Below are 278,302 nucleotides of genomic sequence, written 5' to 3'. Positions count from 1 at the left end.
GTTATACAAACAGACTGTCATCCCTGAGGCTTCAAAGTCCCAGGTTCGATCCCTTGCACCACCATTAAGCCAGAGCTGAGCAGTGTTCTGGTAAAAAACAAACAAACAAACAAACAAATAAATAAATAAATAAATAGATGTTCCCCTCTTTTCCTTCCACTTTGTCAGGCAGCCACTTTGTTTGGCCTGAGTGATGGGAATGGGCCTGGGGCCAGCCCCAGGCTCTGAAAGCCCCTGTCTGGTGCTTTTGTAAGAGAGGCAAACGGCGCACCTGCAGAGAGGTCCAGCTTCTGCTGCCAGGGCCTCTGTTCCTGCTGGTGGCCCCTGCACTAGCTCCACAACCTCCCTGAGTCCCCACACTCCTATCTGGGACGAGTGGAGGGGCTGGAGGGCCCTAGGAACGCCAACTCTTTTATTCTTCCACAAATGCTTCTGATTCAGACAAGCCTGCCTTTAGTTCCAAACCCTGAGTGAGCCCAGGAATTCTACTTTCTTTTCTTTTTTTTTTGCCTCCAGGGTTATCGCTGGGGTTCGGTGCCTGCACCACGAATCCACTGCTCCTGGAGGCTGTTTTTTTCTTCCCTTTTGCTGCCCCTGTTGTTTTATCATTGTTGTGGTTATTATTATTGTTGTCATAGATGATGCTGTTGTTGGACAGGACAGAGAGAAATGGAGAGAGGAGGGGAAGACAGAGAGAGGGGGAGAGAAAGACAGACACCTGCAGACCTGCTTCACCGCCTGTGAAGCGACTCCCCTGCAGGTGGGGAGCCGGGGGCTCGAACCGGGATCCTTATGCCGGTCCCTGCGCTTTGCGCCACGTGTGCTTAACCCGCTGTGTACCGCCTGACCCCCGGAATTCTACTTTCTGACCTCAGTCCCAGCAGCAACAGCATGCGGTCCACCGCCCACTCAGGGAAGACCAGACAAACTGGTCAATGCTGCTGCTGCCCGAGGCTGTCACAGAGTCTGTACTTGTTCTGGCCTTTGACCTGTCAACTGGGTACTGGCAGAATGACAAACAGCACCTTTTTAAAAAAATATATCTTTATTATTAAATAGAGACAGAAATTGAAATGGGGGATAAGGAGAGGAAGAGAGACTGAGAGACACCTTCAGCCCTGCTTCACCACTCCTGAAGCTGTCCCCGTGCAGGTGGGGACCTGGGGCTTGAACCCAGGTCCTTGCGTACTGTAATGTGAGTACTTAACCAGGTGTGCCACCGCCGGGCCCCCCTCAAAAAGCACAAAGTTTCTAGTGGCAGGTGGGCTGAGATTTCAGCACAGGGCGTCAGAGTGACTTGTTCTAGCCCTCAGTGTCTTCACCGCAAGGGGCTGGAGAGGAGTGAGTGATGCACACAGAGTTCCCATGTCGCCCTGTAGTCTAAGTCAGTCATCACCAGAGCGTCCAGCCTCAAGCTTCGCTCACAACTGTACCTCCAGGAGCTCAAGATCAGACTCCCCGCCCCTCGGCCCAGCAAAGCATGGCTAAAGGGCCAAGCCCCACTGTGAGGAGCCCCTGCCCCCTGCTGGTCAGTGAGGGTGCAAGCAGTCTAGTGCCCAGCGGGCTGCGGCACGTGGGAACCTTCTGGTCTGGGGTTGGACTTGATCCGGGCGGCACCTCTCCTCAAGGCCTTGCCACGGGGGCTGGGCCTAGAGCAGGCCTCTGCCACCTGAGCTGGCAAGGAAGTTTGCTGATTCCTCAGCAAGTGCTAAGAAGAATTCAGCTTCTCTGGACAAAGCACTCAGTTCAAGGCTGGATTAGAGAGGACCTTATGCAAACTTTCATGCCAGGAATAACAGCAGGAGGACGACTGTCACCCAACCGCCCCCCCAACACACACACACACATACACACACACACACACACACACACGCATGAAGGCCATTTCAAAGCAAAAGTCAAGTCTATTCACACAATCCAACAGGGCGCCAAGAGCCTCCAAGCACACGGGAGGCCTCATCCTGGGGCAAGGGGTTGGGCTTGATCCTCTGGGTCTGTGAGCAGGTGTGGGGGCATTCCTGAGAGCAGTATCCCCACAGTGACTGGGACTCCTCCCACTGGAGCCCACTCCATGGAGCACAGCCCTGCCCTGCCCTGGCTAAACCCCCATCAGCCCCTCCTTCCCTATCAAGGGCTCATTAAGGACCCCCCCCACTACACACGGTCCCTCCTGTCCCAAAACCACCAGACCCCTGGGCCCGGGCGCCATCTGTCCTGAGTTGAGGGTTACGCTGGCATAGCCCCAGGGCAGCACCACCTATTTTCTAGAAATAAAATATTCACTTACTTCCTGATTTTCAGGCCCTCTTCATTGTCTGGAAGGAAAAACTCAAAAGATTTGTAGGTCTTGACCATGTCACGGCGATACTGGCCAACATTGAATTCTGTGGGAGAGCAGAGGCTGTCATGAAACAGCTACCCCTCAACTCTCACCCTGCGCCACACCGGGTCTGCCAGCAGCACCGCTCTCCCCTCCTCCCCCTCCTCCGCCCCCCAAAAAGCCCAACCGGCATCCCTGGGGTGGGGGGAACGCCAAACCTCACCCCGAGTGGGCACGCCAATCCAGTTCAGGTAGCGAGTCAGCTTCTTGGAAATGTAGGTCTTGCCCCGGGCAGGCAGGCCCACCATGACAATGAGCGTGGGACAGTTGGTCATACAGACTGAAAGGAGAGCAGAGCGTCAGACCAGGGACAGTCGGTCACACAGACTGAAAGGAGAGCAGAGCGTCAGACCAGGGACAGTCAGTCACACAGACTGAAAGGAGAGCAGAGCGTCAGACCGGGACAGTCGGTCACACAGACTGAAAGGAGAGCAGAGCGTCAGACCGGGACAGTCGGTCACACAGACTGAAAGGAGAGCAGAGCGTCAGACCAGGGACAGTCGGTCACACAGACTGAAAGGAGAGCAGAGCGTCAGACCAGGGACAGTCGGTCACACAGACTGAAAGGAGAGCAGAGCGTCAGACCGGGACAGTCGGTCACACAGACTGAAAGGAGAGCAGAGCGTCAGACCAGGGACAGTCGGTCACACAGACTGAAAGGAGAGCAGAGCGTCAGACCAGGGACAGTCGGTCACACAGACTGAAAGGAGAGCAGAGCGTCAGACCAGGGACAGTCAGTCACACAGACTGAAAGGAGAGCGGAGCGTCAGACCGGGACAGTCGGTCACACAGACTGAAAGGAGAGCGGAGCGTCAGACCAGGGACAGTCGGTCACACAGACTGAAAGGAGAGCGGAGCGTCAGACCAGGGACAGTCGGTCACACAGACTGAAAGGAGAGCGGAGCGTCAGACCAGGGACAGTCGGTCACACAGACTGAAAGGAGAGCAGAGCGTCAGACCAGGGACAGTCGGTCACACAGACTGAAAGGAGAGCGGAGCGTCAGACCGGGACAGTCGGTCACACAGACTGAAAGGAGAGCGGAGCGTCAGACCGGGACAGTCGGTCACACAGACTGAAAGGAGAGCGGAGCGTCAGACCAGGGACAGTCGGTCACACAGACTGAAAGGAGAGCGGAGCGTCAGACCGGGACAGTCGGTCACACAGACTGAAAGGAGAGCGGAGCGTCAGACCGGGACAGTCGGTCACACAGACTGAAAGGAGAGCGGAGCGTCAGACCAGGGACAGTCGGTCACACAGACTGAAAGGAGAGCGGAGCGTCAGACCAGGGACAGTCGGTCACACAGACTGAAAGGAGAGCAGAGCGTCAGACCAGGGACAGTCGGTCACACAGACTGAAAGGAGAGCGGAGCGTCAGACCGGGACAGTCGGTCACACAGACTGAAAGGAGAGCGGAGCGTCAGACCAGGGACAGTCGGTCACACAGACTGAAAGGAGAGCAGAGCGTCAGACCAGGGACAGTCGGTCACACAGACTGAAAGGAGAGCGGAGCGTCAGACCGGGACAGTCGGTCACACAGACTGAAAGGAGAGCGGAGCGTCAGACCGGGACAGTCGGTCACACAGACTGAAAGGAGAGCGGAGCGTCAGACCAGGGACAGTCGGTCACACAGACTGAAAGGAGAGCGGAGCGTCAGACCAGGGACAGTCGGTCACACAGACTGAAAGGAGAGCAGAGCGTCAGACCGGGACAGTCGGTCACACAGACTGAAAGAAGAGCAGAGCGTCAGACCAGGGCAGGCCCTGCCTCGGCCACCGCTGTTCCAGATGAGTCTTGGAGCCTCCTGTGTCAGACAGCTGCTGGAGCAGCCCCCCGTCCTGGTCTCGCCCGGAGCTGGCCTGCACCCACCTCCGGGTCTGTCTACACGCCAGCAAGCACGGTGCCACCTCAGCAGCCTTCTGCTGCTGCACAGCACAGATGTGAGGCTGTGCCTCCCTCCCCACCCGTCAAACCCCGCAAGCAGACCAGAGCCGAAGCCGGCGAGGTATTCTGTGGCCCACCGGCCCTCCAGTGTCTACCCCTTCACCCCGATCATCAGTTCGAGTCTTCAGGCCCGCTACCTACCCCACCCGGGGGTGAAATATCTTCATTCGAGGCTCCACTCAGAAGCGAGTCTTCTCTGAAGCCGCCTGCCACAGTCTCCTTCAGGCCCAGTCACCTCAGGGACAGCTGGCTCTGCCCGGAAGAGCACTGGCGCACGGGACAGGCCAATAGCACCCAAACCATCTGGGAGCCTGCGGTCTGGCACGGAGCTGGTGAGGGGGTTCCAGCAGAGTCGCTGTGCGAGGTCCCTAGCCCCATCCCTGGCACCACACACACATGTCCTTGGCCTTGCTCTCTCTCACAAAATAGATCGTGACGGCTCATGGGGCACAGCATGTGTCTTGACATGTACACAACCCAGATCTGAACCTAGCCCAGCGGAGGTGCTAGCGTGTCTCTCTATCTGAATAGAGACACGAAACCATGCACGAGGCCCCAAACCTGCAACAGCGGCCACCAGGCAGGAATGGGGAGGGAGGGAGCGCGACGCCCAGCGGAGTGTCAGCCACCAGGCGCTGGACAAATTCTCCCGGTGGCCCAGTCACTGCCATCCCATACGCCACTGGCTCAAGATGCCAGTCAGAGACGCTGCTGTCACTGGAGGAGGGATGGGGCTGGGCACAGGCCTCGGCCACCAGTCCCTGGCCTGTTCGGACAGATGTGCCGTGGACGGCATGGCTCAGCTCTGAAGCCACAGAAAGCCCCCCTTTCACTGCCCTCAGTGCGTGTGCAGGTGAGCCCACAGCCAGCTGAGGGATGAGATGTCGGGCCCTGCCCCGCCCCTCCTTGCAACCTCCTTTACCCACGTGACTCTGCAAGGGGTCTTTTCAACAGATAGAGCACTGGGCCCTGCCCCTAAGCTGCCCCGGCAGGAGTCAGACAGTCCTATTAACACTTCTGAGCAAGTCTGGGCCTAGGTGTCCTCCTGAATAATAATCCCTTAGCGAGATCCCACACCATCTCCCCATGACAGTTTTGGCACTTCCCGGGAGGCTGTGTCCCCTGCCAGCACCTGGGCACTGACACCATGGGGCATGGAGGACAGAGGCCCCTGCCTGTCTCCAGGGAGGCCCTGCAGAAAAGGAAGGACCCCACTTGTTTATGGGGGTCCCGCTGCTTCTGCACAAAGCCTTGAGCAACAGTGAGACCAAGGGGAGATAGGAAGAGGATCCCACAGAAGGTATACTGGTGGTGCGCGAGATTGAGGAAGCTTGCAGAAAAACCTCAGAATTGGCCCAACTCAGAGTGAAGTGAGGCAAGGCCCCACATCCTGCAGGCCTCTGACACCAGGAGCAGCGTTTGCACAATTGCTGGGCCGGCAGAGGGAGGGCAGATCATCGGCTTTCACAAAGTCGCCCTGACACACTGTTCCCTGCAGGGCCTTCCACACCCTCAGAGCCCCTTCATATTCTCTCTTCCCAGGACGGTCCTGGCCTCCTCCCAGGCACTTGGCCGCAGCCTTTCTTCCCGACCCCTGGGCAGTCACAGCAGGCAGGCAGGGCAGTATGGAGGCCTGGACACTGAATAACAGCAATAAATCACCTTTTACCTCTGTTCTTCAAGATAAACTTCTAAGGAAATGACCCAGACCGAAAAAGCAAAGTACAAGGGTATTTGAGACAGCTCTGTTTACAACAGCGAAACACTGGGCTGGGGAAGTCCTGGTGGGGGGACACTGAGACCCAGCTGCAGGGGCAGGGGGCAGGGAGCAGGTACAGCTCACGTGCGGCTCTGGGTCCTGAGCAACACCGGGCACCCCTCGGAACACTGAGCACATGACCAAGGAGCTCAGAACTCCCTGGCCAGCTCCTTTTCCTGTACGTGTGCTTAGGTCCAGAAGGCTGACACAGCAACTACTGCTGCTGGGCAGTGTTCCCTCCTGCAGGGGTCACCAACGAGGCTACCACCAGCCCCTGGAGGGGGGGTCCAGAACAGATTCCTGAACTGCTCCTGCTCTGAGCTCGCACAAATCAAGAAAGGGAAACTCTTCAGAATCACACAGAGTGTGTTTGGGGACTAGCTCAGCTGGTGGAGTGTCAGAAACTGCATGCCTGAGGCTCCTGGTTGACCCGGACACTACAGACGCGGGAGTGGTGCTCTGTATGTGTATTTCTCTCTCTCTCTCTCTCCTCCCTCTCTTTTTAAGAGAAATAAAACTTTACAAGATAAAATAACATGAAGCAACCTGGCATCACGGTCTTATTCAGGAGGAATTTTATTGTCCTGCTCATATACTAGTCATATAAGCAAGGAGAGTCTGGCCATCTTTTGGCTAAGAAAAGCCATCACGATGGCACAGTGGTTATGTAAAATATTTTCACACCTGAGTCTTCCAGGTTCAATCCCACCACAAACCACAGTTGAGCAGTTCTCAAAAATAGCCATCAAAACTGCCCTTTCTCCCATACCTACTGACAACTAATTTTTGACAAGGGGCCCCAGTACATTAAATGGAGAAAGGAGAGTCTCTTTGACAATTGGTGCTGAGAAAACTGGGTCAGAACATTCAGAAGACTAAAACAGGACTAACACATCTTTCTTTTCTTTTCTTTTTTTGCCTCCAGGGTTATCGCTGGGGCTCAGTACCTACACTATGAATTCACTGCTCCTAGAGACCATTTTGTTGCTATTATTGTTATTGTTGGACAGGACAGAGAGAAATTGAGAGAGGAGGGGAAGGCAGAGAGGGGGAGAGAAAGACAGACACCTGCAGACCTGTTTCACCACTTGTGAAGCAAACCCCCTGCAAGTAGGGAGCCAGGAGCTCGAACTGGGATCCTTAGGCCAGTCCTTACACTTTGCGCCACATGTGCTTAACCCACTATGCTTAACCCACCTGGCCCCCAATACAGGGAAATTCTAAGTGGAGACATGGGGTGGCAAGGTGCCTTCACCCTGAGTGGTGTAGGTGGCAACTCCTGGCAACGATTATAGGCAGGTCCTGGTGCTTCACGTGTGTGCTTAAGCCAGGGCGTTATCACCTGCCACCTGGATTAACAGCTCCGTGTACAAGATCCAACTCCAGAGGGGCCAGGTGGCGGTGCACCTGGCTAAGCGCACACATTGCAGTGCACAAGGACTCAGGTTCAAGCCCCTGGTCTCCACCTGCAGGGGGAAAGCTTCACAAGCGGTGAAGCAGGTCTGCAGGTCTCTCACCGTCTGTCTGTTTGTCCATCAATCACCCCCCTCCACACTCAATTTCTCTCTGTCCTATCAAATGTAAAATAAAAAAATAATAATAACTCAACTCCAATAGACATTAGACCAGAAGCTATCAGATACACAGACGAAAACACTACTGTTTTCTACAACTCAACTCCAACAGCATGAAAAACAAACAAAAAATAAACCAGTTAAGACTAAACCCAACTGAAAAGCTTCTGTACGTCAAAAGGAATCATTACCAAAAACAGAATGGGGGTCTCTACATGCCATACCAAGACACAGAGAACTCACAGGGTCCGCGTGGTAGCAAACTTGGTAGGACATACATGTCACAGGCCCAGCCCCTGGCCCCACCTGCAGAGGGGAAGAGGGCTGCTGCAGCTCTCTCTCTCTCTCCCTCTCTACCTCCCCTGTCACCTCAGTTTCTCTCTCTTTCTCTATCCAACAAATGAAGACCCTGGTCCCCACCTGCAGGGGGCCCACTTCACAAGTGGTAAAGCAGTGCTACAGTCCCTCATTCTCTCTTTAAAATACTATAGCACTTGTAAGGATCCCAGTTCGAGCCCCCGGCTCCCCACCTGCAAAGGAGTCGCTTCACAAGCAGTGAAGCAGGTCTGCAGGTGTCTGTCTTTCTCTCCCCGTCTTCCCCTCCTCTCTCCATTTCTCTCTGTCCTATCCAACAACTACGACATCAATAACAACAACAATAAAAAAGGGCAACAAAAGGGAATAAATACATAAATAAATATTAAAAAAAAATACTAGAGCACTGCTCAGCTCTGATTTATGGTGGTGCAGGGGGTTGAACCTGGGACTCGTGAGAGTCTCTTTTGCATAACCATTATGCTATCTCCCTCACCTTCTTTCTCCCTCTATTCTTGTTCACTCCTTATTCCTTTTTCTTTTCTTTTCTTTCTTTTTTTACCAGAGCGCTGTTCAGCTCTGGCTTATGGTGGCACAAAGGATTGAACCTGAGACTTTGGAGCCAGCCTCAAGCATAAGAGTCACTTTGCATAGCCATTATGCTATCTACTACCCCCGCCCCATTTCTGTCTCTCTGATAATAGATAAATAAATAATAAAGCTACTTTCTTTTTTTAAAAAAATAGGGAGAGGACATAGAATTTTCACTAAAGAAGAGATCCACTAATTCTGACACACACAACAAAGAGAGTGGGGGTAGATAGCATAATGGTTATGCAAAGAGAGTCTCATGCCAGAGGCTCTGAATCCCAGGTTCAATCCCCCATACTACAAACCAAAGCTGATCAGTGCTCTGATAAAAAAAAACAAAAAAAAAAAAAAAAAAACACTTCATACCTGTGAGAATGTCAAACATTAGGGGTGTCAGGTGGTAGCACAGCAGGTTAAGCGCACATGGCACAAAGCACAAAGATCAGCACAAGGATCCTGGTTCAAGCCCCTGGCTCCCCACATGCAGGGGGGTTGCTTCACAGGCGGTGAAGCAGGTCTGCAAGTGTCCATCTTTCTCTCCCCCTCTCTGTCTTCCCTTCCTCTCTCCATTTCTCTGTTCTATCCGACAACAATGATAACAACAGTAACAACAAGGGCAACAAAATGGAAAAATGGCCTCCAGGAGCAGTGGAGGCACCAAGCCCCAGTGACAACCCTGGAGGCAAAAAAAAAGGAAAAGAAAAGAAAATTTAACTAAATCAAAGAGTCTATGCACACCTATTCATAGCGGCACATGTAGTAATAGCCCAAACTTAGAAGCAACCACCATCAGATGAGCGGCTGAGAGAGCTGTGGTCTGTATACAATGGAATACTACTCAGCTGCTAAAAATAATTAAATCAAAATAATTAAATCATCTCTTTTGCCACATCTTGGGTGGAACTTGAAGGAATCATGGTTAAGTGAGATAAATTAAAACAGAGAAAGCCGAATACCGGACGATCTCATTTGTCAAAGATAAGGACAGAAACAGACCAGATGTGGGGCACTGCACCAAAGCAAAGGACTCCGGGGAAGGTGGGGAGGGTTGGGGTCCTGTGCCTGGTGCCTGATGGTGAAAATCACCGGGTTGCTCTGTAGACTCGTGTCCTGGGGAGATGAGAAGTTATACCTTGTGTCAACAACTATACGGTGACCCACTATCCCCGCCCAGTAAGACGGCCCTCCCCAGCTACCCACCTGTTCATAAACACATGAGATAACAGAGCCACGGCACCTGGCCACACATCAAGTTACTGTGGGGACCAGGGAGGTGGCTCAGTGGTGGAGTTCAGGACTCGCAGGTAGAAGGTCCTGAGTCCAACAGCCCAGCACCACATATCCTAGAGTGATACTCCATTTCTCCCTTGCTCTCTTTCTTTTTATTAAATAAATCTTTAATTTTTTTTTAATTATCCTTTTTGCCATTCTCCCTGTTTCCCCTACTTCATCTTCTGCTAATTCCCCCAGAGTTCTTCCAGGTCAGAACTGGGGGCCAATGATGAGGAAGGTAAAGATCCCCCAGGCCCTCCTGAGTGATTCTAAGGGGAAAGAACGGGGATGGAGTGGAGGCAGAGGGGGCCTTCCCTCAGCCAACCAGCCTCGTGGGCTCCGGGAAGCTGGAGACAAGGCTCCTGACCATGTGGTGGGCTGACTCTCCACCTACCACAGTCTCAAGCCTTCCCAGGCGGCCCCCCAGCAGGTGGGAGGCCAGCTTGGTCCTGTTGATTCACTGCTTATTCTATCCTGGGTGGGAACACTGAGACTCTAGCCTGAGCCCCAAACCAACACAATTTGCAGTTCTCATCTTTGTTTTGTTGTTTGTTTTTAACTATTTATTTTTTTTATTGACACCAGGGTTGTCACTGGAGCTCAGTGCCAGCACTTAGAATCCAACGGTCCCAACCGTCATTTTTACCTTTTTTCTTTTTGCCTCCAGGGTTATTGCTGGGGTTCGATGCCTGCACTATGAAGCCACTGCTCCTGGAGGCCATTTTCCCCCTTTTGTTGCCCTTGTTGCTTATCGTTGTTATTATTGTTGTCGTTGTTGTTGGATAGGACAGAGAGAAATAGAGAGAGGAAGGGAAGACAGAGAGGGGGAGAGAAAGACACCTGCAGACCTGCTTCACCACCTGTGAAGCGACCCCCCTGTAGGTGGGGGGCCGGGGCTTGAGCCGAGATCCTTGTGCCAGTCCTTGTGCTTTATGCCATGTGTGCTTACCCCGCTGCACCACCACCCAGCCCCCCCCCCACACTTTCTTTTTTTTAATTGAATGGGCCAGAAAAAAAACTGAAAAGCCAGGGAAGACAGAGATTGGGAGAGAAAGATAGATACCTGCAGACCTGCTTCACCGCTCATGAAGTGTCCCTCCTGCAGCTGGAACCTGGGTACCTGGGCTTTGGTAGTATGTGCACTTAACTGGGTATGACACTGCCTTCCTCCACCCCTACCCAGTTCCCATCTTTGGTCTTCCTCCCCCAGGAAGCCAACCCACTGACCCACCACTATGAAGTCCAGATAGTAATGCACCAAGCCCCATTCTTGGAATTTAGAGAAACACAGCCCCTGCCCCAAGGGAGGTAAGAAAGGCCCTGCCCCACGGGCAGATCCCCTCCCATAGGAGGCCTCAGATCTTGTAAGGGAGGTCGGTTCAAAGCTGACTCTTCAATTCCCAGCTTAGAGGAAGCAAGCAAGGAGCATCAGGGGTGACATTACAAAATCACCTGCCACCATCTATGGGGCCCCTGCTTGGCGCGGCCCCCAGCAGCTTCATGGAGCCAGACCGCAGCTGTCTCCACTGCTCAGGTGAGAAACTAGTGGGTCGGCTCCTGGGCCCAGGTCACCCGGCTGAGCCACGATGCAGCCTGAGGGTGCTGGCCTCCAAAGTCCAGGTTCTTGCTCCTCCCATTTTATGCAGCAACAGCTACCACCCCCCAGTCAGCACTGAGGAGCAAGCCGGTGTCCCAGGCAAAGAGCCCCATCAGACCACCGCCGCTGCCCCCAGGGAGACCAAGGTCAAGGCCGTGACACAGGAGAGTGTGGCAAGGGACACAGCCCAGCTCGCACACTGACGTCCTGCTCAAAGCAGAGGCCCCGGGTCGCCTCAAAGTACCTCAAGCACTAAGTCCTCTCCTGTCCTCTCCCTTATCGTGCAGAGCGCAGGAGTACGGGGAGACCTTCGCGCCTCACACCATCTCCTTATCTCCATTTCCATATCTCTGTGGCTGCTAGCAGATGATGTTCTCCGAGATCCTGTCCGATGGGCAAGTTCGTTACAATGTTTCAGCTACTCCTGTCCTCCCCCGCCCAGGCGGCTCCCCCCGCCCAATAAAAAGGGTGCAGATTCATCTCACTGGCACATGGACAGTCAGAGAAGTCAGCACTCAGGAAAGCTCCGCAACCTCCAGCGAGCCTCCTACCTGACCCAGCCGTGGGTCTGCAGGCCAGAGGGTCCTGGTTCGGTCCCTGGTGCAGCACGGACCCGAGTGGCGTGCTCTATCTGTCTTTCTTTTTTCATATAACGAAACCAAATACGTTTCTCTTTAAAGGCAGAAGAAGCACGGCACCCTGTCCCTCTCCTGGTCACATCTGCACATCGCTGACATCCTCCCAAAACTCACTGAAGTGGCGGGCGGGAGGGGGGGGGGGCTCCGAGCTAGAGGGTCCAGGTCCGGGGGACCCGCGGGGGGCGCTGACGGCCCCTGTCAAAAAATAAATTAAAATACACCGACTCGGGCCCAGAGGCGAGTGATGAGGGCCAAGGTGTGGGCCCCCCCGCCCCTGGCGACGCGCCCCTGCTCGGCCCCGAGGTCCTGGAGGCCAGGTGGCTCCGTGGGCAGCACAGCCCGGACCCGGGTGCAGCCCCTGCCCGGGCCCCGCGTCCCGCCCGCCGCACCTGCTCGGCTCCCGCCGCCTCACCTGTCCCGGGCTCCCCACCTGCGACCACCGCCCGCCCCTCCCTCCCCGCGGACCCGCCTCACCGCCGCGCGGGCAGGCGTGCAGAGCCGGCCGGCCGTTGCTGTACGGCATCCAGATCTTCTTCAGGGGGTTCTGAGTCAGCTCCCGCGGGGACGCCATCCTGCGGCCGGGCGAGGTCGGGCGGTCGGCCGCCGGGCCGCCTCGGGCCACTGGAGGCCCCGCCCCTCCACACGGCGCGATGACGTCAGCCCCGCTCCCACAGGCACCGCCCCCTGGTGGGCAAGCCCCGCCCCCGCTGGGGAGGGTCCCGACCACGCATGCGCCAATCGCCTAGCCGCCCTCGGGATGCGCATGCCCAGCTCCGCCGAAGCGCCGCAGTCTGCGCCCGGCAGCTCTGCCTTACAGACCTCGCTCTGGGCTCTGCAGCCCCAGGACACTGGGGTGCCAGTCCAGCGACTCGGGACCCCCAGAAGGGAGGGCAGGGTTTGCATGCAATAGAGCAGGGCCCCCAGCACCGCAGGATTTGGTTGGTCACCGCCCATCATTCTGGCTGTCAACTCCCTGGCACCTGTCACAACCCTAACCTTTTTTTCTTTTCTTTTTTTAAATCAGAGCACTGCTCAGATCTGGCTTATGGTGGTGCGGAGGACTAAACCCCAGGGCTTCAGCCAGGAGAGCCTTTTTGCTTTACCATTATGGTATGTCCCCGGCCCAAAGCTCCTTTATCCATAAACAAGCACACGGGGGCGGGGGGGCGGAGCAGGCGGTGGCACACCTGGTTAAATGCTCACATTACAGTGCACAAGGACCCGGGTTCAAGCCACGGATCCCCACCTGCAGGGGGAAAGCTTCATGAGTGGTGAAGCGGGGCTGCAGGTGTCTCTCTGTCTCTTCCCCTTCCCTGTCAACTTCTTTCTGTCTCTATCAAGTAATAAATAAATAAGTTATCACTTAAAGAAAGGCACACAAGACAAATCTCCAAATTGATGCTGTTCCCTTCTGCCTTAACAGCTGGGGAACTCAGCCAAACCCCAAGCCACCCAGGGTACAGGAGCAGGACCTTGTAACCAAACTCTCTTGGAACTCACCAAGCCCCAGCAGTATATTATTCCTCCTTCCAGGATTTTATTGTCCAGTTAAGTTTGAAATACTATGTTTACATGTATTTATTTTTATTTTTTTAATATTTATTTATTCCCTTTTGTTGCCCTTGTTTTATTATTGTAGTCACTGTTGGATAGGACAGAGAGAAATGGAGAGAGGAGGGGAAGACAGAGAGGGGGAGAGAAAGACAGACACCTGCAGACCTGCTTCACCACCTGTGAAGCGACTCCCCTGCAGGTGGGGAGCCACAGGCTCGAACCGGGATCCTTAGGCCGGTCCTTGCGCTTTGTGCCACGTGCGCTTAACCCGCTGCACCACCGCCCGACTCCCATTTACATGTATTTTTTAATAAGCTTGGTTTCTTCCTCAGGAAAATAGAGTGCACATATCACTAGTCTTATTGGCATAGATTAAATAAGCCGTTGTCTGAAAAACACATTCTAAAGCATGTTAGTACTATCATTTCTTTCTTTTTTTTTTTTTAACCAGAGTGCAGCTCAGCATGAGAGTCTTTTTGCATAACTATATGCTATCTCCCCGAGCCCCATACTATCATTTCTTACATTATTCATCTCTCTTATTTCTAAAAAAGTCAAGAAACATCCACAGGACAGGGAGATATTCAGCAGTTGAGCACTGGCCTTGCACACCTGAGACCCCAATTTTGATCCCTGGCACCACCAGATACCAGAGCTGAGCAGTAGTTTGGGGTGTGTGTGTGTGCGTGTGTGTGTGTGTGTGTCTCATAAAAATAAAACATTTGGGGGCTGGGCAGTAGTACAGCGGGTTAAGTGCACATGGCACAAAGTGCAAGGATTGGTGAAAGGATCCTGGTTCGAGCCTCCAACTCCCTACCAGCAGGGGGTCACCTCACAAGTGGTGAAGCAGGTCTGCAGGTGTCTATCTTTCTCTCCTCCTCTCTGTCTTCCCATCCTCTCTCCATTTCTCTCTGTCCTGCCCAACAACAACAACTATAACAACAACAACCACAACAACACAGGCAACAAAATGGGAAAAATAGCCTCTAGGAGCAGTAGATTTGTAATGCTGGCACTGAGCCCCAGTGATAACCCTGGAGGCAAAAAAATAAATAAGAGATAAATAAATAAAGCATTTTTCTTTAAAATAATTACAATATATCATGGGTGACAGGGAGATTGAGGATGAGGGTGGAGAGAGGCCATAGCTGCTTCTGCCTCATGTGGTGCCAAGCTAAGGACCTCATGTCTGTGAATTCAACACTTTATCACTGTGCCACCTCCTGGGTCACCAGTAAATAAATCTTGAGAGCTTGTTTGGAGGTTTTAGCAGGGGAGCTCAGCTACTCGTATACCCTCGACCGAAGACCGGTCTGTCTCTATTCGGGGAAGGCCGTCCTCTTTGACCAAATGCACAGCTTCGGGAGGGACGCACATGGAGCATTGAGGAAGGAAGGGGACGCCCGCCTAGCCAGCCAGATCAGCCAAATCAACCCTGGTGATCAATAGGCCAACAGGTGTCACAGCAAGATCGCCCTCACACCTGTAAATAAATCTAAAAGAGGAAGATCCAGAAGTTTAGGAACACCTGTGTCACTGTCTTTGCTCTCCCGCTCAGCCTGGCCTTTCCAGGCTTTGTGTATGTCCAGCCCTGTGGGAGCTCAGGTCACCTTCTCTCTAGCCATGTCTTCCTCCCGTCCCCTAGCAGGGTCACTCTGTGCAGTGTGAGCTCGGCCAGGAGGTGCTGCTAGGGACACAGAGAACAAAGCTAGTCCTAGTGGACCACAGTGTAGCACCCCCACCCTCTGCCCTCCCTGCCACACTCCTGGCCATGTGTCAGTCCTTAAGTTACAACCCAGCCCATCAGAGCCTGGCAAGGGCCCTGAAGATGACTCTGATTCAGAGGTCATGCCCACTTCGTAGGAAGTGAGGACGCAGAAGGTCCACATGCTACCTACCCTGGGGAATGCCCAGTCCAGGAAGAGCAGGCCACTTCCTCCTTCTCCATCCTCCCTCTCCACTGTCCACTCCCACCTCCTCCAGCTCATTCCCAGCAGCTCTGAGCTCACCTGTGGGAAACTCCTGACAAGCAGGATGGCCCTCATGGCCACCCACCTGCTTGCCACTTCTCCAAAGCCCATCCTTTTGTCTCTCCTGTCTGTTTGCTGGCCTCTCCAAGTGCCATCCCGGGCCAGCTGTCATCTTGCAGACCGAGTCACCGCACGTCCACACCTGATCCACCCACAGTGCTCATTGCAAAGGCTTCTCTAACATCCACAGACACCCAGCACCTCCTCAGACGTGCCCTTCCTCTTCCCCAACCCTCAGAAAGTTAGTCAAGACTTGGGGGGGTTAGCCAGGGCGGTCTGAACTGACTTCCCAAGAAAGGCAGTGGTGGCTCAGTGCCTCCCACTCATGCCCAGTCTGACCCTACGCTCACCCAGACACACCCTCCTGGGACCCCTGCAGCATGAGGCCACAGGTCAGCACCACAAACGCCAGGCCCCTCGCCAAAGTCAGAGATAGTCTTTGTCTCCCTCCTATGGCTGCTTCTCTGGCATGAAAGTGAAGAGGGAGAGAAGGCCTGCAGTGCAGGATGGGCCTAGCTGGGTTAAGCCTCACCTCCCACACCTGCTTCGTCACCATACAGCCCACCTCCATCCTGTGCATGTGCTCCAGAGACTCCTGGCTTCTGCGTCTACTGGGCATCATCAGTGATGCCCAGTAGAAAACTGACCTTTGTGGCTTTTCCCTGGGGTCACCCCAAAGTGGGTTTTCCTGCTCCAAGTGTGCGGGAATGGGAACCCCAGCTTGCACTCCATGGACACATCTCCTCAGCCTCACCCTACCATGAATCTGCCAGGCCTGGCCCTGACCACTTCCAGGGTGCCCTCTGCATCAGCCACTGGACCTCCCTGCAAAGTGCTGGGCTACAAGCTGCACATGCGAACAGAGTCCCTAATCCTCAACTCGGGGCTCAAACGCTTCCCAGTCAGTCCTGACTGAACCATGCAACCGTGTGCAGCATGAAGAGGTGTCAAGGCACACAGCCACACACACCAGTGCACAGGAGCACCGCCACGTGTGCACACACGCCAGCGAGCCCGGCACGTGGGCATGGACAGAGATAGGCCAGCCGCAGCTGGGCCCCTGCACTCTGCTGTCCCTTACCTTCTCCTGGAGGCTCCCTCCTCCTTTCCCCTCCGCTGCGACTGGGAGGTGTGGGGAGTTCCAGTTTCCTCTGGCCATTTCTAGCCCAGGACTGTCCCCAACCTCTCCTGGGCCTAGGGCACACAGAGGGTGTGAGGTTCCAAACTGGGTGTCTGGAGTCATGTGACCAAGCAGCCTTAGGACTCTGCTCTGTACCAACGGATTCCAGCCTGGCACAAGGCACACAGTAGGTGCTCAAAGTGGCTCAGGGCCAGCCAGGGTCCAGAGAGGTCCATGAGCGGGACATAGCACACTGTAAGTGCTGAGAGCAGCTCAGGACCAACACGACACACAGTAGGCGCTGGTTTAAGAAAAACTTCCCAAAGGAGCATCTGGATGTCACCAAACAGTTGCAATCCCTGAAAGGGGGTCTGGAAGAGCGTGACCCCTTGGAGGCCAGCAAAGGACAGAAGGGGAGGGCTCTGGCAGCTCCAGCTGACTGTCCCTCCACCCTGGGCCTGAGGAAGAAGCTATTTATAGTTCTCCCTTGGCCCAGCACCCGCCCCCCTGCCCCCCCCACTCCCCTGCAAGGCAACAGTGTTCCCCTCCTTGGGCCACTGACAGACTGATGCCCCCAGAGCACCCCATACCTGGAGACAACCCCCCCCCAAACACACACACGTGCCTTCTGTAACCAACCCCACTGAGCCCAGGTCTCCCTCCAATCCACCAACCCTCTCCCAGCCCACAGCGCCTACCCTGCCTGTTGCTCCCTGACCCCGGGTCTGTCAGGGAGCTGCCTCCTTCCCGGCCTCTGTCCATCCTGCAACCGAACTGGTCTTGGCTGCCGCCCCCTGCAGCTTGGAGTCGGGCAACCCCGCCCTCCGGCTCTGGAGAGAGCCCCAACCCGCCCTGCCGCCCTGTGGCCCGGCCTCCCCAGCCCCGCCTTAGGCCCGCCCCCCAGGCAGGGCCACTTCCAGGGAGAGAGCCGCACCAGTGCCCCTATCCCGTCCGCTCTCTTCTGCCCCAGCCATCCACACATGCCCTCATCTCCAGCCACTCCAGTGTCCACTGCCCCAGCTCTTGTCCCATGTGCAGGTAAGCCTGCCCGCGTGGTCCAGCCAGGCCCCACTCCAGCAGTGAAGCAGGGACTGAGATGAGGGGAACCTGCCCCTTCCACATCACATCAACGGTCAGTGGTCAGCCGGGCGAGCAGCCCTGCGCCTCCCTGCCGAGTGCACTCAGCTGCGTGGCTCTCATTCTCTCACCGCACATTTATTGAGCACTCTGATGACCCACACGTTTGTGTGCCACTCAGAGCATACGTGTCTCTGCGCAGTGTGGCACACAAACTTTGTGGCATCGCTCTGCTTAGCAGACAAGACAAGGCAAGGTGGTTGGCAAAGGAGAGCTTGTTGGCTCAGGACAGTTCAGTGAGGAGGGGGGTCCCAGCAGCCTGAGCCCCGTCTCCTCTGTGTCCCAGGCTGGGGGTGAGGGGTGTGGGCAGGACAGAGTCTGGCTGTGTGCTGTGCCTGCTTCACGCAGGTGTGAAGGACAAGCACACGTTCCTTGAAGCTCCGCACGGGCTTTCACATTGCTCATGCTCACACTCTGTCAGGACACAGACACACACACACACACACACACACACACTCACGGCTGTCAGGGCACAGATACAGACACACACACACTCACGGCTGTCAGGGCACAGATACAGATACAGACACACGCACACACACTCACGGCTGTCAGGGCACAGATACAGACACACACACACACTCACAGCTGTCAGGGCACAGATACAGACACACACACACACTCACGGCTGTCAGGGCACAGATACACACACACACACACACACACACACACACGGCTGTCAGGGCACAGATATACACACACACACACACACACACAGCTGTCAGGGGCACAGATACAGACACACACACTCACGGCTGTCAGGGCACAAATACATACACACACACACAAGGCTGTCAGGGCACAGATACACACACACACACACACACACACAGCTGTCAGGGGCACAGATGCAGACACACACTAGCTGTCAGGGGCACAGATACACACACACATACAGCTGTCAGGGGCACAGATGCAGACACACACACACATACAGCTGTCAGGGGCACAGGCATACACACACGCACACATGTGTACTTCCCCCTCCCCCATCCCAGGCCAGACTGCCACAGCCAAACTTCCTGTTGATGACACTCAGTGCCTGGAGATGTCTCTGTCCCATCCGGGGTGGGTGCTGAATGTGCGTGGCCCTCAGCTGGCCCCCATCAGGGGGTGACCTGTGGGCAGGGTTGGCCTGAAGCTCTGGTCTCAGTTGCAGTGCTGGGCTCCTCACTGAGGTTTCCACCCATGAGATGGTCTCTGGCCACAGCCAACTCCACCTGGCAGTGACCTTCCATCATAGTGCCCGAGTGTAAGTCTCTGAAGCTCCCAGGCCTGGTGAAGCTCCACTTACTGGAGATCCCACATGGCGTTATTCAGGCTGCCCAGACACTGATGCTGTGAAGGCTCAGCTGTGGTAACGGTACCTTGTGGCAGAGTCCCTTAGCGTGGCACCCAGACGCACCGGGCCCAGCTCTGCTCTGACCACCAGAGCCCCTCACTGAAGGCGGCCCTGGCACGGGGACCTCTTCCTTCAGCCTCAGCGGCGGCCAATGTGAGCCAAAATTCTAGCATTAGCAGTGGCCCGCTCCCTGGTAGCCCGCGCCCTGGCCTGTTCCAGTAAGATCCGCAGCAGGCCGATGGGGACGTCCAGTGAGAGACTAATCCGAGGGCCAGGGCGGGGGCCGGGGCTAGCATGACCCCAAGGAACAGAGGGGCTCTTCGAGGTCACGGGGGAGAGAGAGGCCGGGGAAATGATCTGAGGCAAAGACTGGAGAGCAGGAGCAGAGGTCGATGGGACAGGCAGAGCCCTCCCCAAGGCCAAGGCCGTCAGCACCAGCAGAGCCCACTTGGTCATGGTGTGGCCAGGCTGCAAGAAGAAAAAAGGCTCAGGATAGAGTTCTGCTCGGTTAGGTCCATGACAGAGACAGGAGGGGAAAGACAGCAGGACTGACAGAAAGAGGTACGGATGGGGACAAAGAGAAATAAAGATGAGATAGATAGAAGATAGATAGATAGATAGATAGATAGATAGATAGAGAATAGATAATAGATAGAGGATAGTTAACAGATAAATAATAGATGATAGATGAATAGAATAGAATAGAATAGAATAGAATAGAATAGAATAGAATAGAATAGAATAGAAATAAGACAGAAAAAGCTGGGCACAACAGGTGCTCAGCTGGACAGACAAGAGTCATAGCAGCTGAGGAGATTGCTCAACTGGAAGGTAGGACTTTGATGCCTGAGGTTCCTGGTTTGATTCCTGGCACTGCGTATACCAGAGTGGTGCTCTGATCTGCCTTTTACTCTCTCCTTCTTTATGCCTCATGTGAACCTCTTTCTAATATGTGATTTAAAAAATACTTTTTAAAAAATATTTTATTTTATTTATTTATTCCCTTTTGTTGCCCTTGTTGTTTTATTGTTGTAGTTATTATTGTTGTTGTCGTCGTTGTTGGATAGGACAGAGAGAAATGGAGAGAGGAGGGGAAGACAGAGAGGGGGAGAGAAAGACAGACACCTGCAGACCTGCTTCACCACCTGGGAAGCGACTCCCCTGCAGGTGGGGAGCCGGGGTTCGAACCGGGATCCTTACGCCGGTCCTTGTGCTTTGTGCCACCTGCGCTTAACCCGCTGCGTAACAGCCCGACTCCCTAAAAAATACTTTTTTTAAAAAAAATTTATATTTATTTATTTTCCCTTTTGTTGCCCTTGTTTTTTTTTTTCATTGTTGTTGTAGTTATTATTGTTGTTGTTGTTATTGATGTCATCATTGTTGTTGGATAGGACAGAGAGAAATGGAGAGAGGAGGGGAAGACAGAGAGGGGGAGAGAAAGACAGACACCTGCAGACCTGCTTCACCACTTGTGAAGTGAGACCTCTGCAGGTGGGGAGCCGGGGCCTTGAACTGGGATCCTTAGGCTGGTCCTTGCACTTTGTGCCACCTGCACTTAATCCACTGCACTACTGCCTGACTCCCCAAAAATACTTTTTAAATATTTTATTTTATTTAAGGGCGGTAGCGCAGTGAGTTGAGCGCAGGTGGCACAAAATGCAAGGACCGGCCTAAGGATCCCAGTTCAAGCCCCCTGCTCCCCACCTGCAGGGGAGTCGCTTCACAGGCGGTGAAGCAGGTCTGCAGGTGTCTGTCTTTCTCTCCTCCTCTTTGTCTTCCCCTCCTCTCTCCATTTCTCTCTGTCCTATCCAACAATGACGACAACAATAATAACTACAATAATAAAACAAGGGCAACAAAAAGGAATAAATAAATAAAATAAATATTTTTTAAAATATTTTTTATTTATTATTTAGACAGAGAAATTGAGAAGGGAGGGGGAGATAGAGAGGAAGAGAGAGAGACACCTGCAGCCCTGCTTCACCACCTGTGAAGCTTTTCCCCTGAAAGTGGGGACCAGAGGCTTGAACCTGGGTCCTTGCACATAATAATCTGTGAGCACTTAACCAGATGCATCACTGCCTGCCTACCCCAAGAAATCTTTAAAAACAAAAGAAAGGGGCCGAGCTGGTGGCACACCTGGTTGAGCACACATGTTACAATGCGCAAGGACCCAGGTTCAAGTCCCCAGTCCCCACCTGCAGGGAGAAAGCTTTGTTAGTGGTAAAGCAGTGTTGCAGGTGTCTCTCTGTATCTCCCTGTTTACCACTCCATTCCCTATTCATTTCTGGCTGTCTCTATCCAATAAATAAAAATAAAGATAAAATAAAAATAAAGATATATAATTTAAACAATTAAAAAAAAAAAAAGAAAAAATAGAAGACTCAGAAAGTCAGACAGAGAAAGAGACAGAGAAACCCAAAACAGAGAGTAATAAATAGATAATATGTGGAGAGGGATGGGAGAGGGATGGGAATGGAGGGGGGAGGGGGTGGGGGATATGGAAGTGAATGGGATAGAAATAGAGCAAAATCAAGGAAGAACGGAAGAAAAAGACAGAAACCAGCCCGGACAGCAGCACGATGGGCATAAGGATCCAGAGGAGACAGGAAGGAAGGGTAGCCAGGCAGTAGGCCCAGGACAAAGGGGCAGGGACGGGCTTACTCCAGGTCTCTCAGTGCTGAGACGTCTGGCAACCAAGCCCCAGATCCACCCACCCTCAAGATCCTGCCCACCCCACTGAGACCAAGTCCTACCAGGGCCTTTCTCTGGCGGAGATGTCCCAGTGTGGCGGCCTGCCACTGGGCCAGGCAGTGGTGTGCTGTGTCTCTCCTCCCTGCAGGCCCCATTTTTATCTCCCTCAGACCCCAGGGCTGGCAGCTGCCTCATGTTTCCTGGCATGAGGTAGCCCCTTACCTATGACTCACCCCCTGGGACACGTCCTCACACCCCCACCCACAATCTGCCCCTTTCTGGGGACAAGCTGGGCATGAGAATTGACCAGGGTCAGAGAGAGAGGGCTTTTGCACCCAGACAGCACAGGTCTGACATCCCAGAAAAGCCAGCCCCACCCCACCATCCCAAACAGTCATAACAGGAATCTTTTCAAACAGCAGCTTTAATGCACCCCCCCCCCAAATCAGCACCAAGTCATCACAGGCCTAGGTCAAGGCTCGGGTCAGCCGCAGTCACGTCCGCCCTGCTGTCCACGGCCACCCCCCACTGAGTCATCTGCCGGGGAGGCAGAAGCCACAATGGGGGCTTGTCCACAGGGGGGAAGGCTCCCCCACGGGACCAAGTCACTGAAATAACGGACACACGTGCACGCTCACGTGCACTCGGGCCTCTAGCACCAAGGGAGGGGACAGTCGAGTCCTGCTGAGACACCAGCTCCTCCAGGGAACACTGAACTTCAGCTCCGCATTGGGGCCTCAGTTCCGGCAGCGCCTGGGGGGGGGAGGGGGAGGGCAGGCTGGGAGCTGACTCCAGCTGCCTGAGCTACACAGACACAGGCAGCATGCAGAGTGAGCTGAGATTCTGATCATGGGGAAGGGGCATGGATGGTGGCCCAGCGGGGACTTGACAGCTGGAGTGCTCCAGGTGTCTGTCCCAGGTGCCCAGGACTGGAGTGTTCCTGACTCAGCGTCTGGTTTGGATCTGATGGGGGACGGCCCATACCTGTTCCCTGGTCCTGGACCACTTGGCGTTGACAGCGGCGCTCACAGGCCTCTCGGGTCCCAAAACGGTTGGCATTCCCTCCGCAGCCACCGTAGACAAAAGGGTGACAGTCTCCTTGGCCGCTGGTCCCCACCCGATGGTACCAGCGCAGAGTGTAAGCAGTACAGGAGCCCTCATCCAGTGGGAGGGAGCAGGGATCTGGGGCCGGCGAGTCTGGAGGTCAGCAGGGACTGGCTCTGCGTGCCCCCCCCCCCCCCCCCCCCCGCCTAGGCCCCATTCTCACCAGCACCATCCCAGGGAGCTTCCGGGTCTTGGTACTCCTCCACAGAGTACTCTGAGTACTCGTACTCGTCATCCTCAGGGGGGTGGCCTGCACGCAGGGTGGAGTGTGGTGGGAGTGGATCACTGCTGGGCAAAGCCGTCAGAGCTCTCCCAAGTGGGGGACACGTCCTGCGTGTGGGCCCTCCGCAGGTGGCATGTGCCCTGCTCCACCCACACCTGCCCCGTTGCCCAGCTGTCCTCACCTTCTTCCTCGGCGTGAGAGACCCGGAGCACGGGGACAGGGTGGGGCCGGGAGCCAGCCGTGTCAGCAGCATAACTAGGGAGGGGTCCTGGGGCAAGGAGCAGGGGCACAGGGTCCTGGGTTTGTCGTGGTGGCCACCCCAGTCAAGCCTCTGCCCAGGGAACCCAAGGGGTGGGCACAGCAGGGGGCGGGGCGGCCATTCCAGAAGCAGAAAGTACTTGAGCACCACTTACGTGATCCAGATGCGATAAACTGTCCCTGGCAGGCTGAGGAGAAGAGGGGAAGGGAGGCCACAGCACAGAGTAAGAGACAGAGATGGGAAGAGAGACAGGGAAGGACGGGGGGAGGAGAGATATACAGACAGAGACCAATAGAAGGAGAGAGAGAGAAAGAGGAAGAGGCAGAGGAGAAGAGACAAAGTGGGAGACAGACGGGGGGCACGGAGACAACGGAAAGCATCAGAAACGCCGAGCGGAGGCGGCCCTTCCTTTCTGGTGCCAGGGCCCACCCTACCCCTGGCTCCGGGTCAGGCGCACCCCCACCACGCAGTCAGCTGGCATCAGGACTCCCCACGCCCACCCACACCTGCCCGAGAGTGTCTGTCCATCCGGACAGGTCCTGTCAGTGTGTCTGTTCTGAAGCGCCTGTGTCCCGCTGGGCAGCAGCTCACTGCCACTCCGCTCTGTTTGACCGCCTGTCCCCCAAAGGCTCTGGGGGTTTCTGGGGAGCGGGGGTGGGTGGAGTGAGACCCCAAAGACCCTGAGCTGAGCCCCACTCACCACAGTGCTGACTCATCTCCTGACGCACAAAGCCCCGAATGTCATCCTCCTGGGAGCAAAGACAACGGGGCTGAGGGGGTGCGTGGCTCAGGGAAGGCTAGAGGAGCCTGCTGCGGGGGCCAGCGAGGGGCAGTGTCCCGTCAGGGGTCAGGACCCCTGCCCCACACTCACTGTCAGTGCAGCTTCTCCCTTCTCACCGCGGGGGCCGGCGGGCCCAGGCCGCCCCTGTGTGTGACAGACGGACTCGGCTGTGACCCCGATGGCAGGGACAACACAGGTCGCCCCCGTCTCTGACCTCCATCAGTCTTCACTCACCTGTTCCCCTCTCTCTCCAGGGGTTCCAGGAGCCCCAGGGGCCCCCACCACGCTCTCTCCAGGGGGACCTCGCTCACCCTGTCAGATGTAAGGACCAAGTGAGCAGAACCAGAAGCAGTGTGTGCGGGCAGGACAAGTGGGGGGTCATAGGTTCAGAGGGTGGGCTGAGGGTCACAGGTCAGAGACGGAAAGGCCAGGAACGGGGTTCGGCAGGAGTCAGGGACCTTTTACCTTCTGACCCTGAAGTCCTTCAGGGCCTTTGGGGCCAACACTGCCAGGTGGCCCAGGGGGACCACTTGTGCCATCACTGCCCCTGGGGCCTGGGAAGCCCCCAATTCCTGGAAGTCCCTGGGGAGATGTAAGCCAGGCTCAGTGATCAGTTTCCAAAGACAGACCCACTTCCAAACGGAACAAGTACCTCACACTGCCGTGACCGCGGCCGCGACTTACCCGCTCCCCCTTTTCACCCTGGTCACCCTTGGGTCCAGATTGCCCATCAAATCCTCGGTCACCCTGAGAACAGAAAGAATGACAGGCCTGTCAGCCTTGACCTTATCCAGCTCGGTCCCTCGAAACCACTGTTCTAACGAGGGTGACCTTCCCTGACGTGAGCCTGTGAGCCAACCAGCCCCAAACCCTCACTCTGCCCAAAGACCCCCAACACCACCGTAACACCCCCGGCCCTGACTCCACCTGATTCCCTCAAAGAGACACTGCAGCCTCTTCCACTGACCCCACACACCACAACCCCTGTTGCCCCCCGTCCTGTTCCTTAATACCAAATCCCTCCTGTGGCCATAACTCAAGGCCACTAGGGCTATGTATCCCCTGCACTACAAATTCATCGCTCTTGACAGAAAATTTTTTTTAAATCTTTTCTTTCTATTTTTAATTGATAGGACAGAGAGATATTAAGAGGGGAGGAGAAATGGAAAAGGAGAGAGGATAACAACAGTAATAATTGCAACAATAAACCAACAAGGGCAACAGAAGGGAATAAATAAATAAATATTAAAAAAAAAAAAGAAAAGGGAGTCGGGCGGTAGCACAGCGGGTTAAGCGTACATGGCGCAAAGCGCAAGGACCGACCTAAGGATCCCAGTTCGAGCCCCCGGCTCCCACCTGCAGGGGAATCGCTTCACAGGCGGTGAAGCAGGTCTGCAGGTGTCTGTCTGTCTCTCCCCCTCTCTGTCTTCCCCTCCTCTCTCCATGTCTCTCTGTCCTATCCAACAATGAATGACATCAACAACAATAATAACCACAAGGCTACAACAACAGGGACAACAAAAGGGAATAAATATTTAAAAAAAAAAAGAAGAAGAAGAAGAAGAAGAAAGTAAAGGAGAGAGAAAGATAGACACCTGCAGACCTGCTTCACCGCTCATGAAGCGTTTTCCCTGCAGGTGGGGGCTCGAACCCGGGTCCTTGCACACAGGGACGTGTGCAATTAGCCGGCGTGCGCCACCACTGGCCCCAAAGCTCACAGTCTCCCATAAGCTTCCTTGTCCCAAACCCCCATGACCTACTGCGCCTGTCCCTGTCCCCTGCTGACTCTGTGATATTCAGCAGAGACCACATACCTTGGGGCCGATCAGACCCTCCTTCCCAGGGGTCCCCGATGGGCCGGGCACACCTGGCTCCCCCTGGAGAACAGAAGCTGTGAGCTGGGTCCTGCCCCACCTACCCCCTCCCCTGCGCACAGTCTCCCCACTCTGCGGGCTGCCCACACTCACAGACTCTCCTTTGCGTCCCGGCAGCCCAGGACGGCCCAGAAAACCAGCTTCTCCCTGCAGGAGTCAGGGCAGAGCTCAGCGTCTGGTCCCGACCCAGGCCCCACGACTGCCCGCACCCCCATCACCTCTGTCTGTACCTTATCTCCTTTCTCACCGTCCAGGCCACAGGCTCCCTTGACCCCCCGTTCACCCTGAGAGAGAAAAGCAGGTGGACAAAGTGAATTCCAGGGGGTTGGGCGGTAGTGCAGCAGGTTAAGCACACTTGGCGCTAAGCGCAAGGACCAGGCTAAGGATCCCAGTTCAAGAACCCCGCTCCCCACCTGCAGGGGGGTCGCTTCACAGGCGGTGAAGCAGGTCTGCAGGTGTCTCTCTTTCTCTCCCCCTCTGTCTTCCCCTCCTCTCTCCATTTCTCTCTGTCCTATCCAATAACGACGACAACAATAATAACTACAATAACTACAACAGCAATAAAACAACAGGGGCAACAAAAGGGAAAAGAATGATAAGTAAATAAACATATATTTATTTTAAAAAAGTGACTTCCAGATTCTTCACTCGGAGACCAACTCTCTAAACTGACCTTGGGCACAACCTCTGCTCTAACGCTCCACCTTCAGCCTTGGCCACCCCAACATCTGGCCCAAGACCTGACCTGACTCCAGGTCCCTCCCCCTCCAACCCCAGGCCCTCCTGAGGAGGACAGGAAGTCCAGTCACTTTCCAACCTTGAGGCCGCGCGGCCCCATGACGCCGACGTCTCCTTTGTCACCTCGGACACCAGGGACTCCATCCTTTCCTGGCAATCCCTGTGGGGACAGAGGCCAGTGTGAGGTCAGGCGAGGTCGGTGGGAAGCAAGGAGAGTCATGGACAGGGAACATGCCATGGGGATTAGTGTCACCACTGGAGACCAGGGCCAGTGGAGGGACAGGGTTTTTCATGGAGACAAAGGTCACCAAGGGCAGGGGTCAGCGGGTGGGTGGGACCATCATGGGGTGACTGACATGAGCATATTGGGCCACTCTAAGGTCAAAGGCCAGCACAGGGAGGTGGGGGCCCTGTGGGGCTGGAGGTGCCTGTGGGAACAGGGACATCTTACCGGATCACCAGGGAGCCCTGCAGTGCCAGGCTCGCCCTGTGGGGAACAGAGACAGGGAGGTGGCAGCTGACCCGGCACTGGCCTCACCCTGCTGAACATGCAGCCGGGCCCCGGGATGCCCACAGACCCTGTGCGCGCACACACACACACACACACACACACACACACACACACACACACACACACACGTGGCCAGCAGCCAGGAGGCTGGGGGTACCTAGTGCTCAGAGGACATCCATGGGATGGGTGTCTCCCACATGGCCCTGGGCCTGCACTAGGGCTCTAGGGTCCTAGGACGGCACTTGCCTTGGGTCCGGTCAGTCCACGTGCTCCCAGAGACCCCGTGGAGCCCTTGTCACCAGGCTCTCCCTTGGCTCCCTGTGGGAGTGACCAGGACAGGAAATGTCATGTCGGGTCCAGGCCAGAAGCAGGCAGGGTGCCCAGAACCCGCCAGCTGGGGCACCACTCCCGTCACCTTCCACCCCATGCCACACCCTGGCACCCCCGATATCAGCCCCTCCCTCTCACCACTGGACTCCTAGTGCCACCCAGAGCAACCCCATCAGCCAAGGTGCTGGCCCTCCCCCCAGAGGCCCGTTCACAGCTGCGCTCCTGGCTCCGGGCTTCTCCACAGCGCCGCTGTCCTCTCCGCCACCCCACAGAGCGAAGGCTCAGAGAGCCCCCCCTTCTCTTTTCTCTTTCGTTCCCTCCTTCTTTCTTGTTTTTTGGTGGCCTCCAGGGTTGTTGCCGGGGCTCAGTGCCTGCTTTATTAATCCACTGCTCCTGGAGGCCACTTTTTCCTTTTTGTTGCCCCTTGTTTATTGTTGTTGTTGTTATTATTATTGTTATTGCTGTCATTGTTGCTGGCTAGGACAGAGAGAAATGGAGAGAGGAGGGGAAGCAGAGAGGGGGGAGAGAAAGACAGACACCTGCAGACCTGCTTCACTCCTTGTAAAGAGACCTCCCTGCAGTTGGGGAGCCGGGGGCTCGAACCGGGATCCTTATGTCATTCCGTGAGCTTCGCACCATGTATGCTTAACCCACTGCGCTACCACCCAACCCCCTTTTTATTTTTAACCAGAGCACTACTCAGCTCTGGCTTATGGTGGCGCTAGGGATTGAACCTAGGACCTCAAAGCCTCAGGCATGAGTTTTGTTTATTTTCATAACCATTATGCTGTCTCTCCTACCCTGCTTCTTGTTCCTCATTTTTTTTATTGCCACCAGGATTATCACTGGGACTTGGTACCTCTACAGATGAATCCATCACTGCCACTGGATTTTTTTCCACTTTATTTGATAGGACAGAGAGAAATTGAAATAGGAAGAGGAGAGAGAGAGACACCGATAACACTTGCTTCACCGCTCATGAAGCTTCTCCCCGTAGGTGGGAGGCTCCAGGTCCCAGTGCACGGTGACTTGTGCACTTACCTACCTGTGCCACTGCCCGGCCCCGTGCTTTCACACAGAGGCAGAGAGAAAGAAAGAGACCACAGCTTCCTTCATTGTGGTGAAGACTGGTTTCAAACCCGGGTTGCAAACATGGCAAAGTAGCACACTACCCAAACGGGCTATTTCTTCAACCCAGAACCCCTCCCTTCTGACTCGCAGAAAGACCCCTTCTCCCCTTTCTGTCCTCACAGGTCACCCATAGCCTTGCAGCTCAGAGGACCCCACAGAAAGCCCTCCATTCCCCCTCACCTTCTCTCCAGGGTCCCCGATGTCCCCCCGAGGTCCTTTGTCTCCATCCATACCTCGAGGCCCCCGGTCACCCTGCATCAGGATCAGAAGTCAGTGCAGGGGGCTCTGAAGTGTGAGCTCACAGATCCCCCGGTCCAGGCCTCGCCCGTGAGAGACTTAGTGTGTGCGTGGGCCAGACTCACTCACCACGTTCCCCTTGGCACCATGTGGCCCCGGAGGCCCTACGACCATGGCCGAGTCTCCCTGAGCAGACAAGGGGCAGTCAGAGGAGTCTGGAAGGCCTTGGTCCCGGCCCACCCTCCCCCACGGCCACGCTCACCTTGTCACCCTTGAGTCCTGCGGTTCCTGCATCTCCCTGTTGGGAGGAGGTGAATCTCACTAGTAATCCTGAGCCCATCCCCACACCCATCACCCCAGGAACCTCTCCCCTCGTCCTTACCTTCTCCCCACGCTCCCCCCGGCCACCTGGGAGCCCCTGTGTGAGAACAAGACCGTGAACTAAGGGAGTTTGGGGGAGCAAGGAGTCAGATAAGGAATGACGGAAGAGGTCCCAGGTGGAACAGGGGAGATGAAGGACCAGAGAGAAGATGAGGAGAACTGGAGAGTCAGAGAGCAGACATGGGACAGAAGCCACATCCAAAGGGACCCACCATGAGTCCTCGGGGTCCCTCCTGGCCTGGGCGGCCATCTTCACCCTGGATGGTGACATCAAGTTCAGTGCGGGGAGAGGGGCACTGCACGAGCGCCACTCTGGTAATGGGCTAAGGTTGCACAGGACAGACATACCCGGACACCTGGCTCCCCACGCTCGCCTCGGGCCCCAGGCAGCCCTGCTCCTGGGTCTCCCTGGATCAACGGGACACCGGACATTAGTGAGGGCAGTCAGTGGGGACAGAGGGCGACACATGGTCAGAGAACGTTGCGGGGGGGGGGGCAGGGGAGGCAGGGACACAGGCAGAGCAGACAGCCAGCACAAAGGCCCATCTACCTTGTCTCCTTTGAGTCCAGAGGCCCCGGGCGCCCCCTGTGGGCAGAGTAAGATGAGGGTCCTGTGTCCTGAGGGGCACACATGCCCAACAAACAGGATGCACAGACCCTGCACATGTCCCTTGTGGGCAGACTCTGGGGCCACATGGGCGCTAGGGCCACATGGGCGCTAGGGCCCCTAACTCACCACAGGCCCTGGTGGTCCAGGTGGGCCCAGAGGCCCCGGGGCGCCTTCTCTCCCCGGAAGACCTGCCAGACCCTGCAGAGGAAGTGAGGCAACAGGAGCAGAGAGCGATTCAGAAAGGTTCCACGACTGGGAGCCCACGAGGCAGAGTCTGAGCCCCTCCTCTGCTCCACCCGCTGTCAAGTGCAGGGGTGCCCACGTCACCAAGTGCCCTCACCCGCTCTCCACTGGGACCTGGCTGACCGATCTCTCCTCGAGGGCCTGTCTGCCCAGGAAACCCAACAACACCTGGAGGACCGGGGGGTCCAGAAGGGCCCGATTCCCCCTGGAAGAAAAACAGAAAACGGAGGTGTGGTCCCGGCAAGACTTCTCCCCAGCACTGGTCTCAGAACGCCGCCTCCTCCCGGGCCAGGGGCTCCCCGTCCACAGGGCACAGCACATGAGGTGACAAACTCACCTTCAGGCCCGGAGGTCCAGCTGGTCCAGGGGAGCCCTGGGCCCCAATTCCTGCGTCACCCTTCAAGGAAAAGAGGGGTCAGGCGAGTCTGAGAGTCTCAGCGCCACAACCTCCAGCAGGAAACTTCAGAGCGCACGCACCTTGAGGCCTTTGAGTCCTGGAGCCCCCTTCTGACCCTAAGACAACAGAGCGAACAGCACTTGAGAGGGTGGATGGTGGCACAGGCCAGCACACCGGGCCTGCAGCCCTGAGGTCCGCCTGACACCCAGGTTCCGTCCCACTCTAGACCAGACCTAAGTGGTGCTCTGACCTCTCTCATTCTCTCTCTGTATCTCTGTCAGAGGAATAAATAAAACTCTCTTTAATGGATACTTGAGAAGATAAGAGCATGAACTCAAAGCTTAGAAATGGCCTCAGGATCCCAGTTCAGGCCCCCGGCTCCCCACTTGCAGGCGGATCGCTTCACAAGTGGTAAAGCAAGTCTGGTGGTATTTGTCTTTCTCTCCCCCTCTCTGTCTTCCCCTCCTCTCTCCATTCTTCTCTGTCCTATCTAACAACAACAACATCAGTAACAACAACAATAATAACTACAACAATAAAAAAAAATAAGGGCAACAAAAGGGAAAATAAATAAATAAATATAAAACACTGAAAAAAGAAAGAAAGAAAGAAAGAAAGAAAGAAAGAAAGAAAGAAAGAAAGAAAGAAATGGCCTCAGCATACCCCCAGAGGAGCTCAGATGTGGCCAAGCTGGGAACAAAGCTTAGGCAGGCAAGCAGGGAGCCATCGCAAAACTCCTCGGTGAGGGCAAGAAGGTCAGCTGTGACCACAGAGCGCGGGGTTCTGGCAGACCCACAGACGCAAGGCATTGCTGGCATGAGTGTAGAGTCCTGGGATCCCAGAAAGTGCCAGAGACTCAGCCCAGGATCCAAGCTGTGCCCACAGACATGCCCTTGGCTTCCCAGAGCAGAGAGTCAACACCAAAAGGTGCAGCACGGACCCGACTGAGGTGAGGCCACAGGACAAGACAGGGAAGCACAGATAACAGGTCTCAGGAGTGAAGCAGTCGGGCGCTGCGTGCTCCAGGACCAGGAGCGTTGGGGCTGGCAGCTGGACTCGGTCCCGCCATGGCCCTTGGTTGACCACTGGGCTCCTCAGCCCCTCCCAGACATCTGAGACCCCAGACTCACATCTTCCCCAGGATCTCCAGGCTCCCCTGCACGGCCAGCTTCACCCTGCGGAGGGAACAGTGAGGACATCGGACATGGGGCCAGAAGCTGTACCCCTTACTGCCTGCGCCCCGCCGGGGCCCGGCCGCCTCACCTTCTCGCCCCGAGGCCCTGGCAGTCCTTGGTTTCCTTTGGCTCCCTGCAGAGAAAGGTCAGGAGGAAACAGACATCAGGTCAAAGGGGAACGAGACCCAAGGTCCAGCATCGGCTAAGGGCCCACTGTGAAGTCGGGGCTCGAGGGGGTACACCGAGCCTTGCTAGGCTCTGCACTCACCGGCTCGCCCACCAGGTCTCCAGCAAAGCCGCCGGGGGCTCCCTGAAGAGGAGACGGAGGGCTCAGTGGGATGTCTTGACACTGCCCCCCTCCTCCCACACACTCACCTTCTCTCCCTTGGCTCCGGGGGGGCCCACCACAGCCTGTGGGAAGCGTCTGGTGAGTTGCCTGGCCTCCTCCCTTCTCCCCACCCACCCTAGGTTTGGGGGTGAGGCAGGACAGCCGGAAGAGTGGGGGAGGCAGGGTCAGAGGTTACCTGGCCAGGGGCCCCCATGGGCCCATGTTCTCCTTTGGGTCCAGCAGGGCCGGGCAGGCCTGGCGACCCCTGTGGCAGGGCAGAGCAGCATGAGCACCTCGGCCTCTTCACTCCCCTGCCCCCCAGCTGCCCCCTCCCCGGCACACAACCAGCAGCACCCCGGCACACACCGGCACACCGGGGGCTCCCCGGTCTCCATCTTTTCCACTGACACCGTCACGGCCTGGGGCTCCCGGCTTCCCCGTCTCCCCCTGAGAGGGAGGGGCTCTGTCAGGGGCCTGCCTGCTGACTCCCGGCCCCACGAGCCCAGCCCTGACCCCCAGGACTCACCACTTGTCCAGGCAAACCTGGCGACCCTTGGGGACCCTGCGGGAGACAGGTCAGATGGAAGGGGTTGGGACAGGCACAGTGGAGGTGACGAGAGCATATGGGGCCCAGGGGACAGGGACATGGTGGAAGTCACTCACCACAAGACCTGAAGGGCCAGGGGGGCCGGGAAGCCCCACAGCCCCTGTAGGGCCAGGCAGACCCTGCGAGGAGAAAAGGCTCAGGGCAGGGCCGGGCCGACGGGCTCCCAGTCCAGCCCGCAGGCTGCTACTCACCCGGCCTGGTGGTCCTGTCTCTCCCGGCTCCCCCTGCCAAAAACCAGGACTGTATGAGGCCACAGGAGGACGAGAGGCTCCTCAGCCCCAGCCCTGGTGCCCGGCCTCACTGCGGGGTAGCATCCCGGGAAGGTGGCAGGTGGCAGGTTCCCTGCTGTCAGGGATATGACTGGAGGGGTCCCTGATCCCCCACACCACACATACCTGCACTTGCTTCTTTTTTTTTATAAGACTATTCTTTTTTATTTTTATTTATTTTTCCTTGTTACCCTTTTTTTAATTGTTGTTATAGTTATTATTGTTGTTGATGATGTCGTAGTTGTTAGATGGGACAGAGAGAAATGGAGAGAGGAGGGGAAGACAGAGAGGGGGAGAGAAAGATAGACACCTGCAGACCTGCTTCACCGCCTGTGAAGCAACTCCCCTGCAGGCGGAGAGCCAGGGGCTTGAACCGGGATCCTCACGCTAGTCCTTGAATTTTGTGCCACCTGCATTTAACCCGCTGCTCTACCACCCTACTCCCACCTGCACTTGCTTCTACTCACCTTCAGACCAGAAGGTCCCTGGGGTCCTGTAGGGCCAGCAAGACCCTAGAGAAGTGTCAGAAGCAGGAGTCAGAGACTAACACAAACATGGCTGGTTTGTCAGTGGAGACCCTCCCACCCTGACAGACAGCGCCTCCCCGTCACTCACCGGGGCACCAGGCGGCCCAGGGTCTCCGTGGCCACCCTGATGGGAAGAGAGAGTTTGACAGGAGGGGAGCCAGTTGCATCCCAACCAGGGAAACTGAGGCAGTGGTACTCACCACTGGGGGCAGGCACGGGACACAGGAAGGATGAGGGAGACAGGATACTCACCACTGGACCAGCAGCACCCCTGGGACCTTGCAGACCCTGAATAGAGAAGGGGGCCGCTGAGCCTCCATCCCCACCCTCTGGAGGCCCTTGCTTGGGGTGCACGCCACCCACATGCATGCCCCCAGCTCAGGCCCCCCACCCAGGGATGGCCCCATGGGTCACACAGAGGGTCCTGAGCACACATACGTCGCCCGCTCTCAGACAATCCTCTCTCACACGGGCACAGGCATCGTGTGGGCTCCTGAGGGACCCGGCCAGGCTGCTCCCACCACACTCACCGGCTTCCCTTCAGGTCCAGCCACGCCACGCTCTCCTGGGAGACCCTGGAGAGAACAGACATCAGGGCACACTGCCACTGTCCCCGGGTCCCAGGCACTACCCAAAGGGCCACCCAAGTGAGAGCCCTGTGCCAGCATACGCGGTCTGAGGGGCTGGGACTCACCGGGCCACCGTCATGTCCCCTCTGCCCGGGCTCTCCCCGGTCTCCCTTGAGGCCTGGAACGCCCTGCAAGCAGAGTGCCACATGCATGTGCGGGTCAGCGTCACGAGTCCCCCACACACACCCTGGTCTGCCCTGGGGAGGGCGAGGGAGGGGTGAGTTCTCACCCTGTCTCCTTTGGGGCCTCGGTCGCCTTCACTGCCTGGCTCCCCCTGTGGGGATGACACTGCAAGTCAGACCCGGGGGCTGTGGCAGGTGGCGTCCCCAGGCTGGTCCCACACACTGACCTTAGCGCCCTTGAGTCCAGGGGGTCCTTGCTGTCTAGGGAGCCCGGGGCCTGTGTCGTCCACAGCCACCTACAAGCACAAGGCGGAGGGGACAGCCGTGTCAGTCACAGCAGCACGAAGCGAGGGTCCTCGCAGGACACAGGGACCCAGCGGTCTGGGGTCAGAGACACCTGGGCTGAGGGCAGGGTTAGGGTGATCACCTTGGGGCCCGGGGGGCCAGGGGCGCCAGGAGGGCCAGGGGGACCGACTCTGCCCTGCAAAGAGGAAGGAAACATGGCTGCCCTGGCACGGCCTCCAGCCAGTCCTGCCCAGAAAGCCGCTCCCAGCTCACCTCTTCTCCTCGGTCTCCTTTGTCTCCCCGCTCTCCCTGAAGAGTAAGCAGAAGGCTGGGAGCTGTGTCGGGGTGCCAGGCCTCCCGACCCACCCCGCCCCCCACTCAGCCCCAGGCTCACCCTCTCGCCAGGCCTTCCTGCCTCCCCCACAAGCCCAGCCTGGCCTGGCAGTCCTGGAATACCAGGCTTCCCAGGTTCCCCGGCAAGGCCAGGAGATCCTGGGGGGCCCCTCTCCCCAAGAGCTAGGCCAGGTGGGCCCTGAGGGCCAGGGTCTCCTCGCTCTCCCTTCGGCCCACGGTCTCCAGAAAAGCCAACAGGGCCCTGGAGGAGGAGAGAAAGCGCTGGGGGCTGTCCAGGTGCACCCTCCATAGCCCCCAGCCCCAGCAGCCACCACACACCTCCTTGCCCGGGAGACCCCGCTCGCCTGGCTCCCCCTTGGGGCCACGCCGCCTCTCTGGCACCGGCAGGAAGCTGCCTGAGCTCTCATCCCAGGACTCCACGATCTCTCGAAGGGCGGAGGTCTGAGGGTCCAGAGAGCAGAGCCATGACTGCAACCCCGCTGCCCTGGCACCAGGGCCCCCGTCCACTCCCCACCCTACCCACCACTTACCTTGATGCCAACGTTCTCCAGCAAACGCTCCACGTTCTGGGGACACAAGCTGGTTGAAGGCTGCCTCTACCCCACTGTGTCCCCCAAACAGCCTCCATGTCCTCTTGACCAGAGGCCTTCTACCTTTGGGTGGAAGGGTGCGAGGCCCCTGGAAGACCCTCCCTGCAGGACTCCCACCACTGAGTGTAAGCTGCAGGAGTCCCAAAGAACATGGAAGTGGGCCTGGGGGACAGAACTGCGTGGCTTCGTGGCAATAATAAAGGGTGATTAAGGGGGTCCCCGGCCTGCAAATGAGTCAAGGACCAAGTGTCACACTCACCCCCACACTGCCAGGCTCTCCCCTCAGGCCTCGCTCCCCAGGGAGGCCCTGGAGACGGAAGAGACAAGTTGGTGGACTCAGTATGTTGGCATTGTGGTCACTTGGGCAGGTGAAGAAGGTGGGGGCTCACCTGTTCTCCTCTGGGTCCAGTCTCCCCACGGTCACCCTGAGAACAAAGAGCAGGGAATGGTGGGAAATGGCCTCAGCCCTGGCCAGTCCTTCACCTTCACCGCTGAGCACTGTGAGACACACTCACCTTGGGGCCTGCACTTCCTGGAACGCCAGGGAAACCCTGAAATACAGCAGAACACAAGACCATGGTGTCCCAGCAGGGCCCGGGGTGGGGTCAGAATGGCCCCTATTCTCCCCAGGTCCCAGAACTACCCTGACCACTCACCTGGCCAGAAGGGCCAACATGCCCTGGGAGGCCAGGGGGACCCTGGGGCCCAGGACTGCCGGAAATTCCACGTTCACCCTTGGGACCATCGTGACCCTGTGGAGGACACAGCCAGCATCAGGACCCCGAGGAGGGGAGCCTCAAGCACAGGGGCAAGTTGGGGGCCAGAGATTGCAAAGAAGCCAACACTTACATCTCTGCCAGGGGCACCCGACTCTCCTTTCTCTCCCTAAGGAAGACAAGTGCTTCAGACACGGCTCGAGCTAAGGCCAGAGCAGGTGTCCAGTGAGGGGCTTTACCTTCCTCCCATCTTCTCCGGGGTCCCCAGGCTCTCCCTGCAGAGAGAAGGCTCATGTCAGCTCAACACGCGCTATCGTGGCCAGTCCCAGATGTCTGTGCGTCTGCCCCGGTAGCTCCACGTCTGTCTCCTGAGCCTGAGTGTGGCCGTGGCCCTCTGAGTGGGCGTCTGTCTGCGGAGTACCTTTGCTGGCTGCACACCTAGCTGCTTGTGTCCGCCCACCTCTGGCTTCCTAGCTACAACTCCACACCTACTGATTGCTATTTTTAATCTTTATTTATTTATTGGATAGAGACAGAGAGGGAGAGAGACATGCAGCCCCGCTTCACCACTTGCAAAGCTTCCCCCCTGCAAATGGGGACCAGGGGCTCGAACCTGGGTCCTTGTGCACTGTAACATGTGCGCTCAACCAGGTGCGCCACCACCCGGCCCCTCTACTGAATTTTGTGTGCTGAGTGCACATGTGCTGGGTATGTTTATGCTGCCGTCTGACCTGTGTGTCCGTGTGTCCTGCACACACCAGGTGTACCAGGTGTCTGAGGATCTGCATTTACTCTCTTGGTGTACGGTCACACGTATGTGAGGGACGTGGGTCAAGACAGCACAAAGCCACGTGGCACAGGGTCCGTGTCTGAGCACCTGACTCAGGGTGAAGGCGTCCCTGCACTGCTGTCTCCAGCCTGCAACTCTCAGCCTGTGTCTGTGCCTCCTCCTGTGCCCGAGGTTTGTCCTGGCATGCGTAAGCCCGGACATCTGGGCACTGGTCACTGCATCCACCGAGTTGGTGACTCATGCTGACCACAAGGCTGCCCAAGTACGCACGGGCCCAGGCTTCAGGGGGTATCTGTGTGTCTGGGCTGCTGCCTGGGGGTTCGCACATCCCAGCTCATGTCTGCCCCCGTGTGTGTCTGCACACTTGGTTGTGGACATTTGCGGGGGCGGCTGTGTTGGCTCTGGATACTCACGGTTTTCCCATTCAGTCCAGGCTTGCCATCCTCGCCCGGTTTGCCCTGTGGAGACAGTTCAGTGGGCAGAAGTCAGGACTGGGGTGACGGAAGAAAGGGGAAAGAGGGCAGCATGAAAGCCTGGACTCACCGGAGCTCCAGGGGGGCCAGCTGGGCCATGTTCTCCTCGGAGACCCGGGAGTCCCTGAAAGAAATGTCTTTGCTGGGAGTCGGGCGGTAGCACAGCAGGTTAAGCGCACGTGGTGCAAAGCCCAAGGACCGGCGTAAGGATCCCAGTTTGAGCCCCCAGCTCCCCACCTGCAGAGGAGTCGCTTCACAGGTGGTGAAGCAGGTCTGCAGGTGTCTGTCTTTCTCTCCCCCCTCTGTCTTCCCCTCCTCTCTCCATTTCTCTCTGTCCTATCCAACAACAATGATATCAGTAACGACAACAATAATAACTACAACAATAAAAGACAACAAGAGCAGCAAAAGGGAATAAATATATATATAAAAGAAATGTCTTTGCTAGGACAGAAAGGGCCAGCAGGCCACCACCCCCTGGGGCACACCCCAGGGACAGGGAGGCCTCCACTAAGACCCCCCTCCAATGAGGAGGCACCATTCTGGGGAGGTGCCACTGAGAGCTCTTGAGACAGAGCCTGTGAGTTGTGTGTGTGGGGGGGGTGGGGGTGAGGTGAGGGGAGGTTGTGATGCTCCAATGGAAAGAGTCTCTGGGGCTTTGGGGAAGTCTAACACCCCACTCCCACCCCCGCCACCGCCAGAGAGACAAAGAGAGAAAGTGGGATTCTGCCTAAAATCTGCATGTTAGGGCTGGAGCCAACCCCCAGGACAAGGCTGGACCCGTGCGCCCGGTTCCACTGGTGCTGTGATGTGACAAGCTGGCAGCAGCTTATGTGGGACCCCAAGCCCCCCTCCATCCAGCATTTTGCTCACTTACGTCTCTCCCTGGATCCCCAGCTTTGCCTGTAGCACCCTGAGGAGAAACTCAGAGTTAGGGAGCTTGTAGCAGTCGTGGGGCCAGGGGCACTGCCCACTGACAGGACTCCTGGTCCCATGTGATAGCACCACAGCACCAGCTGGGCAGAGTTCTGTTCCCAGAGCTCATCACAGCCAGAAGGCCTGGTGAGAGTAGGGCCACACGAAAAGGCAGAGAGAGGGATCCCCCCCCAGGACCATCAGGACTCGGGACTCACATGCAGTCCTGGGGGGCCAATGGCTCCCGGTTTCCCATCCAGCCCATTCCGACCATCCAGTCCAGGAGGGCCCCGGTCACCCTGAGGAAAGCAGAGTGGTTAGAGTCTTACAAGGATAAAATGGGTCTGACAGCCCTGGCTCACAGGAAAAGCAACATCCCATGGCTGGGGAGGTGGCTCAGTGGGTAGAGTACAGGACTTAACATGTACTGGACCCTGGGTTTGATCCTGGGCACTGCATGTGCCAGAGCCAAGTCTGGTCTCTCTCTCACACTCTCTCTCTAAAGATGAAAAGGGTTGGGTGTTGGCAACCCAGCTGAATGCACACATTACAGTGCACAAGGACCCAGGTTCAAGCCCCCAGCCCCCACCTGCAGGAGGAAAGTTTCACAAGTGGTGAAGTAGTGCTGCAGAGGTCTCTCTCTCTCTCTCTCTCCCCCTCTCTATTTCCCCTCGTCTCAATTTCTATCTATATACATATACTAAATAAATAAGTATTTTAAAAAATCTGAAAACAAAACCAAAAAACCTTCATGCCAATGTGTCTCTACTTCACCACCGCCAAACTGCTTTCCAGAAAACTGGACTGGAAGGCCAAAGAGTTGGTAATAACGGCAGGTGAAGGATAGATGGGGCCGGGTGGTGGCGCACCTGGATAGGTGCACACGTTACAGCGCACAAGGACCTGGGTTCAAGCCCCTGGCCCCCACCTGCAGGGGGGAAAGTTTCCCAAGTGGTGAAGCAGAGCTGCAGGTCTCTCTCTCTTTCACCCCAACCCTGAATTTTTTAAGTTGCCAATAAATGGAAAATTAACTTTTGATTTTGACATATACATATTTAAAAACTACACTCCCCCCCCCCCCAGATAGATGATTAGGTAGCAATGCAAGTTTTAAATAAATTCCTGATGGAATTCCTGTATAATCTTTTTTTTTTTTTATTTTTTTTTCCTCCAGGGTTATTGCTGGGCTCGGTGCCTGCACGATGAATCCACCGTTCCTGGAGGCCATTTTTCCCCCTTTTTGTTGCCCTAGTTGCAGCCTCGTTGCGGTTATTATTGCCATTGTTGACGTTGCTTTGTTGTTGGATAGGACAGAGAGAAATGGAGAGAGGAGGGGAAGACAGAGAGGGGGAGAGAAAGACAGACACCTGCAGACCCGCTTCACCGCCCGTGAAGCGACTCCCCTGCAGGTGGGGAGCCGGGGGCTCGAACCGGGATCCTTACGCCGGTCCCTACGCTTTGCGCCACGTGCGCTTAACCCACTACGCCACCGCCCGACTCCCCCTGTATAATCTTTTTTTCTGGTTTTGCCTCCAGGGTTATGGCTGGGGCTCAGGGCCTGCACTGTGAAACCACTGCTCCTGGAGGCCTTTTTTTTTTTTTTTTCAATTTTATTGTTGTTGGAAGGGACAGAGAGAAATGGAGAGAGGAGGGGAAGACAGAGAGCTGGAGAGAAAGACAGACACCTGCAGACCTGCTCCACCATTTGTGAAGCGACTCCCCTGCAGGTGGGGAGCTGGGGGCTTGAACTGGGATCCCTACACTGGTCCTTGCACTTCGTACTATATGCACTTAACTTGGTGCACCATTGCCCAGGCCCCTACCTGTATAAAAGTTTTAAATATACACTTTAAATTTGTAATGCTAAACAGTTTTTTCTCAGAAATATTACCTTTATTGATTTTCCTGTAGGACATAATGAAGTTATTTTATTTTTTCCCTTTTGTTGTTGTAGCTATTATTGTTGTTGTCATTGTTGTCATTGTTGGATAGGGCAGAGAGAAATGGAGAGAGGAGAGGAAGACAGAGAAGACACCTGAAGACCTGCTTCACCACCCGTGAAGCAACTCCCCTGCATCTGGGTAGTCGGGGGCTCGAACCGGGATCCTTATGTCAGTCCTTGGGCTTTGTGCCATGTGTGCTTAACTCGCTGCGCAACCACCTGACTCCCGCAACTATGAAATTTAAGTTAAAGGGGCTGGGCAGTAGCACAGCGGGTTAAGTGCACATGGCACAAAGTGCAAGGACCGACCTAAGAGTCCAGGTTCAAGCCCCCACCTGCAGGGGAGTTGCTCCACAGGCGGTGAAACAGGTCTGCAGGTGTCTGTCTATCTCTCCTCCTTTCTGTCTTCCCCTCCTCTCATGATTTCTTTCTGTCCTGTCCAACAACAACAACAGCTATAACAACCACAACAAGGGCAACAAAATGGGAAGCCTCCAGGAGCAGTGAATTCTTAGCGCTGGCACTGAGCCCCAACAATAAATCTGGAGGCAAAAAAATTTAAGTTAAGTTTTTTTGAGGGTGTGGGTAGATAGCATAATGGCTATGTAAAGAGCCTCTCATGCCTGAGATACCAAGGTCCCAGTTCAATCCCTCGCAGCACAATCAGCCAGAGTTGAGCAGTGCTCTGGTTTAAAAAAAAAAAAAAGCGTTTTTGTAAACATTTGTCTGTTTTAAATGAATATGCCTTTATGAAGTTTGCTCTCTGAAAATTGATGTTATCAATACATGTGTCTTCGTTATAATAAAGAACGGTAGTGGGGGGAGTCGGGCGGTGGCGCAGCAGGTTAAGCGCAGGCAGACACACAGCCACCCTTCACGGGGAGAGATTGTACTTACATGTCAACAACTGTACTGTAAACCACTCACCCCCAAATAAAGTACTAAAGAAAATAAAATAAAAAATAAGGGGTAGGAGAGCTAGCATAATGGTTATGCAAAAAGACTTTCATGCTGGGAGTTGGGCGGTAGCACAGCGGGTTAAGAGCACGAGGTGCAAAGCGCAAGGACCAGCTTAAGGATCCTGGTTCAAACCGCCGGCTCCCCACCTGCAGGGGAGTCGCTTCACAGGTGGTAAGGCAGGTCTGCAGGTGTCTATCTTTCTATCCCCCTGTCTGTCTTCCCCTCCTCTCTCCATTTCTCTCTGTCCTATCCAGCAATAACAACAGCAATGGCAACAATAACAATAACAACAACAAGGGCAACAAAAGGGGAAAAATGGCCTCCAGGCGCAGTGGATTCATGGTGCAGGCACCGAGCCCCAGCGATAACCCTGGAGGCAAAAAAAAAAAATGACTTTCATGCATGAGGCCCAGGTTCAATCTCCAGTACCACCAATGCCAGACTTGAACCGTGCTCTAGGAAAAAGAGAGAAAGTGTGGGGGGATGGGGGGTGGGGGGAGAGGGGAAGGAAGGAAGGGAGGGAGGAGAGGAGGGGAGGGGAGGGGAGGGGAGGGAAGAGGGGAGGGGGAGGGGAGGGGAGGGGGAGGGGAGGGGAGGGGAGGGGAGGAAAGAGGGGAGGGGAGGGGGAGGGGGGAGGGGAGGGGGGATGGGGAGGGGGAGGGGAGGGCAGAGGGGAGGGGGAGGGGGAGGGGAGGGGAGGGGAGGAGGGGGGCAGGGGAGGGGGAGGGGGGAGGGGGAGGGGGAGGGGAGGGGGGAGGGAGGAGGGAGGGCAGAGGGGAGGGGGAGGGAGGAGGGAGGGCAGAGGGGAGGGGGGAGGGAGGGCAGAGGGGAGGGGGGAGGGAGGGCAGAGGGGAGGGGGGAGGGAGGAGGGAGGGCAGAGGGGAGGGGGGAGGGAGGGCAGAGGGGAGGGAGGGCAGAGGGGAGGGGGAGGGAGGGCAGAGGGGAGGGGGAGGGGAGGGGAGGGAAGAGGGGAGGGGAGAGGGGAGGGGGAGGGGAGGGGGAGGGGAGGGGAGGGGGAGGGGAGGGGGAGGGGAGGGGAGGGGGAGGGGGAGGGGAGGGGAGGGGAGGGGAGGGGAGGGGAGGGGAGGGGAGGGGAGGGGAGGGGAGAGGAGAGGAGAGGAGAGGAGAGGAGAGGAGAGGAGAGGAGAGGAGAGGAGAGGAGAGGAGAGGAGAGGAGAGGAGAGGAGAGGAGAGGAGGGGAAAACCTCCACACACTCTCTCACCTTTTCTCCTGCTGGGCCTCGAACACCTGGGTCCCCCTGGAAGGAACAAAGTCAGATGAGACGTGAGAGCAAAATGAGGACTTAGGCTGACGGGGCCAAGCCCATCACTTACCTGGGGGCCTGGGAGCCCCCGAAGTCCAGCGGTGCCCTGAAGACAGAGAGAGGAAGAAATCAGAGCTGGCCCCTCATAGCTCCACACCTCCCCATGGGACCATCCACACTCACCCTCTCCCCAGGGTCGCCCTTGGGCCCCCGAGCGCCCTCCTGTCCGCGGTCCCCAGGCTCCCCCTGTGGCAGAGATCAGCTTGTTGCAGGAACTGGCCTGCCGAGAGGCTGTGGCCTGCTTCCCTGTACTCACAGCCTCACCCACCCACAGGCCCCGATACCTTCTCTCCAGCTCCAGGCCCTGAGTCCACCTGTGAGAGGCACAGCCAGTGAGAAGAATGGGTCAACGCTGGGAGGTAGGGACGGTGGGGGGAGGTGGGGGCCAGTGAGGGGCTACGAGACCCATGACACTATCAGTGGACAGCGGAGGCTTGTGGACAGGGTGACAGAGTAGAGTCTCGGCAGGAACCGGAGACAATAGAGGACTAGACCCAGCTCGTTCTTACCAGTCGTCCAGGGGGTCCTGGGGGGCCCTGGAGAAGGAAGTCATTGTAATTAACAGGACCTCCGAGGCCCCAGTGCATGACTGGGTCTGCCTCAGACTCACCCCTGCTCCCCGAGTCGGAGTCTCCACAAGGCAGGGCAGGCCTGAAAGTGGCCATCGATGTTCCCATTTCAGCCTGCGGACCAGAACTCTCAACCCCCCTGGTCCCCAACATGACTCACCGGCTCCCCACGGTCACCCTTGGGTCCAGATGTTCCAGGGCTGCCCTACAGAGTCGGGGCTCAGGGTTACTCGGGGCAAGCAGTGGTCTGAGGAACTTTGGAAGCACCATAAAGACACGTCGGGGGGAGTCGGGCGGTAGCGCAGTGAGCTAAGCGCACGTGGCGCAAAGCACAAGGACCGGTGTAAGGAGCCTGGTTCGAGCCCCTGGCTCCCCACCTGCAGGGGAGTCTCTTCACAGGCGGTGAAGCATGTCTGCAGGTGTCCGTCTTTCTCTCCCCCTCTCTGTCTTCCCCTCCTCTCTCCATTTCTCTCTGTCCTATCCAACAACGACAACAACAATGACATCAATAACAACAATAATAACTACAACAATAAAATAAGGGCAACAAAAGGAAATAAATAAATATAAAAATATTTTTAAAAAAAGACACATCAGGATCCTGGTGGGCTCTGGGGTGGTGTAAAAGAGGTTACAGGGGGCCAGATGCTAGCACACATGGTTGAGCGCACGTGGTACAGTGTGCAAGGACCCAAGTTCAAGTCCCCGGACCTCACCTGCAGGGGAGAAAGCTTCACAAGTGGGGAAGGAGGGCTCTCTCTCTCTCTCTCTCTCCCCCTATCTCCCTATCTCCTTTCAATTTGTCTCTATCAAATAAATAAATAAATAAATAAAATATTAATTCAAAAATAAGGTCACAGGAAGTGAGGATGGTGAGGGTTCAGCACTGCAGGGCTGCAGGGGGCAGAATTAAGGGTGGGCAATCAGGTGGTCCGTAGGTGAAAGTTGGGGGGTTTTAAAGGTCAGACAGAGGTCAGCACTCACATTTCGTCCATCTTCTCCAGGGTCTCCCTGGTCTCCCTTCTCCCCCACAGGCCCCCGGACTCCAGGTGCCCCCTGGGGAGAGAACTGGTCTGAGACAGACTCCCATAATCCCCTCACCCCTGCATCCCTGTGGATGCTCCGGTGACCCCCAACTCTGAGCCCACCTCCAGTCTGCCCCCCACCACCACCCACTGCTCATCTCACCCGAAGGCCACGCTCGCCAGCCTTTCCAGGCAAACCTGGGTCGCCCTGGTGAGAAGTGAAAGCCGAGAACGTTGGTTAGACTTCAGCTAAGTCGTAGTGGGGGCAGAGGGCTGGGCACCAGCCAGAGCACACAGGGAGGGACGACCCCGCCCACAGCCATAGCAACACAAGGTCAGACCCAGGGTGGGAAGTCTCACCGGGGGGCCCTCGTCACCTTTCTCTCCAGCTTCACCCTGTTGAGACAGGAAAGTCAGTCCTGGTCCCAGGAAGCCCAGTGATGCTGGCACCACCCCTTCTCCCGTGTCCCGGGACTCCCCAGTCCACCCTCTTACGTCTCGTCCTCGGGAACCAGCAGGTCCGGAGGGGCCGGGCCGCCCGGGGTCTCCCTTTTCTCCAGGGGGTCCCACGTCACCCTACGGAAGAAGCAGGAGAGAAGCTGCACGTGGCAACCGGCCCTTGAGGGGAGGTGGCCCCAGAAACCTTGAGGTTACCCAAGGCGGCAGATACTCACCGGGGGCCCAGCTCTGCCAGTGAGGCCAACGGGACCCTGCAGTGTGTGGAGAGGGGGCAAGACTCAGTGGGGGCTGCAAGGAACCACCTCACCTCACCTCACCTCCTTCGGGCCACCTCCTTTCCCATATTCACTCACCCGCTCTCCACGGTCCCCTTTGGGGCCAGGATCTCCAGAGAGACTCAGTCCAGGTGGGCCCTGTGGGTGGAGGGATCACAAGTTGGGGTGGAGGGGAGATGGCCCGGACTGCTGGAACACCGACTTACATGCCTGAAGCTCCAGAGTCACAGGTTCAATCCCCAGAACCTCCATATATCAGACCTGAGCAGTGCTCCTTGCTCTCTCCCCTAGTCTCTCATAATAAACGTATGTGTGACGCAGCGCCAAGCACAACGACCGGCGTCAGGATCCCAGTTCGAGCCCCCAGCTCCCCACCTGCAGGGGAGTCGCTTCACAAGCAGTGAAGCAGGTCTGCAGGTGTCTGTCTTTCTCTCCCCCTCTCTGTCTTCCCCTCCTCTCTCCAGATAAAACAACAAGGACAACAAAAGGGAAAATAAATAAATAAATATTTTTAAAATGTATGTGCATCTGTGCATGTATGTGTGTACATATGTGTGTGTTTACATGTGTTTGTGTGTACGTGTGTAGTGTGTATGTGTTTGTGCATACATGCATGTGTTTGTGTGTATATGTGTGTGTGTTTGTGTGTATGTTTATGTGTCTTTGTATGTAAGTGCGGCTGTGTAGGTCTTTGAAGAGGTGGAGGAGAGAGATCCAGAGTATTGTTCTGCTATACCAGATGTTTGAGACCAACCTCAGGACCTTATGATTAAAATTCTTTTTTTTTCCCTTTCGTTGCCCTTTTTGTTTATCGTTGTTGTTATTATTGTTGTTATTGTTGTCGTTATTGTTGGATAGGACAGAGAGAAATGGAGAGAGGAGGGGAAGACAGAGAGGGGGAGAGAAAGATAGACACCTGCAGACCTGCTTCACCACCTGTGAAGCGACTCCCCTGCAGGTGAGGGAGCTGGGGGCTCGAACCAGGATCCTTACTCTGGTCTTTGTGCTTTGCAACATGCGCATTTAACCCACTGTGCCACTGCCCAGCCCCCATGATTAAAATTCGAATGCTTTATCCACTGTGTCACCTCCATAACCACTATAATAAATCAACCTTTTGTTTTTAATCGGGGGGGGGGGCAGGGGAGACATCATAAAGGCTCAAACTCCCCCCCCCAACACACCACCATACACCCAAGCTGATCAGTGATCTGGCAAAGGTAACTAACTAACCAGGGGCACGACTCTGACCTGCCCCCACCTGTCCCGTCACTCACCTGCTCCCCCTTGGGCCCGACAGCTCCTCTAGGCCCACTGCTCCCCACATCTCCCTGGAGGTAAAAGAACCATCAGCTGCAGCCCAAGTCCACGATCTCCATAGCTCAGCAGTCGTGAGCTCAAGACCGTCAGGGGTCTCCCAGGAGGCCAGAGAGAGGTCCTTTGACCTTGACCTCAACCCAGTAATAGCTGCCCTTCCTTCAAGCCACTGACCTTCTCTCCCTTGGCTCCAGCACCGCTAGCTCCCTGAAAACAAACAGGACAGGCTCAGTGTGGCCCCATCCGGGCACCTCAGCATGACAGTCTTTTTTTTTTTTAATATTTATTTATTATTTATTCCCTTTTGTTGCCCTTGTTGTTGTAGTTATGATTGGTGTTCTTGTTGTTGGATAGGACAGAGAGAAATGGAGAGAGGAGGGGAAGACCGAGAGGGGGAGAGAAAGATAGACACCTGCAGACCTGCTTCACCGCTTGTGAAGTGACTCCCCTGCAGGTGGGGAGCCGGGGGCCTGAACCGGGATCCTCACGCCAGTCCTTGTGCTCTGCGCCACGTGCGCTTAACCCGCTGCGCTACCGCCCGACTCCCAGCATGACAGTCTTGATTGGAGTCGGGATTACACAGTGACTACAAGGTCACTGCTGGGATGAGGGCAGGGGATGCGGAGCCCATGGACTAGATGATGGCCACAGGGTCATAGGAGCAAAGCCAAGAGTCAGGGGGCATCCTCTCCGGGCAAGGAGAATCACAGAGCTCTGAGCCTACACAGGGTCCCAAGGCTACAGGACCACAGCTGGGAAGACCAGCTGCGGGCAGAGACCACTGCTCAGGGGCCGAGCTGTGCTCAGAGGCCCACATCCCTTCACTCACCACGCCTGCAGGATCTCCTGGCCGACCAGGCTCCCCCTGTAGTGAAAGGATCAGGACAAGGGTCACATCCAAAGTCCCAGTGTCTCACCTGCCTCAATCCCTGGCAAGGGGACAGGGGTGGGTGGACACTAGGCCACCAAGGACATATGACCTACCTTTTCTCCTCGGAGGCCAGCAGGTCCCGGTGGTCCCTGAGTGTGGAGAAGGTATGAGCCCAGGAGAGAACACGCCCACTGTGGGCCTCACTACCCACTTCACAGACTCACCTCGGGACCCTCGGGTCCAGGACGTCCAGCAACTCCCGGCAGCCCCTGGGGGAGGGGAACAGAAATGAGAGTCCAGACAGGCAGAGCAGAAGGTGATGGTGAAAAGGCACTAGCTGTGGCAGAAGGGGCCATAGGAGATGAGGACTTAAGAGGACAGAGACCCAGTGAGTGGAAGTCAAGTCAGTTCTGCAAGGTCAGGAAGTTCAAAGTAGGTCCTTGAGACTGACAGTTAGAATCTGCATGTGAGCAGGAGTGGAGGGGCAGGGGCAGGGCCAGTGGAGTGTCAAGCGTGAGAAGTCAGACCCAGGAGGTGATTCTGAGCCCAGGTCAGCCGGCACTGGCATCGGGATCAGTGAGCGCACCTGAGGTCCCACGGGGCCTGGGGGTCCACGTTCACCCTGATGGAAGAGCATGGACACAGGCTAAGTCTGGGTCCAGGACCCCCAGAAGCCCGAGAGCTCCCAGGCCCCACTTGCCTTCTCTCCAATCCCGCCAGCAGCACCTAGGGCTCCACGTTCACCCTGAGCGGAGTAAGAGAGAGGCTGTGACTGCTGAACTAGAGTCTCAACTCTGACCACCCCTCTTTTGAAACCACAACCTCTGACCTGGACTGAACTCCTATCTCCTGCTCCTCCTGCCTCCCCAAGTGTGTCACCCCTCACCCCTCACATCTGACCTCTGACCTCTCCGGCAGCAGCACTTACTTTGGGGCCGACATCTCCAGGAGGTCCCCGTGGTCCCTGCAAGAGATGAATTGGGAGGTTCAGCTACTTGGCTTTGGGACATGGAGCAGAGGGTTGACGGCTGAGGTCAGAGCTGGAACCACGGCCACCACATTCAGAACCCCCGTTCCCTCCACTTACCCGCTCACCAGGGGACCCAGGTTGTCCTGGGAGGCCTGGAGCTCCGTCCTCACAGTCACCCTGAAGGAGAAGCAGATGTTAGAAGGCCCTGGAAGCCTTGCTCCCCAGCACCCAGAGCCCCCGCCCCAGGACTGAGACACCAAGAGGTCAGGTCTCCTACTTTTTCTCCTTTCTCTCCAGAAGGGCCCGCTGGGCCTGGGGGTCCAGAGCTCCCAGGGAGACCCTAGGAAGGATTAGTGATAACGTAAGCTCCAGATACTTGAGGTGCAGCATCCACTCCAGCCCAGGAGGGCTTCTTCTTCTTTTTTTTTTTAAAATATTTATTTCATTTATTTATTCCCTTTTGTTGCCCTTGTTGTTTTATTGTTGTAGTTATTATTGTTGTGGTTGTTGTTGGATAGGACAGAGAGAAATGGAGAGAGGAGGGGGAGACAGAGAGGAGGAGAGAAAGATAGACACCTGCAGACCTGCTTCACTGCCTGTGAAGCGACTCCCCTGCAGGTGGGGAGCCAGGGTTCGAACCGGGATCCTTATGCGGATCCTTGTGCTTTGCGCCACCTGCGCCTAACCTGCTGCGCTACAGCCCGACTCCCCCGGGAGAGCTTCTAACCCCTGCCACTGCCCCTCTGTCACCTACCGGCAGCCCAGGTTCTCCTGGGGCAGAGCCACCAACACCTGGTCCGGGGGGTCCCTGGGACAGAATAGGGGTCAAGGAATGGCCAGCTGGGGGAGTCGGACTCCAAAGCACCCCCGTCTGCCTCGACCTTCACTTACTCGTTCCCCGCGGTCACCTTTGTCACCCTGGAAGACAGATGATGACCCCATGACCCTGGACCACACCTCCGATCCCCAAGATACCAGGAGGGGTGAAGGTCATGAGATCAAAGGAGATTAGTTTGGGGTGAGGTCAAGGGGTCACATGGGCTCCAAGGAATCAGTAGGCTTTTGGGGGTTCAAAGCGGGACAGCAGGTCACTGGAACACAAAAAAGCCAAGCATGTGGGCAAGTGCCATCACCTTGCCAGCTGCTCCAGGAAGCCCTGGGGGGCCACGGGGTCCTGGGTCCCCTACTGGGCCACGAGGTCCTTGGGGACCCTGATGGAGAAGACAAAACATGAAGAGTAGCCCCACAAATGTCACCCTTTCCTGACGTTCCCCCACAACACACCACGTACTTCCTACCATACACCCTAGAACTTACTGGGGGTCCAGGGTCCCCTTTCCGCCCAGGAAGCCCTGGGCCCTCGCCTCCAGTGACTCGTCCAGGCTCCCCCTGTGGGGACAGAGAGAAGTGGACAGGACTCAGGGTGTGGGAGTGTCGGCTGAGGGGTGGTCCTGGAGATGCCCTGGGATCCCCTCGCACCCCCCAGGCTCTGCTCAGCGTCTAGAGGAGGTCTGCTCCTTCAGGGGTTTCCTGGTTCAATCCCTGCCCCCTTCACCTACCGGCTCCCCCTTCAGGCCTCGAAGCCCTCGCTCTCCCTGAGGACAAAACAGAACAAATGGTGATTCCTGGGTTCAGATCATCTCAGTGGAGGCCCCCACAGGCCAGCACTACCCCCAGGCTTCCCTCCCTCTCTCTAGAGGACACCTGAGGGAGACATTGAGAGAGCCGAGGAGAGAAAGCAACTTACAGGTTCTCCAGGAGGTCCGGGCCACCCCGGGGAGCCCTGTTCATGGAGGCCAGGGTCAGGAGGGTCAGAGCAGCCCGCCTCTCCACCCTGTGACTCTCGGGCCCAGTGTCCACTCACTCACCTTTGAACCAGGGGAGCCAGGAGTCCCTGGGTGGCCAGGGTTGCCTGGAGGCCCCACTAGTCCAGGAGAGCCCTAAGGAAGCAGAGAGGTAAGGACACAAGGACACCCTCCTTCAGTGTCCCTGGTTTGCTGAAGGGACCTAGAGCACACACACACACACACACACACACACACACACATACACACACACATACACACATGCATGCATACATACATACACATATACATACACACATGCATACACACATATACACATACACATATACCTACACATACACATACATACACACACACACACACCAGTGGTGCTGTGTGGAGCAGTGGGGTAAGTGAATAGACCCAACTCTCTCTGAGCTAAATGGAACCTAAGCCCAGGACAAGGACGGTGGCAAGGTGGAGGGCCTTTCCTGACTCCAGGCCAGAGCACCTGCACCCTGGCCCTTCAGGGAGTCGTGGGACCTCACTCTACTGAGACCCTTCCCCAAGTCTCTGGAATGCTTTAGCATGTCCACCTGGGGGCCAGGAAGCGGCACAGCTGGCCGAGCAAGCTCACTACAGTGTGCAAGGACCTGGGTTCTCACCCCTAGTTCACACCAGTCGGGAGGAAACTCCATTGTCGAGCGGTGAAACAGTGCTGCAGGTGTCTTCTCACCTCCTCCCCCCCCCCTTTTTTTCCCTCCAAGGTTATTGCTGGGGCTCAGTGCCTGCACTACAAATCCAGTGATCCTGGCCACCTTTCATTTATTTATTTATTTATTTATTTATTTCCCATTTTATCGGCTAGGATAGAAAGAGAACTTGAGAGGACATAGAGAGATAGAGAGGGAGAGAGAAAAAGACAGACATCTGCAGACCTGCTTCACCGCTTGTGAGGTGACCCCCCCCTGCAGATGGGGAGCCGGGGGCTCGAACCAGGATCCTTGTGCAGGACCTTAGCCTGGTGCGCTACTTCCCACCCTCCTAGCTCCCCCTCCCCTCTGAATTTCTGCCTCTATCCAAAATAAATATATATTTTAAAAAAATGTACCTGGGTTTCTGGGAGTATCCTATTCTTTGGACTCTGTTTTTTCCTCTTATCTTTTTTTTAAGATTTATTATTATTATTATTTATTCATGAGAAAGAGGAGGAGAGAGAGAAAGAACCAGACATCACTCTGGGACATGTGCTGCCGGGGACTGAACTTAGGACCTCATGCTTGAGAGTCCAGCGTCTTATCCACTGTGCCACCTCCCGGACCTCTTTCCTCTTATCTTTTAGGGTGCCCAAAGAGACCTCTAAGAATGTCATTAGGGAACCTCAAAAGTCTCTACACTCACCCTCTCACCCTTGGCAATGCTAGTTCCAGGGGGGCCTTGGGGGCCTGGAGCACCGATCCTGCCCTGAGGGAGGAAAGCAGGTTAGGAGTCAACAAGGCGGCTGGGGCCCAGAGGCCAGGTGTGGGGAGGCACTCACCGGGAGTCCAGGGGCACCGGGAGACCCAGCTTGTCCTTTCAGGCCCTAGAGAGGGTGGCACATAAACCCTGTGCTGCAGTGCCCCATCCCCCTGATCCCCACAGCCAGTAGGGCCACTCACCATCTCTCCAGGCTCCCCTTTCTGACCCTGGGGGAAGACATGTCGGCACAGAGTCAGATAGCCCAGGGTCAGGTGCAGCCCCCAGCCACCCGCTCAACCCTGGACACTCACCTTTGGACAGTGCACTGAGCAAGGTTCCGGCTGTGGCTGTGGACACAGGGTCTCCTTGAGACCAGGAAGTTCTCCCAAGAGCCCCCACACCCCCTCTTCTCCTCCATTTAGCTCCCTGAAGACCACCTCCAAACCTGGGTGGTTATGGCGATCTGACACAGGGCCGAGGCCAAGCCGCTGACTGCCCGGTCCAAGCTTGGACCATCATCTGTAGCAGAAAAGGTCTGGACGGGGTCCATGCGACGTAGCTGCTCTTGGTCAGCTCCAGCCAGGCCCATCAGCACCACTTTCAGCCCTAAAGAGGGTCCAGCAGCCAGCATCACGAGGCTGCTGAGACCAGCCACAGCCCCTAGCCCCTAGCCCCCCGCCCCCCCCCCCGCCCCCAACCTGTGCCTCACCAGCAGCCTGGGCCTCACGGATAGGGCTGAAGACGTCACCTCTCAAGGGCTCATCTACAAATACAACCATCACCCCTGGTACATGCTGGCGGCGTCCAGGGGCATCTGGTGCCAACAGGTGTCTGTGCGCTGTGACCACCGCGGTGCCTGGGAGAAGGACGCATTGGAACTCAGAGGCAGCGAGTTCCAGTTAGGAAGCCCCAAGAGTCAATGTCTACTGCAGTCTTTACCCAGGTTGTTCCCACTTGGGTCTGAATAGGGGACATTCCAGATCTTCTGCAGGATGGCGCCAGGGTCACGGGAGCTATTCAGCGGGAACAGTGGGGAGGGCCGGTGACTGTAGGACAGGAGGCCAACCTGGGGTGCGAGGGACACAGAGCTGGGGGCGGATGACAAAGCAGAAATGGGCGACACAAAGCCTGGGGAAGACCTAGAGCCCAGGGGTATGGGACCCAGGGGGCAGCTGTGATGGTAGGAGAGGAGGCTAGCCAGCAGGTGGGGAGACTGGGGTAAGGACTGGGAGAGCAAGAAGCAATAGTGGGGTAGGGAAACGGTAGCTTAGGTGAGCCTGGGGTAGCAGAACGCAGGGATATGTAGGGCCCAGATGTCTCTGGGGCCAGACCTGGACTGCCTGAGGCCCAAGAGGCCCGAGTGCAGACACTAAACGCTCCAGGGCTCGCTTCACGTCATCTGCGCGATGGGCGTTGTCTCGAGTGGTATGCAGCAGGAATACCACGTCCATCAAGCCCTGGGGACACGCTGCACAGAGGGGCACAATGCCTGAAACCGTGACAGGTTGCCGGCCCATCAGGTGGTCCCTTTAGGCCCCATCATACCTGTGTTCTGTGTAACAGAGGCCTCAGGACCCTGCACACCCGCACGGATGGGTATCAGGGAGAAGACGTAGGAGACGCCGGGCTCTAGCCCTGCCACCTGCTGGGAATTTGAGGTCCCCAGAAGTGTCCGTGAGCCCCCAGGCATTTCTGCAGAGGACAGAAATCAGCTGAGCAAGAGGTCTGGCTTGAGTCCCAACTGCTAGTCCACCCCAAGCCTGGCCTCCCCTTCACCTTGGCCAAGGCCTCTGAGTGGGCGCCAGGAGAGGATGTAGCTGGATATCCCCGACTCTGGGGTCCAGGCCAGAGTCACCGAGTCAACTGAGGTAGCCAGCACACTGAGCCTAGTGCTTGGGACATGGGGTGATTCTGAAGAAATCAAAGAAGAGGAATCAGAGTATGTGTCCTTTTATTATTTTTTTTGATATTTATTTATTTCCTTTTGTTGCCCTTGTTATTGATGTCATCGTTGTTGGATAGGACAGAGAGAAATGGAGAGAGGAGGGGAAGACAGAGAGAGGGAGAGAAAGACAGACACCTGCAGACCTGATTCACCACCTGTGAAGCGACTCCCCTGCAGGTGGGGAGCCAGGGGCTCGAACTGGGATCCTTCAGCCAGTCCTCGCGCTTTGCACCACATGCGCTTAACCCGCTGCTCCACCGCCCGGCTCCCAGAGTATGTGTCCTAAGGACTTAAAGAGAGATTCTGAAGCCAGCTCATCACAGTGAAGGAAACGTCATGGGAGGCCATGCTGGGCTCATCCCAGAGTCAGGAGTGGCAGGGATGCCCTTTGGTGTCAGGGAGTACAGAGAGCCAGGTCAGGTCACGAGTGGACAGAAGTGCACCCCAGGGAAGACGGGACCTCGGCACTGACCCGTGCGTGCAGTCACTCCTGTGGGAGGCCCTTCTCCAGAGGGCCCTAAGATGCTCAGCCACACTTGGTACGGGGTTGCAGGCTCCAAGCCATCCAGTTCATAGCTGCTGTGCTCCGGCCCCAGGATCCGGGACTGTTCTTGACCACCTGGGGTAGTCATGAAGGTGGGGAGTGGGGGTCGGCTGGACACCACTGTCTGAACAGCATGGATGGAGCTGCCCACCTCACTGACCCATGTCCTCCTGTCTCACCCATGGTGCCCCTCTGATCTCGCCCACTGTCTGACTCCACCTTCCCATCCTCACTGACCTGTCCACATGGCTGCCCCCTGCCCGGCGGACCTTCACTGGCTCCACCCACCTGGGGGACTGACCTACTGCCCGGGCTGACCCACGAGACCCTGCCAACTCTCACTAACCGTGCTCACAGCACCCCCACGGGGCCCCACCACTGGTCCCTGAACCCATGCTGAGGGCACTTCTCACCCTCGGGCCGCCAACGCAGGCGGAAACCTTGTGCCCCGGGCACCGGTTTCCAGTGCAGCCTCAGCGAGTGCTCCCCTCGGTGCACCACGCGAAGGGTCTCCAGCTTGGGAGGTTCAGAGGCTAGAGAGAGAGCGCGCAGCTAGGAGGGAGGCCCCGCCCCTGCAGGGCCCTGCGCCAATCCCAGACCTCGCCTGGAACACGCCCCGCTTCCAGCCGGGCCTCAGGCCACGCCCACGACAGCCTCTCTACCAATCCCCTGGTCCGCTTTCCGAGGCGAACACGAGCCCCGCCCCCAACCGTCCAGCCCACCAATCCAAGGCTCCGCCGAGGTCCAGCTCCACCCACGTGTAGTGACGACGATTGAGACCGGCGCTCCCTCGCGGTCCCCAACCAGCGCGGTCACTCGCACCGAGTAACTGACCCCTCCTTCGAGGCCCCGTATTTCTGCAGATTCCGTGTCTCCAGATAGAATCTGCTGTCTTGTGGGGCCACCTGGTCAGGCGAGCACAGGACAGCAGTCAGGGTGGCAGTGACCGAACTAGAGGGGGCCGAGGCCACCGGGGAGGACGCGGACGGGAGCCATACCCTCGCTCTGGCCCCAGGCCAGTCTGTACGCCGTGGCTCCAGGGACGCCCACCCAGGTGACCCGCACAACATTGCTGGAGGCATTGAGGATCTGCAGCTTCGACACGCGGCCCACCGGCTCGGGGTCTGGTGGCAGAGGCAGAGGAAGAGGTCAGGGACCAGGGCAGGGGCGTCTGGAAGGAGACGAGGCTACAGCCTCCCATTGGACAGTGTTAGGCGGCCCGACGGGCTCTATGGGAAGAGAAGTTGCTGGGGGGCCGGGTGGTGGCGCCCCTGGTTGAGTGCACATGTCACAGTGCACAAGGCCCCAGGTTCAAGACCCGAGTCCCCACCTGCAGGGGGAAAAGCTTCACAAGTGGTGAAGCAGGGCTGCAGGAGTCTGTTCGATGTCTGGATATCTCTATCCAATAAATAAAGATACGAGAGAGGAGTTTCTGGGCAGGTGGCAGGAGTACACAGGGTGGGGTCGCCAACGAGACGGTTAGCAGCTGACCAAGGTCCACTCACCGGTCCTCGCGAGCACAGAGGCAGGAGTCCCATCCACACCGGCCACGTGGGCCCACACCTGCACTGTGTACTCAGTGTCTGGTTCGAGCCCATCCAGTTCAGCTACCGTGTTCTCCCCAGAGACCAACTGGGATTTCTCTGGGCCTAGGAATGAGGATGGAGACAACTCCAGGGATACCGACTCTACCTGCCGGAGCCCCACATGAACCCATTCCACACAGACCTATCCCCCACAACCCTCCACACCTCTGGTCCCCCCCCCCCAAGCCCCCAGTTCCCACCACGGCCTGAGTGCCAGGACACCCTATATGCTGTGGCTCCAGGAACCCTGCTCCAGACGATGGTAACAGATGAGCTGCTGGTCTGGGTCACGTGGACTGTCCTCACTGGGCCCAGAGGATCTGCGGGGAGAGGCGGTGTAGTCTGTAGGGGAGGGGCCATGACATGAGGGAAGGCTATGGGACCCCAGGGGAGGCAGGATGTGACAGAGAGAGGTGGTAGTGAGTGAAGGGGACAGCTGAGGGAGGGGCAGGGTTTTGCCAGAGGGGACAATAGGGATCTGAGAAAATGGGGTCTGAGAAAGAAGATGCCAGTGTTCCGATGAAGGCACCAGGAGAAGTCAAGGGTGCTGGCAAAGGAGGAGATGCAAATCTGAAGACTCATTGTGATGAAGGAGAAAGACCTAAGCATCTCTCAGATCTGGCATCCGGCAGTGCTGAGGATTGAACACAGGACCTCTGTGGAGTCTCGGGCATGGAATTCTTGTACTCTATCACGGAGCTGTCTCCCTGGCAAAGTGTAAATCTGAGAGTCAGCTGCAGCAGAAAAGGTGAAGGAGCTCTGAGCAGTAAGATAGTGAGGATTTGAAGGCAAAGACTCGGGGTTCTTGGTGAAGGTGAGGCAATAAGGCGCGGGAGCAGCACAGGAGGTTGTAGTGTGGGACTTGCACACACAGGGTGCTGAGTTTGACCCGTCACTGCATATGCCAGAATGATGCTCCAGCTGTCTCTCCCTCTCTCTCATAAATGAAAATGGGGGTGGGAGGAGCCAGCACAATGGTCCTGCAAAAGACGTTCATGCCTGAGGTTCTGAGGTCCCAGGTTCAATCCCTAGCAGTGCACTGGTCTCTCTCTCTTCCTCTGCATCTCCCTCCTACTAATATAAAAATAAACTGATTTTAAGAAATAAATGAATGAATGGGGGTGGGGCAATAGCTCACCCAGTAGGGAAGCCAGGTGTGAGCCCCTGGCCACCACACAGGAGCGCCACACAAGGGGACTTCATAAGCAGTGTGGCGGTGCTATGGGGTTTCTGCTTTCTCTGCCTCTCTCATCCTTTCTGTCTGTCACTATCTTGAAAAATAAGCCTGCTGGGAGAGGTGGAATTGTACAGGCAAGGAGGAGCCTCAGCAATAAGCCTGGTGGCAAAATAAATGAATTGAGGGAGGGGAGGAGGAGGAGGAGGTGAGACGGAGGAGGAGGGGGCAGCTAGGGAGTCTGAAGGAGGAAGTGGTGGCTCTGAGGTTGGAGATGGGTGAGCAAAGTTCTGGGGAGAAGTAGGCGTCAAGAGGAATGCCTAGGGGTCTGAAGGGACACGGGAGAGAAAGTCAAGGTCTGGGTCGGACGCTGACCGGTGTGAGCCACAATGAACTTAGGAGGACTCTCTTCTCTCCCTCGAAGCACCGACACAGCCACCTGATACGTGGTTCCCGGCCGCAGCCCCACGATATCTGTGGTAGTGGACTCTGGGGCCAGCGTCTGGCTGGATGCCGCACCTGTAATCAAGAGTGAAGTGTTGGGGTGACTTCTGACCGCCCCCTGGCTCCCCACAGCCTCCCACAATCCCTCACTGACCATCATCTGTTCTCCAAGTAACCCGAAACCCACTGGCTCCAGGAACAGGTCCCCAGGCCACCCTCATTCGGGTTGCATCTGATGCAACAACTCGCAGCTCTGGGACGGCCAGCGTGGGTTCTTGCTCTGGGGGTTAAAAACAGGTAAGGGCTGGGGAGACAGCATAATGGTTCTGTAAAAGGCTCTCATGCCTGAGGCTCTGAGCTCCCAGGTTCAATCTCAGCACCACCATAAGGCAGAACTGAGCAGTGCTCCAGTAAAATAAAAAATTAAAAAATAGTAATGATACATTAAAATATAAAGACAGATTTCAAAAAGCAAGGTTAGGGCTGACGGGAGTCGGGCAGCTGTCCCCAGCCTCCTGTAGGACTCACCTTGGCGGACAGTGAGGACGCTCGCACTACCTTCTTGAGAGCCCACTCGAGCAGAAACTCGCACGCTGTAGCTAAGTCCAGCCTGGATGTCATCCAAGTCAAAGGCTGTCTGACTCCCAGGGAGCACCAGGGTCCGCTCGACTCCTTGATGAGAGGCAAGGATGTGAAAAGATGGTGGTTAGCAGTGGCCAGGAATACAGATGGAGGGGCCGGGTGGTGGTGCACCTGGTTGAGTGCACATGTTACAGTGCTCAAGGACCCGGGTTCAAGCCCCCGGTCCCCACCTGCAGGGCGAGAGCTTTGCAAGTGGTGAAGCAGGGCGGCAGGTGTCTCTCTGTCTCTCTCCCTCCCCATCACCGCCTTCCCTCTCAATTTCTGGCTGTCTCTATCCAATAAATGAAGAAATTTTTTTCTTTTTATTTATTTATTATTGGAGAGACAGAGAAATCGAGATGGGAGGGGAGATAGAGAGGGAGAGAGACACCCGCAGCCCCACTTCACCATTTGAAGCTTTTCCCCCTGCAGATGGGGACCAGGGGCTTGAACCCAGGTCCTTGCACTCTGTAATGTGTGCGATTAACCAGGTGTGCCACCACCTGGCCCCAAGAAATTTGTTTTAAAAAGGAATACAGATGGAAAGGGCCCATGGCAGCTTGGGCGGTGGCGCGATGGATAAAGTGACAGACCCTCGAGCACGAGGTCCTGATTTCAATCCCCAACACCACATGTACCAGAGTGATGCTCTGAGTCTCCCTCCCCAGCTTCACCTGCAGTTGATAAATTTAAAAAAAAAAAAAAAAAAGAAGTGGTCCAGGAGGTGGTGCAGTGGATAAAGCATTGGACTCTCAAGCATGAGGTCTCAAGTTCAATACTTAGCAGCACGTGTACCACCAGAGTGATGTCTGGATCTTTCTCTCTGTTCCTAGCTTTCTCACTAATAAATAAAATCTTTAAAAAGAAGAGAAAAGGGGAGCCAGGTGGTGACGCACCTCATTAAGCGCTCACATTACAGTGAGCAAGGACCCATTTTCAAGCCCCTGGTCCCCACCTGCAGGGGAAAAGCTTCACGAGTGGTGAAGCTGGGCTGCAGGTGTCTCTCTGTTTCTTTCCCATTCCGTCTCCTCCTTCCCCTCTCAATTTCTCTCTATATATGTAATAAAATATTTAAAAAAAAAAAAAAAAGAAGAAAGAAAGATAAGGGTGGGAGGTAGCTAGCACAATGCTTATGCAAAAAGACTCTCAAGCCTGAGGCTCCAAAGTCCCAGGTTCAAGCCCCTGCACCACCACAAGCCAGAGCAAAGACTCTGAGGCTGAAACATAACTGTGTGTGTGTGTGCTGGCTATGTCCTATCTCACCTTGGGTGCTGCGCACAGTGACTCGATACTCGGTGGCACCGGGAACTGGGCTCCAGGACACTCGAACCCGCTGCCCAGATAGCTCAGTCGCCTGCAGGTCTGTCACAGGGCCCACGGGCAGTTCTGGCCCTGTCAGAAAGTCAGTGTGAGACGTAGCCTGGGACCTCTGGGTGTTCCCTCTTGCTCAGCCAGGTCCACAGAGCCCTCACCACTGGGCACCACGCTGGCAGGCGTGGCCACCTCGCGGCCCTCCAGAAGAGTGTAGAGTGTGAGGCGGTACTTGGTGCCCGGCTGCAGCCCATCCAGTTGGTATCGGGTCACGTCAGGGGACAGCACCACCTTCCGTGGTGGCTCCAGACCTGCGGGACGGCAGGGTGAGGTCAGCCGAAGCCAAGCCTTCACCCCGCCTCCCCACCCAGCCCTGCACTGACCACCTTCACGCCGCCACTCCAGCCGGTAGCCACGAGCCTCAGGCACCAGGTTCCAGGAAAGGAGGATCGATGTGGGGCCCAGGATGACCGGGTGCAGAGTTTGCTCAACAGAAATGTCTGGGTGGGGCACAGGGCCATCAGCGACCTCCGTGCCCTGCCCGGCTGCCCACCCAGCCTCTGGAAAGCACCTGTCCTTACCAGTGCGCACACTCAGGGAGGCGGTGGAGCCTACACTCCGGCCCAGCAGTGAGCTCACAGTCACCTCGTAATCTGTGCCAGGCTCCAGGCCATGTAGTAGCACTGACCGCTGACCAGGGCCCAGTTCCTGCTGCTGCACGGCCCCACCTGCAGAAGTTGCAGAAGGGCTGAGTCCCTGTGACCCTGTCTGCCAAGCAGGACTTCCCTCCTTCATGCTTGTCACTCACCATGGAGGGCCCGCCATGTCACACGGTACCCAGTGGCACCTGGCACACCCCGCCAGGCTACCAGGAGACTGGAGGCCGTGGTGTTCTGAACAGTCAGCTCCGGCCCCTCCAGAGCAGCTGTGAGGAAGTCTCATGAGGGACTGATGGGGTCAGGAAGGGGCGGGGGTGCTGGGTGGGTGCTTAGGTGGGGAGGGCCAGGGCTAGAGGAATGCTCACTGGTCCGCGCTGTTCCGCTGACGGCCTCCCCGATGCTGTTGGCATAGAGGGTGACCACGGTCACCTGGTACTCAGTCAGTGGCCGGAGACCCTGCAGCCACGTGCTGGTCTCCTCGGCTGGGATGCTCACCTGCCGGAGGCCAGAGATCACTCATCTTGCCCCGCCAAGTCCCCAGTCCCCCGACTACCATCCTGATATCCTTACCTCCCGCCGCTCACTTGGCACTGGCTGTCCCAACCCCGTCAGAGGAGTGTACTGGACCTTGTAGCCAGTCACGGGACCGCCGGCTGCCGTCCACTGCACCCTCAGGGACTGACTGCCTGGCTCAGACAGCACCAGGTCTCGTGGACCAGAGGCTGAGTCATCAGCTGGGGAAGGGGAATCGGGCAACTTAGGAGGGGGGTTAGGGGTCAGCATTGGGGTCAGGAGCACAGCAGGGTCAGCAGGGTTACCCTTCAGGGCAGGACAGAGGGCAGCGCCCCCTTTTGGAGTGTGCACCCCAGCAGCCGGGGTCGCGGAGCAGGTAGGAACTCACGGGGCAGGGTCACGGGCACGCCACCAGCAGTCGTGCACACCCTCCTGGAGATGAGGGGCAGCAGTGTCCTCAAGATGCTGAAGTCATTGACAAAGAAGAAGAAGTCGTTGGTCGGCTCCGAGGCGACTAGCTTCAGCTCCTGGGAGTCGGCATTCTTGATCCCTGGAGGAGTGCTCAGTCAAGGCGCAGGTGTCCACGGGCCCCTGGCTCCGCCACCCAGCTAGGTACTCACCCACAGCAAACAGCTTGACCCCCTGGCCCTTCAGCCTCTGGGCGGCCGCCTCCACCAGGTCCTGAGACTTCCCGTCTGTGATGAGGATGCAGACCTGGGGTGGACACAGGGGACTAGTCAGCGTGGCCTCAAGTACTGAACGTGGGGCCCCCTCGTGGGGCAGAGTGATGGGTCACCTTGGGCACACCGGGCCGGGCCAGCTGGGGCAGGAAGACGTGGTCAGCTACATGGAGAATGGCGGCCCCCGTGCGCGTGTTGCCCTTCTTATAGCTGAGTTCTCGGATAGCCCGGATGGCATCACCCCCTGAACTGAGTGCATCCAGGCCAAACTCCGTCCTGTTGGGGAAGAGGGTGGGGCAGGGTCTTTCTATTCCTGGCATGTAGGTGGCTGCTGGGCACAAGTTGAGTAGGCAGCCTTTTGGAGAGTTCTCTCAGTTCTGTGATGCCGGCATTTTATTTTATTTTATTTTATTTTATTTTATTTTATTTTATTTTATTTTCTCCAGAGCACTGGTCAGCTCTGGCTTATGGTGGTGCTGGGAACTCCGAGCCTCCCTCCGGCATGAAAGCCTTTGGAAGCACTTGGGGCTCATGGCCTGGGGAGAGTAGGGAGGAGGTGGACCTTGACCAGAGAGGCCTCCTGTTGAGTGGCCAGGTGACCAGGATGAGAACTGGACATGGAGAGCCCAGAAGGCACAGGGTACTTGAGACCCTGAACCTCTCTGGGGCTGTCCAGCTCCAGATCAGAAAACAGTCCTTGATCTGCGCATCAGCCTGCAGGTGTCTCCGGAGAGAGGGTCTCTAGGAAAATAAGGGGACTGCTTGGGAGCCGGGAGTTGGCGCTCTCCTCTCGGCCAGCACTCACCGCGGGTCGTCGCTGTACTGCACAGCCGCGAAGCGCACGCCCTGCGCGCTGGCCGCCCCGGTGAAGGGCAGCACCAGCCCCTCCAGGAACCCGCGCACCTCGCGGAAGTTGCTGCGGCCGATGGAAGAGGAGCCGTCCAGGAGAAACACGATGTCCGCGGCGTAAAGGCGCGTGCAGGTCACTGGAGGGGAGACATCCACTCAGCCGCTCCCCCACACCGCCCCGCCCCGGGGGCTGGGCGCTGGGGTGAGTACTGGGACTGGGTGCTGGGACTGGACGCTGGGGACTGGGTGCTGGGACTGGGGACTAGAGGCTGGGGGCTAGGGGCTGGGAGCTGGGGACTGGGCACTGGGACTGTACGCTGGGGACTAGGGGCTGGGGGCTTGGAGCTGGGGACTGGGTGCTGGGGACTGGGGACTAGAGGCTGGGGACTAGGGGTTAGGAGCTGGGGACTGGGTGCTGGGACTGGGGGCTGGGCGCTAGGGACTGGGGACTAGAGGCTGGGGACTAGGGGTTAGGAGCTGGGGACTGGGTGCTGGGACTGGGGGCTGGGCGCTAGGGACTGGGGACTAGAGGCTGGGGACTAGGGGTTAGGAGCTGGGGACTGGGTGCTGGGACTGGGGGCTGGGCGCTAGGGACTGGGGACTAGAGGCTGGGGACTAGGGGTTAGGAGCTGGGGACTGGGTGCTGGGGACTGGGGACTAGAGGCTGGAGGCTAGGGGTTAGGAGCTGGGGACTGGGTGCTGGGACTGGGGGCTGGGCGCTAGGGACTGGGGACTAGAGGCTGGGGTCTAGGGGTTAGGAGCTGGGGACTGGGTGCTGGGGACTGGGGACTAGAGGCTGGGGTCTAGGGGTTAGGAGCTGGGGACTGGGTGCTGGGGACTGGGGACTAGAGGCTGGGGACTAGGGGTTAGGAGCTGGGGACTGGGTGCTGGGCCAGGCCGTCCGGCTGTGCATATGGCGGGGCTGGGCCAGGCCCTGCGTCCTGCAGAAAAGAGGACTGGTGTGTTGGGGGTGGGGGGGCTCCATAGGTTCCCCTGCTCCGGCCTGGCGGCGGGGCATTGCCAGGACCCCAAGGCGGAGCCGGGTCTGCATTTGGGTCGGAAGAGTTGGGGTGCGCGGGGAGCCGGGGATGAGCGGGGGTGGTGAGGAGCGGGGCGGGGTGACAGGGCGCCCACCTCTCTCCCGGGGCTGGGCCCGCGCTCGGGGCGCCCCTGCCAGGATCCCGGCGCAGAGCGCGGCCACCAAGAGCCGCAGCCGCATCCTGAGCGCGGGGGGCGGTCGGCCGGGCCCCCTGGTTCCGCAGTCCCGCAGTCCCCGCATGTCCTCGGCTCCCGCCGCCCGCGCCGCAGCCCAGAAAAGTCCCGGGGCCGGGGGCGGGGCGAGCCGGGAGCGGGGGGCCCCCACCCGTCGGGTCGCCTCGCCGCCCCGCCCCGCCCCGCCCCGCCCCGCCCGCGGGGACCCGGCACCCCCTCCCCGCCCCCCTCCTCCCGCCCCCACCCCCCCGGACCTCTGGGAATCCCCCAGACCGGCCGCTCCGGGCGGGATCCCCTCCAGCTGGGGCTGGGGTCTCCTGCTTTGGGTCAGTGGTCCGGGGAGGGCCTGCGGGGGCTGGGACTCCCATGGGAGGGGGCTGCAGCTGCAGATGACTCAGCCCCCACGGGGGTGCCCAGACAGGCCGATGTCCCGGGCCACAGGTCCACTCCCGTGACTCAGCGCCGGCTGTGTGTCTGTCAGCCGCGTCTCCCGTGCCCCATCCCAGGGGAACCGGGCCACCGTGGGCTCCACTGATGTGCTGCAGGGAGGGGGCTGCCGCTGGAGAGGTCGGGACCACCCACGGGCACAGCTCACCTCTCAGGAATCCGGCCCCTCCTGCCTCTGTCCCCGCTGCTCAGCCATCCGCCCCCCCCCCGCACCTCCCCCCACCCACCCCCACAAGGTCCTCGTTCTGATTCATCAGACTGGAGAGTCCATGTCCTGCATCTAGTCGTCTTTGTTTTAATTACAGTAATATGAGTCTATAACGCTAGATTTGGAAGATACTGCCTTTTAAATCGACAGCTGTTGCTTTATGGACGACAGCTTTCTTTTTAGTAACTTTAAACATTTGTCTTTATTATCTTTATTTATTGGATAGAGACAGCCAGAAATTGAGAGGAAGGGGGGAGAGGGAGAGAGAGAGACACCTGCAGCCCTGCTTCACTACTCTTGAAGCTTTCCCTCTGCAGGTGGCGACCGGGGGCTTGAACCTGGGACCTTGGGACATTTAACAGTGCGCTCAACCAGGTGCACCAACACTGGTCCCAACAGCAGACAACAGCAGATTTCTACCTTCCATTCATCACCTACACTGGATTTCTGCTACTACCTTTGCCCACCCTAGCCCCCTCCCCTCCAGGTAACCACTACTTGGTTCTTGTGATCTAAAACTTTGCTTTTTGGATGACACCAAGCCAGGGACCTCTTTTTGAAAACAAGTTTAGGGGCCAGGCAGTGGTGTACCTGGTTAAGCATACACATTACAATGAGTGAGAACGGGGGTTTGAGCCCCCACTCCCCACCTGCGGGAGGGACACTGCACAAGTGTTGAAGCAGGTCTACAGGTATCTCTCTCCCTGTCTCCTCCTCCCCTCTCAATTTCTGTAATGTGAGCACTTAACCCGGTGAACCATCACCTAGCCCCTCTCCTCTCAATCTATCTATCCTAAAAAAAAAAAAAATTAATGAAAGAAGAGGAGGGGAAATAAGGAAAGGAAAGAAACACAGCCACCAGGAGCACTGAGCCCCAGGGATAACCCTGCTGGCAGAAAAAAAAAAATTAAGAGTTTAGTTATTTTATGAGTAGAGAGTTTCATGACGATGAGAGAGAGAGAATCCAGAATACCATTCCGGCGTATCCAGCACTGAGATCAAACCAAGGGCTTCAGGCATACGAGTCATGTGCTCTGCCATTTAAGCTATTTCCCGTCACATGTAAGTGGAACCTCTTTATTTTTTTTATTTTGGATGGAGACAGAAGTTGAGAGGGAAGGGCAAAAGCGAGGGAGAGAGAGACAGATCTGCAGCACTGCTTCATCACTTACGAAACTTCCTTCCTGCAGGTGGGGAGCGGGGCTTGAACCTGAGTCCTGACACACTGTGAAGTATGTGCTTATGCAGGTGCGCCACCACCCGGCCGCATGGCTTCTATCTGCATAAACATGAGTTTCTCTTCTCCTGACTTCTCCCTCCAAAGAGGGCTGGCTGGATGCTGGATGTGGTCCAGTGATGCTTTGGTTTCCCTGGGATTCCCAACTGTCTGGACACTAGAACTGTGGCCCAAACTACCCTTCTCTGGATACCCCAGCTTTGTGGGAAGCTGTGCTGTGTGTCCCTGCGGCCACTCCAGCTCTTGCTAAGCCCTGAGCTCGCTTGGCCAGAGAGACCTGCCGACTGCCATCATTTGTCTCTTGATGTAGCATATCAGAATGAAGCAGAGGGGGAGTTGGGCGCTAGTGCAGCGGCAAAGCGCAAGCACCGACGTAAGGATCCCGGTTCAAGCCCCCGGCTCCCCACCTGCAGGGGAGCTGCTTCACAGGCGGTGAAGCAGGTCTGCAGGTGTCTGTCTTCCTCTCCCTCTCTGTCTTCCCCTCCTCTCTCCATTTCTCTCTGTCCTATTCAACAATAATGACATCAACTACAACAATAAAACAACAAGGGCAACAGAAGGGAATAAATAAATAAATATTAAAAAAAAAAAAAAAGAATGAAGCAGAGGGAGTCGGGTGGTAGCACAGCAGGTTAAGCGCACGTGGTGCAAAGCACAAGGACCGGCTGAAGGATCCCGGTTCGACACCTGGCTCCCCACTTGCAGGGGAGTCGCTTCACAGGCAGTGAAGCAGGTCTGCAGGTGTCTATCTTTCTCTCCTCCTCTCTGTCTTCCCCTCCTCTCTCCATTTCTCTCTGTCCTATCCAACAACGACAACAATAGTAAGTACAACAACAATAAAACAACAAGGGAAACAAAAGGGAGTAAAAAAAAAAAAAAAAGAATGAAGCAGAAACACTGTTTGGAGCTTACTACTAATCTGGAAGATCCCCTTCCACTCTGCGTCCCACCAGGCCCAGAGGTCACCCTGGGTTCCTCCCTCCTCTCACCATCCTCCTGGCAGCTTCCACCTTCCCAACTGCCCTTGTCTTCCCCCTCCCCTTAACGATCCTGCTCCCCACCCCTGCCCCTCGGCTAGCCTCTGTGACTGTGGACACACCATCCAACACAGCCCAAGTCAGAACTGCTATTCTGAGATGGTCTTTGTGTACATATCTTAATTATGTGGGGGTAACACCAAGGTAGAGAGACACTCTGACACTCCTGTGGTCCTGGAGGTGGCACAGTGCATAAAGCATTGGACTCTTTTTTAATTTTCATTTATTAATTATTGGATAGAGATAGAGAAATTGAGAAGGGAGGGGGAGAAGATAGAGAGGGAGAGAGACAGAGAGACACCTGTAGCCCTGCTTCACCATTTGTGAAGCTTTCCCCCTGCAGGTGAGGACCAGACTTGAGCCCAAGTCCTTGTGCTCTGTAATGGGAGCGCTTAACTAGGTGCACCACCGCCTGGCCCCTAGCATTGGACACTTTTTTTTTAACATAGTTTTTAAAAATTTATTTATTTTCCCTTGTTGCCCTTGGTTTTTTGTTTTTTTTGGGGGGGGGGATGATAACACAATTCTTTATTGATGCAGACACACCAAAGTCGGCTGTGAGCACAGCGGGTTTAGGCCACATGGAGCTAGCAAAATGGCCGCCTCCCACTATGCACACCAGCCCTTCTCCAGGGCTTCTCCAGGTCAGGACGTGGAAGAGAGAGAGAGCAAGACCAGGAACAGCAGCGGGCTTTTAGGGTAAAAACAGAAGTGGTAAGTTGGGAACAGGATTGGCTAGGAAAAGGGGGTGGGGAAAACAAGGCACACTGGGAAGGTAGACAGGTAGAATTAATGTACCCTGCAGGCATGGGTGGGCATCTTTCAGGCCAAACAATGATTATGTAAATAGGCCAGAGTATCAGCAATGCAGGGGAGCTGGCGTAATGCCCAACACTCCATGGTCTTCTTTCTGGACAGATAGATCAAGATCTGAAGGTATTTCCTGAAAAGTTCCCTAGCCATGGTTTCTGGTCCTCATCTTGGCTTTGCCCAACACCCCCAATTTTAAAAACTCTTAAGTAAATAAAACACCAAACACAGTTACCAAACTATATATTGGGCCCTGTGATAAAACAGTGATGAAGAAGGACATTTAATAAAACCTAAATAAAGGAAGATGCACACTGTATTTCTGAATTGAGCGTACATACATACATATATGAGTGATGCATACATGTAAGTTTTCTGACAATGATGAATCTGTGTAAGTTGCACACAGATAATATTTCTACCACCAGTTGGACGACCGACCTACCATTATCATTAACACCGTGTCATGTTGGCAGAAAAACAAACATTTGTAAATCAATGGATCATAACAGAGGACCCAGAAATAAAACTACACAAATATGCCCATTCAAGTTTCATAAAGGTATGTAATAAGACAAAGATGAAGGATATCATTTTTAACAAATTTTACCAGAACAATTCGACACTCATAAGCAAAATGTGAACCTTGATCTAATTTACTCTTTATACAAACATTAATTCAAAATGAAACATAGATTTTATAAAGAAAATGTCAAGCTCTGTAACTCTTAGAAAAATCATCTAAGAACATTTTCTCAGATGTAGATTAGAAAAGTTCTTAGACTTGATACCAAAATTTCTATCTCTATTGAACAAAACATAAATTGGACTTTAAAAATTAAACATGTCTGGTCTGCAAAAGACTGTTAAGATAAAGGGTTGTACCTATGTATCAACAACTATACTGGAAACGATCAAGCCCTTGTTTTGTATTGTTGTTGTAATTATTATTGCTTTTGTTATTGATGTCATCGTTGTTGCACAGGACAGAGAGAAATTGAGGGAGGAGGGGAAGACAGAGAGGAGGAGAGAAAGACAGACACCTGCAGACCTGCCTCACCGCCTGTGAAGCGACTCCCTGCAGGTGAAGAGCCGGGGGCTCAAACCGGGATCCTTACACCGGTCCTTGTGTTTTGTGCCACCTGCACTTAACCCGCTGCCCAGCTCCCAGCACTGGACTCTTAAACATGAGGTCCAGAGTTCAGTCCCTGGCAGCACATGTACCAGAGTGATGTTTGGTTCTTTCTCTCTCTCCTCCTATCTTATTAATAAATAAAATCTTGGGGGGGGGGACAGAGAGACGGAGAGAGACTCTCAAGGAAAGCAGATAATCCCATCCCTAGCAGACCAGGATAATTCTGGGAAGTGCTGAAGGTACATCTGCATCCACCACTGCCACCAAGCCCCCTTCATTGTGCCTGGCCCCGCAGTGACCTCTGGGAAGAGGGAGAGAGAAAGACATCTGCAGACCTGCTTCATGGTTCATGAAGTGTCCCCCCTGCAGGGACTTGAACCCTGGACCTTGTGCATGGTAATATGTGCACTCAACCAGGTGTGCCACCACCTGGCCCCCAACATAATCTTTTACAGAATCAGCTCCTGGCCACCCCCCAGACCCCCACTTCCTCCTGAATAACAGGGCCACGCAGCATGTGGTCTGATCAACCTCGCCGTTAGGGGAGTCTGGAGGCAGCTGTGTTCAGAAGAGCGTCATCAGACTGCAGGAACATTCCTCAAAAGATGCTGAGAGAGGCTGTCAGGGAAGTGGAAGCAGGCTGAGGATGAGTGCGTGTCTGGATCTCCTAGGAGGCCGGGGAGCTTGGGCGTGGCCCGCGGAGGCCCCAGGCAGCAGCCTCCTGGCACACAGCCTACGGATCGGCCCCAGAGGCCAGCTTTCTCATCAGGGCAGTGAGGCCCTAAGGCTTTGTCTTTCTTCCCACCCTTCTCTGGCTTTAGTCACCACCTCTGCCAGATGGTACCATGTCTGTCTCCAGCTGGAAACTCTTCAGAATTCAACCTCAAATATTCCATCATTCTGGACACCCCCAAATTTCTCACCAAAACCAGATAGGTCCTTGTCCAGCCCGCCCTCCCCTGGAATACGCCTGCCCTGCTGGGGACACTGTGCTTTGCGCCGCAGTCCACTCCAACCTCTGCCACAGTACAGCTTCCCAGGTCACTTCTCTTCCCGTCCTCTCCAGTCTTCCCCTTGCCACATCACCAGAGTAAAGATGGAGTCCCCAGGCTGAGTACGCAAGGCTCATGGGGCCCAGATCCACCAGGATCAGTGCTCCAGAGTTTCCTCACATGTCCAGTATACCTACTGTCTTTGTCTTCAAGGGTCAGGCTTGGCCTGCAGTTCCAACTTAATACAATCAACCTGGTGGCCTGGCCTGGTGGGCTTCCTCTAAAAGCACCAGGGGTGGGCTGTTGGGCAGCTTCTCTCCACCCAGTCACAAAACAGGATGGTCAGGGTTTTATATATATATATATATAAATATTCCCTTCTGTTGCCCTCGTTTTATTGTTTTTGTTACTGATGTTGTCGTTGTCCAAGTTCGACATCCTCAAGGAAACACTCACGAGAGACATGTCTCTGATATCTGATGACTGTAAAAAATGGCGACTAATCCCTAGCACTGCAAAAATGGTATCATCTGTTTTTCATCTACTCCATGCCTCGGCCTCGCGTGAGCTTAATGTGCAGCTTGGCGATACGAGAATCCGGCATGAAGCCCAGCCAGTCTATCTTGGCGTTACTCTCGATCGCACCCTGTCATTTCACGAACATCTCATAACAACTGCAGCAAAGGTGGGCGCGAGGAATAACATAATTGCAAGACTAGCCAGCTCCTCATGGGGCGCGAGCGCTTCCACACTACGATCATCCTCTCTGGCATTATGCTATTCCACTGCAGAATACTGTGCCCCAGTATGGTTCCATAGCCCCCATGTCCACTTGGTCGATTCCAAATTATATTCCTCCATGAGGATAATTTCTGGAACCATCCGTTCCACCCCGGTTCCACCCCATGGCTGCCAGTTCTTAGCAACATCGCCCCGCCAGATATTTGTCGGGATGCGGCATCATCTAAGTTCATTTCCCACGTCTACGCTCGACCGGACCTGCCAATCTACGCGGATATCTTCGCCCACCCTGTCCAACGCTTGACGTCTTGTCACCCAATCTGGTCCCCTACGCCTACACTGAACTTCTCTGTTCCAGACTCTTGGAAACAGAGTTGGCAGTCAGCTGAGGTAAAGAACAAACACCTCATCACAGACCCCTGCAAGCGTCAACCCGGCTTTGACCTAGCACGTTATGACTGGGCCCTCCTCAATCGCTATCGAACAGGCCATGGCCGGTGCGCCGCTATGTTCCATCGCTGGGGAGCCAGAGACGACCCGAACTGCCCCTGCGGCTCCAGACAGACTATGACCCACAGAGTCAACGACTGCCACCTCTCCAGATTCAAAGGAGGTCTCGAAACTTGACATCAGGCTCCACCTGACGCTGTGGACCGGCTACGGAAGAAGGGCAAACGCTAGAAGAAGAATGTTGTCCCTGTTGGATAGGACGGAGAGAAATGGAGAGAGGAGGGGAAGACAGAGAGGGGGAGAGAAAGACAGACACCTGCAGACCTGCTTCACCGCCTGTGAAGCGACTCCCTTGCAGGTTAGGAGCCGGGGGCTCAAACTGGGATCCTTGTGCTAGTCTGGTCCTTGCGCTTTGTACTATGCGCACTTAACCCAGTGAGCTACCGCCCGGCACCCTTGTTAAATCTTTTTATGAGGAAGAGAGAGCGAGAACCGGAGCACCACTCTGGCGGCACACATGATGCCGGAGATTCAGCTGAAGATCTCACGCTTGAGGCCCGCGTTGGTCTACCACATCACCTCATGCATGGGCCAGTCGACAACTGTGGCAACAGAGATGGGTCGTGTAGGGTGGGAGTAACTCAAGGGTGTTTTTAAAGATGAGTGAGCTAGGAGAGAGAACCAGAGCATTACTCTGACATGATTAAACTCAAAACGGTCCACGCACACAATGGAATACTACTCAGCTGTTAGAAATGATGGATTCACTTTCTTCACCTCATCTTGGAGTTTAAAGAAACCCTGTGAAATGAGATAAACCAGAAAGGATGAATATGGGATGATTTTACTCATGGACAGAAGCAGAGAAGTAAGAGCAGATAGGGAAACACAAAGCAGAACTTGGACTGGAGTTGGTGTATTGCTCCAAAGGAAAGGACCCTGGGTTTGAGGGCTTCTGGTCCCAGTACAGAATGGTGGAGGAGGACGCAGGTGGGGAGTGTCTTGCAGAAAAATGAGAAATTTTATACATATACCAGCAAGTATTTACTTTTGACTGTAAACCATTAATCCCAATTAAAAAAAATAAAAATAAGTTAACAACCCTTTGGCTTGTCCCACACTCCACCCACATGCCCCTCAAAGGTTTTACTTAAAAGTTAGGGTGCTGGGGCTTTTTCTGTCATCCCTTGACCAAAACCCTGCTCAGGACTGCACCTCTTCAAGAGGATCGGCCCCTCACCATGATTGTCCCCTTAGCTTTCAGGAAACCTGTGAAAGGGCTGGGGAACCTGGGGAAGGGGCTTACCTGCCCACCTGCCTTGGGGACCAGCACCCAGAGTGCTAAGGATTAGATCAGGTCCTGGCGGCCAGGAGGTAGGTAGGGGCTCACAGGCCAGCAGCAGCTCAGGACTTGCCTGGAACAGAACAAGTCTAGGGAGGGGGCTCAGGCCCCACTGAGCTCAGGGATATTCTTGGATTCTGAGTCAGCAGCAAAAGGAGGCAAAGGATTCTTGCCCTACCTGTCCAGGCAGCAGTGAGGAATCAGTGGGAGCACTGCACCCCAGGCTATCCCCTCCCAGAACCCAGTGAACACGGGAAGGAGGCCTCCCCAGGACACTTCTAGCTGTCCCTCCCGGTCCTTCCAGGGCAGCAGGGACCCGCAGAGGGTGACCATTTCCACTTGAGTTCCCTCATTTCCAAGCCGGAATCTCAACCAGGAAAAAGCTTAAACGTACAATTCCAAAGGCCTCCTCCTGTACCCCACTCTTGAGGAAGACTGGTTAAGTGGAAACATCTGGCCTCAGCTCCTTGCAGGCATGAAAGGCTTCCGGCCTGTGTGCGTGCGAGCCCCCACGCTCGCCCCCTGCTGAGGACACATCAGCCTGCGGGAAGGCCTGACCCGGCGCTGTGGAGTTGGCAGAAGTCCCTGCCCCTCCATCCACTGTCCAGTGGACTCTACACAGATGCCAAGAGACCGACAGCACAGTTGTCAACACAAGACTTTATTGGGGGTGACCTGCAAGGTAGGTCTGAAAATGGTGGTGTGTTTGAGGTGGGGCCGTGAGCCCCGGCCCGCCCTCCTGCCCGCACAGGCTTCCTGCTCAGAAGCGCAGCCAGAACATGCCGCTACGGATCCGGTTGTAGTCTGGGAGCTGCTCTATGGGGCCTGTGGGGAGAGGGTGGAACATCAGGGTGGGGCACCTGGCCGGTACAGGGACACCTGGCCCTGTGCCACACCCAATTCAGATCTGCCCAGAGCAGCACAAGACAGGCTTTGAGTGGAAAGAGGAGAGAACATCCCCCGGGGCAGGCGAGCCTGTCCCTTCATGCTGCAGCCTAGGGAGCCCCACCCGCGTATGGAGGTGTCCGTTACCTGGCGGGTGCAAGGTATTCAAGGAGGCTCCTTGGCAGGGAGTCATGGAGCTGCTGGGACAGGTTTTCTGAGCAAGAACTCCCTGGCAGCCAGACTAGGGGGCAGAGCCTTGTGGGGCCTCGACTTGCTGCTCTCAGTGTGGGTTGGAGGAAGGGGGAGCAGAGGGAGGAAGACACTCACCATACCCAGCCACCGCTGGACACTGGTCGTAGAAGTACTTGGAGCAGACCTCGCGCACCACCCTGGCGTCCACCTCCTGCAGTGAGGCAGGGCACACACTGAACCACGGGCACCTGGCGACCAGCTCGACCTCACACCAGAGAGCTGCCCTTCACCTCAGAGGACTGGGAGCAGGGCTCCTCCTGCCGTCAGCTTCCACAGCCCCACCCCACCTCGCTGCACTGCCCCCATGACGCCACCCTGCGCCTGACAGCTGCCAAGGACACAAGGGAGCTGAGAGGAGTGATCTCCACTCTGCCAGCGCCCCGCCCCGCCCCCTCCAGGTTTCCAGAGCCCTCCTGGGGCCCAAGTTACCGCAATCCGGCTTTCCCATTCAGCCAGAGGGATGCGGCGGCCGTAGGTCAGGAGACTCCGCCCAATGTCCTCGCATACAGGAGTGGTGCCTACAGGAGGGCGAGGCTCAGCGGGCAGGGCAAGCCAAACCGCTCAGGACCCTCCAGCTGCAGGCGAAGCCCCGGACCTGGTGGGCAGCGGGCCCCATGCCCCAGCTTCTCACACACACACACACACACACACACACACACACACACACACACACACACACACACACACACACACCAGAACCTGGAGCCTGTGGGTGAGGGAGTGGAGCGGGCAGTGGCCCCGTGCTCACCGTCCAGCTGAGATACCAAGGCGTTTCTCAGGATGTTCCTGCCCCGGGCCACCTCGCTCTCCGTGGCGCTGGTGCAGAGACGCATCCTAAAGCAGGCGGACGAGTGCGGCGGGTTCACGGCGGGTGCTCCCCCCAGCCTCCCACTAGCCCGCCCAAGCCCCGTCCCCCAGGGGGCAGGGTGGCACTCACCACTGGCCCTGCAGGAAGAACATCATGTCATCGATGCTCATACCGTCACAGACAAAGTGTGCTCCCAGCAGCCCGTTCTCTGCGTAGCAGATGTTGAAGGTCTGGAAGCTCTGGCAGAGCTTGTTGGTCACAGCCACCGACGCCAGTGGGCTGGAGAGGTTCTGCCGGGAGCAGGGTGGTCAGCGCCCAGCCCGTCTCCAGCCCACCCTGCGCCCCCCACAGGAGCCCTCCACCTCAGGACGCACCTTGCCACCGCCGTAAGTGCAGTCATAGTGGCCGATCATGGCGTTGGCTACTTGGAGGGCCACATTGTCGGGGTGGGCCCAGCCAGGCCCCTCCACCGCGATGGCCACGTGGGCCAGAGGCAGGGCGTCATCACGGTGACGGATCTGCAACAGAACATCCAAGACTGAGGGACGGCCCGCGGGCTGCCCAGGCAGCCGGACCAGTGCTGGGGTGGCTGAGGTGAATGGATCTGTGTGTGGACGAGTGGCTCACGGGGCAGTGACACGGGGCTGCCACCGGAGCCTTTGGAGTCATTAAGGTGACCACGCACACAGGGCTGCCTGCAAGAACCCCGGCTGAGAGCACCCACTCAGGCACCCACCTCGCTGCCAGTGAAGCGGCATGGAGCCAGGATGGGCACAGCATCCTCTGAGTACGTCCCAGAGACGCTGCTGAAGTGCTTCTGGGCGAGGTCCAGCAGCTGGAGGTGCTCCACTCCTGCAGGCAGACAGTGGGGTCAGGGGCCGGGCAGATCCCGGCACAGGGCAGGGGGCGCCACGTCCTGTCCCAGTGGGAAACACCACACGGAAGACATGACAGCAGAACAGAGTGAGGGAAGAGCGTCCCTGAGAGACTGCTGGGCAGCCACCGTAGGGCTGAAGAGTTTCCACCCTCAGGCACAAGAAACAGGAGCCAGCTCAACTTTAAAATAACGGGGTCCCGGGAGTCGGGCGGTAGCGCAGCGGGTTAAGCGCAAGTAGCACAAAGCGCAGGGACTGGAGTAAGGATCCCGGTTCGAGCCCCCGGCTCCCCACCTGCAGGGGAGTCGCTTCACAGGCGGTGAAGCAGGTCTGCAGGTGTCTGTCTTTCTCTCCCCGTCTTCCCCTTCTCTTTCCATCTCTCTGTCTTATCCAACAGCGACAACAATAAAACAAGGGCAACAAAAGGGAATAAAAAAATGGGGTCCCTTCCTGTCCTCTCTCAATTTCGCTCTGTCCTATTCAACAACAACGACAGCAGCAGCAACAACAATAAACAGTAAGGGCAAAAAAAGGGAAAAAATGGCCTCCAGGAGCAGTGGATTCGTAGTGCAGGCACCAAGCCCCAGCAATAACTCTGAAAGCAAAAAACAAAAACAATAAAAAAATTATTAAAAAATTAAAAAAAAAAAAGCCAGGGTCTCAGGCTTAGGAGACAGCACTTTGGTTGCCAGAGGGCTCAAGGTCTCAGGTTCAGCCCCCAGCTCTACCATAAGCAGCACTCTGATCTCTTCCACTAAAACGCAAGGACCAGCGTAAGGATCCCGGTTCGAACCCCGGCTCCCCACCTGCAGGGGAGTCGCTTCACAGGTGGTGAAGCAGGTCTGCAGGTGTCTGTCTTTCTCTCCCCCTCTGTCTTCCCCTCCTCTCTCCATTTCTCTCTGTCCTAACAACTATGACATCAATAACAACAGCAATAATAACTACAACAATAATAAAAAAATAAGGGCAACAAAAGGGAAAATAAATAAATATAAAAAAATTTTTTTTAAAAGGGGCCCTTCTGTGCTCCAGGTGGCGGCTCTGTGGATAAGACATCGGACTTTCAAGCATGAGGTTCTGAGTTCAGTCCCCGGCAGCACATGTACCAGTGATATCCGGTTCTCTCTCTCTATCATTTCTCATGAATAAATAAAGTCTTTAAAAAAAATTAAAAGGCTCCCATGTGAAGCATTCTCAAATGTCTCCACCTACAGGGAACTTCATGAGCAGTGGAGGCTGCAGGTGTCTCTCCCTCCGTCAGTGCCATGATGGGGGGTGCCTACCGGGAGTGGCCGATCTGGCATTCAGGTATAGAGGCCTGGGAGAAAGCTTTTTGTTGTTGTTGCCCTTGTGTTGTTATTGTTATTGGATGGGACACAGAGAAATGGAGAGAGGAGGGGAAGACAGAGAGGGGGAGGGGAAGACAGAGAGGGGAAGAGAAAGACAGACACCTGCAGACCTGCTTCACTGCCTGTGAAGCGACTCCCCTGCAGGTGGGGAGCCGGGGCTTGAACCGGGATCTCACGTGGGTTCTTGAGTTTTGTGCCATGTGTGCTTAACCCACTGTGCTACTACCTGGCCCCCAACCACCAATTCTAATACTGCTTTACGTCACGCCAGGTCCCTGTGCCTTCTTCCCAAAGCACGTGTCATCAAACATGTACCACCGGGAGTCAGGCTGTAGCGCAGCAGGTTAAGTGCAGGTGGAGCAAAGCGCAAGGACTGGCATAAGGATCCCGGTTCGAACCCCTGGCTCCCCACCTGCAGGGGAGTCGCTTCACAGGCGGTGAAGCAGGTCTGCAGGTGTCTGTCTTTCTCTCCCCCTGTCTTCCCCTCCCCTCTCCATTTGTCTGTCCTATCCAACAACAATGACATAAGTAACAATAACTATAACAATAAAACAAGGGCAACAAAAGGAAATAATAATAATAAAAAAAAAACATGCATCACCACACATCCAACATATGGTCTGCCCACTGGCAAGCCCATGAGGAACAAGTCTCAGGAGTCCTAACACCCCACAAATACCCACAATCCCCTGCAATATGGGCATCCTAGCAGCTAGGGAGGGACAGAGCGGTGAAGAACATGGGCCTCAGGGCCCTAGTAGTGAGTCCTGAGATTCCCAAACAGACATGACGGGCCTAGACCTCAGGTAGATCCCTCTCTCCACTGTCACTGGTCATCTCCATCAGGAACACAATAGGCCCCTTTGTGGATCCCCATAGGGCCTTTCCCTCAACATGGATCAACAACGATAAGAGAATGTTCCATCCTCCAAAGGAAGGCTGGACAACATACTCCATGCCACACCTGAGGAAGATGGGTGCTGAAATTGGGCAGCTTGGAATGTTCCTACTCATGACCACAGAATGTGAGCGCAGATCTACAGGGATGCAGAGGTCACATAGGCTCCTAAGCTGAATATGGGCCCCAGATCACATCAAATCGATGGGTCTATAGTCAACAATATTTATACCCCTTTCCCATATTAGGGAGCTACTCTCTTCCCTGATCCAGCTTTCTGGTCCTTTTTCCAGCCATGACATCATCTCCCCAGACAATAACTTGGGTCCACCTGTCTATCAGATATCAGGCTCAGAAGAAAAAACAAACAAACAACAACAAAGAAAAAAATCACAGGTCTTTGGAATATAACTAATATAGGCCTACTAACTATCTACAAAACGGAAACTCTCAAATCTTCATCTGCACTATTCCAGCCTTTAGGTTCATGATTAGTCAACAATGTGTTTGGCTTTATATGTTAACTCTTTCTTCAGCCACCAGGTTCCAGATGCTACCGTGATGCCAACCGGACTTCCCTGGGCAGACGACCCCACCAATGTGTCCTGGAGCCCCGCTTCCCCAGAGCCCTGCCCCACTAGGGAAAGAGGGAGACACGCTGGGCGTATGGATCGACTTGCCAACACCTATGTTCAGCAGGGAATTACAGAATTACAATTACAGAAGCCTTCTGTGTACCTTCTACCTTCTGCACCCCATAATGACCATACTCCCAGAGGGATAAAGAACAGGAAAGCTGTCAGGGGAGGGGATGGGATACGGAGCTCTGGTGGTGGGAACTGTGTGGAGTTGTGCCCCTCTCATCCTTTGGTTTTTGTCAGGGTTTCCTTTTTTTTTTTTTTTTTTAAATATTTATTCCCTTTTGTTGCACTTGCTTTTTTATTGTTTACTATTTATTGTTGTTGCCCTTGATTTTATTATTTATTGTTGTTATTGATGCTGTTGTTGTTGGCTAGGACAGAGAGAAATGGAGAGAGGAGGGGAAGACAGAGGGGGAGAGAAAGACAGACACCTGCAGACCTGCTTCACCGCCTGTGAAGTGACTCCCCTGCAGGTGGGAAACCAGGGGCTCGAACCCGGATCCTTTCTCTGGTCCTTGCGCTTTGAACCACCTGCACTTAACCTGCTGCACTACCGCCCGACTCCCAGTGCTTCCTTTTTATAAACAAACAAATACAAGCACAGGCCTCATGGACGCCACCATATATACCAGACAAGGGCTCTGACCTTAGTCTCTCCTATAAAAAATGCATTTGAAAATGCTTGGATAGGTGGGGGCTACCCGGCCCACACAGGATTTCTTCAGTAAACACACCCCTCACCTCCAGCCGCTGCCAGCACCATGCGAGGGGCCTTGTAATGCCTACCGATGTACTCAGTCAGGTCTGCACGAGACAGCTTCCTGCAAGACACACAGCTGACAGGTCAACCTCCCCAAAACCACAGTGATCTGGGTCACACAAAAAGGGGGCTGAGGATAAAGGGGAAAGATATGGCTTCTCTCGAGGACAAGACTTAGCACTGCTTTGGGTCCCCTCCCCATCTCTGTCATCTACATCTCCAGCATCCACAGGGTGACCCTCCCCCACCCCCCCCCCAGGATCCTTAGAACAGGATCCCATCTTCTCTTAGTGTGAGCTGACACAGGAGGCTCTCAGGGACAGAAAGCAAGAAGCCACAAGGATGGATTCCCAGAAAGGCACTCCCTCAGGCTGTCAGGACACACCTGGAAAGGTGTCCTAAAAGGAAGCCCAGCATTCACGTGAAGATGATCCATGCAGTAAGACATGCACAGAGGGACCGAATAGCCACAGAAACCGTGTCCAGGTGCATGAATTAGGAAAGTAAGCAGCACAGGCCCACCCGTGTGACACGACCCGGGCGTCCCACCACGACCAACACACACCTGACGTTCTCACTGGGCCCCTCCACAGGCTGGGCTAGAGGCGTGCCCTGGAAGGCTGTGGCATGCAGGTAGTCAAAGACCACGTCCCGCATAGATGCGTCATTCTCCTGCAGCTCCCGCAGGATCACGTCCCGCTCCTTCTCAATCTGCGAGTCTTCTAGGCTACAGTTCTGCACGATGTCCGCCAGGAGCTCCACAGCTGGATGGGTGGAAGGCACGTTCAGGCACCGCGAGTCACAGACCAGACAGCGTGACTTCCCGGCCCGTCCTGGCACCTCCTCCTGCGGCAAGCTCTAAGGACCCTCTCCCTGGAGACCCAGGGCTTCTGGGAGCAGGTACCCCTGTGCTGCCCTCTGGATGTTACCTTTGGGTAGGTCCTTGGACAGCGCCTTAATGTAGTAAGCGGTGTGCTCCCGGGTGCTGTAGGCATTAAGATGGGCCCCCATGCTTTCCACCTCCTTCTCCAAGGCACTGCCGGGCCGGTTCTTTGTGCCCTGAATCAGACACCAAGACCCGATCAGGAGTCACGGGGATGCCCGTGACCCACCTCTCCGCAGGCTAAAGGAACGGCAGGACCACTGGTCCACAGCCGTCTTCCTCGGCACAAACCCTGGGTATGAAGGGCTCAGAGTCGCCGCTGCCCATGCACCCAGAGGGCCCTGAAAGGACCAAGGTCACTCCGTCACAGGCTGAGAAGACGTGGTCAGCAGAGGTGGACATGGAAGCCTGGCCTTCTCTGTGTTGCCCTCCCGACAGTCACGACCAGGAAAGTTCACCCGTGCTCAGGTGGTTTAACCACCCGGCACTTCACCCCCAGGCCGTCCACAGGACTGCGTGTGGTATCTGTGTGTGTGTGTGATGTCCCCCGGGTACATGCACACAAGTGACCAAGTGACAGCTGCAGCCGGCCGGGCTGTCCGTGTCAGCTCCACACCCCTGCCCACCCCGCCTGCCTCTCCTTCGTCTTCCCCCCTCAAAAGGCTCAACCCTACTGAGAGCCGAAGCGCTAAGCAGTGACAGTCCCCAGCCTCTAGGAGTCCAGCGCTCACTTCCCTTCTGAATCAGAGCTGCCTGCCTGGGCATTCCAGCAGAGCAGAGAACCCTGCATCCTTCACCCTTATCTTTTCTTTCTTTTTTGAGAAGAGCACTTTTATTAAGTGTGCCAAGCCTCTGGCTTTGTTACAATGTGCAGTCTATGTGTTTCACGACTCCCCGTTGATGCTGACACATAAGACAGGTCTGGCCTCTCTAGAAAGGAGGGCTCCTGGGGTTCCCTGGCATTCGGGGGCTTTATAGAGGGCTCAGCAGAGAGGCTTCACCTGGAAGAGGCTAAGCTCTTAATCAGGAACTGAGTTTTCTTCTAAAGACTTTATTTGGTGGCGTACCTGGCTAAGCGCTGACATTATAGGGCACAAAGACAAAGGTTCAAACTCCTAGTCCCCACCTGCAGGGGGAAAGCTTTGCAAGTGGTTAAGCAGGGCTGCAGGTGTCTGTCTCTATCTCCATCTTCCCTACCACTCTCAATTTCTGTCTCTATCCAACAATAAATAAAAATATTTTTTAAAAAGACTTTAAGGGAGTCGGGTGGTAGCACAGCAGGTTAAGTGCAGGTAGCGCAAAGCACAAGGACTGGCATAACGATTCTGGTTCTAGCCCCTGGCTCTCCACCTGCAGGGGAGTCGCTTTGAAAGCGGTGAAGTAAGTCTGCAGGTGTCTGTCTGTCTCTCCCGTCTGTCTGTCTCTCCCCATCTTCCCCTCCTCTCGATTTATCTCTGTTATATCCAACAACGACATCAATAACAAAACAACTACAATAATAAAAAACAATGGCAACAAAAGGGAATAAATAAATATTTTTAAAAATTTAAGGGCCAGGCACTGGTTAAGCACACACATTACGATGTGTAAGAACCCAGGTTCAAGCCCTCAGTCCCCACCTGCAGGAAGGAAGGTTCACAGGCAGTGAAGCAAGGCTGCAGGTGTCCTTCCCTCCCTGACTCCCCATCCCTCTTTTTATTTATTTATTAATCTTTACTTATTGGACAGAGACAGAAGTTGAGAGGGGAGAGACAGAGACACCTGCAGACCTACTTCATCACTCATGAAGCTTTCTCCCTGCAGGTAGGGACTGGGGGGCTTGAACCCGGGTCCTTGGCGCACACTGTAACATGTGTTCAACCAGGTGTGCCACCACCCAGCCCCTCCCCATTCCCTCTCAAGTTCACTGTCTCTAACCAAAATAATAAAAATTATGACTTTTTTTTTTTTTCACCAGAGTACTGCTTAGCTTTGGTTTATGGTGGTGTGGGGGATTGAACCTGGGACTTTGAAGCCTCAAGCTTGAGAGACTCTCTCTCTCTCTCTTTTTAAAAGTATCTTATTTATTTATTAATGAGGATAGAAGGGTAGAGAGAAATAACCAGACATCACTATGGTGCATGTGCTGCCAGGGATTGAACTCAGAACCTCATGCTTGACAGTCCAATGCTTTATCCACTGTGCCACCTCCTGGACCACTTGAGAGTCTCTGCATGACCATCATGCTAACTCCCCCCGCCCGTAAGGCTTTATTTAATCTGAGAGAACAGCCACGGCACTGGCCTCGCGTGTGCAGCATGGGAGCCAGGTCCTCACACCCCCAAGTCCTACGCCCTCCTACCATCACACCAGCTAACTGCTGACCTGCACCTCGGGCCACAGGCAGTTCTCGGTCGAGGCAGAGGTGGCACCCAAGCAGACTCACCTTGAAGGCCAGGTGCTCCACGAAGTAGCCCACTCCATTGTCCTTCTGAGTCTCGTAACGGCTGCCAACATCAATCCACACTCCCACCTAGACGGGCAAGGAAACCAGTCACTCTACCCCACCTGGGCTGACTCAGCACCAGTCCGGGGGGGGGGGGGGGGGGGGCTGCCGGGACTCGGGGTGGGAGGCAGCTCCAAGGCCCCTTGTGCCGGGACACAGGGCCAGGGTCACGTCCAGTCACACCGCAGCACTGCGTCTCCCGGCCCCTCCGGACACCTAGAAGGTTTCAGCCGTGCACATCGCCCGGTGCCCTCAGCCCTGAAGAATCTTCAGTTCAGTCTCCCCTTTCAGCTGACCCTTTGCTCTGTCTGGGCAAGGAAGGCATAGCTGCCGACAAGCCATTTTCTTCTTTCTGACGGCCGCACCTGCACTAGACGTGACAGCTCCATCTTCTCACCACTAACGGAGGCCACCGAGGCAGTGGGTGTTTCACCAAGTCTCGGAAGCAGTCTGTCACTTCACAGGCGGTGAAGCAGGTCTGCAGGTGTCTGTCTTTCTCTCCTCCTCTCTGTCCTCCCCTCCTCTCTCCATTTCTCTCTGTCCTGTCCAACAACAACATCAGCAACAATAAGCACAAGGCTAAAAACAAAAAGGGCAACAAAAGGGGAAAAATGGCCTCTAGGAGCAGTGGATTCATGGTGCAGGCACCGAGCACAGGCAACCCTGGAGGCAAAAAAAAAACCTCTTACTTGTTTTTTGTCGCCACCAGCTTGTTGCTGGGGCTTGGTACTGGCGCTACAAATCCGCCGCTCTGGGGCTGGGCGGCAGCGCGCCTGACTGAGCAGACACTGTGCAGGACCCTGGTTTGAGCCCCCGGGGTGAAGCAGTGCTGCAGGTGCCTAGCTCCCCCTTCCTTCTTGATTTCTGGCTACCCAATAAAGATAATTAAAAAAATTTACACCTGCTTCACTGCTGGGGAGGTGTCACCCCTACAGGTAGGGGCAGGGGCTCAATGCCGGGTCCTTGCACACGGTGACATGTGCTCAGCTGGGTACCCAGCACCCACCCACATATGACAGACCCTAAATTCTTAATGGGACAGGTATTTCACATCCAACACCTTGCAAAGTGGGATGTACTTTTCAAGCCATGAAATCCTTTTACTGTAACTGACAGGACTCTCGCTAAGGCAGCGGAGCGATGCGTATTACACTCTGGAGCGTCTTAAGAGTCTATGAAACACAGGAGCCTTTTTTCCATCAAGTGCTAATAAGCTCTGGGTTAGTTTATACAGGTGCCCAGTAAGAAAGATGCTCATCAGTTTTGTGTTTTTTTGCCTCCAGGATTATGGCTGGGGCTCAGCGCCTGCACTACGAATCCACTGCTCCTGGGGGCCTTTTTTTTCCCCCCATTTTGTTGTCCATGTTGCTTATCACTGTTGTTATTGCTGTCATTGTTGGATAAGCCAGAAATGGAAAGAAGGGAAGACAGAAAGGAGGAAAGACCTGCTTCACTGACCCTTGTGCTTTGCGCCATGCGCACTTAACTCGGGCACTAACGCCTGGCCCCCAAGATGTCTATCAGATTTTGCTGTGGTAAACAGGAACTTATGGCACAGGGACATGAAAAACTGGGTTTATTGGGGCCAAGCAGTAGTGCACCCAGAAGAGTACATGTCGCCATGCACAACCCCCCCCAGGAGGGGAAGCTCCGCAGCAGTGCTGTCACGTCTCTCTCACGGGGAGACCTCCCAGGAGTGCGGGAGCCAGCATGCAGACAGAGTCCCAGCATGGACTATGATGGAAAAAGTTTATCAACTAATCTATTTGACCCTGGAGTTTGGTTTATCAAGGGATTATTCTTGAAAATCAAACTTTTAAAAAATATTATTTTGTCAGGGAGTCGGGCGATAGCGCAGTGGGTTAAGCGCATGTGGCACAAAGCCCAAGGACCAATGTAAAGATCCCAGTTCAAGCCCCCAGCTCCCCACCTACAGGGGAGTTGCTTCATAGGCGGTAAAGCAGGTCTGCAGGTGTCTGTCTTTCCCCCTCTCTATTTCTCTGTCCTACTCAATAACAACGACAATAACTACAACAATAAAACAAGGGCAACAAAAGGGAATAAATAAATAAATAATATATATTTTATTTGTAACTAACAAGGAGCACAGGGTACTGCTCAGTTCTGGCTTATAGTGGCGCTAGGGATGGAACCTGGGATGTCAGAGGCTCAGGCACAAGTTTTTACTACCAGTCTTAAGCATTTATCCAGTGGACACCCAAACACTAATTATAAAGGACACATGCACCCTATGTTCATAGCTGCATTATTCACTACAGCCAAGGGGTGGAAGCAGCCTGAATGCCCACTGATGGGTGACTGGCTAAAGAAGTTCTGGCATTGTGGTCCAGGAGGTAGTGCAGTGGATAAAGCCTTTGACTCTCGAGCATAAGGTCCTGAGTTCAATACCCAGCAGCACATGTACCAGAATGATGTCTGGTTCTTTCTGTCTCCCCTCTTATCTTCTTCATGAATAAATAAATAAAATAAAATCTTACAAAGAAGTAGTTCTGGCATATATATATCTCACAGACTATTACTCTGCGATCAGAAAAGATGGTATTGTGTCCTTTGACAAAACAGATGAACTGGAGGTGACTATGCTTAGCAAATCAGTAAGAAGACAGCCAACTAGCAGATGGTTTCATTCACAAGTGGAATCTAGAGACCTGATTTTCATGAACTTGGCAAAAAAAAAAAAAATCCAAACAAAACAGAAGTAAGCTGTAAGACTTGTGAGAAACTCAATGTAAAAAAAAAAAAAAAAAAAAGGCCTGTGAGAACTATGGTGGTTATCTTGGGAGGTGGGAGGTGGGAGAAAGGAACTTTGGTGGACTCTACACTGTAATCTTACAATCTGGTAACAAATGATTAACAAATATCATTTAAAAAACCTTATTCAGGTCGGTATAGATACCATAATGGTTATGCAGAGACTCACACCTAAGGACCCAAAGTCCCAAGTTCAATCCCTTGTAGCACCATAAACCAGTGCTGAGCAGTGCTCTGATAAGAAAAGAAATATAGTGGTCAGGGAGGTGGCACAGTGGATAAAGCATCGGACTCTCAAGCATGAGGCCCTGAGTTCAATCCCCGGTAGCACATGTGCCAGGTCTGGTTCTTTCTCTCTTAATAAATAAAAATCTTTAAAAAAAAAAAAAAAAAGAAGAAAATATAATAATACATAAAAACAAATATATTCTTAAAAATCCTATTCAGGCGGCTGGGTGGTGTTGCACCTGGTTAAGTGCACTTAGTACTAAGCACAAGGATCTGGGTTTGAGCCCCTGCTCACCTACATACTTGCCACAAGTAGTGAAGCAAGTCTGCAGGCGTCTTTCTCTCTCCCTATCTACCCTCTCCCCTCAATTTCTGTCCTATGCAATAAAATGGAAAGAATGTCTGCCAGAAGCAATGGATTCTTTTCTTTTTTTATCTTTACTTATTTACTGGACAGAGACAGCCAGAAATCAAGAGGGAAGGGGGTGACAGAGAGGCAGAGAGGGGGGACCAGGTGGTGGTGCATCTGGTTAAGCGCTCACATTATAATAGCAAGGATCCAGGTTCAAGCCCCTGGTGCCTACCTGCGGGGAAAAACTTCACCAGTCATGAAGCAGGGCTGCAGATGTCTGTATCTCCTTGGCCCCTCTCAATTTCTGTCTCTATCCAATAATAAATGTACTCTTCTTTTTTTTTATGTTCATTTTTTTAAAAATATTTATTTATTCCCTTTTGCTGCCTTTGCTTTAGTGTTGTAGTTATTGTTGTTGATGTCATCGTTGTTGGATAGGACAGAGAGAAATGGAGAGAGGAGGGGAAGACAGAGAGGGGGAGAGAAAGACAGACACCTGAAGACCTGCTTCACCGCCTGTGAAGCGACTCCCCTGCAGGTGGGGCCGGGGTCTTAAACCGGGATCCTTAAGCCAGTCTTTGCATTTTGTGCCACATGCACTTAACCCACTGCGCTACCACCTGACTCCCAAAATGTACCCTTCTTAACCTACGATCTTGTCAATGTTTTCACTTTATATATTAAAAAAAAAAAGAAACCCCTGCAGCACTTGCACCTGGGTCCTTGCCATTGTAACATGTGCACTCAACCAGGTGTGCCACCACCTGGCCCCCAGTGCAGGCACAGAGCCCCAGTGATAACCCTGAAGGCAAAAAAGATTAGTACTTAGGGAAAAAAACTACACATGTACATACTACTATATTTTACTGTCAGCTATGAACCATTACTCCCCCCAATAAAGGGAGGGAATCTTGTATGCCACTTAATTATTACTAAAAAAAAAAAAACCTTGTATAACCATTATATATCTCCTCAGCCTGAAAGTGTCAGCTATTTGTACACTTAGCCAAGTGTGTTGTCCTTGAGAGAGAGAGGGAGAAAGGGAGGGAGAGAGGGAGAGAGAGAATCACCTAACAGCTGGAGATAGCATAGCGGCTACCCAAACGACTTTCATGCTCGATACTCCGCTTGACAGCTGAGCAGCGCTCTGGCTGAATAGAACAGCCGTTTTGGGACCAGGTGGCGGCGCACCTGGTGAAGAATACACATTGTATGTGGCCCGGGAGGTGGTGCAGTGGCTGAAGCACTGGACTCTCACGCATGAGGTCCTGAGTTCAATCCCCAGCAGCACACGTACCACTAATGTCTGGTTCTTTCTCACTAATAAATACTTAGAAAAAAAAAAAACCCACCTACTTTTTTTAAAAAAATCATTTCATTAAAAAAAAAAAAAAAGCACATTATCATACACAAGGACCTGGGTTCAAGCCCCTGATCCCCACCTGCAGAGAGGGAGGAAGCTTCACCAGAGGTGAAGCAGGGCTGCAGGTATCTCTGTCTCTTTCTATCCCCTCCTCCCTTTTCAATTCGTCTCTAGCTAATAAAATAAGTTACTTAAAAAAAAAAAAACCAAACACCTGCAGGGGAGTCACTTCACAGGCGGTGAAGTAGGTCTGCAGGTGTCTGTCTCTCTCTCCCCGTCTTCCCCTCCTCTCTCCATGTCACTCTGTCCTATCTAGCGACATCAATAACTACAACAACAACAATATAAAAACCATCCATTTGGGGCGATTCTTCCAAGTCACCAGGGCCTGGCAGGGAGGCCGGAGGTCACAGATCGTCACTCAGAGCCCCGCTGTCCTCCGTGGACAGAGGCGTCGTCGTGCAGGCAGGCGGCTGGGCCTGAGCGGTGCGGGAATGACGGGGACAGGACGGGGTGGGGAGGACGGCTACAGAGGCCTCGCTCAAGGTCATGCCCAGGAAGGAGGCCCCCACCCCACCCCACCCCGTGCAGGTGCGCTGAGCCCCCGCCCCTCACCCCTCCCCGTGCAGGTGCGCTGAGCCCCCCCCACCCCTCCCCGTGCAGGTGAGCTGAGCCCCCCCCCACCCCTCCCCGTGCAGGTGAGCTGAGCCCCCCCCCACCCCTCCCCGTGCAGGTGAGCTGAGCCCCCCCCACCCCTCCCCGTGCAGGTGAGCTGAGCCCCCCCACCCCTCCCCGTGCAGGTGAGCTGAGCCCCCCCCACCCCTCCCCGTGCAGGTGAGCTGAGCCCCCTCGCCCGCTCCCCGTGCAGGTGAGCTGAGCCCCCGCCCCTCGCCCGCTCCCCGTGCAGGTGCGCTGAGCCCCCGCCCCTCGCCCGCTCCCCGTGCAGGTGAGCTGAGCCCCCCCCCTCGCCCGCTCCCCGTGCAGGTGAGCTGAGCCCCCCCCACCCCTCCCCGTGCAGGTGCGCTGAGCCCCCGCCCCTCGCCCGCTCCCCGTGCAGGTGCGCTGAGCCCCCGCCCCTCGCCCGCTCCCCGTGCAGGTGCGCTGAGCCCCCCCCCCACCCCTCCCCGTGCAGGTGAGCTGAGCCCCCCCACCCCTCCCCGTGCAGGTGAGCTGAGCCCCCTCGCCCGCTCCCCGTGCAGGTGAGCTGAGCCCCCCCCACCCCTCCCCGTGCAGGTGCGCTGAGCCCCCGCCCCTCGCCCGCTCCCCGTGCAGGTGAGCTGAGCCCCCACCCCACCCCTCCCCGTGCAGGTGAGCTGAGCCCCCCCACCCCTCCCCGTGCAGGTGAGCTGAGCCCCCCCCACCCCTCCCCGTGCAGGTGAGCTGAGCCCCCTCGCCCGCTCCCCGTGCAGGTGAGCTGAGCCCCCGCCCCTCGCCCGCTCCCCGTGCAGGTGAGCTGAGCCCCCCCCCACCCCTCCCCGTGCAGGTGAGCTGAGCCCCCTCGCCCGCTCCCCGTGCAGGTGAGCTGAGCCCCCCCCCACCCCTCCCCGTGCAGGTGCGCTGAGCCCCCGCCCCTCGCCCGCTCCCCGTGCAGGTGCGCTGAGCCCCCGCCCCTCGCCCGCTCACCGTGCAGGTGCGCTGAGCCCCCGCCCCTCGCCCGCTCACCGTGCAGGTGCGCCCCGACGTCTGCTCCGAGGCCACGCGCAGCCCCGACTCCAGCTGGCTGACCCGCGTCTCGGGCGCGCTCTGCAGGACCTGCGCGAGGGTGGCGGCGCCCCGCACGGCGGACGAGCGCAGCAGAGGCGGCTGCTGGGGACGGGCCGGGGCTGAAGGCTGGCGGACGCCCCTCGGCCCCCAGACCCGCCGCCCCGGGACTCCCGCCGCCCGCGCCCGGCCGTGACCTTCCCGCCGCCCTGACCTCCCGGCCCTCCCGCCTCCACCCGCCGCAGCTCCCGGCCCGCCGCTGCCCGCGCCCGCGCCGTGGGGAAGGCCCCGCGCCGCACAGCCCCGCGCTCTCGCCCGCCCCTCACCGCCCGGCGGCTGTGCAGCAGGACCCGCGCCCCAGCACCCGCGACCCGGCAGACCACGGAAGCCGCCATCTTGTCGCCGCCGTCGGCGCAGGGCCGCGTCACGCATGCGTAGAGCGGTCGCCCCGGCCCCGCGCCCCGGCGCAAGCGCAGACTCACCGACGGCGCAGGGCCGAGTCACGCATGCGTAGAGCGGGCGCCCCGGCCCGGCGCCCCGGCGCAAGCGCAGACTCACGGGCTCGGCGCTCGGTCGCCCCCTGGCGGAAGCCGTGGGTGTTCGCCCTGGTTCCGCGGGCGAGTACGCCTGCCATGGAGCTAGTGGTCCCGCTCTGGCCACCTGCCCACTCAGCCTTTCTGTTGGTTTTATTTTTCTGATATTTATTTTCCCTTTTGTTGACCTTTTTGTTGTCTTGTTGTAGTTATTGTTGTTGTTATTGTTGTTGTCGTTGTTGGATAGGACAGAGAGAAATGGAGAGAGGAGGGGAAGACAGAGAGGGGGAGAGAGAGACAGACACCTGCAGACCTGCTTCACCGCCTGTGAAGCGACTCCCCTGCAGGTGGGGAGCCGGGGGCTCGAACCGGGATCCTTACTCCTGTCATTGTGCCGGGTTAAGTGCACATAGTACAAAGCGCAAGGACCATACCATCACAAGGATCCCGGTTCGAGCCCCCAGCTCCCCACCTGCAGGGAAGTCGCTTCACAGGCGGTGAAGCAGGTCTGCAGGTGTCTGTCTCTCCTCCTCTCTGTCTTCCCCTCCTCTCTCCATTTCTCTCTGTCCTATCCAACAATAGGAATGGCAACAATAACAATAGCAAGGGCAAAAAAAACAGGAAAAAATGCCTCCAGGAGCAGGAGCAGTGGATTCATAGTGCAGGCACCAAGCCCCAGCAATAACTGGAGGAAAAAAAAAAAAAAAAAAGCTGATTTCTCAAAACTGTTTACTCAGCCTTTATTATGTCCTCATGTTACTCTAGGCTCTGTTGGTTTGTATCATCTACTGCTTTGGGATGACTTTTTCACTTTTTTGTAATTTTTATTATTATTAATAACGTGTTACGACACTGTAAGCTTACAATGTAAAGTTCCACACCAAACTCACCACCAAAGTTCCTTATCCGCACTCTCCCACCTCCCAAAGACAACCACCAAAGTTCTCACAACAGTTTGCTTGCTTTAGTTTTGTTTGAATTTTCTTTGAGATGTGGACAGGAAGTGGCGCACCTGGTTAAGTGCTCATATTACAACGCAGAAGGACCCAGGTTCGAGCCTGCGGTCCCCACCTGCAGGGGGAAAGCTGCACGAGTGGTGAAGCAGGGCTGCAGCTGTCTATCTGTCTCTCTCTCTCTCCCTCTCTGTCTTCCTCTCCTCTCTCCATTTCTCTCTGCAGGTGGGGAGACAGGGACTTGAACTGGGATCCTTACGCTGGTCCTTTTGCTTGGTGCCACCTGTGCTTAACCAGCTGCGCCACCGCCCGACTCCAAGGTAACTTCCTTTTTATTTGTACTAATTTGTGAAAAGGATTCTTTGTTTTCAAATCTTCATGTATAGACAACACATGACTGTCTTCTATTCATGAGAAGCAAGGAAACCCCTGTTAACTCCCAAAGCCGAAGCTGTGCTGGCCAGGAAAGCAGGGCTGGAAGGCACCACAGCCACGTAATAAAGATTCCCCATTCACTCACGTCTCCTAGGCCCAAGACAGGGAAGCAACCCGAGTGTCCTCAGCAGAGCGTCCTGGAAACCCAGCATGACCTCTATGCCACCATCAGGTTCCCCTGGCACTGAATCAGTCGGGAGGAAGACAGAAGATGGGATATGTGTGTATTTATATCTTGCCAGAGTGCTGCTTGTCTTTGCTGGGGCTGGGGGTTGAAGCTGGGGGACTTTAGAGCCTCACTGTTTTCTGTCTCTCTCCCTGTCTTCCCTTCTCCTCTCGATTTCTCTCTGTCCTATCATAAAAAATTGAGAGAGTGGCACAAAGAGCAAGGACCGGCGAAAGGATCCCGGTTCGAGTCCCCGGCTCCCCACCTGCAGGGGAGTCACTTCACAGGCGGTGAAGCAGGTCTGCAGGTGTCTGTCTTTCTCTCCCCCCTCTCTGTCTTCCCCTCCTCTCTCCATTTCTCTCTGTCCTGTCTAACAACGACATAAATAACAACAACAACAGTAACTGCGACAACAGTAAAAAAACAAGGGCAACAAAAGGGGAAATAAATATTTTTAAAAGTTTTTAAAATAGGGAGTTGGGCAGTAGTGCAGCGGGTTAAGCGCAGGTGGCGCAAAGCGCAGGGACCGGCGTAAGGATCCCGGTTCGAGCCCCCGCTCCCCACCTGCAAAGGAGTCGCTTCACAGGCGGTGAAGCAGGTCTGCAGGTGTCTTATCTTTTTCTCCCCCTGTCTTCCCCTCCTCTCTCCATTTCTGTCTGTCCTATCCAACAACGACATCATCAATAACAACAATTATAACTAAAACAACAAGGGCAACAAAAGGGAATAAATAAACAAATAAATATATTTTTTAAAAAAATAGACCGAGAGAGAGTCTACCTTTGGACACTGGTTGGAAACCTCGGCTCAGCAAGGCAATAGTTCCTGGTGTGGATGAAGGCCAGGCATCCCATAAGGCCATGGTCACCATCCTCGTCAGTGTGGCTGCCAGTAACGCCTACCCTGCTGTCAAACACAGGGCTAGGATCCCAGGGTGAGCAGGAACTAGGAAAAGTCAGAGCTTTTGCACAACAGGTGTTGGGCTGCCGGTAACGGCACTAGAAGTCGGGAGCATTTTGTTGACTGTCAGCCCAGCATTCACCCTGCTGTACTGAGGCCAAATCGCTGGGCATAACCACGTCCCTCTTCTCACCCAGCAAGGACATGCACATGACACCACAACTCCATCGGCAGCAACTCGGAGCAGGGTCTTGCCTGCTGCTCTGCAGCCTTGCTCGTTGCCCAATTCACAGCTGCCATTTCCCCACGTTCACTTTTTTAAAAATTAATATTTGTTTATTTTCCCTTTTGTTGCCCTTGTTTTTTATTGTTGTGGTTATTACTGTTGTGATTGATGCCGTCATTGTTCAATAGGACAGAGAGAAATGGAGAGAGGAAGGGAAGACAGAGAGGGGGAGAGAAAGACAGACACCTGCAGACCTGCTTCACCACCTGTGAAGCGACTCCCCTGCAGGTGGGGAGCCGGGGGCTCAAACCGGGATCCTTACGCCAGTTCTTGCGCTTTGTGCTACATGCGCTTAACCGGCTTCGCTACCGCCCGACTCCCTTTCTCATGGTCACTTGTATCAGGACTTTGTTCTTCGTACACAATCTTTATCACTTTTCTTATTTTTCTTATCTTTCTTTATTACTTATTATTAGATAGAGGCGGAGAGAAACTGAGAAGGGAGGAGGAGATAGAGAAGGCGAGAGGGGTTGGACAGTAGCGCAGCGGGTTACGCAGCAGGGTAGCACATAGCGTGATGCGCTAGGACTGGCATAAGGATCCGGGTTTGAGCCCCCGGCTCCCCACCTGCAGGGGAGTCTCTTCACAGGCAGTGAAGGTGTCTGCAGGTGTCTGTCTTTCTCTCCCCTTCTCTGTCTTCCCCTCCTCTCTCCATGTCTCTCTGTCCTATCCAACAACGATAGTAGCAATTAATAACGATAAAACAAGGGCAACAAAAAGGGGAAAAAATAGCCTCCAGGAGCAGTGGATTCATGGTGCAGGCACTGAGGCCCATAAATGACCCTGGAAGCAAAAAGACTGAAAAAAAAAAAAAAAAGAGGTATAGAGACACCTGCAGCCCTGCTTCACCACTCATGAAACTTTCCCCCTACAGGTGAGGGACCAGGGCTTGAACTTGGGTCCTTGTGCACTGTAGTGTGAGCGCTTAGCCAGGCCATCCTCACTGGTTAAAGCACATGCTGATCTTGGAGCTCGTGTCTAAGAGTCCAGCACTGTATCCACTGCACCACCTCCTGGGCTGCCCTGTCGACTTGTAAATAGTTTGTCATTTCTTTTTCTTTCTTTCTTTTTCTTCATTATTATTATTTTTGCCTCCAGGGTTATTGCTGGGGCTCGGTGCCTACACTGCGAATCCACTGCTCCTGGAGGCTATTTTTTTCCCTTTTGTTGCCCTTGTTGTTTATCATTGTTATTGTTATTGCTATCATTGTTGTTGGATAGGTCAGAGAGAAATCAAGAGAGGGGGAAAGACACCTGCAGACCTGCTTCACCGCCTGTGAAGTGGCTCCCCTGCAGGTGGGGAGCCGGGGGCTTGAACCGGGATCCTTACACAGGTCCTTGGCACAAAGTTGTGCCACATGCGCTTAACCCACTGTGCTGCTGCCCAGCCCCCAGTTTGTCATTTATTTTCTCATTTTAATGCAACTGTTTGTATTTTTGAATTCATAGTGTGGTATTCTTATTCTGAAGCAGAGAACTTAAGGCCAGAAAGACAGCTGAGCTGGGAAGGCACAAGCTTTGCCATGCATATGACCCAAGTTCAAGGCCCCGGCTCCCGTGACCCTGGGGGGAAGCTCTGATGCTGTGGTGTCTGTCTCTGTCTCAGTCCTTTTGTGTGAAAAAGCTGACCCAGAGCAGTGAAGTCCCAGTGATGGCAAATAAAGTCAAACAAAACAGAGGACTGAAAGCCAGTCCTCAGTGTCCACTTAGCCCGGGCTGCAGTGGTACAAGGGACAAGGGATGGAGGTCAGGGCCCTGAATGGGGGTTCAGCCCCCAGCTCCTCCCAGGAGTCTTAAGACCAAGGGCCAGTCAGGTGCCAGACCATTTCTGAAATGTCACCAAGATGAAGGCAGCAGGGCTACCCGATAACCCACCCCAAAATCAGGCCTGGGAAACCCAACCGGGAGCCCTAGCTAACTCAGCCAGGCTGTCACTTCCACCAGGCAGCCCTCCCTGCATCCCTTGAGCCTTCCCTGATAGCCAAACTTTGCCCACCACACTGAGAGCCCCTGAAGAGTTTCAGAAAGGGCAGCTCTATCTTTGGGTGGGACCCTGTTGGTCAGCTTCTAATTTCTGCTTCTAAGACCCCTTCTGTTGCATGGCTGTGGTCTATTTACATAATCACTGCTTTACCTGAGACCCTCCCTGCCTGAGGACACTGGTTTAATCCCACTGGTTTGCACTCTCTTTTCGCTCCGCCCCCTCTCCTAGTAACACCCTACCACTTCCTTCTTGGGATGTATAAAAGAATATTCTCTTCTGATTAAACATATTGAATTGCCTTCCTGCTCCAGGAGTCCCAAAGTCTCTCCTGTGACACTACCCCGGCACAAGTTCCTGATCCCTCTCCCACACAGCAGCCTAGGTTGGCTCCAGTCGAGGAGTTCTCTCCAACCCAGAGAGCACATGCCTGGGAAGAAGCAGCCTCAGGCCACCCCGGCAGGGCCCTTAGGGAGAAGGGTTTGACTGGCAGGTGCAATCGTGTGCACTGGCCTAGTGCTAACCTGCGTCCCCAGCCCGGGCACTGAGGCCTCGACGTCTTGTCTTTAAAAGCGGACAGGAATCCCAGAATCCCGCGGGCCCATAGAGGACGCACACAGCTCGAGGCCGGCCCCAGGGCCCCAGCCGCAGGCAGTCCCAGCATGCAGACAGAGGCACGTGCCGGCTACCCGCTCTGGGCGGGCGTTCCCTTTATTTGAGACTGGCGCTGGGTGGCGAGATGCTGCAGGTGCCTCTCAATGTGGAGCAGGAGGGCGTCCAGCATGTGCAGGACCCCGCAGAGTAGGGCTCGGTCTGAGATGGGGCACTTCCGTTTGTGGAGCCCAGGGGTGCTGGGGACTGCTGGAGGGAGCTGAGGGTGGAGAGGCAGGAGTGAGAAGGGCGAGGTGGAGAGGAGATGCAAGGCAGCAATGGCGTCAGTCAGGATGGGGGATGGCGCTGGATGCTTGCGGGCTTGGGGGATGATGGCCTGGGGCTGGGTAGGGACGACGGGTGTTGAAGGGGGGTCTGGGAGCAAGTTCCTGGCTGGGGCTGACAGGTTCGGACAGATGTGGGGAGTGGGGGGTGGCAAGGGGCTGGGTAGGCCACTGGGGAGGGCTGGCGGAGGCGGGGGCCATGGGCGCAGGCCGGAGCGGTGCTCACCTCGGCCTTATTGGTCAGTGAGCGTCTCCGCTGCAGCGCCGCCCGGCCAAGCACCAGCATCATGGTGGTGGTGAGCGTGACCCCAGCCACGGGGTATAAGCGGCTCATCTCCACACTCATCCAGCTGCCAGGGCAGCCCAGGCTGACGGCACAGCCATCCGCAGGGTTTGGCTGGCACCCCCAGGGCTGCAGGTCCAGCCCCACCTGGTACCACAAGGGCCGGGACCAGGTGAAGGCAGGTGAAGGTAGCGCCAGCAGCGCCAGCAGGAGCAGGAAGGGCAGCGCGTGGGGCATGGCTGCCGCAAGAACTCACGGAATCCGGGTGCCCGGCAACAGGCAAACACCCTTCCTCCAAGGGGGCAGGTTCCAGCCAGGCCCACGGCCTTCTCTGAGGGGCTGGCTGCCTGACCAGAAAGCACGGGGTGGGGGCTCCTGGCCTAGAAGGATGACAGGCTTGGGACCTGGGCGTCACCCTTCCCACCAGCCCAGGGCTGAAGGATCTTCCTCCCTTCTTTCTCTTCATCCCTCACCAACAACCAACCCCAAAAACCGTAACCCCTGTGCCCCTAACGCCACTCCCCACCCACCTGTGGGAGCAGGTCCCTGTCCCCTGCGTCCTGCTTCAGTCCCACCATCAGAGCAGAGCAGAGCAGAGAGAGCAGAGCAGAGCAGAGCAGAGCGAGCAGAGCAGAGCAGAGCGAGCAGAGCAGAGCAGAGCAGAGCGAGCAGAGCAGAGCAGAGCAGAGCAGAGAGAGCAGAGCAGAGCAGAGAGAGCAGAGCAGAGCAGAGAGAGCAGAGCAGAGCAGAGAGAGCAGAGCAGAGCAGAGAGAGCAGAGCAGAGCAGAGAGAGCAGAGCAGAGCAGAGAGAGCAGAGCAGAGCAGAGCAGAGCAGAGCAGAGCGAGCAGAGCAGAGCAGAGCAGAGCAGAGCGAGCAGAGCAGAGCAGAGCAGAGCAGAGCAGAGCAGAGCAGAGCAGAGCGAGCAGAGCAGAGCAGAGCAGAGCAGAGAGAGCAGAGCAGAGCAGAGAGAGCAGAGCAGAGCAGAGCAGAGCGAGCAGAGCAGAGCGCTGGGCCCTGGCTCCCAGCAAAGTCTGAGGGGCACTAAGGCCCAGGAGGATTCTAGATGCCCCACCACCACTCGCGCTGAGCTTAGCTGAGGGGCTGCTACTGCCCGTGGGCCACAGGCCCAGGTGTTGGCATCTTGTGGCTGACAGTGACTGGCCGGCAAAGCCAGTTTGTCTAATGAGACAGACAAGTGTTTTCCCTGGCAAATCAATCACACATTCTGACTTAAAGAAAAGAAAAACCGGATTTATACATATGCGAGTGAAAGAAACCAGACTCCAGTACACGCGGTGCTGGGGATGGAACCAGGCACCTCAGCACCAGAGTCCACGGCTCTACCGGTTGAACCACCACTCCAGTCAGTTGCTGGACTGGTTTTTATTCTTTGTACTTTAGAGGGAGAGACGCAGAGAGAAGCAAAAGCTCAGCACGGCAACACCATCCGTCGAGCTCTCCCCACTGCTCTCCAGGTGTCCCCACCCCCAGGATGCACACAAGGTCCCGGCAGGCATGTCTTCCCCTCTGTCTTTCTCTCTCTGCATCTCTCTCAAAAATAAATAAAATACTTAAAAAAAAATAAAAATATTTTCTTTCTGGAGGTCAGGTGGTGGCACACTGGGTAGAACACACCTGCTACAATGTGCAAGGACCCAGGTTCAAGCCCCTGGTCCCCGCCTAACGGGAAACTTCATGAGCCGTGAAGCAGTGCCACAGGTGTGCGTCTCTCTCCCTAGCTCCTCCTCCTCTCAATTTCTCTGTCTCTATCAAATCAATCAATTAGTTCGTTTCTTTTTAAAGGAGACTTATTTTTTATTATCTTTACTTTATTTATTGGATAGAGACAGGCAGAAATCTAGAGGGAAGGGGGTGATAGAGAAGAGACAGAGAGACACCTGCAGCCCTGCTTCACCACTCGCAAAGCTTTCCCCCTGCAGGTGGGAAATGAGGGCTAGAACCCGGGTCCTTGTGCATTGTAACATGTGCAATCAACCTGGTGTGTCACCACCCGGCCCCAATAAGTTCATTTCTAATAAAAAACATTCTAAAAATAAAATGCTTTCTTTCTTTTTAAAGATTTTTATTTATTAATGAGAAAGATAGCAGGAGAGAAAGAACCAGACATCACTCTGGTACATGTGCTGCTGGGGATCAAACTCGGGACCTCATGCTTGAGAGTCCAGTACTTTATCTACTGCACCACCTCCCAGACCACGCTTTCTTTCTCTCCTGAGAGGGAGGACAGGCTCGATGCAGCACCTGTCTGCCTCAGTGGGTGGTGTATGGCACAGGTGTTGGCTCTGACCCTCCAGGGGTTGCCCAGAGAAGCAGCTCTGATCCCACCTGTTCACAAACTGAGGACACAGTTGTTCAGGGCTGGGGAGAAGTATGAACCTGATGACCCCACCCTGGGCCAAGCTGGAGGTTGTTCCCCCCGCTGTGATGTCCCCACCCCTTGATCTTGACTTCTCCAAGTCTCCACCCAACCACCACTACTACATCCTGTTCCTATTGTTATTAATTGCCACCAGGGTTCCCACGGGGCTTCAGTGCTGGCCCTATGAAGCCACGGCTCCCGGTGGGCATTTTTTCCTTGTTCTTTCTTTCTATTTTTATTATCTGCTAAAACAGAGAAATTGAGAGAGGTGAGGGGCCAGAGTGGGAGAGAGATAGATACCTGCAAACCTGCTTCACTGATTGTGAAGTTTCCCCTGCAGGTGGGGGGAGAGCTTGAACCCAGGCCCTTGCACATGGTAATGTGTGTGCTTGACAGGTGCTCCACTGCCCAGCCCCCCTCCTTTGCTCCTAGATCCCTGCTCAGCTCTGGCTTTATGGTGGTGCTGGGAATTGAACCTGGGACTTCAAGCCTCAGGCATGACAGTGTTTTGAAAAAACATTATGCTACCTTCCTAGCCCCGCCCCACCCCCAACCCAACTTCTGACTCCAGTCCCCACCTGGGGACATAAGGGTCAGAAACCAGGGCTGTGGATGACCCCACCCTCGCCCAGCCCAAGCCAAGCCACAGCAAAGCCCAGCACTGGAAAACAAAAATCTTTATTCCTGAAGACGTTAACAGCAATCATCCTCTCCCAAGCCGGCCAGTGGCAGTCTGACTCCAACAGCCCACCCTAGGCCTTGAGCACCAGACCTGGAGTCCCAGGTCCTTCATCCCTGAGTTGTAAGGTGTGTGTGTGTGTGTGTGTGTGTGTGTGTGTGTGTGTCCCCATGGTGACAGCTGGAGACAGCCCAGGGGCAGGGGTTCTCATAGGTGCCCTGCTGCACCCTCCGGAGGTGGGCAGTTCCAGCAGCGTGGCGGCACGGTCAGAGTTTGGTAACCTGAGCAGACAGAGGAGGGGAGCCCCATGTCATCTCTATGGGACACAGCCCCCTCCTCCCCCCGCCCCTGCAGGAACAGCTACATCTGAAGGCAGGAAGGGTCAGTGGGGTCCCTGGGGGCGGGGGTGGGTAGGGCCAGTCAGGCAGGGTGGACTTCCAGGAGTGGGAGGCAGGGTGGAGACAAGAAGCCAAGAGCTCAGAGCAAGAGCAGTCAGGCTCACCAGAACCGGGCTGGCAGGGCTGGTCCTCGGGTGCTGCAGCGCAAAGACCACGGCGTCGTGGACGGTGGGGAAGAGGTGTCGCTTAGTGATGGAGGCGTCGAAGAAGTGTCCGGCCTCAAGCTGGGCCACCACAGGGGCTGGGAGCAGAGCAGGTCTTTTCTGCCACCAGGAACCCCAATCCCTGGGCATGTCCCTTCCACCCTCTTGCCCCGTGTCCATACCACCCACCCTCCTGCCCTCCCACTCCCACTCCCACCTCCAGCTTTGGAGACTTTGTCTGTGCCGCCTGGCAGATTCCTTGGCTGGAAGAGCCCCTCCCGCACCCGTGCCGGCCCCTCCTGCCCCTCTGCCCCCACTACTACGCACTGTGGCAGGCAGCCAGGTACACCTCCACCTCAATCTCCCGGAAGTCTCGGAAAATCTGCGGCAGAAACGAGGTGCCGGTGGGGGTGGGACTCGGGCCGGCTGGGGGGCGGAGTGTGGAGGGTTTTGGGGGTGGGAGGCTCAAAGACCTTGGAGCCTGTGGTGGGGCCGGAGGGGGGCTGGTGCTCCCCACCCCTTCACGGGGCTGTCCCAGACGCTTACGTTCTTCAGGCATTTGAGGCACACCGTGTCCACGAAGGAGAGGGTGGCCATGTCCAGGACGAGGCTGTGGAAGTCTGGCTGCAGCAGGCCCAGGGCTCTCAGCGTGGACGCGTTTGGCTCCCTGGCATTTTCACCGCCGGCTGCTGCGTTCCCGAGCTCCTTCCCTGTGTTCATCTCCTGGGGAACCAGACATACTGCAGGGGCCCACACAGGGGTCAGCCACGAGGACACGCAGGTGAACACACACATGCATGGGGAGGGCAGGGGGCATGGGTATAGGTAGCCTCCTGTACGGAAAGACAGAGGGACCCAGACTCGGAGCACACCAGACATACGCACGCCACTCTGCTGTGCACTGGGCCCAGCCTTCACAGGGGCACCTGAAGGGGCGGGGGGGACCCTGGGAGCCAGCACCCCGTTCTCAACCGTCAGGGTGGAGTGGGCAGGGGTCCAGGGACAGAAGAGACAGCACACAGCCACCTCAGCATCCCACCCGTCTAAGCGTGGTGCCCCTGTTGGATCCCAGGTTGTTTTCTCCACACCAATCCCTCCCCCCTCCATGAGAGCACGGTCTTGTGGGATCTGCAAATCCAGGTCTCAGGATACAGGCCAGAGCCACAGGCGAAATTCCGTGGCATATCCCTAGACCAGTTTCTCCAGCCACCAGCATAACCTTGAGCCCACACCTGGTAGGCCCTGGCCTTCTTCCTGGGACATATGTAGGCACCAGCATGCCTGCAGCTCCCGCTGGCCTCTGCTTCCAGCCTCACCTTGGGAACATCCACATTGTCGCTCTCGCTGGTGCTGACACTGACAGAAACAGAAGTGACCTTGGCCGCAGCACCCTAGGACAAGGAAGGGGGTGGTGACGAGTCATCCTGGCGGTCATGTGCCAGCTCTGCTGGCAGGCTGTTCCCCTGATTTTGGGGGGTGAGTCAGCAATCAGGGCACAGGGCCTGGGGGAGGCAGACTGAAGGTAGTGGGGTCAGGACCAGCTCTGCATCAGGAGCCGGGAGAGAGACAAAGTGCCGGGAGGAGAGAGCATTCCTCGCCAGGGGGCAAAGCGGGACTTCTGGGGATCGCAGCAATGCTGGAGAAAGGCCGGCCGGGCCAGCAGGACGGGGGGGGGGGGGGGGGGAACTGGGGGGGGCCTGCCTGCTCCTGAAGCTGCTTCTCCTCCTTCTGCAGCCGCTTCAGCTTCAGCTCCTGCTTCTTGAGCAGCTTCTTCTTCTGGGAGAGGAGGCTGTCTACGTCCACACCACACTAGTGGCGAGAGAGCCAGAGAAAGGGGGGTGGACACTCCGTGGAGGCCAGGGGCCCTGCCTGCTCCCAGGGCCCCACCTCACCTTCTGCCTCAGGGTGTCACTGTAGAGCTCGGCATTGGCAAAGTACACGGTGGCCGAGGAGCGGAAGACCTTCACCCCGGGGACCTCCTTGGCCTGGGACAGACAAGGTTGGTGGCAGCTGCGGCCCCCTCCCGACCCCGTGCCGCGGTGTGTGCCCCGCCCCGCCCCGCCCTCTGCTCCCCTGCCAACCTGGGCCGAGTCTGTGGCCCCTGCCCTCTCAGAAGCTGGGGACACAGCCTGGTAGCGTCACCCTGGCGACTTGTCCTGTCCACTTACTTCAGCTCAGGCCAGGGACCAGCCAACCAGGGCTTCCTCCAGGGCTCCCTGCACCTCTTCCCTCCCACCTGCCACCACGCAGGCCAGGTTCCTGAGGCTCTCAGCCCCCCTTCGGGGTCTCCAGCCCTGCCCTGTGGTGTGTCCTGCATGCAGACAGATCCTCCCAAGCTGCCTCCCAATGGGTCTTCTCCAGCTGCTGCCCCTTCCCCCTGCTAGCACCTGGGCCAACACAAACGTGCCCCATTCCCACCCCCCTTTCACTAGCTGGGCTGCTCCCCACGGGCTTCCCTTTCACTCTGCCTCATCTACCATCTCAGCTCTCAAAGCGTCCCATCAAGGAGAATCACACTGTATTAGTCCCAAGTCCCCACCTGTGGTCCTAGCACTTGATATGTATCTTCTCTGGAAAAACCTATGTGCTGGAACCCCAAGATCCTGCTTCTCCGCCACTCCTGACCCCGGGCTGCCCTGCAGGAGAAGGTCTGGCCTGCTGGTTGCATGACAAGACCCCTCCCTGGGCTTCCATTTCTGTCCATCCTGCCCGTCTTTCCTAGCCCTTCATATACCTAAAACTTAATTTTACTTACTTATTTATTTTTATTATCTTTATTTATTTATTGGATAGAGACTGTCAGAAATTGAGTGGAAGGGAGAGACAGAGAGGGGGAGAGACAGAGAGACACCTGCAGCGCTGCTTCACCACTTGCAAAGCAGCTGTCCCCCTGCAGGTGGGGACCGGGGGCTCGAACCTGGGTCCTTGCGCATTGCAACATGTGCGCCCAACCAGGTGCGCCACCGCCTGGCCCCGATTTTACTTACTTATTTGTTGGATAGAGACAGAGAAATTGAGAGGGGAAGAGAAGATAGAGAGGGAGAGAGACAGAGAGACACCTGCAGCCCCGCTTCACAACTCGTGAAGCTTTTCCCCTAAAGGTGAGGACTGGGGGATTGAACTCCGGTCCTTGAGCATGGTAATGTGAGTGCTTAACTGGGTATGCCACTGCCTGCCACCTGCCACCCCACCCTTCCTTCATACACTCTGGTGGGACTCACAGACCCAGGTCCTCCCTTGAAATTCCAAGGACCAAACTGGCCTCATCCCCAGTGTCTCTGTCAGGTAAGGAAGCGGCTGACAGGGCCACGCCACCACGCCTCCCACCTGCCACGTCTCCGGCCCGTGCAGCCTCAGCGCTCACCTCTGAGTACTCCTCCACGTCTCTGTAAATGTCCGTGTCTGGCACCTGCCCCAGGACTGAGTAATGAGGCCTGTGAAGGACAGAAAGTGTGTGATGAGGGGGCACCACTGAGCCTGGGGCTGCCCCAAGCTGTGAGAAATCTGGGGTACTGGCTCACCAGGAACCCCAAAAAGGTGTGACTCACAGTTGCGTGCGGACCACCACAAGCATCAGGGAGAAGGCCAAGGCAGCAGCCAGGCCAAGGTCTAGGTTCAACAAGATGGTGGCCACAAAGGTCACTAGCCAGATGGCCTAAAAACAGGGGGGTGGAGGTCAGTGGGGTCTTGAGGGGCTGCGGGACTATGGGGCCTCGGGCTCCCAGGCCTCTCACCAGATCCATCCGATTGGCCTTCCAGAGGAAGCAGATGTCAGTGAACTGCTTCATCATCCCCTTCAGGTTCACGATGATCACAGCTGCCAGGACTGCCTGCAGGGCGTGGGGGTGGGAGAGGAGTGTCACCAGTGCTGGTAACCTTGCCCACCCAGGGAAGAGGGTCCCCAAGTACCTGGGCATAACCATCTACCCCCCGAACTGAACAACCTGGATTTGACCCTTGAACTCCAAATCTCACCCAAGATCTAAGGCTTGAAAAACAAGAGCATGGGGGGCTGGGTGGTGGCGCACCTGGTTGAGCGCACGTTTCAATGCTCAAGGACCCAGGTTCGAGCCCTCAGTCCCCACCTGCAGGGGGAAAGCTTTGCAAGTGGTGAAGCAGGGCTGCAGGTGTCTCTCTGTCTCCCTCTCCATCTCCCCCTTCCTCTCGACTTCTGGCTGTCTCTACCCAATAAGTAAATAAAGATTTAAAAAAAAAGAAAAACAGAGCATGATTTTGTAACCCCTGTCCCTTGCCTGGCCCCTGACTGATCCAATGTCCTGACTTGGACAAGGCCCCGAAGTCTGGCTGGGTGGGGGTGAGGCTCACCTTTGGCAGGTGTTGGAAAAGTTGCCCCAGCTTGAGGATGATGACGAGGATGACGAGGGAGGAGACAGCTCCGGCCACCTGGGGGTGAGGTGAGCAGGAGGGGAGAGTGAAGGGGGTGGACAAGCAGAGGGCACTCGCAGACGCCCGCTCTGGCCGAGCTGGAAGCCCACCTGCGTGTTGCCACCCGTGCTCTCCTGCACCAGACTCCGAGACATGGAGCAGCTGATGGGGAAACACTGGAAGAAGCCGCCGACGAAGTTGCTGAGGCCAAGAGCCACCAGTTCCTGGAGGAGAGGGGGCAGGTGTGAGGTGACCTCCGCGGCCACTCCTGGTGACCACTCGGCTACTGTGCTCCGGCACCCTGCCCCCACCCCCCAGGACCTGGCTGCCACCCCACCTGGCTCTAGCAACCTGCTAGCTACTTCCCTGTGCCCCCCACAACCCACCCCCCGGTGCCTGGGGTCTCTGCACGCTGTGCCCCACACCCCTCCCCAGACCTGGTTGCTGTCCACCCGGTAGCCGTGCTTCAGGGCGAAGATCTTCCCCAGCGAGATGGCGATGGCGAAGCCAACCACGGCGATGGCAAAGGCGTTCCCCACAAGCTCTGTGAACTGCTGGGGCTTGGGGGCCACTGGGGGCACCAGCCTGTGAGAGGGGTCCGTGAGGGCTGAGGAGGCCCTGCCCATGATGCCCAGCCCAGCCTGCCCTGCCGGGCTGCAGCTCACCCTGCGGGGATGCTGCCCACGACATCCACCTTGAACTGCTTCAGATTCGCGCCGTAGGAGATGCCTGTGGCTGCGATGAGCTGAGGGGAGAAGACAGAGTCGGGGGAGGAGCTGGGAGAGGCCCCGGGAGGGCAGAGATGGACCTCAGCAGCAGCGGAGCGGAGGAGATACCGTCAGGAGGGTGGGACAGGAACACCGGGGAAGGAGAGAGAGGTGCTTCCGACTGGGGGGGTCTCTGCTCTCAGCGCCTCCCACCCCCAGGGCCCACGGGGCAGCAGCTGTCCCCACTTGCCCTTCCGCCCTGCCGGCCGCGCCCAGAGTCCCAACCGTGAGCAGCTCCCCGGGGATGGGGATGGGTAGCTGCCGCTGCAGCTTGTCATTCAGCAGCTTCATCAGCACCAGCACGACAGCTGCCACAGCCGCGGTGACCACCGTGCCAACGTTGGCATTGGGCAGGCTCCAGCAGACCTCCAGCACTGTCTGAGGGCAGGTGGGGGTCACAGCCGGCACTCAGGGACACGGGGCACAGCCTCCCCCCCCCGCCCCATCACTCACATAGATGAGGGACAGTGGACCAGAGCGGCTGCTCAGAGTGAGCCCGAACACATACTTGAGCTGTGAGACCAAGACCTGCACGGACGCAGCCGTAGTATAGCCTCGAACCAGAGGCTCTGACAGGTAGGTGACGATGAAGCCGAAGTGGACCAGGCCCAGCGCTACCTGTGGGGTGGCCAGAAGCAGTGAGGGAAGGCTGGGGTCCTCCGAGTGCTCAGAGAAGAGCCCAGGGCAGGTGAGGGCGAGTGACCACAGAAGAGGAGGCCCGGAAGTGCGCTTGGGGCTGCAGACCTGGAAAAGGCCCACCAGGACACTGAGTGTGGAGGCCAGCTGCACCCGCTGCTTCATGACGGTGTCCGTGGAGTTCCCATTAAGAACGAGGGATTCGGTCACACTGCCCACCATCACGGACATGACAGCAAAGGTTCCTGCATGGACAGGGCAGGGCAGGGCAGGTCTGAAGGGGAGACTGCTCCGCCCCAGACCGGGTCTCAGGGGTGAGGCCAGGAGTCGTCCTCAGAATGCTGTGCAGACAGAAGCATTGCTGGCTGGCCGGGCAGAGCTTCTGCAGGGGGGAGGGCCCTACAGCACCTGCCCTGGCACACCTGTGGCCCTTGGCTCAGGACCAGCCCTACAGGTGAGGGGTGGTCACTCAGTCGACCTCTGGCTAGTTCGTCTGCCTCTTCGAGCTCTGGATTCCCCACCCCCAAAGCGCCACGCCCACCTTCATCCTCCTGAAGCCAGAACCTCGAGGAACCCTGCATCTATGGCCCCAGGACAGAGGTGACCCTGGGGCCAGATTCCCTGCAGGCCCAGCACCCACACCACCCTCTCCCCAGGTTCCTTTGCCCTACTTAGTCTCCCCTCACCCTGTCCTACGAGGGGGATGCAGAACTCCTTCTGCAAGGCAGGGCCTGGCTCCACTCACCCACAGAGATGTGCCTGGAAGTGCCAAACAGGAAGTAGATAAAGACAGGGTAGAAGGAGCTGTAGAGACCATACACGGCAGGCAGTCCGGCTAGGAGGGCGTAGGCCAGACCTGGAGGTGAAGCAGTCGTGCGGCGCTAGAGGCCAGGCCCTCCCGAGGATGAGGGGCCCCGGGCCTGGTTCAGGGGCACGGCTTCAGGTGTGGGGATGGTACTGCGGCAGCACCCTGGGCTAGAGGTGGCTCACCCTGCGGCAGCTGCATGATAGCGACGCTCAGGCCGGACAGCAGGTCTCCGAGCAGCCAGTCACGCACGGGGTAGCGGGGCAGCCAGGCCAACACCGGGAGGAAGTGCAGCACGAGGGCTCGGGCACGGGCGCCGGAGCATCTGGGACACGGGGGCAGGCGTGAGGGACGGAGGCTACTCAGGTTCTGCCAGGGCCCCTGGCTCTCCGCCCTCAGCCTTACCGGAACCAGGTTCGCCACTGGAGAGTCCTGGTTGCGGAGCCCCAGTGCCCCAGCTCCTCCAGCTGCTCCTGGTCCAGCAGAGGCCGCTCCACGTGGTAGTCTCGCCTCCTCAATTCCATCGTCAGCAGCGCCTGGGTGTCCCCTGGACTGCTGGGAACACAGAGATGCAGTGAAGGTGCCACTGCCTTGACCTCCAGTCACCCCAGAGTCTCCTTTTTCTTTTTTAGTCTTTGTTTGTTTATTGGATTGAGACAGTCAGAAATCAAGAGGAAGGGGGAGATAGAGAGGAAGAGAGACAGAGAGACACCTGCAGCCCTGCTTCACCGCTCGCAAAGCTTTCCCCCTGCAGGTGGGGACTGGGGTTCCGAACCTGGGTCCTTGTGCACTGTAACATGTGCACTAAATCAGATGCATGACCTGGCCCCTCCTTTTCTTTTTTCTTTTCTTTCTTCCTTCCTTTCTTTTTCTTTCTTTTTTACCAGAGCACTGCTCAGCTCTGGCTTATGGTGATGTGGGGGATTGAACCTGGGACTTTGAAGCCTCAGGCATGAAAGCCTCTTTGCAGAACCATCATGCTAGCTACTCCCTCTTGTTTTTCTTTAATATTTATTTGTTGGATAGAGACAGAGAGAAATCGAGAGGAAAGGGGGAGATAGAGAGGGAGAGAGACAGAGAGACACCTTCAGCACTGCTTCGTCAATTGTGAAGCTTTCTCCCTGCAGGTGGGGACCAGGGGTTTGAACCTGGGTCCCTGTGCACTTAACCAGGTGCACCTCTGCCTGGCCCCTTCTTTTTCTTTTTATTGTTGTAGTTATTATTGTTCTTATTATTGACGTCAGAGAGAAATGGAGAGAGGAAGTGAAGACAGAAAGGGACAGCAACTCCCCTGCAGGTGGGGAGCCACCATGCTGATCCTTGCGCTTCACGCCACCTGCACTTAACCCGCTGCACTACCGCCTGACTCCCCTTTTTTTTTTTTAACCATAGTACTGCTCAGCTCTGTCTGATGCGAGTGCCAGGATTAACTCTAGGGCATCCCATGCCTTGGGGCTGAATGTCTGTTGAAACACTGTACCATCTCCCTGACCAGAATTTTCTTTCTTCCTTCCTTTCCCCTCTCTTTTTGACGGGACAGAGAAATGAGAGGAGGATGAGAGAGAAGACACCTTCAGCACTACTTCAGAGCTCATGAAGGTTCCCCCTTGCAGGTGGGGCCAGGGGCTTGGACCCAGGTCCCTAAACATGACCATTTGTGCACTCAGGCAGGCATACCTATACTGGCGCCCCCACCTAAATTTTCTTGGTAGGCCCAGCCCCCAGCTATCTTCAACAGGCCCCACACCCAGGCAAGGGCAGTGTCTGAACTTTGACTGGTGGAAGAGTCTGGCTGGGCCAAAGTCCCCCACTAAGAGACAGCAGGATGAGCAAAAGTCACATTTTCGGTTCAGATGTGGCAGCCCAGTCCTGAGCACTCTGCCTGTCCAAGTCTCAGGGTGACTGCCCCTCTCAGTCCCCATCCTCAGGGCCTTGCTCGCCACAAGCAAGCCCCAGCTCATCTTGGAGTCCTTCTCTAATTGTCACATGAGCAGGGCTAGAGATCTGAGAAAACACACAAGCATGGAACCCAGCAAAGCGGAGATCCACTTCTTCAGGCGAGGCACTGTGGCTCTAGGGTCTGGGTTACAGAAAAGCTCAGATCTAATCCAAGAGACCAGGCAGTGTTGCACCCAGTAGAACATATGTCACCATGTGCAAGGACCCAGGTTTAAGCCCCCGGTTCCCACCTGCAGTGGTAAAGCAATGCTCTCTCTCTCCTTCTCTCTTTTTGATACTGGTAGAAATTAAGAGGGTAGGGGAGATAGAGAGGAAAAGAGACAGACAGACACCTGCAGCCCTGCTTCATTCACCACTTGCAAAGCTTTCCTCCTACAGGTGGAGACCGGGGGCTCAAATCCGGGTCCTTGCACATTGTAACGTGTGTGCTCAACCAGATGCGCCACCACCCGCCCCCTTCTCTCCCTCTTCCCTGTCAATTTTTGTCTCTATGCTAATAAGTACATAAAACATGAACAATAATAATCTGGGAGCGCTCTCTCCTGGGGAGAAAGTGGCTTCCCTCTCTCCTAAAGGAGAGACTCCCAGCTGGGAGGATTCCACCAGATGGGTGATGGGGAAGGGAGGAGGTCCTCCTTGGAAGGAAGCTATCCTGGAAACAGACCTCTCTTAGGAATGGAAGAGCTCAGAGATGGAACTCGTGTACCTGGAGTGGGGTGGTGGTGGTGGTGGTGACTTTCACCAGCTGAGAAATGTTCCAGCTGCCAGAAAAGTCCTGGTCTGTGACAAACTGGAGGGTCCTCCCACCCAAGGGACGCTCCGGCTTGGGGGAGGCTCCCCCCATGGAAGAGCAGGAAACTGTCCCAGGGATTCCCCTGGGGTGGGGTAGGGCTCTGGGACCTGGGGAAGCACTCCTGGCGGGAGCTCACCTGGGCAGGCCCTGCAGCCTGGAGGTCCCGGCTGGAGCTGGAGAAGGGCGTGCCTGGGTGCCAGCAGGTGCTCAGAGGCACCGGGCATCGCCGGCCCAGGACCTGGCAGGGCCCTCGCCCCTCCTCCGTGAGTCACCCAGACTTTCTTAAAGGCTCCCAGGCCCCCAACAAAGGACCGCGCGGGGGTGGGACTGATCACAGGCCCCGCCCCTAGGAGGGTAAGGGGCGGGGCCTATCACAGGCCCCTCCCCCTGGGAGGGCACGGGGCGGGGCCGGCCGGGCAGCAGGCAGGGTGAGCTCCGGGCTGAGCCATGCGCTCTCTGGCGGCCTGGCCCCGCTGACCCCGTGACTCCCGACCCCGAGGCCGCGCCGCTCCCGCACCGCCCCCGCAGAGCGTCGCAAAGCGGTAATCCCGGGCGCCCGCCCCCGCGCTGCCGGCACTTCTGGCGCTGGCCTGAGCCGGGCGCCCCTCCACTCACCCCGATGCCTCCGACAAGCCCATGGTCCGCGGGGTCGGCCCGGGGCGGGCGTTCCCATGCTTAGGCTCCCGGGCCGCTAGGGACCGGAGGGCGGGGCTGCGGTGGAGGCGGGGCCTGCGACGCCCTTGAAGGGGCCAATCGCCACACTTGAAGGGGAGGCCCGCACCAATCAGCGCTCTCGGGCGGGGCCTAAATGCGGATTCCTGGGGGGGGGGCCAACCCGCGGAGGAGAGAATTTAACTCCTTCTTCCCCAATGAGCCCGCGCGCCCTCTCCCGCGTGACTCCCTGCTAGTCTAGACAGGACTGGGGCCTACGACCCGCCCTGGGCTGTCCCAGGCTCCTGAACGGGACGAGGCCGATGCCTTGGCTTCGCCTCTTGCAAAGTTCCCTGCCGGCTGGGGAGGAGAACCCCCGGGTGGACAGGCCCCTGGGTCCTGGCTGGCAAGCCGATGTTTGGCTCTCAGTGGGCTGTGGGTTCCCACGAGCCTCGTGGCGCTACCCCCAGGCATTCCCTGAGACCAGCATGTCTTGGATACCGAAGGTCTACGCGACCTTCATCCTTGAGTTCTGAATACCCAAGCCCGACATGGAGGCTCGCCTCCTTGGCACTAGCACACCCAGGGCGAGGCGCCAAAGGGTTCTGCCTGAGCCTTTCTTTGCCAGTTCTAAATCAGACGCTGGTGAGAGTCGGTGCTGCCAGTGGGCTGAGGAGCCAGCTGGAGGCAGACTCCGGAAGGCTTAGCAAGTCATTATGCTGCAACCTTGACAAAGCGACTTCCCTCTTTTTCGTCCCTTATGGAAGCAAGGACAGTTAGTTATTTGTTTAAACCCCATCCCCCTTTTAAAACACTGCTCAAGGTTAACATCCTTGTCATTGGACTTGCCTTTGTACTTGTGTGAAAGCATATATTTAACTAAGTAAGTAGCCACCACACTGCTGGTTGGCTGCGGCAGGATAGAGCTCAAACTCTGTCTTGGCAAGGAGTGTTTTTTTGTTTGTTTTTTTGCCTCCAGGGTTATCACTGGGACTCAGTGCCTGCACTACAAATTCACTGCTCCTGGAGGCTGTTTTCCCCATTTTGCTGTTGTTGTTGCCATTGCTGTTGTTGGATAGGACAGAGAGAAATTAAGAGAGGAGGGGAAAAATAGAGGGGGAAAGAAAGAAAGACACCTGCAGATGTGCTTCACCGCTTGTGAAACCACCCCCCTCTGCAGATAGGGAGCCAGGGGCTTGAACCAGGATCCTCACCGGTCATTGCACTTTGTGCCATGTGTGAAGGAGTGGCTTTGTGTGCTCTCCATATATACTCTGCTCCCCCTGAGACCAGGGCTCAACATCTTTCCCTGGACTGATGCCTCCAGTGCTGGTGGCCACCGTGACCTCTCCTGGAAAGGCAGAGAGTTCTCAGCTACCACCAGGGCCCAGGGACCCAGGAAGTTCCAGTGACTCCTGTCTCTCTGCTGGTCCTCTAGGTGTTTTCTTTGGTGTCACCTCTCATTTAAGACCAAGCCCTTAGGGATTTGGGTTTGTGACCAAATACCTTGGTGCGTTACTTCCAACACTTGTGATTATATTTCAATCCCCAAGCACAAAGTAAGAGGTTAGAATTTAGAGGAAAAGGAAAAGGAGCTTGGTCCAGATAGCCCATTCAGACCAAAAACTACATGTGAGGGGTGTGCTCAGATTTTTTTTTTTTGGGGGGGGGTTGTTCCCAGGGCTCTGAGCCAACTCTTTCAGATGGAAAGAAAGAAGAAAAGACACCACAGTGCTGACACTTCCTCTGCACAGTGGGGGCTGAACTCAAACCTGGGTCGTGCCTGGCAAAGCAGGTACACTATCCACGTGAAAGCTTCTGCCAGGCCTGGAGTCCTCAGATTCATCCCAAGAGGACCCCAGCCTGAGTCACCCACTGCCACCCTCTTCTTCTTCTTCTTTTCTTTTCTTTTCCTTCTTTCTTTTTTTTCTTGAAAATAATGTTGTTGTTGTTCAGAAGGATGAATATGGGATGATCTCACTCTCAGGCAGAAGTTGAAAAACAAGATGAGAAAAGAAAACACAAGTAGAACCTGAAATGGAATTGGAGTATTGCACCCAAGTAAAAGACTCTGGGGTGGGTGGGTGGGGAGAATACAGGTCCATGAAGGATGATAAATGACATAGTGGGGGTTGTATTGTTAAATGGGAATCTGGGGAATGTTATGCATGTACAAACTATTGTATTTACTGTTGAATGTAAAACATTAATTCCCCAATAAAGAAATAAATTATTTAATAAAAAAAAATACAACTAGAGAAACAAAAGAGAAAATAAAATTAAACATTTAAAAAAAATGTTGTTGTTGTTTTATATTTATTTTCCCTTTCGTTGCCCTTGTTGTTTTTTCTTGTTGTTGTAGTTATTGTTGTCGTTGTTAGGACAGAGAGAAATGGAGAGAGGAGGGGGAGACAGAGAGGGGAGAGAAAGACAGACACCTGCAGACCTGCTTCACCATTTGTAAAGTGACACCCTCTGCAGGTGGGGAGCCGGGGGCTCAAACTGGGATCCTTAAGCTGGTCCTTGTGCTTCGTGCCATGTGCGCTCAACCCACTGCGCTACCGCCTGACTCCCTTTTTCTTCTTTTCTTTTAGACAAGGAGGCAGACAGGTAGAGAGAGGGGAAGAGAGAGAGAGAGAACACAGCGCAGAGGCTTCCTTCAATGTACTTGGGGTCAGGCTTGAACCCAGGTCATGCATATGGCAAAGTGAGCTGTTGAGTCAGCCCTCACAGCTACCCTCCTATCCCCAGCCCCGAATTGAAAGAAACAATGCTCATTTTCTATAGAAGTTTATTCCCAAAACAGAGCGCGGCTTCACGGAACAATTTACACAGACAGGGAAAGGGGCCACTGGGTTGGAGGGGGAGACCCTCAGAGAGGGACATCTACAGAACCTAGGATGTAGCAAGGACAACTCCCATCTCTCCACCCAGACCCCTCAGCCCTCCAAGGGCTAGGGTCATTCTAGGTAAGGAGAACTGGGGTCCTGGCTGGTGGCATTTGGTACCAGTCAGAAAAGTAGAATTTTCAGTCCCCTTGGAAAGTGCCTCCCAAGAGTATGTTTGTGGGGAGGGAGGTCTGCACTGACCCTCCACAGCCCTGCCCACTCACTGTGCCCATTGGCAGCAGGGTAGCTAGTGCCAAGGTTTCCTGGAACTGCTATTCAGCAGGGGACGCAGGGCCAGCTGGGAGAGCTACGGGTCAGAAACCCACCCAAGACGGCCAGGTCCAGACTTCTCCCCAGTAGGACCTCCAAGCCCCTCTCCCACTTTCTCACTTGTAAACAAAAGGGGAAGAAATCATCAACTGTAAACAAAGTATCAAAGTTCAAAAGTTTCAGGTTGTAAACAAGGTTGGAAAATGCTTGACAACTTGGCCTGTAAACAAAGTAACAAAAGCTCCCAGTTCTGGAATTATGACAAAGTAACAAAAGTGAGTTTTGTGACCAGGGTCCTAACAGTCACTTGTCTCTTGAGAAGGGAATCAAGAAGGGACGGGTGGAGTCACTTCCTACAACCTGGGTGCCCAGGGCCAGGGGATTCCTGTAAACATGGAGGCAGTGACAGCTACATTCTCAGTCTTCAGTCCCCTTCTTATGTTTGTTCCCTTGGCTCACCCTGCTACTCCACCCTTCAGAGCAAACCCTAGGAGGGCAGTGTCAGGGAGTCAAATGGCACTACAGATAACTGCTACTTATGGGGGGGGGGGGAGGCTGGCGCAAGGCCCCTCCACCACCCTCTGGAGGAATGCCTGTCTGAGCCTCTCCCCATGGGAGAGAGGGAAGCCTTGCTCTGTAAACATGACATCTGCTGCCCCAACAGTGCCCCACAGCATCAGTCCTAGGTCATAAGGCAGTAAGTGGCAGGAGACTCCACATAATAAATACACACACACAGACACTGGGAGGGGGTGACATGAGCAAGCCCCGGTGAGGAGGGCAAAGGACCCAGGTTTCCAAGACCAGTCCCCAGTCCTAGAAGGTTGGCCCCTGGGGCAATGAATAAGCAAAGATCAGTTCTGCACTTTGGGTCCCGACAATATTCAGTTCAATGGGGACAGTGTGGGGTGAGGAGGTGGGGTGCAGGGGCATGCTCCTCCTATCTGATTCGCCCCAGTAAGATGAAAGAGCACAGATGATTTGCAGGAGCCCAAGCAGTGCCAACGTTCTGTACCACTTTCCCTCTGTCTCCCTCCCCCTCCCAGCCCAGCGTCAGAACCATGGGAGACAAAAAGCTGAAAAATAACTTAAGCATATCTCTCTGGATACAAAGGTACAAAAGGTATAAAAGTCCTCCCCTCAGGCCCCTGCCCTGCACCTGCTACATGCATGCTCACTTGCTCACAGACAAGCTTGCGACTCAGCACCGCAGCGGCAGGGAGAGCCGAGGGCTGGTAGCAGGCACCTCGGGACCAGCCCCTCATTCCTGGAGTCTTCAGCTCCCCCGTGTCCTCCACAGCCTGCAGCTATCCCTCCTTGTCGCCAGTGTGCCCCTCAGGAGTGACCCTCACTTCTGGGAACTCTGTGGAGTGGAAGAGACACGGAAGATGGTCACCGAGAACACGGTCAGTTCCCGCCAGACTACCTGACACCTTACTGCAGCCTTGGCTCTCACCCTGAGCACTCTGGGCCCAGGGTCCTCAGAGGTCTTCTCCCTTTCCGGAACCCCAGCCTCATCAGCAAGGACTCTTAGCCATCTAATCCTCTTCTCTCTAAGTACTTAGCAAGCAGCCGCCATGAGCCCTGGACAGATGTGTGCTTCTAGAATTTCCATATCACAGTTTGTTTAGTACAGAACCATTCACAGGTGGGGGCTAGGCGGTAGTGCAGCAGGTTAAGCGCACATGCTGCAAAGCATGAGGACCGACATAAGGATCCTGGTTTGAGCCCCTTGCTCCCCACCTGCAGGGGGGTCACTTTGCAAGTGGTGAAGCAGGTCTGCAGGTGTCTTGTCTTCCCCTCCTCTCTCGAATTCTTTGTCCTATCCAACAACAATGACAGCAATAATAATAATAATAACAACAACAACAACGATAAGCAAGGACAACAAAAGGGGAAAAATATGAGCAGTCACTACAACAATTAAAACAAGGGCAACAAAAGGGAATAAATAAATAAATAAATATTTAAAAAATATATGAGCAGTAGATTTGTGGTACAGGCACCAAGCCCCAACAATAACCCTGGAGGGAAAAAAGAGAGAGAGAGAGAGAGAGAGGAAGAGAGAGAGAGAGAGGAAGAGAGAGGAAGAGAGACAGCTGTAACACTGCTTCCCACTCATGAAGCTTTCCCCCTGCAGGTGGGGACAGGGGGCTTGAACCTGGGTCCTTGAGTATTGTAATATGTGTGCGCTCAGCCAGCTGCACCACCACCTAGCCCCTTTTTTTCTTTTTTCTTTTCTTTTTTGTCTCCAGGGTTATCTCTGGGGCTCAGTGCCTGCCCTACAAACCCACTGCTCCTGGCAGCCATTTTCTCCAATTTTTGGATAGGACAGAAAGAAATTGAGAGAGGAGGAAAGAGAGAAAGAGAGAGACATCTGCAGACCTGCTTCACCACTTGTGAAGTGACCCCCTGCAGGTGGGGAGCTGGGGGCTCGAACCTGGATCTTTATGCGGTCCTTGTGCTTTGTCCTATGTGTGCTTAACCAGGTGCACCACTGCCTGGCCCCTAGGAAACTAGATCTCAACAGGTCAAGTATGACTCGAGCCCACACTCTGCGCAGTGCCCCAGATTCTGGCCACAAGGTTAGCGCACAGGAGGACCCGGCTGGTGCTCACAGCTCCCTGCCCTCTGCCCACAGCAGCTTTTCAGAGCTCTGGGCACCAGACCCCCACTTCCCCTGCCCACCTGACTTGAGGTGGTATGGAGGACTGAACTGGGATTTCAGAGCCTTAGGCTTGAGAGTCTTTTGTATAAGTACTATATAACAACCCTGCTGTTTGCTATTTATTTATTTATTTATTTTTTGGTGGCACCAAGACCTCACACCTGGGCTGGGGGTGTTATCACCAGTCCAGGGCCACCTTTGTTCTTTTTTTTTTTCTTTCTAAATTTTATTTATTTTTTCCCCTTTTGTTGCCCTTGTTGTTTTTGTTGTTGTTATTGCTGTCGTTGTTGGATAGGACAGAGAGAAATTGAGAGAGGAGGGCAAGACAGAGAGGGGGAGATAAAGATAGACACCTGCAGACCTGCTTCACCGCCTGTGAAGCGACTCCCCTGCAGGTGGGGAGCCGGGGGCTTGAACCGGGATCCTTATGCTGGTCCTTGTGCTTTACTCTACCTGCATTTAACCCGCTGCACCACCGCCCAGCTCCTTTCCCCCTCCCCCTCTTTTTTTTTTTAAAACCAGAGAACTGCTCAGCTCTGGCTTATGATGGTTTGGGGGATTGAACCTGAAATTTTGCATCCTCAGGCATGAGAATCTCTTTGCATAACCATTATGCTATCTACCCCTGCCCCCTTTGTTCATTCTTATTTCAGGAATACAGACAGAAGCAGAGGGGCCGGATGGTGGTGCACCTGGTTGAGTGCACATGTTACAATGCGCAATGACCCAGGTCGAATGCACCCCCTTGTCCCCACCTGCGGGGGAAAGTTTCATGAGTGGTGAAGCAGTGTTGCAGCTGTCTCTCTGTCTCTCTTCCTCTCTGTCACCCCTTTCCTCTCAATTTATGGCTGTCTTTATCAAATAAAGATAGTAAAAAAAAAAAAAAAAAAGGGAGAGAGAGACAGAGGCAGAGACGTCACAGCACCAGGCCTTCCCCTGGTGCCAGGGCAACTCCCATATTATGCCAAGGTTGAGACCCAGACCATGTACGTGGCAAGAAAGGTGCCCTAACAGCTGAGCTAACTTCTAGCCCCCGGTCCTCCTTCTGACTTCTGTGTGCCAAGCTGCTGCTTGGTTATGTCTATACTTCCCAGTCTGACTGGTACCCAGAGGACCAGGAAGAACTGTATCAACTCACATTCTGTGTGTCTCCGTGCCTCCAGCCAGGAGAAGCTTGACGCTGGCTGAATAAAAAAAATAATTAGGGGGCCGGGCAGTGCCATAGCTTATTGAGCACACACTACCATGCTCAAGGACCAAGGTTCAAGCCCCCTGGTCCCCATCTGTCCTTCCCATCTCAATTTTCCTTTCAAAAATATTTAATTATAAAAAATTAATTAGGACAGGGAGATAGCATAGTCCTGATGCAAAAGACTCATCCCTGAAGCACCTGAGGTTCCAGGTTCAGTTATCAACGCCACCATAAACCAGAACTGAGCAGGACTCTGTTTCAGGGCTGGAGAGGAGTAGTGGCTTTGAGGGTGATGCAGCAGTGTTGGAATCTCTCTCAGTCATCAGTGTTGAGTTTAACCTTGTGCTAGAATGATTCTCTGCTTCTCTCTCTCTTTCCCCTCTCATTAACACATCTTCCTTTTTCTTTTTTTTTTTAAATAAATAAATACCCTGGTGTTACTTCCGGCTCTTCTTTCTCCCCCTTCTCTAAGCAAGGTCTCCAAACAAAGCTCATCCCCCCCCCACCCGACCCCCCCACCATCCCAGATGGCCTCTCCCCTGGCTTAGCTCAGGAGGTGACTGGTCCCAGTCAAGCCTCTGCCAGATTTCTGCCCCCAGCTTGAAGCCTGCAGTTGTGCTGAATCTGAAACAGCCCCCACCCCCTCAGCACACAGGAGGCTGCCCAGGCTGTGGGGCTGAGCGCAGGTGGCCGGGCCCCTGCTTACTCTGAGTCTGGTGACAGTTCCGAGATGCTGTGGGACGTGGCCGAGCGAGGCGTAGAGGGCCCAAGCGCAGAGGCTGTGGCAGAAGGCGTGGCAGTGGTGTGGGGCCCCGAGGGCGTGCTTGAGGACTGCACAGAAGAGGAGAGAGCCGAGGAGTTGAAGGAGGCGAGGATAGAGGAGAGAATGTCTAACTGCTCTGTGGAGGGGCCGTGGCTAGAACCACTGGCTGGGTCCTCCCTGACTCTGAGCAGCTGTGCGGGCGGCCCCAGGCCTTCTCGACAGGGGTGCTGGCTAGGCACGTGGTCTAGTTGCTGCCCTGAGTTCCATCTCCTGGACAGAGAGTCCAAGGGCCGGGATGGCAAGAGGGGGTCCCTTGAGTGTTGCCGCTGGGGAGACAGTGGGAGCGGTGGGGGCTGTGGGTCCAGGTCCCGGGCTCTGTGGGGTGGGGGCAGTGTGCTCAGCCACTCGCGGGGCGCCCCAAGGTCCAGCGCATCCCGTGACCCAAAGCGGCCGGCCGTGGTGCCAGGGTGGTCCCTGGGCGGCTGCCTCCGTGGCAGGGTGCTGCCCCGGTCCCTGGGCTCCAGGCGGCCTGGCACAGCAGCCAGGCGTTCCTGAGAACCCGGCCGACTCAGGGGCCGCAGAGTAGGGGCAGGGGCCTCCTCCAGCCGCTCTCGGCTCAGCTGCCGCCGGAGAAGCAGGTCCAGTTGTTCCCGAGAGGAGTAGCGGCTGGCAGGCTGCGAGAGGCTGCCTGTGCCCCCTCCTGCATAGATGCGGCCGTAGGAGGCGGCTGGCACAGCACGGTGGCCCAGGGTGGCTGCGCGGCACCAGGACAGCTCTGCAGCACCTCGGGTCTGTGGTACCAGTGGGCACTCTAAGCGGTTCTTCAGGATGCCTGCAGCAGGAATGGGGGGGGGGCACGGTCTGTGCGGTGCAGCCTCTTGGGGCTTCCTGGTGACACAGGGTGGGGACAGTCACCCCTGGGGAGGAGCAGAGGCAGCCCCTGGGAACTGCAGCTAGCAGGGGACTGGGGGCAGGGTAGGGGGGAGCAGTAACCCCCCGGTCAAGCTCTCATCCTTACAGGAGCAGGGAGGAGGGCAGAGGGAGGGTGGCCCCCATGTCCAGGCAGTGGAGTCAGAGGGGTTGGAATCCTGGACTGAGGCAGGGCTATTCATTCCTTGGGGCCCTAGGGGTATATGAGTGAGGACACAAAGCCCTAAGCTAGGGCAGAGGCAACTTGTTTTGGCCCCTAGAAAGCAGGAGGGGAGTCAGACACTTTCTAGCTTAGAAAAGTTTTTAGTTTAGTTTGTTTTTGCCTCCAGGGTTATCCCTGGGGCTCAGTGCCTGCAAGACAAATCCACTGCTCCCAGCAGCCATTTCTCTCTCTCGCTCTCGCTCTCGCTCTCTCTTTTTTTGATAGAGACAGAGAAGAAGGGGGCTGGGGTAATAGCATAATGGTTATGCAAAAGACCTTCATGCCTGAGGCTCCAAAGTCCCAGGTTCAGTCCTCACTGACACTGTAAACCAGAGGTGAGCAGTGCTCTCTATGTATCTTTCTCTCTGTCATATATTTTAATATTGTTAATTTTTAATAAATTAAAATTTTTTAAATAAAATATTTAAAAAGAGAGAGAGAGTGGTCCGGGAGGTGGCGCAACAGATAAAGCACTGGATTCTCAAGCATGAGGTCCTGAGTTCAATCCCCAGAAGCACAAGTACCAGAGTGATAGTCTGGTTCTTTCTCTCTCCCCTCCTATCTTTCTCATTAATAAATAAATAAACAAATAAATAAAAGAGAGAGAGAGACCTGCAGGGGGGTTGGGCAGTAGCGCACCAGGTTAAGTGCACATGGCGCGAAGCGAAGCGCAAGGACCAGCATAAGGATCCCGGTTCGAGCCCCCGGCTCCCCACCTGCAGGGGAGTCGCTTCACGGGTGGTGAAGTAGGTCTGCAGGTGTCTGTCTTTCTCTCCCCCTCTCTGTCTTCCCCTCCTCTCTTCATTTCTCTCTGTCCTATCCAACAACAACGACATTAATAACAACAACAACAATAAAAACAAGGGCAACAAAAGGGGAAAAAATAGCCTCCCGCAGCAGTGGATTCGTGGTGCAGGCACCGAGCCCCGGCTATAACCCTGGAGGCACAAGAAAAAGAGAGAGAGACCTGCAGCACTCATAAAGCTTCCCCACACACACACACAGGAGGGGACTGGGGGCTTGAACTGGGGTCCTCTTAGACAGTAATGTGTGCTCTACTGGGTACCCCACTACCCTGTCCCTTAGAACAGGTTTTGTTTTTGAAGAGTTGGCATCACTGCTTTTAGACCACTGTTGCATTCAGGGGGACAGAGGGAGAAGCAGCACAGCGAGAGTGTCCCTGGTTCCATGGCAATGCCCATGTGGTGCCAGGGCTCAAACGTGAGCCCTGCACATGGCAAGGCATGTGCCCTACGCAGTGAGATTTCTGCCCAGCCCAGATCAGGAGCGCTGAGACCATTCCTGGGGTCCACCTTTGCTAAGTAAACTGGGTTGGGGGAGGACAGGGAAGGAGAAATCCCTTAGGCTGGGTCAGGAGTGGCCTCTGGGATCCCCAGGGTACGGGCTAGAGTTGGGGGGGGGCCAGCAAGAAGTCCACAGAGCAGGAAGGGCAGTGCCTGCAGACCAAGAACAGGGCAGTCAAGGCCCCAGATCAGCGCCCCTGGGAAGCAGCTTGGGGAGCTGGGCGCCCTGGAGTGCAGGCCTACCTTTCCTCTGGCGCTGAGCCCGACCCAAGGAGGTTTCATCTCCACTGGTCAAGGCCAGGTCGGGCTGGTTGTTGTTAGCCGCGTCCTTGCTGGTGTCCAGCCCCAGGCGTCTTTCCGAGCCCCAGGTCTGCAGAGCACAGGGAGCCGCCTCGCATTCACCTAGGGCTGGCCAGTAGGACAGGAGGTCGTTGCCATCCATGTCTGTGGGGTCAGGGCAGGTTACAGGAACCTCGGGTTGGCTCCAGTGACTCATGGCCCCATCACCCAGACTCAGTGTCCCCTAGCCATAACAACTCCTGAACCCTTGACTGTTCCTAGTGGGCAGAGGTGTGTGTGTGTGTGTGTGCGTGTGCGTGTGCGTGTGCGTGTGCGTGTGCGCGTGCGCGTGTCTAGGGACAAGGTTGCTGAGAAGCCCCCCCTTTTTTTTTTTAATACTTTTTAACTTATTTTTTATTATCTGGATAGAAACTGCCAGAAGTCGAGAGGGAAGACGGAGATAGAGAGGGAGACAGAGAGATACCTGCAGCCCTGATTCTTTACTTGTGAAGCTTTCTCCCTGCATGTGGGGACTGGGGACTCGAACCTGGGTCTTTGTGCACTGTGACATGTGTGCTCCTGACTCTTGACTGGACGTGGACAGAGGCCGAGGGTGGGGAATGGCGGCCGGAGGAAGACCATGGGAAAGAGGAGGGAAGAGCGACTTGCTCCCTAACACCCCGCTTGCCGCGCTGTTCTGGAGTTCTCACGAGAGCTCTCGTCAGCAGGACATGGGTGGGAGGCAGCAGGAGAAGGGTGCAGAGCCAGTAATGAGCCCCAGGGGGGGCGTTCAGGAAGGTGCCAGGACAGCAGCAGAGTCTCTGAGGCATAGCCAGGTGGGACACAGCGTGTCTCCTGCTCACCCTGGGGAACCAGAGGGCCCCATCACCTTTGGGATGCGCCAGGAGCCTCTCACTCTGGGCTGCTCGGCGGAGTGGGCGCTGAAAGCGTCCCCGTGTTCTGCCATTGTCTTCACTTTCTGAGGATGGGATGGACAGACTTCTCTCCTCCTCCAAAGACAGGTCACTGTCAGAGTCAGAGTCCGCACCTGGAGTGCGGAAGGTCAGCAGGAAGGAGGCACAGCAATGGCTTGGGGAAAAGAGGGGCTGGGGGGCGGGACTGGGGGGCGGGGAGTGAAGAGCCTGGAGCAGAGGGCCTTGAGGGAGCTTGGAGGAGGGGTAGGAGGGAAGGGCTGGGACTGGTCAGGACCCAGGGCTGGGGGGCAGGGAGAGCGGCCTCCAGGGGTCAGACAAGGGGTGGGTTGGGCTTCCCCACCCAGGTCAAGGCAGGAGAAAGGGGAGTGACTCCTCTGCCTCTCCCTCCTTGCCCAGGCCCCCACCTCCACCAGCGTCTCGATGGAACATGGCCACATCCAGGTCAGTGGGGCCGGTGTGAGCCTGGAGGCTGTGGTCAGTGTGGTCAGCAGCTGAACCATGTCGAACCAGGACATTGTCCCTGGAAATATGGGAGCCCCCAGTCAAAGTGGGGTGGGGTGGGAGGCATGTGGGCTAGAGCATCTGAGTGTGCACTGGCTGCGTGGGGACGGCTCCTGCACGTGTGGGGCAGGAGGCCAAGTCAGTCAGAGCCAACTTCCGGGGACATGGGGCTGGTCTAGTTGTGTCCCTGCAGGCAACCACCCACCCTCTCACCTGAGGTAGCCACGGCCCCGCTGGCTGTCTTGGTCCTGGGTCCGGCCGGAGCGGGCACTGCTCACTGAGGACACGGTGGAGGCACCAAGAGTGATGCGGATAAGGCCGCTCTCCTCGAACAGGGCCGTGTTATTGTAAGCTCCGGGCCCCTGGCACAGGGAGTGGGGGGTACAGGGGTATAAGTCGGCCCCAGCGTATTCTCAAGTCCCATCCCCCCACCCCAGCCTAACTGCCTGGCCCTGAGAGCCCCTCACCGTCCCAGGTGCTGATGGCCTTGCCTCCTCGGGCACTGCCTTCCTGCCCAGACAGGCTGGTGTCCAGGCGGCCCGAGCATCTGCATTCAGGACACAGAAGAGCAGCAGCACTGCCAGGCCCTGTGGTCAGTGAGTGGTTGGTGGTCAGTGAGGGGTCAGAGACAGAGAGGGCCACTGAGGATGAGCTGGGTCAGCAAGAGGGGCATCACTGTAGGCACATGAGTCGGGGGGCCTTCTGGAAGGGGGAGGCCAGGGAGCTGTGAGAGGGTCCAGCTGGGCAGCAGAGACAGTGAGGGGTCAGAGTGTCAGGAGTGGCTGTGGGCCCTGGGCCAGGGAGCAGCTGGGAGCCCTGGTGTTCGGAAGGCCACACCTGGCTTGGCATCAGCCCCTCCAGGCCGATGGTCACTGCACTGCTCGGGGCTGGAGCCACCCCACTGGAGGCCCCTCTGGGCTGAGAGGACAGAGGACACCTGAGTTACCTGGAGCCCACACAGCCCTGCGTGGAGGTAGTGGAAGGCCAGGATGCTGTGGTTGACTGCCAGGAGGCCAAAGAGCCAGGAGGCACTGACCAGCAGAAGGAGCAGAAAGGAGCTGCGAAGGGTCCTGTCGAGGGGGCGTGGAAGGACGGGACACGTGGTTCACGCAGGGCTCACACAGGAGGACACGGGAGGAAAGGCATTCACACAGGAGCAGGGGTGCATGAAAGACCCAGGAGAGTTTCCAGGGAACCGTGAAAGGATGTGGGGAGAACGTACAGAGCAGAGGAGACAAGGGAGGCGAGTGGAATGGAGTGAGTCGCCCAGCCACGGGAGACTTGGAGACCCAGGCTGAGGGGAGACTGGCTGGCAGCACTTGTAGGGCCAGGGCACTTCGAGGGGGCCCCAGAGGAGCACAGGCCAACACAGCTGCCAGCTCCTTCCCCTGCCCAGAATTTAGAGCCTAACCTGCACAAGGGATGTTCTGGGGACTCTGCTGCCACCCAAGAGGAGGCTGCCATCCTAAAAGCCCCACCCCCACCCCCAGTGCCCCAGCCAGCTAACTCACAGTACAGAGGTCTTCTTGGCCTCCCTGGGCCCAGCAGAACAGGCTGTGCGGGCAGCGAGGAGAAACATGATTGCATTCATCTGAACCCACAGCCAGACACGGAGCAGGGGAAGGGCAGAAAGAGACACAGAGACAGAGTGAGAGGCAGACAGATCCACACTCAACAGAGAGGCAGACACAGAGATATGTGTGCGCACACACACACACACACACATACAACATATGGCAGAAATAGAAAGTCATAGAAGAGGTCAGAGATGGGGAACCGGACACAGAGGCAGCAGAGTCCCAGACCCCATGCCTCCCAGCTCCATGCCAGCCGAGTGGGGTATGATCACCCTTTGACTGCAGAACAGAAATGGAAGCCAAGGCTAGGAAGGCTGCATGCTGCCACCTGCATGTCACCCCTCAGCTGCCAACACCACACCGCAACAGGGCCCCCCAAACTAGGGGTACATACGGGTGGCATCAACTACCGGTTACTCACCACAATGACAAGCACAACAGGGCCCGCAAAGCTCCAGATGAGGGGTTCATGGACTGAGATCCAGCAGAAGTCAGGGTTCCCATAGCCCTCAGGGTCCAGGCCGACAGCAAGGCCTGCGTGGGGAGAAGGGGTGAGACCAAAGAGGCAGACACACCTGGTCTCGAGCTACCAACCCTCTTTTTAAAAAATATTTTATTTGAGTGGCTTTGTGCTTACCCAGTTAAATAGTAGTTAAGTGTTAATTCCTAGCATAATGGGTAGGTTTTTTTTTTTTCTGCCTTTAAAATAACATTTTTTTATTATTTAAAAAAAAATTATTTGGGAGCCGGGTGGTAGCGCAGCGGGTTAAGCGTAGGTGGCACAAAGCACAAGGACCTGCGTAAAGATCCCGGTTTGAGCACCCGGCTCCCCACCTGCAGGGGAATCGCTTCACAGGCGGTGAAGCAGGTCTGCAGGTGTCTGTCTGTCTCTCCCACTCTCTGTCTTCCCCTCCTCTCTCCATTTCTCTCTGTCCCGTCCAACAACGAAGACAACAACAATAACTACAATAATAAAACAACAAGGTCAACAAAAGAGAATAAATAAATATTTAATATATATTTTATTTAATAATTTACTTAATATTTTAATGAGAGAGAAAAACAGAAATCAGAACATTGTTTAGCTCTGGATGATGGTGATGTTGGGAATTGAACCTGGGGCTTCAGAGCCTCAGGTGTGAAAGTCTTCTTTCTACGGAACCATGATGGTGTCTCCCCAGCCCCCCACCCTCTCATAACAGGGAGAGATGACAATGGGGGGCCAAGGCTCAGGTGAGGAGCAGCACCAGGAGCAGGGGAGGGGCCCAGCCACGGGCACTCACCGAGCAGCACGGCAGGGACACCCCAGCCCAGAGCATGGTAGAAGCGCATGGCGCCGCGGTCTATGTTCCGGGGTTCGACCTGCATACGGTAGAGGTGCAGCCCCTGCACCAGGAGCCAGGCAAAGGTGCTGAGGAAGAAGTAGTGCAGGAGGATGGCCACAGCAGTGCACAGCAGCTGGAGGCGGGGTGGCGCCAGTCAGGACCTCGCCCGCCGCAGCCCCCTCAGCCCCCAACCTGACCTCAGCGTCCTGCCCCAGGAGCTTGGGCTCCCAAATACACACCCTGACCGCTGCCCCCGTCCTTCCTGGGGTCCCAGCCCTGATCCTGCACCTGGTTGTGGGTCCTGTGTATCCCCAGCAGGAAGAGGAGCTCGGCCACCCCCAGGGCGGCTGCCACGTTCGCGTGGATCCCACGCATGTTGGACTTGAGGCTGCGCAGGCTTAGCAGGACGGCTGCCGTCAGCAGCAGCACAGCCACGGACACAGCCACCATCACGTGGGTGAACACGGCCAGCAGCTCCAGGTCCCCTTCCAGCCGCTGTGAGGACAGGGATGGTCAGCAGGGTATTAGGCGTGTCTGCCCTTTGACCCTACCCCCTGCTCAGGAATCAAGACACAGCCCCACCTCACGTGGGGAGGCATCCATGAGGACCCCAAAGGTCCCTGTCCGGCTACAGCGACACCGTGCGTGGGACCCGTTCCTGTGCACCAGCTCGCAGTCCCGGGCCGTCCACAGGCCGTGCTGGTCCACCCTGTGGCCACAGGGCAGTTAAACCCACGTCCCCCTGGGGAGAGGGGCCCCATGCCAGGAGAGGGGTTGTGAGAGACTGCGGGAAGGGCAGGGGTGCCTGGTGTTGGGAAGCAAGGTTCTCTGAGCCAGGGCTCATGGGGGCACTCATGGCAGCCCCAGGGCAGGCTTGACACCCCAAGAGTAACGGAGCCCAAGGGTTTCCAGAGGAGAGGTCCTCACGGGCCAGGCGGGTCCCACTGCACGCAGATGGCCTTGCTCCGGTTGGCTGTCTGCAGCAGGCGGAACTCCAGGCTGATCGGGGACTCCAGAACACCCCTCAGGGAACTACGTCCACGGAACACCGCCACACTGACCACGGGTGAGTTCATGACGGGGTTCTGGGGAAGCCTAGGGAGACACCCTAGCTGAGCTCTGCTGCCCAGAGGCGAGTGCCGCAGAGCAGAGACAGCTTCTGAGCACCCTCCAGCTCTGCTGGGTTACTTCAGGACCAGGTGTCTGTGGCCTAGCTGGGGTAGCATGTCTTTGGGAAGATAACAGGTTCCCTGCAGCCCGGGGGCTTCATAGCCACTGCCCGCACCCCAGACTGCCCTCCTGCTGCCACCCGTTGGCTTATCTCTGCCTGGCAGCACATGGCTCTGAACATCACTGTCGGTGACCACACACATGCCAAAGACCATGGCCCGTCAGGACCCCAGGGTGGTCAAGGCCCCCAGGGCACCTATGCTTCTGCCCACCTAAGAGGGGTTCGGGTCTTGGCAGGAGGTTGCAGGAAGTGCAGGGGAGAGACACTAGGAGTGGTACCTGGCACCCCGGCGCTCGGCTTGGAACTGGGCAGGGAGCAGCCCCCCCAAGGTCCGGTAAACGAGGAGGATGACAACAGAGACTCCAGGCTCGGGCTCAGGTTCTGCAGGGGCCGGTGTGGGGGCCACACTGGAGGTGGCATTTTCTGTGTTGCTGCTGCTTGTAGGCACAACTGCCAGGGAAAGAGAGAGTGTGATCGCCAGTAGCATGAGATGCCCAGCACCCACAGACCCAACCCTACACCCAGCCCGGGTCTCAAGTAGGTTCAGAACAGGGAGTGAGGGGTCAGGGACCCAGAATGGAGATCCAGGTTCCCACAGGCCAGGGAGAGGGCATTGTGATGATGAGGTCTGGCAGGTGTACGGGGTCTCACACAGGGAGGCTGGCAAGAGGAGAACTAACTGATGTGGAATCTGACTTCAGGGGCACAGGGAGGCCTAAGGCTCTCACCGTCGGGTGGGGACAGCCGAGGGGACTGGGACGGCAGCAGCACGTGTGTGTGAGGGTCCCAGGCATCCTGGCCCCGGAAAAGGTTGCTGTGGTAACGAGGGTAGCGTCGGGTTCCCCGGGTGGGGCTGGGATGCTCCATCCGGTCAATGCTGAGCACTGCCCAGGGGAAGGAGGGTGAGGCCCATCAAGCTGTCCCCTCTGCTGGGCAGCCCACTGCCCTGCTCCCAGCACGCAGCCCAGGCCCATAGCCTCCTTGGGTCACTGCCAGGGCCTAGGCCCCCGGAGGCACTGAGGGTGGTGGCACAGCCTCTGGAGACTAGACCATGAGTGCTCCTGGCCCCTCAGACCTCCAGGTGCTCACCCTGTCACGCCCTTCATTCGCCCCCTGCCCCCTCACAGCCACGCACTGATATTGGGAGTCACCAGCCCCACGGGGTTCAGGTACGTGTGCTCCATGTTCCTGGCAAGTGTGGCCGCATATTCCTCCAGGTGCTGCACTAGCCCGGCGCTGCCCGGGGAGCCTCCAGGGGCCCGCTGCCCCAGGGCTGCCCACAGGTCCCTGGTGTCTGGAGCGAGCAGTGCAGAGCCAGCCCACAGCAGATTCTAGGAGGGGGAAAGGTGGGTTCAGCCCAGTGAGGATGTGAAGGGACAGGGCAGGTGCCCTTCAGAAGGGCCCCAGCCGGCAAGGGAGGGAGAGTCTAGGATGTGAATTTGTTTTTCTTTCATCATCATCATTATTATTATTATTTTGCCTCCAGGGTTATTGCTGAGCTCAGTGCCTGCACCATGAATCCACTGCTCCTGGAGGCTATTTTTTTCCCCTTTTGTTGCCCTTGTTGTTGTAGCCTTGTTGTGGTTATTATTGTTGTTGATGTTGTTGTTGTTGATGTTGGATAGGACAGAGAGAAATGGAGAGAGGAGGGGAAGACAGAGAGGGGGAGAGAAAGACAGACACCTGCAGGCCTGCTTCACCGCCTGTGAAGCGACTCCCCTGCAAGTGGGGAGCCGGGGGCTCGAACTGGGATCCTTGCGCTTTGCACCACGTGCGCTTAACCCGCTGTGCTACCGCCCAACCCCCTCTTTCTTTTACCAGAGCACTGCTCAGCTCTGGTTTATGGTGGTTTGGGGGATGAACCTGGGATTCGGAGCCTCAGGCATGAGAGTCTTTGCAGAACCATCTACTCCTGCCCTGTTTCTCTTTCAATTTGTGCCCAGGGTCTTTACTTCCCCAGGGCTGGAGGGGACCTGAGTGAGAATACCAGGGTCAGGAACACAGGGTCAGTCCTACCTCGTTGAAGTGGGCATCCTGGGTGGCTGTTAGCCCAAAGCCCTGCTGATGGCTTTCAAAGGCCAGCAGGTGGGCCAGCAGGCGGGCAGTGACCCGGATGTCTTGGCTGAAGTAGTGCTTGGTGCGGCCCGTCACCTCCCGCAGCCTCTGAGCCAGTTTCTTGGCCTCTACTGTGTCCAACGTCGTCTTGTTCAGCTCCAGACCATCCAGCTGCCAGGACAAAGAGCCGGTGGGGGTCACCTGAGATGCCTCAGACCTTCCCAAAAGCCTCATAAGAGAAAGGGCTTTGGGGGCTGGGCAGTGGTGCACCAGGTTAAGTGCACATATTATAAAGCCCAAGGACCGGAGCAAGGATCCCAGTTCAAGTGTCCGGCTCCCCACCTGCAGGGGAGTCGTTTCACAGGCGGTGAAGCAGGCCTGCAGGTGTCTGTCTTTCTCTCCCCCTCTCTGTCTTCCCCTCCTCTCTCCATTTCTCTCTGTCCTATCCAACAACAATGACAGCTATAACAATAATAATAACAGCAAGGGGTCCAACAACAATGACATCAATAATAACTACAACAATAAAACAACAAGGGCAACAAAAGGGAATAAATAAATAAATAAATAAAAATTTAAAAAGAAAAGTGGCCACCAGGAGCAGTGGATTCCTAGTGCAGGCACCAAGCCCTAGCAATAACCCTGGAGGCAAAAAAGAAAAGGGGGGGGGGGTGTTTGGTGTGGTCCAGGAGGTGGCACAGTGGATAAAGCACTGGACTCTCAAGCAGGAGGTCCCGAGTTCAATCCCCAGCAGCACATGTACCAGAGTGATATCTGCTTTGTTCTTTCTCTCTCTTCCTATCTTTCTTATTAATAAATAAGTTAAATCCTTTTAATTTTAACTTAGTTTGGAGATGGGGAGTCAGCATAATGACTATGCAACAGATTCTCATCTCTGAGGCTCCAAAGTCGCAGGTTCATCCCCCAGTACTACGATAAGCCATCTCTCTCCTCTCTGCCTCTGTCTCTGTCTCTCTGTCACTAAAAAGTAAAATAAAATATTAAAAAATAAAAAAGGGTTTGGGGGTGAGGGAGATAGCATAATGGCTTATAGACTCTTTAGCTCAAGGCTCCAAGGTCCCAGGTTCAATTCCCCCCAATACCACCATAAGCCAGAGCTAAGCAGCAGTGCTCTGGTAAGGGAAGGGAAGGGAAGGGAAGGGAAGGGAAGGGAAGGGAAGAAAGAAAGAAAGAAAGAAAGAAAGAAAGAAAGAAAGAAAGAGGAAAGAAGAGAAACGGAGAGAGAGAGAGAGGGGAGAGACCAGATTAAAGGGCAACCAAGCAGCCTGGGAGGAGGTACAGTGCCGAACTTTGGACTCAGATACTGGATCCAGCCTGCAGCTCTGCATGTGCCAGGGTGTTTCTGTGACCTCTCTCTCTCCTCTCTCTAAATATCTAGTTCATGAAATAAATCAATTCCAGGAGGTCAAGAGCTGGCCATAGTGTGGGGCCCATCACAAGGCTGGGGAGGTCATCAGATCAGGGCAAATCTCACCTGCAAATTGAGTTCTTCAAAGGCAGGAGAGGTACAATTGAAGAGGTCAGGCTCTAGCCAACCCTGCTCTTCATCACAGAGCCGCACGGCAACACCTGGGGCAGGCAAACCTGGTTACAGGGGAGGTGACCACAGCTCCCTCCCCAAGGGGCCAAGGGCGGCCTCCACAGCTGAGGCCAGAGTGGTGGATCTGCCAGAAGACGCACCTATAGCTGCACCTAGTTGAAGGGCCCCAGCTACTTGTCAGTCGATCGTGCAGGCTCTGTGTGCCGTTCCGCACCATCCTCAGACACACACACACACACACACACATACACACACACACACCTGCTTTACCCAGGGTGAGCACACAGAGCAGAACAAGCACACAGGCATATAGTACTGCCCTCCCCCAACAAGCCCCTCCCCCCCCAGCACACAAAAGCCAGGCCTCCCAGGTACATCTGAGGGCAAATAAAATATCATGAAAGGGGAGTCGGGCGGTAGCGCAGGGGGTTAAGCGCACGTGGCGCCAAGCGCAAGGACCAGCGTAAGGATCCCGATTCAAGCCCCCGGCTCCCCGCCTGCAGGGGAGTCGCTTCACAGGCAGTGAAGCAGGTCTGCAGGTGTCTGTCTTTCTCTCCCCCTCTCTGTCTTCCCCTCCTCTCTCCATTTCTCTCTGTCCTATCCAACAATGATGACATCAACAACAATAATAAATACAACAATAAAACAACAAGGGCAACAAATGGGAATAAATAAATATTTAAAAAATAGTATGAAAGAAAAAGGGTTTAGGGGTGAGGGAGATAACATAATGGTTATGAGGAGACTCTTTTTTTTTTTTTTTTTTTTTAACCAGAGCACTGTTCAGCTCTGGCTTATAGTGGTATGGGGGATTGAACCTGAGACTTTGGAGCCCCAGGCATGAGAGTCTGTTTGCATAACCATTATGCTCTCTACCCTCCACCCATGAGGAGACTCTTAAGCTCAAGGCTTCAAGGTCCCAGGTTCAAGCCCCCCCACATCACCATAACAAGCCAAGTATTAATCGGTCTAGTGGTGAGTTTGCTGCCATCTCTTTCTTGTCTATGAGGCTGGATGGAGGGAGGATGTTGAATGAGAACTAGGACTTTGTGGTCACCAGTAACAAGGGCCCAACTTAAACACAGAGCCCCTCCCTCCAAGACAGACTCACAGATGCGTGCACGGGTACAGAAATGTAGACACGTGAGCATGCACGCAGACAATATGTCCAGCCACTGCAGAATAGAGCAAAGCAGCGAGACGCTTCTGTGGGAGGACCCCAGGCAGTGGGAGGAGTCTGCAGGGTCCTCTGACAGAGGCGAGAGGGAGGCGAGGCTGAGAGCTCAGGAACTAAGCAGGGAGGGCTGGGGAGACAGCATAATGCAAAAAGCCTTCCATGCCTGAGGCACCAAAGGTCCTAGGTTCAGTCCCCAGCAACACCATAAGCCAGAGCTGAGCAGTGCTCTAGTCAAACAAAAAAGGAACTGATCAGGGGTCTGCAAGGATCTTAGGAGGTGGGGAGGGGTCTCCAGGGTCCTCGGGAGTGCGAAGAGGTCTCTGAGGACCTCAGGCCTCTGGAGTTCTCAGACAGCATGAAGGGGCCTCCAAGGACATCAAGCAGTTGGGACTAGCACTTGGAGACCTCAGGGAGGGACCAGGGGGGACGTCAGGCAGCAGGGAGGATCTGCCAAAGCTCTGGTAGTGGGGGAGCACAGCACACCTGAGCAAACACGTACCCCTTACCTGTACCTAGCAATCCTGCCAGAAGCCAAGAGAAACAGACACAGGCTCACTGAGAGTGTGGGGAGAGGGCCAGAGCCCCCAGGAGGTAGCAAGGGTCCCACAAACTCCTGCCCAGCCCCCACCACTTCTCAGGGACACTTAAGACAAAGAGTTGGCCCCGACCAGAGGAGCAGACCCACCGGCACCCTCATCGAAGCTCCTGCCCCCAGGTACTCACCCAGGGCCCCCCGAGGACAGGGCACTGAGGCCAAGATGCCAAACTTGGTCTGTGGCCACCACACACCAGATCTCAGGGACTTGGGACAGGCGTCATATAGCACTAGGAAGAGAGGTGGTGCTGAGCCAGGTGGCCAGAGGCTGGGACCAGTCACAGCCGTACCTACTCCCCACCCCCCACCCGCCACTCTGCTACTGGCTTTGTGGGAGTTGGCTTGTCAGAGACCTAACCGGTCAGCAAAGGACTCAGCAGATACAGGGGTCCCTGGGCAGCACAGGCGCCTTTCGGGGAAGCCTGTGAGGGAAGCTCCCCGGGCGATCGGCGTGGTGACACTGGCTGCCTGTGTGCTCGTGTCGGCCTCTACATACGGGTCTGAGTGGGCCTGCTCACCCCGGCAGCCGCTGGCGGTCACCTCTGCGAAAGGACTGTCACAGCTGTTGCACTGGCGGCCGAGGGCTCCCGGGCGACACGGGCACTGTCCACTGTGTGGGGCACACGAGCGTGAAGTGGAGCCCACGGGGTAGCAGTCACAGGGGAGGCAGGAGTCGCTGCCCCGCGGTCGGTAGTAGAACTCCTGTGTGAGAGAGGTCAGGGCCCTGAGGTCAGAGCTGCGGGCGGCTGTGAACGGAGATGCTGAAAGAGCAGCGCTCACGGCCCAGAGACGGGGCCTCAAATGAGACCTGAGGGGGGGGGGGTCAGATGCCAAGGGAGAGAGATGGCGGTTAGGTTAGGTGCAGTGGAGGACGAAGCTGAGGAGTGGCGTGCAGAGGGTGGGCAAGGGCGGAGAGGCTGGGCACACCTTGCAGCGGCACTGCCCGCTCGTCTTATTGCAGTTGGGGTCAAAGCCCTTGTGGACGTCGCAGTTGCAGGGGCCACACGTTGGACTCCCCCACCAGCCTCGAGGGCACTGCTGGTCCATCCTGTGGGCAGACAGCCGAGTGAGATGCCAGCGTGCCGGCTCCCTCCCCACTGCTCTTTCCGGCACCGCAGCTCCGGTCTGTTACCTGTGCTCACAGCGGTGCCCAAAATAGCCACCTGCACAGTCGCAGGTGTAGCCGTGGGGGGCTCCCGGGAGGTGCCGGCATGAGCCCTGGTTCTGACAGGGGTTCAAGAGACAGGCGTCCACACAGCCTGGGCCGTAGTAACCTGCAGGTGGTCCGAGGTTAGGGAGCCCAGGACACCCAGGACACGGCCTATTTCTAAGGCCCTGGCTCCTGTCCAGATCACCCCCAGCCCAGGCCCCACCTGGCCGGCAGGTACAGGAGAAGGTCAGCCAGTGGTCCTGGCAGTCAGCGTGGGGCGGGCAGGGCCCAGACGCACAGGCGTTGGTCACGACACAGCCGGGTTCCACATTCACTCGATGGCTGGGGGGAAGCAGGGCCGGAGACCCCGAAGGCGTGGAGCCAAGCCAGACCCCCTATTGACACAGCCAGCAAGAGATGAGACCCTTGGCACAGCGCCTCAGCCCCAGCCCTGCAGAGTCAGCCACCCAGCCTGATGACCTTGGACACGCAGTCTCCCTCAAACCCTCCCCCAGACTGAGACTCTGACACACCCCACTTGAAGCCCCCGATGGGTGCCCTTGCCTCTAGACAGTCACCCTGACAGTCGAAGCTAGACCCCCACTGCCAGCAGCACTGAAAGGCTTGACCCGCCGCTGGGGCTCCTCCCCACGCGCCAGCCTCCATTTGCAGCAGCTCTGCACACCTCAGTGCACCTCGGCCTCTGCCCACTGGCCCCGGAGCCCCACAGCGGTCAGTGCCATGGCGGCCCTTACCTGAATACAGCCAACGAGACCCTGAGGAGACTCTTCGCTACTGTGAGGCAGGCCTCCGACGTGGAGCTGCTCTACCTTCAGGCCCTGCAGCTCGTTCCCCACGGCCACAGTGTCCTGAGGGAGGCGGACAGTCAGCACTAGGGGCGGGGGAGCTGATGAAGCCTTGCCCCAACCCAGGGTCAGTCTTGGCTGTGCCCAGAACCATGATCCGAGAGAACTGCTCCCAGGTGTGGAGGGTCTTCTGGTAGGTGGCTGACACGAAGGTTTCAGGTGGTCCGGGAGGTGGCGCAGTGGATAAAGCACTGGACTCTCAAACATGAGGTTCTGAGTTCAATCTCCGGCAGCACATGTGCCAGAGTGATGTCTGGTTCTTTCAGTCTCTCTCTCCTCCTCCTATCTTTCTCATTAATAAATAAATAAAATATTATATAAAAAAAACTTATTTTAAAAAAATGGAGGTTTCAGAACCGGACTCAGAGAGATGCTTCTCTCCAGGACCTAGAAGAGACCCTGAAATCCCATGGTTTTGACCTGAGGAGAGTGGGGGTGAGGTGGGGGGTTGGGGTTCCAGGAACGAGGCAGCACTGACTCCAGAGGCCAGGAGTCTGGATAGCTTCCCCGACAGGAGGAGGGCTAAACAGTGGAGCAGCTTGCTGGAGGGCTGGGCCCAGGACAGGACATGAGGCAGAAGCTGGAAGGTGCCCAGAAGGTGCCCAGGGGAGTCGAAGGGACTTGAACCAGAGGTGAGGCCAATGAGGTGGGTCTGGGTGGGAGACAGAAAAGATAACCCCAGGGTCAGAGGTCAGACCTGGAAGAGGCTGAAGTCCAGTGAGACCATGAGGACGTGGTGGCCGCGCCGGCCCCCCGGCTCCTCCTGCAACTCCAATCGTAAATCATGCCATCGGCCATCGCTGACGGTCACTTGGTCCAGGAGGAGGTGGGCAGCACGACCCAGGTCCCTGGTCACTGTCACAGACAGCAACCCCAGATCCAGCTGGAGAGAGAGAGAAAGAGAGAGAGAGAGAGAGGGAAGCAGAACCCTTACATGGGCTGGGACTGTCAGGAGGTGAGATCAGGACTCAAAGATCAAGTATTAGAGGTCAGAGAAGGAGAGGAAAAGGCTGTATTTGGCCTTCACTAGTTAGAGCGTCAGCAAGACCACGGAAACCGCGCTCCTGCAAGTGAGATAAGGGGCAGAGGTGGGACCCAGGAATGTGGGTGGAGCAGCCGGCATGAGAGAGTCAAGTCACCTGCAGGGAGGAGGGTCCAGGCCACCCTCTAATGAAGCGTGTTGTACAACAGGCTGAAGCCACAGGTATGTTGCTGGATTGGGAGCTAGGGGCTGTCGGTGGTGCACCTGGTTAAGCACACATAGCAAGAAGCCACAAGGACGGGGCTAGGCGGTGGCGCGCCTGGTTCGGTGCTCACGTTACACCTAATCCAGGGTCAAGCCACTGGTTTCCACCTGCATGGAGGAAGCTTCACAAGCCATGAAGCAGGGCTGCGGTGTCTCCCCATCTCTCTCCCTCTCTATCTCCTCCTCCCCTCTCAATTTCTGTCTCTATTCAATAATAAGTAAGAAATATTTTTAAAAAAGAAAAAGAAGCACAAGGACCCACTCGAGGACCTGGGTTCAAATCTCTGCTCCCCACCTGCAGAGGGGACGCTTCACAAGCAGTGAAACAAGTCTGCAGGTGTCTATCTGTCTCTCTCCCACTCTATAGCCCTCCTCAGTTTCTGTCTGTCCGATCTAATAAGACGGAAAAAATGGCCACCAGGAACAGCTGATTTGTTGTGCAGGCACTGAGCCCCAGCGATAACCCTGGAGGCAAAAAGAGAGACAGAGACTGAGAGCTGAGGGTCACAAAGGGACACAAGGTCAGACGTACCTGACAGAGGACAGTGCTGTGTGGCCCAATCTGCACTTGCATCAAGACCCCCTGCGTCGCCCGTGTCCGGAACGCCAGCCCCAGGTACCACGGCGCAGACACAGTCACGTCATTTCCAAAGTCCCAGCTCAGTGAGCCATTACCCCAGAAATGGTGGGGATGGGTCATGGCTGAGGAGGTGAAAGGAGCCAGGTCACAGGTCCCTCCTGAGAAACAGCCCTAGCCCTGTGGGCCCCTCCTGCCCCGTGCTGCCTACTCACTGAGCCGACAGTCTTGGCCACCAAAGCCCACAGGGCAGTCACAGCTGAAGCCTCCCCAGCGCTCTGAGCAGACGCCATTGTTCTGACAGGGATGGGATTCACAGAAGTGCAGCTTGGCCTGGCAGCCTGGGAAAGGCAAGAAGGTTTGCACGCGAGAGGATGTGAGGACTGGAGGAGACGGGTCCACAGGGGCCAAAAGGAGTCATGACTCAGCCCTTTGTCCTTTAGGGGGAGGGGGAGCAGAACTGGAAGGACGTGAGCGTCCCAGGCCTCCGCCCTTCTGATGACTGAGACGCGGCCTACCTGCCGTGGTGCCATTATTCGCGACAAAGGCTGCCATGTCCACTCGGCGGCCATCGATGTGCAGGTCCCGCATGCACCCGGTGAAGTCCTTGTGGGTCACAGGGAAGTTCTCGGGGAGGTTGGGGACACCCCCCAGAAGCAGAGGGCCTGTCAGGTCCAGGGACCTAGAGGTTGGGGGGTCCACATCATTAGTGAGACCCGGGCCAGGGTGAGGCTACTCCTGGGGTCACAGGAAGTGTGAGGGTGGGATTGAAATAGTAAGTTGACTGGGGCAAAAAGGTAAGGCCAGGATGGGAGAGGAGCGAGCGAGGTCTTCCTTTGCTTCTTGGGTGTTCAGAGTAGTCTGGAGTGGAGGGCTCTGGACAGCTGGGGCTGGGGCCAGAGAAGGGAAGAGTCCAGGGGTAGAAATACGGGCCATTAGAGACCGGGAACTTTGGGCGACAGGGTGCCCCTGTGTGGGCGCAGGAAGCCTGAGGCGAGGTGAGGCGGAGGCAAGAGGGAAATCTAGTGGTGTGGGAACGGACAGGGTTTAGGTAGCTGGAGTCGGGAATGTGTGAGGGTGTGGGCTGGCTGGCTGGCTGCCAGGCAGAGGCACGGGGAGCGAGGGCGCGGGGCTCACTTCTTGGAGCTCGTCTGCAGGCCGGCAGCTGCACATGAGTAGTTGCCAATCTCAGCCCCAAACTGCAGAGCCACAGCCGCATCACAGTCGTCCACGCTCAGCACGGCCACCTTGTCCTTGGAGGGGCCCTGAGCACCCCCCAGGGCATCTGTCCGGGGCTGGAGATGCAGGCATGTCGCTCAGTGGGATCCCCGGGCCAGCCCTGAGGGGCAGGACCTGGCACCCCACGTAACCCCCCGCGCCCCCATGCAAGGGCGGCACCCACCTTGTTGTAGTATCTCAGATGCACCGTGTGCCACTGCCCGTCACTCAGGCCGCCTGGAACTGTGGGGCTGACCACTGTGTTAGACTCACCTGCGGGGACGCGTGCGGAGGCTTGTCTGAGTGCCTCACCCCCCCCACCCCCCGTCACAGAAGCACAGCCTTTCCCAGGGGACCCCGGTGCTGCAGCTCACCGCCCCACCCCGCAACGGTGGGCACACTGGCTGAGTCAGCGCCTCTGGACAGGTGGGAGAGACAGACTTTTACGTCAGAGGGGAATGGCCACAGGGCTCAGGGCCTCAGCGCTGTGTGTTTGTGCACTCAGGTGTGTAGTGAGACAGAGCTGAGAGGACTTGGGGTTTGAACCCCTGGCCCTCTCACGCACACACGCACGCACCCACCTCCCCACTCGCACGTCCTCACTGGAACCCACCCGTGGAGTAAGTGAGCCGCACTTGCCCAGCCACCAGCTCCAGGGCCAGGAAATCGTGCTTCTCGTTCAGGCGGCCGTTGTAGAAGAGGAGGCCGCTGGACTGCACCGTGGCAAACCTGGGCAGGGTGGGTAGGGCGAGTTGTCAGGTGGGCACCTCCTCGTCCCTGAGACAAGAGGTTCTCGGGGTGCCACCAAGGCTGCGGTGATGAGAGCGGGCGGGACGGAGGGGTGAGGTCAAGGCAGTGACGGGGGCCGGGCTGCCCAGGCAGGGTCCCGAGGACGTGGCGGTCAGGGTCAGGTAGGTCGGGACAGAGAGAGAGTGCAGATGCAGGGCGGGCACGTACGAGAGGGACAGGGTGAGGTGGAAACGCTGTCTCAGGCCGCGGAACATGACGAAGGAACTGGGCGGGAAGGAGCGCGCTGCCACCTCACACCTCGGGCCCTCAAAGGCACTGCCCGACGGGCACTGGCAGCGAAAGCCACCGTCTGGCCCGTCGGCACACGTGCCCCCGTTGCGGCAGACGCCTGGCACGCAGCGTCCGGCTTCCGTGTCCAGCTCGCAGTCTTCTCCTAGGGGCCGAGCAGAGGTCAGAGGGGGTCTCGACCACCCCACCCCAGTCCAGCGGGCCCGTGCCTGTGGTAAGGGTCACTCTCCAGGGCCTGGGGCCACGCCCGCCCTGCCTGCCACCCACAGACCCCTGTGCCGCCCCCCCTCGCCAGGCCTGCGGTCTGCTAGCCTCCTGCCTCCTCCACGACCTCCACTGGGCCGCCCACACCCAGTCCTTCCAGACCAAGCTCTGGGCTCCTGGTCTGCGCCATGCGCTGCTCCGCCGTGCCCACGGTCGCCAGCTCGGCTGGGCCCCACTCACCAGTGAAGCGCGGGCGGCAGGCGCAGGTGTATCCGCCCTCACGCTGCGCACACGCACCCCCATTGCGGCAGGGGTTGGAGTAGCACAGGTTGAGCTCCGTCTCGCAGAAGTCTCCCGTGAAGCCCGGCGGGCAGCGGCAGCGCAGGCCGGCGATGGGCTGGATGGGTCTGAAGAGCGTGGAGGCCGAGGTCAGGAAGGGCGCCGAGGAGTCGAAGCGAAGCACCGACACGCACTTCATGTAGTTCTCGCAGGGCTCGCGCAGACACACGTTGTCGTCGAAGGGCAGCACGTCCAGCAGCGAGCGGGCGGCCAGCGCGGCCCGGCGCACGTACAGCTGCTCCTGCAGCTCCTCGGAGCTGAACCAGGGCCCCGCCGAGCCTGCCCCGGCCCCGCGAGGGGCCAGCGCCGAGAAGCTGACGTTGAGCACGGTGCCCCCCACGTCCGTGTCGTTCTGGATGTTGAAGATGAAGACATCCTCCGTGGGGGTGGCGAGGACGGCGGCCACGCCCTCCAGGAAGTGGCCCAGCAGCGGGGAAAGGAAGCGCTCCTGCCACATGTTCTCCAGGCGGACGGTCAGGCTGTTGGCCAGCAGCTCCTCCGTGATGATGACCACTCGCAGCACACACTGAGCCGTCACACTGTGCAACCCGTCTGTGGGCAGGGGGAAGGGCAGTGGTCAGTCTAGGCCGATGGCCGTCCCTCCTGGGACACAAGAGGGCTGGGACGAGTGACCACTCAGTTCCCAGCGTCAGGGTGTCAACACGCTGGCTGTTTCCTCTCCCCTCTCCCCTCCCTCCAACACAAAGAAAGGCCTCAGCCAGGGGTCTGCCCTCTCACCCGCAGGGTCAGTGAGTCATTCTAACAGCACACAGAGAGGCCCCAGGCCTCAGCAGCTCACCTTGCCCAAGTGCCCAAGAGCAGTAGGCTGCTGCCACTCAGATTAAAAAGAGGAATCAGAGCCACAGGCTACCTACCCATGTGCCTACCCCACTTCAACAATGCAGAATCAGCAAAGAAATCCTATCAGGAGTTGGGCGGTAGCACAGCGGGTTAAGCACAGGTGGCACAAAGCACAGGGACCGGACCGGCGTAAGGATCCCAGTTCCAGCCCCCGGCTCCCCACCTGCAGGGGTGTCACTTCACAGGCGGTGAAGCAGGTCTGCAGGTGTCTGTCTTTCTCTCCCCCTCTCTGTCTTCCCCTCCTCTCTCCATTTCTCTCTGTCCTATCCAACAACAATGACATCAATCATAACTACAACAATAAAACAACAAGGGCAACAAAAGGGAATACATAATAAAATAGATATTTAAAAAACAAAGAAATCCTATCAAGGGGCCAGGTGGTGGCACACCTGGTTAAGCACACACATTACAATTCGCAAGGACCCAGGTTCTACCCCCCCCCCCACTGTCTACACCTGCAGGAGGAAAGCTTCACAAGTGGTGAATCAGGGCTGCAGGTGTCTCTCAGTCTCTCTCCCTCTCTATCCTTCTCCTTTCAATTTCTCTTTGTCTCTATCCAGTAATAGAATTCCTATCAAGGTGATCTAGGAGGTAGTGCAGTGGATAAAGCATCGGACTCTCAAGCATGAGGTCCTGAGTTCAATCCCCAGCAGCACATACACCGGAGTGATGTCTGGTTTTCTCTCCTCCTATCTTTCTCATTAATAAATACATAAAATCTTTAAACAAACAACAAAAAAAGAATTCCTATCAAGAAACAGAGGGCTCCAGCTCAGGAATCATCCACCCCTGTCTCTGGCAAGCCCACTGCTCTACAGTGGCATCAGAAGGAACCTCACCCCCAAGACCTGGGATAAAAAGACTCCTCTCAGTCGGGCGGTAGCACAGAGGGTTAAGCGCACCTGGCGCGAAGTACAAGGACCAGCAAAAGGATCCCGGTTCAAGCCCCCGGCTCCCCACCTGCAGGGGAGTCGCTTCACAGGCGGTGAAGCAGGTCTGCAGGTGTCTATCTTTCTCTCCTCCTCTCTGTCTTCCCCTCCTCGCTCCATTTCTCTCTGTCCTATCCAACAATGACAACAACAATAATAACTACAACATAAAACAACAAGGGCAACAAAAGGGAATAAATAAATAAAATAAATATTTAAAAAAATAATAATAATAAAAAAAGACTCCTCTCTGCAGGAGGGCATCGGACCCTGCCGGTCACCTCAGACCGTATTCCTGTGACCTCAGCTCTCTCACACACACACCCAGTAATGAGGCTGAGGTATTTATGTGCCTCGTGCCTTACTGCTGACTGCATCTGAGGGGTGTTTGTAGATGGAGATACCAGCAGTACATGCTCGAGAAATGGGGGATGAGTCCCAGCAAAGCCAGTCTCCTGACCCCTGAACCTCGCCTGCCTGTACTTCTCACTGTTACAGGTTCGGGAAAGCTGGGCACAGTGAAGGTAGGAAAGAGGTAGGTGGGACTCTGAACGTTTTTCCAAAGGCAGGACCACTGGGATAGCAGCTGTGTGGGCCCACTCTTTGCCTAAAGCTACCAGAGAAAGCTGATGTTCCTGACCACTAAGCTCTTAGCCAACCTCTTCTGCATAGATGGGAAAGGGATCAGACTAGACCCCGAATCCTTCCTCTCATTAGAAATGTGGGTAGACTCTTTTCCTGGAATTGCCAGCACATTAACTCGGGACCTCCAGTTTCTCAGAGGGAGAAAGGCTATCTTTAGGGTAGACGTTATCTATACTTTTCATGGATCTTCTAGAAGCTCTGAAATCTTTGGAGTTTTGTAGAGACTGTTCCAGAGCCCAGGCAATGAGGAGCAAATCTGTGAGGCCTCAGATAGATCCCATGGGGTATAGGGAACCAGCACTTTAGGGATTCTTGGGAGGCTGCAAAGCCCACTTTGGCTTAAGGGACCTATAGAGCCTCTGAAACCCTGACAAGATGAAGTTTCAGGGTGACTCGCCAACCCCTCCGCCCCTCACCTGTGACAGTCACCAACATGGAGGCCACCAATGGACGGTTGTTGTCTAGTTTGCGGCTCAGTCGAAGCTCCCCACTGGTCTGGTTGACCACCAGCAGCTGCAGCTCATTACCTCGCTCAAAGGAGTAGAAGAGCTGGTCCGAGACGTCCGGGTCATATGCTGGGATGCGACCTATGACGCCTGAGGGGAAGGTGTCTGAGTGGTTGGACACATAGTTGTTGAAGAGGATCTGGAAGTTGTTGAGCACAGGACTGTTGTCATTCTGGTCAATCAGGCGGACATGCACAGTGGCTCGACTGACCAGGGTGGCAGAGGTGGCTTGTACCACAATCACATATTCCTGGCGAGTCTCATAATCCAAGTCAATGAGTGCTGTCAACTCTCCAGAGAAGATATCCATTTGGAACAGCTCAGGGATGTTCCCCTCCACGATCTGGTACATGATATGGGCGTTGGGGCCCTCATCAGGATCCACTGCAGTGATCTGGGCCACCACAGAGCCGACAATGCTGTTCTCCTTCACCTGCACCTCAAACTCTTCAGCGGGGAAGATGGGTGCATTGTCATTCACGTCCTGCACTGTCACCTGGATGCTGACTGGAGTGCGCAGTGGGGGCATGCCCCGGTCCACTGCATAAGCAGTCAGTTCATACACTGGCACTGCCTCCCGATCTAGACGCCTTACTGTGCGGACGATGCCAGAGGTAGGCTCAATGGTAAAATCTCCATCTCCATCTTCCCCATTCTGGAAAGTATACTGAACCCGGCCGTTGGCATGAGCATCCCGGTCAGTGGCTGAGATCTGCAGGACACTAGTGAAAGGCGGGGCATCCTCAGAGACCAATCCTGTGTAATGGGAGGCCACAAACTGTGGCGCGTTATCGTTCACATCGTTGACCATTATTTCCACATAAGTGGTGTCTGCCTTCTGTGGGATACCATTGTCCCGAGCTGTAATAGCCAGTGTGTAGGTGACCTGGTCCTCGTAGTCCAGGGGTGCGTGTAGAGTAATGGCCCCGGAGTCTGCGTCGATGCGGAACTGGGGCAGGTTATCCTCCAGGAGATAGGTGATACGAGCATTCTCGCCCACGTCGTCGTCAGAGGCACTGATGACCACCACAGTGCTACCCACGGGGCGGTCCTCGTTGACGTTCACTGAGTAGTGAGCACTTTGAAAGACGGGCCGGTGAGTGTTGGCGTCTGTGATGTTGACATGCACGTAGCAGTGATCGTGAAGGGCACGGTCGGATGCAGTCAGCACCAGCTTGAAGTAGCGCTCCTGCTTGTAGTCCAGTGGCAGAGCCAGTGTCACCAGACCCACACCCCCCTGGGTGCTGATGGCGAATCGATTCCGAGTGTTGCCACCTGTGATCTGGTAGCTAATGGCACTGTTGGCATCACGGTCGACAGCAGTCACACTGACCACGCTCGTGCCCACAACGGCATCCTCATTCAGTCGTAGATGGTATTCCTTCATGGTGAATTCTGGCCGGTTGTCATTGACATCCAGCACGGTCACTGTGACGCTAGCTGAGGCTGACAGTGGGGGTGAGCCGTGGTCTCTAGCTTCCACACCAAAGAAGTAGTGCTCTACAGACTCACGGTCCAGCGGGCCACTCACAGAGACCCAGCCAGTGGCACTGTTGATCACAAAGGGCGTGTCGGGTGCCACACCAGTCAAAGAGTACTCCAACCTGGCGTTCTCCCCATGGTCTGCATCCACTGCCTGAATGTGGATGACCGAGTGGCCAAGCGGCGCGTTCTCCAGGACAGAGATCTGGAAGGGAGTGCTGACAAAGATAGGGGCGTGGTCGTTAATGTCCACCACCTGGATGCTGGCCAGGCCTGTGTTGTTGGACAGCGGTGGTCTGCCGGCATCCTGCGCCCGGATGCGCAAGGCATACTCTCGCTCTGCCTCGAAGTCCAGAGGTGCCACCACCTGGATCTCCCCGGTGAGGCTGTCGATGGCAAAGTGGCCCCGGCTGTTGCCACTGATGATGTTGTAGTGCACCAAGCCGTTGGCATCCTTGTCCTGGTCGGTGGCTGTGACGCGCAGGACCACCGTGTGGGGGCGCACGTCCTCCCTCACCTGCGCCACGTAGCGCTTCTCGCTGAACTGGGGCGAGTTGTCATTCTCGTCCAGGACGGTTATGTGCACGCGCACAGTGGCAGAGCGCGGCCCCGGCTCTCGGCCCTGGTCGCTGGCCTCCACCACCAGCTCGTAGCTCTCCATGTGCTCGCGGTCCACGCGGCCGCTGGTGCTGATGAGGCCGGAGCGAGGGTCGATCTCGAAGGCGGCGGCCGGGGCCCCCACGAAGCGGTAGCGCAGGTTGGCGTTGGGGGGCGCGTCGCCATCGGTGGCGCGGAGCTGCAGGATGGGGTAGCCTTCCTCCACGTTCTCGCGCAGCGTCTCCCGGTACTGTGCTTGCTCAAACACCGGGGAGTGGTCGTTGCGGTCGGCCACGGTCACCGCCACCATGGTGGTGGCCGAGAGGCGCGGCGAGCCGAGGTCCTGGGCCGTGACGCGCAGGTAGTGGCGCTCCAGACTCTCTCGGTCGAGCGCGGCCTCGGTGCGGATGAGGCCGCTGTGCGGGTCGATGCTGAACAGCTCCAGCGAGCGGCTGTTCATGAGCGCGGCCAGCGAGTACACCAGGCGCCCCGCCTCGCCGGCGTCCGGGTCCTGCGCCACCACGCGCAGCACCGAGGTGCCCGCCGCCTCGTTCTCGGGCACCAGCGCCTGGTAGTTGTACTGAGGGAACTGCGGGTGGCGGTTGGCGGCGCGGCCCGGGCGGAGCCGGCCGGCCCCGGGTATCTGCGGAGGGGCGGGGACCCCCGGGAGGAAGCGGCGCCGGCGGGCGCGCGTGCGCTCTGGAGGCGGCCCGGGAGCTGTCCGCGCCGCGCGCGGTGCTGAAACAGGCGCGGGAGCTGTCCTCGCCGTGCGCGGTGCTGAGCCCGGCCCGCAGCCAGGGTGCCCGCGTCCCCGAGCTCGGAAAGTCTTAGTTTTTTCTTTTTGCGCCCCGCGGCAGCGTGCGGTCCCCACTTTGGGAGCACTTCTCCCGACACTCCTTGGCGAGGACACCGGCTTGGAAGCAGGGAGCAGAAGGTCCGAGGGGGAAGGCGAGCGGTTCTCGGGGCCCAGGACCCCGGGGGACAGAGCCTGCGGGGACAGACTCCCCTCCCGCAGGGGTCCTGCCCGCCTGCACGCGGGGACCTCCGGCCGCCAACACAGCACAGAGCCGGGCGGCTGCGCGCCCCGTGCCCGGACCCCGTGCTCCGTCCTCAGCCTCGCGTCCAGCTGCTCGGAGGGTCCTGAATCTCCCCGGGAGCATGGCCGGCCCCCTCGGAGCTCCACCAAAGCAGGGTCCCCATCTTCCCGGACCCCAGACGGCTCGGGACAAAGAGCTGAGACCCTACTACCAACCGGCACCCCCGGGACCGTGGCGGCCGCCACCCCCGGGTCCGGATCCCACTCCTGGCCTCCGCCGCCCCCCAGTTCCTCCCGGCTGAGAGGGAACAAAGAGAGAAGGAGCAGGAGTACCGGGGTGCTGGGCCCCCTGCGACCACACCACGGCGGCCGCCTCGCCATCACCCCCCGCCTCCCGACACGGCCTCCACCGCCCCCCACCCGGGCCGGGGCCGTGGGCCCGCCCCACCTCTCGGGCCCCGTCCCGGGCCCCCGCCGCCGCCCCGTCTCCCCGACCCCCGGCCTGTGGCTCCGCGCCGCCAGCGCCCTCTGGGCACCATCTACTCTGCGGCCGCGGCCCCTCTGCCCTGCGGCCCCCGCTTCTGCGGCCCCCACCACAGGATCCCCGAAGCCGCCGCTGCCTCCCGCCGCTCCAACATGGCTTCCGGCCGCTGCTGTGGTTCGTTCCACCTCCGCCCCGAAGTCCAGGCTCCGGTGGTTCAGCCCGGTGCGCATGGTGACTCTGCCTAGCGAAGCTGCCGGCGCCATCTTTACTAAGGGCAAGGCGCAGGCGCTCCCCAAGGTGCTGAACGGGACGCGGAAGTTCACCGCCTCCCACCGCCCCCCAGCAGCCACCGCCCTCACCCGCCTCCCCCTAAGGCGCTGTGCTGGCTCCGTCTCCCAGCCTTTCTTGAGGACCTCTTGTCCTCCTCTCTACACTCAGCTTCTGAACTAGGCTTATAAAGTTCCGAGTCCTGCCCCGGATTTTAGTCTGAAAATTTGGAGAGAATGTGCCATGCCCAGGACTTGTGGACCGACCGCGGTGCCATGTGGACTCTCAGGGGCGGAAGAGACAAGCCAGAACAATAGCTTTAATGGTTCGACCAGCGACTTTGAGACCATGAGACATGTCGCGGCCGTGCAGATAGCTTCCCTGTGCAGTAAGGATGGGCGATGACTCGCCCGAGGTTAGAGCAGAAGCCAATAAGGAAAATTAATAAATAAGTAAAACAGAAGCCAGGTCTTTCCCTGTCCCGCTATGCCCGGCAGTCTCCAAGGCGCGCGCGCGCGCGGGGGGGGGAGGGTGTCCTCCAAGCCAAGGGTCTCCGGGGCTGTGAGATGACACGTGCTGCCGGGTGATGCGGGAACCCCACCCCTTGCTTTCCACGGGCGTCTCTTAACCCCTGCGGGGACCTACACGATCGCACCGCCCTCTGATCTACCCAGCCGGCTGCAAACCCTTCCCTGCTGGCCAATGGGGAAACTCGACGTAGCCGGGGACGAGCTGGGGGTGGGCGGTTGGGGAGCCTTCCAGTCATTGGCACAATGGGAAGTTCCGCCCCCCACGGCTCTCATTGTCTGGCAGGGAGGGGTTCTGAGGATGGCCAGACACCCCGAGAGGTCACCCACAAGCAGCCCTAACCATCTCTTCTCATCCAACAGCAACAGAAGGCTGCAAGGCGGCGTGCAGAGGGCGCGGACGCCCCAGGACCGAGGAAGGGTCTCGGACCAGGGACCGAAAGGCTCCAAGGGGCGTGGCTCCTGCTTCGAACCCGGTGGAAAACTCGCAGCTAAGGCCTCCTGACCCACCCCAAATCGTTCCTATGACATCACCAACAACCAATCAGATGGAAGATTCTTTGGCCTCTTGACTTCATTGCTTCTGGGAGGTGGGGCTCCTGAGGGTCCCACCTCCGGAACAGTCCACGTGTTGGTGTACACCTGTTCTTTGACAGCTAGGAGCCTTCCGGTGTTTCTGAATCTGAGGACCCAGGTAAAGTCTGAGCTCCTCTCGGGACACTTGGTCTGGGTGCCAGTTGGCTCCTAGGTGGAGCTCTTAGGCGTGGGATGCTGCTTTTCAAAAGTGGTGCCCAAGCCGATTTAGACATCTGGGAAGGCTTGTCTCAGATGTCTTGGCAGGATCCTGAAGGCTGGGAAGACTGCTTAATGGTCATGCAAAAGACTTTCATGTCTGAGCCAAAAGTCCCAAATTCAGTCCCCGGTATATCATATCCCTGAGCCGAGCAATGCTGGGGGGGGGGGGGGGGAGGAGTCTGTGCGGAATTGTGAATAAGCAGAAGGAGGCAGACAGCTGCTAGGAAAGGAGTAATCCTGAGTCTTGCAGGCTGTGCCGGCAAAAGGCAGAATGGCATCTTGCTCTCTGCACTGGAATAGGCCCTGATCGCAGCTGAAGCTGCGTGGGAGCAGCTCTCCGTGAGCACGCAGAAATAGACTGTGGCTCTTCCTACCGCTTCGAGCTTTCCCAGCCCCACTGTTCTCCCTCAGGGGCTGCTGTTCCACAAAGATCTCCCCGTTTGCACTCATCTCAATGCCCCGCCCTAATGGCAATTTCTAATGACCCTGTGAAGATTAAAAAAAAAAAATTGGGGGTCAGGCGGTAGCGCAGTGGGTTAAGCAAACATGGCGCAAAGCACAAAGACAGGCAGAAGGATCCCAGTTGGAACCCCGGCTCCCCACCTGCAGGGGAGTCGCTTCACAGGTGGTGAAGCAGGTCTGCAGGTGTCTGTCTTTCTCTCCCCCTCTCTGTTTTCCCTCCTCTCTCCTTTTCTCTCTGTCCTATCCAACAATGACGACATCAACAACAACAATAACTACAATAAAACGAGCAACAGAAGGGGAAAATAAAAATTATTTGTGACAGACCTTTCCTCCAGGTCCAGTCTTACCCGACATCCTACCAACACCACGGGACCACTCTATGAAGCGTCCTGATTTTCTTAGACAAACTTCCTGGGCTAAAATCGAACCCACTTAAAACATATTATTTGTGGGCCACGAAATAGTACCATTTGTAGTGCAATAAACGTTCATGCCTGAAGCACAGTAGACGCCAGGTCCACAAGCCAAAGCTGACCAGTGCTTTGTTAAAAAAAAAAAAATCACTTTAGGGGCTGGGTAGTGGCATACCTGGTTGAACTCAATTACAATGCACATAGATCTGGCTGGGCTCATGCCTCTAGCCCCTCCATGATAGGTTCAAGAGGATTTATATTTAAAACTAAATCATCAGGGAGTTTGGGGGGGGGGACTTCATGATACCAGACAGAAAGCCCTCTTTCTTTTTTTTTTTTTGCACCCCCTTTTTTCTTAACTTTTATCTTTATTTTATTTGATAGGACATTTCTTTTTTAAAATTAATTAATTTATTCCCTTTTGTTGCCCTTGTTGCTTTATTGTAATTATTATTGTTGTCGTCATTGTTGGATAGGACAGAGAGAAATGGAGAGAGGAGGGGAAGACAGAGGGGGAGAGAAAGATAGACACCTGCAAACCTACTTCACAGCCTGTGAAGCGACTCCCCTGCAGGTGGGGAGCGGGGGTCTTGAACCGGGATCCTTCCGCTGGTCCTTGCAGAAAGCCCTCTTTCAATCTTTCTTTTATTATTACTATTACTATTATTATTATTATTTTGCCTCCAGGGTTATCGCTGGGGCTCGGTGCCTGCACCACAAATCCACTGCTCCTGGAAGCCATCTTACTCCCCCTTGTTGTCCATCATTGCTGTTATTATTATTGTTGTTGCTATTGCTGTCTTTGTTGTTGGACAGGACAGAGAGAAATGGAGAGAGGAGGGGAGGACAGAGAGGAGGAGAGAAAAATAGACACCTGCAGACCTGCTTCACCGCCTGTGAAGCGACCCCCTGCTGTGGGGGCCTGGGGCTCGAACCGGGATCCTTGCACCAGTCCTTGCTCTTCACACTATGTGCACTTAACCCTTTGTGCTATCATCCAGCCCTCTATTATTATTTTTGTAATAAATTTTATTTAATTTTTGTTTTGCCAGCAGGGTTATCACTGGGGCTCAGTGCCAGCAGTATGAATCTACTGCTCCTGGTGACATTTTTTTCCTCTTTAATATTTTTTATTGGAATAGGACAGAGAGAAATTGAGCGAGGAGGGGATGTAGAGGGGGAAAGAGAAAGACAAACACCAGGGCCAGGTGGTGGCACACCTAATTAAGTGCACACCTTACAGTGTACAAGGATCTGGGTTCAAGCCCCTGGTTCCCACCTGCAGGGAGAAAGCTTCCCAAGTAATATAGCAGGGCTGCAGGTGTCTCTCGGGCTCTCTCCCTCTCTGTCTCCCCCACCCTTCTCAATTTCTGTCTCTATCCAATAATAAATAATATTTTAAAAAAGAGAAAGACAGACACCTGCAGACCTGCTTTGCAGTCTGTGAATCATCTTCCCTGCAGGTGGGGAGCAGTTGGGGGGGGGTTAAACCTGGGTCCTTGCACTCAGTACTATGTGCACTTAACTGGGTGCACCATCGACTAACCCCTTTGTTTATCATTGGGGAGATTAATAGTATCCAGTAAATACATGTGCCAAATTCCTCAGTTTTCTGCAAAGCACTCTCAACCACAGCCTAGGTCCTTCTCCACATCAAGTACCAGGACCTGAACCCTCCCACCTCAGGCTCCTTTACTTTGGAGCAATACGCCACTCTGTATTCCGTCTGCCTTCTGCCCTCACCCATTACAGTCTGTAGATCTGCTGCAACAGACCAGGCCTAGTTCAAGTTTCACCCTCTGCTTTCCCTTTCCTTGTTATCTAAGCCTTATCTATGAGTGAGATCATCCAGTGTTTGTCATTTTTCTAGTTCATATCACTTAACAATTTCTTCAAGTTTCATCCAAGTTATAATAAAAGAGACTTTTTTTAAATTTATTTTTACCAGAGCACTGCTCAGGTCTGGCTTATAGTGGTGAAGATAGGCAGAGAGAAAGAGAGAGAGAGAAAACCAGACATCACTCTGGTACATGTGCTGCTGAAGACAGACCTCAGGACCTCAAGCTTGAGAGTCCAGTGCTTTATCCACTGCGCCCCCTCCCAGACCACTTCTTTTTCTTTTTTCATTTTTTTAAATTATCTTTATTTATTTATTGGATAGAGACAGCCAGAAGTCGAGACGAAGGGGGAGACAGACACCTGCAGCACTGCTTCACCACTTGCAAAGCTTTTCCCCTGCAGGTGGGGACCGGGGGCTCGAACCTGGGTCCTTGTCACTGTAGCATGTGCACTCAACCAGGTGTGCCACCACCCTGGCCCCCAGACCACTTCTGATATGTTTTGTGTTCTTTAAGTAGATTCCTAATAGAGGAATTGTCAGATTATAAAGCGCTATATTTTAGGGGGTGTCAGATGGTAGTCCACATGATTGAATGCACATATTACCATCCAAAAGGGCCTGGGTGGAAGCCCCTAGCAAGGGAAAAGCTTCATGAGTGCTGCAGGAATGATGCAGGCGTCTCTCTCTCTCTCTCTCTCTCTCTCTCTCTCTCTCTGCTTCCAGGGTTATTGCTGGGGCTCTGTGCCTGCACTATGAATCCATTGCCCCTGCAGCCATTTTTTTCTTTTTTTTTTTTTTTTTTTGATAGGACAGAGAGAAATTGACAGATGGGGAAGACAGAAGACAGAGAGGGAGAGAGAAAGACAACCTGCAGACCTGCTTCAACACTTGTGAAATGACACCCTGAAGGTGGGGAGTCAGGGGTGGAGCCAGGATCCTGACACCAGTCCTTGTGCCATGTGCCATGAAAGTGTTTTTGCATAACCACAATGCTATCTCCCCAGCCCTAAATTTTTTCCCCTTCTCTTTTTTCCTATTTCCCATTGGGAGCTTAGTCTACAGTACAGTTGTTGCCATGTGGGTATCTCAAGCCCTTTACCCACCCCAACCTCTCCTCCCTAGTTTTTCGCTTTAGTGCATCACACCCTAATTAAAAAAAAAAATTGGGAGTCAGGCGGTAGCGCAGCGGGTTTAGCGCAGGTGGCGCAAAGCACAAGGACCGGCATAAGGATCCCGGTTCGAGTGGTCTGGGAGGTGGCGCAGTGATAAAGTTTCGGACTCCCAAGCATGAGGTCCCAAGTTCGATCCCGGGCAACAAATGTGCCAGAGTAATGTCTGGTTCTCTCTCTCTCTCTCCTCCTATCTTTCTCATAAATAAATAAAATATTAAAAAAAAAGAAAGGATCCCGGTTCGAGCCCCTGGCTCCCCACCTGCAGGGGAGTCCCTTCACAGGCGGTGAAGCAGGTCTGCAGGTGTCTGTCTTTCTCTTCCCCTCTCTATCTTCCCCTCCTCTCTCCATTTCTCTCTGTCCTATCCAAAAACAACATCAATAATAACAATAATAACTGCAACAATGAAACAAGGGCAACAAAAGGGAATAAATAAATATTAAAAAATTGAATTAGATTTGCAAGCTCAGCCTTTTAAGAATTGTGTGTGTGTGTGTGGGGGGAATAGATAGCATAATGGTTATGCAAAGGCCTAAGGCTCTAAAGTCCCAGGTTCAATCCCCCAGCCACCATAAACTAGAGATGAGCAGTGCTCTGGTAAACAGAACAACAAAAACAGAAAAAAATTAACAGAGGTTAGGGATGTAATTCAGTGTATATATGAGGTTCTAGGTTCAATCACTGGCATATAAAGCAAATAAAAAATGCAAGAGCTGACAGTGAAGGGAGGATATCCCCTATGGACGGCCCCCATGGAAAGATCCCTAAGTTTTATTGTTTGTTTGTTTTGTTTTTTGCCTCCAGGGTTATCACTGGGGCTCCTTGCTCAACACTCAAATCCACTGCTCCTGGAGGCCATTTTTTCCAATTTTTTATTTTTATTGGATAGGACCGAGAGAAATTGCGAGGGGAGGGAGAGGTAAGAGAGGGAGAGAAAGACACCTGCAGACTTGCTTCACCTCTTGTGAAGCTTCCCCCCTGCAGATGGGGAGCCAGGGCTTGAACCTGGATCCTTGTGCAGGTCCTTGTGCTTAGTAGTATGTGCCCTTAACCGGTGTACCACCACTCAGCCCCCTGCCTCAGTTTCCCAAGGACCTGCTTGCCAGCCCCCCTCCTCTTGAGACTCACCCTGTCTTCTCTTTGCACCACATTCTGGGAGAGTGACAGCCTCCTAGTGTCAACTCCAATGAGAAGTTGTGGCTGGAAGTTAATGATTGGATATATGGAATTATTAGATGAGGATTGTCTTGGGCAAAAATTGGAGGGTGGGGGAGATAGCATCATGGTTATGCAAACAGTCTCTAATGGCTGAGACTCCGAGATCCCAGGTTCAGTCCTCCACACCACAAGCCAGAGCTGAGCTGTGCTCTGGTAAACAAAATAAAATAAAATGAAGGGAAGGAGCTTGGTAGTGGTACACCCGGTAGTGTGCACACATTACCGGACACAAGGACTGGAGCTCAAGGCCCGAGTCCCCACCTGCAGGGGTAGCGTCACAAGTGAAGCAGGGCTACAGGTGTCTCTCTTCCCTGCTCCCTTTCCATCTCCCGCTTCCCTCTCAATTTCTGTCTCTATCAAAAGCTAGAAGGGAAGGGAGGGAGGCAAGCCAGCCAGCTACTAGGGCGGTGGATTCAGTGAACAGGCAGTGAGCCCCAGAGATTACCCTGGTGGTAACAAAACTAATTATGAGAGAGAGAGAGAGAGAGAGAGAGGAAAAAAAAGAGGAGACGGAGAAAGGAGAAAAAGGAGGCTAAGGAGGTAGCTCATCATCTGAGTGTGCCCTTATCCCTGAGTAAGGCCCTGGGTTCAAATACCAGCTCCACACAGGGTTGAACCTCAGACCTCAAAGCCTCAGGCATGAAAGCCTTTTGCAGAACCATTATGTGTCCATGTATTTATTTATTTTTTACCAGAGCACTCAGGATAATTTCTGGAACCATCCGTTCCACCCCGGTTCCATGGCTGCCAGTTCTTAGCAACATCGCCCCGCCAGATATTTGTCGGGATGCGGCATCATCTAAGTTCATTTCCCACGTCTACGCTCGACCGGACCTGCCAATATACGCGGATATCTTCGCCCACCCTGTCCAACGCTTGATGTCTCGTCACCCAATCTGGTCCCCTACGCCTACACTGAACTTCTCTGTCCCAGACTCTTGGAAACAGAGTTGGCAGTCAGCTGAGGTAAAGAACAAACACCTCATCACAGACCCCTGCAAGCGTCCACCCGGCTTTGACCTAGCACGTCATGATTGGGCCCTCCTCAATCGCTATCGAACAGGCCATGGCTGGTGCGCCGCTATGTTCCATCGCTGGGGAGCCAGAGACGACCCGAACTGCCCCTGCGGCTCCAGACAATGACCCACATAGTCAACGACTGCCACCTCTCCAGATTCAAAGGAGGTCTCGAAACTTGACATCAGGCTCAACCTGACGCTGTTGACTGGCTACGGAAGAAGGGCAAACGCTAGAAGAAGAAGAGCACTGCTCAACTCTGGCTTATGGTGGTGCAGGGAATTGAACCTGGAACTTTGGAGCCTCAAGTATGAGAGTCTCTTTTACATAACCATTATGCTATCTACCCCTGCCCCCGCCCCCGCCCCGCTTATTTATCTTTCGTATTGCTATTATTACCACATCTCTGCTGAGTTTGCAAAGAGAGAGTATTTTGCTTATCTGATGCCAAAGGCAGTCGGAGCTGGTAAGCCCTTCGCATTCAGAAAGACCAGGCCTAGGGGTGGGGCCCATTTCACCTGAGAACAGCTATGAAGGATAACAGGGTTTCCAGAGAGAAAGATGGTGCTCCTGGCAAGAAAAAAGATGTGACTGCAGCCGGAAGGGGCATCCCTCACCTCTGGCTAAGGCCGAGGAGAAGTGGGAAGAGTCGGGGAGGACGGAGCTCTTTCTTGGTCCAATGCACAAGAGACCTCGAGGGACAGGCCCATTCCAGGAGTCATTACCTCTTGGGACTTGAGGGGCCGGGAAGTGATGAGGTTCTCAGACTTGCTGCACCTGCACCCCCACAAACCAGAATCGTACGGAAGGCTGTTTCTGGAGGCCTATGATTTATTTCCAAAGGCAGGTCGCGACACATAGGAAAATACACATGGCTTTTCAGTCTACGTCTTTACAGAGAAAATAGATTCTGTCATTGGCTTTCCGAGTGCCACCACCCCGTTCTGTGAGGCTCCAGGATGGATGGCCTGCTCCTGAGTCTGCTTTCAAAGCAGTCGCTTGGCCAAGGCCTCTGGGGGCAGGGGCCGGGGGCAGCAACTCCCCCTCGCTGGGGGCGGAGAGCACAAGCGGGCGGCACTCACTGCAAAGCTAAGGCAAAGGACGAGTGGTCTGGGCGGGCTGGGCTAGACGTGCCTCCCCTCGCCCGAGGACATGGCTTGCTGGCCCAGGGTGCAAACCAGGCCAAGGTGGGGTAGGGGGCTCCGGCCGAGGCTGGGGCAGCAGCAGGACTCTAGTGAGTGTGAACAGTGGGGGTGGAGCATGCTGAAGAGGCAGCCACTGGGAGGTGGAGGGGCTTGCACTCAGCATTCCCCAAGCCAGCCCCGGCATGGTCCCAGTCCTGCACCTGGCCCCTCACATTAGCTCTACTTCCGGTGGGGGGCCTGGCTCAGGACCCTCCACCCCTCACACTGTCGGTGCTCAACACTCCCGGGGCCAAGCGTCCAGGTCCCCTGCACCCTGCCCAGGGCTGTGGGGATGGAAAGAAGCGAGGCGCTAGCTGGGAGCCTCGCCCAGCACGGGGAACTCCTTGCACATCTCGCGGACGATCATGCGGTCCATCTGACACTGGGGCGAGGCTTCCTCCTCGTTGAGGATGCGGCGCAGCGTGGCCTGCAGGTCAGCTATTCGGTGACGGTGCTGCAGGTAGGGTGTGGAGTTGACGACGGCATACATCAGGGAGAGGTACTCCATGCGCAGCTGTGGGGAGAGCAGGCGAGCTCAGGGACCCCGGACGACATCGTGGTTGCCCCCAGAGTACAGATCACTGCCACCTCAAGGCAGCCCCGCAGACCAGCCCACCAGCGGCAGCCGTGCCTCCAACGCCCAGACCATATGGAGCCTGTGAGTGCTGTTGAGTGAGCGAGTGAGCGAATCAATCAGGACAGCCAGGAGTCCCAGCAAGTAGCCGGCCCAGGGGGTGTCGGCTGAGAGCTGGCAAGAAGCAGCCGAGCTCCCAGCCGCTGATGTCAGGTTCTCTGTCTCTCACCCTGGGAAGACCTTGCTCAGCCACAGCTTCCAACAGTGACTCACACTCGTACTTCTCACCTAAAGCTTTCCAGGGAACTCCAGTGACAGAGTCCAACTGCCCACTTGTCACCTCTTGCACATCTCAAGGGACTCAAGCTCGTCTGCCATCACACTCATGATGTCCCCGTCTCCCCAGAGCAGAAGGTCTCACATGGTCTCTACTTGTGAGAATACCACTGCTCGGGGGTCGGGCGGTAGCACAGCGGCCAGGAGGTGGAGCACTGGGTTAAGCACACATAGTATGAAGCGCAAGGACCGGCGTAAGGATCCCGGTTCGAGCCCCCCGGCTCCCCACCTGCAGGGGAGTCGCTTCACAGGCGGTGAAGCAGGTCTGCAGGTGTCTGTCTTTCTCTCCCCCTCTCTGTCTTCCTCTCCTCTCTCCATTTCTCTCTGTCCTATCCAACAATGACATCAACAACAATAAAACAACAAGGGCAACATAAGGGAATAATAATAAAAAAAGAATACTACTGTTCATCCAAGACCCCAGTCAAGGTGGAGGTTCCTGATTCCTCTCACCACTGTCTCCAAACTCAGCCCACCTATGAGAGCTGACCATCGCGGCCTCCACATGTGCCCTTCCTCCACCTCCTACCACCTCAGCCCCAACTCTGTCCCAAACAGCTCCAACAGTCTCCAAGCTGACACTCGAGAGACTCCCTGCCCTGGCCAAGACCCCTAGCTCACTGGCCAGATCCCAGCACTCTTCCTCTGTTGGACACCTCTGTTAATGTCTTCCCTCTCTCATTGTCTTCTTCTTCTTCTTTTTTACCTTTGATTAGAGGGATTAATGCCATTTTTTTTTTTAAACCAGAGCACTGGGGGCCAGGAAGTGGAGCACTGGGTTAAGCACACATAGTATGAAGCGCAAGGACCGGTATAAGGATCCCAGTTTGAGCCCCCGTCTCCCCACCTGCAGGGGAGTCGCTTCACAGGCGGTGAAGCAGGTCTGCAGGTGTCTGTCTTTCTCTCCCCCTCTCTGTCATCCCCTCCTCTCTCCATTTCTCCATCCTATCCAACAACAGCAGCAGCACACCAACAATGGGGAAAAAATGGCCACAGGAGCAGCGGATTCATAGTGCAGGTACCTAGTGAGCCCTAGGGATAACCCTAGAGGCAAAATAAACCCAAAGCAGTGTTCTATTCTGGTTTATGGTGGTGCTGGGGATTGAACCTAGGACCTCAGAGTTTCAGGCATAAAAGTGTTTGTGTTTTTTTTTTTGTAAGATATTTAAAAATATTTATTTATTCCGTTTGTTGCCCTTGTTTTATTGTTGTAGTTATTATTGTTGTTGTTGTTGGAAAAGACAGAGAGAAATGGAGAGGGGAGGGGAAGAAGACAGAGAGGGGGAGAGAAAGATAGACACCTGCAGACCTGCTTCACCGCTTGTAAAGTGACTCCCCTGCAGGTGGGGAGCCGGGGCTCGAACCGGAGTCCTTACGCCAGTCCTTGCACTTTGTGCTACGTGCTCTTAACCCGCTGCACTACCGCCCAACTCTCCATGAAAGTGTCTTTTTTTTTAAAGATTTTATTTTCACTTTTTAAAATTTTTTTTATTCCCTTTTGTTGCCCTTGTTGTTTTATTGTTGTCATTGTTGTTGGACAGGACAGAGAGAAATGGAGAGAGGAGGGGAAGACAGAGAGGGGGAGAGAAAGACAGACACCTGCAGACCTGCTTCACCGCCTGTGAAGTGACTCCCCTGCAGGTGGGGAGCCGGGGCCTCGAACCAAGATCCTTACGCCGGTCCTTGCGCTTGGCACCACGTGCACTTAACCCACTGCACTACTGCCCGACTCCCTATTTTCACTTTTTTAAAAAATGTAATTATGTATTTATTTATTCCCGTTTGGTTGCCCTTGTAGTTTTTATTGTAGTAGTTATTATTGTTGTCATCATTGTTGGATACGACAGGAGGAATGGAGAGAGAAGGGGAAGACAGAGAGGGGGAGAGAAAGGTAGACACCTGCAGACCTGCTTCATTGCTTGTGAAGCAACTCCCCTGCAGGTGGGGAGCAGGGGGCTTGAACCGGGATCCTTACGCCGGTCCTTGCGCACCCGCTGTGCTACCACCCAACTCCCTCACTTTTTTTTTTTTTAAATACCAGAGTACTGGTGGTGCAGGGGATTGAACCTGGGTCTTCGGAGCCTCAGGCATGAGAGTCTCTTTGCATAACCATTATGCTATCTACCTCTGCCCTTTACTTATTTATTAATGAGAAATGACAGGAGGAGAGAGAAAGAACCAGACATCACTCTGGCACATGTGCTGTCAGGGATCAAACTCAGGACCTCATGCTTGAGAGTCCAAAGCCTTATCACTGCGCCACCTCCAGACCACCCCATGAAAGAAAGTGTTTTTACGGCCCCAGTAACTGAGCCACCGCGGAGGACTCAGCAGCCTCCTCCTTGAGCCCCCTTGCTTCCTGACGCTCTGTACACCGCCCCCTCGCCTTCCGCAAGCCATTTCCACCGAGGAGGAAAAGGAATCGCATCATATATCCGCTATCCACAACCTCCACTCTTTCGACCCTTTGCTGATGCACGTAAGGGTGTTGATGACCTGCTTCCTGCTGGCACTGAGGATTATATCCATATAACAATTCAACAGAGAAACGGCAGGAAGACCCTTACTACTCCCTAAGGGATTGCTGATGATTACCACACAAAGAAAACAGTGAAGGTGTTTAGGAAGAAATCTGCCCGCAATGGTACTGTAACTGAGCATCCAGAACATGGAGAAGAAATTCAGCTACAGGGACCAGCGCAAGAACACGGCAGTTCCTTGTCGGGATGGGACTGGCTAAGGACGGCCAGAAGGTTCATGGGTTTTAAGTGCTTTTGGCTCACTGAAGCTTAAGTGAGGATTTCCTTGCAATGAGTAGAATGTCCCTTCTCTCCCTTGTCACAAGTTCAAAAACCTCACTACTTGTATAATGTAACATTTGGGGTCTGCTTTCAACTTGGACTAGTGTAACTCCTTCAGACAATAAACTGAAAGAACCAAAAAAGAAAAAAAAAAGTGTTTTTACACAGCCATTATGCTGTCTCCCCAGTTCCCAAAATCTTTTTTTTTTTTTTTAATATTTATTCCCTTTTGTTGCCCTTGTTGTTTTATTACTGTTGTTGATGTCATTGTTGTTGGATAGGACAGAGAAAAATGGAGAGAGGAGGGGAAGACAGAGAGGGGAGAGAAAGACAGACAACTGCAGACCTGCTTCACCGCCTGTGAAGTGACTCCCCTGCAGGTGGGGAGCCGGGGGCTTGAACTGGGATTCTTACGCTGGTCCTTGCACTTTGCTGTCACCCGCACTTAACCCGCTGCGCCACCGCCTGACTCCCTCCCCAAACCTTTAGATAATCTATCTTAACGTGATCAGATCAAAGTACCTGCAAATCCATTGAGTGCCCACACAGTACACAACTAGGGAATTCCGTCCTGTATCACTAACCTCAAACAGAAAACGGGGATTCCACCACATTTCTCCACCGTGTTTGCTCTCCCCACTGCTGGGACCAGGCAGGGCGCACCTGGTTGAGCGCACACGTGACAGAGCACAAGGACGGGGCCAACCTCCCAACCCCACCTGTAGGGGGAGCTTCATGGGGAGTAACACAGTGCTGTGGGGGTCTTTTTAATTTTTAAAAATTATCTTAATTAATTAAATTTATTTATTGGGTAGAGACAACCAGAAATCGAGAGGGAAGGGGGTGACAGGGAGAGAAACAGAGAGACACCTAAAGCCCTGCTTTACCACTCGCGAAGCTTCCCCCTGCAGGTGGCTTAATGGATCACTCCCTCTGGCTCAGAGAAACACTCAAGTAGCCCCCTTTCAAACTCTTTCCCTGGCCCCTTATCTCCCTCCAGTGATCCCATATTTACCTACTTCCTTCACGTAACAATTCACAAGGGCTAACTCCATTTATGAATTTTTTTTAATTTTAATTAATTTATTCCCTTTTGTTGCTTTTGTTGTTTTACTGTTGTAGTTATTGATATCATTGTTGAATAGGACAAAGAGAAGTGGAGAGAGGAGGGGAAGACAGAGAGGGCGAAAGACAGACACCTGCAGACCTGCTTTACCGCCTGTGAAGTGACTCCCCTGCAGGTGGGGGGTCGGGGGTTCAAACCAGGATCCTTACGCCGGTCCTTGTGCTTTGTGCCACCTGTGGTTAACCCGCTGAGCTACTGCCCAACTCCCAGTTTTTTATCAGAGCACTGTTCATCTCTGGCTTATTGTGGTGCAGGGGACTGAACCTGGGACTATGGAGCCTCAGGCATGAGAATCTCTTTGCATAACCATTATGCTGTCTATCCCTACCCCCATTTATGAGGTTTTTTAAAAAATATTTCTTTCTTTATTTATTCCCTTTTTGTTGCCCTTGTTAGTTATCATTGTTGTTGCCATTGTTGGATAGGACAGAGAGAAATGGAGAGAGGAGGGGAAGACAGAGAGGGGGAGAGAAAGACAGACACCTGCAGACGTGCTTCACCGCCTGCGAAGCGACTCCCTTGCAAGTGTGGAGGGAGTGCTTTATGTAAATGTGGGGATCCAGGGCTCGAACCTGGAACTTTACGCCAGTCATTACGCTTTGTGCCACCTGCGCTTAACCCGCTGCCCTACCGCCCGACCCCCTGCCGTCTCATTTCTACTCCCTCCAACATTGATTCCTCCTAAGATTTCCATGTAGACTCTGCCCTTGCACCTACTGACCTCACCGACTTCTGCTTGGCAAGTCCAGCAGTTGACTCATGGACTTGTCTGTCTCCCCTTCAGCTCGAGACAGCCCATCTCCCTCCTTCTCCGGGTGCATGGCTCCAGGCTCCTGATCTTGTGGCTTCTCTATCTGGGTCCCCCGCCCCACACTCCACTTACCACTATCATGCCCCAGGCTAAGGTCAGACCATCCTGATCCGTCCGCCCGTCGGTCCGTCCGTCCATCCACCGGGGTGACTGCACTGTCACAGACAGTGTCACACCCTTGCACAGACAACTCCCCCATCTCTCATCCCGACTCCCACTCCACTGTCTCTCTGATGTCCTGTCTCTAGATGTTTCCCAAGTCTCAATCCTGGCTTGTCTACGTTCTCCAAAAAGTTCTTCCCTAGGGCCAAGGAGACAGCACAGTGGTTTACACAACAGACTTTCAAGCCCGGAGCACCAGAAGACCCAGGTCCAACCTCAGCAGCACCATACGCCAGAAATGAGCAGTGATCTGGTTAAAACATTAAAAAGATGTGTGTGTGTGTGGGGGGGTGGCGCACCTGGTTGGGAGCACGTCACCATGCGTAAGGATCCGGGTTCAAACCCCCAGTTCCCTCCTGCAGAGGGAAAGCTTTGCAAATGGTGAAACAGTGTTACAGCGGTTTCTCTCTCCCCTCCTCTCCACCACCCTTCCCTCTTGATTTCTGGCGGTCTCTATTCAATCAATAAAGATAAAAAACGCCTCCCACCTCCACCTCAGCAATCAACACTTCATGCTCAGGACAAAGCCAACAGCAAGCCGTGCTGACATCCTGTCACGCTGTGCATGTGTCTCCCCACCCCTCTATGCCACCTGGGCTGCCCTGGCTACAGCTGCTTCCAACATGCTCTCACACTGACTGAGGTCAGTCACAGAGATCACCAGCTCCTCTCTCCCTGCTCCCCGCCCTCCTTCAGCTTTCTCCACACCCCCCACCTCCAGGTCACCTCTTGGCTCTCCTCTGGGGCTTGGCGCACCCGCCTACCCTCTCCCGCACTTACCTGGCCCCAGCAGCGTCCGGCCCCCGTCTCCCTCCAGAGGCAATCTCACGCGTCCCCCCGCCCCGTTTTGCCTCCGTTTCTGCACAGCCCCCCTCGCCGCTGCAGCCACCTTGTCTCCGGGGGACAGGTCCGCGATCTGCCGCACGGTGATGTCGATGAGCGCCATCATGTCCGTCTGGTAGAAGATGCCGGCTGTGGTAGGGCTGGCAAACACATCCTGCAGAAACTTGAGGATGGAGTGTGGCGGCTGTGGCTCATGCTTGAAGATGCGCACGGGGTCATCTGGAGGCAGGGGACGGGGTCAGGGATGCCTCGTGCCGGTCCCAACATCACCCGGGAGCTAAGGAGGTCCTGGAGGCGCGGGGAGGGCAGAGTGGCACCACCCAGATTCTGGGGGGTCCTCACCCCCTCTGTTCAGGAGCAGCAGCAGCTTCTCAGAGAAGATCTTGACGTTGGCATGTTTGCTCAGAGCAGCCATGATGACGTTTTGGTCAGGGACTAAAAAGGAGTGAACAGGAGCAGAGGTTCAGGCCTGGGTAAGGTGTGCGCTCTGCCCGCTGAGCACGCTCTCTCCCGGGGCCCAAAGGAAGGAAACGTTGGGCCAGCAAAATAGCTCATGTGGAGAGCGGACCTGCTTTGCTGCGTGTTCATCCCTGGTTCGAGTTTGGTGCCGTGATGGCATTCCCTCCTCTCTCTCTGTCTCAAAAAGTTGGCGCAGAGCATTGACGCACCAGTAAGACCGACAAAAAAAGATAAAAAGGAGGGCCGGGCGGTAGGGAGTTGGGCAGTAGCACAGTGGGTTAAGCGCACGTGGCACAAAGCATAAGGATCCCGGTTCAAGGCCCCGGCTCCCCACCTGCAGGGGAGTCACTTCACAGGCAGTGAAGCAGGTCTGCAGGTGTCTGTCTTTCTCTCCCCCTCTCTGTCTTCCCTTCCTGTCTCCATTTCTCTCTGCCCTATCCAACAACAATGACAACAACAATTCAACCACAGCAAAGATGAACAACAAAGGCAACAAAAGGGAAAAATGGCCTCCGGGAGCGGTGGATTCCTAGTGCAGGCACTGAGCCCAGGAATTACCCTGGAGACAGAAAAGAGAAAAAGTGCATCTGTCTACATCACATGATGCTGGGGGTCAAACCTGGACTCAGGCTCTCCAACCACTGCGCCATCTCTTGGAGGCAGGCAGATTTCCCTGTTCTTTCTTTCATTTATTTACCAGAGGAGTGCTCAGCTCTGGCTCCTAGTGGTGCTGGAAACTGAACTGGAACCTCAGTCTCAGACAGGGAGGGGCTGGGTGATGGTGCACCTGGCTAAGCGCACATGCCGCCACGCACAAGGACCCCGTGGCAAGCCTTTCATTCTCCCCTCAGAGGGAGCTTCATAAGCAGTGAAGCAAGTGCTGCAGGTATCTCTCCCTTTCTGTATCCCCTTCCCCTCTCAATTTCTGTCTCTATCCAACAAAATAAAAAGGAGTTGCTCTCCCCTGCCCCCCCCTAAAAGTAACTACCTGGCAGGTGCAAGTTGACAGCCAGAAGCAGATTCACACAGAGATCTGGCAGCTGCTCCGTGGTGTCCGAGGGCAGCCCGTCCTCGACAATGCTCAGCAGGAACTGGGCGAAGGGGGTGCCTAGGTGCTCTGGGAGAGAGGCAGCTGGGTTTCTATGGGCCCTGGGTCCCAGCACCAGCTGACCAGGGCGCCCTGCAGTCCTCGGACGGTGCCCAAGCTCTTACCGTAGTGCGCGTAGGGTACCGCCTCCCCCATGGAGAAGACCATGGCCAGGATGAGGGCAGAGTAGCAGAGCTTCTGGTGGTCTGTGGGAGCGGGGCAGGCAGTCAGGGCCCCTGGGCGCAGCAGGAATCCCCACAATCGAGTCCCAGGAAGCTCGCTCTCGCCTCACCCTGAGTGTCTGTCTGCATGTCGCGTGCCAGCTCCACAGGCAGCACAGACGACACCAGCGTGGAGATGATGGCGGCATCCAGGCTGCACATGGCACCGAAGCACTTGAGCAGTAGCAGCCGCAGGGACCCCCGGTGCTCCTGGCAGGGAACCAACCCCGTGAGCCCAGTGCCCAGAAGCCCGCCTCAACCCAGGTGCCTCCATGCCCTCCCCATTCTCGTTCTCACACACCATCTGGTAATAGGCCACCAAGGCCAGGACGGACTCGAATTCATTTCTCTTGCACATCTTCTTGCAGACTTCAGGGTCTGCATCAGTCTGGGGAGAGGAGAGAGCCAGAGTCACTGTGTGTCATGCTGTCACTGCGAGCTCAGCGTCCGCAGGAGACTGAGTCCCGGTGAGGGAGGGTGCAGGAGAGAGCTGCCGCTCGGCAGGGTGGACTGGAGGGCAGTTCCCCCCACACACACCAGGATATGCAGCAGCTCCTGCAGGTAGCAGCGGATGACGCCCTCATCTTCATACAGGGCCCAGCTGCGCTGCTGGGCGTCGTCCTTCCGCCGAGCCAGGTCTGCAAAGATCACCTCCAGCCGCTGCTGATCATGGCAGACCTGCCCTGAGGGCAGAGCAGTGCTCAGGTCCTGGGGAAGGAAGGGACGGAGAATGGCTCAGTGCCACCCTCTGCGAGACCGGGGACCCAGCAGGTCAGTCAGTGTCAGGCAAGGGGCCCTCACTTCCCCCTAAGTCAGTGACCTGTGAAGGAACCCTGCCTCAGTCTTCTCCTCAAGCTCCCACAGAAGACACCAGCCCAGTTCTCCAGCCGTCTCCAGGGCTTGGCTAACCTGCTCAGCCAGCTGGCCACGTGAGACACACCTTCGGAGAAGTCTGTAACAACTTGCCTCTCATCCAAACCTGGGCAGACACCCACCATGAGCAGATGTGGCCTCCACCACTGTCTGATGGGACTGAGGCTCCGCCCTCCAGTCCACCTGCCCACCGTACCTGCTGCCCTCAAGCCCACCAGCCAGGCAGCGCTCACCTTGCCCAGCAGGGGCACGGCTCCTCCACCCACACCGGAGCTGCAGGCAACACAGAGCCCTACAGAGGGAGCCCTCCGTGCGGACCGGGCTCGTTCTCCTACCCTGCTTGCCTGCCTACCCTGCATCCTGACAAAGGGCCCCTGCCCCGTGATGGCCGCGCAACCTCCCTCACATCAGAGTCAGCGTTCAGGCCTCGCAAGAACGAGGCGAGCAAGGCCCTGGCCTCACTCGTGCCCTGCACCCACTTCTTCCTGCAGCAGGGCGGCAGTCTTGGCCACCCACGTGTGGAGTCCCTGCTCCCATGCTACACACCCCTCACTCGCAGCCAGGCTGGTCTTGTTCCAGTGAGCTGTCAGGCAAGCCTAGTCCTGCCAAGGCCCTGGTGAGGTGAGCCTCCCCTGGGATGCTCTTCTGTCCTGCCTCCTGCAGCAGACGGTTCAAATGCCCCCCAGTACCCAGCACAACAGAGGACGGAAGCTTAAGCTCGACAGACACCTGCCAGGTAAAGGCGGGAGACAGGTGCAAGGGGCGGACAGAGGGGTGGCAGTGGCCCACGGATGGGGAGGGCCCCGCCGCCCGCCCTCACCTTGCCCTCCACCAGTGAGAGAAGGACCTGCTCCATGACGGGTGAGCTGGCCGGCACAGAGGCCTGGATGTGGCCCACCACAACGCCAATGGCCACCCGGCACAACTCGTGGCTCAGGCCAGTGTTTCTCCGCACGAGCTCCATCAGCTCTGCCCCGATGGTCTTGGGCACGGCCGCCTCGGGCGCTGCCTTCTCTTCGGGCCCCAGGCTCAGCGCACCGAGGGCCTCCGGCTCCTCAGGGCCTGAGGCGGCATCTATTGCCGCCTCCTCCACAGGGGGTTCGGGGACTGGCGTCTTGGAGGGAGGGGGCTGAGCTTGGGACACAGTGGTCTGGGCGCCTCGACGGGGCACGGGTGGGGGCGTGGGCGAGCAGCTGGGTCCTGGCTCTGATGAGCCGGAGCCGGAATAGAGCGTGTCAAGAGAGGTGCTGCTGACAGAGGAGCCGGACACAGAGCTGCCCCCAGAGGGCGTGGTGTTGCGGCCGCCTGTGGGCAGAGTGGATGCTGGGCTGAGCCAGTCCCCCAGGGGCCCCACTCGCTCCAAGTGCAGAGCCCCCCTCAGACTGGACCCAGGAGTTCAGTGAGACCCTCCCAACCAACCAAGTGTGGAGCCCCAGTGGCCCCGACATGTGCTCTGCCCCACCCCACCCCCAAGCTTGGAGTCCCATTTCCCTGAAACCAGCAAAGCAAACATTCCAAGCACAGGCTGTTCCCCCATTTCCCTCACCCCAGCTTCTCACCACTTCCTGAGGCCACCAGGGCCTCGCGGTCTCGGCGCTTCACCGGCGGGGGTGGCGTGGCAGGTGCCGCTCGGCGAGGCTGTGGTGGAATCTGGGGGGACACAGTGGGGTCTGAGAGCACCAGCTGCCACTCAGCGAGCCAGCCTGGCGAGGGCCCTGAGCTCTTGGCAAGGCGGGGCCGTGGCTCAGGGCTGTCTCGCTGACCCCCATGGACCCTCTGAGCCTCGCTCATCTCCCAGGACGCCCTCACCATGTACCTGGTAGAGGCCTCCATCTGCCCCCAGATACTCAGAACTGGGCAGGCTGTGCTGCCTCTCGAACCCAGTCCGACACACCCCGTTGGGCTGCCTAGCTGCGGCAGCAGCATCCAGATGGTGGTCACTGGTGGACGAGGTCATGGACGAAGGGCTGGAAATACAGGGGCCTCTGCGGGACAAGGTTTCCTTCCGGTGGTGGATTAGCTTCCTAAGGGGGCAAGAGAGGCTGAGGGGGCCTCCCAGCTCCTGTAGTCCCCTGACCTCCACAGCCCTCCCGGCTCCCTGGCGCTCCGCGTGCTGCCCCACCCTCCCCCGAGTGTCCCCTGTCCTCCCCAGGGAGCAGCCCCAGCCCAGCCCCACTCACTGGAGGACTCCGCGCTGCTCCAGGCTATACTTGCCACCATCCCGCATGGCTGCGTTGTGTACGGCCTCGATGGCCCGATCAATGGCTTGGAGGACATCTTGCTCCAGGCCCTGGGGGGAGGGAAGGGGTACTGAGACTCAGTGACAAAGTAAGGGTGCTCCCTCCCTCCGTCCAGGATGAAACCAGGGCAGAGAGAGCCACTAGAGCGGAAAGTGAGTGCCAGCTCTGCAGACAGAAAGCTGGATTGGATTCTCAATCTGTGTCACTCAAGGAGCTGAGGACATTGTTACTTTCCATTTCAGGGGCCCATTCAGGATCTGATGCCAATGAGGCCTTGATCGAACCCACAGCCCAGTAGCCGCCAGCTGTGGCCAGACACACACCTCGTGTTGGCCTGGCTCAGAGCCCAGGCTGAGACAGCAGGCAGAGAGCCTCTCCTGTGTGGAAGCCTCACCGCTTCACTGTGCACCTCGCCGATCCAGCACAAAGTCAAGGTCACGCTTCAGGGCAGGCCTGTCCTCCCCATCCCCTGCTGAGCCAGGGGGCTCTCCTCTCTCTAACCTGGTTGACCAACCCACCTTCCCCACGCTGCTCCAGGAATCTGCCCTAGGAAGCAACAGTTCTGTTTCTACAGGAAAGGGATGACGTGAGAGGGGCCTGCGCTAGACTGTGTTGCCACCCCTGCAACTCAGGGGTCCAATTTTCCCAGACAGCCTGGTGTGTGTGTGTGTGGGGGGGGGCACGGGCAGCAGCTGTGGGACCGGCCGCCCCCACTCCTCCCATCACGGGCACACATGGTCCATTTGGCTACAATGCCGCCTCGGAAGTGAGGTGACATCACATCAAAACAGATCTGAGTGATCCAGGAGGTGGCGCAATGGATAAAGCATTGGATTCTCAAGCATGAGGTCCCAGGTTCAATCTCTGACAGCACATGTACCAGAGGGATGTCTGGTTCTTTCTCTCTGTCCTGTCTTTCTCATAAATAAGTAAAAAATCTTAAAAAACAAAAAACAGATTTGAGATGTTTCCCTGATGGGTTCAGACAGATGGACACAGAGGTCAGCAGAGCCCTCCAGGCAGTGTAGAAGTGCCAGAGGGCTGAGAGGCAGAGGATAGAAACGGGGATAAAAGGAGAAAGACTCGCGAGTCGGGCTGTAGCGCAGCGGGTTAAGCGCAGGTGGCGCAAAGCACAAGGACCGGCATAAGGATCCCGGTTCAAACCCCGGCTCCCCACCTACAGCAGAGTCGCTTCACAAGCGGTGAAGCAGGTCTGCAGGTGTCTGTCTTTCTCTCCCCCTCTCTGTCTTCCCCTCCTCTCTCCATTTCTCTCTGTCCTATCCAACAACGACAACAACAATAATAACTACAACAATAAAACAACAAGGGCAACAAAAGGGAATAAAAATAAATATTAAAAAAAAAAAAAAAAGGAGAAAGACTCACAGACTGATAAAAAGTAAGATGGGCTGGGGGAGTGGGGGAGAACAGGCAGAGGGAGGCAGGCAGGAGGAAATTAAAAGTCAGAGACAGGCAAGGAAGGGGTGAGAGCCCAGGAAGGCAGAGACAAGCACACATGTGCAGAGTGACCGTGACACCAGGAGACAGAAAGCACGGCAGAGACGGGGAGTCCGGGGCCTCTCTGCCCTGCCAAGTGCCTAGGGTCCCTCGGCCCGCAGGGGAGGGGTCTCCTCGGCGGCCTCAACACCCCCACCCCAGAAGCCAGGGCGAACAGGCAGCAGCCCCCGGGGCTCCCGCGCTCCCCACCCACCTCCCCCCAGGCACCCCAGGTGGGGTCAGGCCGGGCCGGGGGCCCCTCCCCTCCCGCGTGACAGGTGACATGTCCGCCTCCGCCCTGCTGTCTGTCTCCTGTCCGGAGATGCGTGGGACCGGCTGCGTCCTCAAGGCCCCGACTAGGTCGGAGCCGGGTGTCAGGCTGTGGCCCGTCGTCTCCCCTCGGTCGGGGCAGGCCAGGGGGCTGGGCTATGGTTGCAGAAACAGAAAGGGAACTGCGGGCTGGGCTGCAAGGAAAGGCGCCGGAGGCGGGGACGGGGGTGTCACGCGAGGTCTGACTTCCTTCCGATGGAGGAAGGGGCTCCCTCCGGGACCTCCCGAGAACCGAGGCTGCGGGCAGAGAGGGGCGAGCGGAGCGGAGCGGCAGCGCGGGCTCCACCCACCGGCTACGGGCCGCGCAGGGCCAGCAGGACCCGGCCGGGGCCGGGCGTCGTCTGGGCACCGGGGCGCCCGTGGGTGCAGGGAGCAAGTGGGGGGCCGGGGTCTCCGGCTGCGGCCGGGGTGCGGGCTGCGGGCTGCGGGGCTGATCAGACAGCGGGTGCCCGGGCCTGGGTCCGAGAGGCGAGGCAGGTCTGAGCGCGGTGCGGGGTGCGTGCGGGGTGCGTGCGGGGTGCGAGCCGGGGGCTGGGGGCAGGAGGCCGCCGCGGACGTGGCGGAGGCCCCGGGGTCGGGGTCGGGGTCCGGGCCGGCGGCCACTCACCTGCAGGCGGTGCAGGTAGGCGGGCGGCACGTAGCCCGTCTCGCCGCTGCGCGTCCGCGCCGCCAGCCACCAGTGCGCGCTGCTGCGCTCCAGCACCAGGAACGTCTCGCCCGCCGCGAACCCCAGCGCATTGGGCTCGGCCGAGCGGAAGGCGTACAGCGCGCGGTACATGGGGCCGGGGAGCCGCGGCCGGGCGCGGGGCTGCGGGAGCCGGAGCCAGGCCGGGAGCGCCGCCGCACTCGCCCCGCCCCGTGACGCGCCGCGCATGCGCGCCACCGCGGCCCCGCCCCGCCTCGCCGGCGCGCCTCCCACGCACGGGCCGCAGCGCCCCCTGGCGGCCGCGGGTGGGGCTGCCGCTCCGAGGTCTCCGCCTGCGGCGTGGCACCCGCACCCACCCCGCACCCACCCCGCTTCTCCCACCCGCCCGCCGCGCCAGCGCCGCGCCCGCAGTGCAGAGCCCGAGCCTGCGCGCTCCGCTCGGTGGTTGGAGCCTGCAGCGGAGGAGGCACCCACGGGAGTCGGGGTTCCCTGCTCCCCTGCTCCATCCGCGCAGAGGCGGTGGGCGGGGCAATGCATGAGGTCCCGAAAGCCGAACCCGGACCCCAACCCGAATTCCGCCCTCGGCCTCCAGTTGCCGGGCGGGGGCGGGCGGCGGAGAGGGGGCTTCATGGGTGGTGGAGCGGAGCCGCAGGTGTCTCTCTCTCTCCCTTTCCACCTTCCCCTTCTTTCTCAATTTCTCTCGGTTCTATCCAATAAAATAAAGTTTTAAGATTGTATTTGAAAGATTTAAAAAAAAAAAAAAACTGAAGCACTGCTGCAAGTCTCTTTGCCCTACTCAGTTTCTGTCTCTATACATTGAATAATAAAAATAAATCAAAAGCATTTTTACTGATGCCCACGCCCAGGAGGTGGCGCCGTGGATGAAGCTCTGGGGTATAAATAAGCTCGAGTTCTGCAGCTGCGGCTCTCCCTCCCCCCTTCTCCTTCTCCGTTTTCTCGCCCCTCCACTCCCTTTTCTCTTCCTTTTCGCTTTCATACACATATGAATGAATTATTTTATTTATCTCGCTTTTTAACATTTATTTTCCCTTTTGCTGTCCTTGTTCTTTTTTATTTTTTTTAATATTTATTCATTTCCACTTGTTGCCCTTGTTTTATTGTTGTTATTATTGATGTTGTTGTTGGATAGGACAGAGAGAAATGGAGAGAGGAGGGGAAGACAGAGAGGGGGAGAGAAAGACAGACACCTGCAGACCTGCTGCACCGCCTGGGAAGCGACTCCCCTGCAGGTGGGGAGCCGGGGGCTTGAACCTGCATCCTTGAGCACTGTAATATGTGTGCTTAACCAAGATAAACGAATCTCTAAAAACAGAAGGAAAGGTGGTCCAGGAGGTGGCACAGTAGATAAGGCTTTGGACTCTCAAGCATGAGGTCCTGAGTTCAATCCCTGGCAGCCATGTACCAGAGTGATGTCTGGTTCTTTCTCTCTCTCCTATCATTTCTCATGAATAAGTGAAATCTTGAAAGAAAAATAGAGAGAGAAAGAGAGAAATGAAGAGGGAGCTGGGCGGTACCTCAGCAGGTTAAACGCACATGGCACAAAGCGCAAGGACCAGCGTAAGGATCCCGGCTCTAGTCTCCCGGCTCCCCACCTGCAGGGGAGTCGCTTCACAGGCGGTGAAGCAGGTCTGCAGGTGTCTGTCTTTCTCTCCCCCTCTCTGTCTTCCCCTCCTTTTTCCATTTCTCTCTGTCCCATCCAACAAGGACGACATCAATAACAACAATAATAATAACTACAACAACAGGGGGTCGGGCGGTAGCACAGCGTGTTAAGCTCACATGGCGCAAAGGGCAAGGACCCCAGGAAGGATTCGGGTTCGAACGCCCGGCTCCCCACCTGCAGGGGAGTCGCTTCACAGGCGATGAAGCAGGTCTGCAGATGTCTGTCTTTCTCTCTCCCTCTCTGTCTTCTCCTCTCTCCATTTCGCTTGTCCTAGCCAACGACAACAACAGCAATAACAACAATAATAATGACAACAACAAGGGTAACAACAAGGGCAACAAAGCGGGGGGTGGGGGGGAACAGCCTCCAGGAGCAGTGGATTCATAGTGCAGGCACCAAGCCCCAGCAATAACCCTGGAGGCAAAAAAAAAAAAAAAAACCCTACAACAAAAAAATAATAATGGCAACAAGGAAATTTTAAAAAGTAATAATAGTAATAATAATAATAATAAAGCTTCCCCTAGTGCCATGCATGGATAACACGAGGTACCAGGGCTCAAACCCCTCTCCTGAGGTATAATAAATGGGGCGCGAGCGCTTCCACACTGCGATCATCCTCTCTGGCATTATGCTATTCCACTGCAGAATACTGTGCCCCAGGATGGTTCCGTAGCCCCCATGTCCACTTGGTCGATTCCAAATTATATTCCTCCATGAGGATCGTTTCTGGAACCATCCGTTCCACCCCGGTTCCATGGCTGCCCCGCCAGATATTCGTCGGGAGGCGGCATCATCTAAGTTCATTTCCCACGTCTACGCTCGACCGGACCTGCCAATCTACGCGGATATCTTCGCCCACCCTGTCCAACGCTTGACGTCTCGTCACCCAATCTGGTCCCCTACGCCTACACTGAACTTCTCTGTTCCAGACTCTTGGAAACAGAGTTGGCAGTCAGCCGAGGTAAAGAACAAACACCTCATCACAGACCCCTGCAGGCGTCAACCCGGCTTTGACCTAGCACGTTATGACTGGGCCCTCCTCAATCGCTATCGAACAGGCCATGGCCCGTGCGCCACTATGTTCCATCGCTGGGGAGCCAGAGACGACCCGAACTGCCCCTGCGGCTCCAGACAGACTATGACCCACATAGTCAACGACTGCCACCTCTCCAGATTCAAAGGAGGTCTCGAAACTTTACATCAGGCTCAACCTGACGCTGTTGACTGGCTACGGAAGAAGGGCAAACGCTTTCAATTGTTACCAGTCATCTCTATCAGGATCCCGGTTCGAGACCCTGGCTCCCCACATGCAGGGGAGTCGCTTCACAGGCAGTGAAGCAGGTCTGCAGGTGTCTGTCTTTCTCTCCCTCTGTCTTCCCCTTCTCTCTCCATTTCTCTGTCCTATCCAACAACAACGACATCAATAACAATAACTGCAACAATAAAAAGACAACAAGGGCAACAAAAGGGAAAATAAATATAAAAAAATATAAAGGGGAACATAAAAATATACTTTGTGGGGTTTGGCACATGGTACAAAGTGCAAGGACCTGTACAAGGATCCTGATTCGACCCCCCAGCTTGTCACCTGCAGGTTAGTTGTTTCACAAGTGGTGCTGAGATTATGCCAGGATTGCTGGGGACCTGGCGATAGCTCACCAGGTTTAGTGCACATGGTGCAAAGCACAAGGACCAGTGCAAGGATCCTGGTTTGAGCTCCTGGCTCCCCACCTGCGGGGGGGGGGGGGGGTTCACAAGTGGTGAAACTGGGCTGCAAGTGTCTTTCTTCCCCTGTCTTTCCCTCCTCTCTCCATTTCTCTCTGTCCTATCCAACAACAGCAGCAACAACAATGGGAAAAAAAGATAGCCTCCACGAGCAGTGGATTTGTAGCAAGGCACCATCCCCAGCAATAACCCTGAAGGCAAAATAATAATAGTAAGAAGAAATAAGAGGGCAGGGGTAGATAGAATAATTATATGCACAGAGACTCTCATGCCTGAGGCTCCAAAGTCCCAGGTTCAGTCCCCCATACCACCATATGCTCTTTGGTGAAAGAACAAAAGAACGAAAGAAAGAAGAAAAAATAGTTGCAGCACTGCCTCACCACTTGTGAAATTTCCTCTCTGTAGGCGGGGGATCAGGGGCTTGAACCTGGGTCCTTGCACATAGTCACATGTGCGTTCAGACACCTGGTTGTACCATCACCTGCCCCCCCCCAAGCTATTCAGCTGTGGCTATAGTGATGCTGGGGATTATATCTGGGACTGCAAAGCCTCAGGGATGGAAGTTGTGTTTTTTTTATAGAAGTCAAGAGGGAGGTAGACACCTGCACACCTGCTTCACCACTTGTGAAGCGATCCCCTTCGCAGGGGGGGAGCCGGGGGCTCAAACCGGGATCCTTATGTCGGTCCTTGTGCTTTGCGCCATCTGCATGCAACCCGCTGCGTTACTGCCTCCCCTCACCGCCCAGTTACTTTTAATAAGACTAGTTCTGGCTTAAGGCAGTGCCAGGGGTTGAACCTCGGAGCTCTGAGGCATCAGGATGGCACACAGCCACTGTGTTAGCTCCCCTCAGCAGTCCACCCTTATTTCAAGAAACCTTTGGAATGAGGATGATGGGGAACCTGAGAACCTAGACCCAGGTGGAGCTTCCCTATGCACCCATGCGTGGGCTGGTCCAGCCACGTTCCCCAGTGGAGTCGTGGGAGCGAGCAGTGAGGACAGTCGGGTCGGTTAGCAGCGGGCCTGCTCGAAGGAAGGCAGTGAACACTGGCGAGTGAACCTTGGAGGAGACAGCTGAGCGAACGAGCGGGGTGGAGCTGCCGCGCCAGGACATCCAGACCCGCTTCCTCGCAAAGAGAACTGTGCCCTTTCCCATGGTGCCTGCAGTCGAAAGCTCCCTACCACACCGCTTCCTCCCCAAAGCCCTCCCTCCACGTATAGAACAAGAATTCTCAGCGACTGCCTGGCCTGGATGGGCCTGTACAAAGGACGAGATCGTAACTGCAGTGGGACCCGGCCCAGAGCAACACAGGAGCAGCCAAAAAGGCCACGGAAAGCACCTCTCTCGTTGAGCCCGCAACTCCTAGGACCAGAGCCCAAGGCTGCCAACAGATCAGGCCTGATGGACAGTTGAGTTGGGTCCGGGACATATTACAGCACGATGGCCATCCAGTCCCTTGCTGTGTGGCACAGAGCTGGACCTTGGCTTTGGCGTAGCTGTTGCCCAATACTTGACTGACTTAAGCTCAGGATAGCAGGGAAAGGCCTGTGTCTACTGCAGATCTCTGCAGAAGGTGCGGGGCCACTTCTGGGTGACCTCAGAGTGCTAGGTTCAGGGACGAAGGACCAAATTAAGAGGCTGTGGTGACTTCAGGGCTCGTGGGTGAGGTAAGTGGCACGGGTAACATCGTGGAAATCTTGGCTTGTGATGGACTGGCTTCCTGTTCCTGGCAAAAATGTTACCAGCGGGGCCAGCTGGTGGTGCACCTAGTAGAGTGCATCTAACCATGCACAAGGACCAGGGTTCAAGTCCCCGGTCCCTACCTGCAGGGAGGAAGCTTCACAACTAGTGAAGCAGTACTGCAGGTATCTTTCTCTAGCTCCCCTTCCCTCACCCCTCCCCTCTCTCTCTCTGGGCTCTCGGCTCTCCCTCTCTGAGGTCTCGCTCCTTGCTCTCCCCCCGTGGTCGGCCATTGCCGGCTGGCTCCACGTGGTCTGAACCAAACCTCCCCCACCCCATCCTATAATAAAGATTTGTGTACCCCTTTGCTCTGGACGTCCGCTCTCTTCTCCGTGGTGCAGCCCGACACCAGACCGCCGCAACAACAGTTTAGTCCTTGCTAGTTCCCAGCTTCTTCCTTCTCCCCGCCCCCGATCCTTCCTGGGTTCCTGATGCTGGCACCGGAGGAGAAGGATGCAAGACAGATTTGGGTTGTGATTAGATTAGATTAGTTTTTTGAACTGTTCGCTCGTGAATAAAGAAATACTGCTTCTCCGCTCAGCCTTGGGGCGCTGATCTCCCACCGCAAAGCTAGCCCGGCCCAATGACGCCCTGAACTTTGACTGACACTGGGAGTGATAGATTCATTCTGCAGTAGGATAACCCTGGTGGCGATAAAAAAAAACCCTGAGTGACACCAACACTGTGCACAATTAACAAAAGGATTTGTATTAGAACATATACACTCAGGGAAATAAAGAGGTATCTGCATCATCAAATGTGGAATGTTGAAGAAATAGTTAAATAAATAAAGACTGGGAGCACAGCTGGGGCTGGCTGGGGCGGGGACTCTTCAGAGGCCTCTGCACATCAGCCCCAGGCTGCAGGGCCAGCGCCTGGCCATACTGGCTTCCTTCCCAACACAGCACAGCTGTGCCCGGGACAGTTTCACGAGTGCCGCTCCAGCCAGCAAGTTCACTCCCCACTTTCCTCGCTTATCTCTGTGACAATGTCTATCAGGCTCTGGAGCCCAAAGATATAGCCAGCATCCTGGCCCTCGTGCACGACACTGTCCTCGCCATACAGCCTGCAGGTGGTGTGTGCAAAGTCGATCATGCGCACGTCCACTGAGCTAGTGCCAATGGGCTTGTAGGCGTAGGCGCCAGCGGACTCATCAGCGGACTCCTCTGACAGGTCCTCTAAGTCCTCAGCATCTGAGTCCAGGGCCACCTCAGGCCACTCCTTTCCATCGTAGATGACCAACAGGGAGCTGGAGTAGAAGCGGTAGGACTCTTGTCGCTCCAACACCGCCTTAAGCTCAGTCAGCTTCTTAAGCACAGGGCCCAGGAGCTCACGGCGCAGGGACCGCCCGTTGTGGAAGAACTGGAACAGTGCCTCCTTGAAGCCCTGCACTGACAGCTTGCGTCCATGGTACTTGTTCATGAACATGAGCTGCCCGCTGCCCGCCTGGTACACCTGTGGGAGGAAGACAAGCGCGTCACCTCAGAGCTGGGACTCTGAGGAGCGGCAGTCACATGGTGGACCACATACTTGACCTTGTTAGTGTCCCAGCCACAAAAATACTGTCCTTTTTAATCAAGGCCTACGCAGAACTGCCCCTCTCTGCCGCCAGCCCCTTGCTCAATGTACGGGTCAGTGCAAAGGACCGATCCTCCTGCCTTCCTCCCTCTGCCCAGACGAGACGCAGCCAGTAAGGCCCAAGGGAGGTCGCCAGACACAGCTGGAAAATAACAATCCCAGTCAAGTCTGGAATCTGTGGAGGAACAGGACCGTGCCCGAGTAGGTGAGTGGCATCTGCCGGGACACCCCAACCCCGGCACCCAGCACGCCCTGCGCCTCACCTGCATGCCGCACACGCGCACACCGATGACAGCAGATGTACTCTGCTGGCATTTGCGGATCTGGTTGGCTGCCTTCTCCTCTGAAGCGTCGTCACCGTGCTGGCGTGTGCCCATCTTGAGGTCCAGGACGCAAGGCACCTCATAGCGGGAAGTTAGGTTCTCCAGTAAGATGAATTCTGAGTGGTTAAGGACCAGCATTTGTTGTCACTTTAAGATTTATTAGTGAGCATGAAGGGGGGAGAGGGCCCGCTGGCAGCACGCCCCGCTGATAAGCACACTCACCACGCACAAGGACCGGGGCTCAAGATCCCAGTGCTTTTCCACTTGTCAATCTTCCCCCTGCAGGCAGGAATTGGGATCTAGAACCCAGGAAACAGAGACACACCTGGAGTACTTGCTGTGGACTTGAACCCAGGTCCTTGTGCACACTAACATGCATATAACCAGGTGTGACACCGGGTGGCAGATATCACAGCCAGAACACCCTCACATCCCACCCTCTGTATTCTCAGCAAGCCCTCGGTCCTGAGGAAGGCTGCCAGTTGCCTGTGGTTGTCATATGTTGTTTTAACCAGGCTGGCTTCACAGGCAGGTAACAGACGACCAGAGACACACGGCTGAGCTGAGAACGCAGTTTGATCTTTATTCACGAGCGGGCAAACACGTGCTCTCCTGTCTTTCTCCTCCGGCGGCAGGGAGGGCCTCCTAAATTAATCAGCACACAGGTCTGTCCTGCATCCTTCTCCTCCGGCAGTTGCGGCAGGAACTCAGGAAGTACGTAGGATAGGGGGCGGGGAGAAGGGAGTAGCGCGAAAACTAGCAGGGGCTAAACCAAATCTCCTGGCGGGGGAGAGCGAGACCAAACCAATGTGAAGCATAGCAACAATTTCCCCCCCTTTTAAAATATTTTATTTATTCCCTTTTGTTGCCCTTGTTGTTTTATTGTTGTAGTTATTATTGTTGTTGTCGTCGTTGTTGGATAGGACAGAGAGAGATGGAGAGAGGAGGGGAAGACAGAGAGGAGGAGAGAAAGACAGACACCTGCAGACCTGCCTCACCGCCTGTGAAGCGACTCCCCTGCAGGTGGGGAGCCGGGGTTCGAACCGGGATCCTTATGCCGGTCCTTGTGCTTTGCGCCACCTGCGCTTAACCTGCTGTGCTACAGCCCGACTCCCCCCCGCCCCTTTTCTTTTTAACTAAATGACCATAGTATCAGGAGTGTGGGGGTGAACAGAAACCTTTATCATACAGGCATTTTAAAAAAAGAAACTGGCACAAACATGGAGGAACATGTAAGCGGGCAACAACAACCAGTGTGCTGCCAAGGGAAGGCCTGAGGGGGCCATTTTTTGCCTCTGTGGGCAAAGCTTTATCAGCTAAAGAACCTTTGCTGCCGCCTCTGTGGGCTTTTGCCTCGACGGGCATTTTTTTTTTTCTGTGCTATGCTTCACATTGGTTTGGTCTCGCTCTCCCCAGCCAGGAGATTTGGTTTAGCCCCTGCTAGTTTTCGCGCTACTCCCTTCTCCCCGCCCCCTATCCTATGTACTTCCTGAGTTCCTGCAGGACAGACCTGTGTGCTGATTAGTTTAGGAGGCCCTCCCTGCCGCCGGAGGAGAAAGACAGGAGAGCACGTTTGCCCGCTCGTGAATAAAGATCAAACTGCGTTCTCAGCTCAGCCGTGTGTCTCTGGTCGTCTCTGTTACCCGCCCGTGAAGCCAGCCCGGCGATAACAGTCATACAGGGTTTCCTGACACAACCACGATCAAAGATAAAACGAGCAACCAAACAAAAAGCACCAGCCCGCCCCTCTGGACCCAGGGAGTGTGCATTTTCCTTCCCTCCCCCAGGCAGAAAGGAGGCCTGTACACAAGGATACTGTATTGGTTCCGATGTTTCGCATTCTCCTTCATTCTCTGTAGCTGCTGCTGGTGGCACTTCATGCTCCAGGGGTTATAGTGCTTAAGCTGCGAACTCGCACTCCCCTTCTTCTCTACACTGTAGTACAGCACCTCAGACTTCTTCAGCCACTCAAACTCTTCTTCTAATTTATGGCTATAAAGAGACAAAGACGCACTAAGTCATAATGTCTTGTTAAAATTCGGTAGTTATGGTGGTCTGGAAGGTGACACAGTGGATCAAGCATTGGTTTGTCAACCATGAGGTCCTGAGTTCAATCCCCGGCAGCACATGTACCAGAGTGATGTGTGGTTCTTTCTCTCTCTCCTACTGTCTTTCTCATGGATAAATAAATAAATAAATCTAAAAAAAAATGCAGTAGTTATGAAGGAACTTTCACACATATGGCCAATATGACAGCTTGACGTAGCGCTCTAGCGTGCCCAGTTAAGCGCGCACACACACACACAGCTAGAAACACAAGGACACACTCGAGGATCCCGGTTTGAGCCTCCGGCTCCCTACCTGCAGCAGGGAAGCTTCAAAAGTGGTGAAGCAGGGGTCTATCTCTCTCCCTCTCTTCTCTCAATTTCTCCCTGTCCTAGCTAAAAAAAAAAAAAAAAAAAAAAAAAGATCACCTGTGACCCCGCCCCCCCCCCCCAAGCAGTTGGGAAGCTGGGGGCTCGAACCAGCCAGTCCTTGTACTTTGCGCCACATGTGCTTAACCCGATGCACTACCACCCGACTCCCCAGAGTAGGTCTTTACCATTAACTAAGACCCCCTATAATCTCTTAGGAGGCTGTGCAGTACTTGCAGAGCACCAGATTTTTAAGCATAAAGCCCCAAGTTCAAACCCTGGCGCGAGCTGTTTATCTGATTGATCTCTCTCGCTCTCTCACTCACTGTAATAAATCTTTTTTTCTTTTTTCTTTTTTTTAAAAAAAAGTGGTCCCGGAGGTGGCACAGTAGGATTTTCTTTTTCTTTTTATTTATTTAAGAATGGAGACATTAACAAAACCGTAGGATAAGAGAGGTTCAGCTCCATACAATTCCCACAACTCGATCTCCATATCCCATCCCCTCCCCTGATAGCTTTCCCATTCTCTCTCTCTCTCTCTGGGAGTATGGACCCAGGGTCGTTGGGGGTTGCTGAAGGTGGAAGGTCTGGCTTCTGTAATTGCTTCCCCGCTGAACATGGGCGTTGACTGGTCGATCCAGATTCCCAGTCTCTCTCTCTCTTTCCCTAATAGGGTGGGTCTCTGGGGAAGCAGAAAACATTGGATTTTCAAGCATGAGGTACTGAGTTTGATCCCTGGCAGCACATTTATCAATTTACCAGAATCATGTCTGGTTCTTTCTCTCTTCCTCCTATCTTTCTCATGAATAAATACATTCTAAAAAAAAAAAAAAAAAAAACACAAGGGCAACAAAAGGGGGAAAATTTGGCCTCCCTAGGAGCAGTGGATTCATGGTGCAGGCACTGAGCCCAGCAATAACCCTGGAGGCAGAAAAATAAAATAAAATAAAATAATAAAGAATAAGTTAAGGGGGGTTTCTCCCTGAGCTAAGCACAGTCCTTATGGAGCATAAAGCCCTGGACCACCACACGGGGATATTCAGGATGGTGGAGGGGTGCGGTGGTATCTCTCATCTGTCCCTGCCGCCCCCCCCCCCTTTTCAAATAAGGAAAAAATTAAGAAAGAAAACCAGTGAGCTGGGGACCAGGTGGTGGTGCGCCTGGTTGAGCGCATGGTGCCACACGCAAGGACCAGGCTGGAAAGAGAGTACCCAGGGGCCTCTTAGGTGGAGTAGCAGGCTTCAGCAAACCCCATCAGTTCTTTTTTTCCTCCACTATCAGGAAATCAGAGGTGACAGGACGGTTCCTGTCACGGCCACTACTACATCTCTAGGATACAGCGGAGGGCCTGGCATAGGACAACCGCCAAAGGAATGAGTGACTGAATCCACCAGCCACTAGGATGATAAAAGGCGATCCAAACCAGTCAAGCCCAGAGTAGTGGGGCATGTCAGTGCTAAGTTTACCGCTAAGTGGTTGGTTCCGGGAGGATCAACTGTACTAAGACGCCCACCACCTCCCCCCCTCCCAGAGGTCGAGCTCCACACTTCAGCCCCTACCTACCTTTTCGTCTTCTCCTCTTTGCGGTGCTGTCGTACCCAGTCCTTAGGAGTTTTTTCTGTTTCTAGGACGTGGAGCTTTTTGTTTGTCCACCTTAGGACCTTACTTTTTGGTTCACAGTCTGAACTGTCTACATTGTCCACAATTCCATGGTCCCCTTTCAATGGATATGCTATTAAACACAAGTTCCTGTCTTCATCTTCTTCAAAGCGCACAGAAACCACACCTGGAGGGCAGGGGAGGAGCAGAGAGGGCTTTTAATTCCATAAGCAGATGTGCGATAAATAACATGATTGTAACGTTTGTGTTTTTCTTACCCTGTTCCTTAGTCTCTATGTTGCCAGAGGCCTCAAACTCATCTGCAAACCTAACAAATATCAAAACAGCTAGAAAAGATGACACCACACAAGACAAGCAATTAGGGAGCACACATGACTGAGAGGCTTCCTCTCTGAGACACTCAGCAAGGCAAGAGCCAAAGAATTACAAGACACATTTTTCCATCATTGAAAATGTTTATTAAGTTTTATGTAATTCTTCTAATCCTAAGAGAGGGCAAAGCATTTGCTCTTTGTACCTTAAAGGAATTTTGAATACTGTAAATAGAAACTTCGATGGCCCTAGAGGCTTGCTTTAGAGCGGCCTGCACACAGGTCTGCCTGAGGGCTGTGAGGGAGACAAAGGGAAGGCAAGACCGGCCAAGCAGACCAGCACAAGCACAACAGACACCCAGCAAAGGCTTCTTGCGGAACTTCCCCAGAGTGGAGGCGCTAAGCCTCTGTCCTCCTCGTGTGTTACTTGATTGCTTTTTGCAGTCTCAGGTCACAAAATAAAATGAACACAGGGCACAAGGGTTGGCCTAGGAGCACAGACGCGTGGTGGCCTCGAGAGCAGCTCTCCCGCAAGTCTCTAGAACCTGCCGTGTGTAACGGCAAGTCTCTGAGGAGGGGCTGTCGGGCAGGAGCATTTCAGCAGGTGCCGACGAGCGTCCTAAGCCGACTGGCTGGACACCTTTCCTCCCAGGCCTCTCTGGCCCAGCATCTCTCAATCGGCTCAGTCTCTGCTATCTGCCCGCCTGCTCGCTGCAGGGGAATGCGTGCTCAGAGAGACGACACTTCTGAGGTGGAGCCCGGCTCTGGGAATTCAGGGGACCACACTTTCCCGTGGTCACAGTGGAAGGGACCAGGGGGAAAAATGGGACAGGGATGGTCAGCTAACCAGGGGCCATTGGCTTTGTCCTGGAAAAAAAACAACAGAAAAGGACCGAGTGAGGGCCCCCAAACCGCCCGCCCCACGGCAACACACATGCAGATTCAGAATACAGAGACAGGCTCTCAGGACATTCTGTCTTCAAAGAGCATGTTTCGCCAGTCCCAGGAACTCTCCAAGCGGTGAGAGTTCTTTGTAGAGCCAGGCGGTCAGAGCACTTAATTTCCTCAACAAGTGCTTTTTAGATGATTCCCCCTCCCCAGGGAAGACCACCGCCAATGGAGGCTGCTGGTGTCCCACAAAAAAGAGTCATAGAAAAAGGAGGAAGTCACCGAGTGAATCAGAGGGTTGCCTCAGCACAGCGATTTCAGGAACATTCCATTACAGCAAAAGGCTTCAGCTAATCAGCACAGACCTCCCACTCCTGCGGTCCATCTGACTCAACCCTGCTCTCTGCTCCCTGCTCCCAGCCTACCTAATCACCCGGCTTCTGGTTTCCTGGAGGGCAAAAAGCAGGCGGCAAGTATTCTGGGTAAAATTCTCCCAAAGTCTTCCCCCACAGGGGACTGTGGGTTACCGTGATCAAGAGACACCTGAACATAAAACACAACTACACTTCCACCCAAAATAAACTCAATACGAACAGATCCAAACAATTGAGCAATCTTACCGGGGCTGGCAAACTGAGGGTGCGAGGTGCTGGGCTGAGGGCCAGGAGGAGGAGGAGGAGCAGAGGGGGAGGGGTGGGGAAGGGGGGTGGCTGCCAGGCGCCCTCCACGCTGGGGACCTGGCCCTCCGGCCGCAGGGGCTCACCTTTGTACTGGGGAGTGAATCTGCGCATCTCGGCCGGGAGGGTCTCGTAGAACTGGTGCTCCCTTGGGATCAGAGGCTTGCACAGGGTCGTCTCGTTGAAGCGGAGCACGCAGGAATGGCCCCCGACCTGGTGGACAAAGGGCTCCAGGAGCACGCCCTTGGCACGGGGCTCCACCTCCATGGCTCTGAAGGCTGGGCTCATCCTCCAGACGCAGGCCGCAGGGAGAAGGGGGAGGCAGCGGGGTCCAGCGGCCTGCGCGTCCTCCGTCTGTCCGTGAGTCTCTCTGCTCAGCCTCGGCTCCTTGACTGCGTGGGTGGGACGCTGTACGACAAGCAGTGACACAGGAGTTGAGTTGGAAGCCCCCTGGGAACCGCCCTGAGCTGCCAGGCCCCCCCCACCCGAGGCTCACAGTCACCCGCTCCAGGAGGGGCCCTCACAGCCGCGCCAGCCCCCCCAACCCCCCCGCCCCCCCCGCAAGGGACAAAGCTCCAAGCCATGGTGGGGGGTAAAATAACGGCTTCAAAACTGCATCCAAGTCAGATCTTGCTGTTTGCGGTTCTATCTTCTTTTAAATAGATTTTTGTATTTTAAATATTTTATTTTTACATCTATTTACTTCCTTTTGATAAAGGCAGACAGTAACTGAGGGAAAGGGAAGCTAGAGAGAAAGAGGCCACCTGCATGTAGCACTGCTTCACCGTATATGCTACTGCCCCCTTGCAGGTGGGACCAGGGGCGTGCTAGTGTATGCGCTCTACTGGGTGCACCACGGCCTGGCCCATGTCTCTGTAATGAAATCGTTCACCTCAGGGTGGTCTTCAAATCTCACCGTTAACTCTTTGTATTTTTAATGGACTCTTTTTAGATTCTCAGAAAATTTGAGCAAAGATACAATGATCTACAAACCCCCTATCAACACACCAGAGTGGTGTGTTTACTATAGGATTCACCCATGGCCTTGTCTTTATAAAATGTACTCGGGGAAATCGGGCGGTAGAGTGCAGCGGGTTAACTAAGCGCATGTGTCAGGATCCCGGTTCCAGCTCCTGCTCCCCACCTACGGGGGGTCGCTTCACAAAGTGAAGCAGGTCTGCAGGTGTCTGTCTTCCCCTCCTCTCTCCATTTCTCTCTGTCCTATCCAACAACAAGGACATCAAGAACTACACCAACAATAGAACAAGGGCAACAAAAGGGAATAAGTAAATAAAGCGCAAGGACCATCATAAGAATCCTGGTTCGAGGCTTCGGCTCCCCACCTGCTAGGGAGTCGCTTCACAGTCGATGAAACGGGTCTGTCTTTCTCTCCTCTCTCCATTTCTCTCTGCCCTACCTAACAATATCTACAACAATAAAACAAGGGCAATAAAAGGGAATGAATTAAATAGATAAAACATTAAAAAATGTATTTAAACAAACAAACAAAAAAAACCTGTAACTAAAACTTCTCTTGGGCTTTGTGAACTGTGGTGGTCATGGGGAAGGGACACAGAACTTTGTTGGAAGGTGTGGCGACTTCACACAGTATGTGTGGGTGTAAAATTATACCTCTGAAATCTTGTAATTTTGTAAAGCAGTTAAGTCACTCATTTAAAAAAGAGAAAAGAAAACCTGCCTATCATCTAGCAAGATGTACTCCCCAGAGTGTTCACTCCCGTCACCCGTGCCCAAGGCCAAAGACAAGCCACACTGATCTTATTAGCAGGGAAGCTTGGCCCCAGCTTTAATGATTAACTGTATCTAAAAACAACTGATCAGGCCTGGCTGTTTGAAAAGATACAGTGTGTTCTAGGTCACCAACTATTTTTATCAGTTCCATCCTGATCCAGCTCCAAAAGCTGGGGCACACCTTTACACCAAAGTCGAGTCCTGGGACCATGGCTTTCTCTCATTTGGGGTCTAGGACCTTAGATCGAATTCAAACCCCAGATTACACATGCAGTCCAGCAAACACAACTCTGTACTCTCGCTCATGTTTCAGAGTATGCCAAGCTCAGTTTCTTCTCCCTAACAGGTCAGAAAACAGAGTCTCCACCAGTAACTTCCGGGGGGAGATAGAGAACCCCGCGCTCCCTGCCACAACTTATGCAGCTACATTTCCACATACGGTAATGCCCAAGTGCAATGCACGGGTCTCCCCAGGGAAAACCATCATTAGGCATCTCCCCTGCCAGGAAAGTGTTCCACTAGTTGTATTTTTAATTTTATTATCTTTATTTATTTACTGGGTAGAGACCGCCAGAAATCAAGAGGGAAGAGGGTAAATAGAGAGGGAGAGACAGAGACACCGCAGCGCTGCTTTACCATTTGTGAAGCTTTCCCCGAGGTGGGGACTGGAGGCTTGAACCAGGGTCCCTGAGCACTGCAACATTTGCGCTCAACCAGGTGCACCACACCCAGCCCCGGCGCTCCAGTAGGTTTATTTACAGGGTCTGAGTTGCAAGGTTCGCACTGGACTCCTCCAGTTCCCAGCTGACACGTAAGAAGCAGTCTGCTGCAGAAGTGCAAATGCTCCCTCATGTGGGTTAGACACCTATTATGTTCTAGGCTCCTTACAGAAAATTACATCATTTGGTTTTCATGATTCTTTTAAAAAATAATCTATTTATTAATGAGAAAGATAGGAGGGAGAAAAAGAACCAGACATCACTTTGGTACATGTGCTGCCAGGGATTGAACTCAGGACCTCATGCTTGAGAGTCCAGCACTTTATTCACTGTGCCATCTCCCAGACCACTCACTTCATGATTCTTTATATGAGGCAAACACTATTCTCCCTCTTGCAAACAAGGAAGAAGATCCACAGAAGGAAACTCAACCCAGCACCATGGACAAATAAATAAGGCATGGAGGAGGGCCAGGCGGTAGTGCAGCAGGTTAAGCGTACATGGTACAAAGCGCAAGGACCAACATGAGGATCCTGGCTTGATCCCCCCCCCCCCGGCTCCCCACCTAAGGGGGGGTTGCTTCACAGGTGGTGAACAATGGATTCACAGTGCAGGCACTGAGCCCCAGCAATAACCCTGGAGGCAAAAAAAAGAAAAAGAAAAAAGAAATAAGGCATGTCTCAACCAAGTTGCAGACACTACCATGATGCCATCCTGACTCCCTCGGGCAGATGACCTCACCAATGTGTCCTGGAACCTCACCTCCCTAGAGCCCACTAGGGACAGATAGAGACAGGCTGGGGGTGTGTGGATCCACTTGACAACACCTATGTCCAGTGGAGCAGCAATTACAGAAGAACTCCACCTTTTCAAAACTCAAAAAAGAATTTTTGTCCATACTCTCAGAGGGATAAAGACTAGGGATACTGGGAGTCGGGCGGTAGCGCAGTGGGTTAAGCGCACGTGGCGCTAAGTGCAAGGACTGAAATAAGGATCCCAGTTCAAGCCCCCGACTCCCCACCTGCAGGAGAGTCACTTCATAGATGGTGAAGCAGATCTGCAGGTGTCTGTCTTTCTCTTCCACCCTCCTCTCCATTTCTCTGTCCTATCCAACAACATCAATAATAACTACAACAATAAAACAAGGGCAACAAAAGGAAGTAAATAAATAAATTTAAAAAATACTAGAACACTTCCAATGGAGGGGATGGGATACGGAACTCTGGTGGTGGGAACAGTGTGGCATTGTACCCTGTTATCTTACAGTCTTGTCAGTCATTATTAAATCACTAATAGATTTTTTGAAAAAAGAAAGGTCTGTCTGTCCACCACAGTCTGCTGAACTCTTCCTCATCTCTGACTTGCCTGCCCGGGCATAGCACATGTACATGGGGCACTTCGCTTCTCCCATGAGAGTGTTCTCATCGTGTGTTTACATTTTCTATTCACAAAGTAGTCTATTATTTCGTGTGCTCCGGGAGGTGGCACAGTGGTATAACGCTTTGGACTCTCAAGCATGAGGTCCAGAGTCTGATCCCCGGCAGCACATGTGCCAGAGTGATGTCTGGTTCTTTCTCATAAATAAATAAAAATAAATAATAAAAAAAAAAAAAACATTTCATATGCTAGCTCCAGGTGAGAGAGAGAGAGAGCCACTCCAGTACATGCGGAGCTGGAAACAAAGCCTGGTGCTTTAGAGGAGTCTCTAGGAGCTGAGCTGTTTTCATATCCTAGCTCAGAGAGAGAGAGAGAGAGAGAGAGAGAGAGACAGAGAGAGCCACTCCAGTACATGCGGAGCTGGAAACAAAGCCTGGTGCTTGAGGAGTCTCTAGCAGCTGAGCTGTTTTCATATCCTAGCTCAGAGAGAGAGAGAGAGAGAGAGAGAGAGAGAGAGAGAGAGAGCCACTCCAGTACATGCGGAGCTGGAAACAAAGCCTGGTGCTTGAGGAGTCTCTAGCAGCTGAGCTGTTTTCATATCCTAGCTCAGAGAGAGAGAGAGAGAGAGAGAGAGAGAGAGAGAGGAGAGGTACCAACCACTCCAGTACATGCAGAGCTGGAAACAAAGCCTGGTGCTTGAGGAGTCTCTGGGAGCTGAGCTGTTTCCCCACTGCTCACACAGTGACCTGTTTCTTCGTTAAGACTTTCTTTCTTTTTCTATTTTCATTTGACAAGACAGACGGAAACTGAGAGAGGAGGGGAGAAGAGGGAGACGGGCTTCACCGCTTGTGAAGCTTTGTTCTGAAGCTGCAGAGAAGCTCAAACCTGGGTCCTTGCACACGATAACAGGTGTCGTCAACCAGGTGTACCACTGCCCCCCTCCCTTATTTCTTCTTCAATATTTATTATTTATGGGCAGAGATACATAGAAATGGACAGATATGCAGAGACTCATGCCGGAGGCTCCAAAGTCCCAGGCCAGGTTCAACCCCCCTACACCACCATAAACCTGAGCTGATTAGTGCTGGTTGGAAATTATTGATTAATTGATTTGGTAAGGAGTACAAACAAGCAGATGCACCTCCAATCAACCCACCATAGTAGCCTCTTTCTTTTTCTTCTGATAAAGGGGGGGAAGAGGAGGGGAGGGGAAGGGGAGAAAGGTGGAGAGAGGTGTAGGGAGAGAGACAGGGAGAGAGGGAGGGAGAGAGAGGGAGAGGGAGGGGGAGAGAGAGAGAGAGAGGGAGAGGGAGAGGGGGGAGAGAGAGAGAGAGAGAAAGAGGGAGAGAGAGAGAGAGAGAGAGAAAGAGGGAGAGAGAGAGAGAGAGAGAGAGAGAAAGAGGGAGAGAGGAGACACACCTGCAGCACTACTCCACGCTAACCCAGCCTCCCCTTGCAGGCAGGAACCAGGTGCTCACACGGGCACCCGCGTGCACTACACTGTGAGCCGCCACTGGGCGGGCTCCCCGGGCAGCCTCTGATAAACTAGGGTGAGAACTGGAACGAACAGGGATTAAGCGGGAAGGCGTCAGCCAGCGTCTCTCCACACCCTGCTGTCTCACCCTTTACGACCTTGCGTCATGGGTCCCCAGGAGGCTGTGCGTTCAGAGTGCCGTGGCACAGCTGCGCACCCAGCTCTCATGATCGTTCTGGCAAGTCCTGAGTGTCTCCACGACAAGTAGCTTTGGGGATGCCTGGCCACACAAGCTCTGTCTCTTGAGTCGATACAGACAAGTGTGACAAACTCACACTTTTCACAAACTCATCTGGTGAAAAGACTCTTTGCAAGAGCAATACTGAAGACAGCCAGTGACTCGTGGTTGGCCTGCCAGTACAAAAGCCCAATTCAGAGGCCAAAATGATTAGTTGTGAAGTACAAAACATCTCAGGGGCTAGGATTTAGAAACATAATCTGAAAATCTTTTTATTAAAAGGAGGAAGGAGGAGAGAGAGAGAGAGAGAGAGAGAGAGAAAGAACCAGACATACCACAATCTGAAAATCTTTCACTGTCTTTATTTACGAGAGAATCAGAGCATCAGCCTGGCACCTGTGATGCTGGCGACCAAATTCCAAAGCTTCTGCTTTTAAAATGCCCCCTCGGCCATTTCCTCCTCTCTGGGTCTCTGCATGTTTCACAGAGCTTCTGACAGTGCTGTGCTGGGACACAGCATCCAGAGGGTCACAACCTCTGTGGTCCGTAGTGTTGTATGCTTTACATTGGGTTGTTCTAGTCCCCCCCCCAAGAGAATTGGATCAGTCCAGTTAGTTTCGCAGGCCGCTTGGCCCCGCCCCTAGGAACCCCGCCAGAGTTGCAGAGTTCGGGAGTTGGAGAGAGTTCCAGAGTTGCAGAGTTCGAGAGAGTGCTTGCGCCGCCGCAAAGAGACAGCAGAGTTCTGTTTGGTGATTAGTTTGTCTTAAGTTTATGAATCGTTGTTCTTGAATAAAGAAATACAGCTTCCCTGCCCAGCCGTATGTCTCTGGTCGTCTCTGTTACCCGCCCGTGAAGCTAGCCCGGCCAGCAAGAGCCTTCCGAATTTTAACAACACCGTAGGAGCCACTATGAGGATGGGCCAGGGAAGAATTTGCCCTTTTCCGTGGAAATCAAATGGTAGCCATTACTTATGACGACTGTTTACTTGGGATCCAAATTTTTTTTTAAAAGAATTTATTTATTTACTCATGAGAAAGATAGGAGGAGAGAAAGAACCAGACATCACTCTGGTATATGTGCTGCCGGGGACTGAACTCAGGACCTCATGGTTGAGAATCCAATGCTCTATCCACTGCGCCACCTCCCAGACCATGGGGGTCTGGATTTGCTGCACCTTTCTTCATAGTGAGACCCCAGCTGCTTAAGAAATAAGGAATTAGCATGTTAGACCATAAACTACCAGATACTTAGAGGAAAATATTGGCAGAACTCTTTTCCACATAAATTTTAAAGACATCTTCAATCTTCTTCTTCTAGCGTTTGCCCTTCTTCCGTAGCCAGTCAACAGCGTCAGGTTGAGCCTGATGTCAAGTTTCGAGACCTCCTTTGAATCTGGAGAGGTGGCAGTCTTTGACTATGTGGGTCCTAGTCTGTCTGGAGCCGCAGGGGCAGTTCGGGTCGTCTCTGGCTCCCCAGCGGTGGAACATAGCGGCGCACCGGCCATGGCCTGTTCGATAGCGATTGAGGAGGGCCCGATCATAACGTGCTAGGTCAAAGCCGGGTTGACGCTCGCAGGGGTCTGTGATGAGGTGTTTGTTCTTTACCTCAGCTGACTGCCAACTCTGTTTCCAAGAGACATTTTCAATGAAACAAATCCAATTACAAAGAAGACTTAAGACAAGCATAAACCTATGGGACTACATCAAATTAAAAAACTTCTGCACAGCTAAAGAAACTACTACCCAAACAAGGGCAACAAAAGGGAATAAATAAATAAATATTTTAAAAAAAGAAAGAAAAGAAACTACTACCCAAACCAAGAGACCCCTCACAGAATGGGAGAAGATCTTTACATGCCATACATCAGACAAGAGGCTAATAACCAGAATATATAAAGAACTTGAAAATCTCAACAAGACAACAAATAACCCCATCCAAAAATGGGGGGAGGACATGGACAGAATATTCACCACAGAAGAGATCCAAAAGGCCAAGAGACACATGAAAAATGCTCCAAGTCTCTGACTGTCAGAGAAATGCAAATAAAGACAACAATGAGATATCACTTCACTCCTGTGAGAATGTCACACATCAGAAAAGGTCGCAGCAGCAAATGCTGGAGAGGGTGTGGGGTCAAAGGAACCCTCCTACACTGCTGGTGGGAGTGTCAATTGGTCCAACCTCTGTGGAGAACAGTCTGGAGAACTCTCAGAAGGCTAGACATGGACCTACCCTTGATCCTGCAATTCCTCTCCTGGGGATATATCCTAAGGAACGCAACACACATCCAAAAAGATCTGTGTACACATATGTTCTTGGCAGCACAATTTGTAATAGCCAAAACCTGGAAGCAACCCAGGTGTCCAACAACAGATGAGTAGCTGAGCAAGTTGTGGTCTAGATACACCATAGAATACTACTCAGCTATAAAAAATGGTGACTTCACCGTTTTCAGCCGATCTTGGATGGACCTTGAATTCATGTTAAGTGAAATAAGTCAGAAACAGAAGGATGAATATGGGATGATCTCACTCTCAGGCAGAAGTTGAAAAACAAGATCAGAAAAGAAAACACAAGTAGAACCTGAACTGAAATTGGCGTATTGCACCAAAGTCAAAGACTCTGGGGTGGGTGGGTGGGGTGAGAGTACAGGTCCAAGAAGGATGACAGAGGACCTAGTGGGGGTTGTATTGTTATATGGAAAACTGGGAAACGTTATGCATGTACAAACTACTGTATTTACTGTTGAATGTAAAACATTAATTCCCCAATAACGAAATTAAAAAAAAAGGACTTAGCTCATCTGTGAAACAGATATGAAGAGGAACATTTCATGAAGTCTTGTCTCTAAAAAAGCTGAACTCAGCATATTAAAAGTATTTGTAAATAAAATGGCATGAACCCTCAAAAAAAAAAAAAAAAAAAAAAAAAAAAAGGCCCTTCATCCTCCTGCTTCCCCTCCTTCCTCGCTACTTACTGGGAAAGCAACCAGGGCGGCACTCTGGTACTCTTCACTGTCAGCTGAGCAACCTCTCTAGATGCCATGATGCGCAGGTTTCAGGAGTAAAACTGTTCTTACTACTAGAGAGCAGTGCTGACAAATGAGGCAAATACTTTTACAACTGGGTTCAAGGTTCCTTAAACGTATGAAGTGAAAAATACCTCTCGCCCACCACCGCTCCAGTGAACCATCTAAAACAAACAAAAAGTCAGTCCAGCACACCAACTCTGGCGTATTGTTCATGGGTGTGGCCAGAAGCTGGAAAGTCAAGGGAGGGCTTCTGCTCCCTCCTCCAAGGTCCCCAACGTCTTCATTAGCAGTAAATCGAGGAGTCCACTGCACTGCTCCCCAGAGAATTATCTTCAGGACAGGAGCAAGAAAAATAAGGTTTAATCTCTGAAGCCACTTTGATCACAGAGGAAACTCCCAAATGTGAAGCCGAATTATGGAGGCAGCTGGTTATTTTTTAGTGAGGTGGAGCCAGATTCTAGTCCTGGTTCTAGTACGAGATAATACCCAGGGAGCCGGGCGGTACCGCAGCGGGTTAAGCGCACATGGTGCAAAGCACAAGGACTGCCTTAAGGATCCCGGTTCAAGCCCCCGGCTCCCCACCTGCAGGGGGGTCGCTTCACAAGTGGTGAAGCAGGTCTGCAGGTGTCTGTCTTTCTCTCCTCCTCTCTGTCTTCCCCTCCTCTCTCCATTTATCTCTGTCCTATCCAACAACAACATCAATAACAACAACAATTATAACTACAACAATAAAAAACAAGGGCAACAAAAGAGAATAAATAAATAAATATTAAAAAAAAAACTACGTCCCCGGATCCCTCTGGGTTCCAGTTTTCTGGCCTCACTGTCGAGGAGAAAGGCTTGAATTTCTCTACTCTGGGCTGTCCACTCACATTAGCAAGTGGGAACCAGTTCACTTTTTCGAATTAAAAAGAAAGACATAGTACATGTCAATGCACTGCACACGGCAAAATCAGGTCGGTCCTGCTTCGTGGTTGATTTCATTATTTTATTTCCTGTTGGTTCTCTCAATATGAACGCAAGTGTGGCTTCACAGTACTGCTCATTTCTCACAGCTAGTGTTTCACACAGCAAAGTGCAACTTCACTTCTAGGGTCACTTACAGACCCCAACCCAGTGGGAAAATGAAGGATCAACTTCCTCTCCCTTGGCCTTCAACTGGCCAAGCAAAGAAAAAGATCCAATGACAGGAAAGTGGCTCAGTAGGCAGAGCAGGATGTGTGTGCCTGAGGCCCCTCACCCCTGGCACCATATAAGCCAGAGAGGGTGTGCGTGTGTTTTACCAAATCAAACTACTGTCTCTTTTTAAAAAAGGAAAGCAACAAAGCCACTGCTTCCTGTTCTCCCTGCTACTCTCTGACACATGTGGTTTGAACAGTGGGATCTTTTAACATTTTTAAATATCTGAGGTTAAAAACCCAGCCCCCTCAGAAATCCTGGTATGTTAACTGTGAAGTTCATATATTTATATCCTGTACCTAAACAGATAGACATTAGCTAAGACATTAGCTCCAAGGGGTCAGAGTTGGTGAACCGGGTTAGTGCACTCGCCAAAATGCAGGAGGACCTGGTTCGAGCCCCACTTCCAATTGGCAAAGGGGGGCTGGGGACTATTCACAAGTGGTGAAGCAGGCCTGCAGGTGTCTTTCTCTCTCCCTACCCATCTCCCACTCCCTTCTCAGTTTCTGTCTGTCCTATGGGGGCGGGGAACCACTAGCTCTAATTTAGCAATTAATTTCCCATGTTGATTCACATTTGCCCACGAAACAGACTGTATGGAGGCCCAAAGAACAGCGTTCTTCCAGGCTGGGACCTAAAGCCATCAAAGGATCTGCTGGGGAGCAGGGTGGTTGGCACCTGGTTGAGTGCACGTTATGGTGAGCAAGGACCTGGGTTCGAGCCCCCAGTCCCCACCTACGGGGGGGGGGGGGAGGCTTTACAAGAGGTGAAGCTGGGCCGCAGGTGTCTCTCTACCTCTCTCCCTTCCCCTTTCCTCTCAATTTTTGGCTGTCTCTAGCCAATAAATAAAGATGAATTAACTGAAGGAGAAAAAAAAAAACTCTGCTGGAAAGAATGATACCTTACCATTTGAAACTTTTTTTTTTTAATCAGAGCTCTCTGGGGCCTCAGGAATGATGTCTATGCTCTACTCCTCCCAGACCAACTTTTCAAGTATCACAGAGAAAACAGCCATGACTAGGGAAAGCTCCTGAGCACTCAGCTTACAAACGTGACTTACCGAGGCAACAAGAGGGCTGCTCTAGAGCCCAAGGGGAAGTGTGCCGGCCTGATGAAGAAAAACAACTCTCGTCACCACAGCTCCGAGCCCCAGAGTCCCAGAGTCCCAGACCCAGAACCATCGCTTGGCACTTGCTCACACCTGCACTCACCAACAACCACACCATCCGTCCGTCCGTCCGTTACTAGGACTCTAATGGTGCTGCTGAGACTGACAAAGGCCCAGCTACTTTGGGAAACAGGGCGGCAGCCTATCAAGTCACACATACATACTACAACCCTACTCCGAGCTATTCACCCGACAAAAAACAACCAATGTCCACACAGGCGAGTCCCCAGCAGCACTGCCCACAACAGCAAAGGGGAACAATCCAAATGCCTAGCGGGTGTGCAGCGGAACAGAACTTAAGTCTGGGGCACGGAGCCAGCTCCTGGTAGAGTGCGCTGCACCACGCACAGATTCAAGCCCCCATTGCCGCCACACTCTCAAAAAGGTGTGCTGTGCTGTGTATTCTCTCCTTTGACATCCCTCACCCTTCCTTTTTTTTTTTTTGCCTCCAGGGTTATCGCTGGGGCTCCGTGCCTGCGCTATCAATCCATTGCTCCCAGAGGCCATATTTGTCATTTCCCCCCCATTTTTGTTGCTCTTGTTGCTATTATGGTTATTGCAGCTGTTATTGTTGGATAGGACAGAGAAAAATCGGGAGAGGAGGGGAAGACAGATAGGGAGAGAGACAGACACCTGCAGACCAGTCTCACCACTTGTAAAGTGACCCCCTGCAGGTGGGGAGCCGGGGGCTCCAACTGGGATTCTTGCGCCAGTCCTTAGGCTTAGAGCTATGTGCGATTAACCTGCTGTGCCACCGTCCAGCCCCCAATTGTCTCTCACTTATTACCTAAATGGGGGAGTAATGGGACAGGGCAGACAAGAAGCATCAGCAAAAAAAAAAAAAAAAAAAAAAGAAAGAAAAAGGAAGGAAACTGATGTGTGCGATAATGCAAATCAATCACAAGGTCTGTTAAGTGGGGATGGGGGGGAAGCCAATCACTTAAGACTATATACTGTATGGATCCATATGACACTCAGCTTTTAACAGGCTTTAAGCCAGGGGGCTGGGAGTAGCACAGCGGGTTAAGCGCAGGTGGCGCAAAGCACAAGGACCGGCATAAGGATCCCGATTCAAGCCCCAGCTCCCCACCTGCAGGGGGGTCACTTCACAGGCGGTGAAGCAGGTCTGCAGGTGTCTCTCTTTCTTACTCCCTCTCTGTCTTCTATGATTCTTCTCTATGATTTCTCTCTGTCCTAACCAACAGCAATAACAACAAGGGCAACAAAATGGAAAAAAGAGCCTCTGGGTGGGGGTATAGCATAATGGCTATGCAAAGAGACTTTCATGCCTGAGGCTCTCAAATCCACAACCTCCACTCTTTCGACCCTTTGCTGATGCACGTAAGGGTGATGACCTGCTTCCTGCTGGCACTGAGGATTATATCCATATAACAATTCAACAGAGAAATGGCAGGAAGACCCTTACTACTCCCTAAGGGATTGCTGATGATTACCATACAAAGAAAACAGTGAAGGTGTTTAGGAAGAAATCTGCCTGCAATGGTACTGTAACTGAGCATCCAGAACATGGAGAAGAAATTCAGCTACAGGGGACCAGCGCAAGAACACGGCAGTTCCTTGTCGGGATGGGACTGGCTAAGGACGGCCAGAAGGTTCATGGGTTTTAAGTGCTTTTGGCTCACTGAAGCTTAAGTGAGGATTTCCTTGCAATGAGCAGAATGTCCCTTCTGTCCCTTGTCACAAGCTCAAAAACCTCACTACTTGTATAATGTAACATTTGGGGTCTGCTTTCAACTTGGACTAGTGTAACTCCTTCATACAATAAACTGAAAAGAGTAAAAAAAAAAAAAAAGCAAGTGTTTTTACACAGCCATTATGCTGTCTCCCCAGTTCCCAAAACCTTCTTTTTCTTTTAATAGTTATTCCCTTTTGTTGCCCTTGTTTTTTTTATTATTGTTGTTGATGTCTATGTTGTTGGATAGGACAGAGAGAAATGGAGAGAGGAGGGAAAGACAGGGGGAGAGAAAGACAGACACCTGCAGACCTGCTTCACCGCCTGTGAAGTGACTCCCATGCAGGTGGAGCCAGGGGCTCGAACCGGATCCTTAGGCCGGTCCTTGCGCTTTGCGCCACCTGAACTTAACCCACTGCGCTACTGCCTAACTCCCCAGAGGATGAATTTTAATATACTTATTTAATATTTTAATTTAATTATTTACTTTAATTTTAACCAGAGCACCACTCAGCTCTGGCTTATAGCGTTGTGGAGGACTGAACCTGGGACCTGAGAGCCTCAGGCATGAAAGTCTCTGCATAACCATTATGCTATACCCCTACCTGCTGCTACTCTTTAGACCACACCGCCTCACCTCTCTGCATCATCAGGCTCTGGATTGACAGACAAGTGGGTCCCATGAGGGAGAGGGTCCAGGTGGTAGCTCTCCCACCTGTGATCCAACACAAGCTGTTCATTTTCTCCCTTGTGAGCATTTTGTTCTAGTTTTTTTTTATTATTTCTTCATTGGGGAATTTTTTTTGCCTCCAGGGTTATCGATGGGGCGCGTGCCTACACTCCAAATCCACTGCTCCTGGAGGCTTCCCCCCCTTTTGTTGCCTTTGTTGTTTATCGTTGCTGTTATTATTGCTGTTTTGTAGTCGACAGTAAATATAATAGTTTGTACATGCATAACATTTCTCAGTTTTCCACAAAACTATACAGCCCCCACTAGGTCCTCTGTCCTCCCCCAGAGGAGCTCAAGTTACTGAGTTGGCTCGAGGAATCACTTTCAGCTTACCTAGAAATGTTTTCCTAAGTTAAATAGGTACCCCCCCCATCTCCCCATCTCTTTCAATTTCTCTCTCTATCCAAAATAAATAAAATATATAACAAATAAGTATATTAAAATTCATCCTCTGGGGAGTTTGGCAGTAGAGCAGTGGGTTAAGTTCAGGTGGCGCAAAGCGCAAGGACTGGACTAAGGATCCCAGTTCGAGCCCCCGGCTCCCCACCTACAGGGGAGTCACTTCACAAGTGGTGAAGCAGGTCTGCAGGTGTCTCTCTCTCCCCCTCTGTCTTCCCCTCCTCTCTCCATTTCTCTGTCCTATCCAACAACAGCAACATCAATAATAATAAAACAGATGTGCTTCACCCTGTGAAGCAACTCCCCTGCCGGTGGGGAGTCGGGGGCTTGAACTGAGATCTTTGCACTCTGTGCCATGTGTATTTAACCCACTGTGCATGGTAGCCTATGCTCTCAACCAGATGCACCACCACCCAGCCCCTCTTGGCTTTATTTTTATTCTGATGGTCTTTCGTTTGTTTGATGTGTTTTGTTTTTGTTTTTGAGAGAAGGAAGGGGGGAAGTGCCAGAAGACTCCAAAGCATACTCCACTGTCCGTGCAGTTCTGTGGGTCCTAGTACATGCAGGGGATTGAACCTGTGACTGCTCACATGGAGGCACGTTCTCTACCCGAGCCATTTCCCAAACCCATTTTTCTTACAGCCGGCGCGTCGACGACAGGCTGCTCACTGCCTTCGTGCTGAAGCAACTGCTGTCATCTGTCCTGTGAGATTCTCATGTGCTGACTTTTTGCTGACCATTTATTTGTGTTTGAGTTTAGAACTCTGGCAGCCATTGTTTAGGGCCCCACTTTTAGTGGTCTGTCCATTTCTTTCTGTCCTATCCAACAACAGCAAGGGCAACAAAAGGGAATAAATAAATATTAAAAAAAAGAGTGGTCCAGGAGGTGGCGCAGTGGATAAAGCTTTGGACTCACAACCATAAGGTCCCAAGTTCAATCCCTGGCAGCACACGTGCCAGAGTGATGTCTGATTCTTTCTCTCCTCCTATCTCTCTCATGAATAGATAAATTCTTTAAAAGGGAAAAGAAAAGGAACTTTCCTTGCCACCAAGGCACACTACAAACCATAGATACTGTGGTCTGGGAGGTGGCACAGTGGATAAAGCATTGGATTCTCAAGCATGAGGTCCTGAGTTGGATCCCCGGCAGCACATGTACCAGAGTGATGTCTGGTTCTTTCTCTCTCCTATCCTTCTCATAAATAAATAATAATAAAAAAAAGATACTGGGAGGTGGGCGGTAGTGCAGTGGGTTAAGTGCACGTGGCATAAAGAGCAAGGACAGGGCTTAAGGATCCCAGTTTGAGCCCCCGGCTCCCCACCTGCAGGGGAGTCACTTCACAGATGGTCTGCAGGTGTCTTATCTTTCTCTCCCCCTCTGTCTTCCCCTCCTCTCTCCATTTCTCTCTGTCCTATCGACAATGACATCAATAACAACAACAATAATAACTACAACAGTAAAACAGATACTGCTACTTAAAAAAATTTTTTTCCTTATATTTATTTATTCCCTTTTGTTGCCCTTGTTGTTTTATCATTGTTGTGGTTATTATCATTGTTATACTAACTGCTACATTTAACCAGAGCACTGCTCAGTTCAGGCTTTCGGTGGTACAGATTGAACCCAGGACTTCAGAGACACAGGCACCAAAGTATTCTGCATAAACATTATACTACTCCCCCACTCCTTATTTTTATTACATGAATGCAAATGATCAATCATATAATTAAAAGATAAAAATATGTTTAGGATATAGTCATCTGTTTTTGCACTACTACACAAAAATGTGTCTGGTCCGTTCAAGGTGAAAGGATAGTATGCGGTAAAATAACTTCACTTAAAGGGAAAATTTGTCCCCTGGGCATCCTCTTTATGAGTCAAGCAGTGGAAAATTTCCACCTCAGCCAGCTGGTCTCAGGGCGGCTCAGCTCATCCCTGTTGCCTAGAAACAGGATGCCCCGGCGTGCAGCTGCTGAGTTTATGCCAGTTCATGGCGGGCTCCAGGCCCTTCAGTAAGGGAGAAGGCTCCCAGTGAGCAGGCACACCTTCCTCACTCACTCTGCTGCTCAGATAGAGGGCTGGTATCCAGGACATCAGCCTGCCTTCTGAGAAGCCTGGAGGCACAAAAGTCTTATTATATTACATCTGCTAACCTGCTTTTTACAGTATATCCACCCCAGCCCTAGTTATTATTCATTTGGTTTCTAACAAGTCCTATAAATTCTATGCTAAAGTCATAAAGCAGGTAAACTAATTGAAATAAAAAGTTCTATTAATTTTTCTGCAAAAAAATGTTTTTCAGTTGATAAGTATCCATTCTGTCCAGTTTCTAATCTTGACAGTGGCTAAAGCTAAAACAGTATTTAACACTACCCTGAAATTTCTCTCTAAATACTGAATATCAGGTTACTGGGTACAATTATACAAACTCCACAGGACCAAGTTAGTAAATGACCATCTAAGTTCACTTATAATGTTACCCTGCTAAAAATGCAAATAAAAACAAATTTCTAAATATTAGGATTCATTGCAATTACTGTAATCTTGGTGATAAAAACAAAACACACACACACACACACACACAGTGCGCCAGGACCCAGGTTCCAACCCCAGAGGTGAAGCAGGTGTGTCTCTTTCTCTTCCTCCTCTCTCAATTGTCTCCATCCAATAATAAGTAAACAATTAAAAAAAAAGCCATAGAACTGGTGAGCCGCAACATCTGTGTTCATAAGCATCAGTACCTTCTCTTAAAGTTATTTTTCCAGGAGCCGGACGGTAGCGCGGCGAGTTAAAGGGGTTAAGCGCACGTGGCGCAAAGCGCAAGGACCGTCCTAAGGTTCCCGGTTCGAGTCCCCGGCTCCCCACCTGCAGGGGAGTCGTTTCACAGGCGGTGAAGCAGGTCTGCAGGTGTCTGTCTTTCTCTCCCCATTTCTCTCTGTCCCATCCAACAACAACGACATCAGTAACAACAACAGTAATAACCACAACAACGATAAAAAAAAAACAAGGGCAACAAAACAGAAAATAAACATTAAAACAAACTTTTTTAAAAATTTATTTTTCCTGGGCAGGGGTAGATAGCATAATGGTTATGCAACGAGACTCTCATGCCAGAGGCTCCAAAGTCCCAGGTTCAGTCCCCTGCACCACCAAAAGCCAGGGCTGATCAGTGCTCTGGTAAAAAAAAAAAAAAATAATAATAATAATAATAATAATAATAATAAAAAATAATAAATTTCCAGCCCCTTGGGCGAATACCTAAAATTGACTTGCCGGCTTCTTCCGATGTGAAGACCCCAGATCTCACCTGCTCGCGTCTTGCCTTTGGGTTCCTGATGACTAAACCTTTTGTGCAGCTCCCGGTCGCAACGCTGCTCAGCCCCCAGGCTGCAGATGCTGCCGTCACGTGACGCCATCCCGCCTCCCCCGGCAGCCGCCCTCGCCGGTGTGTCCGTCCGGGAGCCTCCCCGAGCCCCGCCCCACTAGGGGGACAGACAGACACCGACGCACAGACACGCTGGGAGCGTGGGTCCACCTGCCAACACCCGTGTCCAGCGCGGAAGCCAGAGCTCCCCCCTTCCGCGCCCCACAAAGAGCCCGGCTCCCGGCAGTCGGCGGCAGCGCGGTGGGACAAGCGCAGGGACCGGCGTCAGGATCCCGGTTCGAGCCCCCGGCTCCCCGCCTGCAGGGGCGTCGCTTCCCGGGCGGTGAAGCAGGTCTGCAGGCGTCTGTCTGTCTCTCCCCCTCTCTGTCTTCCCCTCCTCGCTCCATGTCTCTCTGTGCTGTCCAACGACGACGACACCAATAACAACAACAATAATAACCACAACAATGGAGACAACAAGCAAGCAAGGGCAACAAACGGGAAGATAAACAAGCAGACACGAGAGAGGCTGCTGGGTCCACGCTCCCCGAGGGACAGACAACAGGGAAGCTTCCGATGGCGGCGAGGGGCAGGGACGTGCGGCGGAGGGACGGAGGGAGGGAGGCAGCCAGCCGTGCCCCGCGCCCCGCCCCGCGCCCCCCGCGCCCGGGCCCGGCCCGGCGCCGCCCGTCTCCCCCGGTGCCCGCGTCCCCCCACTCGGCCGCGGGCTGTCTCTCCGCCAGGCCCCGGAAGGCGGGCTCGAGGAGGGCGCGGCAGACAGAGGCGCCCACGGCGGCGCTCGCTCACCCCGACCGAGGCGACGGGCTGGGGTCCATCCATCCCGCGGCGTCTCCGCACCACCCGGCCGGCCGGCCCCCGCCCCCGCCCCCAACTGACAGGCCCAACCGGCCGGCGGCCCTCAAGATGGCTGCACAGCCGGCGGGCCCCTCAGGAGAGGCCGCAGGGTCGTGTGTGTGCCCCCGAGGCCCCGGCGAGAGCCGCAGACAGACGAGCGGCGGGCCGCGTCCCCAGCACCTGATGACACAATGTCTCCAGTGACGGCGAGACCTCGGGGATGCCCGCCGGCCGTGGGGAGGCCACCCGTCTGGAGCCCAGGGGACACCCTCAAGTACCCAGAGACGGCGCCTTCCGACAGACGAGAGAAGCCGTCCTCGCGGGCAGCGGGCTCCGACAGCGTTACGTGCGAAGCCGCTCGGCACCGCGGCGCTTCCGTCCTATTGTTTCTCTCGCACCAAGATGGCTGCGGCTGAGCCAGGCCCCGCCCCAAGCGCCTCACTCCTGATGCTCCTTCTGATTGGCTGTCACGGCGAACCTCGCGCCCTGACTGGTCAGTCCGAAAAGTGCTGTTGCTAAGGTGCCGGGATTCGCTGAGGCCACTTCCGGAAGGGGCGGGGCGGGGCGGGGCGGGGCGGGGCCCTAGATGAGGTCAGCTGGATAATGATTGGAAAGGTTTTTTGTCTGTCGTTTGTTTTTCGTTTTTTTGCCTCCAGGGTTATCGCTTGGGCTCTGGGCCTGCATCACGAATCCACTGCTCCTGGAGGCTATTTTTTTTTTTTGTCCTTATTGTATTATTGTTGTGATTGTTATTGTTGTCATGGCTGTCATTGTTGGATAGGACAGAGAGAAATGGAGAGAGGAGGGGAAGACAGAGAGGGGGAGAGAAAGACAGACACCTGCAGACCTGCTTCACCGCCCGTGAAGCGACTCCCCTGCAGGTGGGGAGCCGGGGGCTCGAACCGGGATCCTTACGCCGGTCCTTGTGCTTTGCGCCACGTGCGCTCAACCCACTGCGCCACCGCTCAAACCACTAGAAAGGGTTTTGTGGGCTCAGCGCTGGCTGCCCAGGAATGGGCGTGTTGACTGGCTGCGCCTTATTTTCTGGTCTGAGGCTTCTATCCTGATGAGGGACTTCCAGTGCTAACGTGGAAACAGGACACAGCGGACTGGTCGTCCTAGCAGATGAATTAGCAGAGGACTGACTGTGGACACTGGATACAACTTCCTGCACACTTCTCCCACCGCCAAGTTAAATTCACCTCCACCATCATGCACCATGTCCCCAACCTTCTCTCAACTCCCACAAGGAGTGAAGCGGGTCTGCAAGTGTCTTCCTTTCTTCCTTTCTTCTTTCTCTTTCTTTCTTTTTTCTCTTTCTTTCTTTCTTTCTTTCTCTGTCTCCCTTTTTCTTTTCTCCAGAGCACTGCTCAGGACTGGTTTATGGTGGTGAAGGGGACTGAACCAGGGACTTTGGAGCCTCGGGCATCTCTCTCTCTCCCTTTCTATCTCTCCCTCTTTTCTCATTTTCTCTTTCCTATCCAATAAGAAGGAAAAAATGGCCACCAGGAGAAGTGGATTCGTAGTGTCGGCACTGAGCCCCAATAAATGTTAAGTTTTGTTTCTGACTATACCCATTACAAAGTATGACAACTAAGGCCAACTAATCCGAACCCACACAAACTGACACGACTCCTTATATAAATATAAGGAATTTATTCTTAAGTTTAAAGAGTGAAAATAAGGCCAGTCCACATACTTACACTGAGACAGCACCCAATATGCTGACAATAACACTGGAGGCAAAAAAAAAGGGAGGTGGTGGAACACCTGGTGAAGTGTATGTTACACTGGGGAAGGACTTAGGGGCTGGGCACATGGCGTGAAGCACAAGGACCTGCCTAAGGATCTAGGTTTGAGCCCCCAGCTCCCCACCTGTGGGAGGGGAGTCTCTTCACAAGAGGTGAAGCAGGTCTGCAGGTGTCTTTCTTTCCACCTGTCTGTCTTCCCCATCTCTCTCGATTTCTCTTTGTCCTATCCAACACTGACAGCAACAACAACAATAATAACCAGAACGTTCAACAACAAGGGCAACAAAATGGGGAAAAAAAGCCTCCCGGAGCAGTGGATTCATAGTGCGGGCACCGAGCCCCAGCAATAACCCTGGAGGCAAAAAAAAAAATGGGGAAGGACCTGGGTTTGAGCCTGCAGGCAGCTAACTTCACAGCAGTGAAGCAGTTCTGCAAGTGTCTCTCTGCCTTTCTCCTCTACCACCTCCTTCCCTCTTGATTTCTGGCTGTCTATACTTAAACAAAAACAAACAAAAAAGGAGTCAGGCCATAGCTCAATGGGTTAATCGCACGTGGAGCAAAGCGCAAGGACCTGCATAAGGATTCTGGTTCGAGCCCCTAAGCCCCCGGCTCCCCACCTACAGGGGAGCCGCTTCACAAGCAGTGAAGCAGGTCTGCAGATGTCTATCTTTCTCTCCCCCTCTGTCTTCCCTCCTCACTCCATTTCTCTCTGTCCTATCCAACAATGATGATAGCATCAATAACTGCAACAAAAAGGGAAAATAAATTTTTAAAAAGTAAAAAAACGTACTTCCTCAACCCCACTCTCTCCCTTCTCAGACCCCACTGTTGGGTATGTGGGCTCTAGGGACGGCGTTGGCTGCACGTTGATTTTCCTTACTATTTTATCTATTTGATTGAGAGCTATGGGGGGGTGGAGGCACTGAGACCATAGCACTGTTTAGCACTGGCTGATGGTGATGTGGAGGACAGAGCCTAGGTGTAAGCCTCAGACATGAAAACCTTTTGTGTAAGGTCAATGTCATGGCATGTGTCAGCTGAATTCAGAATTGATGTAAATTCTGAAGTTACACTGGGATCTTGGATAATGAAGTTTATCTTAAAAAAAACAAACAAACAAGGAAGGGGGTCAGCTGGTGGCGTACCTGGTTGAGCACACGTTACAATGCACAAGGACCGGGGTTCAAGCCCCCCAGGCCCCACTGCAGGGAGAAAGCTTCACAAGTGCCTTCATAAAAGGCAGAAAATAGGGAGTCGGGCAGTGGTGCAGTGGGTTAAGCGCAGGTGGCACAAAACACAAGGACCAGCTTAAGGATCCCGGTTCCAGCCCCGGGCTCCCCACCTGCAGGGGAGCAGCTTCACATGCGGTGAAGCAGGTCTGCAGGTGTCTATCTTTCTCTCCCCCTCTCTGTCTTCCCCTCCTCTCTCCATTTCTCTCTGTCCTACCCAACAACAACAACATCAGTAACAACAGCAATAATAACTACAAGACCAACAAATGGGAATGAATATTTTAAAATTTTAAAAATATTTTTAAAAAGGGCAGAAAAATTACCAAGACAAGGAACTAGTTGGCTCTTACTATTTTTATTTTATTTTAATAATACAGGGAGAAAGACACAGAAAAACCAAAGCACTGAACAGCTCTGGTTTATGGTGGTGCTGGAAATCGAACCTGGAACTTCAGAGCCTCAGGCTTTAAAGTCTTTTTTGCATGATCATTATGTTGTCTCTCCAGCCCATTTGGCTGGTTTAATATTAAGAAAAGGACCCTGGGGAGTCGGGCGATAGCACAGCGGCTTAAGTGCATGTGGCGCAAAGTGCAAGGACTGGTATAAGGATCCTGGTGTGAGCCCCCGGCTTCCCACCTGCAGGGGAGTCGCTTAATAGGCGGTGAAGCAGGTTTGCAGGTGTCTGTCTTTCTCTCCCCCCCTCGATTTCTCTCTGTCCTATCCAACAATGACATCAATAATAATTACAACAATAAAACAACAAGAGCAATACAAGGGAATAAACAAATATTAAAAAAAAGAAGGGAGTCGGGCAGTACCGCAGCGGGTTAAACGCAAGTGGTGCGAAGCATAAGGATCCGGGTTCCGGCTCCCGGCTCCCCACCTGCAGCGGTGGCTTCACAGGCGGTGAAGCAGGTCTGCAGGTGTCTGTCTTCCCCTCCTCTCTCCATTTCTCTCTGTCCTATCCAACAACGACATCAGTAACAACAAGGGCAACAAAAGGGAAAATAAATATTAAAAAAATTAAAAAAAAAAAAAAGGAGTCGGGCGGTAGCTCAGCAGGTTAAGCGCACGTGGCGCAAAGCGCAGGGACCAGCATAATGATCCCGGTTCGAGCCCCCGACTCTACACCTGCAGGGGAGTCGCTTCACAGGCGGTGAAGCAGGTCTGCAGGTGTCTGTCTTTCTCTCCCCCTCTGTCTTCCCCTCCTCTCTCCATCTCTCTGTCCTATCCAACAATGACGACATCAATAACGACAATAACTACAACGATAAAACAAGGGCAACAAAAGGGAAAAATAAATACATACATGCCCTGCACACACACACTCGTACACCCCCCACCCTATACCTACCCCTACCCCCACACATAGCCTCTCTTAGGCACATCTAGGCAATAAAAAGCCCAGAAGACCACTCCAAGAACTTTGCCTGCCTACCCCACTGGGCTCAACTCTTATAACCCTAACTTACCTTTGCATGCACACTATAAACCTGGTCCATGAATGCCTGCCATGAGGCTAGCTCTCAGGTCATAAAACTAGCTCTGTCCACTTAACAAGTATGAAGATACCTGATAGGCAAGAATTCTTAGCAGACCTTGGTTTTCAAATTTATTTATTAGATAGAGACAGCCAGAAATGGAGAGGGAAGGGGAGTTTGGGAGGAAGAGAGACAGAGAGACACCTACAACCCTGCTTCACCACTCGCAAAGCTTTCTCTCTGGTGGGGACCAGGGGCTCGAACCTGGATCCTTGCACACTGTTAACACGTGCACTCAACCAGGTGAGCCATCTCCCTGCCCCGACCTTGGTTTTTATTTGTGAGCAAATAAATGATGTTTGGGAATAGGTGTTGGTTTTGCTGTGAGCCCAAGATTTTCAGGCTAACGTGAACAGGAGGACAGAAATCCCACCAGTCACTGGACTCCAGCCTCCTGTTACACTTTGACCCCATTCAGGCTGGTTCAGGGGCTGGCCTGGAACCCCAAAACCATGGTGGGGGAGGCGAAGCATGGGAGTGGGTAGATTGTCTCCTCCTTTAGAGAAGAGGCAGAGCCCTCCCAAGAGCTCCTCCTCCTCCCCCTCCCCCTCCTCCTCCCCCCCCCCCCCCCTCCTCCTCCATTAGCCCTGGCCAGGAGCTGCAAGGCTACTGGAACCAGCCTGAGTGCCAAGGGAGGGGCTGTGCTCCAGCTCCACTGAGATGGGAATAAAACTCTTTGGTTGCATTCAGTTCCTGGGAGGCGGGGCAGGGGTGTTTGTGACTCTTCACAGCATTACTTCTCTCCCTGGGCATGGGGCTGGCTGATAGCAACGTAACAGGATGTCAGGTCTCCCAGTGGGCTCAGTCTCAGCTGCAACATGCTTAGAACTGACACTACGAGAGGGTGGGGGATATCTAGTGCATACGCTGCCAGGATCTAACTGGGAACCTCAGGTCATGTACATCCAAAGCTACTAGTGAAGCCATTTCCTCAGCTGAGACTCCATGTTTAATATTTTCAAATCCAGTAGTTGTTATAAAATTGCTAAAGATATAGTTAGATATTTTTTCTTAAATATTTCTCTTTTGTTGCCCTTGTTTTATTGTTGTAGTTATTAATGTTGTTATTGATGTCATCATTGTTGGATAGGACAGAAATGGAGAGACGAGGGGTAGACAGAGAGGGGGAGAGAAAGATAGACACCTGCAGACCTGCTTCACCGCTTGTGAAGCGACTCCTCTGCAGGTGGGGAGCCGGGGGCTCGAACCGGGATCCTTACGGCAGTCCTTGTGCACACCATGTGTGCTTAATCCACTGCACTATCGCCCGACTCCCCTTTTTTTCTTTTTAAAGATTTTTTTAGTATTTATTATTTCCTTTTGTTGCTCTTGTTTTATTGTTGTAGTTGTTATTGTTATTGATGTCACTGTTATTGGATAGGACAGAAACGGAGAGGAGAGGGTCGGGCTGCAGCGCAGTAGGTTAAGCGCACTTGGCACGAAAGAGATCCGGCATTAAGGATCCCGGTTTGAGTCCCCGGCTCCCCACCTGCAGGGAGGTCACTTTATAAGCAGTGAAGGTCTGCAGGTGTCTATCTTTCTCTCCCCCTCTTTTCTCCATTTCTCTCTGTCCTATCCAGCAACAACGACATCAATAATAATAACAATAATCACAACAATGATAAAAACAAGGGCTACAAAAAGGAAAATAAATAAAATATTTAAAAAAGAAATGGAGAGAGGAGTAGAAGAAAAGGGGGGAGAGAAAGACAAGACGCCTGCAGACCTGCTTCACCATCTGTGAAGCGACTCCCCTCCAAGTGGGGAGCCGGGGGCTCGAACCCAGATCCTTACTTGCGCTTTGCACCACCCGAGCTTAACCCACTGCGCTGCGCTACTGCCCGACTCCCAGTTAGATAATATTTTAATGGTAATACTATATTTAATTTTTGGCTTTCTTTTTCTTGGACAGAGAGAAATTGAGAGTGGAGGGAAGAGAACAATAAACACTCACAGACCTGCTTCTCTGCGCATGTCCGCTCTCCGGGTGGGGCCCAGCAGCTTGAATCAGGGTCCTTGCACGTGGTAATGTGTAAACTCAACAGTTCTGGGTGGACCACTGCCTGGCTCTTGTTTATTTATTTTAATTTTCTAATTTTAATTTTTTTTAAATATTTATTTTGTTTATTTATTCCCTTTTGCTGCCCTTGTTGTTTTATTGTTGTAGTTATTATTGTTGTTGTCGTTGTTGGATAGGACAGAGAGAAATGGAGAGAGGAGGGGAAGACAGAGAGGGGGAGAGAAAGACAGACACCTGCAGACCTGCTTCACCGCCTGTGAAGCGACTCCCCTGCAGGTGGGGAGCCGGGGTTCGAACCGGGATCCTTCTGCCGGTCCTTGTGCTTTGCGCCACCTGCGCTTAACCCACTGCGCTACAGCCCGACTCCCTTGTTTATTTATTTTAAAGATTTATTTATTGGACACTGGGACAGTTCACCCTGCAGAGTACAGACTTTATTATACCCAAGGACCCAGGTTCAAGTCCCAAGCTACCGTAAGGAAATGAAGAAGTGGAAACTTTGCAAATAGTGAAACAGTGCTATGGTGTCTCCCGCCACCCCTGAAAAAAAAAAGTTAACTGGCAGCAGTGGGATTATATAGGCAGAAAGGCCTCTGGAAGCCCTTGGCAGCAAGACAAATTGATTCATTAACACTAGCAAGCGAGAAATGAGAGAAAGAGAAGAGAGAACTGGAGCATCCCTCTCATATCTGCAGTGCCACAGATCAAACTCAGGGCCTCATGAGCACAAGTTTGGGGCTGGACCCACTGTGCCACCTGCCAGGCCACAGGTTAACTTTTTTAAAAAATATTTATTTATTTCCTTTTTGTTGCCCTCGTTTTTATTGTTGTAGTTATTATTGTTGTTATTGATGTCGTTGTTGTTGGATAGGACAGAGAGAAATGGAGAGAGGAGGGGAAGACAGAGAGGGAGAGAGAAAGACAGACACCTGCAGACCTGCTTCACTGCCTGTGAAGCGACTGCCCTGCAGGTGGGGAGCCGGGGGCTCGAACCGGGATCCTTATTCCGGTCGGACCTTGAGCTTTGCGCCACATGTGCTTAACCCACTGCGCTACCGCCTGACTCCCCACAGGTAACTTTTTAAAAAATATATTTATTTTATTTATTTATTCCCTTTTGTTGCCCTTGTTTTATTGTTGTAGTTATTGTTGTTGTTATTGATGTCCTTGTTGTTGGATAGGACAGAGAGAAATGGAGAGAGGAGGGGAAGACAGAAAGGGGAGAGAAAGACAGACACCTGCAGACCTGCTTCACCGCCTGTGAAGCGACTCCCCTGCAGGTGGGGAGCCGGGGTTCGAACCGGGATCCTTATGCCGGTCCTTGTGCTTTGTGCCGCCTGCGCTTAACCCGCTGTGCTACTGCCCGGCTCCCCCCCACAGGTGACTTTTAAAGAAAGAACAAAGAGCCCACGTGCCAACCCCAGAAACGTCCAGCAGCTGATTATGCGCTGCGATGGCCAAGAGCCCTGAAATGAGAGGAGAGACACGACGTAGGGCAGCACCAGAAAGTTAGACATGATTTGTCAGCCTTTATTAACCAAGAGTGAAGCCAAGTCCTCCAGTTTCCTCTTACAAAATTCAGCCATAAGGCAAACAATGATTTAATTCCATGTTCAATACTACAGAGCAAGAAGTGATCACTTTCCAATCAGTTATTCTTCCCAGATTAAAATACAAGTGTGAAATGGGTTAACAGAAGACTATTCCCAATGATTTAAAAATAATTCTTAACTGAAAAATGTATCAAACTATGTAGAGTTCTCAGGACAAAAAAGGAAAAGAATTAAAATATTTTTACCTCTGAGGTAGCACAATAATGCTGTATTAGATTTCTTTCGTTACAGTGATCTTAAGAAAACAATGAGGAATCTACCTTTTGCTCAAGATGGGCTAAATGTTTCTCTGCAAATCCCCCATGAGGTTAGTGACAGTAATTTTTTTCTTTTCTTTTTTTCTTTTTAAGTATAAAGATAGCCCTGCAGTGTGTAAAAGGAAACCCCACAGGAAGGCTGCTTCCCATAAAAGACATTAAATCATTGAGGAACATCAGCAGTCAGGACAGGAGGAACAAGAGGTAATTTTAGTGAACAAACAGAACAACTTGTTTCTTGGCAAGAATGGTTTCCAAGTACGCATCAAGAACAAAAGTTTCAACACTGGTCAGCTGAAAACAGAGATAAAATATGACATTCATGGGTCTTTTTCCTTTTTCTCTGTACAAAAATGCTCTTTCAATTTTCTGAAACGAGAGAGGATTGTCTGTACACTGACACAATGTGAAAATGGTATATGCCCAGAGTGCTACCGGGCACTGGTGGCATCTCTCACCGACTGTTGTGAGCAAAGACTCGGGCAATAAAATGATCAACATAAACTCTGCCGGCCAAAGAACCATTTTTTGCCAAGTTGCTGCTGATTTTGCTCATTTAATTGCTCGAAGGAAAGCTCCACCCTGATTTCTGAAAATCGGTAGCAACTATATATAAGGACTACTGACTAAGAGGACATAACATATGAAGCCTTCTTTCAGCGAATACAACCAAGAGAAGAGAGTGAGTGTAATAAGTTGAGACGGGGGTGAGAAAGAAGGATAATACTGCAGGTTGGAACTCAAGTCTCTCAGAACAGTCTCCACTACCTACCATCAATGGCAAAGACAGGCAAGAGGCTGTGGATCTCTGCCTCAAAAAAAAGAATGAAAGAAAAATTACGTACGTGTATCTTCTCAGGGGCCAGGCTGTGGCGTACCCAATAGAGTGTACCTGTTACAATATGTGCGGACCTGGGTTCTAGCCCCTACGGGGATGCAGTTTCATGAGTGGTAGAACAGTACTATAGGTATCTTTCTCGCTCCCTCTTTCTTCATCCTCCCTCTCTGTCTCTATGAGAAAAGGAAAAAAAAAGCGTGGCACAGGAAGGCCTCCGGACATGAATTCATCAGAGGTCCTCTATCACAGAGCTCCTGCTGGGAAGCAAGGGGAGGATTATCTTCTACTATTCGCCCTTCCCTCTGAGGCTCACTCATCAGTGCAGGGTCACCTAGCCCGATGTAAATACCACAGCCCTGAGATGACTTGGTCTGCCATCTTAGATCCCCATGCTGCAAAGAGAACTGGAACACTGTGGGATTCCTAGCACCTTGGTTATGGTTGTGTCCTATCTCATTCACACTTGCCTCTTTAAGCCTTGCTTCCTTCACCTACATCCCAAAGGAGTACGAGTCTGGGTTGGTGAGCCACATGTCAATCTGTATATGGAACGGGAGAACCTAGTCTTGATAGATTCTATTCTATAAAGCAGAAACCACTGGTGAGTTGGGCATGTCAAGAGGCCTCCACAGACGAAAAGACTGAACTGTGATGTGCAAGAGAAGGCCCAACATATGGGAACGACTGGCAGAATTGACAGCAACCAGTCTTAGTCGTGGTGATGTGGGGATTCACAGGGACATCTAGTCAGTGTTCAAACACAGTGCTCACACAGTTGGGGGTTACAGCTCTGCATTCCCAAAGCCTGATGACATCACCCTTATACAAAACAGCTGTGGCTTTTATCTGCTAAAGTACAAGATCTGTTTTCTTATTTATCGGATAACAAAGCAATACCACGAGGAAAAAGAACTTTCGAGATCTGTGAGAAAATCCACACAAGTTTTTCCAGTACTAGCTGCCTGTTCTGGAGTAGTCCAACTTTTCACAATTCTGAGAGCTATCACCAGGTGACTTGGGGTAGCCTAGCAAGAGTCCTTCTGTTCTCTCTTCATGGAAACAAGGAAAAATGGAGAAATAACCACAGTTATGGCAGATCAACACTCTGTAAATCTCTCGAGTAACACTGTCCACCACAAGAGTACTTGACTTTTTTTTTTTTAAAACCAAAGCACTGCTCAACTCTGGTTTATGGTGGTGGTGGTGGTGGTAGTGGTGGATGAACCTGGGACTTTGGAGCCTCAGGCATGAGAGTCTCTTTGCATAACCATTATGCTATTTACACCCACCCAAAAGTACTTGATTTTTTATTTTAAGTTTATACTTTGATTTTTATCTAAAGGTACTTGATTTTTAAGGACAATGGAAGATGATCCTGTGGGCTCCATCATTATCCACAACAGGAATGACTCAAGCCCCAGCATGTAATCTCTGAGGAATTTATTGAGTTATACAAGTTAAAAAAAAAATAAAAAGATCATATTGGAAAAGATCTCTTGATTTAATATAAACCTAACTACGACATTAAAATTTCTTCTTACGCAAATTTCATGCTGCTCTTAAGATTTCTTGTAGCATCTAGTTCTAAGTCATTCTGAAGGAAAAAAACTCATTCTGAATTACAGCTGATTGATTAGGATGATTCATTAGGTTAAAAAAGTTTTTTTTTTTTTTAAATAAAAGTTAAATTACCTTCCTCTGGGACTAATGATTAGAATCCCAAATATTCCAGTATCTTAATTAGAAAGGTCTTTACAGTAATTCTATGAAGTTTTTTGAAAACTAACAAAAAGACTTGATCTGTAGGATGGATGCCTGGACCAGTGACCAGCTCCAGACATACGGGTCTGTCCAAGGGGAATTCCCTAAGTAGAGAAAAAATTGTAGTTCAAAAAATAGCTGCTTCTTTGAAGAGTTAAAAAACTGATGGTTCAAAAGCAAAGCTATGCAATAGTCTGGAGTAAGAGAGGGTTCTCTTCACAGCAGACTCTAGCTGGCACACTGCCACTAGCTGGTAGGGGCAACTGGAAAGGAAGAGATGGCAAGGGTTGCCCATGAAAATCCTGGGTCAGAGAAGGCGGTGGTAGCTCTAGACCCTGGCTCCTTATAAGCGGACAGTAATTCATTCATGTACACTACACAGAGATAAAACAAAACAAGAAACTCCCAAAACAATCGCCCCAACCCAGGAAACATTCCTTGACTCTCAGCTACGTGAAGAACATATGCTGAACCCAAATTTCCTGCTCTAACGCGCGTCACAATTTCCAATCAGTGTACTTTGGGGTCTGGATCTGTGGTGTCCTAGGCAGGGCCTTCCCTAAACAACACTGTGAGGTTGAGAGAGCTCTAATTTGTGTGGCCGTCAAGCAGACAGCACAGTGCCACAAATCACAGACCTCCATCACATCTGTCACCGCTTCCCACTGTAAAAGCAAAGACTACAACTGTGAACAAATGTTGATTTTCTCAAAGCAAAAATTACGAGATCAAAGGCTACAACATGACCTTCCTTGAGAAAAGTTGGGGGAAGATGTCTACAGTTATACAATAGGTTTGTACGGACCTGTGGTAACTTCCAAAAGCAGTAATAGCAGCAAGAGAGGAAATAAGATGTTTACACTTTGGACTTTGTATCAGGCACTTAAATTGTTGGAGAGACATGCCATTTTCAACCAAAAATGTAAAAACTGGGTTGGAGTAAATATTACAGGTGGTCTAATAATGGGCTTTCAGAAGCAGAGTGGAGGTGGAGGTGGAACCTCTGCCCATCCTTTAGTGCTGACTTTCAAGTTTTATACATGCCCACGGCCAAAGCAGTGACAGTGGCGGTGGCAACAGCAGGAACAGTTCTGTCATGTCTGTTTTCTGTGGCTGACCGGAAGATTTTGGTGTCACACTGCGAAGGCGCTGGGTTTGGCACATCTACTGCCCAGGATCGACCAGATCCATGCTGGAACCAAACATCTTCACCAGCTGTTCCTCATAATTTGAGATGTTCCTCTTCATGATGTCCATACAGGGCCCCAGAAGCCTCTCGAAAGCTTGCACATCCATAACTGCCATGTCAACAGAAAGGCAAGGAGACAATGATTTTTCTATCTACACTGAAGATCCCAGTCACTTCCAGGAGCAAAGGCTTCCTTAACTATACCCAGTCGCTCACATTATAGGCAGCTTCATTTCAGGACATGGACACTTGAGAAAAGAAAGGCTGTTTCTAGGGCTGGGGAAACAGCATCATGACTACGCAACATGATTTTCACGCCCGAGGCTCTGAGCACCCAGGTTCAGACCCAGCAACACCATAAGCCAGGGCTGAGCAGTGCTCCGATAAAAAGAGAGACAGAGAGAGACAGACAGAGATAAAGAGAGAAGGATGTTTCTTTTCTCTTTTTTTTTGCCTCCAGGGTTATCGCTGGGGCTCGGTGCCTGCACCATGAATCTACTTATTTCTGGCGGCCATCTTTTTCCATTTTATTGGACAGGACAGAGAGAAATGGAGAGAGGAGGGGAAGACAGAGAGGAGGAGAGAAAGACAGACACCTGCAGACCTGCTTCACCGCCTCCCCTGCAGGTGGGGAGCCGGGGGCTCCAACCGGGATCCTTACGCTGGTCCTTGCGCTTCGCACTATGTGGCTTAACCTGGTGCGCTACCGCCCGGCCCCGGAAGGATGTTTCTTTTTTTTTTTTTTAATTTTATTTATTCCCTTTTGTTGCCCTTGTTGTTTTATTGTTGTAGTTATTGTTGTTGTTGTTGTTGGATAGGACAGAGAGAAATGGAGAGAGGAGGGGAAGACAGAGAGGAGGAGAGAAAGACAGACACCTGCAGACCTGCTTCACCGCCTGTGAAGAGACTCCTCTGCAGGTGGGGATCCTTATGCTGGTCCTTGTGCTTTGCGCCACCTGCGCTTAACCCGCTGCACTACAGCCCGACTCCCCGGAAGGATGTTTCTTAATGAATACAACAGGACTGGGCCTCGTAGCCCAGTAGCTCCCTTTCTCTCCATTCTCCTCGAGTCCTGAACAGCTGCTGTCACTACTGCTCCTCTCACAAGCCACAGTCAGCACTCATTCAGAAATGTTGGCTAAAAGAACACACTTCTAATTCACTGCTGCAGAAAAGCCATTTCTGGTTGGCCATACAAACCGTTCAGGCCTAGATTATGAGTGAGAGGCTGCAGAGGGGAAGGCTTGCTCAACTCACGGGGGGAATACTGCACAGTGGAAGAGGAGGTGTTCACGGGTGAGAGGCTCTTACCAAGGCATTTGACATCTCCCACTGCGTATGCCGAAGCAGCTCTGGGTTTATTGGTGACCAGGGCAAGCTCTCCAAAGTACTGTCCCTTATGGCAGCGAGCAATCTCGACCTCTTGATTCCCACCATCTTTGTTTGCTTTAGTCTAAAGCAGACAGAGAAGACGGCCTAGTTGAGTCCAGAAACACACTGGGCATGTCCAGGGACACATGCTTGTCTTCACTCCTCACACAGTTAACACAATGAGGGACAATTCACCGAGCAGAGATTCTGACAGCACCGTGGGGATTTCACAGGCTAGTCTCAGTGGCCTGGTTTTATCCAAGGAGTCGGCCTTTACCCAGGGCTTTATCTGAGTCCCGGCACCCTTCAGTGAACAGCTATCAAAGTTTGGTGGCACATTTAGCATGTATGGGTGTGAAATTATACCCCGAATTAAAAAAATAGTTTTTATTTATTTATCAATGAGAGGGATAGGAAGAGAGAGGGAAAGCACCAGACATCACTCTGGTACATGTGCTGCCGGGGATCAAACTCAGGACCTCATGCATGAGTCCAGTGCTTTATCTACTGTGCCACCTCCTGGACCACACCCATGAAATTTTATTTATTTATTTACTTATTCCCTTTTTGTTGCTCTTGTTTTATTGTTGTAGTTATTATTGCTGTTAATGATGTCGTTGTTGGATAGGACAGAGAGAAATGGAGAGAGGAGGGGAAGACAGAGAGGGGGAGAGAAAGATGGACACCTGCCGACCTGCTTCACTGCCTGTGAAGCGACCTCCCCCACAGATGGGGAGCCGGGAGCTCGAACCAGGATCCTTATGCAGGTCCTTGTGCTTTGTGCCACCTGCACTTAAGCCACTGTGTTACTGCCCGACTCCCTCGCCTGAAAAAATTTTAAATTATCTTTATTTATTGGTCAGTAACAGCCAGAAATAGAAGAGGGAGAGAGAGAGAGAGACATCTGTAGCCCCGCTTCACCATTCATGAAGCTATCCCCCTGCAAGTCGGGGCCAGGGGCTTGAACCCAGGTCTTTGCACACTATAATATGAGCCCTTAACCATGTGCATCACCGCCCGGTCCCTATACCCCTGAAATTTTATAAAACAATTAAATCACTAGCAGAAGGGGGGAGGGGAAGAGCCAAGGACTGATCTCTTTGCACTGAAGGAAAACAAAAAAAGGCAACAGTCAACAGGACATCGTCAGTGATGGAGTAGTACGATAGTCTCTTTCTCTCCCAATGAAAAGCGTTTACTGGGGCTGAGTGGCAGCTTACCCAGCTGAGCATGTACAGTGCCATGCTTGTACAGGGCTTGGATCTAAGTCTGTCTTTCTCGCCCCTCTCTGTCTTCCCTTTTTCTCTCCATTTCTCTTTGTCCTGTCCAACAACGACAGCAACAACAACAATAACTACAAAAATAAAACAACAAGGGCAACAAAAGGGAATAAATATTTTGAAAAAGTTATTTAGGGTGTATTAGTGAGAATTGTTTCAATCTATAATGAACACTTCATGTTAAGTATAAATATATTTTAGGGTAGTTTTATTTTTTTAAAAAAAGCACCAGGTAACAGACAGTGACGCATCTGACTGAGCACATGTCACCATGTGTAAGGACCTGGGCTCCAGTCCAGAGACCCCACCTGCAGTGGGGAAGCTTCATAAGTGTAAGGCAGCAGGTATCTCTCTCTCTCAATTTCCCTGTCATATATATACATACACATACACATATACATATACATGCAAATTCTAGCTTAAAAAGTTTTCTCTTTAAATGTGTCAGACTAGTTTATATGGTTGGATCTTCCTTCTTACCAGTGTGCTATCTTTCCAGCTGTAATAGGTTTATTTATTTTTTATTAAATATTTTATTTATTCCCTTTTGTTGCCCTTGTTGCTTTACTGTTGTAGTTATTATTGATGTCGTCATTGTTGGATAGGACAGAGAGAAATGGAGAGAGGAGGGGAGACAGACAGGGGGAGAGAAAGACAGACACCTGCAGACCTGCTTCACCGCCTGTGAAGCGATTCCCCCTGCAGGTGGGGAGCCAGGGGCTCAAACCAGGATCCTTAAGCCGATCCTTGTGCTTTGTGCCACCTGCACTTTACCCACTGCACTACCACCCGACTCCCAATAGGTTTATTTTTAAAATATTTATTTATTCCCTTTTGTTGCTCTTATTGTTTTACTGTTGTAGTTATTATTGTTGTTGTTATTGATGTCATCGTTGATGGATAGGACAGAGAGACATGGAGAGAAGAGGGGAAGACAGAGAGGGGGAGAGAAAAATACCTGCAAACTTGCTTCACTGCTTGTGAAGCGACTCCTCTGCAGGTGGGGAGCCGGGGTCTTGAACCGGGATCCTCATGCTGGTCCTTGCACTTTGCACCACATGCACTTAACCCATTGTGCTACCGCCCGACTCCTGAATAGGTCTACTTTAATTTAATTTTTCCTTTTGTTGCCCTTGTTTTTTTATTGTTGGTGTAGTTATTATTGTTGTTGTTCATGTTGTCATTGTTAGGACAGAGAGAAATGGAGAGAGGAGGGGAAGACAGAGAGGGGGAGAGAAAGATAAGACAGCTTCGGACCTGCTTCACTGCCTGTGAAGCGACTCTCCTGCAGGTGGGGAGCCGGGGGTTTGAGCCAGGATCCTTATGCTGGTCACTGCACTTCGTGCCACGTGTGCTTAACCTGCTGCGCTACCACCTGACTCCCTAGGTCTATTTTTAAAAGTATTTCTTTATTAGTGATTTAAGCACTGGTTAGTTCTGGCTTATGATGGTGCTACGAATTAAAGCTAGATCCTCAGACCCTCAGGCATGAAAGTCTTTTTTTTTTTTATATTCCTTTCTTTCTGATTTTTTTGGGGGGGCAATTAATGTTTTACATTCAACAGTAAATACAATAGTTTGTACCTAACATTGCCCAGTTTCCCATATAACAATACAACCCCCACTAGGTCCTCTGAATCCTTCTTGGACCTGTATTCTCCCCACCCACCCACCCCAGTGCGATACACCAATTCCATTTCAGGTTCTACTTGTGCTTTCTTTTCTGATCTTGTTTGAAAGTCTTTTTGATAATCATTATGCTATCTCCCCTGCCCATACAGATACTTAACCAGAAAGCAGCTCACAGACACTACTGCCCGCCCCAGGTGTCGGCAATGATGTAGACAATAGCTCTTTGTACAGCTGGAATCATATGGAGCCAAAATTATAAGATAACGGGCAGAATTCCACACTGTTCGCACCCCCAGAGTTTGGTGTCCCCATCCCCTGCCTACAGCAGAAACTGTAACAGTTCTCCCAAGGTCACAGATATGGGCTGACTGTATAGCTGCCTATCTTATCTATCTATTGCCCATTTATATTCACTTCTACGGCTCTGCCTTCTCTTCCTCTTCTCTCCTTCCCTCCTTCCCCTTTCCTTTCCTTTTCTCTTCCAGGGCTATTGTTGGGGCTCTGTGCTGGCACTACAAATATACTGCTCCTGGCAGCCATTTTTTTTTCTTTCTTAAAAACTAAACAAGGAAAAGAAATACTGAGAGAGAAGGGGGAGCTAGAGAGGGAGAAAGAGAGATTCTCGCAGACCTGCTTCACTGTCTGTGAAGCGTCCCTGCTGCAGGTGGTGAGCTGGGAGCTCGAACCAAGATCCTTGTGCAAGTGTTTGAGCTTAGTACTATGTGTGTTTAACTGGGAGTGCAACCGCCCAGCTCCCAAGCCGTGTTTCCCATTTTGTTGCACTACGAATCCACTGCTCCTGGAGGCCATTTTTCCCACTTCGTTGCCCTTGTTGTTACTATTACTGTTGCCATTGCTCTCACTGTTGGACAGGACAGAGAGAAACAGAGAGGAGGAGAAGGCAGAGAGGGGGAGAGAAAGATAAACAACCACAGACCTGCTTCACCGACCGTGAAAGCAGCCCCCCTGCAAGTGGGGAGCTGGGGGATCGAATCAGGATCCTTGAGAGGGTCCTTGCACTTCATATTATGTGCACTTAACCCAGTGCACCACCACCCGACCCCTCAAAGTCAGTCACTGTTTTAACAAATTTCTCTGTTTAAAGCAACTGAAACAGGGAAACCTTATGATGCGAGATGTATGATCACAGTCACGCTCCCCACTGAGTCTCTAGGTCAGGATAGTGACAGTCCTGAGAGATCTCCCTTCTCAGTGCTCTAAAAAGGAAATCCTTCATACTGACGACTCACACGTATTTTTACAATTGCATTCTCCTTTGCCCCCAATGAATATTTAATGAGAGAGCCTAAGCGAGTGAGAGAACCAGCATCACACTGGCATATGCAATGCCTGCTCTGCCTTTTTGACAGACCAGAGTCAGAAGAAAGATGGAGAAAGGGAAAGAGCCCATTGCATCAGCATTTCTTCTTCTTCTTTTTGCCTCCAGGGTTACTGTTGGGGCTCCACTGCTTCCAGAGGCATTTTAAAAAAATTACTATTATTATTTTTAAATTTTTTTAAATTAATATTTATTTATTCCCTTTTGTTGCCCTTGTTGTTTTATTGTTGTAGTTATTATTGTGGTTGTTACTGTTGTCATTGTTGGGCAGGACAGAGAGAAATGGAAAGAGGAGAGGAAGACAGAGGGGGAAACAGAGAGACACCTGCAGACCTGCTTCACCGCCTGTGAAGAGACTCCCTTGCAGGTGGGGAGCCGGGGGCTCAAACTTGAATCTTTACACTGGTCCTTGTGCTTTGTGCCACCTGAGCTTAAGCAGCTGCACTACTGTCTGACTCCCCCCCCCTTTTTTTTTCTCATTTTATTGGACAGGACAGAAATTTAGAGGGGAAGGGAACATGGAGAGGGGGGAGAAAGATAAGTCACCCGCAGACCTGCTCCACCATATGTGAAGCAACTCCCCTGCAGGTGGGGAGCCGGGGGCTGGGACCAAGATCCCTGCCTTTCACACTATGTGTGCAAAACTGGGAGTGCCACTCCCCCTGTCCCCCCCCCCCCACCTCTTCCAGTGCCGTAGGGGCCCAGTTCAAACCTGGGTCAAGGTCATGACAAAGCAGCAGCACTACACAGGTGAGCTGTCTTTCTAGGCCTCGAACAACAACTCTCATATAACTAGTTATACAACAGAGGCAAAGGCCATGGGAACAAGAAGAAACTTATTAAATCCCTGTATGGGCTTAAACATGTGTCTTTGCCAATCATACACCTTACACAACAATGTTGGTTTTGTCACAAACGCATGTCACATCATTTAAATCAAAGAGTTACTTTCTCTGCATACCTCTGGTATGACTCATACCATCACGCTGAAACTCACCTTGCTTTTAATCAAGATTTTCACTTCACCAGATTCTATAATGTAAAAGCTATCAGCCTTTTCACCCTGAGAGGGAGAGAGATGAAGTTAGAGTTTCTCATTGCCTGAGTTCCGACTTGTACTTATTTTCCAATTCTGCATACCAATCAACGGGTAACAGATTCAGAAAACAAGAGAATCTTAATCATCAGGGACGTCAGCCCGATCATGACTAACACTGTTTTTCACTTCCCAAACTGGAATCTTCACATTTGTCCCATGAGAATGCACTGGGTGCTAGCTGCACAGAGCAGTGCTATTTATAATGTTCATGTTGGTCTGCCATTCAAAGCCATAGCAGGGAACCAGGAGTCCAGAATGCTGCAGACAACATTTATTTAAAATCTTTTTTAAAAAAACTTTATGGGAGTCGGGCTGTAGTGCAGCGGGCTAAGCGCAGGTGGCGCAAAGCACAAGGACCAGCATAAGGATCCCGGTTCGAACCCCGGCTCCCCACCTGCAGGGGAGTCGCTTCACAGGCGGTGAAGCAGGTCTGCAGGTGTCTGTCTTTCTCTCCTCCTCTCTGTCTTCCCCTCCTCTCTCCATTTCTCTCTGTCCTATCCAACAACGACAACAACAATAATAACTATAACAATAAAACAACAAGGGCAACAAAAGGGAATAAATAAATAAAATAAAATAATAAATTAAAAAAAACTTTATTTATTTTTTCTCTTTTGTTGCTCTTGTTGTTTTACAACATAAAAATGACTCCTGCCTACCCTGGGTCATGAGGCCCGGGCCTTGGAATGATCTCAGCCAAGTGTAGCTAGTAAAACCTGGAGAAGGTCCCACTTTGGTCAGGGTACTTTGGCCTGGGTTTCTGTCACTTGTAGGAACTTCACGCTTTCCTTCTTATGTTTTCAATTAAAAAAAAATTAATATTTATTTATTCCCTTTTGTTGCCCTTGATGTTTTATTGTTGTAGTTATTATTGCTGTTGTTGGATAGGACAGAGAGAAATGGAGAGGGGGGGAAGACAGAGGGGGGAGAGAAAGACAGACACCTGCAGACCTGCTTCACCGCCTGGGAAGCGACTCCCCTGCAGGTGGGGAACCGGGGATTTGAACCAGGATCCTTGTACCATATGCACTTAACCCACTGCACTACCACCCGACTCCCTGTTTTCAATGTTAAACATTTAGCTGAATCAGTCATTCAAGTAACTTCATAAATGAACCGCCTACTTTCCGTCCTTCCTTCCTTTTTTGGCTTCTAGGGTAACACTGTGGCTCGGTGCAAGCACTAGGAACCCACCGCTTCTGGTGGCCATTTTTTCCCTTTCTTTGCTTTTTATTCAGTAGAACAGAGAGAAATTGTGAGCAGAGGGGAGACAGAGACACTTGCAGGCTTGCTTCACTGCTTATTAAGTGTCCGTCCCCACAGGTAGGGAGCCAGGGCTGGAGCCTAGGTTCTGGTGCTATTCCTGTGTGCAGCGCTTTATGCGCATAACAGGGCATGCCGCCAACTGGCGCCCTCCTTCCTCATTTATTTATTTTAGGTTTATGCTAATGACTGCCACCAGTGGCTCGGTGCCGGCACTAAGAATCACTACTCCCAGAAGGCTCAAACCAGGTGCGCCAGAAACCCAGGTCCTTGTGTATGGTTAATACGTGCATTTAACCAGGTGCGCCAGAAACCCAGGTCCTTGTGTATGGTTAATACGTGCATTTAACCAGGTGCGCCAATAACCCAGCCCCTCACCTCCATTCTTTTTTAAACAGTGCACTGCTTAGCTCTGGTTTATAGTGGTACTGGGGATTGAACCTGGGGCCTTGGGAGTCTCAAGTATGTGAACGTCTTTTGCAATAGACTGCTTTCTCCCCGGCCTCCAGAAACAATTTATTAAGTACTTACTATAGAAACCAGCCACTGTTCTAGGCATCATGAGATCTACCCAATACCCTTGTTCTTATACAACTTACAGTCTCATATAGTAAATATGCTAAGCGATGAACATAATGACCAGTATATCATAGTGTGTTGAAGACAGCAAGAGCTACAGCGAAAAGCTAGAGCTGGGAATATGGGGTCTGGCCTGCTAGGAAGGCACAGCTACCGTACTCAACAGAGCCTCACTGAGGTGGTGGTGCTTGAGCAATGGTGAAAAGAGTGGAAGTGGCAGGCAAGCAAACTGTCTCCAAGCCCTGGAGAGAATTGTGGTGGCTCCCCCGGGGGCTTGGACATGGCACTTCAGTGGTGGCTGCCATGCGGAACTATACCCCTATCTTACTGTCTGGCAAACTGCAAATGGAGGAAGAAAACATGCTAGGCAAGCACATTTGGGAGGAGTGGATTTCAGGAATATGTCTTTGAATTCTACTCTGGCTGATTCAATTACTTTTTTTTACTATTAAAGCTAACCTGTTCTTTTACATGTTTATTTTGTTTTAATGGAAGAAATACAGAGAAACACCAGAGGACTGCTCAGCCCTTGGCTTATGGCGGTGCTGGGGACAGCCCAGGCAGGAGTCAACCGTTACACCATCTTCCCAGCCCTCAACGTTTTTTCTTTTGAAGTTTATGAGAGTAGGGGGAGCACGCGCCACAGTGTCCCTCTGGAAGTCCAGATCATGCCTGAGAAGGCAACCCTGCCCCACTATGCACAACAGGCTTGTTACGTAGCATTCGTCACATGATCCAGTACATACCTAACATTTACCAAAAGTAACATGAGGAAAAGGCACAAAACAAACTCCTAAAGCCACAATACCATCTGGCCCATCACTAAAGATCCTAGTTTGTTGCTCTGGGACCCTGCAACAGAGTTCCTGACTGAGGGGACCAGTGAGCTGACTTCCAGCAAATAACCTGCCAATGGCCCCACTCACCTGAGTGATTATGCGCTCTCCATCCTTATAGATCTTCTCTCCTATTACATCCACAATCTTCATTCGTTCTGAAACCTGAAACAATAGTCATATACACAGAAGGAAAAAATAGCTCAACTCCAAGTCAAGAATAACATCTAGAGAACTGGGTGGTAGCGCAGTGGGTTACACGCAGGTGGCGCAAAGCACAAGGAAAGGCCTAAGGATCCTGGTTCGAGCCCTCGGTTCAAGCCCCCGGCTGCCCACCTGCAAGGGAGTCGCTTCACAAGTGGTGAAGCAGGTCTGCAGGTGTCTATCTTTCTCCCCTATCCAACATCAACGACATCAAGAATAACTACAACAATAAAACAACAAGGGCAACAAAAGGGAATAAATAAATATTTTTTTAAAAAAGAATAACATCTATACAATACAGACATGGGCTAGGGCAGTATGATTAGAAAAGCCAACAACAAGCCAACAACAAGTCAGGCGGTGGCACACCCGGTTAAGCGCACACACACACAAAAGCCAACTAGAGGGAAGTTTTAACAGCTTTTCGAAGCCCCCACAAACTGATTCTTATTCAGAGACCTTACCTCTAGTGATTTAAGAAGGGGCACAGATTCAATAAATGATTCAAACATCTTCCTCTTTTTTGCATTGTTTTTTACTATGATTCTTCTAAAAGTCACACGGTCCTACAAGAAAAAATACAAAGACTATTGTAAATACACGTACAAGAGAGCATCTATGGTTTAATTAATATTAAATAAATATTAGAGGTCATGTATTTCAGAGTCATCACTGGAATAAAGAGACAGACCGGTAGCCAAAGTTAGAGACTCCATTTGTTGTCAGCTTGCTATCTAACAGGACTCAAGCGGCGCCCCCTATGGGCCATAAACAGAATAAAGCACTTAAAACTCCAGCCTCCTGTCTGCAACAAGGCGCACCAACAGAACAAGGAGATCAACAACCACATGGTTCTTACCCTCAGTGACTTGATAGCGTTAATGGGAAGACAGCATAAAATAAAGAGCAACTGGTAAAGTGCACAAGTTGCTATGAGTGAAAACCCAGGTTCAAGCCCCACCCCCAGCAGCAGGAGGGAAGTTTTAAGAGAGGTAGAGCACTACTGCAGGTGTCTCTCTCTCTCCTTCCCCTCCCTATTTCTCTGTCTTCATCACACTTAAAATATATTAAAACACGTAGGAATGAAAAGCCTACACTTCAAGACAGTATATGCAATGTGCCCGGCGAACTCAGAGCTCCGCGGGGAGGGTGGCAGGCGGCTCCCCAGCACGCCGTCTCCCATGCATAAGGACCCGGGCTCAAGCTCTGGGTCACCACATGGGAGCCGCCTTCCTTTCAGGGGAAGGAAGTTTCAAATGGTTGTGATTGTGCAGTGGTGTGGTGTTTCTCTTTTCCACCACCTGTCTAGAGGGAGGAAAATGGCCACTGGGAAGAATGATGCTCTGCAGGCACTGAGCCCTTGAGATACTCCTGGTAGAGAGAGAGAGAGAGAGAGAGAAAGGGAGAGAGAGGGAAAGAGAAAGAGAGAGAGAGGGAGAAGGAGAGGGAGAGGGAGAGAGAGGGAGAGAGAGGGAGAGGGAGAGAGGGAGAGAGAGGGAGAGAGGGAGAGAGAGGGAGAGAGGGAGAGGGAGGGAGAGGGAGAGAGGGAGAGAGAGGGAGAGAGAGGGAGAGAGAGGGAGAGGGAGAGGGAGAGAGGGAGAGAGAGAGGGAGAGAGAGGGAGAGGGGGAGAGGGAGAGAGGGAGGGAGAGGGAGAGGGAGAGAGGGAGAGGGAGAGAGGGAGAGGGAGAGGGAGAGGGGGAGAGGGAGAGGTGGAGAGGGGGAGGGGGAGGGGGGAGGCGGAGGGAGAGGGAGATTTCAAGGAGGTTGTACAATGGGTAGAGAGGCAAACTTGCAGGCATAAGACCTTAAGTTAAGTCCCCAGCATCAAATACGCGGTGATGGCCTGATTCATTTTCTCTCTTTCATTCAGAGGTATCTGTCTCCCTGCATTTTCGCAGGTGGGGACTGGGGGTTGAAGCTGGGCTCTAGCACACGGGAGCGTGTGTACTCAAGCCCCTTGTCCACTGCCAAGCCCCTTTCGCTGTGTCATAGTCTTCCACTTCCGGAAAGGGGAACCTGCTACATTCTATATTCCTGCCGGGGATAGAGAATGGGAAAGCTATCAGGGGAGGGGATGGGATACAGAGATCTGGTGGTGGGAATTGTGTGGAGTTGTACCCCTCCTGTCCTACGGTTTTGTTAATGTCTCCTTTCTTAAATAATTAAATAAAAAACCAAAACCAAAAAAAATTATGGGCTATATATGCCATGAAAAAAAAAAAAGAATTTATTTATTCACGAGAAAGATAGGAGAGAGAAAGAACCAGCCATCACTCTGGTACATGTGCTGCTGGGGATTGAACTCAGGACCTCATACTTGAGAGTCCAGTGCCTTAGCCACTGCACCACCTCCCGGACCACTTAAATTTTTTAAAAATACTTATTTTATTCCCTTTTATTGCCCTTGTTGTTTTACTGTCATAGTTATTGTTGTTGATGTCGTTGTTGTCGGATAGGACAGAGTTAAATGGAGAGAGGAGGGGGAAGGCAGAGGGGGGAGAGAAAGATAGACACCTGCAGACCTGCTTCACCACTTGTGAAGCAACCCACCTGCAGGTGTAGAGCCGGAGGCTCGAACCGGGATCTTTACGCCGGTCCTTGCGCTTTGCACCACATGCACTTAACACGCTGTGCTACTGCCGGACTCCCCTTCAGTTCCCTTTTTTTATATCTCTTGGCTACAAAAGTACCACTCAATTTCTTTGACCCAGCTCTGGCTCATGACTCCTTCAATTGGTAGGGGCCAGGCTCGAACCTGGGTCATGAACATGGCAAAGCAGCACACTATGTTAACTCTCTTTTCAGCCACCAGGTTCCAGATGCCAGCTTGATGCCGACCAGACTTCCTTGGACAGATGACCCCACCAATGAGTCCTGGAGCTCTGCTTCCCGAGAGACTCACTCTACTAGGGATAGAGAGAGGCAGACTAGGAGTATGGATCGACCAGTCAACACCAATGTTCAGTGGGGAAGCAATTACAGAAGCCAGACCTCCCACCTTCTGCACCCCACAATGACCTTGGGTCCATACTCCCAGAGGGATAGAGAATGGGAAAGCTATCAGGGGAGGGGATGGGATATAGAGATCTGGTGGTGGGGATTGTGTGGAGTTGTACCCCTCCTATCCTATGGTTTTGTTAATGTCTCCTTTTTTAAATAAATAAATTAAAAAAAAAAAAAGATTCCTTCTATGTAGTGCTGGAGACTGAAAACAGGGCCTCATGGATATGTAACAAACTTCCTGCTGTGAAACCTTCCTGGTCCAATTTCAAATATATGCACATACAACCCTGGGACACTCAGAGATAGAAAGCAGAGACTGAGTGGTCTGGGAAGTGGCACTGTGGATAAGTCACTGGACGCTCAAGCATGAGGTCATGAGTTCAGTCCCCAGCAGGACATGTACCACAGTGATGTCTGGTTCTTTCTCTCTTCTTCTATTTATCTCAATAATAAATAAATAAGATATATAAAAAGAAAACAGAGAGAGGGGCAGGGTTAGATAGCATAATGGTTATGCAAAAAGACTCTCATGTCTGAGGCTCCAAAGGCCCAGGTTAAATCCCCTGCACCACCATAAGCCAGAGCTGAGCTGTGCCCTGGTGAAAGGAAGGAAGGAAGGAAGGAATGGAGGGAGGGAGGGAAGGAGAGAGGGAGGGAAGGAGGGAGGGAGGGAAGAAGGAAGGAAGGAAACAGGAATAGGGAGATAGTTCAGCCTGTTAGACCAACAACTTGCCTACCTGAGGCCCCAGAGACAGCAGAATCTCTAGCACCACCCTATGTCAGAAAGGAGTAATGCAGTGGGCCCTCATTTATAAATCTTTGCCAGCACTACGAATCCACTGCTCCTGGAGGCCATTTTTTCTGTTTTGTTGCCTTTGTTATTGTTGCCATTGCTGTTTTTGGATAGGACAGAGAGATCGAGAGAGGAGGCGAGACAGAGGGAGAGAGAAAGATAAGACACCTGCAGACTTGCTTCACCGTTTGTGAAGCGACCCCCACACACACAGGTGGGGAACTGAGGGCTTGAACCATGATCCTCATGCAGGTCCCTGTGCTTGTCGCCATGTGAGCTGAACCCACTGCACTACCGCCTGACACCCATAATCTCTTTTTTTATGTTTATTTATTTTCCCTTTTGTTGCCCTTGTTATCGTTGTAGTTTTTGTTATTGATGTCGTTGTTGGATAGGACAGAGAGAAATGGAGAGAGGAGGGGAAGACAGAGAGAGAGATACCTGCAGACCTGCTTCACTGCTTGGGAAGCGACTCCCCTACAGGTGGGGAGCCGGGGGCTTGAACCAGGATGCTTACACTGGTCCTTGCACTTTGCTCCACGTGCACTTAACCTGCTGCACTACCGCCCGACTCCCCCATAATCTTTCTTAAAATATATATTTTTTATTTATTATTGATAGAGACAGAAAAATTGAGAGGGGAAAGGGAGATAGAGAGGGAAACAGAAAGACACCTGCAGCCCTGCTTCACCACTCATGAAACTTTTTCCCCTGCAGGTGGGGACCAGGGGCATGAACCCGGGTCCTCCCTTGTGCTCTGTAATGTATGCCACTGCCTGGCCCCTCATAAATCTTTAAAGGAAGAAATTAGCAAACATGGGGGCTGGGTGGTGGCATACCTGGTTGAGTGTACATGTTACAATGTGCAAGGAACCAGGTTCAAGCCCCCAGTCCCCACCTGCAGGAGGAAAGCTTCACAAGTGGTGAAGCAGTGCTGCAGGTGTCTCTCTGTCTCTCATCCTCTCTATCCCTCCTTTCCCTCTCAATTTCTGACTGTCTCTATCCAATAAATAAATACATAAAGATAATTAAAAAAAAAAAAGAAAAAGAAAGTTAGCCAAGACTAGTAAATAGTTTCAGTGACATGCTTTTCTAGGCCGTCTCTTGTCTAAGCTTCCCCGGTGGGTGGGAGCCAGCTGAGTCAGCAGAGCACACACTTTAGTCCGAGTCCTGACCAAAGGGAGCACCAGAAACAGGGAGCTTCATGAACAGTGAAGCAGCACTATGGTCTGTCTGTCTCCTCCTCCTCCTCCTCCTCCTCCTCCTCCTTCTTCTCTCTCTCTCTCTCTCTCTCTCTCTGCCCCTCTCTCTCTCACCCTCCACATAGAAAAAAGAAAAACAAAGCACAGGGGAATAGCAAAGCAGTTTATGTAACAGACCTTTATGCCCAAGGTGCGGAAACTCTTAGTTCCATCCCTGGCACCAACATGAGCCAGAGCTGAACAGTGCTCCGCTTACCCCAGCTCTTCATTTTTTCTGATTAGAGGTTTAAGCCCTTGGTCCCCGCCTACAGGTGGGAAGCTTCATGAGTGGTTAAGCAGGACTGCAGGTGTCTCTCTGTCTCTCCCATTCTTTATCTCTTCCTTCTGCCTCTATCCAGTAAATATGAGTCAACTTTCCCCCTATAGTTTGGAGATGATGTTTACAACTTGTTGTAGAGAAACGGAAAACAGAGGAAGAAGTCTTTCCACAATGTCTTTTTTAGTAACCGCTGTACAAGATTGTGTGCATCAGCAGCCCTGTGACGGAGACCCCCAAGGTAAGGGAAGTGACTACTGCGTCACAGCAGAGGAGGCACTCACCAGTCCCCAAAGGGAGCCTTCTGAGGTGGCAACAATCGTAGCCGCCCTCGGGGTGTTGTACATCAGAGCTAGTTCTCCAAAACTGCCATGGTTGTCATACTGACCCACAGAGCGCGTCTGATTATCTTTTGTTACTAAAATGTCATAGGTTCCCCTGGAAGTAAGAGAAGAGACAGTATCATCTATTACTTTTAATACTAAAGAGTTGGCAGGCAGAACATGCATGTAAGATGTACGTCATATAAAATGCTGTCATTAGAGATTACCAGCAGGCCTTTGTTACTGAGAAATAAACTGGATTTTTTAAAATTTTATTATCTATCTTCTGTGGCCTTGGTAAATTCATGTATTAGTTTTGGTGCCACTCTCGAGATTTTCTAGAGAGTCACCTGCAAACATGCAGATTTACTTTTCTCTCGGATCTATCTGCCCATCTCCCCTGGTCTTCTGCTTGTTTGCTGTCTTGTTTTCAACCTTAAGAGGAAAGCACTGGTGGTCCGGGAGGTGGCGCAGTGTAAAGCTTTGGACTCTAAAGCAGGAGGTCCCAAGTTCGATCCCCGGCAGCACATGTGCCAGAGTGATGTCTGGTTCTTTCTCTCTCCTCCTATCTTTCTCATACATAAATAAATAAATCTTAAAAAAAAAAAAAAAAAAGAGGAAAGCACTAAATCTTTCACCATCTCGTGTGACTTTAGAACCAACAAGCATCTGGAGAAAGGGATACTCTCATGATAGCACTGAGGCAGATCTAAACTTTGCCTTGAAGATAATTTTTGAGGGAGCTGGGTGTGGCACACTGGGTTAAACACACATAGAACTAAGCTCAAGGATCCCAGCTCCCCACCAGCACTAGGGGGGTTCACCTCACAAGTGGTGAAGCACGTGTGCAGGTGTCTCTGTCCCTCTCTCTCTCATTATTTATTTATTATTGAATAGACAGAAACTGAGAGGGGCAGGGATACAGAGAGGGAGAAAAACAGAGAGACACTTGCAGTTATTTCACTTGTGAAGCTTTCCCCCTGCAGGTGGGGACCAGGGCCTGAACCCAGGTCCTTGTGCACTGTAGTGTGTGCGCATAACCAGGTGCACCCCCACCTGCCTCCTCTCTATTCCTCTATCTTCTATTAGTTTCTCTCTCTTCTATCCCACACACACAAAAAAAAAAAGCCATAGGAACACTGGACTCATGTTGTAGGCAACAAGCCCCAGAGATAACCCTGGAAGCAAAAAAAAAAAGATAGTTTTAGATACAACAATCATATTTCTTGGAATTCTAAAGGAAATAATCAAAGATAATAAAAAACTTTTAAAAATATTTATTTATTGGGAGTCGGGCTGTAGCGCAGCGGGTTAAGCGCAGGTGGCGCAAAGCACAAGGACCGGCATAAGGATCCCGGTTTGAACCCCGGCTCCCCACCTGCAGGGGAGTCGCTTCACAGGCGGTGAAGCAGGTCTGCAGGTGTCTATCTTTCTCTCCTCCTCTCTGTCTTCCCCTCCTCTCTCCATTTCTCTCTGTCCTATCCAACAATGACGACAACAACAACAATAACTACAACAATAAAACAACAAGGGCAACAAAAGGGAATAAATAAATAAAATAAATATTTGAAAAAAAAAATGAGAAAAATTAAAAATATATATATATATTTATTTATTTTCCCTTTTGTTGCCCTTGTTGTTTTATTGTTGTATTTATTATTATTGTTGTTACTGATGTCATCACTGTTGGATAGGACAGAGAGATATGGAGAGAGGAGGGGAAGACAGAGAAGAGGAGAGAAAGACAGACACCTGCAGACCTGCTTCACCGCCTGTGAAGCGACTCCCCTGCAAGTGAGGAGCCGGGGACTCGAACCAGGATCCATATGCTGGTCCTTGGGCTTTGTGCCACTTGCGCTTAACCTGCTGAGCTACCACCCGACTCCGTTTCTTTTCTTTTTTTTTTTTCCTCCAGGGTTATTGCTGGGCTCAGTGCCTGCACCATGAATGCACCACTCCTGCAGGCCATTTTCCCCCCCTTTTGTTGCCCTTGTTGTTGTAGCCTCGTTGTGGTTATTATTATTACCATTGTTGATGTTGTTCGTTGTAGGATAGGACAGAGAGAAATGGAGAGAGGAGGGGAAGACAGAGAGGGGAGAGAAAGATAGACACCTGCAGACCTGCTTCACCGCCTGTGAAGCGACTCCCCTGCAGGTGGGGAGCCGGGGGTTCGAACCATGATCCCTTACGCCAGTCCTTGTGCTTTGCACCACGTGCGCTTTACCCACTGTGCTACCGCCCGACCCCCTCTTTTTTTTTTAAAAAATATTTACTTATTTATTCCCTTTTGTTGCCCTTGTAGTTAATGATGTCGTTGTTGGATAGGACAGAGAGAAATGGAGAGAGGAGGGGAAGACAGAGAGGGGGAGAAAAAGAGAGACACCTGCAGACCTGCTTCACCGCCTGTGAAGCGACTCCCCTGCAGGTGGGGAGTAGGGGGCTTAAACTGGGATCCTTATGCCCGGTCCTTGCGCTTTGACCACCTGTGCTTAACCCGCTGACTACCACCTGACTCCCTATTTTTTTTTAACTGAAAAACAACACAGGAAAAAAAGATCAAAAGATAATTAATGAAAATGGTAAATGGTGAAGCGTTATCTCCTTGACTGTATCTGTCACTGCTAGGGCTTCTAGGCCTTCACTGCACTGGGATGGGGTTTTTAGACGGGGGGCTGGAGGATAGGTCACTTGACAGAACACGTCTTACCATACAAGGACTCAGGTTTAAGGCCCCAGCCACCACATGGGCGCACCAGGCAAAGGGGAAGCTTCACAAGTGGTGGCGCGGTGCTGTGGTATCGCAACCTCTCTCTCTCTCCCCCCACCCCTCTCTCTCTCCCTCTCCCTTTCCCTCTCTCTGCTTTTTATTCTCTTTCTAGAAAAACACAAGAAGAAAATAAGTGTCATCTGGAAGCAAATTAATCATACAAGTGCAAAGGTCCAGAAGAGAGAGAAGAGAGACGAACACCACAGCACAAAAGCTTTCTCCCAGTGTGGCGAGGCTGGGTCTTGTGCCTGACAAAGCAGGCATATTTCCAGGTGACTTATCTTGTCGGCCCTTGTGTCTCCTCGATCTTAAACTCAGGTGCAGGTGTTCTTTTCAAGGTCAGGAGGATACCACTAGCGTAAGAGGTTAGGGCATACTGAGGTGAGCAGGAACTGACCCCCATATTCCCTGCCTAACAGAGCCAGGTGCGGCCAGAGAACGGACAGGGTTGAGAAAGTTTATACAAGTTCACAGTTAGAACAGGACTTAAATGTCTAGATGGCAACACTGTAACACAGTTATACTCAAGGAATCAACTAGTCTGAATACTGATAAATACCATGTTTCTCTCCCCTTTTTTTCACCAGAGCACAGATCAGCTCTGGCTTATGGTGGTGCAGAAGAATGAACCTGGGGCTCTGGCGTGACAGTCTTCTTCCGCATAACCATTGTGCTATCTACCCGCCCATGAATACCATGTTAACAAAGCATATCCTGCCTAATCATAACTGAGACTGCACTGTGGCGGTTGTCCTGCGTGGCCAGGATGGCAGCAGATGGAGAAGGGCAGGCTGTGGGCATAGCGAGGTCAGTTTGGGGAAGCCTACTCACCAGGCCTGCGTTGTCTTCAGGCTGCACAGGGTGAGCGCTTGCTCTGAATCAGGCTTATATATTTATTTATCTATTTATTCCCATATTATTGCCCTTGTTTTATTGTTGTAGTTATTATTGTTGTCTGTCTTCGTTGTTGGATAGGACAGAGAGAAATGGAGAGAGATGGGGAACACAGGAGGAAAGAAAAACAGACACCTGCAGACCTGCTTCACCGCTTGTGAAGCGGCCCCTGCAGGTGGGGAGCCAGGGGCTCGAACCGGGATACTTAGGCTGGTCCTTGTGCTTTGCGCCACGTGCGCTTAACCTGCTGCACTACCGCCCGACTCCCTGAATCATGCTTTTAATAAGTGTGACCACATGACTCAAAGCTCCGCCACGTACCGCTCTATGACATAAAAGTTGTCTCCGTCATCTCCTTGGTCAATGACATGCTCATCAACTTTGACTGTTCTTTCAAACATAGCATCAAGGACCTGAGACAGCTGTTCCTGTAAAACACACACAAAGAGAAAAGACAGCTTTTAGATTTGCTACAAAATAAAATTACTGCGCTTACGTCCCTTTGCATCATCCAGGGGAAGAACCCAAGGCACACTGCTCCTTTCTTCCAGCAGAAGCCCCAGAGTGCGGCAGACAAGCGCTTTCCTTGGAGTGACTGCTGGGGCGACGCTGCTCAAAGCTCACTTCACTCCCCAGCAGAAACGCAGGTGGAGAGGGCCAGTTGGTGGCACACTTGGCAAAGTGCTTGCATCATGGTGCCGGTATAAGCCCTTGGTCCCGCCTGCAGGAGGAAAGCTTCAAAGTTGGTGAAGCAGAGCTGCAGGTGTCTGTCTCTTTCCCACTCTATTTTCCCCTCCCTTCTCAGTTTCTAATAAATTAAAAATTAACACAGAAAGAAAGAAAGGAAGGAAGAAGAAGAAAAGGAAAGAGAAACACAGATGGAGAGAGGGAAAGACACCACAGCCGCAAAGCTTCCTGCAGGCTTGGGTGCAAGCCTCGAAAGGCAAAGGCACTGTCCACGTGACCTGTCTTGTCAGCCCGACGAATGTTTTCTCACACCCATTCAGCTCCACACACATCTTATCATTGTCGAGTTCTGAAGCAATATTACTTTGATCTCTGTAAAAATAAGGTATCTTGGGGGCCAGGGGACAGTTCACCTGGTAGCATGCTTATTTTACCATGTGCAAGGATCTAGGCTCAAGCAACCGGTCATCACATGGGCGCACCAGCAGGTGGGAAGTTTCACGTGTAGTGGAGCATTGCTGTGGCCTTTCTACTTCTCTCTCCCTCTCTCTGTCTCTCATCCTCACGTTAAAGAAACAAGCTAAAGAAACAAATAAATAGGGAGTCGGGCGGTAGCACAGCGGGTTAAGCACAGGTGGCGCAAAGCGCAAGGACCGGCATAAAGATCCTGGTTCGAGCCCCCGGCTCCCCACCTGCAGGGGAGTCGCTTCACAGGCAGTGAAGCAGGTCTGCAGGTGTCTATCTTTTTCTCTCCCCCTCTCTCTTCCCCTCCTCTCTCCATTTCTCTCTGTCCTATCCAACAACAATGACATCAATAACAACAATAACTACAATAATAAAAAACCAAAGGCAGCAAAAGGGAATAAATAAATAAATAAATATTTTAAAAAGAAAGAAAAAATAGCGACTGGGGAAATGGCTCAACTGGTCATACTTTCGTGCCTGAGAGTTCCAGCTTAGTCCCCAGCACTACTGCATGTCCCAGAGTGGTGCTCTGACTCCTCTCTCTCTCTCTCTCTCAGCCTCACGGAAAACTCTCTCATATGTAATATATAGGTCTGTTTTATGGGGGGGGGGGGCATGGGAATTATGGTGCTCCTTCCTTCTCCCAGCCACACACACATGGTGCCGCCTTGCTGTAGGTGCTGCTTAACAGACCTGTCAGACCCGAGGGCTGAGAAAGCCTCGGAAATTACTCAAGGACCGGCACAGCTGCTCTGCCCCTCAGGCATATCACTTAACCTCCCTGAGCCCGAGTTTCCTCATACTTATCTTTAAAAACCTAGAGATTGGGAGTCAGGCAGTAGCGCAGCAGGTTAAGCACATGTGGCACAAAGCACAAGGACCAGCATTAAGGATCCCGGTTCGAGCCCCCGGCTTCCCATCTGCAGGGGAGTCACTTCACAGGTGGTGAAGCAAGTCTGCAGGTGTCTGTCTTTCTCTCCCCCTCTCTGTCTTCCCCTCCTCTCTCCATTTCCCTCTGTCCTATCTAACAACGACATTAATAATACCAACAATAACTACAGCAATAAAAAAAAAACAAGGGCAACACAAGGGAATAAATAAATATCAAAAAAATGTTTAAAAGCCTAAAATTATTTCTAGATTATCAATTAGGACTAAAGGAGAAAAATGTAAGGAAAGTATCCTCCACTAAGTACTCAAGTGAGACCTGCTACAAGATAAATGACACCCAGTGTCAATCAATATTGCTTCAGTTATTTCCATATAACACATAAAAGATATTTTCTGCTGTATCTAGAAGGTGATGGTGTTGGCAAGTATAATCAAAACAAAACAAAACAAAATGCTATTAAGTTCAGCCCAGTTAGCAGCCTGAATCTCAGGCCAGCATCTGTCCACTAAAGGAGATCTTCAGGTGTGCAAAAAACTTAGGAGTCCGGCTTCCACTCAAAGAGAGCCTTTCCTCTTGGAGGGATGAATGGTTTTACTGCTGCATGATTCTTTTTTTTTAAAATCATCTTTGTTTAACTGTTGGATAAAGACAGTCAGAAATTGAGAGGGAAGGATCCCGGTTCGAGCCCCCGGCTCCCCACCTGCAGGGGAGTCGCTTCACAAGCGGTGAGGCAGGTCTGCAGGTGTCTGTCTGTCTCTCCCCCTCTCTGTCTTCCCCTCCTCTCTCCATTTCTCTCTGTCCTATCCAACAGCGATATCAACAACAATAGTAATAACTTCAACAACAAAACAAGGGAAACAAAAGGAAATAAATATAAAAAAAATTTTTTTTAATTAAAAAAAAAGAAGAGGGAAGGGGAGATAGAGAGGGAAAGAGAAAGAGAACACCTGTAGCCCTGCTCTACCACTTTTGAAGCTTTCTCCCTGCAGGTGGGGACTGGGGTCTCGAACCCAGGTCCTTGTTATTGTTGCATAATTCCATGTGACTTCATGTTCTGTCCATGTAACGGAGCACTGCCAAACGGAGCACTGCCAAACACGGTCCAGTTTTATATACATTAGGTCAAGCTGAGTCAAGTGCTGAGACAGATTTTGCTGCTCACAAGCAATTCACATTCATATGGAGCATGTGACCAGTGTTACCAGATATCTCATGCTTTTAAAAAATATATATTTATTTATTTATTCCCTTTCGTTGTCCTTATTATTTTTTTTACTGTTGTAGTTACTGTTGTTGATGTCGTTGTTGGATAGGACAGAGAGAAATGGAGAGAGGAGGGGAAGACAGAGAGGGGGAGAGAAAGACAGACACCTGCAGACCTGCTTCACTGCCTATAAAGCGACTCCCCTGCAGGTGGGGAGCTGGGGGCTCCAACCAGGATCCTTACACTGGTCCTTGCGTTTTGTGCCATGTGCGCTTAACCCACTGCGCTACCGCCCGACTCCCACTCAAGTTTTACATACAAACAACAGGGCCTGTTGGTGGCGCAGCTGACTGAGCACACGTTACCATGTGCAAGGACCTGGGTGTAAGCCTTCAGCCCCCACCTGAAGGAGGGAAGTTTCACAAGCAATGAAGCAATACTATAGCAGGTCAGTCTCTGTATTTCTCTCTCTCTCCTATCAAATAAAATTAAAAGGACAAAAAAAAAAAAAAAGGAAAAATGTGACAGTGAATTTGATGTGCAGGCACCGAGCCCTAGCAGTAACTCTAGTGACAATAAATAAAAAAGTAAATTCAGGGAGTCGGGCAGTAGCGCAACGGATTAAGCGCATGTGGCGCAAAGTGCAAGGACCAGTGTAAGAATCCTGGTTCGAGCCCCCGGCTCCCCACCTGCAGGGGAGTCGCTTCACAAGCGGTGAAGCAGGTCTGCAGGTGTCTGTCTTTCTCTCCCCTCTCTGTCTTCCCCTCCTCTCTCCATTTCTCTCTGTCCTATCCAACAACGACGACATCAATAAATACAATAAAACAACAAGGGCAACAAAAGGGAATAAATAAATATATTTTTTAAAGTAAATACAGGGAGTTGGGCGGCAGCGCAGTGGGTTAAGAGCATGTGGCGCAAAGCAAGGACCAGCGTAAGGATCCCGGTTCGAGCCCCCGACTTCCCACCTGCAGGGGAGTCGCTTCACAGGAGGTGAAGCAGGTCTGCAGGTGTCTACCTTTCTCTCCCCTCTCTGTTTCCCCTTCTCCATTTCTCTCTGTCCTATCTAACAATGATGACTTCAATAACAATAACTAAAAAAAAAAAGGGTAACAAAAGGCAAAATAAGTAAATATAAAAAAATAAAAATACAAACAACACATTCAAATTTTCACTTACTAAAGAGACTAGACACACATGATCTCTCCCTGGCTCTACCTGGCCCGCGTGCTGGCCATTGGCAGACTCCTGTTCTGAGCAATTCTTCTTCTGGCCCAGACTCAAAAAAATCAGTGCTGTGTTATACAGAGATGTGTGTGACTACTGGATAGTTGTACTTGTATGTGGAGGACAGAGAACTGAAACACACAAACATGCAGGAAAAAAACAAAAGGAAAAAAAAAACACCCAAACTGCAAACTGTCTCTACCTATGTAAAAACTCTGGTGGTGATCACTGTCTGCGTGTGGAAAAACAAGATTTTCGTGGGAGGTATGGTGAGAAACTATACCCTTGTAATTTAATTAATTAACCTGTTTGTTTATGGCCTCCAGGGTTAGCACTGGGGCTCGGTGTCAGCACAACAAATCCACCACTCCCGGCAGACATGCCCCCCTTTTCTTTTTTATTTGATAGGACAGATAGAAATAGAGAGAGGAAGGAGAGAGACAGAGAGATTCTGCTTTATCATTCGTGAAGTATCCCCACTGCAGGTGGGGAGCAGAGGCTTGAACCTGGGTCCTTGCACTGAGTACTATGTGCACTCAACTGGGTGTGCTACTGCCCTGGTCTCCTTGTAATTTTATAATATTGTAAACTACTATTAAATCACTAATAAAAACTTAAAAGGGGGGGGTAGAGCAGTAGCACAGTGGGTTAAGCGCACATGGCACAAAGCGCAAAGAACAGCGTAAGGATCCCGGTTCGAACCCCCGGCTCCCCACCTGCAGGGGAGTCGCTTCACAAGAGGTGAAGCAGGTCTGCAGGTGTCTGTCTTTCTCTCCCCTCTCTGTCTTCCCCTCCTCTCTCCATTTCTCTCTGTCCCATCCAACAACAATGGCAGCAATAACAACAACAACGATAAACTACAAGCTCAACAAAAAGGAAAAAGAAGAACAACCTCCAGGAGCAGTGGATTCGTAGTACAGGCACTGAGGCCCAGTGATTGAAAAAAAAGCATGCAAGAGACTACAGCGCTGAAGCTTTCCTTCACTGTGGCAGGACCCGGACCACACGCAGCAAAGCAGCGCACTATCCAAGTGAGCTAGTTTGCTGGCCCGTTTCTTTCTGAGAGTTCTCTAATGAGAGGGAGAATATGCATGGTGGAGGGGACTCAACCTGGGGCCTTCCACATGCATATTCTACACTCTACCCGAGCTGCTTCCTCTGCTGCTAGAGTCATGATTTTTTTAAGAATTTGTTTTTAATTTTTATTTGATAGAGATAGCCAGAACTGAAAGGGAAGGGGGAACTAGAGAGGAAGAAAGACAGAGACACACCTGCAGCCCTGCTTCACCATTTGCAAAGCTTTCCCCCTGCAGGTGGGGACCAGGGACTCAAACCTGGGTCCTTGTGCATTATAACATGTGCGCTCAACCAGATGCGCCACGGCCTGGTCCCTAGCCATGATGTTTTGAGCATATCTAAACATGGTTCAAAAAGAGAGAGAGAGAGAGGGAGAGGGAGGGCAGGGGTAGATAGCATAATGGTTATGCAAAGAGACTCTCATGCCTGAGGCTCCAAAGTCACAGGTTCAATGCCCCCCAGTAAAAGTAAATAAATAAATAATAAAAATTAAATTTTTAAAATTATAGAAAAAAGTGAGAGAAAGATCAAGACAAGATGGATGGAACAGGAGTGATTCTGCTTGGTAAAGTAACTAAGAAGGTGAGAGACAATTCCTGGATAGTGCTGCTCATATGTGGAATGTAGAGAATTGAAATACATGACCTTGCAAAAAGAAAAGGAGTCAAAGTGTTCCCAGGACTTCATAAGAACTGTAGTGGTGACCTTTGGAGGGGAGGCGAACGCAGAAATTTGGTGGCTGTGGTGTGAAACTATACCCCTGTAATTTTAATTTTGTAAATCATTCACTAATCATTATAATCAATTTGTAAATCAATCAAACTAATCAATTTATAAATCATTCACTAATAAATTTATATTTTAAAAAATGAGAGGGGGAGTTGGATGATAGCGCAGTGGGTGAAGCGCACATGGTGCAAAGCACAAGGACCAGCGTAAGGATCCCGGTTTGAGCCCCCGACTCCCCACCTGCAGGGGAGTCGCTTCACAGGCGGTAAAGCAGGTTGGAAGGTGTCTCTCTCTCTTCCCCTCACTGTCTTCCCCTCCTCTCTCCATCTCTCTCTGTCCTATCCAACAACGACGACAACAATAGCAATGATAACTACAACAATAAAAAACAAGGGCAACAAAAGGGAAAATAAATAGATAAATAAAATAAAATATTTTTTTAAAAATGAGAGGGCTTGGAAATAGCGTAACAAGTTGAGCACACACATTACCATGCACAAGGACCCAGGTTCAAACCCCCAGCCCCCACCTATACGGGGAAGCTCTTTAAATGGTGATGCAGTGACGCAGTGTATGTCTCTCCCTCCCCTCTCAACTTCTAACCTCTGTGAAGGGAGCAGTGGGTGCTGCTACCCCCGGCTGAGAGCACACGTGACAATGTGTAAGGACCTCGGTTCAAGTTCCTAGACTCCACCTGCAAGTGAAAAGTTTCCCAAGTGGTGAAGCAGAGACAGATATCTCTTTCTCTTTTATCTCCTCCTTCCCTTGATTTCTCTATTGGTATATTATGCAATGTTAATGCCAGTGTCTCAGTAGTTGATAAATGTCGCTGTAAAGTTCTTTCAACTGTTGTATATTTGAATGGTTCTCTTTAAATTTTTTATTTGCTTATTTATTTTGGATAAAGACAGAAATTGAGAGGGAAGAGGGAGACAGACATGGGGAGGGAGGGAGAGAGAGAGAGAAAGAGAGAGAGAGATACAATCCTGCTTCATCACCTGTGAAGCTTCCCTTCCCGCAGGTAGGGACTGGGGCTTGAACTTTGGTCTTTCTGCAGTGTAACATGTGCACTGTACCAGATATGGCACCACGTAGCCCTATCTGAATAATTCTATGATGAAATATTAGAAAAATGTAAGGGAACCTGATAATTCTGTTATGATTTTTCAAAACTAAAATGATATCCTGCAACACCAACAAAACTCTGCCATAGTAGCTCCCTTAGAAGATATGAAGGTGAGCACCAAAGCAAACATCTCTGGGTAGAGGGTGGGAGTAATGTTTAGCTTCACTGGGGGGGAGGGGGAATCCAAGCAGTCCTGTGGTGGTGGAAATGGTATTGATGTACATTCGTTCCTTTTTATAAATAAAAATTGAAAAAAGAAGATATGGGGAGTCGGGCAGTTGCGCAGCAGGTTAAGCAGACGTGCAAAATACAAGGACCGGCGTAACTATTCTGGTTTGAGCCCCCGGTGTGCACAAGGACCTCCGTAAGGATGCAGGTTGGAGCCCCCGACTCCCCACCTGCAGGGGAGTCGCTTCCCAGGCGGTGAAGCAGGTCTGCAGGTGTCTGTCTTTCTCTCCCCCTCTCTGTCTTCCCCTCCTCTCTCCATTTCTCTCTGTCCTATCCAACAACAACGGCATCAGTAACCACAACAAGGGCAGCAAAAGGGAAAATAAATAAATATTTTTTAAAAATTTAAAAATAGAAGATATGAAGGTATAAACATTACAAAGGGGTTTTACTGACAGTAGATCATGAAACAAGCTTCCTTTCCCTTGACACAATTGGGTCTCCCAGCAAAAAACAGCCGACACTGACTGCTGTTTCCCACAACCAGTCTTTCCTTCAGTACATACTCTTATTCTGCTTCAGACTAACAGGCTTTAATTATAAGTACTAGCTCTTGGGGGCTGGGTGGTGGTGCACCTGGTTGAGCGTGCGTGTTACCATGCTCAAGGACCAGGTTCAAGCTCCTGGTCTCCACCTGCAGGAGGAAAGCTTTAAGAGTGGTGAAGTAGTGCTGCAGATGTCTCTCTGTCTCTCTCTTCTTCTACATCCCCCTTGCTCTCAATTTCTGGCTGTCTCTAGCAAATAAGTAAAGTTGTTTTTTTTTTTTAAGTTCTAACAAAAACAACAGCAACAAAAAAGGAAAAATGGCCTCCAGAAGCAGTGGATTCAAAGTGCAGGCACTGAACCCCAGCGATAAGCCTAGGGGTAAAATAAAATAAGTTCTAGCCTTCTGGTCCAGACGGTGGCGCAGTGGACGAAGAACTGAACTCTCAAACATGAGGTCCTGAGTTCAACCCCCAGCAGTACATGTACCAGAGTGATGTCTAGTTCTTTCTCTCGTATTTTTTTTTCTTTTTTTACGAGAGCACTACTCAGCTCTGGTTTATGGTGGTGCAGGGGATTGAACTGGGATTTCAAGCCTCAGGCATGAAAGTCTCTTTGCATAAACATTATACTGTCTACCCCTGTCCTCTCTTATGTTTCTCATTGATAAATAAAATAAAAATAAAAAAGTTCTAGCCCTTCCTATAACCACAGAGCTTGAGAGTCCAAAGCTTTATCACTGCACCACCTCCCGGACCACAATAGAGGGATTCTAATCCCATTATCCCTGTCTCTGCACATTCTGGGATTCCCCAGTAGGCCAGCAGCTCAACCATTCATGTGGTTTAGTGTCTGATCCTCAAAGCAGAGATGGAATAGGAAATCTGCAGATTTTCTTTCTTTCTCTTTTTGTTGTTGCCTTTTTAAAAAAATTGTTGTTGTAGTTATTGTTACTGATGTCATCGTTGTTGGATAGGACAGAGAGAAATGGGAGAGAGGAGGGGAAGACAGAGAGGGGGAGAGAAAGACAGACACCTGTAGACCTGCTTCACCGCCTGTGAAGCGACTCCCCTGCAGGTGGGGAGCCAGGGGCTCGATTCTTATGCTTTGCGACACTTTTAACCTGCTGCGCTACCACCCAACTCCCTCTGCCAGGATAGCCTGAGGGTGTTTCTTCCCAAGCAATCAGGAACTAGTGACTATGGGACTCTCAGAGGCGGAAGGCAATTCCCAGTGTGTTCAAACAGAAGAGCAGCTGTTTTTATACTCGCCAAGTAGGGTGGAAACAGGATGTGACGTAAGAGGGTGGAGCGAAAGAGTGATGGAATCCAGGGTGTGTCTAGGAGAGGAGGAGGCGGAGCAAAAAGAGTATGAACCAGTGGGATTTAACCAATGGGATTAAACCAGTGCCCTTCAGGCAGGGCGGTTCTAGTGGTTATGTAAATAGACGGCAGAGTTAAGCAGGGGGAAGCTGGCGTACTGCCCAATATCCCTCTTTCTCTCTCTTTTTTACCAGAGCACTGCTCAGCTCTGGCTTATGGTGGTGCAGGGGGTTGATCCTGGGACTTTGGAGCCTCAGGCATGAGAATCTCTTTGCATAACCACTATGCTATCTACCCTCCACCCATAAATCTGCAGATTTTTTTATCCTCAGGATTTAATTTTTGCTGTTTCCATCAAGGGAGGAAAGACAGGCCCAGTGACAGATGCCACTGGGGCTGTGCAAACCAGCTCCACCCTGTGTGCATCCAAGGTCTTCACTGAGAAGCAGTCACAGGACGTGCCGGATATGAACATCTGAGAAGCAATCGTACTTCCTGTGGGCTAACTGCTGCCTTTGGGGAAATCATTCTGCAATAAATTCAGCTCTCCCAAACTAATTCTGGCCCACACAAATTTGAGGCTTAAAAGAAAAAAAAGATTGTGGTCCGGGAGGTGGCACAGTGGATAAAGCATCAGACTTTCAAGCATGAGGTCCTGAGTTCAATCCTCGTCAGTACATGTACCAGAGTGATGTCTAGCTCTTTCTCTCTCCTCCTGTGTTTAATTAATTAATTAAATCTTTATAAAAAAATATTATTATTAATGTGTAAGAGAAATAAAAGAGAATGCCTGCGGTACATGTGAGGCCAGGGGACTGACCCGGGAGCTCAGGGCCTTGCCGTGCAAGTCCTGTGCTCTGCCTGCTGTGCAGCCTCGTCCCTGGTGCTCGAGGCTATCCTTTAAAAAGAGCTGCACAGAACAGCCTTCGAATGGTGTAACAAAGCAGTACACAAAATAATGAATGTTATCAGAAAGGTCCAGTATGGGCCATGGTGGTCAAAATAAAGCAAGCACTCACATTTTGGAAAAAAAAAATAATTGGGTGGAGTAGATAGCATAATGGCTATGCAAAGACACTCTCATGACTGAGGCTCTGAGTCTCAGGTTCAATTTCCTGCATCATCATAAACCAGAGCTAAGCAGTGCTCTGGTGAGAAAAAAAAAAAAAGAGGGAGTTGGGCGGTAGGGCAGCGGGTTAAGCGTATGTGGCTCAAAGCACAAGAACGGACATGAGGATGCCAGTTTGAGCCCCCGGCTCCCCACCTGCAGGGGAGTCGCTTCACAGGCGGTGAAGCAGGTCTGCAGGTGTCTGTCTTTCTCTCCCCCTCTGTCTTCCCCTCCTCTCTCCATTTCTCTCTGTCCTATTCAACAATGATGACATCAATAACTACAACAATAAAAACAACAAGGGCAACAAAAGGGAAAATTAATTTTAAAAAAGAAAGAAAGAAAGAAAAAAGAGAAGAAGAGAAAAGAAAAAATATTTATTTTTGAGCAAGAAAGAAGCAGAGCATCCTCTGGCACATGTGGGGCCAGTGATGGAAATCAGGATGGGGGTGCTGGAGAAGCCAGTATTTTATCCGCTCTGCCACCTCCCAGGCCACAGTGCGAACCAAACCTTTCACAGGTGAATCTACCTTTTTTTTTGTAATTTTATTCATTTATTTTCCCGTTTGTTGCCCTTGCTGTTTTATTGTTGTAGTTACCAATGTCGTTGTTGTTGGATAGGACAGAGAGAAATGGAGAGAGGAGGGGAAGACACAGAGGGGGAGAGAAAGACAGACACCTGCAGACCTGCTTCACCGCCTGTGAAGCGACTCCCCTGCAGGTGGGGAGCTGGGGGCTCGAACCGGGATCCTTATGCCGGTCCTTGTGCTTTGTGCTCCATGTGCATAACCTGCTGCGCCTACTGCCCGACTCCCAATGAATCTAAAATTTTATGCCTCAGATGTGACAAAGATGATAAAATTTAAGTGATTAATGGAAAAGAACTAAAGTTAAAAATCAACGTTACCTGATCAAGATTTTTGAAAAGAAGAATATCTTTGCAAGCCTCCTGAAGTCTGCACCTTTGTTGATCAGTTTTAGGATGAATCACCTGCCAACGCAAATGAAACAGAGAAGTTAAAATTCTATTCGAAAGTCAGTATTGAAAAATTATTATATTTCAGGGCTTTGTGGTGGTGCACGTGGCTGAGCATGTATCACAATGAGCAAGGATTTGGGCTCAGGCCCCTGATCCCCACCTGCAAGGGGAAGCTTTTATTTATTTATTTATTTATTTGCCCCCAGGGCTATTGCTGGGCTGGGTGCCTGCACCACGAATCCACTGCCCCTGGAGGCATTTTAACCCTTTTGTTGCTCTTGGTGTTCATTGTTGTTATGGGGGGCAGCTTTATAAGTGGTGAAGCAGGGCTATGGGTGTCTCTCTGTCTCTCTCCCTATCTCTTCCACCCTCTCGATTTCTGGCTGTCTCTATCCAATTAAAAAAGACAAAAAAGAAATAAAGAAAGAAAGGAAGGAAGGGAGAAAAGAAGAAAAAGTGAGTGCCAGGAGTTGTGGATTCGTAGCACTGGCACCAAGACCCAGCTATATATATAATATATATATATATATATATATATATTATATATATATAAGACACCTGCAGATCTGCTTCACCACCTGTGAAGTGAGTCCCCTGCAGGTGGGGAGCCGGGGGATCGAACTGGGATCTTTATGCCGGTCCTTGCGCTTTGCGCCACGTGCGCTTAACCCACTGTGCTACCGTTGGACTCCCTTAATTTTTTGTAGTATGTATTTATTTATTCCCTTTTGTTGCCCTTGTTGTTTTATTGTAGTTATTATTGTTGTTGTTATTAATGTCATCATTGTTAGATAGGACAGAGAGAAATGGAGAGAGGAGGGAAAGACAGAGAGGGGGAGAGAAAGACAGACACCTGCAGACCTGCTTCATCACCTGTGAAGCGAGTCCCCTGCAGGTGGGGAGCCGGGGGCTCAAACCGGAATCCTTATGCCGATCCTTGTGCTTTGCGCCATGTGCGCTTAACCTGCTGCGCTATCAACCGACCCCCTTTAATTTGTATTTAATTAATACATTTGGAGTGTAAAAGGTAAGGGAAGTGAGCAAAAATAAAATCAAACAATTCTACTTAACCTCTCTGTCACAATTCTTACCCTTGGGTCTGTATCTTCTTCTTCTTCATCAGGATTAAAGCTCTCAGCACAGACTAGATTTGGAGAGAGAAAAAAAAAAGTTAATAAAACAGATGTGTGTCTAGGACGCGAGAGGCCCCAGGTCCAGTTCGCAGCACTGTGTAACATGAAGTGCTGCTCTGGTCTCAGGCTCTCACAAATAAAACGTAAGTGGTCTGGGAGGTGGTGCAATAGACAGAGGACAAATCAGTTGTCCAGAGGTTGATAATCCTGAAGAAGAAAGACAATAAAAGATAAGTACTTGGGGAGTTGGGTGGAAGCGCAGTGGTTTGAAGCGCATATGGTTTGAAGCGCAAGGACCGACACAAGGATCTCGGTTCGAACCCCTGGCTCCCCACCTGCAGGAGCGTCGCTTCACAGCAGTGAAGCAGGTCTGCAGGTTTCTCTCTTTCTCTCCCCCTCTGTCTTCCCCTCCTCTCTCCAATTCTCTCTGCCCTAATGATGATATCAATAAGAACAGTAATAACTAAAACAACCAATAAAAACAAGGGCAACAAAAGGGAAAATAAATACTAAAAAGAAAAAAAAAAAGGACTAAGTGGCCCAAGAGGTGGCACGGTGGCTAACGCACTGCACCATCCTAGTTTCCTAGTTTGAACCCCGCTGGTGCATGTACCAGAGTGATGATCTGATTTTCTTTCTGTCCTTCTTCCTATCTCTTTCATTAGTAAATAAATACTAATCATTTTATTCTTCTCACGGTGGTTATTGCTGGGGCTTATGATGAGATGACAAATCCACTGTTCCCAGTGACAAGCTTTTCCCTATTTCAAAAATTTAATTTATTCGATAGGACTGAGAGAAATTGAGAAGGGAGGGGAAGATAGAGAGGGAGAGAGACAGAGACATCTGCAGACCTGCTTCACGATTCATGAAGCCTCCCTATACAGTGGGGACTGGGGCTTTGAATCTGGTCCTTGTGCCTGGGAACATGTGTGTTCAACTGGGCACACCACCATCCAGCCCCAGTAAACAGAATCTTAGCAAAACAACAAGTCCTAGCACCTAAGACAATGTCAAAGATGTATTTTCTCTGTTGAGTTATGAAACAAAGGTGGGAGGGAACCACAAGCTGCTTATAGATACAATATAATCAGATCCATATGGTCTCACTTTGCAGAGAACCAATCAAGTGGCTCAACAACTTCATGTACACGGACCATGAAAAATACGAGTAAGTGTTAAACTAAACAAACACTATGTGTCAGGATCTGGCCTAGGGGGCCAGGTGGTAGCACACACAGCACCATGTGCGAGGACCCAGGTTCGAGCCTTCGCTCCCCACTTGCAGGGAGTACACCTCTTGAGTAGTGAAGCGAGTTGGCAGGTGTCTATTTTTCCTTCTCCCTCTCTATCTCCCCACCCCTCTCAATTTTTCTCTGTCCTGTCAAATAAAATAGGAAAAAAAAAAAAAAAGAAAGAAAGAAAGAAAGAAAAAGGTAAAACTGGCAGCCAAAAGCGGTGAATCTGTTGTGCTTTGGTGTTTGCCGCTTTCGTTCTGTCTTCCCGCATCTAAAAAATGCAAAATAAAAATTGAGCTGACGAAGTAGGATCTCTCAGACTTAAGACTCTGGATTCATTCCTCAGCATTCCATTAATTAAAAAACAAGACAAAACAAGGACTATCCTCATGGGCTAACAACTGAGTTCAAAGAGAAAATACAGGGAGTCAGGCAGTAGCGCAGAGGGTTAAGTACCCGTGGCACAAAGCACAAGGACCGGCATAAGGATCCCGGTTCGAGCCCCCGGTTCGAGCCCCCGGCTCCCTACCTGCAGGGGAGTCGCTTCACAGGAGGTGAAGCAGGTCTGCAGGTGTCTGTCTTTCTCTCCCCCTCTCTGTCTTCCCCTCCCCTCTCCATAAGTGTGAGAGAAGGTAGAGGAGGTAGAGAGAGAAGCAGAGCACTGTTCAGCTCTGGCATGAGGAGCTAGGGACGGGGCATACAACTCAAAGTCTAACAGAGAGAGTTATCGCCCCAGCCTGGAAATAAAACACTTGGGAATTTTTTTTAAACTTTGACATTTAAGTCAGGTTTTACATAATTAAATTGATACAGTGTCTTGAGAAAGACACACACAGAAAAAACAAGCCAGTTCTCAGACTCTCACAAGATGACACTCCCAGCACTATAACTGAGGAATTAATTTAAGTGACTTAGAAATGGATGCAAGATGTTAGCAGAAGGATGACCTAGAATACCAGAAATATGAATAGAAAAGTAGTTTCAGAAGACATAATTGTGAGCTTAGAAAAACATCAGTGATACAAGATAAACTCAAGGAACAAACACATGTGAACATATACTCAGAACTTGAGACTAAATCACAGTTGTTTTAATGTTCTGAAGGATTATCGATTTGTCTTCGCATTTAAAAGACTAGTTTGCTTTTATCTCAGAAAATTCTACCTTAAAATAGCATTTAGCAGTTTATTACAAGAGAGACACATACCTGATACTCGTCGATTAAATCTGCTAGGAATTGGAACTGCAAAACAAAGCAGAAATATTTAATTAGTATAATGTTATCTGATCCCTTTCTATTGCTATTTCCCGTTACTATTCTCCCCCCTTGCAACAGAGAGCAGATGCGTAAACTCTGGGTTTTACACGTGAACACGGCTTCACATATGAACAACAGAGCTAAGCAGGGGTCCCACATTCACATTTTCTTTCTTCCCTAATATTATTTTTTTTTAATTATTTTTGAGACGGAGACACACACACACACACACACACACACACACACACAGAGAGAGCTACCATAGCACCACCACTCATGGAGCTCCTGGTATTGCTGCTGGAGTTCCCGTGAGAGGCCTGAACCCAAGCCTCAGACACACAGCAAAGCGTGTTCTGCTGAGTAAACTATCTCTTTTTTTTTAAACATTTTTTAATATTTATTTTATTTAGTTATCCCCTTTTGTTGCCCTTGTTGTAGTTATTATTGTTGTTGTCGTCGTTGTTGGATAGGACAGAGAGAAATGGAGAGAGGAGGGGAAGACAGAGAGAAGGAGAGAAAGATAGACACCTGCAGACCTGCTTCACCACTTGTGAAGCGACTCCCCTGCAGGTGGGGAGCTGGGGGCTCGAACCGGGATCCTTACACCGGTCCTTGCGCTTTGCGCCACCTGCGCTTAACCCGCTGCGCTACAGCCCGACTCCCTAAACTATCTCTTGACCCATCATCCTTTCTTATTTCTTTATTTCATCATTGTTAGGGGCTCTAATTTTTTTTTTTTTTTAAGAAAAAGTGACTTTTACTTTTCTTTACTACAGAAAGAAAGAGGTAGGTAGAGACTGTTCCCCAGTGCCGTGGGACTTTCATGTATTGTACCGGGCAGGTCACCTACCTAGGTCACTAGCATGGTGACGCCGCTGCCCTCCCAGGTAAGCTATCTTGCCAGCCCCATCATCCTTTAAAAGAGAATCTCTGTAAACAGAACTGAGTACCTCTTAAAATAGAATTCAAGGAAACTTCCCAGAACAAGGGAATATTAAAGAATGCAACATGGATAGCTTGTACGGCAATTAGGAAACACATTAAACTTTCAAATGTACAATCAAGTAAACTCTAGATGTATCGAAAAGCCAAAAATTTAAATATAAGAAAACTTCCAAAAATATATTTATTATCTCTATGACAAATGGAATTTCCTCAACCAGGAAAACAGGACGTGGCATGTCAGTTCACGCCTTTCACTGTCACCACAGATAACAGTGGAGAATGAGCACATGAAGAATACCAAGAACAGTGTGTCTGTCTGAAAACATGCTCCCCACCTGCAGGGGAGTCGTTTCACAGGTGGTGAAGCAGGTCTGCAGGTGTTTTTCTCTCCTCCTCTGTCTTCCCCTCCTCTCTCCGTTTCTCTCTGTCCTATCCAACAACGACGACAACAACAATAATAACTACAACAATAAAACAACAAGGGCAACAAAAGGGAATAAATAAATAAAATAAAATATTTTTTTAAAAAGTTCTTTATAACATCAATGTATTTAAGTTTGCAACTTTATTTTTTAAATTATGTTTATTTATTGGATAGAGACAGCCAGAAATTGAGAGGGAAGGGGGTGACAGAGAGGGAGAGAGACAAAGAGACATCTGCAGCCCTGCTTCACCACTCCCAAAGCTTCCCCCCTGCAGGTGGGGACTGAGGGCTCGAACCCAGATCCTTGTGCATTGTAACATGCGCTCAACCAACCAAGCATGCCATCACCTGGCCCCCGCAATTTTATTTCTGTTAGTACACAAGTTACACATAACTTGTATCACACCAAGTAAGATGTCTATCATCCACCTCCTTATTTTAGCAGAGTTCTTTAACCATTATAGTTTATTATTATCATTATTTGGGAGGATTAATGCTTACAGTCTACAGTAAATACAGTTGTTGATACAAGTGTAAAATTTCTCAATTTTCGGGGCTGGGCAGTAGCACACATAGTATGAAGTGCAAGGACCCGCTCCCCACCTGCAGGGGGGTCGCTTCACAGGCGGGGAAGCAGGTCTGCAGGTGTCTTTCTCTCCCCCTCTCTGTCTTCCCCTCCCCTCTCAATTTCTCCGTCTCTACCTAATAATAAAATTTTAAAAAATTTTAAAAATAAAATTCTCAATGTTCTCCAAAACACTCTAGCACCCCCTCCCCCATCGTGCACCAGGACCTGCGACCCTCTTATCTTCAACAGACTGTTTACTTCACTAAGGAGAGTGGGGTCCGGGGAAAACCAGAGCATCACTCTTACACATGTGGTGCTGGGGATCAGACTCAGTCCAAAACTTCACCCACTGTGTCACCTCCCAGTCCAAGATTCTCTTCACCACCACCCACTTCAATTTCTTTCTGTCTTATCAAATAAATTAAAAAAAAAAAAAAGAAAGAAAGAAAGAAAGAAAGAATGGCCATCAGGAGTGTGGATTCGCATGCTGGCGCTGAGCCGCAGCGATGACGCTGGTGGTAATCTAAGTGACTCCTGTCTGCAAGTGATGAGCACTGGAGCTGGGAGACAAGAGTCCCTGGGAGAGGCACACACTGTCCTGCGCGAGGCCCCAGGGACACGCCCGTGGCCACAAAACAGGAACATCTGCGGGGAAGCTGTATGAGCAGTGGGGCATCATCCTCTACCAGAAAGAAAAGGAGAGAGAGAGAAAGAGAGAGAGAGAGAGGAATGGAAAGGGAAGAGGAAAGAACTGACTCACTCGGTAGAGTATTGGTAGAACTTTGAAGGGCTTGTTAATGCTGTGGTTAGTATATTCATTTTAAAAAGTGTCCCTTTTTGTCTTTGGCCTCCAGGGTATCGCTGGGGCTCGTGCCTGCACTATGACCCCACTGCGCCTGGAGGTTATTTTCCCATCGTTGTTGGTGTTGCTGTTGTCATTTTTGCTGTCACTGCCGTGGTTGTTGGACAGGACAGAGAGACACGGAGAGAGGGGAGGGGAAGACAGACACCCGCAGGCCTGCTTCCCCGGGATCCTTACGCCGGTCCTTGCACTTCGTGCCTTGTGCGCCTAACCTGCTGCCATGCCGCCAGGCCCCTTTCTGTTCTTCTTTTTCTCTTTTCTCTTTCCTTCCTCTCTTTACATATGGGATGTTTCATGAATTTGCATGCCATCCTTGTGCAGGGGCCATGCTCATCTTCTCTGTATCGTTTCAGTCTTAGTCTATGTGCTGCCAACGCGAGCACCTCACAGGACTTTTCTTTCCTTTGGAGTCATCACTGGGCTCGCTGCCTACGAATCCACTGCTCCCGGAGGCCATTTTCCCCTTTTGTTACCCCCCTTTTTATCGTCGTCGTGGTTATTATTGTTGTTATTGATGCCGTTGTTGTTGGATAGGACAGAGCAAAATGGAGAGAGGAGGGGAAGACAGAGAGGGGGAGAGAAAGACAGAAACCTGCAGACCTGCTTCACCGCCTGGGAAGCGACTCCCCTGCAGGTGGGGAAATGGGAGCTCGAACCGGGATCCACGCACCGGTCTTTGCGTTCCGTACCATGTGCTCTTATCCAGCTGCGCTACTGCCCAGCTCCCCTCACTCTCCCTTTCTTCTTCTTTTAATATTTATTTGTTTCCTTTTGTTGCCCTTGTTGTTTTATTGTTGTAGTTACTGATGTTGTTGTTGTTGGATAGGACAGAGAGAAATGGACAGAGGAGGGGAAGACAGACACCTGCAGACCTGCTTCACCGCTTGTGAAGTGACCTCCCCCCCCCCGCAGGTGGGCAGAGAGAAATGGAGAGAGGAGGGGAAGACAGAGAGAAATGGAGAGAGGAGGGGAAGACAGAGGGGGAGAGAAAGACACCTGCAGACCTGCCTCACCGCCTGTGAAGCGACTCCCCTGCAGGTGGGGAGCCGGGGGCTCAAACTGGGATCCTTATGCCGGTCCTTGCACTTTGCGCCACATGCACTTAACCCGCTTCTCTACTGCCCGACCCCCCCTCTTTCTTTTTTTAATAAATGGAGAGGGAGGGCCTGGGTGGTGGCACATCTGGTTGAGCGCACACATTACTGTGTACGAGGACCCAAGTTGAAGCCCACCTGCAGGGGGAAAGCTTGGCAAGTGATGAAGCAGTGCTGCAGGTATCTCTCTGTCTTTCTCCCTTTCCCTCTCAATTTTTGGCTGCCTCTATTCAATAAAGATTAAAAGCTTTAAAAAATACATAAATAAATAAATGGAGATGGGAGAGAGAGAAAAGGAAAAAAAAGTGGACTTGTATGGAGAAGTCCTGAGCTCAATACCCAGCAGTGGCTATGCCAGATACTTATGAAATAAATAAATAACTATTATAAAATACACTACGGGTTGGGGAAATGGCACAGAGCCTCAGCAGTGAAATTCTCCTGCATAGCCACTATGCTATCTCCCTAGCCCCCACCCCTGCAATTATAAAAGGCAGAACACTCAATATGCAATTAACTCAATCTATAAGCAAGGCTGCTACATGGATCAAAGATCATAAAATGTCAGGAATCCTGAAGTCATCTGGCCCTGGCTGTGCACGCAGGACCCATCTCAAGGCAACTCTAACTGATGGCACTGGAAGCTTGACTCCCTCTTTCCTCACGTCTGCTTCATCAACACCATCTGCTCTCACTCCCAATTCCTTCCTGGAACCGGTCTACCTTGCTCCAGCCCCTGCTGCTATCTTAGTCTCAAACTCCTTATTCCGAGTGTGGATGACTACACCAATCCTCAAACTTGATTTCCCACTGCCTATCTTGCTACACATCAATCTGTTCTCCGCATTTACAGAGATCTTAACTTTTTGGTAGACAATTTCTGTCAAATTTTTAAATGGGAACTGCATTTGATCTAGCAGTAATTCCATGTCTGAGACCATATTGTAAGAAATATATATAAAACACAGACTCCACACACCCAATAGGCACGTATACATGCACACATGACCAACACAGTAAGTAGGAGCAAAAACAGAAATAGAAGCCATCTAGAAAAAGACATCAAGAATTAAGGAGCTGGGGGCTGGGCGATAGCGCAGGGGGTTAAGCGCAGGTGGCGCAAAGTGCAAGGACCGGCGTAAGGATCCCGGTACGAGCCCCTGGCTCCCCATCTGCAGAGGGGTTGTTTCACAAGCAGTAGAGCAAGTCTGCAGGTATCTATCTTTCTCTCCCCTCCTCTATCTCCTCCTCTCTCCATTTCTCTCTGTCTTATCCAACAACAATGACATCAATAACAACAACAATAACGATAAACAATAATAGCAACAAAAGGAAAAAAATGGCCTCCAGGAGCAGTGGATTCATAGTGCAGGCACCGAGCCCCACTAATGACCCTAGAAGCAAAAAAAAAAAAAAAAAAAGAATTAAGGAGCTACAGGTCTAATCAAGTCCGAACCGCTACACAGTTATTTAAACTATCGCTGGTGTTGAGTAGTAGAGCACATACTTCAAAGGCATGAGATCCAGGTTCAATCTCCAGCACCCTGGAAATAATAAAATTGAACGGATGCAACAGACCTCTACAAATTAAATAGAAACTTAGGGAACCAGGAGATGGTCACCTGGTAGAGTGCACACGTTACTGTGTGTGAGAAGCCAGGTGCAAAGCTCTGGCCCCGAAGTAAGAGAACTGCACACAGTTTAGGAGTGGAGAAACAGGTCTATGGTGTCTCTTTTCTCTGTAACTCTCTTCTATAAAAAAAAGGGGGGTCCGGGTGGTAGCACAGTGGGTTAAGCGCACATGGCGCGAAGCACGAGGACCAGCCTAAGGATCCTGGGTCAAGTGCCCGGCTCCTCACCTGCAGGGGATTCGCTTCACAGGTGGTGAAGCAGGTCTGCAGGTGTCTGTCTTTCTCTCCCTCTCCTCTCTAGGTTTCTCTGTCCTATTCAAGAACAGCAGCAATAATAACAAGGATGAACAAGGGTAACAAAAGGGGAAACATAGCCTCCAGGAGCAGTGGGTTCGTAGTGCAGGCACTACAAAAACCTCAGTGATAACACTGGAGGCAAAAAAGAAAGAAAGATAGAAAAAAAAGAAAGAAAGAAAGAAAGAGAGGGAGGGAGGAGGAAAGACCCTTTAAGAGTAGTGGGACTGAACAGCTGTGATGCCCAGGAAGATACGAGAGTCATGAGAAATATGCACAAGCACCGCCATATACCAGAGCTGTGTGGTGCTCTGATCCTTCTCTCTAGATCTCTCACTAAAATAAAATAAAATATTAAAAACATGCAAATGAGAGTTTGCATGAGTCAGGGTAAGCCACCCTCCAGCACACAGCCATGTCCACCCACCAGGAAGCCTGACCGGCTGCGGCGCTCAGTTCCTACTGTGGGTTCGCGCTATGCCTGCCTGAGTCACGGGCCACTTGCCTAAGTCCAACCCCCAGTTTCCTTTTCCCTTAAAAGTCAGAATGTCTCAAAGTCACGATCCTCTTTTTTTTTTTTATTATCTTTATTTATTTGTTGGGTAGACACATCCAGAAATCGAGAGGAAAGGGGGGATAGAGAGGAAGAGAGACAGAGAGACACCTGCAGCACAGCTTCACCGCTTGTGAACTTTTCCCCTGCAGGTGGGGACCATGGATTCGAACCGGGGTCCTTACGCGTTGTAACATGTGCGCTCAACCAGGTGCGCCACCACCCGGCCCCTTAGTCATGATCCTCTTAACTCATTACAAGGTTGGTCTCTCAGGCTCCTCATGAACATAAACTCCGGTGAAAGCAAAGAGCCTCCTGAATAACCGAGACGCGACCGGAGGGCTGACATTTTGCTTCTCTTATGAGGGAGAGAAACAGGGCGCCGCTCTGCTGCATGTGGCCAGTCAAGGCGCGCACTCTCCCTGCCGAGTACATTCGGACTTTAAGAGACTCTGGTGGTCCGGGAGGCAGTGCGGATAAAGCATTGGACTCTCAAGCATGAGGTCCTGAGTTCAATCCCTGGCAGCACATGTACCAGAGTGATGTCTGATTCTTTATCTCTTTCCTCCCTTCTCATAAATAAATAATTGAAAAAATTATATATATGAAAAAGAGACTTTGGGGGCCAGGTGTGGCACACCTGGCTGAACACAAATGTTACAGTGCACAAGAACCCGGGTTCAAGTCCCCAGTCCCAGCTGCAGAGGTAAAGTTTCACAAGTAGTAAAGCAGGGCTCCAGGTGTCTCTTTCCCTCTCCACCACCCCCTTCCTTCTTGATTTCTGGCTCTCTCTACCCAACAAATAAATAAAGATATATAGAGAGAGGGGGGGGAGGGGGAGAGGGAGGAGAAGAGGGAGGAAAAAGGAGGGAAGGAGAGGGAGGGAGGGAGGGAGGGAGATGGAGAGAGAGAGAGGCTCTGCCAGGATTTAGGACAGAGACCATTCTCTACTATGCAACAAAAACTGTTAAAATTCCCCAGCCAATTTACAAAAATAAAAGCAAACAGCAGAGAAATCTAACCCAAACCACTGATGTTCACTTATTTTAGAGAGACGAAATCTCACTTACTAGATCATAGATATCACTCACCTAGACTAAAAGCCAGTCTTTACACTTGGTATGCATTCAAAATTACCACTTTAAGAAACTCTAGTGGGGCCAGGCAGTGGTGCACCTGGTCAGGTGAACGCATTACAGCAAGCAAGGACCCGGGTTCAAGCCCCTGCTCCCCACCTGCAGGAGGAAAGCTTTGCGAGTGGTGAAGCGGTGCTGCAGGGGTCTCTCTTGTCTTTCTTCCTCTCTATCCTCCCTTTCCCTCATGATTTCTGGCTGTCTCTATCCAAGAAATAAAGATAATAAAGTAAATACACTTTTTGTGGAGTCAGGTTCTCACACACGTGATTTCACTGCTCCCATGCTGAATTTTCCAGCCTTAAAAACAAAGCTTTGTTGGTTAGCTAGAGACAGAGAAATGGAGAGAGAGAAGGGGAAGACAGAGAGGGGGAAAGAAAGATAAGACACCTGTAGACCTGCTTCCAGGGGCTTAAACCAGGATCCTTACGCAGGTCCTTGCACTTTATGCCACATGTGCTTAACCCCTGTGCTACCACCTGACTCCCTCCTCTTTTTTTAATTCTAGAGGGCTGTGTACAGTGAATAGTATATGAAACAGGAAATACTTTAATAAGAAAAACTTATGTGAAGGGTCCAGGAGGTGGCGCAGTGGAGCAGGCAATGGACTCTCAAGTGAGTTGAGTCCCGGCAGCACATGTACCAGAGTGATGTCTGGTTCTTTCTCTCTCTCCTCTCTCTCTCTCTCCTGTCATTTCTCATGAATAAATAAATAAAATCAGGGAAAAAAAGAAAAAGAAAAACTTATGTGAAACAATACAAACAATTCTAAGAAAAGAAAATTAGTCAATCTTGGCCGCCAGTTTTCACTGCAGCTTCACACCTGCACAGTTCCACAACAGCTCCCAGCAGACAGGGCAGGAGGGGCAGCGAGGAGAGCCGCCGTGCACACTGCCACTCCACCTCTGGACCTTGAACCTAGGGTCCCTGTGCACTGTGTCTCCCGGGGTCTGGACAGATTCACACCCAGTAGGTCACATTTCAGTGCACAAAAGCCTTCGGCCCAGCTTCAGGCCCCCAACTTTCTCCCTTTCTCTCCATTTCTGTCTCTATACAAATTAAAAAGAGAGGGAAAGAGAGAAGGATGGAGGAAGAGAAAGGAGAAAAGATGAAAAATGGCCACCAGGAGAAGTAGGACTATTGTGCAGGTACCAAGCCCCAGTAATAACTGGTGGTGAGAGAGACAGGGGGAGAGAGAGGGAGGGGCCGGGTGGTGGTGCACCTGGTTGAGCAAACATGTTACAATATGCAAGGGTGGGGTTCAAGCACCCAGACTCCACCTACAGGGGAAACTTTTATTTTTTGCCTCCAGGGTTATTGCCGGGGCTCAGTGCCCGCACTAAGAATGCACTGCTCCTGGAGGCTACTTTTCTCATTTTTGTTGCCCTTGTTGTCATTGCTGTTGTTGGATAAGACAGAGAGAAATGGAGAAAGATGGGGAATACAGAGAGGGGGAAAGAAGGATAGACACCTGTAGACCTGCTTCACCGCTTGCGAACTGACTACCCTGCAGGTGGGGAGCCAGGGGCTTGAACTGTATTTATTTTTATAGAAGCCAGATACTGCCACACCTACTTGACTCCACAGATTAATATGCACAGGGACCAAGATTGTACCTTTGCTCCTCACCTGCAGGAGTGAGGCTTCACAAGCAGTAAAGCAGGGATGCAGGTGTCCTATTCTCTCTACCTGTATTTTTTTATCTTTATTTACTTATTGGATAGAGACAGCCTGAAACTGAGAGGAAGGGGCAGATAAGGAGAGAGAGAGAGAGACACCTGCATCACTCCTTCAACACTTGTGAAGCTTGAATTCACCCGGGTCCTTGAGCGCTGTAACGTGCACTCAATCAGGTGCGCCACCACCTGGCCCCTCCCTCTGTCTTAAAAAAAAGTATTTAACTTAGCACTGATGGCTTATGGTGGTTCGAGGGATTGAACCGGGGACTCTGGAGCCTCAGGCTCCAGTCTGTATAGCCATTATGCTATCTCTTCTCTCTCCCTCTTTTTGTTTTTGCCTGCAGATTATTGCTGGGGCCACATTCCAGCACTACAAATCCACTGCTCCTGGCAACAACTTTTTTCCTTTCTAATTTTTATTAGATAAGACAGAGAAACTGAGATAACAGGGAGGGAGATAGAGTAAGGGAGCAAGAGGGCGAGGATAGATAGCATAATGGTAATGAAGAGACTATCATGCCTAAAACTCTAAAGTCCCAGGTTCAATCTCTGCACTACCACCATAAACCAGAGCTGAGCAGTGCTCTGGTGTGTGGTGTGTGTGTGTGTGAGAGAGAGAGAGAGAGAGAGAGAGAGAGAGAGGGAGAGGGAGAGAGAGAGAGGGAGAGGGAGAGGGAGAGGGAGAGGGAGAGGGAGAGGGAGAGGGAGAGGGAGAGGGAGAGGGAGAGGGAGAGGGAGAGGGAGAGGGAGGGAGAGGGAGGCCTGAAGATCTGCTTCACAAATCATCAAGTGGAACCACTGCAGGTGTGGAGTGGGGACTCAAATTCAGGTCCTTGTGCTCTGTAATATGTGCACTTAACTGAGTGCGCCACTGACAGGCCTTTGCCTCTCTCCCTCCCCTTCTCCTCCTAATTTCTCTGTCCTATCAAACAAAATAGAAGGAAGAAAAAAAATCTTTAAAAGTTTTTAAAAAGGAGAAAATGGTTGCCAGGAGCAATGGATTTGCTGGCACCAGAGCCCAGTAACAACTCTAGTAGAAAATAAATAAGTAAACAACACTATTTATTTGGCTAGAAACAGAGAAATTGTGTGATTCAGCAAAATAGAGCGACTGTCACTAGTTGAAACAGTGCATCTGGAAACTACAAGAATGCTATGACCTCAGGTGTTGGCTGCAGTGTGTACACCTTCTGTGATGCAGGGAGAGGAAACATATAGTCGTTTTGGGTTTTGATGTTGAGGTGACATCTCTCACCTCCTCCTGCAGATCCCCCCCATGTGTTGGAGGAGGGGTCCACTGTCCCACAAAGTCCAGGCCGTTCTTTCCATGAGGTCCCAGTGAGTTGACCTCCAGCTCTCCCTTCTGGTGGAAACATGGGCAGGTTCCCCTGACCTCCTGAACTAATGACAATGACGGATGGCTTCTCCAGAATGGGGGTTACTTTTCTGCACATATCCCACCTCTCCCCTTAAAACAAAGGCCATAGGGAGTCGGGCAGTAGTGCAGCGGGTTAAGCACACATGGCGCAAAGCACAAGGACCGGCATAAGAATCCTGGTTCGAACCCCAGCTCCCCACCTGCAGGGGAGTCGCTTCACAGGCGGTGAAGCAGGTCTGCAGGTGTCTGTCTTTCTCTCCCCTCTGTCTTCCCCTCCTCTCTCCATTTCTCTCTGTCCTATCCAACAACGACAACAACTATAACAACTACAACAATAAAACAACAAGGGCAACAAAAGGGAATAAATAAATAAAATAAATATTAAAAAAAAAAAGGATCCTGGTTCGAGCCCCCGGCTCCCCACCTGCAGGGGAGTCACTTCACAGATGGTGAAGCAGGTCTGCAGGTGTCTGTCTTTCTCTCCCCCGTCTTCCTCGCCTCTCTCCATTTCTCTCTGTCCTAACAACAATGACATCAATAACTACAACAATAAAACAACAAGGGCAACAAAAATAATAAATATTTTTAAAAATATATGATTCTTGGGGAGTCGGGCGGTAGGTAGCGCAGCGGGTTAAGTGCAGGTGGCATAAAGCACAAGGACCAGCATAAGAATCCTGGTTCGAACCCCTGGCTCCACACCTGCAGGGGAGTCGCTTCACAGGCGGTGAAGCAGGTCTGCAGGTGTCTGTCTTTCTCTCCCCCTCTCTGTCTTCCCCTCCTCTCACCATCTCTCTCTGTCCTACCCAACAATGACAACATCAATAACAACAATAACTACAACAATTAAAAAAAAAAAGGGCAACAAAAGGGAATAAATATTTTTTTAAATATATGATTCTTAAAAAAAACAAAGGCATAGTCCAGGAGGTGGCATAGTGGCTAAGGCACTGGACTCTCAAGCATGAGGTCCTGAGTTCAATCCCCGGCAGCACATGTACCAGAGTGATGTCTGGTTCTTTCTCTCTCCCTTCAATCTTTATTAATAAATAAATGAAATCTTTTTTTAAAAAAGGCCATGAATTACTGTACAATGTGTTCGGCCAAACTTGAAAAATCACCACAAACTCCTGTTACTCAACCCTGCCTGCTCCTCCCCTTACCCTGTGGTACAATTTACCCCGGGGGAAATATGCATTTGTGCAGCTTGTGATCAAACCTTGTATGCTAACGTTCTACCTGTGAGCAAATAGTTTGCAGGTCAAAATGTGACTGTGCATTGTGTTGCTCTGTGTTTGGGTCAAGGATTACATCGACCTTCTTCCTGTGTAATGGGTCTAATTTTCCCGCTTTCTCTCTCAATAAATGAGTCGCCCACCTTTCCTAGGCCGCTCCTGGAGCTAAAATGAGTCTGTGATTCTCATCTCTCGGCGCACATCGCCCCCAACACACAGAGTTACCCCGGGACTCCCGAGGGACCGCTCTGACCCTTGCCGCCAGTGGCCAGTGGGGCAGGGGACCCAGAGCGACAGCCCGCACACATCAAAGCCCCAGTCTAATGGGACATCTCTTCCCTGCAGCCCTCCACCAACACCCTCTGTTAAGCTCATTCTGTAGTTGGGAGTCCACTGTTTTCATTGGATTTTGTTTTCCTCACTTTGTTTGCCTCCAGGGGTGAGGCCCTTCTAGATTTTCATTTTATGTAAGTCCTTTTAATATTTCTGATAGGTCTGGTTTGTTGGTAATGAATTCCTTAGCTAACGCTTGTTCTGAAAAGTTCTTTATCCCTATTTCAAACTTGACTGATAATGTTATATATAATCTTGCCAGTCCTTTCTATCCTTTAGAGGTCCTGTTGAGAAAGCTGATAGTTTTGCGCAATTTTCCTTTTATGTAAATTCTCTCTCTCTCTCTCTATTGCCACCATGATTATCACTGGGGCTTGGTGCCAGCACTATAAATCCACTCCTCCTGGCTGCCTTTTTTTTTTTCTCTCTTCTTCCTATTTTTATTGGGTAGGACAGAGAAACTGAGAGAGGATGGGGAAGGGCCGGGTAGCAGCAAATGTGGTTGAGTGCACATTACAATATGCAAGGACCCAGGTTCAAGCCCCCAGTCCCCACCTGCAGGCAGAAAGCTTTGCAAGTGGTGAAGCAGGGCTGCAGGTCTCTCTCTGTCTGTCCCTTCCCTCTCAATTTTTGGTTGTCTCTATCCAACAAGTAAAGAAAATAAAGAAGAGAGAGGATGGGGAGATAGAGAGAAGAGAGACACTTGCAGGCAGCACTCATGAAGCAGATGCCCTGCAGATGGGGAGTGGGGGCTTGAACCTGGGCACTTGCACATAGTGATATGTGCACCAAACTGGGTGTGCCACCACCCAGCTCCCAGATTTTTTTTTTCCTCTATCAACCATCAGAATTCCCTTTGTCTTTGATTTTGTGTCCTGGTAAATTTGAATTCATTATTCTTGGGAGTTCTTTGCACTTTCGGGACCTAGGTATAGACTAGATACTTCTTTAAATTTGGGAAAGTATCAGCTAAATCTCTTTAAAAATTAATTCTAGTGGTCCAAGAGATGGTGCAGTGGATAAAGCATTGGTCTCTCAAGCATTAAGGTCCCGAGTTCAATCCCCAGCAGCACATGTATCAGAGTGATGTCTGGTTCTTTCTCTCTCATATATTTCTTATTAATAAGTAAATGGATAAATAAAATCTTTAAAAAATGAATTCTGTCCTTTTACTTCCTTCCTGCAACTCTGTGATGCAAATGTTTCTTTTCATGCTGCTCCATAACTTTTATATTATCATTTGTTTCAATGTTTCTTTTTCCTGGAGGGTGGGAGGGTGTGCTGGGAAGCGGCTCTGCTAAGTGCCTTGCCTCCTAGAGGCGTGTGGTACTTGTCCTCCTGCAGGAGTTTCCCCCTGCTGTGTGTTTTGTCTTTGCCTCCAGGGTCGTCACTGGGGCTCAGTGTCTACACAGTGACTTTTTCTATTTTTTTATTTTTACTTGACAGGACAGAGAGAAGTTGAGAGGGAAGAGGAGGTAGAGAGAAAGGAGCTGGGTGGTGGTGCACCTGGTTGAATGCACATGCTACGATGTACAAGTACACAAGTTCAAGCCCCCATTCCCCACCTGCAGGGGAAAAGCTTTGTAAGTGATAAAGCAGGGCTGCAGGTGTCTCTCTGTCTCTATCCCTCTCTCTATAACCCTCTTCTTCTCAATTTCTGGCTGTCTCTATCCAATAAAGATAATTTTAAAAATTTAAAAAGAGAGAGAAAGAGACACTTGCAGATCTGCTTCAAGAACGCAGTCGAATCCAGATCTTTGAGCATGGCAATATGTGCACTTAGCCGGGTGCACCATTACCTGGCCGTGTGCGTGCGTGCGTGTGAGCATGGCAATATGTGCACTTAGCCGGGTGCACCATTACCTGGCCGTGTGCGTGCGTGCGTGTGAGCATGGCAATATGTGCACTTAGCCAGGTGCACCATTACCTGGCCGTGTGCGTGTGTGTGAGCATGGCAATATGTGCACTTAGCCGGGTGCACCATTACCTGGCCGGGTGCGTGCGTGCGTGTGAGCATGGCAATATGTGCACTTAGCCGGGTGCACCATTACCTGGCCGTGTGCGTGTGTGTGAGCATGGCAATATGTGCACTTAGCCGGGTGCACCATTACCTGGCCGTGTGCGTGCGTGTGAGCGTGTTTTCTTTGTTTTCAAACACACACAGAATATATGTCTTTGAAAACAAAGAAATCGGGCGGGAGTCGGGCGGTAGCGCAGCGGGCTAAGCGCAGGTGGCGCAAAGCACAAGGACGGGCAAAAGGATCCCGGTTCGAGCCCCCCTTCCCTACCTGCAGGGGAGTCGCTTCACAAGCAGTGAAGCAGGTCTGCAGGTGTCTGTCTTTCTCTCCCCCTCTCTGTCTTCCCCTCCTCTCTCTATTTCTCTGTCCTAGCCAATAACGACAGCAGTAACAATCATTTTTGAAAATGGCAACAAAAAGGGAATAAATATTTTTAAAAAGACGGGGTTGGGCAGTAGCGCAGCGGGTTAAGCACACGTGACACAAAGCACAAGGACCAGCATAAGGATCCCAGTTCGAGCCCCGGCTCCCCACCTGCAGGGAAGTCGCTTCACAAGCGGTGAAGCAGGTCTGCAGGTGTCTGTCTTTCTCTCCCCCTCTCTGTCTTCCCCTTCTCTCTCCATTTCTCTCTGTGCTATTCAACAATGAACAACATCAACAATAATAACCACAACAAGGGCAACAAAAGGGGAAAAATGCCCTCCAAGAGCAGTGGATTCATGGTGCAGGCACCGAGCCCCAGCAATAGCCCTGGAGGCGAAAGAAAAATGTATCACAAAACCATATGCTGTCACCTTTCTTTTTGCTTCCAGGTTATCAATGGGGCCCGGTGCCAGCACTACAAATCCACACTGCTCCTGGAGGCTTTGGACTCTCAAGCATTAAGGTCCCAAGTTCAATCCCCAGCAGCACATGTATCAGAGTGATGTCTGGTTCTTTCTCTCTCATATATTTCTTATTAATAAGTAAATGGATAAATAAAATCTTTAAAAAATGAATTCTGTCCTTTTACTTCCTTCCTGCAACTCTGTGATGCAAATGTTTCTTTTCATGCTGCTCCATAACTTTTATATTATCATTTGTTTCAATGTTTCTTTTTCCTGGAGGGTGGGAGGGTGTGCTGGGAAGCAGCTCTGCTAAGTACCTTGCCTCCTTGTCGTATGCTTTACATTGGTTTGTTCTAGCCCCCCCCCCCCCCCCCCCGCCAAGAGAATTGGATCAGTCCTGTTAATTTTGTGGGCCTGCTTGGCCCCGCCCAAAGGAACCCCGGGAGAGGGTTCCTGAGTTCGAGAGTGAGAGAGTTCCAGAGTTCCTGAGTTCGAGAGTGACAGAGTTCCTGAGTTCCTGAGTTCAAGAGTTTCAGGGTTACAGAGTAAGAGAGAGTGCCAGAGAGACAGAGTTCCTGAGTTCCTGAGTTCGAGAGAAAAGAGAGTTCCTGAGTTCGAGAGTTTCAGGGTTACAGAGTAAGAGAGAGTGCCAGAGAGACAGAGTTCCTGGGTTCCTGAGTTCCAGAGTAAGAGAGAGTGCTTGTGCCGCCGCAAAGAGACAGCAGAGTTCTGTTTGGTGATTAGTTTGTCTTAGTTTATGAATCGTTGTTCCTGAATAAAGAAATACAGCTTCCCTGCCCAGCCGTTGTCTCCGCGTCTCTGTTACCCTCCCGTGAAGCTAGCTGGCCCAGCAAGAGCCTTCCGAAATTTTAACAACACCTCCTAGAGAGGGGGAGAGAAAGATAGACACCTGCAGACCTGCTTCACCGTTTGTGAAGCGACTCCCCTGCAGGTGGAGAGCCGGGGACTTGAACCGGGATCCTTACGCTGGTCCTTGTGCTTTGTGCCACCTGTGTTTAACCCGCTGTGCTACCGCCCAACTCCCTGATAATTTCTTAAAAATAAAAGCGATGGGGGCCAGGTGGTAGTACACTAGCGTAAGTGCACATAGTATGAAGCGTAAGGACCAGCACAAAGATCCCAGTTCAAGCCCCCGGCTCCCCACCTGCAGGAGGGTCATTTCACAAGCAGTGACACAGGTCTGCAGGCGTCTGTCTCTCTCTCCCTGCCTCCCCACACCCTCAATGTCTCTCTGTCCTATCCAATACAAAAGGGGAAAAATGGCCGCCAGGAGCAGTGGATTCATAGTGGCAGCACAGAGCCCCAGCAATAACCCTGGAGGCAAGAAATAAAAATAAAGAAAGAAAGAAAGGCAATCGGCTCAGCAGCTAGCTCACCCAGTATACCACCACAAGCGAAGGCCCTGCCACAACCTGGGAACTCGTGCAAGAGGGAAGCTTCACAAGTGGCAGCAGAGCTGCGGTGCCCCTTCTTGGCGTCTATCAGAGAAAGAAAATGCCTGCTAGGGCTGCGGGGTGTCACGCATGCACGGAGCTCCGGCAGAGTCCCAACAGCAAAAAAGGCAATGGTAGTGATGGTGCAGTAGATGGAGGAAGTGAGAGCTAGTAAGAAGCAATGAAAGCCAAAGCCAAGGCACAGACACTGGGGAAGGAAGAGGTCAAAGGGCTTCAGAAATTAAATGAAGGAAGGCTAGGAGGGAGAGATAACCACTAACTGCTGTTTCTTGCTTAGAGTTCAAGCAAACAGGGCAGTCGCAGGCCAAAAACTGACAGTGGTGTCCAGCACTGTGAGCTTTTTTGCAGATCCCTATCAGGGTGAGATGAGAAATGTGCCCATGTGCCAACACTGTAAACCACTGACCCCTCGCTAAAATGACAAAAGGGGGGAGGGGAAGAGACGACCAGCTGGCGCACTAAGTGTAAACAGGTGTGTGTCCAGGCAGAGAAAGTTCTGGGCTCTGATCTTTTATTTTTCCTTTATTATTTTTTTAAAATTTCTTTACTGGGGAATTAATGTTTCACATTCAACAGTAAATACAACATTGTTGGAACATGCATAACATTCCCCAGTTTCCCATATAACAATACAACCCCCACAAGGTCCTCTGTCATCCTTCATGGACCTGTATTCTCTCCCCCACCCACCCCAGAGTCTTTGACTTTGATGCGATACACCAATTCCAGTTCAGGTTCGACTTGGGTTTTCTTTTCTGATCTTGTTTTTCAACTTCGGCCTGAGAGTGAGATCATCCCATATTCATCCTTCTGTTTCTGACTTATTTCAGTCAACATGATTTTTTCAAGCTCCATCCAAGATCGGCTGAAAACGGTAAAGTCGCCATTTTTTACAGCTGAGTAGTATTCCATTGTGTATATAGACCACAACTTGCTCAGCCACTCACTGTTGTTGGACACCTGGGTTGCTTCCAGGTTTTGGCTATTACAAATTGTGCTGCCAAGAACATATAATATGTGTGCTTAACTGGGTGTGCCACTGCCCAGCCCCCACTACCATTCTTTTTTTTTAATTTTTTTATTTAAAATTATTTATTTATTTTCCCTTTTGTTGCCCTTATTATTTTTTTATTGTTGTTGTAGTTATTGACGCCGTTGTTGTTGGATAGGACAAAGAGAAATGGAGAGAGGAGAAGACAGAGGGGAAGAAAAAGACAGACCTGCTTCACTGCCCATGAAGCAACTCCCCTGCAGGTGAGGAACCGGGATCCTTACGCGGGTTGTTGCACTTTTAACCCGCTGCGCTACCGCCCAACTCCCCCTAAACTCTTTTCTTGATGAAGTCTGAGAAAGGAGAAACACCGCGCCATCACTCATGAAGCTTCCTCTGGGCTCTGGGCTCTGTGCTTCTGTGTGGCAGCCAGAGGCTTGCGCCCAAGCCCTAGCTCCTAGCAAAGTGTGCGCTCTACCAGCTAACAAAGTGGCATAGCTGCCTTTTGCTTATGTTCACTGCTTTGGGCAGACTTTCTCAGATAAAAATGTAAAGGGACAGACAGAGGAGAGAAGGCACTGGAGCTTCCTCCCCCAGTGATATGTGAACTGGGAACTCAAACCATAAAGGTCTGTCAACAGCCCTTTGGATGTTTATAACATCAAGGCTCATACAAAATCATCAACTTTGGGTGCTGGTCAATGATGCACCCGGTTACGCACACAGGGTACTAAGTGCAAAGACCTGGCTCCAGCCCTAGGCTCCGCACCTGCAGTGGGGATGCATTACAGCGGTGAGGCAGGTCTGCCGGTCTCTGTGTCTGTCTGTCTCCACGCCTCTATTTCTCTGTCCTATGTGAATGGAATAAAGGCCACCAGCAGTGGTGAATTCACAGTGTGGGCACCGAGCCCCAGCAACTGGAGGCAAAAATAAAATAAAATAAAATAAAATAAAATAAAATAAAATAAAATAAAATAAAATAAAATAAAATAAAATAAAATAAAATAAAATAAAATAAAAAATATATATATGTGCCGGGCTAGCTTCGCAGGCAGGAGAGAGACGACCAGGGACTCATGGCTGAGTGGGACGCCGGGCTAGCTTCGCAGGAGAGACTCTGGGACTCTCGGAGTCAGAAGGCAACTCCACTGTGTTATATTAGAAGAGCAGCTGTATTTATACTCACCAAGTATGGTGGAAACAGGATGTGACATAGAGAGGGTGGAGTCAAAAAAGAATGCAAACTAGTGGTGGAGAACAGGGTGTGACTAGGAGAGGGGGTGGAGCCAAAAGAGAGTTCTAACCAATGGGAATTAAACCAATGCCCTGTAGGCAGGGTAGTTCCCAGGTAACACAGTGATAATGTAAATAGACCACAGCAATTAAGCAGTGCAACAGAAGGGGTCTTAGAAGCAGAATTTAGAAGCAGACCAACATATCAGCTTTAAAATGAACACTCTGGCAGCGTTGCAACCACTGAGCACACACACGATGATGCACAAGGCTGTGGGTTTCAGCCTCTCCCTCCCCACCTACAGGGGTGAAGCTTCACAAGCAGTGAAGCAGGTGAAGAAGTGTCTTTCTCCCTTCTTCCCCTCTCAATCCTAGCAAACAGAAAAAAAATATCTCTATGAAAAAAGCACACAGCTGTCTTGAATTTCAAGTCTGCCTGCAGCTGTCTTGGCAGGGTCAGATCAAGTGATCTCTTGGGCCATATGTGGCCTTTGGGCTGAATGATGTTCCCCATCTCTGCTGACAGTTGTGCTTTGTGTCTCACCAGAGCACTGCTCAACTCTGGTTTATGGCGGTGCTGAGAATTAAATGAGACCTGTGGAGCCTCAGGCATGGAAGTCTTTTTGCAGAACCTTAGTGTTACATCCCCAGCCCTGCTGTAGTTTTTAATGAAAGGTCTTCTGGAGACCGTAAAAGCATTAATCCCCCAGTAAAGGAAAACAAATGTTTTTTTAAAAAAAAAACTTTAATCTCATTATGTAAATATACACCAAGTATTAATTCTTGTTTTAGATTTACTTCATTTATTACATGTAAAGAGAAATTTTCAGGGGCTGGGTGGTGGTGCACCTGGTTGAGCGCACATTACAATGCACAAGAACCGAGGTTCGAGCCCCCAGTCCCCACCTGCAAGGGAAAAGTTTCACAAGTGGTGCAGCAGTGCTGCAGGTACCTGTCTCTCACCCTCTCTATCCCTCCCATCCCTCTTGATTTCTGACTGTCTCTATCCTATCAATAAATAAAGGTAATAATAAAATTTAAAAAAAAATCGAGGGATTTTAAAAAAGAGAAAATTTCACATAATAGAAAAAGAAGTCAGGCGGCCAAGTGGTGGCGCACCTGTTTAAGCGCACACATAACAGTGCAAAAGGTCTCAGGTTCGAGCCCCTAGTCCCCACCTGCAGAAGGAGAACTTCATGTGTGGTGAAGCAGGGCTGCAGGGTTGTCTCTCTTTTTTTACCTCTACTTCCCCCTCCCCTCTCAATTTCTCTGTCTCTATCCAGTAATTAATGAATAAAGAAATAAATTAAAAAAAAAAAAGAAAAAGAAGTCAAAGTACTATTTCAACACCTGCAGTGCTGGGGATCAAACTGCTAGAACCTCAGATCACAAGCCCAACGCTTCCAGCTGAGCCATCTCCCTGCAAGGTGCCCAATTCTGGAAATCTGGAGATGGGATTGTCCTCTCTTTGCTTTTCTTCCAGAGAATAGGAAATGCAACAGATGCTTGTGTAGGAAATGTAACAGATGCGTGCACACTTTATTGTTTCCGGGCTTTTTAATGAAATTCTTATGGTTTTCTTTTTTATGTATTTTTATTGAGAAGTTAATGACTTAAATACAGTTGTTGGCACACAGGTACAACTGCTCATCTCACCAAGACAGGCGTCTGCAATACGCCTTCACACCAAAATTAGGTCCGTGGGAGTCGGGCTGTAGCGCAGCGGGTTAAGTGCAGGTAGCGCAAAGCACAAAGACCAGCATAAGGATCCCAGTTCGAGCCCTTGCTCCCCACCTGCAGGGGAGTCGCTTCACAGGCGGTGAAGCAGGTCTGCAGGTGTCTATCTTTCTCTCCCCCTCTGTCTTCCCCTCCTCTCTCCATTTCTCTCTGTCCTATCCAACAACAACGACAACAATAACTACAACAATAAAACAACAAGGTCAGCAAAAGGGAATAAATAAAATATTAAAAAAAAAAATTAGGTCGGTCATCACGTACCAGGACCTGAAAGCTTCCCTCCCATCAACCTCCTTTTGCTCTTCTTTCCCAGAATCCTTTGCTTTGGTGCACCCAAGATTATTTACATTACCAGAGCTCTGCTCAGCTCTGGCTGATGGTGGTGCAGGGGATTGAACCTGGGACTTTGGAGCCTCGGGCACGAGTCTGTTTGTAGAACCTTTACACTATCTACCCTCCCCTCTCCCCAGTTTTACTTTGTGTTCCCCCCCCCTTTTTTTTTTTGCCTCCACAGCTTTGGTACCAGCACTACAAATCCACTGCTCCTGGAGGCCATTTTTCCTCATCTTTTTTTTTTTTTTTGTCATTGTGGTTGTTATTATTGTTGTTATTGATGTTGTGGATAGGACAGAGAGAAATCAAGAGGTGGGGAAGACAGAAAGAGGGAGAGAAAGATAGACACCTGCAGACCTGCTTCACTGCCTGTGAAGCAATCCCCCTGCAGGTGGGGAGCCCAGGGCTCGAACCGGGATCCTTACACTGGGCTGGTCCTTATGCTTCAGGCCATGTGCACTTAATCTGCTGCGCTACTGCCCAGCCCCCTCAAATACTTTCTCTGTGTTTATTAATATGTGGTTTTTCTCTTTCCTCTGCTTGAAGTGATACATTAATTTTGCATGCTGAAACATTTTTGCATGTCTAGAATAATCCCCTTCCCCCCAAAAAAGCAGGAGATGTAAGATGTGAGCTCAATCCCCAATACTGTACAGCCAGAATAATGCTCTAGTTCTTTCATTCTCTCTTCCTCATAAATAAATCTAAAAGTTGGGGGAAAGGGGTACCGGGTGAAGGATTGAGAGGATCCAGGTTTGCATACAGTCACCACACAGAAATATCACATACCAGGGACTCTGTGAATAGTGAGCAGTGCTGAGGTGTCTATTTTACTATTTTTTTTAATTTCTTTATTGAGGTATTAATGTTTACAGTCAACAGTAAATACAATAGTGTGTACATATTTAACATTTCCCAGTTTTCCATATAACAATACAACCCCCACTAGGTCCTCCTGTGCCATCATGTTCCTGGACCTGAAACCCCCCACCCCAGTCTTACTTTGGTGCAGTACAAACTATTTATTTATATTTGCTGCCAGGGTTTGCACTGGAACTTCCCACCTACACAACTCCACTGCTCCCAGCAAACTTTTTTCTTTACAGAGTGAGAGATGCACCACTTCTTTGCGTAGTGCTTCCATACAGAGGCTGGCAGCACAAGCCCAAGTCCTTCTGCATGGTTACACGAGTTATCTCCTGGCCCCCTGGGTGTCCCCCTTACCTAGGCATCTCTCCTTCTCCAAAAAAGAAAAATAATAATTAAATTGGATCAGGGAAGCTATACATTGGGATTATGCATATTCAAAGCTGAGTATTTTTCCAAACAATACATTAAAAATTAAATTAAGATATAAGTTAAGAGGGGCTGTGTGGTGGCACAGCTGGTTAAGTGCACATTACAATGAGCAAGGACAGGGAGGTGGGGCGGTAGCAGCAGCAGGTTAAGCGCATGTGGCACAAAGCACAAGGACTGGCATAAGGATCCTGGTCCAAGCCCTCGGCTCCCCACCTGTAGGGGAGTCGCTTCACATGCAACTCCTCTGTCTTCCCCTCATCTCTCCATTTCTCTCTGTCCTATCCAACAACGATGACATCAGTAACAACAATAAAAAAAAAAAGTGGGTAACAAAAGGGAAAATAAATAAATAAATGTTTTAAAAAAGTGAGCAAGGACCCAGGTTCAAGCCTCTAATCCCCATATGCAAGGGGGAAGCTTCAGAGATGCAGAAGCAGAGCTGCAAGTGTCTGTCTCTCTCCCAGTCCTCTTAATTTCTGGCTATCTCGATCCAATAAATAGAGATAATAAAACATTTTAAAGAATAAGTTAAGGGTGGGGAAAATAACTTAATGGTTATGCAAAGACTCATGCCTGAAGTTTCAAGGTCCCAGGTTCAAATTGCTGCACCACCATTAGCCAAAACTGAGCAGTGATTCAACTTAAAACATTAATATTGGGCAGGGGAAACAGCATAATGGTTATCAAAATAGATTCTAGTGGTCCGGGAGGTGGTGCAGTGGATAAAGCATCGGACTCTCAAACACGAGGTCCTGAGTCCAATCCCCGCAGCACATGTACCAGAGTGATGTCTGGTTCTTTCTCTCTCCTCCTATGTTTCTCATTAATAAATAAAATCTCTAAAAAAAAGAAAAAAAAAAGATTCTAACGCCTAAGGCTCCGATGATCCCGGATTCAATCCCCATACCACTATAAGCCAGAGCTGAACAGTGCTCTGGTAAAAATAAATCAATCATAGGCAACAATTTGTTTGGCTTTATATGTGAACTCTTCTTTCAGCAACCAGGTTCCAGATGCTACCACGCTGTGTCACCGCTAGACCCCCACATGACAGACTTTCATGCCTGAGAGACAAGAAATCCCAGGTTCCATCTCCTGCACCACCATAAACCAGAGCTGAGCAGTGTTCTGGGTTTTGCTGCAGCTCTGTTTTTGTTTTATTATCGAATCATAATATTGTGCAAGCCTCACTATTCACTGCCCGACCGCAGAAGCCCTGCACCCTTTTCAGTAATAACCCCACCTACCGCCTCCTGCAGTTCCTGGGAACTTCTCTTAAGCACCGTCATGGGTACCACGTGTAAGTGCAACCACAGAATATTTGAGCTGTGGTGTGAAGCATTTTTTACTTGCATAACATTTCCAGGGTTCTCCCATACTGTAGCATACATCACCGTTTCACTCCTTTTTATTTATTTATTTTAATTTTTTTATTGTCTCTATATATTTATTGGATAGACCTAGCCAGAAATTGAGAGGGAAAGGGAGGCAGACAGAGAGACACCTGCAGCACTGCTTCAACACTCGTGACGCTTTCCCCCCTGCAGGTGGGGACCCGGGGATCGAACCTGGGTCCTTGCGCACTATAATGTGTGTGCTTAACCAGGTGCACCACCACCCGGCCCCCATTTCACTCCTTTTAAGGGATGTGTGGTATTCCATTACGGACGGATGTACATACAAACCAGGTTCTGTTCGTTCATTCATCACTTGATGAACTGGCATGGTGAATAAACTGAAAGGAAGTCAGCACAAAAGTATCTTTCGAACTCCTGTTTTCAGTTCTCTTTGGAGTTTACAGAGTAACTTGACTTGATAGAGGATACAGTAATTCAATGTTTAACTTTTTTAAATTTTTGTTTATTTTCTTTTGTTGCCTTTTTTTTTTATTGTTGTTGGAGTTATTGATGCCGTCGTTGTTAGATAGGACAGAGAGAAATGGGAAAGACAGAGGGGGAGAGAAAGACAGACACCTGCAGACCTGCTTCACGGCCTATGAAGTGACTCCTCTGCAGGTGGGGAGCCGGGGGCTCCAACCGGGATCCTTATGCCAGTTCTTGCACGCCATGTGCGCTTAACCCACTGCACTACTGCCTGACTCCCAATGTTTAACTTTTTTTTAATATTTATTTTCCCTTTGTTGCCCTCGTTTTTTATTGTTGTTGAAGTTATTATTGTTGTTGTTATTGATGTCGTCATTGTTGGATAGGACAGAGATAAATGGAGAGAGGAGGGGAAGACAGAGAGGGGGAGAGAAAGACAGACACCTGCACACCTGCTTCACCGCCTATGAAGCTACTCCCCTGCAGGTGGGGAGTCGGGGGCTCGAACCAGGATCCTTACACTGGTTCTTGCACTTTGTGCCACGTGCGCTTAACCTGCTGCGCTACCACCCGACTCCCCCAATGTTTAACTTTTTAAGAAACCATTGTGGTCCGGGAGGTGGCGCAGTGACAAATCTTTAGACTCTCAAGCATGAGGTCCCGATTTCAATCCCCGGCAGCACATGTGCCAGAGTGATGTCTGGTTCTTTCTCTCTCCTCCTATCTTTCTCAGAAATAAATAAAATCTTAAAAAAGAAAGAAAAATCAACTGTTTTCCATAGCAGTTAGATCATTTTACATCTCCACCAACAATGAGCAAGAATTTCGAACTTCTGTGGTCCAGGAGGTGGCGCAGTGGCTATGGCGCTAGACTCTAAGGCATGAGGCCCTGAGACTGAACCCCCGCAGCACACTATACAAGGCTGATGCCTGGTCTTCTCTCTCTCTCCTCCTAGCTGGTTCTTTTTCTCTCTCCTCCTATCGATCTAATAAATAAATAAATAATCTTAAAAAAAAAATTCCAACTTCTCTGAATCCTCACACAAGCTTGCTATTTTCTGTTCTTTTTAAAAAATATTCCATTTTGTTTCCCTTGTTTTTTATTGTTGTTGTGGTTATTATTGTTGTTATTGATGCTGTTGTTGGATAGGACAGAGAGAAATGGAGAGAGGAGGGGAAGACAGAGGGGGAGAGAAAGACAGACACCTACAGACCTGCTTCACCACCTGTGAAGCGACTCCCCTGCAGGTGGAAAGCCAGGGGCTCGAACCAGGGTCCTTGAGCCGGTTCTTATGCTTTGCACCACCTGCATATAACCCACTGCACTACCGCCCGACTCCCAACTATTTTCTGTTCTTGTCATAGCAGCTATGTCATGTGTAGCTCCTATGAAATATATTTTTAGTCTACTATCTGTAAACAGAAGTTCATATGGCATTGATTTTTTAAAGTAAATATTTATTTCTAAGTGTTTCTTTTTTTAAAACAATTTATTTATTTATTCATGAGAAAGATAGGCAGAGAAAGAACCAGACAACACTCTGGTACATGTGCTGCTGGGGTTGAACTCAAGGCCTCATGGTTGAGAAGCCAGTGCTTTATCAACTGTACCACCTCCCAGACCACAGCATTGATTTTTATAATCACATAAAACACCAAAAAACTAAAGCACAAACTTATAAATTTTGAAATTCGAAAAAGATATCAAAGATGTCAAAGAATAGGGACATAGCCCTCAACTTGTAAACTGTTTTACTCATCTGAAACTGATTTCTAGAATACTAATGTTTTGTGTAGATTTAAAAAAAAAAAAAAAAGCTGCCTTGAGGTAGTGGAGTGGATAAAGCATTGTATTCTCAAGCAAGAGGTCCCAAGTTCAATCCCTAGCAGCACGTGTACCAGAGTGATGTCTGGTTCTCTCTCTCCCCCTATCTTTCTCATAATAAATAAATAAATAAAATATTTTTAAGAAAATTGCCACAGGGACAGATGGAGGCACCCCCTGTTGAGAACTTTCCTATGTGCAAAGATCTGAGTTCAAGCCCCAGTTGCAGTTCTACCTGGAGGGGGAAGCTTTATAAGCAGTGAAGCAGTGCTGCAGGTGTTTCCATCTATCTCCCCTCCCCGCTCAATTTCTCTCTGGATCTATGCAATAAATAAAAAAAATATTTTAAAAACTGCCACGCCACCTGCAAGGGAGTCGCTTCACAAGCGGTGAAGCAGGTCTGCAGGTGTCTATCTTTCTCTCCCCCTCTCTGTGTTCCCCTTCCTCTCTCCATTTCTCTCTGTCCTATCCAACAACAATAATAACTACAACAATAAAAAACAGGGGCAACAAAAGGGAATAAATAAATGAATATATATATATATATATATATATTAGAAAAAAAACATTTATCTCAGTGCCTAGGCTTAGTGGTAAAGCACATGCTTTCACGTGTGTGTCAGGTGCTGAGTTTAGTCCTTTTTTGGTCCGGATAGACAGCCAGAAATTGAGAAGGAAGGGGGTGACAGGGAGAGAGAGACACCTGCAACACTGCTTCACCACTCACAAAGCTTTCCCCTTACAGGTTGGGACCGGGGGCTCAAACCCAGGTCCTCAGCACTGTAACATGTGCCTCTCCCCTGAGTTCAGTTCTACGCACACTTTATTCCTAAGACTGCTGTAATTGTCCCACTTTAAGTAAAGCTAAATGACATAGGTTTGGCAACTTGTCCAGGACCAGAAGGCAAACCTGTGACAGAAATGTGAGAAATAACTATTTTTCATTTCCAGGTAGAAGGTGAAAAACCCAAAATTGAGTGTGCAATAAGGCAAAGGAAACAAAAGCCATGTTTATTCTTAGCATGAATAAAGGCAGGGAAGACAGAGCAGACAAGGAAAACAGGACTACTGGCGGACAACTTTCTCTGTGTTTAGAATGTTCTTTCCCGGGCAGCGGAAGGATCCCAGTTCGAGCCCTCGGCTCCCCACCTGCAGGGGAGTCGCTTCACAGGCGGTGAAGCAGGTCTGCAGGTGTCTGTCTTTCTCTCCCCCTCTCTGTCTTCCCCTCCTCTCTCCATTTCTCTCTGTCCTATCCAACAACAACAGCAGCTATGACAACAATAACAACTACAACAAGCACAATGGCAACAAAGTGGAAAAAATGGCCTCCAGGAGCAGTGGATTCATAGTGCAGGCACAGAGCCCCAGCAATAACCCTGGAGGGGAAAAAAAAAAAAAAAAAGTTCTTTCCTCCAACAAGCCAGTTACTATTTCCCTTGACCAAAGCGATCCGACTGCTCTCGCCTAATTTAAATAAATAAATAAACAGCTATCATATTTTAGCAAATGCATGCTCACAGCTTGCAGAGAACTGACCTGCCTGGGATTTGTTTTTAAAACAGCATAGCAGAGCGGGAGTGGACAGCATAATGGTTCTGCAAAGAGACTCTCATGCCTAAAGCTCCAAAGTCCCAGGTTCAATCCCCTGCACCACCACAAGCCAGAGCTGAGCAGTGCTCTGGTTAAAAAGGAAAAAGAAAAAAAAAAAAACCCACCCTAACAGGCCCCGGAGCGGTGCACCTGACAAAGCGCACACATTTCTGTGCAAGGACCGGGGTTCAAGGTCCTGGTCCCCACCCGCAGTGAGGCAGCTGCATGAGCAGGGAAGCAGGGCTGCAGGACTGTCTGTCTGTCTGTCTGTCTGTCTGACTGTCTGTCTCCCCACCCCTCCCACTTTCTCTGTCTCTACCAAAACTAACACATATGTACACACAAACATCTATACGAAGGGGTCGGGGAGATCACATAACGGTCGTGCAAAGGGAAGAAAGACTTTCCCGCCTGAGGTCCCGGGTTCAATCCCCAGCACCAGCAGAAGCCAGAGCCAGACCCAGCGGGGCCCGGAGCGAAAAGTAAATAAGCAAGCGAGCGAGCGAGGGAACGAACAAAGGGAGGCGGCGGGCGGCCGGGCGGGCGGCCGGGCGGCGGCGCTGGGGCTCGGCCCCCTCCGCGCCCGCACGTGCTCGTCTCCCGGCTGCCCGCGGCGCGCGCTCGGCGGCGGGGGCCCCCGCGGGTCTGTGCGACCCCCGTCGACCCCGCGCCGCGGCCGCGCGAGCCGAGCCCCCCAGGCGCAGGAGCCCGAGGCCGGGCGCGGCCGGTCGGCCGTCCCGCAGCCCCCGCCGGCCGGCGCCCCTCGCCCCACCGCCGCCTACCGTCCAGGTCCGCGTCCTCCTCCGAGTCGCTGTCCGCCTTGGCGCCGGCCGGGCTGGGGCCGGTCTCCGCGGCCTGGGGGCCGGCGGGCGGGGCGGCGGGCGGCCCGGAGGCTCGCGAGCGGGCCTCGCGCAGGCGGGTGAAGTAGTCCACCGCGAACTCCACCAGGTCCGGCGGCTGCTGCCGCAGCACCTCCACGGTGTAGCCCTGCAGCAGCTCGGTGAGCCCGGGCGGGATCTGAATGTGGCTCATCCTGGCGGCGGGGGCGGCGGGGGCGCGAGGACGGGCGGGGCCGGGCCGCCGGCGGCCACTGCCTCAGGGCTCCCGCACGCCGGCCTCTCGCCCCGCGCCCGCGAGGTCTCCTCACGCGCGACCCGACCCGACCCGACCCGACCCGGCCCGGGCCTCCCTCGCGCGGCGCCGCTCGCCGGCCGCTGCGTGTGTCTCCGGGCCGCACGAGCCTCCGCTGCTCCGGCCGGCCTGGTGCCGCCGCCGTTGTCACTGGGCAGCCGCCGCCGCCGCGGGGACCGACGAGCGGACGGGCGGGCGGGGCGGGGCGGGCGCCCGGCTTGTGACGCACGCGGCCGCGAGCGTGCGCGCCCCCGCCGACTCCGGCCCCAGTGCGCGTGCGCCGCGCCGCCAGCACCGCCCCCGCCCCCCCCCCCCCCCCCCCAGCCAGGGGACGAGGCGCGGGGGGCGGCCGGTGCCTCGCGAGCGGTCGTAGTGACCGACCGGGCTCGAAAGCTGGGCCTCGGGGACACGCAGCACCCCCAGCGTGAATGGAGGCCAGACGACCGGCTCTAGGGGGTGACATTCAGCGGAGTCGGAGACCTGGGCAGGATCCAAGCAGAGGAAGAGTTGGTGGAAAGCCACGTGCACACAGAGGACACAAGAGTAAAGGCCCGGCGGGCGGGCTCACCCTGGGCCCTGGGTGGAAGGGGGATGGCAGGGAACCCTGTGACCTCAGAAGTCTGGCAGGCGGGCTTGAACTGACAGCTGAGGATGACCTTGGAAGCCGCGGCAGTTCCGTGGGCCAGTGATTTGGGAGCTGCAGGCAGAGAAGCCAGTTCACGCGGGTCAGCCTGTGCAGTGAGAAAAGGGAAGAGGGTGCGGGGCAGAAGTGACCTCTGTACCTGTTCCTCCACTTCAGCGCTCCCACCGGGATTCCCCGCACTAGAGCTGCACATCCATTTTCTCTCCCACGTTCTACCCTGGGCCCAGGGCCAGCACTGCTGGATGGTCCTGAGAAAACCACAAGGTCCTGTTATCCTGGTTAGACGATTCCCGCACCCAACACACACACACACACACACACACACACACACACACACACACACACCTACGCGGTGGAAAAGGAACAGACAAGCAGTGCATGATTCCTGGGATGTGTATGCCACCGTGTAGACCGAAGGCACGATCCAGTGGACATAGGATGGCATTCTCTCTCTGCCCTTGCTGGGGTCAACTACAAAATGAATGTTTGCAGCCTTGGGAACCTGTGAGGCATTTGAGGTGGTTAAACTTCACCTGGTAATTAATTACCCAGTATTAATTAAAATCTTCACTAGGACCTCTCATACTGACTTGGCACACACCCAGCTTCTCACTGCTGCTGGGAACTGAGATTTTGGAAGCAGAAGCACCTGATTCTTCTGGTTCAGAAGCCAACCCAGGCTCTCAGCCAGGAAGGCCTGTGATTTCAAACAGCAGGGTCCCTCTGGATAAGGTCCTTAACGCTGGGGAGTAGACTTGGACCATTAACTCTGTGAGGGGAGCAGTAATGTCCAATTTGTTCCCTGCTGGGTCCTTATTACACACTCTTGGAGAAATGTTACGAAATGAATGACAAAATCCCACACTACAAGGAGTCACCGAAATTTCTTTCCTGCTCTCATGGTCTCAGAACAGGATTCTCTTGTTTCAAAACTGTTTCTGACTTTAGAACATGAAGTTCAGGTATTGAGGAGCTGCAGGGGCCTCCACTCTTCTCATCCCTCCCAGGTCTCCCAGGGAGGACTTCCACTGCACCACCACATCTAGGGATCTGTCCTGCTGCATGCAGTCCTGCAACCAGCTTCTTGGAAAGGCAAGACTACAACTCTACTCTGGTTTTCCCGAGTTGCCAGGTTTTGTTAGTTCTGAGGATCAAACTCAGGGCCTTATAAATGCAAGGCACGCACTTAACCATCCAATTACACCCCTGTTCCTGGTTTCATATATCTTTTGTTTCCAGTGCTTCACTGCTCTTGAATGACCTTTTCAGATCATTCCCATATACATATATGGATATATATGGGGGGGGGGGGAGACCAAAGCATTGAAGCTTCTTCTGATGCAGTGGGGAGCCAGGCTCAAACCTGAGCCACACACATAGCAAAACAGTACACTATCCATGTGAGCTATTTATTTATTTGGTTTTATGTATTTTAGCCATTCTCTCTTTTTTTTTGTAAGTTATACACTTTTTTCTTTTCTTTTTTTTAATATATATATTCCCTTTTGTTGCCCTTGTTTTTTATTGTTGTAGTTATTATTGTTGATGTTGTTGTTGTTGGATAGGACAGAGAGAAATGGAGAGAGGAGGGGACCACCTGTGAAGTGACACCCCTGCAGGTGGGGAACCGGGGGCTTGAACCAGGATCCTTAAGCTGGTCCTTGCGTTTTTATTTTCTTTTTTATTTTATTTTACCAGAACACTGCTCTGGGCTTTCGCTTATGGTGGTGCGGGGGATTGAACCTGGGACTTAGGTGCCTCAGGAATAGGAGTCTCTTTGCATAACCATTATGCTATCTACCCCCGTGGTTTTATGTATTTTAAAGGGGGACAGTCACTGTTACAGTTAGGCTCCAACCACAATTATAAAGTAAAGCGAGGCTTCTCCAGGGCTGGAGATAGAACCAGGTGTAGGCAGCTTTCCCCATCTACTTCTCCCAGAAACAGACCTCTTTGCCTGGCTTTTTCTCAGATGCTGCACAGCCTGAGTGGCCAGAAAATCTTCTATTCAGAAAGGCATTCTTGGGCAGCCTGGGAGCTGGTGCAGTGCACTGGAATTAAAAATATGAGGACCAAAAAATAAATAAATAAAATAAAAAATATGAGGACCCAAGTTTGATCTCTGGCATTGCATATGTCAGAATGACACTCTGGTGTGTATGTTCTCGTTCTCTCTCTCTCATTAATAAATTCATAAATTTTTTTTTAAGTACCTCTTGGCACTCCCTGGATGGTAATGTTCTGATATCTCTCTCTCTTGTTTCCAAACATGGGGAAAAGGTTTCTTGACCTGGAGGAAACAGGTATAAAAAGGAATGCCTTGGGCAGGGGAGACAGCATAATGGTTCTGCAAACAGACTCCCATGCCTGAGGCTCCTAAGTCCCAGTTTCAGTCCCCCGCACCACCATAAGCCAGAGCTGAGCAGCGCTCCGGTGTTTCTCTCTGTGTGTGTCACTCTCTCTGCATCTCTCTCAAAAAAAAATAAGTAGTTCGAACCCCGGCTCCCCACCTGCAGGGGAGTCGCTTCACAGGCAGTGAAGCAGGTTTGCAGGTGTCTGTCTTTCTCTCCCCCTCTCTGTCTTCCCCTCCTCTCTCCATTTCTCTCTGTCCTATCTAACAACAACAACAACAATAATATTAACAACAGCAACGATAGACAACAAGGGCAACAAAAGGGAATAAATAAATAAAATATAAAAAAATAAGTAAATAAATAAATAAATGAAATTATATAAAAAAGAAGGAATGCCCTATCATTCACCTGTGTCCAAAACCCTCAGAGGAAGGATAGACAGCCAGCCTCCAGACCCACCAGCTCCTTGTCTCTAGGATCTGGTCCCAGAGCAGAGATCCAAATCTCTCCCTCTGGGAATTCCTTCAGTAGCAAGTAGAGTCCCTACCAGAGTAAGAAAAATCAAGGAGTTGAGCCCCCGTTTGTTGTTTAGTTGCCCTCCGGGGTCATCACCAAGCTGGGTGCCTATATGATGGTGCCCCTGCTCCTAGCAGCCTTTTTTTTTTTATAGGACACAGAAATTGAGAGGAGTGGGAGAGATAGAGGAAGAGAGAGACCTGCAGCACTGCTTCACTGCTCATGAAGCCTCCCCCCTGCAGATGGGGACTCAAACGCAGGTCCTTGTCCTCGGTAACATGCACCCAACCAGGAAGGCCCCCACACTTGACCCATACCCTCCTAAGACAGTTTGTGTAAACCTGCCCAACTGCAGCATTGCAGACACTGATGACCAAGGCCAGGCACTCAGTAGCAAAAACGGCTGCCAGCAGCAAGCTTTCAAAAACAAGGGCGCTACAGAGACTGGTGGAAAAGGGGGTGCCCCTGAGACTTGACAGTTGCTCAGTTCCCACACAGTTCTCACTCATCTTGCTCACTGGCGTACAAACAGCCACCAACAGACATACACGAGGGGCTGGGGGCAGTTGTAAGATAAGTTCCCAACTATGGTTGAAAAAGTAGCAAAGGTAGGACACACGCTTAATCCAATCAAAGTGGGTCTGGTGAAAATGCACACAAGCTCATACTTTACCATGTGCAAGGACCAGGTTCCAGCTCCTGCCCCACCTGCAGGGAAGACACTTCACAAGCAGTGAAGCAGGGTCACAAGTGTCTAGCTTTCTCCGTCTCTCTCTCCCCTCTCAATTTCTCTCTGTCCTGTCAAATCACAGAGAAGGATAAAGGAAGGGCCAGGTGGTGTCGCTCCCGGTCAAGTACACGCAACAGTGCACAGACCCCCGGTCCACCCCTGCAGGGGGAAAGCTTTGTGAGTGATGTAGCATGGTTGCAGCTGTCTTCCTGTCTGATCTCCCCCCTCCCAGTTGATTTGTCTCTATCAAATAAAGACAATAAAAAATTAGAAAATAAATATATACCTTAAAATACAAAAGGAAAAAAAAAATTTTAAAAGGAAAGAAAATGATTGCTTGGAGTGGTGGATTCATAGCGCCAGTAATAACCGTGGAGGGAATTTAAAAAAAAGAAAGAAAGGGGAGTCGGGCGGTAGCGCAGCGGGTTAAGGGCACGTGGCACAAAGTGCAAGGACCGGCGTAAGGTTCCCGCTTTGAGCCTGCAGAGGAGTCGCTTCACAAGTGGTGAAGCAGGTCTGCAGGTGTCTATCTTTCTCTCCCCCTCTCTGTCTTCCCTTCCTCTCTCCATTTCTCTCTGTCCTATCCAACAACGACATCAATAACGATACCAATAATAACCACAATAATAAAACAACAAGAGCAACAAAATGAAATAAATAAATATTAATATATATAAACTAAAAAAAGAAAGAAAATGAACCAATGGCAGTGCACCAACTGCCATTTCCAATGAAATAGTGGATTTCATATTCTCTTGCCAGGTGTATTACTTAAAAGGTTTTTGTTTTCAAGAAGAAGAGAGATGCCCAAACAACCCTAGCCTCCTCCAGAGGTCTGTGCGTGACCCTGATCACCCCACTGACACACCCTCTGACTTCTGAACACTTGCTCCTCTGTCCAATGGGATGCTTCTCTGAGTCACTCCAACCCTCAGCATACTTGTCTCCTGGGGCTGTGAGGTAACCTGTCCCCCTCTGCAGGCCGGCACCCCCCCGGCAGTCTCCACAGCTTTTTACTCTCACCAGCTCCTGTTTTGACTTGGATGTGTCTATCAGCCTAACGGCCAGAGGGGCTAGGAAAGTGAAAGGTTTACTTCAGCCTCCATAATGCCTCCCCAGTCAGGCTCCAGCCTTTGATTTAGGAAATGTGGCCTGCTTTAACAATTATCCATGTTCCAGGAAGCAAAAGAAATCAATTCCAGGGGGTCAGGTGGTGGCACATCCAGTCAAGTGCACATAGTATTATGCAAGAACCCGAGTGCGAGCCCCAGTGCCTCATCTGCGTCGGGGAAGCTTCTCAGGCAGAGAAGGTCTGCAGGTGTCTTTCTTTCTCCCTCTCTATCACCCCCTCAAGTTCTCTCTGCCGTATAAAATGAAAAGGGAAAAGATGGCCACCAGAAGTGGTAGATTCATAGTGCCAGCACTGAGTCCCAGTAATAACCCTGGAGGCCGAAAAAAGAAAAATTAATTCCAAGACAACATGTGTATCTACCTGAGATACAATGTGTCCGGACAAACCTGACAAACTTTGCAGGGGGACCCAAAGGAGCCTGACTGGAGAGTCACAGGCCTGTCTGCTGACATGAGCAAAGAAAGGGAAAAGGGAGCCCTTGGCGAGCACTGAGTCCTGGGCCTCCCCAAGCCCTGGATGGACCCACAGGGTACCTGGCTTTGATCGGGCAGTGCAGACAGCCCTCTTGAGGTTTGGGTCAGCAGGCCCAGGACGGCATCTGAGAGCATTGCGAGGCCTTCGCTAGGCCTTTAGACAACCACACGTCAACATCTTCTTATTTATTGCCACCAGGGTTACCACTTGGGTTCAGTGGTTCCCCAATGAATCCACCACGTCTAGCAGCAACCCCCTTTTTCTTATCTTTTTTTCTTGATACACACAGAGAGGAAATGGGGAGATAGAGGCCTCTGCAGCATTGCTTCTCTGCTCATCAAGCTTCCCCTCCAGATGAGGACTGGGGGCTTGAAGCTGAGTCCTTGTGCACGATATTGTGTGTGCTCTACTGAGCGTGTCACTGCCTCATCTCCAGACAGAACTGTTTCCTCTCTACGCTTATTTCATCTTGGCAGATCAGTATACCCTGTCTAAGCTTTGGTTTTCACATGTACAGGAGGGGGTGCCACCCCTACCCCTTAAATATTAAGCTACATAGGGACCAAGAAATGAGAACAAACCCATGTCAAGGTTAAAGAAAGGGAGGGGGTAAGGGTTTCTGGTCTCAAAAGAACTATGGGGAAAGGTGACCTCACCGAACATGACCTGCTGAAACCATGCTCCTGTTGCAACAGTCTTCCCTCTTCCCCTCACCTTTGACCCAGTTGTTTCTCTTCATGCCTGGGTCAGGTTATTCACAGGAGCTGGCCAGCAGGTCCTTCCGACAATGGTTGTGCGGCTTCTGCTTAAAGCTGTCTGTACCACTGTAGGACAGCCCCGATCTCTCCCCAGCGGGGAGGGAGAGATGTATCAGGGACAGGTGACATATTTCAAAGTGCATCATAAAAAGAAAGAGGCAGCCAGGAGGAAGTTGTTCACCATCTGCTCTGGTGCCTTCACAGCTAAGTCTCCAGGGGCTTCCCTGCTTGATTTAACATCTATTAAAACACCCCAAAGGAGTAGCAGAATCCAGCATCACTAACATCAAGGAACCAGAACATTCCATTTTCAAATGGAAAATGTTTCAAAGGGCAAATTATCCAGAAGCATAGGCGGTGAACGTGATCCTGAGCCATGGGAATGGTTGGCATTTGACTGGAATGCAAATGTATTCACAGGGGGGCTTCCTGGCAAAGGCTCGAGTCTTGGGACTGTCACATTCACTGGGTGGTACAGAGAATAGCTTTGGGACACACTCATATCAACAGACTCAGTGAGAAATTAAAGACTTCCACCAGCATGAGAGGGACAGGTCTAACACCGAATTATTAGTCTGCCCAGGCAGAGGGCACATACTTTTCATCTCCAGAAATGTTATATATTGGGGTCGTGACATACTTACTCAGTAGGTCGAGCACATGTCTTATCAGGTGGGAAGCCCTGAGTCTGGTTCTTGACACCACATAGGAGCATCAGGAACACAACAAGGGTGGGGACAGCAGAGTGGTGCTCGTGTGTCTTTCACTCTATCACCTCTCTCTCTACCTCT

At 52.7% G+C, this 278,302-nt stretch overlaps 9 protein-coding genes, 1 long non-coding RNA gene, 2 other non-coding genes and 2 pseudogenes across 27 annotated transcripts in view; 3 read left to right on the top strand and 11 right to left on the bottom strand.

Moving 5' to 3' along the window:
• The window catches only part of PFKFB4 (6-phosphofructo-2-kinase/fructose-2,6-biphosphatase 4), a 49,493-nt gene extending 31,911 nt beyond the window's left edge, over window positions 1-17,582 (bottom strand). The window contains exons 1-4 of one of the 5 annotated variants that reach the window (XM_060204675.1): window positions 17,471-17,557; window positions 12,543-12,640; window positions 2,544-2,660; window positions 2,288-2,384 (exon numbers count right to left, since the gene is read on the bottom strand). In XM_060204675.1, coding sequence (XP_060060658.1) covers window positions 2,288-2,384; window positions 2,544-2,660; window positions 12,543-12,639 — 311 coding nt within the window. In that variant the 5' untranslated portion in view covers window position 12,640; window positions 17,471-17,557. Of the gene's footprint in view, window positions 1-2,287; window positions 2,385-2,543; window positions 2,661-12,542; window positions 13,065-17,470 lie in introns of those variants that run through there. The other 4 variants (XR_009553245.1, XM_060204676.1, XM_060204674.1 and 1 more) reach the window with 4 other exon arrangements.
• A 1,807-nt stretch (window positions 17,583-19,389) lies between these two features.
• On the bottom strand, window positions 19,390-19,707 carry UCN2 (urocortin 2). Its single transcript, XM_007533583.2, has one exon. The coding sequence runs from the start codon at window positions 19,705-19,707 to the stop codon at window positions 19,390-19,392; it is 318 nt and encodes a 105-aa protein (XP_007533645.2).
• Window positions 19,708-22,351: 2,644 nt separating this feature from the next.
• Window positions 22,352-63,245, bottom strand: COL7A1 (collagen type VII alpha 1 chain). Its single transcript, XM_060204673.1, has 118 exons — window positions 62,960-63,245; window positions 61,782-61,962; window positions 61,093-61,252; window positions 60,917-61,010; window positions 60,685-60,846; window positions 60,354-60,517; window positions 60,149-60,278; window positions 59,933-60,049; window positions 59,706-59,852; window positions 59,508-59,624; window positions 59,286-59,435; window positions 59,077-59,205; window positions 57,721-57,864; window positions 57,347-57,472; window positions 57,124-57,267; window positions 55,775-55,894; window positions 55,494-55,637; window positions 54,987-55,112; window positions 54,747-54,893; window positions 54,402-54,521; window positions 53,917-54,063; window positions 53,276-53,410; window positions 53,045-53,191; window positions 52,831-52,967; window positions 52,439-52,565; window positions 52,209-52,355; window positions 51,945-52,105; window positions 51,811-51,846; window positions 51,700-51,726; window positions 51,579-51,623; window positions 51,443-51,505; window positions 50,126-50,197; window positions 50,005-50,040; window positions 49,817-49,852; window positions 49,575-49,646; window positions 49,391-49,468; window positions 49,149-49,175; window positions 49,012-49,065; window positions 48,535-48,597; window positions 48,375-48,434; window positions 48,216-48,251; window positions 47,988-48,032; window positions 47,874-47,909; window positions 47,512-47,556; window positions 47,401-47,436; window positions 47,246-47,281; window positions 46,591-46,623; window positions 46,377-46,430; window positions 45,178-45,237; window positions 45,040-45,075; window positions 44,861-44,941; window positions 44,726-44,761; window positions 44,529-44,573; window positions 44,325-44,396; window positions 43,501-43,545; window positions 43,281-43,307; window positions 43,056-43,085; window positions 42,895-42,957; window positions 42,782-42,817; window positions 42,670-42,705; window positions 38,763-38,843; window positions 38,507-38,542; window positions 37,700-37,753; window positions 37,570-37,614; window positions 36,606-36,641; window positions 36,500-36,535; window positions 36,307-36,402; window positions 36,166-36,201; window positions 36,040-36,075; window positions 35,910-35,957; window positions 35,591-35,626; window positions 35,379-35,501; window positions 35,101-35,301; window positions 34,980-35,015; window positions 34,849-34,902; window positions 34,649-34,717; window positions 34,529-34,573; window positions 34,365-34,427; window positions 34,201-34,245; window positions 33,923-33,958; window positions 33,759-33,794; window positions 33,611-33,655; window positions 33,066-33,098; window positions 32,931-32,993; window positions 32,794-32,829; window positions 32,634-32,714; window positions 32,464-32,532; window positions 32,315-32,350; window positions 32,208-32,249; window positions 32,028-32,072; window positions 31,895-31,939; window positions 30,845-30,880; window positions 30,705-30,764; window positions 30,465-30,572; window positions 30,251-30,322; window positions 30,065-30,100; window positions 29,863-29,922; window positions 29,727-29,771; window positions 29,516-29,551; window positions 29,396-29,431; window positions 29,263-29,319; window positions 29,077-29,148; window positions 27,682-27,753; window positions 27,376-27,411; window positions 27,004-27,084; window positions 26,417-26,470; window positions 26,280-26,333; window positions 26,127-26,189; window positions 24,997-25,059; window positions 24,778-24,894; window positions 24,547-24,624; window positions 24,403-24,456; window positions 24,232-24,280; window positions 23,686-23,718; window positions 23,454-23,540; window positions 23,213-23,299; window positions 22,930-23,127; window positions 22,352-22,698 (listed from the first exon to the last, which is right to left on the bottom strand). Exons 1-118 carry the CDS (start codon window positions 63,102-63,104, stop codon window positions 22,664-22,666), a joined length of 8,847 nt encoding a protein of 2,948 aa, XP_060060656.1. The 5' UTR covers window positions 63,105-63,245; the 3' UTR covers window positions 22,352-22,663.
• Window positions 63,246-72,081: 8,836 nt separating this feature from the next.
• Window positions 72,082-88,166, bottom strand: LOC103122969 (cytochrome b-c1 complex subunit 1, mitochondrial). 2 transcript variants are annotated; one of them, XM_060204671.1, is made up of 13 exons: window positions 88,015-88,166; window positions 87,650-87,793; window positions 81,213-81,299; window positions 78,834-78,963; window positions 78,470-78,668; window positions 77,886-77,965; window positions 74,118-74,233; window positions 73,756-73,899; window positions 73,511-73,671; window positions 73,322-73,407; window positions 73,003-73,091; window positions 72,649-72,724; window positions 72,082-72,261 (listed from the first exon to the last, which is right to left on the bottom strand). In XM_060204671.1, the coding sequence occupies exons 1-13, from the start codon at window positions 88,081-88,083 to the stop codon at window positions 72,197-72,199; spliced, it is 1,446 nt and encodes a 481-aa protein (XP_060060654.1). In that variant the 5' UTR covers window positions 88,084-88,166; the 3' UTR covers window positions 72,082-72,196. The 2 variants fall into 2 exon arrangements, with proteins under 2 accessions (XP_060060654.1, XP_060060655.1); XM_060204672.1 differs by having other exon boundaries at window positions 87,650-87,790; window positions 88,015-88,158.
• Window positions 88,167-93,623: 5,457 nt separating this feature from the next.
• Window positions 93,624-94,546, bottom strand: TMEM89 (transmembrane protein 89). Its single transcript, XM_007533581.2, has 2 exons — window positions 94,104-94,546; window positions 93,624-93,813 (listed from the first exon to the last, which is right to left on the bottom strand). The coding sequence occupies exons 1-2, from the start codon at window positions 94,395-94,397 to the stop codon at window positions 93,628-93,630; spliced, it is 480 nt and encodes a 159-aa protein (XP_007533643.1). The 5' UTR covers window positions 94,398-94,546; the 3' UTR covers window positions 93,624-93,627.
• A 2,657-nt stretch (window positions 94,547-97,203) lies between these two features.
• CELSR3 (cadherin EGF LAG seven-pass G-type receptor 3) lies at window positions 97,204-142,549 on the bottom strand. Of its 10 annotated transcripts, XM_060204696.1 has the most exons (54): window positions 138,704-142,304; window positions 135,751-136,401; window positions 135,226-135,451; window positions 134,882-134,997; window positions 134,453-134,541; window positions 134,188-134,345; window positions 133,569-133,732; window positions 133,266-133,391; window positions 133,006-133,175; window positions 131,925-132,110; window positions 131,117-131,230; window positions 130,585-130,756; window positions 130,344-130,485; window positions 130,139-130,259; window positions 129,730-129,913; window positions 129,340-129,441; window positions 127,374-127,468; window positions 125,840-126,049; window positions 124,959-125,154; window positions 124,552-124,707; window positions 124,102-124,273; window positions 123,520-123,687; window positions 123,175-123,301; window positions 122,881-123,087; window positions 122,551-122,725; window positions 121,689-121,801; window positions 121,202-121,281; window positions 120,637-120,760; window positions 120,158-120,277; window positions 119,904-120,052; window positions 119,594-119,709; window positions 119,144-119,302; window positions 118,219-118,419; window positions 115,483-116,371; window positions 104,761-104,907; window positions 104,541-104,680; window positions 104,296-104,406; window positions 103,659-103,795; window positions 103,368-103,532; window positions 103,140-103,292; window positions 102,813-102,892; window positions 102,585-102,732; window positions 102,258-102,371; window positions 102,088-102,165; window positions 101,496-101,591; window positions 101,310-101,416; window positions 101,126-101,195; window positions 99,654-99,746; window positions 99,463-99,570; window positions 99,078-99,152; window positions 98,308-98,484; window positions 98,089-98,143; window positions 97,723-97,859; window positions 97,204-97,501 (listed from the first exon to the last, which is right to left on the bottom strand). In XM_060204696.1, exons 1-54 carry the CDS (start codon window positions 142,287-142,289, stop codon window positions 97,487-97,489), a joined length of 11,970 nt encoding a protein of 3,989 aa, XP_060060679.1. In that variant the 5' UTR covers window positions 142,290-142,304; the 3' UTR covers window positions 97,204-97,486. The 10 variants fall into 10 exon arrangements, with proteins under 10 accessions (XP_060060679.1, XP_060060677.1, XP_060060678.1 ...); XM_060204689.1 differs by lacking the exons at window positions 97,204-97,501; window positions 97,723-97,859; window positions 98,089-98,143; ... (15 more) ...; window positions 104,541-104,680; window positions 104,761-104,907 and adding exons at window positions 110,533-112,279; window positions 114,723-114,768 and having other exon boundaries at window positions 118,802-119,302; window positions 127,374-127,483; window positions 138,704-142,549; XM_060204688.1 differs by lacking the exons at window positions 97,204-97,501; window positions 97,723-97,859; window positions 98,089-98,143; ... (15 more) ...; window positions 104,541-104,680; window positions 104,761-104,907 and adding exons at window positions 110,533-112,279; window positions 114,723-114,764 and having other exon boundaries at window positions 118,802-119,302; window positions 127,374-127,483; window positions 138,704-142,549.
• An 8,366-nt stretch (window positions 142,550-150,915) lies between these two features.
• On the bottom strand, window positions 150,916-165,522 carry NCKIPSD (NCK interacting protein with SH3 domain). The gene is made up of 13 exons (XM_007533578.3): window positions 165,256-165,522; window positions 162,762-162,871; window positions 162,398-162,605; window positions 162,141-162,231; window positions 161,402-161,886; window positions 160,246-160,416; window positions 160,010-160,096; window positions 159,780-159,918; window positions 159,613-159,693; window positions 159,389-159,517; window positions 158,284-158,376; window positions 157,988-158,160; window positions 150,916-151,802 (listed from the first exon to the last, which is right to left on the bottom strand). The coding sequence occupies exons 1-13, from the start codon at window positions 165,520-165,522 to the stop codon at window positions 151,599-151,601; spliced, it is 2,238 nt and encodes a 745-aa protein (XP_007533640.2). The 3' UTR covers window positions 150,916-151,598.
• Window positions 151,938-155,075, top strand: LOC103122975 (eukaryotic translation initiation factor 1-like; annotated as a pseudogene).
• A 5,607-nt stretch (window positions 165,523-171,129) lies between the features above and the next one.
• On the bottom strand, window positions 171,130-196,659 carry IP6K2 (inositol hexakisphosphate kinase 2). 2 transcript variants are annotated; one of them, XM_060204742.1, is made up of 6 exons: window positions 196,512-196,659; window positions 178,340-178,661; window positions 176,321-176,543; window positions 174,160-174,335; window positions 172,284-172,459; window positions 171,130-171,897 (listed from the first exon to the last, which is right to left on the bottom strand). In XM_060204742.1, exons 2-6 carry the CDS (start codon window positions 178,539-178,541, stop codon window positions 171,397-171,399), a joined length of 1,278 nt encoding a protein of 425 aa, XP_060060725.1. In that variant the 5' UTR covers window positions 178,542-178,661; window positions 196,512-196,659; the 3' UTR covers window positions 171,130-171,396. The 2 variants fall into 2 exon arrangements, with proteins under 2 accessions (XP_060060725.1, XP_007533641.1); XM_007533579.3 differs by lacking the exon at window positions 196,512-196,659 and adding an exon at window positions 196,186-196,202.
• Window positions 176,813-178,133, bottom strand: LOC132542100 (uncharacterized). The gene is made up of 2 exons (XR_009553252.1): window positions 178,002-178,133; window positions 176,813-177,555 (listed from the first exon to the last, which is right to left on the bottom strand). It is a non-coding gene; the product is annotated as an uncharacterized LOC132542100 (long non-coding RNA).
• On the top strand, window positions 183,742-190,819 carry LOC103122982 (eukaryotic translation initiation factor 1-like; annotated as a pseudogene).
• Window positions 196,660-198,997: 2,338 nt separating the features above from the next.
• On the top strand, window positions 198,998-199,066 carry LOC132542305 (small nucleolar RNA SNORD45). The gene has a single exon (XR_009553395.1). It is a non-coding gene; the product is annotated as a small nucleolar RNA SNORD45 (small nucleolar RNA).
• Window positions 199,067-204,288: 5,222 nt separating this feature from the next.
• On the bottom strand, window positions 204,289-271,126 carry PRKAR2A (protein kinase cAMP-dependent type II regulatory subunit alpha). The gene is made up of 11 exons (XM_060204746.1): window positions 270,556-271,126; window positions 242,443-242,478; window positions 239,956-240,008; window positions 238,793-238,876; window positions 227,659-227,765; window positions 223,638-223,791; window positions 218,503-218,604; window positions 217,925-217,999; window positions 215,055-215,120; window positions 209,747-209,888; window positions 204,289-208,544 (listed from the first exon to the last, which is right to left on the bottom strand). The coding sequence occupies exons 1-11, from the start codon at window positions 270,803-270,805 to the stop codon at window positions 208,411-208,413; spliced, it is 1,203 nt and encodes a 400-aa protein (XP_060060729.1). The 5' UTR covers window positions 270,806-271,126; the 3' UTR covers window positions 204,289-208,410.
• LOC132542236 (U6 spliceosomal RNA) lies at window positions 245,569-245,675 on the bottom strand. Its single transcript, XR_009553342.1, has one exon. It is a non-coding gene; the product is annotated as a U6 spliceosomal RNA (small nuclear RNA).
• Window positions 271,127-278,302: the final 7,176 nt, after the last annotated feature.

Source organism: Erinaceus europaeus, chromosome 12 (assembly GCF_950295315.1).
Source record: "Erinaceus europaeus chromosome 12, mEriEur2.1, whole genome shotgun sequence".
Classification (NCBI taxonomy): domain Eukaryota; kingdom Metazoa; phylum Chordata; class Mammalia; order Eulipotyphla; family Erinaceidae; genus Erinaceus; species Erinaceus europaeus.
Note: the sequence above shows the minus strand (reverse complement) of the source record. Positions and strands in the feature narration are given on the sequence as shown.

Coding starts and splice junctions, on each gene's coding strand:
- UCN2 (XM_007533583.2), bottom strand. CDS start 19,707: ATGACCAAGTGGGCTCTGCTGGTGCTGACGGCCTTGGCCTTGGGGAGG.
- COL7A1 (XM_060204673.1), bottom strand. CDS start 63,104: ATGCGGGGACTGCGGGACTGCGGAACCAGGGGGCCCGGCCGACCGCCC. Junction 61,963..62,959: donor GGCCCAGCCCCGGGAGAGAG/GTGGGCGCCCTG, acceptor TCTCCCCTCCAG/TGACCTGCACGCGCCTTTAC. Junction 57,473..57,720: donor CGTCCTCACTGTCCGCCAAG/GTGAGTCCTACA, acceptor TTTAACCCCCAG/AGCAAGAACCCACGCTGGCC.
- LOC103122969 (XM_060204671.1), bottom strand. CDS start 88,083: ATGGCGGCTTCCGTGGTCTGCCGGGTCGCGGGTGCTGGGGCGCGGGTC. Junction 78,964..81,212: donor TGGAGCACCTGGCCTTCAAG/GTGAGTCTGCTT, acceptor TGTCTGATTCAG/GGCACAAAGAACCGGCCCGG. Junction 73,092..73,321: donor CTTGGTATCTCAGCTGGACG/GTGAGCACGGGG, acceptor GCCCTCCTGTAG/GCACCACTCCTGTATGCGAG.
- TMEM89 (XM_007533581.2), bottom strand. CDS start 94,397: ATGCCCCACGCGCTGCCCTTCCTGCTCCTGCTGGCGCTGCTGGCGCTA. Junction 93,814..94,103: donor CACTGACCAATAAGGCCGAG/GTGAGCACCGCT, acceptor CTCCACCCTCAG/CTCCCTCCAGCAGTCCCCAG.
- CELSR3 (XM_060204696.1), bottom strand. CDS start 142,289: ATGGCGAGGCGGCCGCCGTGGTGTGGTCGCAGGGGGCCCAGCACCCCG. Junction 132,111..133,005: donor ACAGCACTGTCCTCTGTCAG/GTACGTCTGACC, acceptor CTCTCTCTCCAG/CTGGATCTGGGGTTGCTGTC. Junction 126,050..127,373: donor TTGAAGAACTCAATTTGCAG/GTGAGATTTGCC, acceptor TTGTCCTGGCAG/CTGGATGGTCTGGAGCTGAA.
- NCKIPSD (XM_007533578.3), bottom strand. CDS start 165,522: ATGCGCGGCGCGTCACGGGGCGGGGCGAGTGCGGCGGCGCTCCCGGCC. Junction 160,417..161,401: donor TCTCACTGGTGGAGGGCAAG/GTGAGGGCGGGC, acceptor TTCCTTCCCCAG/GACCTGAGCACTGCTCTGCC. Junction 158,377..159,388: donor TGTCAACTTGCACCTGCCAG/GTAGTTACTTTT, acceptor ACTCCTTTTTAG/TCCCTGACCAAAACGTCATC.
- IP6K2 (XM_060204742.1), bottom strand. CDS start 178,541: ATGAGCCCAGCCTTCAGAGCCATGGAGGTGGAGCCCCGTGCCAAGGGC. Junction 174,336..176,320: donor AAAGAGGAGAAGACGAAAAG/GTAGGTAGGGGC, acceptor GTCTCTTTATAG/CCATAAATTAGAAGAAGAGT. Junction 172,460..174,159: donor GAAACATCGGAACCAATACA/GTATCCTTGTGT, acceptor TTAACCACTCAG/AATTCATCTTACTGGAGAAC.
- PRKAR2A (XM_060204746.1), bottom strand. CDS start 270,805: ATGAGCCACATTCAGATCCCGCCCGGGCTCACCGAGCTGCTGCAGGGC. Junction 238,877..239,955: donor AAGAAGATACAGACCCAAGG/GTAAGAATTGTG, acceptor TTGCGTTGGCAG/GTGATTCATCCTAAAACTGA. Junction 223,792..227,658: donor AACTTTTATGTCATAGAGCG/GTACGTGGCGGA, acceptor TCTTACTTCCAG/GGGAACCTATGACATTTTAG.